This window comes from Cyrtonyx montezumae, unplaced genomic scaffold, assembly GCF_038088225.1.
Source record: "Cyrtonyx montezumae isolate F1298 unplaced genomic scaffold, pur_monq_1.0 scaffold_23, whole genome shotgun sequence".
Taxonomy (NCBI): Eukaryota; Metazoa; Chordata; class Aves; order Galliformes; family Odontophoridae; genus Cyrtonyx; species Cyrtonyx montezumae.
The window spans coordinates 11,997,806-12,281,641 of NW_027071970.1; the positions used below are offsets into that span (position 1 = coordinate 11,997,806).

General features: G+C 45.9%; 12 protein-coding genes across 14 annotated transcripts; 5 read left to right on the plus strand and 7 right to left on the minus strand.

The window, feature by feature from the left end:
• Positions 1–1,945: 1,945 nt before the first annotated feature.
• Positions 1,946–27,221, minus strand: LOC136050418 (septin-2). 2 transcript variants are annotated; one of them, XM_065739320.1, is made up of 13 exons: positions 27,126–27,221; positions 25,056–25,107; positions 23,876–23,975; positions 22,555–22,641; positions 21,811–21,934; positions 18,449–18,583; positions 17,895–18,012; positions 14,063–14,164; positions 13,072–13,217; positions 11,979–12,062; positions 11,005–11,062; positions 8,117–8,210; positions 1,946–2,212 (listed from the first exon to the last, which is right to left on the minus strand). In XM_065739320.1, the coding sequence occupies exons 2-12, from the start codon at positions 25,080–25,082 to the stop codon at positions 8,142–8,144; spliced, it is 1,050 nt and encodes a 349-aa protein (XP_065595392.1). In that variant the 5' UTR covers positions 25,083–25,107; positions 27,126–27,221; the 3' UTR covers positions 1,946–2,212; positions 8,117–8,141. The 2 variants fall into 2 exon arrangements, with proteins under 2 accessions (XP_065595392.1, XP_065595391.1); XM_065739319.1 differs by having other exon boundaries at positions 1,946–2,215.
• A 7,353-nt stretch (positions 27,222–34,574) lies between these two features.
• Positions 34,575–35,403, plus strand: CLDN5 (claudin 5). The gene has a single exon (XM_065738693.1). It carries the CDS (start codon positions 34,646–34,648, stop codon positions 35,294–35,296), a length of 651 nt encoding a protein of 216 aa, XP_065594765.1. The 5' UTR covers positions 34,575–34,645; the 3' UTR covers positions 35,297–35,403.
• Positions 35,404–47,114: 11,711 nt separating this feature from the next.
• CDC45 (cell division cycle 45) lies at positions 47,115–58,746 on the minus strand. Its single transcript, XM_065738694.1, has 19 exons — positions 58,683–58,746; positions 57,891–57,950; positions 57,518–57,610; positions 56,972–57,109; positions 56,300–56,443; positions 55,688–55,743; positions 55,160–55,208; positions 54,268–54,329; positions 53,905–53,955; positions 53,033–53,152; positions 52,557–52,688; positions 52,071–52,169; positions 51,682–51,843; positions 51,405–51,543; positions 50,934–51,017; positions 50,113–50,231; positions 49,731–49,807; positions 48,948–49,014; positions 47,115–47,549 (listed from the first exon to the last, which is right to left on the minus strand). The coding sequence occupies exons 1-18, from the start codon at positions 58,731–58,733 to the stop codon at positions 48,950–48,952; spliced, it is 1,701 nt and encodes a 566-aa protein (XP_065594766.1). The 5' UTR covers positions 58,734–58,746; the 3' UTR covers positions 47,115–47,549; positions 48,948–48,949.
• Positions 58,747–59,240: 494 nt separating this feature from the next.
• UFD1 (ubiquitin recognition factor in ER associated degradation 1) lies at positions 59,241–64,202 on the plus strand. The gene is made up of 12 exons (XM_065739323.1): positions 59,241–59,261; positions 59,346–59,478; positions 59,746–59,778; positions 60,606–60,727; positions 61,050–61,180; positions 61,588–61,660; positions 62,114–62,182; positions 62,691–62,756; positions 63,041–63,088; positions 63,471–63,559; positions 63,634–63,715; positions 64,093–64,202. The coding sequence occupies exons 1-12, from the start codon at positions 59,259–59,261 to the stop codon at positions 64,165–64,167; spliced, it is 924 nt and encodes a 307-aa protein (XP_065595395.1). The 5' UTR covers positions 59,241–59,258; the 3' UTR covers positions 64,168–64,202.
• Positions 64,203–64,482: 280 nt separating this feature from the next.
• Positions 64,483–65,087, plus strand: CUNH22orf39 (chromosome unknown C22orf39 homolog). The gene is made up of 3 exons (XM_065738695.1): positions 64,483–64,610; positions 64,686–64,853; positions 64,929–65,087. The coding sequence occupies exons 1-3, from the start codon at positions 64,587–64,589 to the stop codon at positions 65,058–65,060; spliced, it is 324 nt and encodes a 107-aa protein (XP_065594767.1). The 5' UTR covers positions 64,483–64,586; the 3' UTR covers positions 65,061–65,087.
• Positions 65,088–65,655: 568 nt separating this feature from the next.
• MRPL40 (mitochondrial ribosomal protein L40) lies at positions 65,656–67,702 on the minus strand. Its single transcript, XM_065739329.1, has 4 exons — positions 67,648–67,702; positions 67,285–67,368; positions 66,466–66,621; positions 65,656–66,120 (listed from the first exon to the last, which is right to left on the minus strand). Exons 1-4 carry the CDS (start codon positions 67,671–67,673, stop codon positions 65,811–65,813), a joined length of 576 nt encoding a protein of 191 aa, XP_065595401.1. The 5' UTR covers positions 67,674–67,702; the 3' UTR covers positions 65,656–65,810.
• A 310-nt stretch (positions 67,703–68,012) lies between these two features.
• On the plus strand, positions 68,013–92,235 carry LOC136050404 (protein HIRA). Its single transcript, XM_065739296.1, has 25 exons — positions 68,013–68,350; positions 70,921–70,983; positions 71,685–71,795; positions 72,550–72,640; positions 72,811–72,905; positions 73,223–73,318; positions 74,287–74,447; positions 75,321–75,488; positions 75,999–76,112; positions 77,845–77,915; positions 79,539–79,644; positions 80,213–80,440; positions 80,781–80,866; positions 81,238–81,432; positions 82,834–83,004; positions 83,830–84,034; positions 84,660–84,764; positions 85,490–85,638; positions 86,898–87,059; positions 87,782–87,840; positions 88,395–88,500; positions 89,428–89,550; positions 90,733–90,896; positions 91,454–91,542; positions 92,096–92,235. Exons 1-25 carry the CDS (start codon positions 68,314–68,316, stop codon positions 92,210–92,212), a joined length of 3,072 nt encoding a protein of 1,023 aa, XP_065595368.1. The 5' UTR covers positions 68,013–68,313; the 3' UTR covers positions 92,213–92,235.
• Positions 92,236–93,368: 1,133 nt separating this feature from the next.
• On the plus strand, positions 93,369–135,136 carry PPIL2 (peptidylprolyl isomerase like 2). Its single transcript, XM_065739287.1, has 20 exons — positions 93,369–93,409; positions 93,491–93,540; positions 93,631–93,676; positions 94,101–94,163; positions 94,321–94,372; positions 97,967–98,018; positions 99,916–100,007; positions 100,530–100,619; positions 105,588–105,663; positions 106,555–106,715; positions 107,301–107,376; positions 108,539–108,645; positions 118,089–118,178; positions 119,079–119,112; positions 124,702–124,819; positions 127,191–127,247; positions 132,067–132,139; positions 132,278–132,340; positions 132,838–132,977; positions 134,657–135,136. Exons 1-20 carry the CDS (start codon positions 93,378–93,380, stop codon positions 134,748–134,750), a joined length of 1,566 nt encoding a protein of 521 aa, XP_065595359.1. The 5' UTR covers positions 93,369–93,377; the 3' UTR covers positions 134,751–135,136.
• Positions 135,137–145,624: 10,488 nt separating this feature from the next.
• YPEL1 (yippee like 1) lies at positions 145,625–159,333 on the minus strand. Its single transcript, XM_065739288.1, has 5 exons — positions 159,235–159,333; positions 156,418–156,700; positions 149,552–149,595; positions 148,200–148,308; positions 145,625–147,153 (listed from the first exon to the last, which is right to left on the minus strand). Exons 2-5 carry the CDS (start codon positions 156,532–156,534, stop codon positions 147,064–147,066), a joined length of 360 nt encoding a protein of 119 aa, XP_065595360.1. The 5' UTR covers positions 156,535–156,700; positions 159,235–159,333; the 3' UTR covers positions 145,625–147,063.
• Positions 159,334–174,898: 15,565 nt separating this feature from the next.
• MAPK1 (mitogen-activated protein kinase 1) lies at positions 174,899–196,075 on the minus strand. 2 transcript variants are annotated; one of them, XM_065739316.1, is made up of 9 exons: positions 195,751–196,069; positions 185,619–185,801; positions 184,665–184,854; positions 182,550–182,666; positions 180,773–180,887; positions 180,148–180,279; positions 178,320–178,429; positions 177,439–177,566; positions 174,899–175,755 (listed from the first exon to the last, which is right to left on the minus strand). In XM_065739316.1, the coding sequence occupies exons 1-8, from the start codon at positions 195,891–195,893 to the stop codon at positions 177,450–177,452; spliced, it is 1,107 nt and encodes a 368-aa protein (XP_065595388.1). In that variant the 5' UTR covers positions 195,894–196,069; the 3' UTR covers positions 174,899–175,755; positions 177,439–177,449. The 2 variants fall into 2 exon arrangements, with proteins under 2 accessions (XP_065595388.1, XP_065595390.1); XM_065739318.1 differs by lacking the exons at positions 174,899–175,755; positions 178,320–178,429 and having other exon boundaries at positions 177,474–177,566; positions 195,751–196,075.
• Positions 196,076–218,079: 22,004 nt separating this feature from the next.
• On the minus strand, positions 218,080–228,993 carry PPM1F (protein phosphatase, Mg2+/Mn2+ dependent 1F). Its single transcript, XM_065739289.1, has 7 exons — positions 228,818–228,993; positions 222,548–222,678; positions 221,209–221,408; positions 220,407–220,595; positions 219,495–219,638; positions 219,077–219,170; positions 218,080–218,510 (listed from the first exon to the last, which is right to left on the minus strand). The coding sequence occupies exons 1-7, from the start codon at positions 228,991–228,993 to the stop codon at positions 218,137–218,139; spliced, it is 1,308 nt and encodes a 435-aa protein (XP_065595361.1). The 3' UTR covers positions 218,080–218,136.
• A 1,586-nt stretch (positions 228,994–230,579) lies between these two features.
• On the minus strand, positions 230,580–242,993 carry TOP3B (DNA topoisomerase III beta). Its single transcript, XM_065739299.1, has 17 exons — positions 242,924–242,993; positions 242,519–242,650; positions 241,427–241,533; positions 240,653–240,727; positions 239,557–239,753; positions 239,006–239,162; positions 237,796–237,909; positions 236,820–236,910; positions 236,351–236,505; positions 236,022–236,127; positions 235,244–235,390; positions 234,360–234,533; positions 233,464–233,592; positions 232,982–233,131; positions 232,540–232,640; positions 232,086–232,287; positions 230,580–231,092 (listed from the first exon to the last, which is right to left on the minus strand). The coding sequence occupies exons 1-17, from the start codon at positions 242,991–242,993 to the stop codon at positions 230,611–230,613; spliced, it is 2,589 nt and encodes an 862-aa protein (XP_065595371.1). The 3' UTR covers positions 230,580–230,610.
• Between the last annotated feature and the right edge of the window lie 40,843 nt (positions 242,994–283,836).

The following is a 283,836-nucleotide window of genomic DNA, read 5'->3' on the forward strand; positions in this document are numbered from 1 at the left end:
GACCACCAAACCCCACGCCGCAATTAAAGGCACCGCCGCGCCCATCGGCCATTCGGGAGCGGCATCGGTCTCCCACAGTGCTTAAAATCCAACGAAGACCACAAGGACCGCAGGCGCATCCCACGGAGCAGCCATCACAGCACGAACGTGCCCGGGCACTGTCCGGGCCGGGCAGCGCGGGCACTGCTGGCACCGGGAGCAGCCAGGGCCAGGAAGCTCTGCAGAGACCCTCACAGCAGCACCCTGCCCTAAGGAGCACACATCCCCTGCTGAGCCGTGCGGCACTGTAACTAAAACGAGTTCAAAAGCAGCTGAAGATTAACAGCAGAGTATCAGAGAAGTGATGCAAAGATAAAGCCTGTTTTGAAAGGAAAGCATCTATTCCCTGGGAACAGCAGGGACCGGGCCAGGTGCTCCAGGTGGAACTCCCAGCACAGGAGGAGGCACAGATAACAGATACGAAACCAGGAGCTGCCCCCGTTGGGAAGAGGTCCCACCCCGGAAGCGTGGCAGTGACTTTCGAAGCCTTGCTCTGGAAGGAGGGGAAAAATGGCCCTAATTTTACTTGAAAAAATAAGGATGAGATGCTTTCAGAAGCCTGCTTCCCTGTCGTCCTGCTTCTCAAGACAAACCTTCCACGTTACCCTGGCTCAGAAAGCTAACTGGGTGTGCACCGAACAGTGAGGTGTCAGGAAGGGTGTGGCTGTTCCTTCCCATGCACAGAGGGACACAGCATCATTTGGAGAGGTTGCAAAATACACTGCAACATTCTGGAAGGAAAAGAAAGGCACAGAGGAGGGCACACAACCCACGTGAAACATGTGTGCAGTTCAGGCCCTCACCTTCACCCTCCTGACAGACACACTGCACGCTCACACCTCTGCAACTGAAAACAAATCCTCCACCTCATTCCTAATTTCAGTTTCATCAGAGCAGCCGACACAACATCATGCCCAGCTCACGCAGTTTAAGTCCACGGATGTGTGCCCTGGTGATGCAGGCTTTTTGTGAAGCCTGTCCTGATCAAACACTCACTGCCCCCACCCCAACTGCACAGACACTCCAACGATACAAGCACAAAGCACCTCAATCCTGTACCTGCACCTGGTTTACTCTTACTGCATGACACACACAGGACTACAAAAGCATGCAGAAGAGCACTCAGCAACAGCACGAAGGAAACAGCCACCTCCACCAGCTGAGCAGAGTGGTCCACCTTCCAAGGCAGCCACAGGCACACTGAGCTCTGCAGGAAGAACAGCAGATGTGAAGATGTGTGTGCAGCCTAACTGCCAGTGAAAGGCCTGGAAAGGTGCTCTGAAATGAAACGCAGCAGTACGTTCTGGAAGAGCCTTTCCTTCTTCATGCACAGCACTAGGATTCCTCGGAAGACACTGCACTAAACCAGCACAGCAATTCACAGAGTGTCTAAAAACATGAAAGAATAAAGAAGTAAAATAGAGTCAGGAAACAAAAGTCACCCCAGAGTTCAGCTTTTTCCACACTGATACAATTTATTACAAAACGTCCATGGAGATTAGTGTTGTGGTATATAAAAGGTTCGTGCCAGCACTCAGCAGGGTGCTCTGACAGGTGAGACCTGCAGACAGCATCCAGAGGCACCCACAGAACCTTCTGGCATGCTTAGTGTTCGTGATATCTTAAGGCACAATGACTGAGACAGGTCAGCTTCCTTGCATCACGGTGAACCATCAGTGTTCTGTACGTTTCCTCATACATCACACAAATACAAACCACCAGAGACAAAGCCTGAAAATAGCCCAAGCACAGAAAGTTATGAAAAATGGATATAATATAGAATGGCTTAAAATAACAGCTGGAAGTTACGATAGCGTGCGAACACACATCTACTGCCAACACCCACAGAGCAGCTCGGAGCAGCCTAGCAGATACACGATTAGCTCCTTGCCCAGCACCACAAACACCACGCTCCTTCCACGTCCGGATCCAAAGGCATAGGGAGGAGAAAAACAACACGTTTATAAGTATGAAGACAGTGTTACCAAAAGAGTCAAAGAAGATACAGGATAACTTGATTAACATTGAATATATAAAGCAAGCAGTTGTACAACATGCTCCTCAGACTGTGTCTGCTTTCACGCAGGTCTTGGTCTGCACAATCAGCTTTTGCATCTGAACGTTACCACTTGGCCAAGGAAAGAGAGCACCCGTCCTCCTGGAGAACTGCATGCTGCTGGGAATGAGAGCAGAAAACAATCAGCATTAGAAGAGGCATTCTCAGCACCACTGGCACAGTTCTGCTCCCCCATCTCCCCTGAGCAAAGCAGCATCATCCAGGGAACGCAGCACTGCAGGTCCCCCTCACAGGGACCTCCACCACAGCTGCGAGCGAGCTGCACCGCAACAGCGGCCACCTCCCAGTGCAGACTGGCCACAGGTACTTGTCACAAACCTCTTAATGAGAGCACGTAAATGAGAATCTATTTTTAGTTGCATACTTTAAGCACTCGCACTCCCTCTCGTCTGCGAGCACGCAAGAACTGTGCTGCAGCTCATCCAAACAGCAGCACACGTGGAAGGCGGCCTCTGTCTGCCTGTGATGTGAAGCATTACTTCTGACACTATGAACTGCATTTAAAATCACTTCCCAGCTAAACAGGGCTAAAGAAAGCAGCCAACTTGACACTACACACAACGCTCTCACGACACCGCTAAGGTAAAAAGGAAAGCCAACGGACTTTTCCAAGCATTCCTTAATCAGTATTCACACAGCTGAAAGGAGCAACACAGACCTATCGCTCCCAAACGGACTCCCAGTCTGCACGTCCTGTTGGCTGCTTGACAGCTGAAGAAAGCACAATCCCAGCTTTCCCTGAAAATCAAGTCCTGCTTACAAAAGCTGCGACAGAGCTGGCACCGGGAGACAGCTCCGGCTCTCCTGCCTCCAACAGTACTCCTTCCCAAGAGGAGAAAGGAGCTCAGCACCTGGCTGATGGAGAAAGGCAATCTCTGCTGCATCATTGCAACCCCTGTGCAGACTGCAGAATACAGCTGGGATAAAGCTGAGGGAGAGATGACAGCTGGGGTCCCTCGCTCTTCGTGTGTTGAACAGAACCCCCACGGTGGGAGCAGCAGTTCCCCACTGCTGCCAGGAGGCCGGGGCCATCACTTCACATAACCCAACCCAACCAGCCAGCACTGAGAGGTCAAAGCCAGAGAGCCCTAACCACAGAGATCCCTAACCACATTTCACACTCAAGGGCAAAATTAACTGTGCTACGCTGTTACTTCAAATATGGAAGAGAAGCAAACTTTCTGCCAGCGCCTGCACAGCTCTGTTACAAAAGGATCAGAGATGGCAACCCAGGTCTCAGTCACAGATATATGTTTCCAATAAACACCAAGGCTCTGGTTATAAGCACCAGCATGCCTGTTATGTTCTTAAAACATAACTTCCAGGGTGCATTCATTTCACTGCTTTCTTCCTAATCTCCTCAGGAGACACTATTTAATGATACATTAGGTTAATATTGTGCTTTACAGACTTCTATACCCATTTTTATCCACTAATGTGTGAGACTCACCCATACTTTCCTCATGTTATCATTAAATGCCTCCATCTGCGTGAAGTCTTACCATTACGTAACAGAGACAACGCAGTTCTGCAGCACCCTACTTAGCACTACGTGCACACAGCCTGAAGCACACGTCCAGACCACCAACAACCCTGCACTGGAAAGGCTTAGGAAGGAATGAGCTTGCCTCCCCCTCAGCTGCTTCCAAGAGCACCAATGCCATGCAGACCACCTTGATGTACCTGCCTCTGCCATTCTGAATTCCCAAGGATGTATTTTATATGCAGTTACATTTCTTACTGACCTGAATTCTCTTTCTTCAAATAGCACCCACGTTGTGTTTTATGTAGCTACAATCCTTTCACTTCAGTGTACTTAGCAAGAACTGTGAGAAGCTGAGCCTTCCTGCAAGGCTTTGCCTCATACCTAAATCCCAAGCTTCTGCAGCAGGATAAACATTTGCAAACTCTGTTACAAGTCCTGGAAAAACAAACCTGTAAGTACTGGGTAACATCAACGTCCTGCTGTCAGCTAGCTTTGACTCATGCTTACTCACAGCCCCAATATTTTGGGCTACAGCTAAACTTCAGTCATTCTCTGTTGACTCCTGTGCTGCAGGTTTGTTCCCTTTCCTCTTGCTAGTCCATGGCAGCACCTTATATTTTCCCATAATAAATGTCCCCAGCCAGCTACACGCAGCTCCAACACTGGCTTCTGAACTGCTTTCCAACATTTACCAGTTCATTAAATGTGCTAATAGGCTTAACATCCACTGACTCATACATACATAGATGCATACCAGGCTCCAACTCCAGAACTATAACAAATGTCTCTCTGAAAATGTTTATGTAGTAAAAAGCTGCCTGAAGCATTCGGGGGCCCAGCAGGACAGCACACCAGGCTCTGAGAGGGCCACATGCCCCACCAACACCTACAGAACTCCAGCAGTAAGCACCTCCCTTCCCCTCCTGCACCCAGTCCATATAGTGGCCATATTAGATGCTGAATCTGCATCGTTCCTGGGACATGAAGCCTCTCAGGGGCAGGAACACAGAAGTGCCACTGTACAGACTCATAGAAACTGAAAACATCACTGCAGCCACTGTGTGGTGGACTCCATCCTTCCCAAGGCACCTTCACATCACTGAAAAGCAGATCGGTGTATCTGCACTCACGCTGACATCTCCCCACAAGACAGGACTGCTGCACGGATCCCTTAGGAATCCGACAGTCTCTCTACTCAGGTATCACTCAACAAAAATCAAATAAGTTTGTATTAACACATTTACTTACAAAATACTGAGATATGGGTTTGTGTAACTATGTGGAATTATCAGGAAAGATGCTTTTGGGTGTTTCTGCCATTTTCATTTTATGTTTTGCAAAAGCAAGATTCCTTGGAAAGCCTTTGGGTCTGCAAAATGGAGAGAGTTTTGGCGTGGCGGAGCTGAGTGTCACTGCAAGTCCTTCCTCTCTCCCGAGGAACATCTGTTTGGGACCTTGGTCTCGGTGGGAACGTAGCTCTGAAGCTGCACCTCTCCTGTGGTGTCAGTAATGACACACTGCTATTTCTACTCCTTACTGACACATGACAAAGCATTCTGCACACAGAAATTGTGGAGGGAAAAACGCCAATCCATACAGGAGTCCTTACACACTGCATGCAGGTGCAGCAGGTCAGCAGAGCTGACCACACCACTGACAGACTTCTGCCTCTGAACAACGCTCTGAGGACTGTCACTTTAACAACGTCCCAACATTCCTCCTACTGGGAAGAGTCAAACAACTGATTTCCTGCTCCAAGACACAAACAGGGACACTGCAGCAGCCAAGGCCACAATCCAAGTACAACATCTCATCTCATGTTCCTGGACTGTAAGTGCAAGACGGCTGTTTGCACCGAGAGCAGAACGGGCTAATGGGGAGATGTTATTTTTAGCTGAACAAGTTCGTGTGAAAGCATTACTGCTCTCTGTGGAGCATTAGGTCACACAGTGAGTGTCCAAAGTGTGCCCACCTCTGCCACTGCAGCTGAGGGCGGGTGGGCACCAGCTACCAGGCAGCTCGTGAGGCAGCTCATTCTGCTCAAGTGGAGCCACACAGATCCAGAACTTCAGCAAAGGAAAAATAATTTTATCAAAGTCTGCTCTCTAAGGGAAACCAACATTTGTGCTAGCCCATCAATGCAGGGCTTGTTGAACAACTCCAAAATGAAGATAGCTGAAAAGAGCCAGAGAATGACAGCACACTTCTGATGCAGTTTCTAGCTGGAGAAACAGCCACTGGCAGTGCCAGGCAGTTGCTCCAAACACTACAAGTTTGCCAAAGCATCGCATTGTCTAAGCTTTCAGCTGCCAAAAACTACATCATCATCTGTACTTCCTCAAATGACATTTCTCATCAGATCAATTCAGCATTCAGCAGCATCATTTTAGGAGGGTGGTTGCTATGACAATGCTTTGTGTTCTTCTGCTCAATGATGTCAATTCACTGGTAGAAGAAATAGCTGTTTGGTGCCTTTATCAAAAAGCAGAACAGTGTCAGTCAGCTCAGAAAGCTTTAACACACTCATGGAAATCGTGAGCTTTACTAGAAGAACTAATATCCTACTTGTACCTTAAAAAGCCTTTTTTTCCCACGTGCATTTCCCTAACCAAAACTGCATTTCCAGTTGGCTGTTTTCCACAGACTGACTGCTGTTACTGTGTCCCAGTATGATCCCAAAGCTATGTGTAAGAAAGGCAACTCAGACTTGGAAGAACGAGGAGAAAACAGATTGCAAAGAGCTCTACTTTTAGAAGCAGAAAAGGAAAGAGCAGAAAGCCCTACCAATAAACATTTCACTTGAAAAATAGCTGCTTCAGAAGCCAGTGAATGTGCTGGTAGAACAAAAAGGTGGCAAGCTTATTCCTACAGACTGTATTTCACATTGGAATCAACAAATAATACTAAATCAGTTTTAGTTTCTGGTAACGTCTCCCCACTCTCCCCCTGCTTTCTCTCTGAGCCATCATTTGGACTGTCAGTGGCAAGAAGCAATAGGCCCCTGCCACTTCACAGCAATCTTCCATCCTGAAAATTCAAAAAAATTACAAATGAAACTTAAACTCATCTTGAAGTCTTTATTAAGCTTCACAAGGACTTATAAGATTGGTATAACAAAAGTTCAGAAAAATACGGCTCTAGTTTATTCTAACCTTACCCTGGTGCCCAGCTGTGCCCTCACTGCCTGCTGCAAACATCTCTATGCTCAGTTCATATATTCTCTTAGTAAACTTTACGCATGTTCTCTTTGTAAAATCTCTGCCTAGGTCACCCTGCCATGCTTCTCGTTAGCCTCAAAAGCAAAGGAAACTGCCTGCAGTGAACTCTCCCTTCACTCCTAAGTCTTTAAAGATGCCCCAATTCAGAAGGGAACAGAAAGTAACAGAACTCGCAGCCATCCCTCTTTACAGCATAAACCACCATGCAGACTCGCTGTATTTTGGGTTAGGACTCAATTTTAACTTTTAATTTAAAGAATTTAACAGGCTGCTGAATAATTACCAGCTCCTGCCTGAGGAAATGAGAGCTTTCTGCCAGGCCCTGCTATCACATAGCTGCATGGCTAGCCACAAATTAACCGTGGTGTTTAGATTTCCAGCTCAGGGAATACATATCTCAGTATGGAGGTTGGAAGACATGATGTGAAGATTTCTCCACCTACAAGACTTGGAATGGTAACAGCACAAAACCTGAGCTTGAACTGCAGCTTTCCCTTAACTACTTCACTCAAAGATTACAGTGTACATAACAGTAAAACCACCGACTTCTGCTTAAACAGGAGCCCAGTGAGCAAGTTTATTTCTGAGGATATCTATTTTTTTTAAATACATAAACAGGAAGACTGAAAGTTCAAATAAAGGCAACAAAAATCTCCTTATTTTAGGCCTGGAATGTTGGCAGCTGCCACAAGGTCATAAGGGATAATATAATCCATTTTATTCAAGCTTTACATTCCAGAAGACCAGCAATCAAAACTGGAGTATTAAACTGCAGTGTTAAGCAACAGGACTCCTCATATCCTTCGGGTTTTTATTCTTGCATTAAAAAACAAAATATGCCCAGGAACTGGAGAAATAAATGAGTATTTCTGAAGACAGAGTGAGTATTTGCTACAGGAACTTCTTTTCCTTCACTCATTCTGATCCCAGTATATCATATGTAACACCAAATACTTGGTTCGCTTCACCAGTTTGTGTACAATTTCGTTTGTTTCAATTCAGAAGTCTACAGGCCTCCAAATACTCTACTTTTGTTTATATAGAGACAAACTAATTTTCTGAACAGCTTTTTGCTTGCAAAACCCAAGTCAGATGACCCAAAAATAAGGCACTGGGGATGAGCATGTGCAGATCTTAAAGACAGATGGAAAAGCAGTGGCTGCACCATTTCTGTAGTACCAGAACAGCACTGTGCTCTACTGGAAGTACTGCGAGGGCAAGTCCCAAGTGCAGAACTGGCGACAACCACTACGAAAACCTTATGTCAGAGGAGTAAACAAGTCAGAAAAGTCATACCTGATGCACCCAGCTCCTAAGTATCTCAGTCGTCTCCAGGCTTCATCCTCATCTGGGCTTGCATCTGTGCAATCATCTCCTGCATGCGGCGCAGCTGTAAGAGGAACATGACACATTCAAGACCACCTCTCAGCTTCAACACAAAGAGCCCAAGGTCCAGGAAACCTGAAATGCTTTCTTCCATGGCAGAAAGCAGATCCTATCTGTCTAGTTATGTATTATGCTTATTTCCCCCAGAATACACTGATTTGAATTAATGTTCCTAAGAATAAGAAACAGATATTAGAAAGAATTCAAACTACCTAGGCAGTCACTTCTAATCTGGTATATAAATAAGTGGGTGTTTCAGATGCAGGCAGAGAAGCCACACATGCACAACTGCCAGACAAATTAGAAATAAACAGGTTGCAATTTCCATGCACAGTGTATAAAATACTGTGGCATCTGGAGATCACATAACAGATCTGCTGCTTGTGTAGCAAGTTTTTACTATCCTAGGAGTGACTGCACAATTTTAAGATCATGCCTCTGAGCTTCTATCATTACTGGTAGTTTTAGAGAATGACTGATGTATTTTCCAAAGGGAAAAAAAAGAACAAAACGCGTCAACTGAAAATGTACTGCTGTGTTTCAACAATCATAACGTGTCTTCCTCCAGGCAGCCATGTTAGCCACTGAGGCACTGCATTACATTCAACCCCAAAGAATTAGCAGTGAATGTTTGAGTACATGCATGTGGAGTCTGTAGTGCTGTGCTGCTCCCCACCAAGAACTGGGAAAGAGCAGCTACAGGTGCCTGCATCCATTTTTCTTGCCTGGTTTCAGATACAGATCTGGGAAAGAGCAAGAAACAGAAGTGTGTACACTGCAGTGCAGCCAGAGGCAGCAGAGCCTGCCTAAAATTAGCTGCCTTATATACTGGGACACACCTCTTGCTGCAGCTGAATAGGGTTCAGCAAAGGCTAGTTCAGGTTCCTGTGACTGCAGCATAGGCACATCTGACAAAAGGAGATCACAGGAACAGCATGCTACAGCCAACTCCACACCGGTGAGACATCCATCTGCATCTTTTTGCTAAACAGCCTGAAAGCCTCTGATAAAAAGATGCCATACTGCTGCAGGATGGAAAACAAAAGAAGTAGGAAGTCTGAGAAATGAGAGCTGTGCTCAAAATAAGTTGTGTCTCACCCTCCTGGAAGCACAGCATAGAAGAAGCAGTCTTGCATCATAATAAAGACGAATCTAAAGGTTCACACACAACTCAAAGCAAAGTCTGTGTCCCCTGCACTGCAGGTAGCAAGGGTGTAACAGCGATCCTGCACTCCCTAAAGAAGCATGACAGCACATGGATGATCCACACGACAAGCAGGAAGCCAGGAAACAACATTTAGAGATGCGAACTAAGAAAGTTTCCTGCAAATTCCCAGACAACAAAAATCAAAATTTGAGTAAATTTAAACTTGGTGGAAGCTCCACCTCCTTTATTACTTACATCAGGACTGCAAGGTAACGAACTGCCATGTTATAACGCAACACGTGTAGCAACACAGAGGAAACACCCGGCCTCTAAAATCATGTGAAGGTTACAGAGCTCAAAGGGGATCACACAGCTTCTAACAGCTCCCCCACCAGGGCCAGTACCACATGTCAACAGCTCTGCTTCACCTCTTTCATCTCTAACACTTTGCCCACAGCACAGACAAGAGCTTCTCCTGCCTGAACGAGGTGCCCAGCAGGCAAAAAGACCCCAAAGAACTAATATTTACTATATATACTTTTTGTAACCCAAGGAACTTCGTTTTTTGTTTCCACGTAATTGTGGACTTAACATTTTCCTGGAAATGTTCCCTCTTGAAACTCTGAAAGGACTTTATTATGCAATATTTCCAGGGTAGAAAAGAAGCATTGCACAGCACTCCAAGCTCCCTAAGCCTGAGCTTAGTTCTGAGTGTCAGAAGCACAGCACATTTACGGTCAGGGATGCGGTTGTCTTTACTCTTATTTTCACCACCCAGCTCAGCACCAGCCCTGGAAGGAGGACACAAAGCTCTGCCACCCTGAGCAGCACATCCTAAATGACAAAGCAGCGATTCTGAACCGCGGAGCGGGGACCGCATCCTTTGGAGTAATAAAAAATGATTCTGAAGTGGTGCTTTGATTACGACGATCCCGGCACTCACCCAAGAGCTCATTCCTTCCAAGGTTATATAAACCTTACAAAACTGTAAATAGAGCAGGCACCGTTGCTGATGGGAATGCAAAACAGGAGGGGAAATGGGTATTTGTTTTCTCTGCGAAGGCCGTGGAATGTGAGCCCATTTCCTCTGTGCTTCTCTCCTCCCCACATTTCTCCCGTCTGAACCACTGGGATGATAGGGAGATGAAGGGATTTCATACCAGCTTATCTACAGAAGATTCAGCAAAGCTTCTTGATCTCTCGGGGACAATAGAACTCAGAACATACAAACCTATTTGTTTTTTCAAGTTCTGACCTAATCCTCTGCAACTTCAGCAGCAGTTATGCAGAGATGATTAGTGCCAGAGGGAACTTGCAGAGATCATCTGTCAAGAAATTCAAGACCTCACCTACTTAACCACGTTACATAAAAGCTCCATTACATACATACACATAAATATTATAGATACATCTGCACGGAGTCAGAATAGATCAGTCTACCATGAGGAGCTTACCATACCTACAGGCTCCCACAAAAACTGTCACAGCGGAATGTTTTCAGGTGTAAACCTGAAGACAAATAGTTGTAGAGCACCACCTAACTTTCTACTTCACTACCAGGCACATATTATCCAAATGGTACAAATTGTGTAAGTTATCACTTAAACTCTAAGGTTCATCTGAAGAACAATGGCTCTGGAAGCTCTCTTACCTCGGCCTCCTTCTGCTGAAGGATTCTATCCTTGTCCACAACTTCCTCTTCAACAGGCCTATTGAACAACAGGACACGCTGATGAACTAGGATACAACAGTCTCCAAGAACACCTTCAAGGTTTCTATTTCATCTACTGTAACAACACAGAGTCTGCATGCTTTCTCACAGCAGAAATGGGGACATTTTTAAACACATTTGCATCACTTCTGTAGAATGCCATCTTCTGCCTGTTCCTAAGCTCCTGTTACCCTCACTTTAATTTTCCTCCTGTTTCTTAAAATGTAATTTCTTCATTGCTATGGGGATTTCTGTGCCACAAGATTCCCTCTGCCACCTATCCATGGCACAAAATCATCCATGATAACAATTGTGGAACTGCTGCTTAAGCTATTTCTTCCCGTTTAAGATCAGAACACTTAAAGAACAAGATGGGGAGAAGAATACGTTGCTATCAAGACAAATGCAGTGAGAGCAGCTGTGGACTTAAAGCATTAAATCTGCCAAGGACAGAAGCATTTCAAGAAAAAAAAAACATTACAGAAAAAGGATCGCTTGGGCTCAGCTTCCCTCTGTAGCTATATATGAAGGAGCAAGAAAAAATTCCAGCGTGGCAGTCTTTCTCTCATCAGCTTAATAGGTTGTGACCTATATAAATATGCCCACTAGAGTTAGTTATTTTCAGACAGGTTTTATCTCATGATGTCTATATTCTGCTTCTTGATGCATCTTCCACTTACAAGCATAGAGAAGAGGGAATGGATATGAAAAGAACAGCTGTCTGTCAGCATGCACTTCACAAGAGTCACGCTTAACACTTCAAGAAAAACATCTGACAAGTTTCACCAACTCCACATACTGAAATTTGATAAGAAACAACGAAGAACAAGAGGAAGTACTGAAGAAGAAAAGCATGTCAGGTGCCACAGAGAAAAAGAAGAGACCCACAAGCACGAAGACACACAAATACTTACTTGCCAGTTCTCTTCAGCCTCTCTGAACGGAAATTCTCATAGTGCAAGTCTTGGGTCACCTCCTGCAGGTCCTGCATGTGAGTTCTACAACACGTAAGGTGTTACTGAGAGCTTTATCCTTGTCAGAAGGAAGATAAAAACTTTTCTGTCTTCCAATTTTATTTCATGTAATGGCTGCAATCACTACAAGGATGATTTTCACAGACCAAGTCTGCCACAAGGCAAGCCAGCACACAGCTTTCACGCTCACTAGTCTCTGAAGTTATAGCTTAGTACCATCCCACCAATATTCTTCAAACACATACACTGTGTTGTTTTATCCATGCCTTACTTTAAAGGAGTTGTTTATGAGCCTGCAGTGTTAGAAGCTCCTGAAGACTCATTCAAAAAGATTTAATTCCTGAAGTATTTTTTTTTACACTTAAAGGCCATTAACTACAATTTCTAACTGAAAACTGGGTGGAGCTGCTTGGCTAAGGTAACAGCTGACATCCCCTAACAGCTTCCAACTGTCAGGAGAAAGAAATGCTGCTGGAGTCCATGACCAGCAGAGGGCAATCCCTGCTCAGCAGAGACTAAAGCCAAAAACGCACAACCCAATTCAACTTAGGACAATAGCAAGATATTATAAGAAACTACTTAAAGCCATCTATGCTGGTAGAATATCCATATCAGCTACAGACACCAGCGGTGGGGGGGTGTCCTATTTGACACAGACTTTCCTATACTGACAAGAAAACTGAGCTTTGCTTTCAGAATGCCTGTCTTCATGGATTCATCAATCACTTTAAGCATCTAAAAACCTCTCTGCCTCACCCACAGCACTATAAGAAAGCTGCAATCTATACACAGTGACATAAAAACAGTTTACATAAGATATAACATCTCATAATATAAAACACAGAAAATATTTTCTTAAGTCAGATCAGAGGGTTACAGCAGTAAATCAAGCTGGGAGAGGTGGAGGCAAAAAACAAGGCAGTCTGCACTTTGTTAGGGCTGCCAGTGAATTAAATAAGCCAGGTTCATGGCATCCTCTGGTCATTCTAACAGTCAGGTCACCAGGACGTGCAGTGGCTTTACCATTACTCACACCAGCATTGTGCGCAACTTAAGGAAATCGTTGTGCTCTGGGTTCTCAACTTCAACAACTCCCCAGGGATACAGACGGCCACGGATCTTTTTCCCTTTCACCTCAATGAGTTGATTGGATCCAATAACAGCAAAGGGAATGCTAGCCTGGTTGAGACAGAGCAAAACAAGTTATTGTGCTGGCTTCTGGCTGGCTTCTTTGGGTTTTTTGGGGGGTGTTTTTTGTTTTGTTGTTGGTGTTGTTTCTTAGAGCTCAGTTGTTTGCTTTTTTCTTTTAAGGAAAGTACAAAGATATCCTAAGTAACACAGGTGGGGAAAAGAGATGCTGATAGAAGTGTTTTAATAAAATCCTTCTACATCAGAAAACCAACAAATCCTATGTTGGACAGTGAAACCCCTTCTCCTTGAGCTCCACAGTTTCATTAGGATTGGTTTGTCTTAGCAGAAGCTCAAAAGGAAATGACACTTTGCTTTAGGAACGTTTGACTGCTGCTGAAACAATGTGGGCATCATTTGTTATCTGACGTAACACCACGCATGGAAAACAGCCAACAGAAACATGCTTCAGGTGCAGACTGGAGGAGCTGGACACAATTTCAGATATGTTCTTCAAGCATCTGTGGAAGTATCAGAGCACTAACAGGAAGTGATTTAATTAAAGCCTTTATTACCCGTGCTAACAAGAAGAAAGTTTTTAATTAGTACAGTAATTGTAATGTGCACATTCCCTTTTTGCTTGCATTTTAAAAGGCTTGTCAGGCTGTCAGAAAACAGACAGCAAAACCACAGCTCTCAGTGACTAGCTACTTACGTACAAAAAAGAAAAGAAAGTCACAACATGGATTAAAAAGGATTATAATTCAGAAGCAGCTTTTTTTCCAAGAAAAAAATTTGAATTTCCAAAGCATATTACAAAGGAATTAATATGTTTAAGCATACAGTGGGTCTGAATACTGCAGTAAAAAAAGTGAACTATTAAGAGTGAAGCTTGCCTTTAAGACTCTAGTTTGTTCTTTAAATTCCTCATCTTCATCAGAATCTGCATCAGGGAGTTGGTAAATCCTAATGCCATGTTCAGAAATCTCATCTAGAACCTGAGGATTTTAAAAAGAGGAAGAAAAATAATAAATTCTTATTCCATTGAAGAGCTACCATTGAATTAAAGACACATGAAAAACGTAACTGGGCTGTCACAGCTAAAGGTCTCAAAGCATGTTCTTCTGCTCTAAGCAGTCAGATGCTGCTGTAAAAAACAGAAATTACCTTTTGTTCTTTTGCTTTTCATGAACTACCAAATTAGATCAGGTGCTACTTTATGCCCCATTCATTTCATTCTACCTATGCAGAAAACATCAGCATTTTTCACTTCACTCAGCAGACACTTAAACCATGGAGCATTGTAGAGGAGCAGACAAAACCAAAACATTAATATGAAGAAGTAAAACCAATGCTTTTGGAGATGGGATGCATTAGTTAAGCATCAGAAACAAGGCAATCCATGCAAGAAATATTTGTACAAAAAATTAAGGCAGTCTACTGTTTCTTGAATCAAAAAGACAAAAGCTAATTACCCACTTCAACTTCAGAAAGGTATTCAAGGTCCTTTAAGAGAAAAAAAATCCATAATCAGTTCTTTTCATGGTCGCTCCCACCTAGGATTAACAAAAGCCCCAAGGAACTATTGCTGCAAACATGCCTTTCCTAAGGAACTCCCTGTGGGGGCAAGCAGCTCGCACAGCTCCAGGCACGTGCCAGGTGGCACTGCTCACCCCTGCCTTTAGAGCTGAAGGAAAGGCTGCCATTGTCCTCCTAGTAGAAATATTCACGTGAGCTTTGAAGAGGACGTTAGGAACTCTGACATTGCACAGGAACTCTCTTCAGAGTGGTATAAAAACAATACAATGCCCAGATTTTTCTATCAGCACTCCCCAAAGGGTCACAGCTGCAACACCACAGTCAGTGCTGGACCCGCACTGCCCCACAGCCAAGCTGGGGCCCCCTTTCTTTCCTTCTTTTTCGGAGGTAATCAAAAGCATTCCTAATTGTCTATAACTGTGCTGTCATATGGCTGCAGGTGGTAAAACAAACAAACATATTGATTTGATAGCACAATTAAAACTAAGATTCCAGCTGCACAGGAGAGGTCGTAATGAACCTTCCGTAATGCCATTGGGTCCCTTGATGTTCTGCTGGGGTTGCAACCAATGCCTACAGCACAAAGAAAACTTGTCCATCCAGACCTTGGTTATTAAGCAGCTGCTGAAAACAATCCCTCACACCATAAGAGGAGCATTCCCACGACAATGTTTTCCTGGCAGGTATATAAACATCCCCCCCACACACACACGTGCCGAGACAGAAGAGGAGCCCACACTGAAGCAAAGAGTCATATTTTTAAAGGGAAAAAATGGGAATAGGCATTGCCAATTGGTTACATTAACTCCATTACATTTAAATCAATAGATGCTATTCTTGCTTTGCAAAATGGAAGATAACTAACTTATCACCAAAGGATAAAAAAACATGCAGAGCAGGGATAGGTGGGGCAGTACTGCACTGCGATGCCTTTAAGTATCTGCATAAAAGAAGAAAACACATTTAACGTGACCAAGATCTTAAAGATAAAACAGGAGTGAAACAATAGCGGGAAAGCCAACAACAAGGGGTGCTAGAATAATATATTACAGCTGTTAAACCTAGTGCTTTCCTGAAAGGAAAAAGAATCGCAATAAAAACAAACTCTATTTCATGCTCCTAACAATGAAACAGCATTTTGCTTTTCCAAATCTCAATTTTATTGGCCTCAGAGGATTCTGTGTTCTTAAAGATTAGCCTTCCCATGGGAAATTAAAAAAAAAGTCAAAATATTAGTTCCCCTCTCATGAAGTCATTCTTTTGAGCAGGTTTCCTTAGCAGCCTTGCATGGCACGGCTTGTGAAACTGCCTTGCATTTCTTTGCACTCAAGAAGGACAGAAAACAACTTTGAATTCCAGAAAGACCAAACAGGAATTACTTCAAGCTGCATTTCCTTTGCAAGCACCACAAACTGGCTCTGCTGCCTTGCACCAAGCAGCACAACAAAAGCAGTTTACTTCAGACTGACGGCCAAATGGCAGAGACCTAAAAAAAAAATCCTTCAAGCCACATCAGCAAAGGACTTTGATTCTTACTCCTGATTAGAGATTCCCTTAGCCAAGACGCCTCGAGTTACAACAATATACAGCAGCTAGACTTTCAAAGCTTTGGAACCACATTATACATTCAACTTCGTATAAACTCACTTTCCTGAGTGACCTCTGGCAGCAGAATAATGCAGACTGTTTTCTACCTGCTTCCTACCGCTCCCTCAGACCACGGTGTGAGTGCTGCTGATTTCATTCTAGCTGCCCATGCATACATTTTGCTCAGTGTAAGTAGAGACTGTTTTAAAGACTGACCAGCTAAAACTAACTTTGCTCTAAACTGGAAAGAAAGAGGCATGGATAGCACAGGATATGGTCAGGAGAGGTTGCCTTCAAATTAATCTGTTCATCACAGCATCCAAATAATAAACACACATCACAAGCCCTCAGTCTAACAGCAGACACAGAACTGTACAAATTCCAAGTTCCCCATCAGGAAACATGTTTGGCAGCATTACTGCCACACTGCAACTAAAACCCTGTGTTAACAGCACAGAAGCAAACATCAAACAATATGGGCACTGTGCTGGACACTAAGAGAGACCAACGAGAAGCAAATAAAAGTAGCACAGAAGAGAGACACAAGATAATTACAGCATGCATGGAAACCTAATAAGAGTATGTTCCTCTTCATTTCACCTAGGAGCTATTTAAGTGAAGATAAGTGTAGCTAGAACCCATTTCATATTCACTTATTTCAGGCATTCGAACATTCAGCATTCCAAGTGAATTATGCTGTCAAATGTTTCTCTAATGCTCCACTTAAATGCCTGCTTCAATTCTTTCCCCATCCTTCTGCTACCAACACTGAACCAGAAATTAAGTACCTGTGAAAACTGAGCCTGGAGTACAATGCTGAGAGATCAGATACTATAAGCAGCAGCTCCATGAACACTATTAGGATTGGATGAAAATCTTTCACCAAGTCAGTATAACCACAGAAAAGAAAAAAAAAAAGAAGCAATAAAGGCAGCATAAGCAGTCATATCTCTGCTACATTATTTCCCCAGGGCTTTCTTTCAATTTGCCCATGATACATGTCATTTCCCCATAGCATTTGTGGAAGAATAAAATAAAAGCTCAAAAGCCTGGACAGAGTTTATTGCAGCAAGATCTAGAGGTCCTTTAAGTCAGTAAATGTCTTTTTTTCCCCCTTCTTCCACCTAGTTCATCACAAAGCTGGGCACCTTTGTATAAACACCTGACCTCACCATGCTTCAATACAGCTCACGTGGCACAGTTAGAGCACTCAAACAAGTTTCTTTTGAATGAAACTATACCTGAAACGTACTAGAACACCTAACACAGTCCCAGCACTAATGAGCATTCAGTCAATTGGACTAAATTAGAGCAAGTCTTAAACAAGATCTACACTGCATGCTTTTCAGAAGGATCTAAGTTTTCATTACAAACTGGCATGCACTCTGCTGGGGTGCACTGCTTGCTAGGACACACAAAGCCAAGAGTGGCCAGATTCTCATCAAGCGTAGCTGCCAAAATATACCCAGCTTCAGAAGTTTGGACCCCACACCTTCTGAAGATTAGTTCCTTGATCAGTGTCATTCCTCTTCAGTTTGAATTTACTCTTTGGCTTTGACATTGTACAAGCACACTGTTTTCAGGACCAAACATTAGACCTACTCTTCTCTTCAGCCTCTCTCTCTCCTTCAGCGTCAGCGTGTCAGCCTTGGCAATCACGGGGACAATGTTGACTTTTCCATGAAGAGCCTTCATGAATTCTACATCTAATGGTTTCAGCCTGCCAACAAATGGAAAAAAAAGAAAAGCTCCCATGAATTTTGTTTGTTCTAGCTTTATACAAACTAAGTAATGTATCAAAAATGATTTTTCTCAAGTATCTACATCAACAGTATGTCCAGAATAAACTAAGTCAGAGCACTTGCTTATCAGCTCTGTTGTCTAAAAAGTGAATAGCAATTAAAACTGTCACTGTGAGATATATCCAGTACTGTAAGCTCTTATGTTTCTAGGTGATAAACAATGTAATACTGACTGCTTCAAAACCGTATTGAACACCAAAAGGGAACAAAAGCAGAGGAGGTTAGTTCCCAAAGACTGTTTAATTGCATTGGCTAACTGACAGTGTGAGAAGTAAGCTTTTTTTTTCTAGTTCAAATAGTGAACAGACTCACAAACACAACGTAACACCCTAAAATACAAGAGCTTTTCCTTACCCATGCCCAAAGGGAGAGATGAAGTAAAAACAGCAGTGGACTCTGTTGTCTATAATGTGGCGCCTGTTCAGCCCGCTCTCATCATGAAGGTATCTTTCAAACTGGTTGTCAATGTACTGGATAATTGTTTTGAAGCTGTTGTATGGTAGGGGAGAAGGAAGGGATGCATCACAAATTAGCTTTAAAGTAACAAAAAAATGAACAATGCAGAGATAAGAACAGTGGGAGAAAGTCGTGCTTTCATTCACATCTTAATGCTAAAACATTCAATGCTGTGGTGTTGCATCTACTGCTGGTAAAAAGTATTTAGATAATACAAAAAGGAATTTTCAGAGCAGCCAAGTGCCTCTTTATGCCTACAGCTGCTTTCAGTGCTCCCCTGATCACACGGACAAAAAGTTCAAGAGCAAGTTCAGAAAGAAGCACAAATAACTGCAACACAGGCAACAGAGACAGGAACAGAGGATGTTTTTTTCCTGGGGGTAGGGGCTAAGAATTCTTGAACCAGCTGACAAATGATATATCCCGGATATCCTCTTGCAACCCTGACCTGGAGTTGGGTTTCTATAGTTACCTATGGAAATCCTAGTATTCTAGTCCACTTGAATTAAAGACAAGTACATCCAAAAGTCATGCACTGAAGCATCACATGACTTTGTCTATCTGTTACCTTACAGAATCCTTTTCTGTTGGCAAAGAAAAATAATACCTACTTAGTTCAAAGCAAATTAAAGTAAGTCCTACAAGGAGGTAAAGAAACACAAAATACAGTTATAGAGATCAATCAGTTACAATGAACAGTGGCTAGACAGAGAAAACACGGTGCATTACTAAGAGGATTGTTTCAAGATATTCCAGAGCATGTAGACACCTGCAAACAAAATTAATGTAAAAGGACACTTTATATTAAGCACTGCAGGAGAAGGGAAATGAACACACCGATGCAGATAAGATTAGGCAGATGATTGTGTCATGAACATATCTTAAACTACTTGAGGAAAAAAATACAAGCAGAAAGCTTATGCTGAAAAATAGCATCTCTGCTGTGGGAAATTTAAAATCTGCGTGGAGAAACTAAGGAGGAAACAGAAGAGAAAGCACCAAGAATTAATAATAAAACTAACACAATGTTGGCAAATCTTGTTGACAATCTCTGGCAGGCAGAGATGTTCAAATATGGAGTGAGTTGCACTAATGAAGATGAAATAACCAAGAAGGGTGGAAGAGATCCTGAAGGGGATTTTCCAATGCTGAGTTCACTTCTGCATTCAGGAGAAATACATTCTATGGTGGAGTTGCACACATTTTGCAAAATTTGCACTGCTTTAATTCACATTACAGAAGACAATACAGCACTACGTGGAATTTACTGTTTTTGACCTTTGTGCTATTTAATATCTTAATATCTAAATGTGTTGAAAAAGCACAATGTGTTTTATGTTCCTGTTGATCTTTAGATCCTTTTAGCTGGTGAAAGGTAACAAGGGTGAAGACATACAAATATTAGGACAGAAACCAAGCACAAACAATGGGAAGGCAACTATCACACATTTCTCTGGCAATGTAATCAGTTTACGTGCAGTTTTCTAGTTATAACAGCTAAAATTTTCCCCTATGAATGTGGTGTTGGTGTCCTGTACCTTCTGACTTCCGGGAAACACCTGGTTTATACCACTGTGCTACCATTACTTGGGAGATAGCACATCCTGTATTGTAACAGCAATAACATAACTGCTGCATTTAAGAAGCCCACTGGGGGAAAATGAACAATATTACCAAGCTGCCAAAATCCACAAAACGTAACTTAACAGAAGCCAAAATAAAAATAAATTCACAAATTCTCAGCAGCCAGAAAGCAGTACCAAGAAAGAACCTGGTACACTGCAACAAAGATGAAACAAGGCATATCTTCACCAATAGCTAACAAGCCCAGCTGGAAACTTGGTTTTGGGGAGGGGTCAACCAACATTTTGATGGCAGATTTAATCCCAAATCTGTGCCTGAAGCTTCCCCCTCCCTGCTTTAAATCGTTTTTTTCCAGTCTCCAAGGAATGTTTCCCTTACAATCCCAGTGTTTGAATGCATGGAAGACCCATTCTGTGCTTCAATCCTCCCGCCATTTAAAGTGTTGCTATTCTCTAAACACACACGTAGGGTGGTGCCAAAGGAGCTTTCTAGGCTTAGTTTGGTTTGATGCTGGAGTACAGAACTCCTGCTAGCCCTAAGCTTCAATAAAGCTTCACAGAGAACCTGAGGAAAACATCCACAGTTTGGTTAACCATGGTCAGCATCCAGCTTTTCTTACCGACTGCTCAAACTTCAGCATTATTTGGAAAACAAAGACCATCTATTTCATAGATTGTTATAACACATTCACCTAATCCAAAACTGTAACGCCTCCAATCCAGGAGGATATAATCTCATCACTACTAACAGCATTTTTGCTGTGGCAGAGAATATATAAAACCCAACTGCATCTCCCATCCTTGAAAGCCAAACTCTGTTAGGAAACCTCCTCAGGAGAAAGACATTTTGCAGCGGTGCTGGTGACTGCTGCCTCCCAAAAGCTCCATGCCAGACTGAGTTCTGATTTAACCTCAGGAAAATTAGTCACCTGGAAAACACGTGGCCTCCATCAATTGCAGCTTAGGGAAAAGTTTTTAAGAAATACACACTGTGATCAGCACCATCTGCTGGTTAACCAGAACTGCAGCAACACTCCTAAACACAACCTGAAGTTCCTGAATACAAACTTGGTGCTTCCTCTGAAGAAACAAGGAAGGAAGGAAGGCAGTCACAGAGTTAGCTTCAACTACACTTTGAAACAAAGAGTCTGCCCATCCGTGTTCCTGTGACATCCTGTGCAGAACAACACTGTTGAAACGACATGCACCACAGCCCAGTCTACGTCCTTACACATGACATGAGAGAAATCTAGAATCCATCGCATATGTGTATTTTGCATTAGTAAGTACTCCTTGTTCCCATAATGTGCGTTTGTGTTTAAGCATGGTCACAGAAAACGAAGCATAAAACACTACGTTATTCTGAGTCTGAATCATCACGGAATGATTTGTATTAGCAAGCCTGTACAAAGAAAAGGGAAAAATCTGAACACGTACGTCTCTAAGAAACATCTTAACAGAATAAACAAAGGGCATCAGAACACAATCAGCAGGAAGAGCTCTGTGCAACACAATGCACGGGCTCCAGAGGAAGGAAGCTCGACAGCAGCGCACGGAATAAGCACGGCCGTGCTGCTGTCCACAAAGGTGCCCTACTGCTACTCTAGAGGTTAGATTAATAACACTGGAAAAGTGGGAGATACAGACTACCAAGCAGGGCAGCATTTACATACATACCAGTCCTGGCTGTTAATGGCATCTCCATACCCTGGTGTGTCCACCACCGTCAGGCGCAGTTTCACCCCCCGCTCCTCTATCTCTACTGTAGAAGCTTCAATTTGAACTGTCCTCTCTATTTTCTCTAAAACAAAGGAATATTTTGAGTGTTATTAGTCCTATATTCCTATCAGAAGCCCCTGAAAGAGAAAGCAACGAAGAAAACACAAAGCTTTCACTATAACCTCAAGACACACCGTTTTAAAGAAGAAAAATCGTCCAAATTCAACACTTTTTTTGTACATACAAAAAAACACAGTGAACTCAAAACCAAATTTGTCAGTAATAACGTGCAGAAAATAACACACTAACAAGAAATGTGCCAGCTTCTCTGTCAGAGGGCACTGACACCTCTAATTGGGACTTCAGACTTCACAAGTGAAAAAACAGCAGAGGAAACAGGGAACACAGTAAAACCACAGTTAGGAACACTGACATCTACAGTGTTTGTGCTTTGTGTTTGCTCTGTGGGGTTTTTTTTTGTGTTAGTTTTTTACATAGAAATCGATGAATAAACCACAAAACTTGAGTTTTTGAAAGGAAATACAAATGAGAAAATGACAGTTTAAAGACAAGCACTGAGAGAACTAAAATACTGTAAGACAGTGTGAAGGAAGGGCTTTGAGGGTGAAGTTATCATCGGGATGAAAATGGTGACATTTCACAGGGATGTATGTGCTGAAGGAACAGAGAAATCACATTTACCTGCAGCTCCAGGAATATAACGCTCTGGGTAAAGATCAGTCAGAAACAGACTGTTAATTAGAGTAGATTTTCCCAAGCCAGACTCACCTATAAACAAAAAAAGGCACATTATCGAGCACATACCATTTTTACTTCAGGCTTTTTTAAGCGCCACCTTTTTCCCCAGCCCACGTTGTCAGGATCCACCCAAGCTTTTGAGATAAAAACATCAAAGGTTCAGCCAAGCAGTTTTTAAAACACAGGAAAAACAAGCCCTTAGTGTTTTTATAAATACTGCGTGAAAATGCTAAGCTTACTGTTCTAGATTTCATAATAAAAGCTGAGAGGTTGCACAGCACTTTAACCACACAGAACCAGAGGCAGGTAGCCTTACTTCATGGAGACTTATCAAATCAGGAGCTGTAGCTGTCCTGCTGAAAGTTTGCTTGAGCTCTGAGGTTTCCAAACCTAGAAACTGATGCTGGAACATCGTTTGGACAGCACATAAATAAAGCAACACCACATTAGCTGCCAAGCTCTGCATCCTTGTAGTTAGGCTACATGCACCCCAGAAAAACGAGAAAAAAAGATTTCTATTCCAAATCCAGTGAGAGGTTCCATCATTCCTGAATTTCAAGACATATAAACATTGTCCTACAGCAAAGAAGTAAAGTTAAACCCATAAATGCAATCACTAAATCTGAATTTCAAGTGATCTTTTTTTTTCCTAACCCAAGGAATCAGAGGAGCCAGCATTTAGAAGAATTGGCCCATCTGTACCACAGTCATCAAAAACAATACTGTATGGTACAGTACACATATTGAATTGTACCCGTGTAACATTACACTCATCCTATGTCAGTATAGCTCAGCACATCACCTAAAGGTGCTTTCTGCCTAAGGGTCTTTCCATCAAAGGCTCCTACAGGTGCTCATTCACAGAACAAGCTAATTAAAAGTTTATTTATGACATCAGACTGAGTCAGCACAGAACAATAGAGAACGGAATAACAGTATCACCATTGCAACAGGCAGATATCCACGGTGTGCATTCACATGACTAGCTGTGGAAACATGACTGTAAGAAAGATTAGGCAACTATCCCTAACATCTGAAGATGAGTCAAAAAAACCAGAATGGCATAAAGTTATTATCTTTAATCATTACAAATATCCCCCCCTATGAACATGACAAAACAGAGATTCAGATAGATGGAGTGGTTCAGAGCTTTTCTCTTCTGTATGGCCATAAATCACTACCTAGGAAGACACAGACGTCTGTGTGAAAAAAATATTTTTCACTGTTAAAATTGGGGGAAAAAAAGTCTAAACAAGTGACTTACCAACTACCATCAGTGTGAACTCAAAGCCCTTCTTCACAGATTTCCTGTGGACCTGGTTCGGCAGATTGGCAAATCCCACATAGCCTGCGGAGTCAGAAAACTGAGAAGAAAGAAAAGGTGAGTACCAATGAAACTGCCTTCCCTGCAATAACACAACTGAAACAGCTCATGTGATTCTATACCATGAGCTGCAAAGGAGTAAAGCACATAGGAAACCAGAAAATGAAATGACTTTTTGCTGTTGTAGTAAGGCAGACCATGAAACAGGCCCACTTACCTCACAGACTAACAGAATTAGAAATTCAGCAATGAACTTTGGGCTTCATACAAACAAAAGTCTCCCAGAGTGTAAAAATGTAAGTTTACAGGTAAAACATATATACTTAAACTTGCAAGAGCAGTTCTTGTAATCTAAAGCTGAAAACAAACCAACAGAACAAAACCAAAATACACAGATTTTAAGACAGAGGTAAAGAAGATGCCTGCACAAATGTGGTATCTGCTGCTACTGACCTGGGATAAACAACGTGCATGCTGACGTGCAGAAAAACAAGAACAGCACGTAGAAGGACAGCCCAATTCAGTCACACACACAGCCACCTGCTGCTAACCTGCCCACCTGCCTCCACAACATTTAACACAGAAGCAGGAAAAAGATGAGTGCTGAAACATTTCTTCAATAAGAGATCTCAGCCATGGGACAACAGCCCATGTCACCATGTCACACACTGACCCAATATGAGCCTAAAACAGAACTGCACCCACTTGGTTAAGTGACCTGTAAGCTAAGAGCTTCCTTCACAGAGGAGCTCCTATGAGAACAGTTTTTATACTGTGCCATACTTCCAGCAGGAGTGGAGGGGCAGGGGGAACAAAGGGGAAGATGCCTGAAAGGCAAATACATATCTACTAAGGATTCTGAAAACACACCCAGATGAGCAAAATACAGAAGTGTAAGCAATACAATATAATGTGTAAGCAAACACAGAAGGAGCAGGTATCCAGCAGCACGTTCCTACAGCCACACACAAGCACTGCTTTCACTGAGCACGGACTTCCACGAAGCAGACCAGCAGCAATCAGACACTGCTTATTGACTGCTCACTCAGTGAAGCCACAAGTGCCTTCAGAAGGTGGACACGTGGAGAACAGACTTCTGGCTGAGCAGCCACCTCTTTACCTTCACTTTTTCGCCCGACTGAGACATGTTTCGTCACTCCGAGTTTCAGACACTGAAAAACAAAATGCAGAGTACATGTTAGCTGACATCAGCAAGGGTGTTTGTTCTCCTCCAACTGCTTTCCCCATATTCCCAGTTCATCTGCTTGCTAACAAAAGCTTAGTATATGTACTGCTGGGACAACAGGAGGCCGGGATCCTAATCTCCTTCTGCCACCAATGCATCCCTCAAAACAGCCTCCGAGCCACCCTCAATACCCTCGAAAACCAGAACTGTTTCACTTTAAGCATTACATGAAGGCCCATTCAGACCTCTGCACCAGCAGCATGGCACAGCCCCACGGACACGCACAGCTGCGCTGACACACACAGCTCTGCCTGTGGCCAAGCTCAGCTGCCATGCCAGGAAAAGTGCTGGCCTCCAAAGCTCATAAGATGAGAGAAATCTCATTTTATTATTCTTCCTACCTTTGTATCCACAAGGTTTTCCATGCAACAAGCAAGGATAGCTAAAGATGAACAAGAATCCAATAGTCATAAATACCTAACCTTCTTAGAGGGGAAGAAGCCATGCCATGCCACAGCACACAGCTGTGCAGTACCATCACAAACCAAAACCTTAGCATCAGCAGGACAGTACTGCACAACACGCCTTCCTGCAGCACGAACCCCCTGAGATACCCCGTCTGAAACGGCTGTTACCAGCAGAATCAATCCCCTTTTACACAGTAACAGCAGAACTACATTCTGCACGGCCCACAGATGACACTACCACTTCCACCAACCACCCAACTCTGAACCTAACCGCAGAAGGAACAACCAAAGGACACCCAGCAGTCCGACCAGTGGCAGACGTGCAGCTACGTGGGTCAGAGGTGCACGCCATCACTTTGTCTCTGCATTTGTATTTGGTGCACAGAAGCTTTACCTATTCTATTTTTGATAGTACACCCATCCAATGACACACAGCACAGCGTCCCTGCTCCCGGGAAGGCACTGCTACTCATCAGAACCAGTAACACTTCCATGCCCTCAAAAGCCCTCCTGGTCACAAAGCAAGCAGTATGGCAACTTGCACATCGAAAACGCACTGCGTTACACTTCTTTGACTCAACAGCATACATATGTACAGCAAGGGGGTGCGAGGAGCAAGGAAGTGAGAGCAAAGAATGATGTACGAGCTCCGTCCTTAAAAGGAAACGGGCTGCAGGATGCAGCGCATGCACCCGCAGCTCTGATCCGGGACGTTGTGGAGGGATGGATGCTGGTGGCAGCACACTGCTGCAGACACTCCGCTGCTACTTCAGTGAATGCAGACACCCAAGAAGCACAGAGGAGGCAGCAGTAGCGCTCACGTTAAGGCTTTGTTTCAGCAGTTACATGTTTCCTGCACAAGCAGCTATTGGCAGCATTACCCGGGGAACGACAGAACCATCAAAGAGCAGCACCGTATATCAGTCCCGCACACAAAGGGCTTTACAGACAGAGCAGCTCAGTGACGACCTCGATAGCGACCAGGAGACAGGCGGCCCCACCTCGCCGCCACCGGGCTCACCTCTACCTGCACTCCGACGGAGCAAAAGCGTGGGAATACACGGCACGGAAACACAACAAATGAACTCCTCAGCTTCTGGTTAACGCTAAGAAACGGGGACGTGTCGCTATCCGAAGGCGTTCCCCGTGGAGCCCCGCAGCCCGAACAGCAGCGCTCCGGCGGGGGGGCCGGCTCCGGGATGCCGGCTCCGGGGATGCCCGGTTTCGGGCCGCGCTCCCCGCGGCGCCCATCGCAACACCCGAGCGACGCCCCAGAAGCGCAGCCCGGCCTCGTTCACAGCCGCAGCGCAACGCTCGGCACCGAGGGCGGACGGGAGCGCGCACAAAGCGGCCCGGACACGGGGTGCCCGGGGGTTAACCGGGCCCGGGGCGGGCCCAGGCTCCGGGGAACTCGGGGCCAGCCCGTGCCCGCCGCCCCTCCCCGCCCCGCCGGCGGCTGCAGGGCCCGGCCCGACTCCCGACCGCGGGCGAAGGCGGCGGCCGAGCGGGACGGAGGGGCGCGCCCGGCTGCGCTTACCTCAGCCTGCGGCCGCCCAAGCCGCGCTGCCAGGCCTCGCTCCGCCGCCTCCCCCCGCTCGGGCCTCCGCATCCCACACGGCACCGCGCCGGGCACCGCCCCCCGCTCCGTGCGGCTCCGCGCTGCTCTGTGCCCGCGGGCGGAGCGCTCCGTCCCCCGAGGGCCGCGCGGGGCCGCCCCGGCCCGGCCCGGAGCTGCGGCGGTGGGCGCGGTCCGTGCGGCCGCGGTGCGGCGGTTCCTGTCCTACGAACGGCGTCGCGCCGGAGCTACCCGGGCACGGGGCATCGAGAGAGACGGCCCGAGCTCACTGTGTCCAAAACAGCCCCGTGTCGAACTGGTTCCGAGCTCCTTCTGAGCTCTGAGTTTTGTAAATGCGTGAGGCAAATTTTTGCTCAAAATATTGTGCAAGACACGTGCTGTTTTACCTACACGGACCTCTACTTTACCCACACTGACCACTACTTTACCCACACGGACCTCTGTTTTACCTCTCCTGATGCAGGGCGGGACGTTTCACCCGTGGTTGCTGTCGCTGCAGGAGCACAGCTCGCAGCTTCTCGGGGACTCCCATGCATATAAACCCAGAGTGCAAACGATACCTGCAGTCAGATTACAGAACCCGATCACTTTCTAATGGTGGAACAGTGTGACATAGCTCAAGCTTCAGTGCACTGGTGAAGTAGCAGTGTCAGCACAAGGGCAGGGGAGGGTCACCCCCAGGGAGGACCGGATTCAGTCGGTCCCTCCATACAGAGAAGGCACGTTTTGAATGTGTGAGCTACCAGATCTAAGGCAAATCTTTTGCCTTCCCTTTTGAATTACTAAGACACAGATTTCTATTCTGTCTGTATTTATATCCACTGAGCAAATAAAGAAAACAAAGAAGCGAAAGAAGTGGGCAGCGCGGCGTTATCTGCTAATTCACACTGCTCACACCATCAGCGGAGCACTGACATGGTCTGAGGAGCAGTGAGACAACAACAAAGAAAGAGCAACTGGGTTCTGTTTCGCAGGACAGCGTGTAACACTACAACACAGCGTTCTGATCTTCACTTGAAGGAATTAGAAGTGGCGTTTCAGTCTCCTCTAGAAAGCAAAGTGTCGGTGTGCGTTACTCCTCAGTGCAGCCACTTTGCACTAGCACCAGTGGAGCACTTTTCTGTCTTGCACTGAATCTGAACACCGACGCAGTTTCATACACACAAGTTGGTATTACAGGCAAATGGTTAGCACCTGAACGAATTAAAAGAGATCCGCACGGACAGAGCTGGATAACAGAGTGGCACGGGCGCGGAGTGCAGCGTGAGCGGGGCCTTCCCGGGATGGCTGCTCCTCTCACGAGGCCGGTCACTGTGAAACTCCCAAGCCTTTTGAAATGCCTCAGATCTCAGGCACGCAGATCATTGCCCCGTGGTGTGGGGGAAGCGGACGCTGACCAGCTCACACACACAGGGTCAGGGGAGTCCCAGTGCTCCCCAAACCGTCCGTCAGGGACCGCAGGGGAGAGCAGAGAGCAGCGGCACTCAGTGATAAAAGCACTGCTGTGGCTGAATGTGCTCCTGGCTTCCGGCAATCTGGAGCTGGGCGGCTTCCTGAACCGCAGCTTTTATCTTCAGATTTCTCTCCCGTGGATGTTTTTTGTTTCTCTTTGAACCCGTCTCAGCTTTTGGCGTGAAGAGCATCCTGTGACAGCGAGCTCTGCGGTGCAACTGCTCACTTTCTGAGAATGCACTCACGCTGCTTTGAAAACCCGTTGTGAGATTTGTTACGGAACTGCAGAAGCACTGAGCAGAACCGAACTATTTGGTACATTAATGGAGAACCGCTGCACTGCAGAAACACGAAGAAAGTGTGGCCACAAAACGCATTTGCATCTCTATTTCTCTCACTGGTATTAGCTGAGACGGAACATATAACCCCACTGAAGTTCCTCCCAAGTGGTGACAGTTCAGCAAAGTTCACGCAGTGCATGGTGGTGTGAACAGCAGTCACTCACTTATTCCTGTGGCTTCTGAATGAATTTTGTTCTAGTCCTTCCTCAAAAGCACAGGAGTATGAAGTTCCTGCTGTGTTCAGGTTTACATTATCTAAAGCACAGAGTCCTTCCTTGAATCCAGATCTGACTTTGTGTGCAGTGACATCTTGACGAGTTGGAAAACCTCACACATTCAGGAAAAAACAAGGAAAAAAGAAAGCATTCCAAAACATTATGCATCTTCTGTTAATCAGCAGAGAAAATGGCGTGACAGATTGTAATAAGACAAATACGACCATATAACTGAACACCTGGAGGCTGGGCTGAGTTCTGATGCAGAGAACAACCCCATGCTCCTCGGTGTAATATCTGCTGAACTGAAACTAAATGGGAGACATTCTGCTTGGACAAAATAAAAGGGTTTCTTTCAGTTACAACATCTCTTCTAGCTCTGTTTCCTTTCAGTTGTGTCTGCTCCTCACGTGGCAGAATATTTGGGGTTTACATCAGTGAGTGATGGCTGCAGGGGCCGTGTGTCACAGTTTGCTCACGGAGACGTTGCCGTGTCGGGGAGACTGCCTGAACAGTCCCTGTCCCCCAGAAATGAAATTGCTCAAATCCTGATTCAACAACTTATTCCGAACAAAGGCACAAACCCTTTTCCTTTCATGAGATTTAAGTCTGTGTTTATACTCAGAATAACTGCTTGTTGAAGCTGTTTGGCTGTGGGAGCACAGATGGGACGGGCTGCTCTAACACCACACACATCCCCACTCCTACCCGTGGTTCTGTGGGTGCTCTGCACTGCAGTCACACAGCGTGAAGCTCCTGGGAGCTGGTCTCACTTCTAAGGCCCTCTGAAGTGCCCAGCTCAGAGCTGGAGCTCTGGTTGTGAATGAGCACTAAGCTGGTGTCTGGATGCACCACTTGCTGACACGAGCTGATTTGAAAGTTATTTAGTAGCCTAGGACACAATCTGTGACAAATAAATCATATCTATTTTCCCTTGCTTCAAAACAGAGAAACGTGTTTAGTGATAGGAAGCCTGCATTTGAGTTACAGCACACTCAGAGCACTCGGACTGTCACTCCCCTGCTGCCAAGCACACAAGCATACCTCCACGAGACACAAAGTATGGACAAAAAGCAGCAGCATTTCATCTAACTGTTTCCTCAGAAATAAGAAACACTTCCCATCCTTTACTGACAACAGCCATCCTTTGAAGTGCTCCAGAAACATCTGAGGGATGGGGATGTTTCATTTGATGATGGCTTCATCTCCTTATCTATTTTTCCAAATGGCAGAGGTGTGACACCAAGGCGTGCTGGCACTAAGCTGTACCGAAGTGATATTTCTAAGTAAAGATGAACATTTAGTACAGTGTGTTTCCCATCACTGACCCTGAAGAGATCTCCGAGGTCACATTTTTATTAATTACATTCAACATCTGCAATGTATATTCAAACAATGACATTTGTCCTTGCTGACGCTGCTCTTTACCAAAAGGCATCGGATGTGATTTCCCAACAATGACATGGGAAAGAGATTGGTCTGTGGAGTCCTGGTTACCACAATCTGTGGAAGGAGGCTAATGCTGGGAGAGGACAAAATTAAACTGCAGTTCTCCCAGTAGGAAACACGACATAGAATGGATTCTTGGCCATTAAACAATGTATATTTCCTATAGTTCCTTCCCCCTGCCCGTCCAAGCATAAGTGAGAGCCGTCCACAGCGTAAATGAGACGTGCTGGAACCAGCAAGGCTGAGGGATACAAGCAGTTCTCTGCTGATTGGGATGGGCTGTTCAGATACTGACTGAGCAAAGAGACATTGGAAGCTTTGAGAAAGGGATCTTCACCGTCCATTGTACTGACGGCCCTGAAAGCCAACGAACCCGGAGCTGCAGTGGAACTGGCTTCTGGTGACAGTTATGCACAATTAATTTCCTCATTATGGAGGAAGGCTCAGAGCACTGCCTCGTTCTTGATGTAGTGTGCTGGCCAGCCAGAATTCCCAGCTCCTGGAGCCCTCACAGTGCATGCAGGCAATCCATAAGAGAAAGCCCAGGGAGGGCACGCATGTAAAGTACAGGGACTAACATAGGGCCAGGGTGACTTGGTTTAGAAAGCAAAATACAGCAGCAAGGACATGAAGGCTGGAAGCAGATCTGTAACCTCTTTCATCTGTTTTCGCAGCAACATTTATTCGTTTTCTTCCTTTCTTCCAGATGAGCTGTGTCACATTACCACTCAGGGTGAAGAGTAGCATGGGCATCCGTTTCTCCACCCCGAAGGGCAGCAGCAGCACTTGCACTAAAAACATTGCTGGTGCCACTTTGTTAGCACCACTCATGCTGCATTCCGGGTCCCTCCTGCAAAATGCTGGTGCAGAGTTTAGATCAGTTTCTCTTTGCTCAGATCACCTCACAAAGGGAGTGGCAATTCCGTCTTGTTTCCAAAATAAAGGAAGCTGAGGTAAATGTGATGGGGAAATCGTGTACTTCCATTCTGTGATCAGCCCATCATTTGACCAGGACTCATCCTTCCATGTCAACCTCCTGATGTGTCACGCTGGCCTGAAGACGTGCGGGCACTGCTGCTGCACGGGGGCTCCATGGAGGTCCACCTCTCTGCACTTCAAAGGGTAATTCAGGAAGGAGTAATCTCGACTAATAAAGAACAACTTAATTGACAATTCCACCATGGTAAGTCTGCTTGCATTTGTTTCAGCCCACTAGAAGAGAAAAACACACGAAATCAGTGTGTAATAGGATTCCTGATTCTTCACTTCTGCTTCTGTCTTGGATCCAAAAGCTCTGGTAAGCTGTCTTGAGATCAATGAACTCCAAACTCATCTTTTGACTCATTGCCTATCACATCCACACAAACAATACCATGTTTGTGCCCAAGCTTGACACCAAATGGCATTTTCTTGTCTTCCAGTTGCTCAACATTTTAGGAGCAGAAGCAAACTATATTTCAGGTCCCAAAAGGCAAATCTGAACACCACCAGTGGAAAGCTTTGGGGCTGAGCAAAGCCCTGGCCACGCTGAAGGGCTGCACAGAGCAGCTCCTCTGTGTCGTGGGCCATGCATCAGGACAAGCAGTGCTGGAGCCCGAGCCCCCCTAGCAGCCCTCCTGGTTACCCTGTGCCTGGTGTTTGTCCTGATTAGGTCAGGAAAAGCATGAAAACACAATCACCTCCAATCCCAGAGCCCCTCTGGCTATGGTATGGTTTCTGTGCGATTGTTCTCCGTTTGAATACCACTTCCTCCCATTTTCACAGCTGCAAAGCCCCCCGTGCACCCCCCAGGATGATTTAATAGTACATAGCTGGAACAGGAATGGATGCAATTGGTCATTAACCAACTGGTAATTGGTTAATGAGTTACTTTGCTTTGAGAATATCGTGTCTTTGAATGGAGATGAATACAGACTTCACTAACATGGATTCCAGTCACAAGTAATGATTCATTTACTTAATATCCCAGAACACCACGCTGACTTGTGTTCACCTCTAAGAAATGAGAACCATTTTGGGGAGCTTAAATTCGTTCCCAATGCTGTGACATTAACGCCATCAGAAGCCACATGTGCTGATGCTGATGGGGCCCTGACCCCCCGCAGCTGTGTCCTCCAAGTCACCTGCAGGAGGACCCCGAGCAGCGAGCGCTGGGAAGCCGTGCGGTGAGATCTCACTTTCAGCATTAGGGGCGAATTAAAAACAGAGTGGGCTGGGTAAAAGGCAGTACCTGGGTGAGAGAAGGAAACAAACACAAGAATGGAAATGCCTCTTTAGAAATGTTGCTTTGCTCTGTGATTGTTAAGCATGTGTTGCCCCAGAGAAGCAATGGCTTCAGCGACGTGGAGGAAGGGGCTGCAGGGGACAGCACAGCACGGTGGGCTGAGGGCTGCAGAGGGGAAGGGGGCCGTGCACTGCTGCCCTTCCCAGCACACAGCCCTGGCAGCCGTGCTGCCCCCCCCCCACCGCCCCCCGCCCGGCACAGACCTCACAGACATCTATCAGAGGAAACTGCACTTCTGTGCTCTGGGCAAGTGGCAAGGGTGGGGCTTTCCTGTGCTTACAGGCTAGGGTAACTGCCATTTCTTCCCCCCTTTTTTAATTGTTCTTCCGTGGTTTCTACATAATTTATCACTATAAATACGGACGTCCTTCGGTTCCAGCCCACGTTTTGGGGTCCTTCCAGCTCCCCTCGGAGATATCTGTGTCCCCGCGGTTCTTCCGCTCAGTCCCCTCTCCCTGACACCAGGGACCCTCCTGACCTGCTGCAGGCAGCCCGAGCCACACACCCACTGGGATGCACAGCCTTACATTATTGAACTAAACCGTATGTGTCTCATGTACAGCTGGAAGAGGAGATAACTCCCCTGATCTCCATGTACCAGGCTGCCTCTGCTCGGAAGACGTTTCCCATGCTAGAAATGCTGTCAGCTCCTCAGTAGACGCTCGATGTCAGGCTGCTGCTGCCACGGATCACCACCACACATCGTGATGCTCCACAAAGCTGACGATGCTTTGATTCATTCCTTCGGTGTCTGTGGCTGCGTTCTCCTTCCTGCTGGAGCAACAGTAAGTTGCAAGGCCACCTCCCACGGGCCGTGAGCTGACTGCTGCCCGGCTGCTCCCATGCAGAGGTTCCTCAGCAGGGCTGCCAGGATGCAGGCAGGGCTCTGCTCGGCACTAACCCATCGCCCACCACCTCAGCTGCGGATGCACGTGATCCCTTTAACTTCTGTCCTATCGATGTGTGGTGTAATGATGCAGAAATGCTCTTTTTGATGCTTAGCTTGTTGACACACTGAAGATTCAAAATGTACTCGAGCATTCAAACAGTAAAGCCAAGTTTGAAATCTGTTTGGCAGTATATCTAAACAGGATGCCCTGCTCTTGGCTTCATTATCCAAGCCAGTCTCCTGACTGCTGCAACCAATGCCGGTGGTCCTTGCTGAAAGCAAGAGCACTGGTACAGGCAGATGATGTGCAAACTTGATTACGTACAATTCTTTGTCTCCTGGTGGCTCCCGGTGGTGCTGGCTTGCTCTTTTCCCTGTCACAACGCCCAGGATACGTGTGCTGGCTGCTCAGCCTGGCCCGAATGGATCGGTTCGGCTCTGATAATTGTGCCGCCGTGTGCCCCGACGAGAGCCCACGCACACGTTTAGCAGTGGGCTCCATCGGTAAATAGGGAATACAGAAATAACGGCGCTAAGAGGAAGAAATCCGACCGGTCCAAACCCGTCAGGTTTTCCCTGCGAGCTCCGCCGGGAGCGCGGGGCGGGCCGGGCCGGGCAGCGCTCCCCACGCCGGACCGGGATCACCCGGAGCGGATCATCCCGGGCGGGGGGACCGCCCAGTGGCCGTTCCGAGCCCCCCCTCCGCGGGAAGGGCCGGGCCGGGAGCGGGGCGGGCGGTGGGAGGGGCAGGGCGGCTCATATAGCGCGATGTGCCCGGCGCCGGACGAGCGGAGCCGCCGTCGTTTCCCCGCGGGCTTCGGAAGAGCGGCGGCAGCGGCGGCAGCGGCGGCATGGCTTCGGCGGCCGTGGAGATCCTGGGGCTGGGACTGGGCATCCTGGGCTGGGTGGGGGTGATCCTGGCCTGCGGGCTGCCCATGTGGCAGGTGTCGGCCTTCATCGACGTGAACATCGTGGTGGCGCAGACCATCTGGGAGGGGCTGTGGATGAACTGCGTGGTGCAGAGCACGGGGCAGATGCAGTGCAAGGTGTACGACTCCATCCTGGCGCTGCGGCCCGAGGTGCAGGCGGGCCGGGCGCTCACGGTCATCGTGGCTCTGCTGGGGCTCGTGGCGCTCATGGTGACCGTGGTGGGCGCGCAGTGCACCAACTGCATCCGGCCCGGCAAGATGAAGTCCCGCATCGTGATCGCCGGAGGAACCATCTACATCCTCTGCGGGGTCCTGGTCCTCATCCCGCTCTGCTGGTTCGCCAACATCGTCATCAGCGATTTCTACGACCCCTCCGTGCCGCCGTCCCAGAAGCGGGAGATGGGGGCCGCGCTGTACATCGGTTGGGCGGCCACGGCTCTGCTGCTCTTCGGGGGCTGCCTCATCTGCTGCTGCTCCTGCTCGCAGCGCGACGAGACCTCCTTCCCCGTCAAGTACTCGGCGCCGCGGCGGCCGACCTCCAACGGCGAGTACGACAAGAAGAACTACGTGTGAGCGGGGCCGCCCGCGGCCGTGCGGGGACACGGACGGACGGGAGCGACCGCGCTGAGCTCGGCCCAGGGGCACCGCGGCTCTCCCCGGCCCGGACCCGCCCTCCCCCGGCCCCGCAGCGGCCGCAGCCCCGGGCGGAGCGCGGTCCCTCGGCCCCGGCACAGCCCGAGCATCGCTGCCCGTCCCGCGGCTCCGGAGCCGCTGCTGCCTCTGTGCCGTCGTGCGTGCCCCGTCGGGCAGGAGGAGCTTCCCTTCTTCGTTCTCTCTCCTGAAAACCTGCAGCTGTGCGACTCCCGCCGCGGCTTTAACTGGTTAAGGGTTTTCCTTTTGTTCCTCTTTGCGGGCAGCTAAACTCGGGGTCCTATCTGAAAGACGGCTCTGACCGCGGTCCTTAATCACGCAGGTAAATAACTGCTCGGAGGAAGGCGCGTGATTTCGTTCCGTCGTTTTGGGCCCGCGAAGGAGCGCAGTGCTCTGTGTTTCTTTGGGACTCGTGGAAGTGATTTCAGATAGCTGCTGTTGCTTATCAGAGAACAAACCCGATTATTCCAGGTTCTCCATCACTTCTTCATCAGCTTCTGTTCTTGTACTTGAATACAAACTCATTGCAGGTCGCCAGAAACGGGAGGGCTGGCTGCAGAGATGTGGGAGATCTTCGTGCCCCGGCTCCAGCAGGGCAGAGCTCTGTGCCTCTCAAATGTTCTTCAGGACACTGGAAACAGAACTCCCTCGCTCGTGATGCTTGGGCCATGGGAGGCCTTCATGGCCTTCTTGCTGAGCGCTTCTGTGGTGTGATGCAGCCTCGTGCAACGAGCTGTGAGCCCAGCCCAGCACTGCTCTGCACCGACTCTTCCAGGTCCTGACGCTGCTCAGACACACAGATCTGACCGTGGCCGGGGGTTGGGATGGATTTACAGCAGCCACGTTCCTGCTTTGCTTAGCAGACATTGAGCCCAGCAGTGCCAATGCTTACACGGATCTGAAAGAGGGACTGAAGCCCCCCAAACACTGATGTGGAATGCTGAGCACAAAACGTGCCCTCATAAAGATAAGAGCTTTCATTTTTAAGCACATGCATCGCAGGCTCTCGGCCGCCCCGACACCGCGGAGCGGAGCACTGTGTCTGGGTGGTTTTGTTCCACCGTCAGCTGCAGTTCTTATACAGTTTGCATTTAAATAAAACCTAAGATGTTGTTATATGGGATACGTAGCTTTGGTACAAGAATGAAATATTCCATGTTTCATCACTGCGACTTTTTAGAACAGTATAACCTTGTAAACTGTCAGCGTATTTAAATGCATGTTATTTTGCAAGAGATGTACCGAAGTTGGCTGTGATGGTTTGGTGCCTTTGTTTCATGGTTTATTTGTATTTTCAGTGCTACTGTCCAACTGTTCCCGGGCCCCAGCCCTGCCTGCAGCCACGTTACACCACCACTCAGCCCTCTGTGCCGGGGGGGGTGGGGGCAGCAAAGCGTGCACCTCCAAATGGGGTTTTTCTTAGCAAGCCAAAGTTCTTGATGGCTTCGTGGCGTGGCAGGGCTGGGTCCACTGAAAACCAAGCTCACAGGGTAGTGCCCAACGACGCCCACTCAAAGGCATAATCGCATTTGATCCGATCCTTCCGTATACTCAGAGCATCACTTCACAAGAAAAACAACAACCAACCACCCACGTCAACACCGCTGCCCCTGGCAATGGCTTCGGGTTCTTCTGCTCTGATTTGTTTGCTGAGGGCAGAGATCTGGCCCTGAAGCTTGAGGACTGAGAGCACGCAGGAGCAGGCCTGAACCTCATCCCAATGGAAATAGACATCTATGGCACTTGTTTTCATTTGTATTTATAATTTCACATAAAAATAAAAACATCCAAACCAATCCCTGAACGGAGTTGCTCTTTCTGAAAGGTGGGGGATGGTTCGGGCTCAGAGGTGGGGAGCGGGGTCGGTGTCCACAGGGCAGACCCCCCCTCGGCTGCTGGGCTGAGCGGGACGGTCCCTCGTGCTGCAGTCAGCAGCAGAGCCCTCCAGCGGGGCCTGAGACAAAAGAGCAAGCGGCGGCAGTTGGCCTTGTGATGTGAGCACATCGGGAGGTGGACCGAGTCCCAGCTGCTTCGAGAACAGCTCTAAGCACGAAGCTCTTTAAGCTTTCAATTCCTACACGTTCAAAATAGAAGGGGGAAAAAAAAGCCCGCTGCTGCTTGGATCAGTCCCAGCCTGACCTGATACCCTAAATCCTTTCTGCCATCCGTTTCTGTTCAGTGCATTCAAGCTGGGGAAAAAAACGTTCTCGTAGTTGCATCAGAGCAGAACCTGTGAAAAGATGTCTGTAAAAGAAATCTGCAGAGGCTGATTGCTGCTGGGGGACCTTGCCAAATTACCCGGCTGCTGGGGAGGCCTTTCAACGTTTCATAGATTTCTGGGGCAAGATTGTTATGCTTTCCTGAACTGTTGCTTTAAAAATGAAGAAAAGGAATCTTCAAAGACTTCATTTTGCAGCATTCTCGCCAGCTTGGTTGAGATTAACAAAAGCTCCTTGCCACTCTCCTGTGCTGTGCACACGCTGTGCTGAAGGGCTGTGCCCTCGTCCTGCTGGGAGGAACATGGCACAGTTACGAATTTGGAAGTGAGCTCAGTTCATGGCCTGCAGATCTGGTTAGATCCTGTCTGTGTGCAGAGGGGAAATGCACCAGGCAGAGGGAAAAGGAAGCTCCATCAGTCATGTTTGCTGCAGGATGTTTAAGGAAACGTTTCCTTTTCCTGCACAGAGATGTTTGTTGGGCATCTGCTCTTTGGAACAGGAATGAACCATTTTACTCTCGAGCAAGAAGCCACCATAGCTCCATTTGTGGGTCTATTCCTCAGGCCAGTACCAAATGAGGTATTTACTCGTATTCCTTGGCCATCTTTTAAACCACAAAAGCAAATAAATATTCTCTTAAACCACCTTTCCTCAAACTGGGGCCAATCTGTATGTCTGTACTGCCACACGAGAGCCCTGCCCTGCAGAAGCTGTGTGCCACGAGTGTCACATCCCTGCAGGGGTTCAGCAATGGATCCAGAGCGGGCTCACATCGCATCCTTTGTCGTTGCTTTGTGTACTAAAAAAGAAAATAACGAAGCACGTGCCTGAGGATTTGCTTTTGTAAATCTGCTTTGTAACACACAGCAAATATTTCTGCTGCGTTAGATCAGCCAGAAGATCACAGCTGAGTCCTCAAATCCCACACTGCGTTCGTGTTACCCGAACACTAACTGCGCAGGAAAACGTCCGGACAGCAGAGCCTGGAGCAGCTCTCAGCTGCATTTCAGGAGTGACAACGTTCTGCTGTTCTGATCAGAGCTGTTACATCTGTGTGTGTGCCTCTGCTGCTTCTTGTTGGTTCATTGCAGGAAGGAGCTGTCTGTCTACAAAACCCTTTCTTTTTCCTGCCACGGACTTCAGTTACAAGAAAAGGACAATTTCAGCCACTGTGTCATTAATAAAACCTCCCATGGCAACAGCAAAGGCTTCACAGTTGCTTGGTTACACGAGCCGTGCTTCACCTTTTCTTTTTCTTACCCACAAACTGAGACGTTCTGCCATGAATCAGTGTAACAGCATCTTTTGTCAGTGGCATTTTCGGATTTTGTTTACAGCTTGAAGCTTCCCCTCCTTCCAGGGCTCAGCACGTAGCTTCAGCTCACACCGTGGCACAGGGAGTGACAAGCAGCACGGCTCCCCGGGAAGCACGCGTGTAACATCCAGGGCATCTGCCCAAGGCTTGTGCCAATCTTCTCATCACATTTGATTCCAGTTGCACCTCAGGCACTCTGACACTGTCCTGAAGTGTGGCTTCTGGAAGTGGCAGAAATGCACTTTACTCCATGACCAGCAGAGCTGCCAACATGAAACTGCAACCTGATAACGTTACCATAGGAGGGCAAACTAAGAGAACACCTCCAACACCTAGGGCAGGAGGGTACAAAAAGACTTCAGCTAGCTAGAAAACCAGGCAGAAAACAAATAAATCTGCATCCCTCACTCCTATCTCCTTGGAGCAGTTTGAATGGCAAAGGCCATTCGTGGAGCAGAGGTCTGGCAGCAGCTGGCTGCACACCCACAGCAGTCACAAGACATTCCCAGAGCCCAGCTCAGGTGGACTCACACTGCTCTCTGTCTCTCTGGGACAAAACGTGTCTGGTTTAGACAAGCCTGAAGTGCCTCAGTGCTATCATGGATAGCAACAGAGGTGGATCCATCCCTGTAGCACCAAGTCCAGGGAGGAGCTCTTCTGGTGGGCTCTCCAGGCTGCACCAGGCAGGCTGCACCAGGCAGGCTGCACCAGGCAGGCTGCACCAGGCAGGATGCCTGCATGCTGCAGGGAGGTGCTCTGGTATACACAAACAGAACAGATGAGTCAAGCCAGCACATGTTTATTTACAGTGGAGGACAAAAGTAAATGTTTGCCTGTAAAACCCAGCTATTTTAAACAAAAGATAACTCTCAAAAACGATTCTGATCACACAGGATCACAACTAGGCAGGTTTTGAATGTCTCCAGAGAAGGAGACTCCGCATCCCCTCTGGCAACCTGTTCAGCACTCCATACCCTCACAGTATGGAGCTTTTACCATATTCAGGTGAACTCCCTGTGTTTCAGCTTGTAGCTTCTCCGGGTGCTGAGCATCACCATGATATCTTGTTCCTACAGCTTCAGCCAACCAGGTGAGCTGATAGAGGTCTGGATGTCATCGATCTGTCACATCCCAGGCACTCCAGCAATTAAACTATACATAAACACCCATCAACTTTGTTCTTATCCTCAAGCCCTCCAACTCCGATCAATTCCACACTGCTACTTGGGCACAAGGGCTCACTCTGGAAAGAAAAATATTCACTCTTGGACAAGAGCACCCATGAGATCTCAAAGCAGTGTGATTTGGTTTCAATATCGCTTCACATGTTTGAAGGAACAAGCAGAAAAACAACAATCCCAACTCTTATCAGCTCTAACAAGTGCCTAGCACGGCAGAATTCTTGTTCTTTGTGTATTTTTAGATTACCCTTCCAGTTGGACTGTTCTGTCCTTACTGCATATCTTTTGTTAGAACTGGGATATCTGCTGCAGCAGCCTGGATAACCTTTAGCCTGAGCTACAAAACCTTCTACAGTTTCCAATTATAACAGCAATCTTTCATTCTATAACACAAATAAACCGAAGTATTATCTCAACACAGAAGACTCACATGAATACCCAATGACTGCTGTGTGATTTCACCGCTTTTTTCCTCTATCATTTCCTCCTATTATTTCACTGGCGATGGCTGCCAAGATCCAGGCACTGTAACACATCTCACTGTTTGTTTCTGAAATGGTTTACATCTACGTTATTTTTGTTATGCTGCTGGCATTTAACCACAAACAAGACAGAAGGTTTTAAAGCTCTGCATCTACCCGCAGTTCCGTTACATTCTTGGACCCCCCAATTATTTTTCTCCTGGTTTTCTTGTCTTACCCAACTGAGCAGCTCTACTTGTCCCTCTAAACACTGATTTCTGATAACTCCGGAGCAAAGGCGGAGTGGGGGGAGGCAAAATAGCAGACTTCTCTCCCCAGAATAGCTGCCCAAGTCTGAGCCATGCCACAGAATGGAGAGGAGAGCTTCAGTTTTAGCATCTGTTGCTGCACAGGACTTTGCAGTACAAAGGGAAAGGATAAACCGCACTCCTGAACCAAAACAACTCAGCCCCGTCCAGGTCTGCAGGGACTCTCTGATGTCAGCACTATCTTGCTGCACCATACAGTGGCACGAGCAGGCAGGACGCAGAGGATTTAAACTGCCATCAAACTTTGACCTTGCTAATGAGTCTGAAGCAAACAAAGGGTCTTAACTCAGATGAGAGAAGAGAAAAAGATACTGAAAGTGCTTCAGTGAGCAAAGGTGGGGTAAGATGCTACCACACATGGGTACCAGACTGAGGGAAACTTCCCCCAGAGGTGTCACTGGGAAGATGGACAGCTCGTGCTGATGAGCAGTGAACAGAAATAAGAAGGGAAACAAATGAACGTATCCAGGGCAGGCAGACAAAGTTAGAGCTCAGCTTAAAACGTAGGACTAAAACCAGTCTGTTTCAGAAGCCAAAAATTCAGAGGGTAAAATAGGGAGATGTTCTGACTTTAACAATTAGACTAAAAAATAGCAGGAATAGTTCTGTGCAGGACATTGTCTTAGGTGCACCTCAGCAACACACACATTTTCTGCTCTGAAAACAGAAGAATGTCATTAATTAGTGATTGGACATTGGATTAAAAAGCCAGCACAAGTTGCTGTATGTAGATTGCAGTTGACACTCTTGATACTGCTCACTTAATTATTCACCTAATATAATCACTGAACAATTTATTATTGCTAATTGATCTGCAACGTTAACATCCTTTGGGATCTCCCTTTTCATTTGAATCAGAAGCACTTTAACATCCACACTGCTGATAGGAGAAGGTGAGGCGAGGAGAAAATGAAAACAGTTTGAAATTTAATGAAATAAAAGACCACAAAAATGTGCTGAATAACAAAAAAATGAGAGGTCATCACATTTTTTTTTCCTAAGGGCTGTAATCGGGGGAGGGGGAGGAGGAGAGGCAGCCTGTATGTAATTTCTGGCAAGTCAGTGCAGTACTCTTGGAGCCACGTACAGTACTGTTGTCTTTGAAAGGTTCAGACAAGAAATCTTCTCTAAAAAGGAAACGGTTGCTGGTCATTTGGAGACAGCAGATGCACACGTTGAGGATCATCAGAATGGGACTTTGGCCAAGAGCGTGGACAACATTTACATCTACCAGCAAGAAGTCTCCATAGAGAAGCACTGAGTCAAAGGAGTGTAGCAGATAACATGAAAAGAAAGACAAGTGATGAACACACAGCGCTGGCATCAGCTTCTGGTTCCAAAAACGGACCTTCCTTCCAAGCAGATCTTTCTCCTGCAGCCATCTGTGCAAAGACACCAGGACTGTAATGCTGGGTGCAGGGCCCCTGAGCAGCTGCGCGTCTCGTCCCCCCTTTTGTTGCTGGCGTTCAGTGGGACGTGCTCCTGGATCCTGTTCCCCCCCTCATTCACAGCAGACCCTTCCACTCAGCATTCCTAATAGCGCCACGGAGCGCTGCGGTGCCAGGAAATGCCTGGCTGTATTCACTGCTAAATCAAGAAGGAGTCATGCTGGTAATTCAGGGAACACCTCATCAGAAGAAAAAAGGCAATTGCTGCTGAGCTATTGTTTTCCATTTCATTACACACACTCAAAAGAGTTCTGGTGACCACCCAGTGGGTGCCCCGAAACACGGATTTCAAGGCACCTTCCTGAGCTAGAAAGGCAAGCCGGATTTACTGCTCGCCCTCCATTGTTCCTCAGACTTTTCCTGTTAGTCTTCATTTTCTATTTTGGAATTTCACCCTGTCATTTTCAGTCTTTTTCAGGTTCTCTTCTCAGTTTTTATGCAACAGTTGGAAAGTTTCCCTTTGACACTGTGCTGCGCTCAGAGAGCCCGCTGAAGGACATCCCACAATAGGAGCCAGCAGGACCGAGGCAGAGTTCAGCAGCTTTAGCAAGGACAAAGTCTCTCCCAGAGGATGCGTTCATTACGTTACTGTCCCATCCACACAGCTCCTCTGCAAGGGGAACCAGCTGAAACTGTACTCTTCCCCCATCTCAGATCATGAGGCAGCACACACTGGATGTGCAAAGCAGGTAACTGCTCACTGCCATGCACGAGCTCGTGCTGCTTCTGTGGGGGTGGACAAACCACGACAAAACAAAGCCTCAATTCCTGCCTGGAGGGAGATTGAGACTGCTAGGAGGAAGAGTGGAGGCCCTCCTGACAGCTGTGGAAAGCAGAATTGAGCCCTAACTGAATTTCTAATTCATAACTCTGGGGAGGGGAGCACAGTGGGGTACCATGAAGGCCACCTCACACCTCAGCACAGTCAACAGCAGCATGTGCTGGTGCTGATGTTCTGCACACACAGAACACATCCTTTCAAAGACCAAGGATTATATCCTTTACCATCTCTTTCGAGCTTTGTCCTGCAAGATACCCTGGCTGTAATGCTGTCACCTCTTCACAGGTGGCCTCTTTCTGACAACTGGAGTAGCAGACACAAAAAAGCAGTATGTTAAGCACTGAGTTTCTTGCTATCATCCTTCACAGCAAATGAGCTGAAAATATCCACCACGTGGGTAAACATCAGAAGGTAACTCACTGATTCCTAATGACAATAATACAACTTCGTGCTCACTAAACCAGCTGAGACACTGTTTCAAAAACACAGATAAATCACTTTGTTCTGTTAAAACATAAAGTAAATCCTGTTTATTCCCCTTTCCTGAAATATTTACCAGCTTCATTCGCCTAAAAGAGATTTTCCAAAGGCACAAAAGGGAGTTGTGCCCCCCTCTCCATCTGCATTCATTCTAATCTGCATCAGTTTGAAAATGAACCTCTTTGGAAGCAGAATTGCTCCTCCCAGCTCTGCCATGTGTACCACACTACACAGATATTCTGCAATCCAGCAATCCCTTAGAAGAACGACAGCTTTCATTTAGGCAGCTCACCCACAGCAAATAGTTTTCATGAGACAGCATAACCTGACAGATGTCTTCTGCAGTCCCAGTACGCAAATCCTGAATTGCAGTGGTGATCACAGTGGCATTTAGGAGCACCATTTCACGTGCCTGTTCCTTACAGGGCAGCGATCTAGCTAGACTTTCAGATCACACAAGAGAGAATCAGTGATGGCATGCTTATTTCAGGAGCCCCTCAGTGACTTCCAGCAAATAAAAACACAAAGAGCTGAATGTCCCTGTGAATTCTTTCCAATCCAATGGCAGGTGCCTCCGATTTTCCACTGACATGCTGCAAATGAATGATTAAATGAAAGTAAATTCCACTGAGCCAAGCAGTGGAAAGAGACACCGGCACCACAAGGACTGAAAAAACAGACATGCTGCATCAATGAGAAGAGTGCTCTACCCAGTTAAAAAGACAGCACCTCTTCCTGCAATGGGACGAGAGCTTTTTTTCAAGGACCAGGAAGGTATTAGTTCAATTAAAACTGTTTTTGAAAAGAAAACAGAATATCACAGTACCTCATTATCTAACACAGGTGACCGAGTTAGCATCGAGGAATGCTCAGAGAAATCACCTCCAGTTCTTAAGTCACAAAGCTTTGACTTGGGGGGAAACCCACATTCCCAGGACAGTTGTGATGTTGTGCATGACTGAGTAGAAGATCTCTTGCCTACTTGGAACATGCTCAATCTTTGACTTGCTAATTCTGCCACCTTTAAAAAGGAAAAAGAAAACAAAACTCAAATGCTTTTAGAGAATGAGAATAGTTTGAAATTAGAGCTCACATCATTTTCTTTCCCTAGTGAGTGTTCTGTAATCTCCTGCTAAGGAAGTTTGTGACTCAGACACTCGTGGCACTGTACAGGTGGCACTGTACTTAGAGCTCCACCCCGGGCAGCACTTTTTCCTTAGTCCTTGAATCCAATCCAAAGGGAACTTTCAGTACCACCTTGAAGCCAACAATGGCACACGAGAGCCAAGAGAGACTTTAATTTTCCCATTTAAAGAAGCAAACACTGCCAGCCTAGCAGTCAGGACAGAGGCACTGCTGTTACAGCAGCTACATCCACTAAACCATCAGGTAGGTGAACAGTACAGTAGCAGTTAAAAGGGCAAGGAGCACGTGAAGAACTCAGACAGGAAGAGAGGAGCGACAGCATCACTGTACTCCTGATAAGCCCTGTGCACCTGGACCTCAGATACTGCCTGCACTTTTCCTTCTGTCTGTCTGAAAATTACTTAGAGCAGTGTGACAGCAATCAGGATGCCAGAACAGCTGCAGCAAAAGGAAAAAATAGGCTGTCATTATTCAAGCCTGGGAAGAGAGAACTGTGGGGAGCACAGAAGAGGTCTATGAAATGATGACTGCACAGAGGAAACAGGCCAAGACTGTGAAGCATCAAAACAGCCAACAATTGGCAAGGCTGCAGGTCTGCTCCCTACACAGCATCACACAGGATGAAACCTGACAAGGATTGCAGATAACTGCTGACAGGTACCACATACACAGAAACCACACCTGGACCAGGACGTCCTTGAGAAGGAGGGCTGTGGGAACACTTGTGTTCGTACCCGGAAGGAAGCATCCTGCTATTTCTTTGTTCCCTAGCATCTGCTTCTGGCATTGGGTCAAAACTCTGATTAAGAGTCCTTCTGGTCTCCCCCTGTGGCTGCATTTATGTTTAAGGCAGTATAAACCCAGTACTTCATTCATTCAAGGAAGCTGCAGTACCTGTTCATTTTTTTCTTAAGAGCAGTACAGAGATGAGTTAATTTGCACCATTACACAGCCTTAATTTGATAAGAGACTGCTAACTCCCTGTGGTTCTTGGGGAGGGGGATACACTGCATCTCCAACCAAACGAGCTCCTTACTGTGCAGTCTCAGCACGTTTCATTTCCTTGAAGCACCAAGCTTTCTAAGGGACAATTTTGTTTCCTTCTTACTTCTGTCATTCTCTAAAATAAAGTAGGAGCAACAGAAATAATCTGAAGCATTGATTTTCACAGCAAACACACCGGGGGAAAAAGAGTTACTGCAGCTCAGATGTAATCCTTGGGGAATGTCTCTGTTTGCATTCAGACGTGGAATGCCACCACACATCTAAAGAGGCTAAGCTGATTTCTTAGTGCCTTAACTATTTCTTTTAAAATGACGTGTCATGAACCACATTTTCTATTTGGGAAATAAATCAAATGCATAATAATCTCTTCATGAAGAGATGTTAAGAATTCTTGGCATGGAAACTCCGTCCAACACTGAACTGTTAGAAGTGAGCACTGAAGCAGCCCACAGCACGACAGAGCTGCTCGAGCCTGTGGATGCAGGGGGCAGAGTTTGGACCTTCCTCTACAATCCTCCAAGTAAATTGTACCAACATTCATTTACAAATCCTGTAGCATAGGACGAGCTGTGTAGGTGTGTCTGGCACTACTCTGCGGATCCTAAAACGCTGACATGCAAAACAAACCAAGCTGACAGGGAATGAAGCAGAACACACAAAGCTCCAGAGAGAGATAGGGGAATACGACAGCAAATGAAACTGGTAAGGTAAGAGGAAGGGATTCACACTGAACTGCTATTGGTGGGGGGAAACAAAGAAACAGCAACAGCAGAGCCTCAAATAAGGAAACAGCAGTAATAATTCGCCAAGATTCCCCTCAGCCACAGCACTGTGCCACACATCAGATGCACACCCCAAAACTCAGGAAGCACAGCTCGTGCATTGTCACAGGTTGGCACAAAGATCTGACTGTTCAGATAAAGACAGCGATGAAGAACCACTTCTGTTTGGATAAAAATATACAGTTTAATTCGTTTTCCACTGGCTACATCTAGATCACATTTGGTATTAAATTAACTGGTATTAAAAATCTGTACCAAGTACAATGTCATGATATATAACCTTTAAATATTCATTATAATACACTGGAAATATTGAGGTCACACAGAATTCAAGCAAACAGTGAAAAGAAGAATTCCAAACATATACATACCCACCCAGTGGACAGCAGGATAAGCCTAAATGCAATAGCACTGCATGCAACTAAAATGAAATGGGACTGTTATGGAACTGAAGGGATCCGTTCTGACAGCACTAACACCAAGGTCCACTCACAGTTACCATAGGGTTTGAGTCTTCCCAGGAGAACTGCTGCCAAGGCCAGTCTCCAAGTGACAATGCAGCATCACAGAGCATGACTGAGAACACTGCTGGCAGTGAAATCCCACAGATTTTACCTGGTACCTGGCACTTTCTTAGTACGTGGATTTTAAATCCCTAAAATCTCAGAACAGCTATTTCAACCAAAGGATAAGACTGCAACCTGACAGCACCAAGCAAGATTTTCATTACAAGTTTTCAAGAAGTTACTTTAAAAATGATTTTAAAACATTCAAGACAGTTTTAAAAGGAGATTTAAATATGGAACTTCTTTAAAACCTATTTTTGTCATTACCCCACAGCTAGATATCAAAGGAGCACGTCTACCAATAAAAGCAGGTTTGACAAACAGAAATGCCATTTACAAATTCTCCTATTTGAGGCACTTTGCCTCGACAAGGATGGGGTCTTTACAGAGAAGCAGTGTCCAATATCTGTGTGCTCAGGTTGGAAATCCTTCAGTCTCTTAACACAAACCAGAAGTCCAGACCTGTATTGGAACATTTTGGATAAAGCAAGATGACTTCATTGCAGCACGATGAGTCTGGAACACCTGAAACAGCTTCAGAGCAGCTGATCCTCAGCTTCCAGCACAAGGAACCAAAAAGCACCACTGTGTAACAAGGGCAGAAGACAATCTGAACCAATCTGTAGTCAAAGCATAAAGAAACAGATAGTCAAAGCAATCCCAGAAGCCATGAATAGCTATGCTATCTAACAACTGCAGTTATTGACTCACTTAACTTCTGAGCAAACAGAAAGAAATTAGTGTAATACCCAACAGGTTAATATCCATTTGGGTAGGCCTGTGAACGTACATTCACAGACTCCCATCCAAGGAGAGATGAGGTGCTAAAGGATTTAATTTAGTAGTTGGGTAGAGATAGTGATAGGAGGATGGTTGGACTAGATGATCTTATAGGTCTTTTCCAACCTTATGAACTTATGAACTTATAAGGCTTTGTCTTACTCCCCTGCTTCTGTACATAGAGTGTAAAGATAATGTGGAATTAATTCACGTGTGAATACTGAAGATCAAGTCTGTACCAAGGTATGAAGGAGTCAGGAGGTACCTCAGATAGATTTAGACAATCTTACAGACCGTTCAGAACAAATGGTACAGTTTAGAGTTTAGCTGCTTCTCTGGGAGAAAGCAAACTCCCACCCACTGCTGTAAAATAAGCACAGCCCAGTGAAAAAAGCTCATAACTAAAAACCAGTAAGCACTTGAAACAGTTACAAATTCCACAGTCTCATCAAGTGCACGGTAAAACTGTCCTAAAATAGCTCTAAAACCGACTCTGAACAAGTGTGAGGCAAAATGTCACAGTCCCAAATAAAATCTTAAATTAAATTCTTATCTTTATTCCAGATAAAAACTACAAACTGACATAAAGTACAACTTGAACATTGTAAACAACAGCAAACAAACCCAACAAAAAAAGCCCAAAACATACAGCAAAGAGTTTGAACTTTAGAGCCAAGAATGGCACGCCTGTGACCAAGATTCTGTCCTGAGCTCAAGCAAGTTATCAAAACTGAAAAGAAAGAAAGTCAATAATGGACTGCCAATCACAATTAATTAATACCTCCATTTCCTTCCACAACATAAACAGCTGCTCCTTTTACAAATGAAACTGAAAAGCCACAAAAAGCTGCAGTAATGAAAGGCTCAGCAATGATGAAATTTAAAAGTCACAAAAGAAAAAAAAATTTCATACTGCCAATGTTGTTCCCCAAAAGAAAAATAATCCCCTTTGTAAGAAACCCTTACCTTCAGTATTTATCATCACTGGAAACTGCTGCATTTTGCTAGAACATTCTACAGATAATATGTCAATGTCATTTGCAATACGTTTCTGAATGAATTCATTTTACATTGTCTTACCATTAGGACAAGAGAGAAATGAGTGCATCCAGAAATTTGCTCCTGTCTTCTGTTTTCAATTCAATTACTAAAATATGAAATACTCTGTTACAAGACACAAATAACTGAAAGATGTCAGGTGCCATACAAAGAACATTCACTCCCAGTACATATTTATATTCCTAACCAATCTTAAGAAAGAAAGAGGAACTATTTGAGCAAAAAGCAACATGCATTTTTATTCCAGCAAGCTCACACTTCTAGGTGCTCACTACATGATATAGCCACTATGTTTTAAACCTAGGAGAGTTTGTTTTATGTTTGACATGCAAATATAATCAGTGTGTGGAGCTAAAAACTGCCTCCTTTATAAGCACACACAAAGCAAGGAAAATCTCACTGCATAAATACCTTGTTTTTCAAAGAGCCAATAAAGAATAAACCTTGTAACTTCAATACCACTCCTGGCTTGGCTACCAAGTACAAAAACCCTCACAGATATCCTCATAGATCATAAATGAAGTGTATATATGAAAATCATTACTCTGTGCAAACTAATTACTATGTCAAAAGGAAAACCAACCCTCTGCTACATAGTAGAAAAAGAGATCAGCAAACTAAGATGTAGTTTGTATTTATACTGGACTCAGGAACAGTGTTACCAGATACACACACTCGACATTTGCATCTAAGACATACAGAAATTAGTAAATTCATTATGCTCTATGGAGCCTGTGTGAACACTGACCCCTAAAGGAAGACATGGTGAATGAATTCAGTGAAATAAAAGATGTCAGTACTCACTTGACATGTCAAAATGGTTGTGTAAAGTCCTAGAATTGGTACTATCAGCAGCTTTCTCAAATGCTCTTCCAAAAAAGCTACAAAGATGAAATACAAAGTTAGTCACATACCAGAAGCTACCATCTACAAAGAGACAAAGCCCTCTTTTAAGCCAAATACATAAATAGTTATGATGGAGGAAAAAAATGCACGAGTAAGCTGAAGAACATGTATATCCTCTCTCAAAGTACCTCATGGATACCACAAGCAAAAGCATCTTTTCGAGAAGGACGCGGGACAAGTCAGTGTGTGCAGTGTTAGGTACAGGGAAGGTTCAGTTGTTTCAGAGATGGGAAAAGTCTACAGATACTTTTAGTAAGAACTTTTAAACAACAAAACTTACTTCTTTTTATCTGAGCTTTCTGTCTCTGGAGGAATGCCCACCATGATCACAGTTCCCTGTTGAACATCCATTGGTGCAGCCATTACCAGTGGCAGTAATTTACAGCGCTTGCTTTTTGTCTGCAAATCAGAAAGGTTCTTTGCTAGACAAAACTTAGTCAACAATTTAGTTCCAGCTCAACATATAACATTATGTATATTCACCTAAGGATACATCAGTAATGCAGCTCAACAGAAATTAAGAGATTATGTAAGGCAACTGCCTTCTTTCTTTGTTACAGAAGTCTGTTTAAGGACCAGCATCTGCCTGAACTCACTTTGAAAATAGACCAGGATGAGCTACAAGAAATTCCCTAGAGAAATAGTTAGAGAGTTCTCCATATTAAAACCTCATTAAAAACAAAACCAACAACAACAACAACAAAAAAACTGAATTATGCCACTAATAGTTCATAATGCAAATGCACTTTAATTGCATTTAAATTAATTGTCAAGACTTTTATTCATAAAAACACAGAAACCTTTGGGTAACCATCATTACTGCAGTGCTGCTATTTTTGTTGTACGTGTGTGCCAGTTTAACTTTGGAAAGCACATATTTTGTAACACAGCGTTTCAGAATGTACAAAATGACACAAAGATTTTAGATTTCAAATATTGAGTAATGAAAGCTCTTCCTAATGCCAGGAAGTTTCCCAGGAACAGAATCCATAAAGGTGCTAAAATTATCCAATCATCAGAAAAACTTGTAAGATTGCATGAAAACATTTCAGTCATTAACTGTTATGGCAAAAGTTACATTAAACTTTCTGATTTACTTACGGAGCAAACAAAGGATTTGAGCAAGTATTTACTAAGCAGGCACAGAGATACTGGTTTAGAAAACAGCTTCACATCTGGCATACCCTAGGAAAACAAGAATTACTGGATTATTTCAATTACAACAGAAGACAATTGTTCCATTTATTGATTTAAATTTTGATATGTACTGACAGAGATAAAAGTTTTGTGCTGTTCAAAGAACAATAAGAAAAACCACTACAGTAAAGGAGTTTGACATCACCCACCTTACTTGGTGACCAAGCTTTTGAGAAAACTGATTAATTCTTTGTGAATTACAGAGTAGATGTCATACAGACCCATCAGAGGGCAGTACAGTGTAGACAGATACTTTCTGACTTTCTGTTGGCATCATTATTACTGAGGCAAACAGTTAGAAGAACAGTCCTATTCAAATCAGACAAAGACAGATATGACATAGAATATGAGATGGCAGAAAAACAGAATTCTGACCTCCATGAGGGAGCAATAAAGAAAAGGCCCTTGGGAAATTACAAGGTTGGTGCAAATGCAGCTGGCTACTGTCTGCTGAATGGCACGTAACTGCTTTTTGGCTAGGTCCAGTCCTTGGTGCAGTTTGTCCAAGTTACCCCTGCAAAAGACAGAAGAAAAACAAATGTTTTTATACAAAAATAGAAAGCTTTTCCACACACAAGTGGGACATTTCCAAACGCTATCCCCATGGATGTTTTCTTCATTAAAATTGCAAAAGAACACAAATGTTTTGTACCTGGAGAGACTGTCCAAAGCCTTAATGAAATTAGTTGTTTCAGGTCCTTCTTTCTCTATGCTCTCCATGAGAGAAGCTGTGGCATAAACTATATCACTTGCTAAGAACTTGTTCTTAAAGCCAAAGTGAATGCTGAAGGTCTGAACTCTTAAATCTTTCATTCTGTAAAATGAGACAAAATCGTCAATATTTTCAGCTGGTCAGTGTTAATTACATTATCTCTCTTAATGTTAAGAACATGAGATTAATCTCATTCTAACATTTGCAAAGAGGCTAATATTTTATCAATAGAAATTCCACATTTTTTAAAAAAGTGATACTACATCCACTTCATATAAAAACATCTGAATTTAACTGAAAAATACTTTCAGATATTTAAAACAATTTACCCAAACTTATTTGCAGATTCTTCAATCATTTCCCGAAGATTTTCTTTCAAAGATATGTCCATGGAATTAAACTTCTGCTTCACTTGCTTCAAAGGCAAACTGAAAACAGAAGGAAACATTCCCAATAGTCATCCAGAAGAGACAAATACTCTACCCTTCATTTCATAAGGCATTAGCATCAGGTAGTTTAGCAAGCAAAGTCTGACTAAGCTTATTTTTCCCTAGCCATTGAAGTGCAGTCATAAGAATGCACATTACTTCCAAATCTACTACTTAGTAAAGGCATAGAGCTGAATTATTCTTCATGCAGTAAGGCACAAGTTGCACAGCTCAGCTCAAAAGGACTCCACAGCCGACTCAGAACCATTTATAAAACAACATACTGAATACCCACAAGCTTAAAGATCTTTGCTCCCATCTGAATATTTTTATATAATTTGATGAAAAAATGATCCCTTAATCAAGAACCAAAGCTTTAACACTCACCCCATGTCAGCCAAAAACTCCTGCAGCCGCTTCTGTCCTTGTACAGACCAAAGCTTAAGGTTAGCAGAGGTATATGAAGTATTATAGAGACTTTCATATAGAGACCAGTGCTGATACAGTGCCAGGCGCAGACTGAACAGGAATTACAGAAAATAACTGTAAGCATATACACTGTGTGGAGTTACAGCTACAGAACTCTAGCCAGCAGGTGTCTTCAATTGCCCTTACAGACTGGATGCCTAAACCTTGTAAAAAGGTGTAGGTACACTAACACCACAAGGAAATTCTGACGCCTAACCCAGTCTGCAGTTAAGCTGAAGCAGGGAACGTGAGATACGGTAACAGACTCATGTTGAACAAACCATCCAAATGTTCTTTGTTTCTAATTCTGTTCTCAGATCTTTTATCCTTGATATAAACTCAGCTTGGGTGGATCAAGAAGGCAGCTGGGTTTGGCACATTCGAGGTAAGGATACTCGTACTCAAACGCTATCCGCATGCAGTCAACTGACAGGGAGTGCTCCTCGTCCTCGTTGCGGTGGTTGTGGCGAGACACGTGGCGCTGCAGAACGCCAACGTCAGTCACGTACTTCATGCTTAAAAGAGACATTTGGCTGTTTATACTTATTTGTTTTTACTTATGTTTGAACAGGAGAGCATAAAGCACTTCCTACCGACTACACGCTCATCAGTAAGCAGCACAGAGAACAGCGGGCACATCTCAGATAAACAGAAAAGCCACTTGTTAAAGAGCAGCCTTTCAACGCCCAGCTGTACACCAGGCAATAAGCTGAAACAAAACCAACCCAGAGACACAGGCAGGCCGAGCACGGGGTCGGATACTTACTACACCTAGCGTGTCAGAGAGATCAGTATTAGTAAAAATAGAATATCAGAATTCAGGCTACATGTGTACTACGGGAATTCTGATGGTATCTGCTAGGAGATAAGAAACAGGTTGGGAAAGGAAAAGCATTGGAACTTGTCAAGAGAAACAGGAAAGGAAGCAGGAGTATGCAGAACATACAGATTTTTCCCCTTAAAAAAACAGTATCAGGCATATTTATATAAGCTACAGGTGAACACCATTTCTTCCAAGACTAGAAGTTACTGTTCACAATACTACAAAAGCCAAATGAGTTTAAAAACTCTAAATAGTAGAAAAAGAAAACAGTTTCTCTGAAGTATATTCCCGTTTTTATAAGGCATAAGATCACCTTTTTAATCATTAAAATATTTAATGTCATTTTTTAATAGTTGTGTAACATTAAATTCCCACATTTCATGGTCTTTATTAATTGCTACTAGTTGCTCCATAAACAAACAAACAGGAAAAAAGCTTTCTTACTGAGTAATTTTATCTTGGACCCACTGATCTGTCAGGCCAACAATAGCCCACCTGAAATTGGGGAAAATACAGAAAAAAAAAGTTAAAAAATAATCCTGGAAGGTATGTTATATTTAAATATCTAAGTATGTAACAGAACAAGTCAGAAACACTATTCACCAGATGTGCATAGAAGTTAGTAACAAAGTCAGATGCTGTTACTTTTAGTCAGTTTATGCAGCTGGGTCCTCCTAACTAAGACAGTCATTCACGTAGCCATTAAACTGGTATCTCACACTGAGCTCACAGTTCTGGAAAATCTTGCCTCTTTTTACTGTGGAATTAATTTTCAGCCTTTACAAGAAATTGGTAACAGAAACATACCACAACATGTCGTTCAAGTCTTTAGACATTATCCATGCCAGATCAAACATCACCATCGCAGACTATATGAAAGAAAAGGAGAGGGTAAACAACACAAAGCTCTGACTCTGTTAAGCAAACTGAAAACTTAAATTTGCCAGTTCAAGCTCTAGAAGTGACACAAGTGTGACAATCTACCAGCATCTCACTTCAAAATACTAGGTAAACAGAAGAGTTTTGTATAAAGCTCTGCAGATCTGCACCTTACGTATTTACAAAGCTGCACTTAAAATAAAAAAGGCAAAAGGCTAAAAGACAGAAGGAGCAGTTCGGAGTCTCATTTGTAACACCTGAAATTCTGACACGTTCAGAACTTAAAAAGGCAAACAGGCTCCCCATATCTTTAAGTCTTTTCACAGAAGTATTATTGAGCTTAGAGGTACTTTTACCAAAATCTAAAAAGAAAAAAAAAAAAAGAAATTCCACCATTAATTTTGCTATTCTAGCATTAAAGATATCAAACAACAAATAAGTTAATAGTTCTCTTTCAACTTTTCTCTCCCACTGTTAACACTGTGTCACACTATGTGTCATACCATATGTACACTGCAGTACACTGTATGTATTACACTGTTACTGTGCAGTTGGCTGTTACCTTCCCTGTCTACTGGTATGTTTCTGGGACAGCTCTAATTCATTGACAGGAAAAGCAGATAATACAGCCAGAAAACATGACACTGCTAAAGTCAAACTACTTGTTTATACATTGTGCCTTACCACAAATAAAAAAGACAACAATGGAAATAACTAATAAGGCGTTGCAAGTTGTGTTAAATAAAGGTGATTGGATAATATCCAGCTTCAGAATCACGTTGGACCCTTGCAACTTCATGGAGAATGAGCTGATACTTACTGAGGTCCCGTGGTATTCATATTGCTCATAATCAAATAGAATTTCACGCCTAAAAGAAGAAAAAATAAATCCGACTAAGTGGAAAACTACACTTCTCATCCAACTCAAAATAGAAACCTGGAGCTGTGAAATAATTTAATTTCATTTTAGCAATGAGAAAAAAATACAAATTTGGAAAAAAATAACCTTAGGTCCTTGATTCCTCACAATCTATTCATTTGTTCCTGATCATTCCATTTAAAAATACTAGGATTATACAGAAGGAGGTACAAATTTCATCCTAAGATAGACAAGCTGATAGTGCTACTTAACAGTGAAGCTCTGCACCTTTTGCTGTTCTTATTTATAAAAGATTATTGACAATTATTATCCATATAAACTTTTTAGTTTTTTATAGATATATATAGTAAATGTCTTCCCAGTTCCAAAAAAGTTAAAACTAAAGCATATTGCAAACGAAGTATCACAGTATCAACATCTACAAAGAAAAGACACACACACACAAGTCCAAAGAAACCTGAAGCTCACCTGCGTGCCTCCCATTCCCGCCTCTGTCGCCTTTTCATTGTCCTCTCTATTACTTCCTGCAAATTAATTTGGACATTAAAACGCTGAAAAACCCACTCCAGTAAGTTAGCACTTATGCAGTTACTGAAACGACTAAATCTTCATTAAAAGAGGAACTATTTCTATTGATGACATTTAATGGGAAGGATTGTCACAGAACACAGAATTTTGTCTGTCTTCGGGGCAGTAAACTATTTCTAAATTGTTTGTGAGCTTCTATCTCTCAAGCAATTATTTCACAATATATATGGAACATAGTTTATATACAAATTGGTGGTTTTGCTGAACTCAAAAGCCCAGAGCACAAAACCAGAGATGGATGTCCTCTGATAAGCATGAGGGCAGCATTACATGGAGAATCAGTTTTAAGTTCAAAATGTATTTTGATGAGCAGAAAATATTTCAGAGCAGCTGAAATAAACAATCTGTGCAAGTGGAACTCTAGTTATAGCAGATTACTCATACACTTAATTTTCTACCATTAATATGTTACTGCCATTAGTTAGCCCACAGTAAGCACATGGAATGGCTGTTTTATTTTCCCTTTTAGGAAATGAAGCATCAGAATCAAACCTCTTCAAAACGCCTACGCTTATCTGAAGGCTCCGACCCATCACTTTCATTCTCTGAGTTCTCTTCTTCATCCTCTTCATCTCTGAAGATATCATCGTAAGCAGGAACATCAAGATCATCATCTTGTTTAACTAACAGCTTAATCTAGCAAGAATAAAAGCATATGTCTCAGCAAAGCACCATTTCAAACGACAAACGAGAAAGCTCCAGATACTTAAAAAGAGAAACCAAAAATTCATTTTGGCTGTTATCCATTCCTTGTATTAAAAAGCAGTACTCCTGCTTTTACAAAGACCATGCTTATCCATCCAGTGTAAGAGTGGGAACTGCATTCTTCTCCAACAGTAAAATCAAAGAACACTGCCTGAAAGAGTTATCTGTGGCTGTTAGGCACTGTAGGATGTTTATCTTCTAATCTGTACCAGTCTGAGTTGTAGAAATAGAACTGTGCAGGTGCTTACTGCTGACAGCTATCACACCACTAGCAGTATAAGTTTTTATAATTCAATCAGTAGTTTTCCTGATCTCACAACATCAAAGGATATCTGCATCAGTAACGTTCCTCTCCTGACTGCTAATAGCTCAGGAAAACATTAGAGCACTAAGGCACCCAGCACCACACAGGACACGTGAGGTTGTTACTATGCAAGCTCTAAGGAAAGCTCTGCTCACCTGCGCCTCATTGTAAACGTTCACTACGTTGATGGGTCTGTGGCTATCACACACAAAAAAGAAAGTGTCTTCTTCAGGCTGCAAGATCTCCAAAAGGTCAACGTTGGCACCACAGTTAATAAAAACAAAATATTTGAACTGCAAACAAAAACAAAACAAATGTTTCTCATTTTAATTAGCGCGAAACACCTAAGACTGAAAACCCCTATTTAAAACCCCCAGAGCATTCACCACTGCCAGCAGCAACATTTACTTCCTGGCATTAGATGACCCAAAGGAGGAAGACAATGTGTAAGACAGCAGACCATATTTATATTAGGACATTGGACATCCAATACCACCACCTTGCACATCCCACATCAATCAGAAATGAGCTGACACAAATAATAATAAGAAGACCTTGACAAATTTGGAAGCAGTATATTAAAACATAGCCACTGTGTTGAGGTAAAAAATAGTGGAATTGCATTAAGAGCTGACGTTTTAAATTGAGGAAAAGATAGAAATTCATGTCTACACACAATGAGCTGCAACTTTTCTTTTTACCTGGTCTTTATGCTCAAGAAAGGCAGTTTCTAGTTCTTGCCATCCAGACACAGGGACTAGTGTATACTGCACGTGATCACATTGAAATAAAGCCTGAAATGAAGCAAACAGCTGTCAGCTATGGTGGGAACAATCTCTACAATACTGCATTGTGCTGTAATTCTATGTCATACAAATTTGTATCTTGAAGACATTCAAAATGACAACTCGACATCGACTCTGGGAGTATGGCTTACTGAGTGTCCATATTACGATTCATAGAGAAAACATTTCACAACATCAGTTTAAACTTTTACCCTTTCCTGAGTTCAAACCTCTTAAAAGAACCCTAGTGATTTTTTGGTGTTAGCCTACAGTGGTAACAAACTCTTACCTGAAGTATTTTACATGCACATAAGGCATCAACGTCTGAAGCCACAAGAAGAAGAACTCGCTGCAAAATAATAGAGTAACAGCTTTAATACATTAACAAATGGGCCAAATCCAGTGAGCTGGTATATGAAATGTGTGGCTGTAGGATGAGAAATGGCAGAGATGACTATAAGCATGGAACAGGATCAGATCTATACAGCCACTGCAACAAAAGAAACGATTTGGATACCAGTAAATGCCAACAAAGAGCATCCCCGTTTTAAAGTGCTGAAATCACATCCAAAAAGCGCTGTGGCTCTGTGGGCACAGTTACCCCCACTCCTGCGTGCAGCATGCCATGCCATGCAGGGTCAGAGCCGGCCAGCCCCTCGTCTCAGACAGACACGGTCCTCAGCTGCGATGTGGGACAGCGTCGAGCAAACAAAGCCTGCAGAAAAGCGGGACCGAGGCAACTGCTGACACGGCCTCGATCCGGAGCAGCTTATCTTTTGCTTTGATTTTGTCTGAGGGCTCTTTCTCAGCGCTTTCCTTCGCACAGACTGTAGTAGTTCCACGAGTATAACACAAAGGAGCGCCCAAGAAAAGCTTTACCGCTTCGGGACACGGAGCAAAACGAAGCGAACAGGAAAGCGGCGGCAGGGCCCGGTTAAACACGAGATCGCCAGAGGTGTGGCAGAAGGGTGAGCGCGGCCCGGGGCCCCACACCCCGCGGCGGCGGACACAGCCCGCGATTCCCCCCGCGGCCTCGACCGAGCCGGGCGTTCCGCGAGGCGGGCCCGGGCTGCGCCCGCACCTGGCTGACGATCACGTCGTAGAAGTCCCGGCGGCAGTCGGTGACGAACATGGCGGCAGCGGAGAGAGCGCTGAGGGGAACGGCGGCAGTCGCTCACCGCCCCGACTCGAAGTGGGCGCCAAAGCGGCGCCGCTTCCGATTGGCCAATGGAAAAGCGGCTGTCGCCATTTCGCGGCGCGGATTGGGCGAGCTGTCATCCGGGAGTTGGCCAATGAGACTGGAAAAGAAAAACGCGGGCCAATCGCAGCAGCCTCGGTTCAGCCGGAAACACCCGCCAGGCGTTGCTGCCGTCGCTGCTGTCTTTGTCAGGGGCAATTCGCCCGCTTGGCCGCGGAGGCGCACCGGCAAAGAACCGGAAGCCGCCCGCCTCGGCGCGCGGTGGCGGCGGAAGGATTGAGCCGTCGGAAACCGCCGCCACAACGGCCCCGGTATCCGGCGCGATCTCCGGCCTCCTGCCTTCACCCGACATGGCGGCCGGAGGGCGGTGCCGGGGGGGGCGGTGTCAGGCGGCGGAGCGGCCCCGCCCGCCCTCAGCAGTAGCGGCTGTTGTCACCGTCCGCCGCCGCCGCCGCCGCCATGGTGAGGCCCGGGGGCTGCGGGGCCGTGCCGTTGTGGCGCTGCCCGGACCGCAGCGCTGCTGACGCGGCTGTTTTCCTCCCGCAGTTCTCGTTCAACATGTTCGACCACCCCATCCCCCGCGTCTTCCAGAACCGCTTCTCCACACAGTACCGCTGCTTCTCCGTGTCCATGCTGGCCGGGCCTAACGATAGGTCAGATGTGGAGAAAGGCGGGAAGAGTACGTGCCTGTTTTCCTTGACTCGTAGCCCGGCCGGTGGGGCGGCGGTGGGGCCGGGCCGGGCGGTGGGGAGCTCGGGCCCGGCGGAGCTGCGCGGCCCCGTGGCGGCACGCCGGCATGCGGCCCACCGTGCTGGGGTCCATTACTCAGAAATGAACCTGCGGGAGTTTTTAGAACGAGTGTAACCGTAGTGACGGTGAAATGGCGTTACGTTTTGTTTGTGCAGTCGTAATTTTCCTGATCTTGTTTCCTTTTTCGTATCTGCAGTAATTATGCCGCCGTCTGCTTTGGATCAACTCAGTAAGTGCATGTTTTGTTCTGGAATGGCAGCGTTATTAAAGAATAAAAGAAAAATACAGTAGTAAATCCGTTTAGAAATACCGTGGCACTTTGGATATCTGCTGAGTTCTGTCCGAATAAAGGATTCCAGGCAAGGTCATTAAAACACGAAGTACTGGGGTGTTGTGTTGGTGAGCACTGGGGTCCAGGAGCTGTGTACGGACACCTGAGGTGTTGGATGAGACGTGGGTCGGTGTTACTACTAATAGCCTTAAGGTAGAGTAGTGCAGTGATTTCTAACCTCAGCCTGTTTGTTGTGGATGCTGTCATCTGAAGGAAAATTCTGTCTTCAAAAAAAGAAAAAAAAGTGAAAATGAACTTTGAAAGAGTTGAGGGCGATTATTGGGTTCCTTAAGTCAGGTCTGTTTGTTTTCTTTTCACTCTAAATTTTAGTCTTATTCTCAAATAAATTATTATGTCGGGATTTATCTTTCAAGTAGGCAAGAAGTGTTAAAATGAATTTGATAGCAGCTGACTGATAATAGAAGAAGGGTGCAATAATTACAAATTTCTCTACTAAAATAATACCCAGTGCATGCTCATCTCTCAACTTGGGGCAGTGTGGTTGCTAATCTCTGATCTCACTGTAAGCTGAGGCATTTAAGCTCAAAGTGCCATGGCAGTACAGTACTCATGTATCTCCATTGTCTCCTGGATTTGTAGTTTTGAGAAGCTGAAATAATGGCATGATGGAAATCCTTCCCAATACCACGGCTCACGCTTTTGCTGATGTTCAATCTGTGAAAGCTTCAGAACTGTGCTATACTTTTTTTCTCCTCTCTCTCCAGGCCGACTTAATATTACTTATCCAATGCTGTTTAAGCTGACCAACAAAAACTCAGACCGTATGACGCACTGTGGAGTGCTTGAATTCGTGGCTGACGAGGGCATATGTTACCTACCACACTGGGTGAGTTGTATGCTGGACTGTCAAAACCTGAAAAGCAGGATTAAGGAGCTGCCAGCGTAATATTAAAGAGAGAGAATGTTTCCTGAAATTGCATGTGTTTGCTAGTCATGATCCTAAAGCAGCATTCAGTCACAGCTCAGGTTTCTCACAGTATGAGTTTAAGCAAAACAAAGCAGGATGATACTTAGGATGCACCTAGGATGTTTTCTTAAAAGCAGTGAGCTGGTGCATTTCAGGGAAGACAGCAGCTTTGGCAAACTAAAGAGATTTAAAAACGTTGACTGTGTTGGTACAGTGGTTTGTATCTTTGTTATTCTTGCAGATGATGCAGAACTTGCTGCTGGAAGAGGGAGGCCTGGTACAAGTGGAGAGTGTTAATCTTCAAGTTGCCACTTACTCAAAATTTCAGCCACAGAGTCCAGACTTTCTCGACATCACCAATCCCAAAGCTGTGTATCTTTCCTATTCACTGATAGAGCAGGGAAGAAAAGTTTGCTCCCAAGTTGTAATGATGAAGAGCTATCTATTCAGGCATGGCTCGTGCTTTTCTGGTAGTAGATGGCTTCTACTGCCATTTCTGGAAAACAAACAACAAGAAGAAAGTGCTTATGTTGCAAAGTGTTGACACAGTGTACCCTGGAGTATAAATAAGCATGAGTCTTGGCTTAAAGTCCCCTGAGTTTAAAAGTGTCCCTTAGAAGAACAGCTACAGAAGGATTTATATACCTTATTAAAAGGCTGTCTTCATTACTGGTGACTTTTAAAACATGGTTGAGAGAACAAGGATCAAAGTTTTATCGCTTAGTAACTGTAAAGCATTGATATTTCACTGCAAAAACAAATCTTAACATACTCCAAAGATTAGAAAATGCATTGAGAAACTTTGCATGTTTAACTACTGGAGATGTTATTGCCATCAACTACAATGAAAAGGTAAAGTATAAAGCACCATTCAACATAGGGCTCATTTATGTAGCATCAATCTGGTGAAACAAATTCTGTTCCATGTGAAGTACTCTATAGTTTGGTATATTGTGGCCACATAAATACTTTGGGTACCTCTGGTGATAGATATATATTTTAGATGAGAGTTAGTAGGTGAAGCTTTTGGCTGCGTGCACACAGTGATCGTTTGGGATTGCAGACTAAGCACACTTGTTGATGCCTAAATAATCGGTGTAGAGCTGTACAGTATTGTTGGCAAACAGTCACAGGTGGCAGATTTTGCAGTCAGTGCTGTTAGAGAAAGAAAGGAGTCAGCTCAGTCATCTCCCAAGGTGCTGTGTACTGGCTTCTGGAGGGAAGGGTTTAGCTATGCTTTTATAGGGAAGATAAGATGCATCCGTTGTAAGATGTGCAATCTTAAAATATTCAAAACCGTTTCAGATCTACGAGCTTCGGGTAATGGAGACCAAACCTGATAAAGCTGTGTCCATCATAGAATGTGATATGAATGTAAGTTGTAATTACTGTGGGCAGTCTGGTTTTACTGTGTCTTTGCAAAAGGAGAGGGGGCCTCATAAATTGGTAGCACTGAACACCGGGAGAGGTCAATTCAGATGGGCTGGAGAGGGTGACTCGTTGAAGGGTGCCTGTGTACCTCTGTAACCACATCTCCAGTCATGTGCTGCCCTCCATGTGCCGTCAGGTGGCTTCAGTGCCTGGAACTTTATATTTAGATTCAACGTGTTTCATAATTGGAAGAGTCTGATTTAACAGCCTTGTCTTGATTAAATCTCCAGTGGCACTGAGTTCTGTTTCACTGTTTTCTGTTTCAGTGACGTGCTGAGATTCATCCCTGGGGAGGCTTTTTCTCTTGTTCTGAATTTTGTTATATGTATATATATTTAATATTAGAACCTCAGTTGTTCCTTGTTCACTCTAGATTAAAGTGGAACAGTAGTTTGTGGAGTTCTGAGGAATAGAGGAATACTAGTTGTGCTTATTTACCCTATGTAAACAGGTGGATTTTGATGCTCCTTTGGGGTACAAAGAACCAGAAAGAAGTGCTCAACATGAAGAGACCACAGTAAGTTAAGCTCCGGTTTTGCAAAATGTATTCCCTAGTAATCTGCTTCAGTTGTGAGGGAGCAGAGCCTACCAATATATGCATTTTTGTCCTCAAACAATTAAAGTCTAGAATTTACTGACCTGATGCTTTTGCTTGAGTTTCCTACATTTGTGTAGCAACTGCTAGCTTTTGGAAATGGATTTTTCTAAGGTTGCGTTTGGTCAGAAGTGTATGGAGCAGTTTTTGTTTATTTTGCTTCTCACAACACAACGCTGGGAAGTAACTCGCTCTGTGTCTCCCAGGATGTCGAAGCAGACCACAGCGGTTATGTGAGTGACGTAGGATTCCGTGTAAGTCCTCTTCCTGCTGCTTTCTGAATGTGGTGAAACAGTGGGGAAGGTTGTTCCAAACAGCTCCCAATAGCAGCAGCTGTGGGAGTTCTTTGGGCTGTGGTTGTTGATAACCAGCAGCTGTCTGCAGGTGTTCTGTGGTGTTTACAACCAGTATGAGTATGACGTATGTCCTTAATGTGCCAGTCTATAAATGGATAGCTGAAGCATACTCCTACAGCCAGGGTTTGTCAGCTTATTATATGTGCTAAAAACCTTGTTCTGAATCAAAGTAAAGATTATAGAGAGCTTTTTTGGTGTTGTTTTTTTTTTTTCACAACATAATATCCCTGTGCTTTCAAATAGAAGCTAGTGTTAACTTGGAGCTCGTCTGTATATGCAGGCATTCTCTGGCTCTGGGAACAGGTTGGATGGCAAGAAGAAAGGTGTTGAGCCCAGTCCATCACCAATTAAACCAGGGGACATTCGAAGGTACGTCCTTGTCAGCCAGGGAAGGATCAGTGTCTGTGTAACATTTCTTTAATATATTGCTGCTCCTTTTGCAGAGGAATACCCAACTATGACTTCAAGATTGGCAGAATCACGTTCATTAGGAACTCGCGTCCGCTGGTGAAGAAAGTGGAGGAGGTAATGAAGTCAGACCGTGCCAGTTGTGCACAGAAGCAGGAGGTTCAGGCTGCTGTCCAAGCTGGTGTTTCCTCTCTCCATATTTGACTTCTCCCCGAATGCTCACGTTACAGAGCTGTCAGTGAGTTTGCTGTAGGTGCAGTCAGCCTCCAGTATCCCTGCTTGCTGATGGAAGGTTGGACTGGTACAGTTGGATAAGGGAATTACTGGGGAGGGGTGTGTTATAGAGGTGCTAGTGTTGTATTTTCAGAAGGAAAGCAGTACTGGTGGAGGTTCAGGATGTGGAAGATGCACTGTCTTTTGCAGTGTGATGGAGTGTTTTTTGGTCCTCCTCCCGCAGGGAGCGATGATGTGATGACTTTTTTCTCCTTCTCCAGGACGAGGCCGGGAGCCGCTTCATCGCCTTCTCCGGGGAGGGGCAGTCCCTGCGCAAGAAGGGAAGAAAGCCCTGAGGCGTGGAGGCACGGTCGGGCAGGAGGAGAATAAATAAGAATTGCAGCATATTGTGACTTAGTTATTGCAGTTGCAGCACGAGGATGCTGAGCTGTCATTCGGCCTTGATTTTCTCTTGAAGACGAAGTCCTAGCAATTCCGTAAATTCCCGGATCGTTTTCCTGTGCAGTGAGGGGACAGGGGTGTGCAGGACAGCACTGCGCGGCCACCTCAGCTCCACGGAGCTGCGCGCCCTCGGCATAACCCGGAAGTGAACGTCTGTGTGAGCGGTGCGGCGGGGTCACGTGGTCCGTGCGCAGCCCCGCCATTATCCGAAGGGTGGAGAGCGGCGGCGCCGCTTCGTGTCGCGCCGCGCCATTGGTGGGGAGCGGGGCGCCCCTGTAAGCGCGGCGGCGATTGGCGGCGGAGCGCCGGGAGCATGGCGGGCGCCGACAGCTGGCGGGTGAGCGGGGGGCGAAGCGGGCGCGTCCCCTCGGGCTCGCGGCTCCTTCCCGCTCACCGCCCGCTCTGCCCGCAGCCGCCGCGGCCGTGCGAGGACTACTGGTGGGAATGGAAGCACTGCCGCGGGCTGCGGCACGCCTTCCACCACTACTACGCGCACGGGGAGCTGCCGGCCTGCGGCCGCTGGCGGGACGACTACACCGCCTGCCGCGCCTGGGAGAGGGACCGCGCCGCCGCCGCGCGGGTACCGCCGGGCGGGGACGGGAGGGGGGAGCGCCTGCGGGGCCGGGGCCGACCCGCGGCTGTGTGCGTGTTTCAGGAGGCGCTGCTCGAGAGCGAACGGGCGCGAGTCCTGGAGCACAAGAAGCGCGGCGCGGTGTGGGCGCTGCGGAGCTGCCCCCCGCCAGAATGGCACCGCCCGCTCGAGCGCGGCTCCGCCGGGCAGCGATGACCGCCGGGCAGCGATGACCGCCGGGCAGCGATACCGCCGGGCAGCGATGACCGCCGGGCAGCGATGACCACCGGGCAGCGCTTCTCCCGCTCGCGGTGCCGCCCCGCCGTCCGCCCGTACCGCGGTATTGCTGTGCGGTGCGAGGCGCTCCGTCCCGCGTTGGGCGGTAGAACCGAGCTGGGGCCGCTCCCCCCGCCCCGGACGACCCCGCTGTGTTCCGACAACGCTGCCGGGTTCGGTGCTGCCGCCGACAGCCCCTCCGGGGGGAATGGCACTGCGGGCTGACACACACCCGCAGAGCAGTGCTGTGTGCTCTGCCAGGCGCTTCTATGGCCTTATTTAAAGTTACCACGAAAATAAAGGTTTAAATGTGTGAAGTGAGATGTGTTTTGTCTCAGGGCAAACGCTACTTTTCCTCTTTGCCAAGGTATGTTTTCCATCAGTTTTCCCTCTATGACGTTACAAAACACTGCAATCTGAAGCAAGGAAAGGCAGTGAGCAGTCAGCCACAGCCTCCCTGCTGTGTGTGCTCTGATGCAATGGCTGCAACGTTCCCTGCGTGTGGTTTGTGCAAAGCAGGAGCACATGGAGCGACGAGGTACGGCTCCGCTGGATGCTTTATTCCCCACCCCACCAGTTCCACGAACATCAAACCACGCACATCATGGATTCTTACAGTCACACGGCTGCTGTGCCTCAATATGCAAAAGGAATTGGTGGTTCCCACTCTTCGTGCAGCGTGTAGCCCTGTCACTGTGTGTACACCCTGGTGATATCGATGCACTTTCCTTCAGGAGGATCGTAGCCTGGAAGTGGTGGGGTGTAATTGGGTCCCTCTCTCTCAAAGGGGAACAGCTCCGCGTCGCGCCGCACCGCGGCCTGGTACAGCTCCTCGGACTCCAGGCGCAGCTCCCGCAGCGCCTCCTGCTGGGCGCCCACGAGGCCCCGAATTGCTTCCTTCTCTGCCTCGTCCTGTTTCTGCTTATACAGAGACCACTTCTTCATGAGTAAAACTCTTCTTTCTGTCTCCTCAAATGAGAGAGAGGGAAGGCTTCGCACCCTGTTGGGAGCAACGTGACACTGTAACGGGAACTGCCTGCACCCCAAAAAGCAGATTAAAATCCACCGCTGCCACCCGCCATACACCTAAAGAAAAACAACGTATTTCTTCCACGCAGTGCCTGTCCTGGAGGCTTTCACAGCCATTCCAACAGCACGTTCACACGGCTCTTCTCTGGATCTTCATCAGGAACACATGATGTTTGCTTTCCTTGTTTTGCCCCAGCAGAGGCCTGCAGCACTTTATACAAGGGCTGGTGCTGCACCGTGGTGGAGAAACGAAGCAGGAGTGCGTCTGTGTTTGTACCACGAATGCAAGCTCGAGGCGACAGACAGCATTACTTACCTGCTGCTGTCTGAATACTTCAGTGGGGTTTCAAAATCCTCGATAGGGATCAGCTCTGGAGCAGCTTTTTCCAGCTTTTTAATCTTCTTCTTCACACGATCCTTCTGCGCTTGCTCTCTCTTCGGATCCACTCTCTTTTTCTTCTTAGGTTGTGCTCTAGCAAGGTAAACAATTACACAAACAGAAAATGACGCTGAATTCAGTCAGACAGCTTCCTCGTCCGCTTAATGTTCCTAAGAATTACTTCCCACTGCTGAACTTGGTCCCCAGTGGAAGTTCCAGCCGTTACCTTCACTCGAGTAATGCAGTTTCTGAGAGGCAGCAGCATATCTCAGAGATTTTCTGCACAGAACCGTATCTGCCTCAGAGGACCAACGCTGCGTCCGGTGCTACAGCTCAGCACTTCTGACTTCAGGAAACTGCACTGTGACTGAGGGGAATCGCTCCCCCCCGCTCAGCACGCAGCAGAGCACACAACGTGCTCAGTTACACGATTCCCATCGCCTAAGTCAGAGCTTTACACATCCTTCCAACACTTCCACATCTGGAACCAAACCGAGGGAGCGGGCATCTCCCCGCTGCTGTGCCCCCTGCACCGCCCCATTAAGTGCCGGGCAGCGCTGCCATGCCGCGCAAAGAACCCAACCCTCGCACTGTGCCCGCGCACACCCTGCCCGGTAATTCACTCCGTGCCACTGCACGCGCTCGCACCGGAGCGGAAAGAGCTCCCACTTCGCGGGTCGGCGTTCAAACGGCCGCGAGAGCCCACGATGAAGCTCCAGGAGGCGAAGCTGGCGCGGTGCTCTCGTGGACACTCACCTCGCGGGGATCCACGTCCTGCCCGCCAGCACGGCCGTGTCCCAGTGGCTGCCGCGGCGCGGGGCGAGCGTGGGCAGCCGGGAGCTGCGGGACAAACGGAAACGCGTGAGGAGCGGCCGAGGCCGCGCTCATCCGCAGCGGAGGATTTGCCATCACCTTTCACTGCTCAGCCGAGGACGGCGCGGCCGCAGCACACACACAGTCGCTCCACCTCCCGGGTGAGGCAACCGAACCCCACAGTTGGGCCCATCGGTGCCGGGGATCCGCCCGATGCCGAGGGCTGAACGAGAACGTTCTTTTCCTATGGAGGAGTTCGCGTAACGCGGCCCCCGAGTCCGTACAGCGAACCGCCCCGCGCCCTACCTGAGCCCCCGCGCGGCCGCCAGCATGGCTGCGGGGAGCTGCAGGGAACTGCGTGCCGCCGCTCCCGCGGTCCGGTGCCGCACCGTGCCGGGCCGCACCGTGCCGGGCCGCGCCGCTCGTCCCGCCCCGCACTAAGGCGGTGCCTCCGCAGCCCCGGGCGCCTTCCGGGGCCGCCCCACCGCGGTCCCCCAGAGCGCCCCGCGGCCGCCGCCGGCACCTCCCGCCCGCCAGGGGGCGCCTCTCCTCTCCTCCCCGTCCCGTCCCGCCCCGCCCCGGGGGCGGAGCGGCGGCGCCTCGCGGGATCTCGCCCCCCGGCGGCCGAGGCGGGGGAACGCGGGGGTTCGGGGGCGGCTGTTTCCCGCCGGGCCGGTTTGGCGGTTGCCAGGCGCCGAGTTCCGGCGTTCGCCGGGAGCCGCCGGGAGCCGAGAGCGGGGGATGCGGCCGAGCGGCGGCGGCTGCGGCACGGGCGGCGCCGGGACATGGAGCGGCGCTGAGGCGGCTCCGGGCGGCGGAGGGGGCGGGCAGAGCGGGCAGAGCGGCGCGGCGGTGCCCGGCGGCCGCTGAGCTCCCGCCGCTCGCTCGCTTCGGCCGCGCGGAGGCAGCCCGGGCGGAGCCGCCCTGGGGTCCCGAGGGCGGAGGCCGGCGGGGGACCCCGGGCGGGAGACAATGAAGCTCCTGAAGCCGACCTGGGTCAACCACAATGGTGAGGGCGGCAGGTGCCGCGGGCCGGGCGGGGCAGGTGCGGCGGGGCCGGGCGGGCGGAGCCGAGCAGAGCCGGGCAGCGCCGGGCAGAGCTGAGGAGCGGGGTCCGGCCGGGCCGGGGGAAGATGGCCGCGGGGACCGCCGCGTTTGGGCCGCCGCGGGTGGGACCGTGGGGCTGCGCTTCCCCGTCCGGGGAGGCCCCGGTGTTACGCGGCTGCGGGATTTGGAAGCGGTTCCGGAGCGGAGTCCGCGGCCGTCGCGCGGCGCTGGGACGGAGCGGTGCGGAGCGCTCCGTGCGGGAGCGGCGCGGCTCTGCCCGCGGTCCGGCCGCTGCGGGCACTGTGCGCGGCCGCCCCAGCCTGGGCTTGGAGCTCCCGTGCGCCGGAGCGCGCCGCTGCCCGTGGGGGCGGCCTCGCCATGCCGGGCCGTAGCGAACAGGGAGGAAGTGGAAGTGCTGTACCTGAGCTGTTCGTCACTGCTCTGCTCGGTTGCTCCGAACAGATGCAGCGTTTGCGCCTCGTTGTCCTTCCCCGAGCAGTCTGCAGCGAGGCTTCGTTTGGAAAGGCTGCGTCCCGTGGGTGATGCGGTGCAGGGCTTTGGGAGCCCCGGGTTTTCTCCCTGTTTCTGCCGCTGTCCCGCTGGGGGGAGGTGAGGCAAGTCACTTTGTTCTGCGGCCGCTGGAACTATGAGCGTTTATCACTGGTTACGTATGTGAAGCACTTTAAGGTCTGCAACACGTACAGAGCTATCTGACGTTACTGGCCCCTTCTCCTTGGGGCAGGGAATGCAGAATCAAGCTGGTGAGCTCAGTCAGGTGATTCTAATGTACCCAGGTTCCAGATCCCGCGGGCATTGCCATGCATGAGCCACCCCATCACTTTTAAAGGCTGCACATTACTGTGGTACCCCCCTGGAGGTGGAGTGGTTCCTGCTGCAGGCTCCCTGACGGTAGCTCTTGCTCCTTTTGTTTTCCGCTGCCAGAAGAGCTTGCTACCCTGTTGTTGGTACACGAGCAAGAGTGTGGATCCCAGGATGACTCCTGTGTGCACTGGTTCCCCGCTGTCATTCCTCCCTTCTCCTGCTCAGTTTTGGGCTTGTACTTGACTGAACGTGCTGGAAGTGGTTTAAGGATGCTGGCAGGCACGTGCTCTGTGAGATGGCAGAGATGGGGAGTTGGGGTTGCAGTGTGTTGGATGCAGCCAGGCTTCTCAGCTCAGACGCTGCGTGTTCCCCGTAAACGCTTCAGCACGTTTTGACTCTGCAGATTTTTGTCGTGGAGTTCTTAGTGTCGCTTTGCTTGAGTACTTACTGGAAATATTTCTTCTTCAAATGGACTTTCTGTAAGCTTTTTGCACTATTAATGGCAGCTTACTAGATTTTTACAGTAAATGCTTGTCCTGCTCCTCTTCTTCCGTGCCTTGGAGCAGGAAGGAATATTGACAAGTGCAGTCTTCTGCAGGGGAAACAACTGTAGGTATGCAGCTTGGTGTTTGATTCTCCCCCCAGTTTCCTTTCAGTACCTCTGTGAAGGTACCCAGTGCAGCTGTATGTGCATGTCTGGCACACAGCTGCCTGAGGGCCCTGGTCTGTAGCACTGGATGTGCTGAGCCCTCCTGGGAAGGAAGGCCTGTGCAATTCTGAGAAACCCCTGCAAACCCCGAGGTGCTGCCGCGTGTAACGCCTGTAGAGGTTGGAGCTGGCTTTGTTTAAATGTATGCACAGAGTTTATTATCTCTTCACGCTGTAATGGTGGAGGGTAAATATTTAAAAGGGCGTGTGAGTCGTGTAGGATGTTGTGTCTTAGATGGGCTGCAAGCAAAGTAGGATTTCATTCATGTTGTGGAAGTTTGCATAAAATGATCTTTTTGTTTTATTGATTATTGCCTAGAACTAAGTAACAAACCTTGTGATGTTATCTGGTCTGTCAGAAGGTCTGCTGGTTTCAGTGGATCTGGTTTCTGCCTTGTGCTCTGTGTTGTGGAGAGCTCTGACGGCTTGAACAAATTCTTAAGAAATTATTGCAAGAGGTGGAAAATATCTCAGACAGTAAGAAATATTGGGACAAAGGTTTTGTTTGCAGTTTAATGTCAGGGAGGCCAGGTGGTGTATCTGCAGTGCAAATCAGTAGTTGGAGAATCTAGCTAAATTCTTTAGGATTTATTAACAAAACAACAAGAGGCAGAAACCAAAACAGAACTTGCTTCAGGTCATCAGCTATTGAACTACAGAAACCTGGAAGAAATTCCATACCCAAGTGTGATTTTACCTTGCTGGTGCAACTGATGTGGTATTACTTTGCTTTGAGGCACTTGGCATATCCCACAGGATTACATCTCCTCGTTCATTACCGCTCAGTTTGTGGCACAGTAACTTCCATCTGCGCTTTTAATAGCTGTTGTTCTTTTCTTCAGATTGCTTTCAACTCTCCTACTCTGCTGTGTTTCTTATAATAACTGCTTTTAGAAGAAGAATGCCACTTGCTGACTGGAAGGGTCATGGATCTGTTGGCATCATCACGTTCTGCTGACTGTGAAACAACTCAGTGTGTTCCTTCTTGTTTCCTGACTGCAGGAAAGCCCATATTTTCAGTGGACATTCACCCAGATGGGACCAAGTTTGCAACAGGAGGACAAGGTATGCTTACTCCCTGAGGAGGCCAGACCCTTGGGCCACGATGGTGCCTTCACAGTACTTCCTTCTTCCAGACCCATTTACAAACACATCACTGTATCTCAGAGGTATCAGTCGTTAGGAACACTGAAGAGCATGTTATCACTGTGGAAGGCAGGGTTATGTATCCTGATCTCTGCATCCTCTTGGACATCAGCTGGGATGGTGCTGCAATAACTGAGTAGTGGCTGGAATGGCCAAATTTCTTTTGTATTTGAAGAGGAGCTGAGTGTGAAGTTTGGCTTTTTGAACTGCTAAATGGAAAAATCAAAGTGTATAAATGGAACAGCTCAAGATGCAGTTATTTGCTGTTGTCACACAAATATGTGGTTATTTTAGCCAACAAAATTGTTTTCAGATTTTGAATGTACGTTCTCATTTGTTAAATACAGTTTTACTATGTGTGTGGTTCATGCCTATAGTTGGTATTATTGTCACTTGCTGTTATATTGTTGCAATGAGTGATTATTATTTACACAGCTTTGTCACTGAACTTTCAGGAGTACTTCTGTGTAACTGTGTCAGAGTGGCATCAGTATTCACATGTTTCCAAAATTGCCACTACAGCAGTGGTTAAAATCCCTGTCTGCTCCTGTGCTGCTGTTAAGCTCAGCTGTTTTGCCTTTTGCATGTATTTAAAAGGAGGACCTCTTGTTCATCTGCAGGTCAGGATTCTGGGAAAGTTGTGATCTGGAATATGGCCCCTGTCCTGAAAGAGGAAGACGAAAAGAATGAAAATATTCCCAAGATGCTTTGTCAGATGGACAATCACTTAGGTAGGTAGATGTGCTTGTTTCTTTGTGCTGGCTGTTTGTTGTTTGCCAAAGCATTCTATCTGTCCATGATTACAAGAACTGTGTTCTGCCCAGTGGTAAAGATTGAGAGCCAGCAGAGGGGTCTCATGCTTTGGCTGGATGTGTTTTTAGGTGTTCAGTAGAAAATGTTAAGGTTTGAAAAAAAAATGCATAGAGAAATACAGATAGCACTGGAAATCTGCAGACTTTCTCTGAGTGCTTGACATGATTGATAACACACGTTCTGAGAAACTGGAGGCTCTGAGGGATGGGGTGAGGGATAAGTATAAAGAAAACACAATATGAAGTGTATCATTAATAGATCCAGATTATTCCACACTTAGCACACATCATAATTGGAACAAGTATGGTTACCTGAACAAGCTATCCCTTTTCTTCAAGATGTATGTTTTTGTTCTTTGGCCTCTTAACTCCCACTTAGTTTTCCCCAGGCAGTTTCCTCTGTTAGATGAATATGCATCTTTCCCCCTTTTAAGTTACATTTAGTGAAGATTCTTTTAAATAATGAATAGTTTTTAAAAAATAAAGAGTTCCTCAACTGCCACTTAGGGGTAAGTTGCAATTCATTTATCTAAAGCAAAGTGCCTTGAGCAGAAAAAACAGACTTAAGTCTTAAAGGTCTCCTGGCAAGCTTTATCTATTATCAACGCAGTCCCTGTTCTAGAAGAATCCATTCTCATTTTTCAGCTGACAAGCTTTCTTTTCTAAATTTCAGCTTGCGTGAACTGCGTGCGATGGTCGAACAATGGAGTTTATTTGGCTTCAGGGGGAGATGACAAACTGATCATGGTGTGGAAGCGAGCTGCGTAAGCATGTTTCTTCCTTCTCAGTTTTGTATTTGGGTTCAAGCAGGTGGCAATGTGGAGTCCATTAGCGTTTCTGAAGTGGAAGTGTATGCAGGTGGCTTTTCCTTAGAAAGCACGTGGAAAACATGAGGTGGTTCTGTTGGGAACTGTTTTTTTTCTATTTTGATTAGGTACATTGGACCCAGCACTGTGTTTGGTTCTAGTAGCAAACTCACTAACGTTGAGCAGTGGAGGTGTGTATCAATTCTCAGAAGCCATTCAGGAGGTAAGTGAGCAGCTGCAGAATAAACGTAATTTGTACGCATGCTTTGGGGTAAAGTGAGAGTGTTGCAGCATCTGCTGTTACTTTTCTGTTCAAAGCAAGACAAATTACTCTACATGCATTAGTACCTTTATAGTCACTAAATATTGCATTTCTCTATTTTGAACTTCCTTTTTTGGCCTCAGTCTCAGTTTGCTATGTTCTGCCTTGCCTCCCACTCTCATCACTTCTTGATGATGAAAAAAATGTTACCCAAGTTGCTCTAAAAAAGATGTTTGGGTTCTCTGGTGATGTCTTATACAGAAAGTTTTTCTAAGCAGATGTCATGGATGTAGCATGGTCTCCGCACGATGCTTGGCTCGCATCCTGTAGTGTGGATAACACTGTTGTCATCTGGAATGCTGTCAAATTTCCAGGTGAGAAATCTTATGTTTCAGATGTGCAAGTATGTAGTACTTTGCAATGAAGTCTGTGGGTGTGTTTCACTGGCAGTGCCCATGTGGCAGTGGGTTGTCTGCCTTTGGAGATGACACACTTGCAATATGCTGAGTTCCCTGTTCCAAGTTTGCTTATTGGTGATCATGGATTCCATGCTGCTGGAGGTAAGTTACACTCAAATTATGCTCCTGATTTTACAAGGAAGTCATTGTTACTTATATTTTCTTTGCCTTCTCTGTAATTTCACAATTACGTACAACTTCAGCTTGATATTTGTACTTAGATATGTATTTTTTCCTTCTAGACTTTATACCCACAGGACTTCCCATCCCTTCACCTTTGGGGAGCCACTACCTTATTTATCCCACTTTAAATGTTGCTGTTTAATAACCAGTGTGCCTTACATGATGAAGGGAAGAAAGAAGGTTGAGGGGAACATTTGCACCCTCTTCTGTCACAGCAGCAAAAGCTCTTGATTCTTGCTCTTGAGAAGTGTTCCTTCTTTTGCTGCAGTGCTGGCAGCTCCCCTGAGCCCACAGCCCCCAGCTGACCTGTGGGGGTCTGCAGCACTTAGGGAGCACCTGCCTGTGTCTGGCTGCTTCTCATTAGTAACTTGGTGTAAGCTGAAGCTTCCATTGTGTGCTGCCCAGGCAATGCAATTTATTTTAGGGTCACTACTCATACTGATGTTGGAGGTTTTACACCTTCAAGCTGACTGTAGCCTGTGCAGTACTCCCAGCCTCTCCTCTAACAGGATGATAAGCAGGAGATTGCCAGACCTTGTAGCATATTTTCAGGCAGTATTTTCTATTTTTTCAGTCACAGGTAGTAAGAAGCTGATTTTGTTGTGAAAATCTTTGGGTACTGGAGAAAGGATGAATGTTTAATTGAAGTTCCAGTTAAACTGCTGCTTTAAAAAGGGTTTTGTTTGTTGTTGTTGGTACAGAAATTCTTGCCACTTTGAAAGGGCATTCTGGCTTGGTGAAGGGGCTGACCTGGGATCCTGTTGGAAAATACATTGCCTCTCAGGCTGATGATCGGAGCTTGAAAGTGTGGCGGACCATGGACTGGCAGTTGGAAACTAGCATCACAAAACCCTTTGATGAGGTACTTGAGAATGCATGACCATTCAAAGTGAATTCCTGCAGAGTGAATGAAAACTGTTATTCTAACTCTGGTTCTGAAGCAGCATTAGCTAGTGTCATTTGATTTAGCACTGTCAAAATGTCTGGTGGTAGATTCAAAAGGGATTGTGGAGGGAAACTTTCTCATGCAACGTGTCATTAAATTGAGACTCTTATCACCTCTGAATGTCCTTGATAACAAAGATGTATACGGTTGTGTAAGCAACTAGATGGCTGGAAACATGGAGGTTATTCCAGGGAAGAACTGACACAAACTAATTGCACTGCTTTTGCGTTCTTCCCCGTGCATCTTCTATTGGCCGTTAGCAGAAACTGAGGGGAGGGATCTTTGGCCTCTTCTTATCTGATGACTTTGATCAGGAGGTCAAACTTCTGGGGAGAAACTGCAGCTGAGTGGACTGTTGTTGAGTGGAACGTGTTGCATGGTGACATGACAGTGTCGTAGTGCAGTTACTGTTAGGAATAGGCTGTGTCTGAATACACACGATGTGTGGCAAGCTGAAGACTCATTGTTAGCAACTGGTGTGCTGCAGCCCTGTGACTGGCTAGAACTGGGATCGTTACTGAGCGTGCTGTGTGCAAAAAGTCTTGTGTTTTGTTTCCTTTAAAACCAGTTCCCTACATACCTTTTGTTAAGAGCTTTGTAAGTTGCTCTACATCACCTGTATAAACATGGCTGAAGTGCTGAGAAGTGTATGTATAGTCTTTCTTTTATGGACACAGAAGACTTTGTTATTGCATTTCCTAAGTCTAAAATTTAAGTGTTTTAAAAAATGTGTGTATATTTTGCCAGACACATTAAGCTCTAGGATGCTTTTTGGCATTATTTCCTCAGTGTGGAGGGACAACGCATGTGTTGCGTCTTAGCTGGTCACCTGATGGTCACTACCTTGTTTCTGCTCATGCCATGAATAATTCTGGACCTACTGCTCAGATCATCGAGAGAGATGGGTGGAAAACCAACATGGATTTTGTAGGGCATCGGAAGGCAGTTACGGTAGTGGTGAGTGAATGATAATAATTTATTCCTGAAGTAGAATGTCTAAGGTTTGCTTTTTGGTCATTGTATGCACAAGTGGGACGAGAGAGAGAGGTGGGTGGCAAGCCTGTAAATTACAATGTGGTGGTGTTTAATACATTTCAGCTTTAAGACTGGAAACAATTAGCCTGCTCTTGTGATATGAGAACTGGATGCAGGTGAACAAGACAATAAGGGGGAAATAAAACAGGAGCAGGTTAGCTGTCAGAGGCCAGCTTTGTTAGCTGTTCAGTGACTTAAGTTTCTGTTGGGTTCCTGATCACTAGTAAAACTAATGTTCTTTGTCATTCCTGGTAAGGTGCTCAGACCCTTAAGTAAGCACATGGGGCTCTTTCAGTGCTCTCACTGGCTAGGGGCTTCATTTCCATGAGATGGTTTTCTTTTTCACTCCTAACTGGAGAGCTTGTTTTTAAGGCAGGTCTACAAAAATATGATCACTCTAATAACAAAATTTGTGGCCTCTCACTTGTTCAGAAATTCAATCCAAAAATTTTCAAGAAGAAACAAAAGAATGGGAGCTCTACCAAATCAAGTTGTCCCTACTGCTGCTGTGCTGTTGGCAGTAAGGATCGATCTCTTTCTGTCTGGGTAAGTGTTTGCCTTCTTTGATTAACGTGGTCGTTTGGACAGCTTGAGGGCTTAGCACAGAGGTCATATGTACAGCATTAGGTCTTTTACTTAGATTTGTATTTATTTTTTTTTTATTCTTGGTTCTGAGAGGATTAAATGGGGGAAAGGAAGTGCATTGGTAGTAGTTTATTTCAGGAATTCAGTGTTCTGGAGCCAAGAACAACTAGAGGCCAATGACAGAGTATGTTGTGGTGGTAAAGGAGGGAACTGTTAAGGGAAATAACGTGTTACTTCAGCTAATAGACATAATTCAGCCCTATTTCCTTCCGATGTCTTTACTTGTTCTTCATGTGAGTCCTAAAGACTATTTTCACTCCCTATTTAGCCCACTTATTTTTTTTAATCACTTATGGAGTCTAGTTTTGATCTTCTTGCTTTTTATAGGTACAGGGAGAGTTTAGCAGGGACAGCACAGCTGTTTCTGAGCATATATGTCTCATCTTTGTGCTCTGTTCTGGCTTCAATCCCTGGCTTCTGCCTTTGCTGTGAAAATTAATGCATAAGTGAATGAGCTTTTTAAACATACTTTCAAGTTTTCAATTTCTAGCTTAAGTTTTACTTCAAAAATCTGAACTGAAGTTGTTATTCAGGCTGAGACAGGAGTGACTATTCCCACATCTACAAATGCAAGTGGTTTGTTTGGTAACTGCAAGGAGTAGAGAAAAGTTTAACTGATTGTAAGGGTTTGTAATGAGAATGTGAGCTAGAACACAGCAATTGCTAACTGCACTCCACTATTTATAGATTCCAGAGTGGTATCTATTCATCAGTCATTAAATGCATAGCACTAAATCTCTTTCTGGCCTTGCTACCACTGCATACCCATATCCAAGTGTTGCTATTGGTATATTTTATTCTATATTTATACTATGATTTCATGTAGGGTGTCTGTTGAAGTTTCACTAAGTATTGTAGAGGTGCAGTTATAAGCAGGTGTTACCCTGAAGAGCTGTAGGAATGTATACAGCACAGACCTAGGAGGGAAGCATAAAAGGAGCTGCTGGAGATGATGCACTGCATCTGTGTACCAACGAGCATGAAACTTTTTAGATCAGTTTGTCTCCTCCTGCTTCTTCTTGGTTGTATTATGCGCTGTAAATATCAAGTTCATTGGCTTAACATCAAGGGGATTAGAATCTCTTATTTAGAGCAGCCTACTGGAGTTTTCCTGATCAGTTCTTTATGACTAAGCTGATCTGTTAAGTGTAGAAAAATCCTCCTTATGAATAACTGTGAGTGAATTTCCCTCTGCTATTGGCAGGCATCACGTACTTGGGCAGGTGGTCTGGGTGAAGACATGAAACCTAATCTGTCTTCCTCTTGTGCTGCCAGTTTGCAACTTCCTTATCTCAATAAAGCTTAGAATAGAATCTGTCTTAGCATTTGTGGAATTACTTTTTGAGTGGTAGAAAGCTCTATGACTGCAGTAGAAGGACTAAGTTGGTGAAGACATTTTGTGTTTCAAAAAGGAGTGGAAGATTGAATGTCAGCCTTTCTCCTCTGGAGCTTTCTGTGCTAGTAGGGAGATATCTGAAGGGCCAGGTTAGCTATTACACCGTCAAGGAGGCAGCTGTCTTTTGACCTAGTCTTGTTTGGAGAATATTGGTAGACTACAGGAGAGTGTTAATGTGGTGATGTTTGTGGTAGCATAGAACTTCTACGTTTGAGTGTTGTTTTTTTCTGTTTTAAGCTCACTTGTCTGAAACGACCTTTAGTTGTCATCCATGAGCTGTTCGACAAGTCTATCATGGATATCTCCTGGTAAGTTGATGTCTTACAGAATGTCACTGTCAGCTTTGGGAAGACACATTAACTGAAAATTCATCAAAATAGGACAGATTGTATCTGTAGGAACACAAATACTTAATTCCTGAAGTTTTTGGTTCTGCTGCAACATCTTTGTTGTTGTGACATTAGCTGATATCACAGGGTCACTTCAGCATGTGTGACATCAGAAACTGAGCAAAAACTCCTGTGCTTAGGAAATAGGATGGCTGTTGGCCTGCCTCACTGCTGGGACAAACCAGCATCAAAGGCCTGGGTCTGAGGAGGGCAGAACGAGACCTGAATAATAAGGAAGTAACAAACATGGCACCACTCTGTAAGTGGTATTAAAAACAAAAACAAAAAAAACAACCAACCAAAACACTGCACCTACACATCAGGTGACTTACAGAATTTGAGGCTCTGTATATTGTTTATAAAAAAAAAAGTATTTTTTCATAGTATGCACACAGCTGATTATGTAGGTTGTGTTAATTCAGGTGCTTTCTAGCTTTTGAGAGGTGTTTCTTACGAAGCTACCTTTGTAGCTGTGACACTGTGTTCCTGCACTGTGAATTTTAAAGCTTACGATTGCTGTAGGTTCCCACTTTCTGTATGCTGTATGAATTTTGCTGTGAAGCTCAGAGAAGCACAAAAAACAAACTCAAATCCAAAATATTTTGCTTTCATACATAAAGGCCAAAAAAGAGAATGTTTCCTGAGAGCTGCTGTTCTTGTACAATAGCTTCAAATAGCTTTGCTTTCCTTTAGTGTTTTTTATTTTTCCATCTGCAAATTGCACATTTTCAATGGCATAAAGTCATTGGGAGTCATAGCTGGTAAACGTTTTGCTATTTAAGAGGAAGAAGTTTTGTGGGATGTATGAGATAAACAAAGGTTTATATCCTGTTTACAGATTGAAATGTATGGCTAAAATGCCAGTAATATGGAGTATTCCCAGAAATGCATTCCAGTTCTTTGCCCAATTCTAAAAACAGACTGATGAAATTCAGAGAAATCTGAAGCTATTCTGCTACAGCTGCCTGCTTTGTGGCTTGGAGCTGCAGGCTTGAGTCCATCATTACAACACCTGAGTGCCACAATGTCTGTCATTTGTTTCTCATGAGTGCTGAAGCTTTGTCTTCCATGTGTCTCTAAAACATGACCCAGAGTGGCAATTTTAAGACACTTAAAAAGTGTATCAACTGATCTGCTGAAGTCACTTCCCTTCACCCAGTTCTGCTGGCACACAAATTCTCTGTGCCTCCTTTGAAGCAAATATATTTACATTTTTCTCTTGTTGTTCACAATGTGTGTTTCAGATGATATCCTTTTACCCCTACAGAAAGCTTTCTGTGGTGCTGACCGTGCCCTGGGGTGTATTGTTTGAAAACCATCTTCCCACATTCAGCCTCTGATCTGCCTTTTTTCAGGGATGAGCACACAGACCCTTGCTGTCCATTGCCTTTTCTCCTCCTGTCCCATTTCTCTGGTTTCATCAGTGTTTCCTGTGATGATATACCTTAGGCAAAATGGTTTTTTATTCTGAAATATAATATATGGTCCCTTCATATCAACAACAAAAAAAAAACAACAAAGATGAATCTTTATTCCCTTCAGGACCCTCAATGGACTTGGTATCTTGGTATGTTCCATGGATGGGTCTGTGGCGTTTTTAGACTTCTCCCAGGATGAGCTTGGAGATCCACTCAGTGAGGAGGAAAAGGTACAGCAAACACTCCTGAGAATCTGTGGTCATATGTAAGGGGTGTATTGATTCAATTAAAATGGAGGAATATTTATAGAAATATGTAGTGACTAATTTTCTTATCATAGAAGAGTGTGATCTTGTTTACTTTAAAAATACAAAGGAACAAATTTATGGTGTTAGCTTCTATTCTGGAAAGAAAGTGTAGTCGGAAAACATCCTCTTGCTTACACATCATTATGTTTCAATAATGATTTGACCAAAGAAGCAAGGAGTGGGTGCTTCAAAACACTTTAAAATTACTCTTTGACTTGCTTATGTGCAAACCTTTTTAAACCGATTTGCCATTGGCTGTTTTTAACTCTTATTGCTATTAGCAACTGAGGCTTTGAATTCTAATTAATGTACTGATTTATTATTAGCTCAAAATGTAAAGAAAGGAAAGAAAATGTTTAGCTTATAAATGATAGAGGACACGTATTGAATCGTCTTTCTGTTAGTTGTACGTGGTTCCCCTACACCACTAGCTGTGATGTCATGTTGGCAGTTGTAGTCACTCTTTGTGTTACGTTTCTGACACTCACAGAGCAACATTCACCAGTCCACGTATGGTAAAAGCCTAGCTATCATGACTGAAGCTCAACTGTCTACAACCATCATTGAGAACCCAGAGATGCTCAAATATCAACAGAGGCAGCAGCAGCAGCAGGTGGAGCAGAAGAATGCATCAATAAGGGAAGCATCTGGGGCTGCAACCTCAGCTCCCAAAGTGGCAAGCATGGTTAATGGAGAGAGTTTAGAGGACATTAGAAAGGTAGGTGTGCTCCTGGGTAGTTACTTCGTAGCATCAAGTAGAAAGTCAGTAAATAGCATAATGTTTGTGACAAAAGAGGTTTCTGCAGCCTTATTTGTGTTGAATAGATCTAGAATTGGAAATGGCTGTGCCTGAATTAAAAATGAGATGTATGCTATGTTATAGCCTGACAGCAGTAATCAGGACTAGAATCCACTGTGTATTTCAACATGTGAACTAAGAAGATCCTACTTAAAACAGAAAAAAAGGTTGTTACAAAAACGTACCGATAGATTGAACCATCATATGTGCAGTAACATCCTGTTTATCAGAAATAATGATTACATGTATTTCCCAACAGAATCTCTTAAAAAAGCAAGTTGAAACACGAACAGCAGATGGCCGGAGAAGGATCACACCTCTCTGCATAGCTCAGCTGGACACTGGGTACATTTGCAAGTAGTTTCTAAAACCACTATGGCTATAATATTTTCTTAATAGATAAAGTGAACTCTCATTATCTGCCCCTGTAGATGAGTGAACATTACTGAAGCTTTGCAGGTTCCTATCTGTGCTGATGCTAGCTTTATCTTCATTTGCATATGAAGAAGGGCTCTGGGAAGTTGGTTGCTGGTGGTTGATTTAGGCCATGTGTCTGTTTATATGTGTGCTCTTGTGTATGTATACAAAACATATAATGAAAATCTCTCTGCATATGGCAGAGGGAGAAGTGGGAGGACTTCTGACTAGAATGGTTTTCTCTCCGTTATTTTTGAAGTGTTTTGAAGAAATCTATTTGTTGTTTGTCTTTTACTTAGGGACTTTTCTACAGCATTTTTCAATAGCATCCCGATATCTGGCACCCTGGCTGGCTCAATTATGTCTTCTCAAAACAACCAGCAGCTCATGTCATTAGATTCTAATGCAGCAAACTCCCTTAATACTTCAAAGCCTTCTGTGGAGCCAACAGCTGCCAGTATAAAATCAACAGATGATGCAGCCAATAAAGATGGGTCAGTATTTGCAGAAGTTTTGTTTTTCATTTGTATGGTTTTGATTTAATTCTTGTTTTGTTTCTGTCATCAATCAGTCATTACGATGATTTTCTTACTCCAGAACTTTAAGATTCGAGCATTCCTACAAGCATTGGGATTTTATTAGGATTTGGTTACTTACCTAGTGAGAAATCAGTAATGAATAAATTCACATGCTTAGTTCTGAAAATGAATTCAGTGCAATAATATACAGTTGACTGTGAGCTAATGCTCTTAACAAAGTGGCTTATTTATAGAATACCAGATTGCTATTAGAAGAAAGTTTTCTTTCCAGCAATGAAAGTAATGAAGTCTGATTTCCATTGAGTTCTGTCCTGTTTCCCCTAGCTCTCCTTTCCTCAAGCACAGTAATATTTCTTCCCTATATAACAACACCATTCAGAAGAGAGAGAGCAGAGTGGCTGGCTTTGTTAGTGAACGTATACTGATTTGACAGTATGACTTTGAAATTAATTATGGAACAGATAAACTTTACTTGCTTTTTCCTCAGTGGTAATGCTGATCTTCCCCCAATATATTTTTGTAGCATTTGCAGGAGCATGATGTCATTGAAACCTCTGCTACTCCATTAAATTTAGTTGAAATTGGTCATAAATTAAAGAGTGAGTGGGTAGGCCGTGAGGAATGATTGACAGGTTAAATTAAGTCTCCTTTTCTTTAGAAATTGGGCCTCTAACTGCTCTTTAGAGCAAATATCGGTTATCTTAGAGCCCTTTGTTCCCCTGAATGGATTGAAAAATCTCTAAAGTAAACAGCTATTCAAATAACAGATCCCTGGAATGCTTTAGTGTGGGGAAAACACATTCCTCTGTCTTAGTCATGCTTGGGAAAAGCATCATAAATTGTTTGGATTCTTCAGCAAGAAAATTAAAACTTGGCATGAAATGTTTCAGCGCAAATTCTTTGATTGATACACAGTGGAATATAAACCTATTAAGGAAAGTGATAACCTGAAGAATGGATAAAACCAGAAAGCCCAGTCGTTATTTAAAATAGCAAAGCTTTCTGCTTGGGAATGTAAGAACCAGCTAAGAATTTAGTTCCTGAGTTAAAAGTACTGGAGTGAGTTAGTTAAGAGTTAGAATGAGCTAGTTAAGGTCTCTTTATTTAGATATATCTAGAGTAAGTGGCAAGAGCTTAGCTCAGAGATGCATCGTATACAGGTTTTGAGAGTAGACGAAGTTTAGAATATATTGACACATAAAGGTGAAAAAGTGTATTATAATTCACATATGTATGAGTGAAAAGTTTTGCGTATTATTTCTAGCCAAGGAATGAATGCTTGGTGGTTATGAGCAATGTAGGCTACAAACACTAAATTCCTTTCAATCTTTGTTCTTGCATCCCTTTTATTGACAGTGTAAATGCTACCTCTGTTTCAACTGCTCCTCCTGCATCGTCTTCCTCTGTGTTGACAACTCCATCCAAGATTGAACCTATGAAAGCGTTTGATTCTAGATTTACAGAACGATCCAAAGCCACCTCAGGGACTGCTGTCGTGACAAATACAAACCAGACTGTTGTAGACAGGTAAGAAATGTCCAAAAGGACAGTAATGTAGAATTTGAAAGCTGATTGTCTGTGGTGCTGATGCTGTGGAAATTCTTGGGTCTCTTCTGAAACTGGAATGAAGGAGAGAGCTGGAAATGGGTTAATTCTTTGCTATTATTTCCCTTTGTGGGATGATCCCTTTGTGGAGCAGACTCTTCAAAATACTCAGTGTTAAACCTCCTGTTAACAAGAGACTGTTCCTGCCTTCATGTGTGGTCACATGCATTTGTGCTCCTTAGAAGACAAAAATAGCCAGCCTGTGTCTGTGTGCAGGAGTGAGATTTGCTTTGAGACAAATGACAGAATGCCTCTGCAGAGGACCTGTTGTGCCTTGAAGGCATGTGGATTTTAAGGGTCTTTTTGAACCTGGATCCACATGATCTTTGTTAAGAGTTTGTGACATAATGTGTTATGGTGCAAGTACTTCTGCTTCACCAAAACAAATGATCTTTTCTAGGGTATAATGTTTAATGAGTTCATAGGGATTTGAACCTTCTCTCCTTTTGTTGTACTCCTCAGATGGAGAATGGAGCACTGTGGTAACTCACACAGTTTGTAGATACACAGCTTACGTTACTCAGAACTGAATGGGACAGTTGGGGGATAGACAGCATAGTGACCAATGAAGTCCTGCTTAAGCAAGCAGAAAGTGTGATGTCCACTAGAAGGGAAAAGATGAGGAACTCCTACACTTCAGAGTGCTGGATTAATTGTATCAACTTTGGGAGGAGAACTGATTGTAATCAGATAAATTAAAATGCAGCTTTTGGAACAATCTTATATGAGATGTGTTTACTTCCTCAGGCTGAAGGATCAGAATTTAATTAAAGACAATAAGCCCAAGGATATTCTGGAGAGCAGCAGTGACAGTGAAGAGAAGATCCCAGCTGTTAAACCACTCAGCGTACCCAAGCGAAAGCTGGAACTTGAGGGAGAAACAGTAGAAAAGAAGAAGAAAGGAAGACCTCGAAAAGACTCCAGGCTTGTACCAGTAACTTTAACTGTCCAGGTGAAATAAGTGAGATTCATTATGACTTCCAGTGTCCATTTACTAAAATAAATCACTTGCTCCGTTGAGTCAAATAAATACCACCAGAATTTGTAGCTCTCCCTTTTCCTTGCTTTGAACCCCCTTCTGGTTTAAGATAACTAGCAGGTTCATATGATTTAGCACATGTGTAAGATGTGATAGGGTAAAAAACTATATAAATTCCAAATAACTGTATGGAATCAGAAGAAACTCTGTTAGTTCTTCTGTGGGGAGAGGCCCGAGCACAGGAGTTTGATGTGGTTGTAGCTTAACTGGTTATGACTTCTAGGAACTGTGAAGCAGTAAGGTACGTTGGAGTTTCCATCATTTTAGAAAGTGTCCTTCTAGTTTAAATTTTCAGAGCTTAGCTCTTCTGTGAAATACACCAGAACTTCCACTGATCATTTCCAACTAAATTTTGAATTCAGTTTTCACTTAAGTCTTAGAAGCTATATTGAAAATACATTTATATAACCAATGTGAAAAAGAGTGCTTTGTGGTATCTTTAAAAAGTTTTTCAAATCCATCTATGTTGTAGAGTATCTTTGTTTTTAACTTTTTTGTAATGGGAAAATATAACCACTTTGCTTTTTTTTTCCTCCAGTCCCCAGCTGCACTGGCTTCTGAAAAAGATGCTGCTTGCATCTCTGCACCAGCATTAGCACTTAAGCTGCCAACCCCAATCCCACAGAAATCGTTTACTTTGCAAGTAAGTTGTCTATAAGGAAGAGCTTACTCTTTAAAAAAAAAAAAAAAGTTTTTAACAAAAGTATTCTCAAGATATTTAGGATCTTTTGGTGAATGAGCATCTTCTTGTGTGTATACATGTATACTTTAGCTATTAGGAATATAGAAAAAGATAACATCAAATTAATTAACAATAGGCAGTTCTGGACTAGCTAAACTCCAGTGAGAAATGCCTCTGCTTCATCAGCCCCTCCTGGTTAACTAAAAGGTATCATAAAGAAAAGTCTCCATGTGTGGAGTAACTGTTGCGTTGTTATTACAGTTGTGTTGGCAGTACATGGCTGAGAGTATTTTCTGAGACATCTCTGGAGGTGCTCTTCATTGGAAGAGAATGAGGAATAGTATTTATGAAACAGCTTTTCTGCATGTTGAGGAATTTTGTCTGGTGCTAATCCTGAGAACTTAGGGAGACTGGCACATCTAGAGGTGACCTGATGTCCTTAATTAGGAAGCACAGACTAGCGCAGCCTTTCTCAGAATACGAAGAGGTTACTTGTGTTGTAGCCAAGGCTGATGTTCAGAGGTCTGCTTCTTATCAAGTACAGCAGTATATTTTGAAGTGATTTTGAGCAGAATGCCATACTGCAGTACTTTCTTAACTTTGGTGTTTGAAGCTAACGTAACTTGTTGTTTTCTTTGAGGAGTTGTTTTTCTCTTCCAAGAAGTATTTTATTTTTCCTTTTTCAGGTAAGTTCAGATCCATCGATGTACCTTGAAGTGGAGAATGAAATGACTGCAGTGGGAGGCTCCAAGCTGAGCAGGTTGAAGTGTAATCGGGAAGGAAAGGAATGGGAAACTGTCCTGACCAGTCGAATTCTCACAGCAGCGGGAAGCTGGTAAGAGCTTGTTTCTGAGGAAGTGAGAGCCTGAAGAAGATAAATAGTCCTGAAGGCCAGAAAATGTTACAGAGCTACAAAAGTACACTTGAGAAGAAGTGAATTACCTATAAAATACAATTTTACATTTTTCAGATAGGTTGAGGCTCTAAAATAATTTTTATCCACTAATTTAGCAATTTTAATTAACCAAATCACTTCTGTTAGGGATTTACGTGACTATTATTTACTTGGCTCAGGATTTCCTACTTTTCTTCCACCAAATCTGCCCTTATACACTGATGCTCTTAATTTCTTATCCTGTGGAGGTTTTGGTGGGGGTTTTGTTGACTGCTGTTTCCTGCTTTTACCATCCTCACCTCCTCCTTTCCCTCAGCCCCTGCTGTTGTAGTCTTTGCACAGTGTTTCACAGTAAAAGTTTGTGGACAGAAATATTTATCTCTTTCAGTCTTGAGACCAATTTCCCTCCAAATATTATCTCTGTTTATGAGTCTTGAAGCATCATAAACTCTCATTAGCTGATGAAAATATTTTCTTGTGTATTTACAGTTCTCCTTTAGCTTTCTTCACTAATGTGGTAACGCAGTAGTTTTTTTTTTTTTTTTTGTGGTTATTTTTCTCATCTGTGCCTAGTCCTAACTTCACAGCTTAAATGAAACATCCTGTTCTGAAGGATGAGCTATGAGATCTTCAGCATTTGTCAATTTTTTTTAAATGCTTTAATTTTTCTTAACTCAAGCTTTATGCTGATTTTTCTGATGGCACTCTGGAGTTACTAGTATTAGTAGTTGAGTAGCAGTATCTTCTATTACACTGTCATATGTAGTTGAAAAAATAAAATAAGCTTGCAGACACAAATCCTTTTATTGATGTCTGAAAAAAAAGCAGTAGATTTCAGTGTTAAATATAAGTTCAGGCCTGAAGAAGACCTTGTGTATATCCCAGAGTTTTACTGATATTTCCAACTATGCCACTAAGTCTAATAAAAGATAGCACCTTGACCTGCAAACCTTCTCTTGCCTATCACCTTTGATCACCACAGTTAAAATAAAATGAAGGAGATGTTTTTGAAAGCACCTAAAATAGATAACCTGACTGCTTTTGGCTTTTCCTTTTGGTACCTAGGATTTTGTTTAAAGCTGTGATAGTTACAGCTTGAGCCAGTTGGCTGAAAGGTATGATAACTCTAGAAGGCAGTGTGGTTTTATACTGCTTTCGTTTACTGAAATGTAAAAGTTTATTTTGGGCTTTCTTTTTAGTGAGATTGTCTGTGTAGCCTGTGAGAAACGAACGCTGTCGGTGTTTTCTGCTTGTGGTCGTCGCCTTCTTCCCCCTATAATATTGAATACACCCATTTCCACCCTACACTGCACAGGTTCTTACATCATGACTCTCACCACTGCTGCTACGCTCTCTGTTTGGTAAGTGCTGTGTTGGCATGCAGTGACTGGATGGACTGATTTGTATAGGTTGCCCTGTTCAGTTGTTGAATTGATGCATCTCTGTTGAAGCTGTGGCTTAAACAAAGCCAGAGCCAACCATGAATCCTACTTTGAATACGAGATGAAGGTATAATAGGGCAGGACTTGAATCCCAAATCTCTGTTCTAAGAGGGAACGTAATGTTCAGGTTGGTGCTGTGAGGGAGATAGTAACTGTGCTGACCATGAGTCTGAACAGCTTCCTTAGGGTATGTATGGAATGGATTGGGTGTGGGGTGGGAGAAATACGGCCTTTTCCATCTTCTATTGTATTTAGTCAATAAAATGGGATTTAGAGTTAGAAGTACTCCAGGCATCTTCTAAGATATGAAGGTAGAAACTGCAGTACTTGTTTACAGTTTGAGATATTAGATTTAATTTAACAAGTCAGAGCTTCTGCAGGCATTGTTTGGATGCTCAGTTTGCTTAGCTGTAAGGAGGGTTCCTGATAGAAAGGGACATAGAAGTGGTACCCTGCTATTGACTTCTGCCCTGATACAAGGGGTTTGAGTTTACCAAAACAATTTTCTTAAAGCAATGGGGGAAATGACAAAGAAACAGAACCCCCAGCTCACTAGTATTGAAAAGTGCATTTGTTAAATGATTTTGGGACTTTCTGTTGTTTGTAAACTGCAGACTTTTCATTTTCTGCTTCTTTTTTAGGGATGTTCACAAGCAGACAGTCATTGTTAGAGATGAGTCTTTGCAAACAATATTATCAGGTAACAGAAAGGGTCATTTGCCAACCTTTAGGCCAAGCATGCTGTTTAGTTGCATTTATGACTGTGCTGAAGTCTTATGAAACCTGAAAAGCCTGAAGAAATAATTTTACTTCTTTGTTGTTGTGTAAAAAGTGGAAGTCGTTGCTGATGTTGAAACACTGAGATGAGGATGTTGGTGGCTGACGAACTTGGGCAAGATCCCATAGCTTATTATGCTCAAAAAGATAAAGGCTTTGGGGACTACAAAAGACATGGCAGATTTGGTGACAATTACGCTCAGATATGAAAAATGTTTCTAATTAAGCAAATGTCACATATAAATGGCAACATCAGGATTGCCAATGGATTCTGCAGGAGCATGATCTTAATGCTACTGCTCTGAGCCTGGTGCTGGCTATCATTTTTTAGAGTTCCTATTAGTCCTTGAGAATAACATTTACTTTGCCTTCTGTTGGTTGCTGGGACTAATAGTTAGTGGTGGGTAGTGTGTTTTACTTGCCACGATGAATGTGTGCAGGACTTGAAGTAATACCTTGCTCTCATTTGATTTGTAGGGAGTGATACAACTGTGTCTCAGATTTTGCTGACTCAGCATGGCATCCCTGTCATGAGCATGTCTGATGGAAAGGCATACTGTTTTAATCCTTCTCTTTCTACGTGGTATGTTTTACATATGTGACTTTTACCACCTAGCTGAGCACATATTCTGGTTTACTGTTTCACTCCATGTTCTGGAAGATAGAGCAGGTTCTGTGCCCTGGGCCTTACATGAGTTTTATTTGTTTGGAAAAACTGAGAAATTGTGCAGAGAACTTCCCAGGCCCTGAGGAGCAGGGATCAGACTTCCAGGCAAAGTTCTGAACTTGCTGCCTCTTTGTTTGTTTGTACTGCAGCTTTGGAAATATATAAAAGAGCAATCCCTTTAGTCATCATGCAAATTTAAACATGATAAAGCAGCGAAGGTTATTTTAAATATTTGTGCCATTTACCTCTATGCTGTCTGGAGGTCTAAACTTAGTGCTGTTTTGAGCCACTGATTCCCTTGGCATCTCAAACCAAGTGAAAATGATATCCTTGATTAGGTGTGGAAATGTCAGCTGTAGCTGTCAGCTCCCTGGGTAAGAAGGAAGAGCTAAATGTCTGGAGAAGTGTGTGAAAATGTGCAGGCTGTGATGAACTGACCCGGGGATGGGGAGGACCTGGCCCTCCCTAAAGGGAATTTCACAATGTGAAAGTGGTTGCATTATGTGCTGGCCCCAGTCTTCGTTATGGGTATGGCCTTTTGTGTGTTGTAAAATGCCAGACAGACAGTGTATTTCCCTGTGCTTTTCAAAATGAATGCTGCGTTGCACTGCATGATCAATCCTGTCATCTCTGGGGGTGGGAGGGGTGTTTCCATGAGAGCACAGGTGGGGTTTGTATGGCCCACAACTGTTCAACTCAGTGTCAGCAGCTGCACGTCTCTGTGGTACACTTCTGGTGACTGTGAGAGCGTGAGTCGGGCTCGGAGGCAGAGCAAAGCTGCCCCAGCTGGTGTCACTCCTTGCCCTCTTCAATCTTGCCTTTGCTTTGTTTGCTCTCTTCCAGGAATCTTGTTTCTGACAAACAGGACTCGTTGGCACAGTGTGCAGACTTCAGGAGCAGTTTACCATCCCAGGAAGCCATGCTGTGCTCTGGGCCCTTAGCTGTGATACAGGGACGGACATCCAAGTACGCCTTTAACTGCTTCCCTTCGCCAGCGTGTTTGCTTGCCTTTTCCTGTGTGAATCAGGGAGTTGTTCCTGAGACATATCAGTACTTAGTGGAGCATCTTTATTCTTTGCACGTGTGTAGTCTGTACTGCAGTGCTGCTTTGAGGTTATTCGGGGGCGGGAAAGCATGCTCCAAAATTAATCACTTTAAGTCTCCTCTTTATTGAGTGGGTGAAGCATTTGTCAGTTCTGCCTGTGCGATATCTTAATTAGCAAAACTGAATTTCTTATTTTAGACTCTAGCTTTTAGTTTTCCAGTTTTCTGGAGTTGGTTTGCAGACTTTGAGCAGCTCAGTTTTCCTGAAGGGATCTATTTAACAAAGACTTGGGGAGAAGTTGAGTGATTAGTCAAATGAGGTGTATTTTTAACATCTGAAAGCAGCACTAATGAACTGAGTGAGCAGGCTTCTGCAAGTCACCTAATAGTCATCCTCACCTGGATTTGAATTATGTTTCCCAGGCAGATTTCTGTGCTGTCTCTGCCCTTCATGTCTGTGTTTATGTGGTTGGTTTTCTGTTTGTGAGAATTATACATGCAATGAAAGTTTATTGTTGTTCTCGCTTGGGGGGAGAAATAACAAACTGATTGGGAAAAATATTTGAAATCCAGACAAACAGCATTCTCTTTGAGAAACAAAATATCAGGCTTAACAAAACAAAACAGCCCAGCCTCCAGAAAGGAAAGGAGCACTTTCTTCCTAATTGGCTTTCTGGTGTCAATACATTTACTTGCTCAAAGTACTGTGAGTGCTTTAGGTTAACTTTATACCTCAGGTTTTCTTGTGACTTCCCCCTCTGAGGGGTAAGAGAAGGTAAAGCCAGGTGTGGTAGTTCCTTTACATATCTGAGAGGACTTGGGAACTGAAAACGCTGTGCACTGCAAGAGGAGGAGACTGGTGAAACAAAGGGGAGAGAGAATAGGAAGGAGAAAAACCTCTGTTGAGGTGACAGCTGTCAGTAGCCCAGTGGAGGGTAAGGCAGTTTGCAGTGAAGCACTGCCTTTGTCATTGCAGGCTGGAACTGTGAAAGCATTAGGTGTCTCTGGAAGTTCAGTGCAGAACAGTGTCTGGATTACAAGAACAATTTTGTCTTAAAATAGCATCTGATATTATGGTGCCACGTTAAATTTTTTGTTTTGTAGTTCAGGAAGGCAAGCTGCCAGATTGTTCTCCATGCCTCATTTAGTGCAACAAGAAACAACGCTTGCATACCTGGAGAATCAGATAGCAGCAGCACTTATGTTACAGTCCAGTCACGAATATCGCCACTGGCTCCTTATCTATGCACGGTACCTAGTTAATGAAGGTGAGAGCCAGCATCCCGCACTGCCTCTGCAACTCGGGCGTGTTTTTCTCTGTTCACTAAGTGTGTATGTATGATCCATGTAATCTTTGCTATGCAATGTTTAGCTCTTGGCACCTGGACTCATCAGCTGAAGCGCGTTCCCGTAGTGCTCCAGCACTCAGGAATCCTATTCTTGCATGCTGCCAACGGAGCGTGGTGTGGGGAAACAGTGCCACCTGCAGGCCTTGGGCATGGGCAGAAAGCGTGCAGTGGGTCGGTTAGCTGATCCAGTGCACACTGGGTGCACTCTGACTCTTGGCCCGTGCTTCATTTAATAGAACAGCCCACTGAGCTGCATTTGGCTCTGCCCACCTGGGGTCAGGTTGTATGCTAATAACAGTTACATGTGATAAAGGCTTACCTTAATGAGAAGAATCAGCTGTGTTTTCAGAAGTCATGCATGTTGGCCCTACCTTATTCTAGATATTTGCAACTCTTTTTTCCTGAAAATGTCAGTTAAATTGTGTAGAGGTTTTATCTAGTGACATTCTTATGATATTATTTTTACTAATGTTCAGGGTTTGAATATCGTTTGCGAGAATTATGCAAGGATTTACTGGGTCCAGTCCATTACTCAGCTGGAAGTCAATGGGAATCAACAGTAATGGTGAGTCTTGAGGGAGGTTTCCCATGGAGATTACAGAATGTGGATAAACAGTGTCACTTAAAATATGGTTAAACTTGCTTAAATTGTAGATGAAAATGTTTTTTTGCTAATTATGAAACCCTTTCTGCTCTTTGGTCCTATCTCACAAGAAAGCTTCTTCCTGTAGCACTTGTATTATTTTTGTGTGAACCTGTAGGCAGTGCTCAGCACAGTGTCTGCAGTGCTGCTGCTGTGGGCGTGGAGCAGTTGGGGCAGAGCTGCAAGTTCAGTTCTCCACGTTGTTCAGAGAGAGCTCTCAAATAGCGGTGTGCCAATGATCTGTGGCCCTTCTCAGACTGCCACTGTGTGGAGACCTCACCAGGCCGTGGGCACAAATGTAAAGGCAGCTCTTGGTGTGAGAGGAAGGGCTTAAGACACACAGCTCTTCCCAGGCAGGAAAAGGAACGCATGAACCTCAAACAATCCTCTGGGTGACATTCTTGGTATAAAGCAGCACATTCTGAGGAAGCCTTTGTGTGGTGTGCCTTGTTTTTTTAACTTGGTTTCTTTTCAGGGTTTACGGAAGAGAGAACTATTGAAGGAACTTCTTCCTGTTATCGGACAGAACCTCCGCTTCCAGAGGCTTTTCACAGAGTACCAAGAGCAGCTAGACATCTTGAGAGACAAGTAGCATTTCCCCAGATGTTCCCTGAGGGGCCTCCGAGAGAAACTGCTGAGCAGCGCAACCCGGGCGCAGGAGGAGGAGGAGGAGGAGGAGCAGCCGGGTGGGTGCGGAGCGGCGGAGCTGCGCGGTCCCTCCTGCAGGGACCTGCTGTAGTTCTCAAAGATCACCAGTGGATTTGTGGGAATGAGTGCAGACAGTTTCCCAAGTGAGACGTGTCCATGGGCGCTGCAGCCTCTGTTTCTACGGAGAGGTGCGGATGTGTACTTCAGGGGGAAGGTCCTTTTGGATCTGGATCTCAACATCACACTTAGCTGAGAACTGTTTGTGGGGTTTCTTGGATGTCCTGTGAAAAGCACAGTACTTCAGAGTACACTGAACAGCGTATTTAACCCTGTTTAGGGTTTTTTTTTGCCTAAGGATTTATTGAGGCTCGACACTATATTAAATTAGATGAATGAGCCACATAAAAAGAAATTTCGTAAATATTAAGGTATTATGCAGCCAATAGACTCTTTCCTGTGAATATAGCAACAAGAGGCTGTTCTAACACATGGACTATTTTTGTACTAGAATTTGCTAACTTGTAATATGGAATTTTATTTGGCCAATAATCAGGCTGTCACTACAGAGTCATCGTGTAGGAAATCTAACTCTTATCGCAAAACCTACGTTTCAGAGTAATTCTACCGAATTAACACGTCCTTATTTGGGTTTTAATTTTTAAATGTTTGTAAGCGGCATTGTGGGGGGAGGGGCGGGGACGGTGGGGTGGCTCTTTTTGTAAGTACAAAAATAAATGAAGATTGCGTTGGTTTAAAAAACGACGAAGCAGAACGTGGCCTCGCACTGTCGTTACCGGGGGTACGGGCAGCGCCGCGGGTCCCCAAAACCGTTCCGCTCATTGGGGCCGTGCCGGGAAACGGACAAGCCCGTCCCCAGTGGGTCCTACAGGCGCCATGAGGCCCCGCCCCCTGATCCCGGCCCCGCCCCCTGATCCCGGCCCCGCCCCCTTATCCAGGCCCCGCCCCCTCCGCTGCCTCTCAGAGCCGCCCCGCCCCGGAACGCCGCGCGCCGCCCGCGCTTCCGCCGGAGCCGTTGGCTGCTGCACCGCACCGGAAGAGCCGCGGTCGCCGGTTGTCCCTGCGCTGCTCCGGGGCGGCGGAACGGCGCCATGGGGAAACGGCAGCACCAGAAGGACAAGATGTGAGCGGGGCGGGGCGGGGCGGGGCGGGCGGGGGGAGCGGGGATGCGCGGGGCCGCGCGCTGACACCGCTGTGCCCTCAGGTACATCACGTGCGCCGAGTACACGCAGTTCTACGGCGGCAAGAAGGCGGGTGAGTGCCGTGTGCGTGTGTGAGTGTGTGTGAGTGTGTGTGTGGCCGGCCCAGAGCGCCCTAACGCTGCGTTTTCTTTCTCCTAAACAGAGCACCCTCGCTCCGATTTCAGGCGCATCTCGTTTGATCACTGCAGGTAACGGGCGCTGCCGCGCGGTGCTGCAGTAACGCGGCGGTTCGTGGCCGCGCGGTCCCCGCCCCGACCGCACCGCGGCCATCCCGGGCAGCCGCGACGGACCCCGCCGGGCCGTTGTAGTTACTGCTTCCGTTACTTACGCTTCTTGAAGTGAGAGCAGTTAGTGGAGATGGGGCAGAATCGGTCCCAGCGCACAGCCCTGCGGCTGCGGGTGCTCAGCTGTGTCTGAAACCCTTTCACTGCGTTTGTTTTTAACGTAGCTGATGTAGGATCAGGCAGTGGGTGTTGGCAACCGCTCAGCGCCTTTGTTTTTATCTTATAAACCTTTCTTCAGTGTGCAACTGAGTCAGCAAAATGTTGTTACCTTCTGTCCTCGCTGCCATTTCCAACTGACTTGGCAAAATGAGTCTTTTCTCTCCCCCAGTTTGTCTCTGCAGCCGTTTGAATACCCCGTTTGCACACCGGATGGGACAGTCTTTGACATACTGTAAGTTTCTGTCTGTTATCAGCTCTCGTGTTGCTGAGCTGCTCGGTTGCAGCCGTGTGCTCATCTTTTAATCCAAGCAAATTGGTTCTTTGTGCTCATTTAAAGTAACGGAGGCTTCAAACAGTGCATATCATAACTTTCTCCCTTCTGTTTTCAGGAGCATTGTTCCTTGGATAAAGAAGTATGGAACCAATCCAATCACGGGAGAAGTAAGTGATGGTTGCAGTCACTGATACATTGGCTTCCTTTGGTGCTCAGTTCCCTATTTAACATATGAAAAAAAAATTGTTTCAGTGAAAGTAAAATGTTGAGTAGTAATGTTCATAGAAAATGGGAAAATTGTGACATCAGCTTTGGTGATGTGAAAGTGCAGACTTAGAGGAAGAGCTCTCTGCTGCTGCCTCGTACAGGCAGATTGCAGTGTGTGACTTGTGGGGGCTCACCCAAGCAATTGCCATCTGGTTCCACACTGGTTACAGGTTTACACTGCTGTGGATGAACGGTAGTTTAATCTGCAGTCATTTGAATTATCTTGAAGATGTGTCAGAGAGCTCCTGTGGTGGCTGACTGTCAGACTGGGGTCTCACTGCCATCAGTGCTGTGCAGCTATTCCCCTTTTTCTGTGTAAACAGTAACTACGAAGGGATTACTTTCTGCATGACGTTCTAGAGCACCACAATTAGGAAGTACTGGCAGTGTTTCCCTGTTGGAATTGTTTCGGTTTTTTATATGATAAGAGAGAGGGAGTTGTTTTTGAGGACATTAGTTTTAAACAGAAGTCGTTGCTTGTCTGCTGAGACCCTTTTCTTGAGCAAGTGCAGTCCTCTCCTGGCCATGAGGTGGCAGCCGCGGTGCGGGATCTGGGAGAGGTTTATGCTTTGGGCTGTGATTACCTCGGGAACATCCTGTGTTTGATTAGAGGTGTTTGCAGAGGGCAGATACAAGGAGAGCATACATAGAGATGGGTCTTTCTGAACTGGAAACAGGACCAGCCTGCCTGAGGTGTGCTTTGGAGGGGTGGGGATGTGACTGAAGGTCTTTTGTTTCACATGGAAGTGCAGCAGTTTCATTCAGCTTTGCTGTCAGCAGTCTGAACGAGCTCATGACCACGAGTTTTTGAGGCCCCTGGATAGAAGCACGTTTGGGCAGATTCCTGCCCAGAGGAGCAGACAGAAATTTGTGTGGGTTTATTCTTCAAATCCTCACATCTCTGGGAAGCAGAAAGGGCAAAGAAGGTGGGGTTTACCCAGACCTGTGCTCCATCAGAAGAGGCAGCAATGACAAGGGATGACTCAATGGAAACAGCGGCCGTGCCCCATCTGCAGGCTGCTGCTGTGCCTCTGCTGTCCCGTGTTGTTGCTTCTGATGCTCTTAGCCCTGAATTTGTGGCTGCTGTTTCTGCTTAGTGGAGGTGCCGCGCGTTTGTGGCCGTTTGTCTTCGTTATGAATTCAGAACTGTAATTAAATGAAGCATTTTTTGTGAAGGCTGCTTTTTCCTTCCTCCAGCGGAGATTGACTGATGTGGGGTGAGAAACGGTTTGGAGGTTGAGCTGTACATTCAGTGTGTCAGCTCCCTTATGTTTTATCGCTAAGAAATTCATGAAAGTGAATGCTTTTAACTCCTGTAAGGGCTCGCTGGCTCCTGCTGTCTCTCTGGGAGGGCTGGTGCCTGTGGCAGAATGGACATTGCCATGACAACAAACTGACATGCTTAGAAAGCTTTGCCTTCTTTTGATGGAGAATAAATAACAGTAGATTCACCCACATGTGAGATAACCATGTTTTCAAATGAAATGAAGAACGTGGGGTGGGGCAGAGGGGGTAAGGTATGGTCTTATATCACATTCTTTCATAGTTTCCTGTGCAACATCCTTCTTAGATGTCTCTATTTCTGTGAGAGACCAACATGGATTTTCCATCCCAGCCCTGCTGGAAGTGCTGCCCTGCAGGTGTTGCTCTGCTCCAGGCACGCTGTGTGTGGTGGCACAGTGCTGCAGTTGGGTTTCAGCTCTGAGTGGCCTTCTTTAGGCCAGGGCCATTGGAGCATCACAGCCTGGCTTTGCTGTCCTGGTGCTCCTGGATCTCCCTCCTGTCTTTCTTCCCAGGTGTTCGATGTGCTCACTGACTTCTCACACTCTCTCAGTGCTGTTGCTCTGACTATTTCCCACATGTTTTCTCATGGGCAGCTCTCAGTGCATCTCTGAGGCTCTTGGTACAGCAGGTGGCACAGCGTGGCCCGCTGCCTGCACTCAGGAGCTCCTGTGCTGGGTGTGCTGGGAGCAGAGCTGCTGGGAGGGCACTCGTGTCCGTGCAGAGCTCTCGTCCTGAAGAGGCTCCAGGCAGGACACGTTCCTCACATGCTACACGAAAATCACTGTTGTGTTGGTTGCTTTAGTTTACTGCTGACATCTAAGAGCTGGTCTCAGTGAGGAAGATGCCAGCACGAGCAGCTGATGCACCACGAGTAACTGATGCTGGAAATGAACCTTTTTCTATAGTGTGGAAAGATGTGACCCGAAATACCATCAAGTTCCCCTGGGTATGAGCCCAGGGGCTTGGCAGCACTTCTGGCAGCACGTTGTACTGTGGCAGATGAAACAGTGCACTGCAGCTTTTGCTGCCTTTAAAGTCTGTACAGTTCAGTCTCTTTTCCACTAAATTTCTGTCAACAGATTAATGCAGATCTTGTGTCACACTTCACTGTTTCTTAGGAAACTGTTTCCATTTTTTTAACGATGCTCTGACGGTCGGATCCCATGGGCTGGGAAGATCACATCAAGGCCTTTCTTTAAACGATTGGTGTTTCCAGAGGTATTTCTAAAGAGTTTTTTTTTTTCAGGAACATAATTCATAAATCAGGCTGTCCCGCTGCAGATGCACGCTGCTTTGTGTCATGGAGTTGTTTAGGTTGAGCACATCTGTCCAGGCTCCTAGGTTCATTTTGGCAGCTGTGCTATTCCCCTACTGCTTCTCTGACAGTTTTTTTCTAGTGAGAAGTTAACTGAGTAGAGGAATGATGTTCTGCATGCAGTTAATCACTCTGGACTTGCTGTTTCCTTCAACATCTTGGATCTTGGAAACGCTGGGCATTATGAGAACCCACCTGAGCTGCTCAGGTGCCCATTCTGGGAAAAGGACTGATTGTTTCTCTGAGAAGGCCCTGTGCTTCGTGTGCTTTAACAGTCTGTTTGGCAGCGAAACCGTTTCTGATAGCTGAGACAATCAGAGGGCTTTTTTCCCACTGAGATGCTGGCTCAGCATGGCACGTGGGATGGGCTGGGAGCTGTGCTGAGCACTGCTGAGTGCTGCCCCGCTGGGGGCACGCAGCCCCGGGGGGGAGGAACAGCAGCACTACAGCTATCTTAGAAGAGGTAGAGAGCCTGACTGCCAGGATTACACGCTGCCTTCGCAGCTCTCAGAGGTCTCTCCTGAAACCACTTCTGATCGGCAGCAGTCGGTGCCTGTGCTTGTTGTGTCCCTGCTCAGGCAGTGCTGGGGCAGAGCTGTGCCACCTCTCGGGCTCATTTGCTTTGCCAGCACTGTACTGTATCAGGCTGCAGTGCAGTGAGTAAATCAGCCGTACCCCAGTTGTGCTGTGTTGGTGGGCTGCGCTGGGATCTGTGTTTGGGGTTCTCCTGATTCAGACAACGTGTGGTGTAGTGTTAGCACACAATGTGCTGTTAAAGTGCTCACACTGATGTTAGCATTTCTAGTTAAAGTGCTCACACTGATGTTAGCATTTCTGTTATCTCCATGTTTACATTCTGTTGTCACTGATTTCCCTCGTGCTTCATTTTCTTTAGAAACTCGACGCCAAATCGCTTATAAAGCTGAATTTTGCTAAGAACAGTGAAGGTAAGCACACTGACTTTCTGTTCTCGTCTGCTCCTTTCCTTCTTAATGAACACTTGTGTGAATCCCAGTTTGTCTTACTTGTGGTGAAGTGTCATGGCTTGTGCTCTGTCCTGCCTGTAATGTTTTCTGAGTAGAATAACTGCTGCAATCAGTGTGTTTACCTTTAAAGCCCCGTTTCTGCTTCTCTCTATACTGGGGAGCTGTGAATTATTCTGCAGTTTCTTTTTAATACAGCTTCTGTTGGAGTAAAGGTAACATTTATTTGAGGGAAAAGTTTCAAAAATGTCTCTGTGTATTTTCTCTTTTTTTTAACGTACTTTGGTGTTATTTGCTATTCACTTGGTTTTGAGCAACTTTTTGTTTATAAAAGGAATTGGTCTTAAATGAACACAAGGGATTTTGTCACTAGTGGCACATGAGGAAGCAGCCTGCAGCTGGATTTCTGCAGGATCAAATGCATAAAATCTGCCATCTTTCCTTGAAGAAGTCCACTTCGTTGCAGTTCATAACAGTGGGGTGGGATGACAGCAGCCATGCAGTTGTAGAGTTCTTTTCCATATAAAGGTGAATGGTGTGTCATTAACAAATCGAGGGGAAAAGCAATAAAACAGGGAGACAAAAATGTTGTGTTTGTCTGTCTGCAAACCTTTATTTACATCTTAGCACACAGAGCCATTGCTACATCCATAGAGTCCTCTCTGTTCATACTTGTACAACAGAAATGTCTTCAGACGCAGCAGTTCCTTCCATTCCACGATCCCTCCTTAGTGGAGCACCTTTAATTCAGCGTGGCCTCAGGCACTGGGTTTTTGCTGGGATTAGCAATTGCTGGTTTGTTCTTTTGCTGTACAGCTAGAGCAAGGCCTCACGTTTCCTTACTATGTTTGTGCATCCATCAGCTGGGCTGTACCCTGCTGCCACTACTCAAAGTCCCTTTTTAAACTTTCTCCTGAATCTGTCGTTTGTTTTCAACTCACTGCCATCAGCAGAAGCAGTGCTGAGCTGCTGCTTGCTTCTCCAGGCTGCAGGTTGGTGCCTCCTCTGGCCCATCAGTTAATCAGTAAACACTCTGCGGGTGCTTCCCTTCCTACTCTGCAGGTGCTGTGAGCAATCTCTGTTCTGGTTTCCCTGCTGGTTTTGATTTTCAGATGGTAATTAGGAAAAAAAGAACCAAACAGGCCCAACTTATTTCAGTCTCACCCAAACACTCAGGTCTGGCAAAATGATCGAGTGTTTATAACCTCCTTTAATTGCTTCTGAGCTCATGCCACCGTTTTTCTTCTTCCTCATACACTGGCTTCCATCAGCGCGCTCGTTGTAGGCATGCTTAATATTTATGCTGACCCTCCTGGGGGAAATTCACAGCGTGGTGAGAGCAGAAGCTGCGTTCCTTATCGAATACCATGTTCAGATTTAATGGCATTCTGCTTGCTGCATTTGGATGCAAAACACTCTCCTCTCTGAAAGGCACAGCAGTCACCGTGAGCTTCATTGGATGTAAGCTAAACTTGTACTTCTGGGAACAGCACCAAAAGGAGAGTTCTGGATGTGTTAAGGTACAGAGCTGTAATTACAGCAATAACAATTACAGTGTGGTCGTTGGTCCGTGCCACGCGCGTTGGGTGAAGTTGTGTTGGGGGATTAAGGGCAGTAGATTTCAGAAGTGCACTTTCATTGCTTGGTTTACGATTCTCTGAAGTGTCGCTTTTACTTTTTCTTCTTTCCTCTTTGGCACTGAAGAATCAAAGCACAGTTAAAGCACCATTAAGTACACTCTGAATTTACCTTCGTATTAAGAAGAAATGTGAATGTCCTTCTCAGAGGAAACAGAAATCAGCTGTTTCAAATTAGTTGCAGGGGCTCCACGCTAAATCCAGCCCCCTTTCCTCTCCCTCAGGTAAATACCACTGTCCAGTGCTGTTTACTGTATTCACCAACAATTCCCACATTGTGGCCATCAAGACAACAGGCAATGTGTTTGCCTATGAGGTATGTTGTCTGCTGCATTTCATTATTAGTATTTTATACTTGCTGTGCTTCAGGTCACATAAAGCTTTGTAGGTAGGCTTTGTTCTTGTTTTACAGCCAAGGAAATGAAGAAGGAGATGGACTGACTTCACAAACTTGTCTGACTGTAGCAGCGGGTGATGTCAGCTCAGTGTGAGAGCTGCCTGTCTTCTCCCATCTGTAAAATACTTCTCCAAGAAAATTCAAAGATGTGGGTTTTTGTGGTACTTCTGTGATGAATTTGGTTAAAATGATGAAGACTGCAAAGTTCTTTTTAAAAAATTATTATTTTTAAAACCACAAGGAAAAACCTATTGACTTCTGGTAGGGATTAAATGGCTTTTCATCTTCAGGCACACAATGAAAACATTGCAGCTGCCAGCTGAGAATGAAGTGCAGCATTATTTTACCCTTTGCACTTCTTGAGTGGTATCATGTATTTACTTGAATATTTACACCCTAGAGTTCATTTTCTAACGTCTGTGCCTTCCTCCTGGCTGCTAGGCAGTGGAGCAGCTGAACATAAAGCCAAAGTGCTTCAAGGATCTGCTGACAGATGAGCCCTTCACTCGGCAAGACATTGTGACACTGCAGGTAAACTTCTGTCTCCTTACATGCCTTGTAAAGCAGGCGTTGCATTATGTGTAGTGTTGCAGTGTGAGTACAGGATAAATAGGCAGAGAAGTGTTACTCTGTGTTTGTGTCCTGGAGAGGGGCAGAAGGGGAACTGCTCTGTTGTCTTTGTTATCCAGATGGGCCACAAAAGTACCACGACATAAAGGTTAATGAACCTCTGCAGGTGATTTTTATGTGCTTTGGAGATAAGCAGAGTGCTCAACTTTGTGTGTGGAAAAGAAAAGGGGGTGGTGCACAGAAAGAGTCATGGATGCAGTGATGCACTGTAAAAATGGGAATTCTGACAGGTGTGTCTGCAGTTGCTCACTATTTCACTGGATACTGATGTGTGTTTTAATTGCACGCCTACATGTAAGCTTTTTGTTTGTTTTTCTCTAAGTGTTACCTGAAACAATGCTGTAATAGCACTGATTTACTGGAAGATAGGTCCAGAATCACCCCCAGCTCTTAGAGATCCAACACCAGGATAGAAGTTTGTATGTGTAAGACTTTCAGGTTGAAGTTGGTTGTCCTTATTCTTCTGAAGGTCCCTGAGGCAGTCAGAGGTTCAGAAGACCACTTTTCAAGGCTGTTTCCCTAAATGTATTGTAGGTTAAGCAGCAAACCACAAGATTTTAAGAGCTTCCTTTGGAATGTTTCCTTTGTTCTGAGTGCATTCCTGTTTTTCTTCTACCATTTTTAACAAAATTAACACCTTATTAAAACAGCGTTGTAAATGTAAAAATACAAACAAGTATTTCAAGTTTTAGAAATTCTTACAAGTGAAATATAGTATAAGAAGTTCTGGAGCTTATTTAAAAGCAGGAGTTGTAACCTTGGAAGATTTTGGGATAGGGCAAAAAAATTCTAGGGCTGTTGCTACTGGAGTGAGTCAGTATGCATCTCTCATCATCAGGTAATTGCCACTAACCAAGAGTAAAACATTCCAATTCAAATAGAAAAATGAATTCATTTACATATAATTGCAAATGAAGTGTATCCCTTCTTCCCTGCTCCCCAGTCCTGAGTACCATGTTTATAAATATTTTTCCCTCTATTCCTTTGGGACTTAGGACTCTTCAGGCTAATGCAGCAAAGTAAAATGTTTTTAACCCAAGGAATGCAAAAAGCTTGAGTAGATGGGCTTCTCTTGAGGGAGCTGCTCATTACAGATGGCTGTTAACTGCACTTGTGTAGTGTGCCATACACTTCTCAAGTGAGATCAGAAAGAGCAAATTGTCCTTGTTTTTGGGGTTGGTCTGGAAGAGATTTTGACCATTTTCCATTGAACATATGCACGACACCTGCTGCTACCTCACAGCCATACCTACATTTGGGTGTGGTATGGCACCCAGGTGTTAAAAGTATATGTGGTGTAAGAACCTGTTGTTATTTTCTTATCTTTGTGTAAATTGTTAAGAGACAAACGTGTGCCTCCTTCCCAAGCTCTCTGACAGCACTGTGCAGTGTGGTGGCTTTGCCTTGCCAAGCTCTGCCACCTGCAGCTTTGGTTCTTGGCCAGAGTTCGTGACTGCAATCTGTTGTGTTTCAGTCTGTAGCGCCAGAGCTCCGTCCCAAATCCTGCTTCTCTTAAAAAACCTTTCAATTCTTGAAATTTCTCTCCATTTTGTTTTCCCATTGCCACCTGTTATTTGAGTGCTGTGGTATCTGAGGGTGCTGGGATTGGGAGTGAGTTGGTAGCACTGCCTCGGCTGTTTGTCCAAAAGATAAATATAAAGAAAGTTGCTATAAAAACATTTTTTGCTTTGCAAATAACAGCTGAATAGGACTGTCTGTAATAGCTGTGTTTATCAGTAGGAAATAATGCTTCCAGACTGTGGCTCTGAACGTCCCAGGGAGCAGGTGAGGTACCTGTGCTGGGGAACGTTTGAGTGACGTGTGAATGCAGGCTGTGCGATCACCCTTCTCCTTTTTGCTGCAGGAAGGGCACAGCTGCAGCTGCAGGGATGTTTGCAGAATGGCAAGTGACCCCAGGCGTGACCTCTGTCTCCCAATGTGTGTCTGCTCTCTGCTGGAACACAGAGGTCGTGGGGCACAGCATGGCAGCTTTACATCAATCTGTGCAATGTTTTAGAGCTCCTCAGGGCAGGACATAAAGTATAGTGCCATATCCCAGTGTGTGAGATTAATTACCAAACCTGGAATTGATGTCAAGCTTGGTGTAGTTACTCAGGCAAAAGATGTCACCTGTTCTGGTTTAATATCTTGCTGACAACGTCAGAAGGACACGTGGAGCTTGAACCCCTTCCTGCACTGTCAGTCATAGTGTTACTGACTATTTTTGACTGTAGCTCTTTACCCCCAGGTTGTATTTTCCTTTCCTTTCCTTTTCTTTTCTTAGCTGTGGTCTTGCCACAGACTGCACTCAAACTTTCCATTTTTCTGCGGTGCAGGCATTATTTTTTCTCAGGTTCTCGGGTTCACTTGGAGGTGGCTGAGCTGCACGCTGTTTGCTGGTATTCCTCATCTCATTCTTGTTTGCTCTTTGTGTAGCAGAAGCTCAGAGCAGCCTTTCTCTCAGCTGTGGCCAGGGGCTCTTTGAGAGCAAATTCTGCACAAGTGCACGGGCAGAGTGGGTGAGAGAATCGTGGCATAGCAGAATGTGTTCTGTGCAACCTGTGCTCTCAGCTTACTCAGGAGGGTATGGCCCTGCTGCCATCGTTCTGCTGTTGTTCTCCAGTCCACACAAAAGCCCTCGAGGAGACTGCATCTGAGGCTTCTTGTGGCCAAGGAAGAGACTGCCAGAGTGGGCTGAGTGCCTTTGTCCAAGAATACCATTTTCAGAGCTTAGATGACACCTGGGGGTCGTTTGGAAAGCAGCCGTGCCATTTCATTAAAATAATGTTGAGCTCCCAAGCTTGGAATCGTGTTTATCACAGGAGGTAACGTGGGTTTTGTGCTCCTGAACTTTGTCATTCGAAGGCAGTGTTCCTGGAGGTGCTCTGGTAAGTGCTGTGTCCAGCTGAGCTGTCAGAGGGGAATGGTGCACCTGAGAAGTCAGCAAACTGCAGCAGCACTGCTTTGGGCTGCACTTGGAGGGGCTGTGCGGGTGCTGCTTCTCACTGATGGGCTTCGAACCGTTTCCTTAAACGGGTGAAACAGAAAAGTGGCAAGGCTTAAAGAGAAGAGGAATAAAACTTGAGATGTGCTGCTTTCAGGAGAGCATCAATTAGTCATTATAGTTGGCAACACTTTGTAGGCTGTATCTCTGTTAGCAACGTGCTGAACTTCAGTTCATAGTTCATTGCCTGAATAAGAGACCCAGAGGCTGCTAGCTGTGATACTGGAGAACGTATCTGTAAACACACTGAGGTGAGAGCAGGCCGAGCTCCTCCTTGTGGCTCAGCTTGGCTTCTGGTCTGTGCAGTCGGGCAGCACTCAGCTCCTGGTTTTGGAGTAGGCACGTGGATTTTCCACCCCACAGTGTACAGTGAGACTCCTGGTGTGCAGAATCAGGAGCACGAAAGAAAACACTGCAGATCAGAGCTTTGATCAGGGCAGCCTGGCTGGGCGTGCTGCAGGGCGGGGATGTGGTCCGTGGTGTGCACGGAGGGGAGGCAGTGGGGTGCACTGCAGCACCCCCACACCGTGTGCGGGAGTTAGAGAGCCCCGGGAGGCACTGTGCAGGAGGGGGAGCACAAACAGGTTTGCAGAGTTGCTCAGTGCCAGCAGTTGGGCTGGTTAGGGCAGCAAATAGCCCAATGAATTGCTGCAAAGCAGTTTGAGCTGATGTGTCATGCCACGCTGGGCACAGTGCGCTGGGATTCTTACAGCAGCACTGATTACAAAATGCTGTTTGCTTTTGAACACTGCACAAATCAGTAAATCTGGAAGCTTTATTTACAGGAACACAGTGAAGTTATCTGCTTAATCTTCCCTGCCACCTCCTGACCTCTCCCCTCCCATCTGTACCTCATGAGAAGTCTGTTTCAGGAGTCAGTCCCTCCCTTCAGCTTGGCCATGAATGGCAGAAATGTGGGCAGTTATCAATCCGTTTGTCTGCATTAATGTTAATACACAGATTATTTTCCTCCTTTCCTGGAAAGAGTGAGCTGTCTTCCTTACCTCATCCTTCGTGGTGCCACATTGATATGCAAGGCAGTGATTCCTGTCAGGAAAAGCTGCAGTCTGTGATAAGTGAAGAACGCCTGGGAGGGAGCAGGCAATCTGTGTCTTCAGGAACATGCTGAGCCCTTTGTCTGTGCTTTCTCCATGTATCTCACTGACTGTCGCAGTACAAGGCTGGAGTTATCTCTGTATGCACACAGAAATGAGTGTGAGGGTGGTCGTATTTTTACTCACACAAAATAAGTTCAGGAGTCAGAGAATGCAAAAATGGATAAAGAACCACAGATTCATAGAATTGTTTGAGCTGGAAAGGGACCTGCGAGGGCTGCCAGGTCCAGGTCCCTGCAGAGCACGGGGCACAGCTCCAGCCCTGCTCTGAGCCTGTCCCCTGAGCTCGGCTGTCTGCTGGGACGTGGCAGCACCACCAAAGGGCAGGTCCTAATGTCCTGTCCTCAGGAGATTTATGTAAGGATGATCAGCTTCTAATGCAAGATCTTCTGGATAAAATGTGCATTTTTTGGATAAAGGAAAGGATTGGGGGCTGGTGGCTGCTCAACCCATCTCCCATCCTTAAGGTAGATTCTGCTTAGGTCTGTTAGCAGCTTCTGTAGGCAAAATGAGCAACATTTGGGGCTGAATTCCAGGCTCCTGGAGGAGCCAACTAAGCAGGCTGGTTGTTACCTATGGGGTTTGATTAATTTTAAGGAACTGTGTCATTTTTTCAGTCGCTCTGATCTGGAGAGTGGCACTTACTGTCTCTTCCTGTTAGTTTACTGCAGGATGTCTCCCCTTCCAGCTCATCTGTTGTGTTAAGTGCCTGTGAAACTCTCTGATGTTTTTCTCAATCATTATTTTCAGGATCCAACAAACCTGGATAAATTCAACGTCTCTAACTTCTTTCATGTTAAGAACAACATAAAAGTAGTTGATCCAGGTAAGGCTGAATTGAAGGTAGGCTGAGCAAACACCAGCCAAATTTTGAAACTGGCCCTTTCTCATAAGAAACATGGATAGATTTTGGAACAAAGATGCGATTTGTTTAGAAATCACCAACTGCCTCTGAGTGCTGTACAGACACAGAACGTTTTCCGTGTCCTATAAGAGTATGTGGAGAGAGAATTGAAAAGAGGAGGAAAACCAATTTGCTGGTAGCCTTGTGCCAGAGCTGAGACCAGGAAAGCTGTGTCCCATCAGAGGTTGCTCTCAGCTGCTGCATGCTGGGCATCTCTCGTGTTTAACTGCATGGACGGCGTGTTGTCTGTCCTGTGCAGGTGGCAATAGACATCTTCCTATGGCTTTGCAATTTTTGTGTGATTCTTTGATGGCTAAATGCTTACTGATATCTACTAATATCACATAATTGGAGGAAAAAAAGTCTCTCCTGTGTCCTAGGGGTTTCCCCCAGAAGCATTTCTAAGGAGGGCTGTTTGTGTCTGCATTGCAGACCTGGTCGTTCAGTGGTCGAAGGACAGGATTTTATGTTGTACCCAACAGTCCGTTGCCTTTATTGTTCTATAAAAGTAATTTGATTAGACTTGCATAGATTTGCATCATTTCTATTGGTTGTGAAGAAATCTGTGGTGATTGATTTGATTTTTCTTATACACAATCGTATCAACGTTAATTGAGTCATATTTCAGGCTATCTTGTGTGTAGTGTTGCACATTGCTTCTTGTCATTGCTTCTGCAGGAATAAATATGTTACTTTTTTAAGAAGTAGAAGTATTATCTGAAAGACTTTTGTAACAAGGAATGTGGTAAGCTGAATGAGAACAATATAGGATTTTTCTTCTAATTCACAATAATTCAACTTTGTCTTATCTAGATGAAGAAAAGGCAAAATTGGATCCATCTTATTATCTGAAAAATACAAATACAGAGACCCGAGAGACGTTACTGGAGCTGTATAAGGAATTCAAAGGTGATGATATTCTAGCAGCTACTATGAAGGCTCCTGAAAAGAAGAAAGTGGATAAGCTGAACGCTGTGAGTTGACTGAATTTGTACTGTGACACTAGTATACTTCTTGAAGAGAGAATACTGCAGGATAAACAGATACCATTCCTTATTGTTATGGTAAAAATCATAAAACCATAACACTTATGTTTTCAGTTACGTGGAAGTTTATCATGTGTGTCAGTGAATTACTTGGTTGAATCATTATAAATGAACATAAACATTTTAGAAATAGAGCACAGTAAGAAGGAGGAACTTTCTTATGTGGTCGTGATGTATGTGCTAGGAGAATCTTTTTTTCTCAGATTGCAGTCTCCTGCTTTGAATTTGTTTATTGCTGCTTCCTGGAGTTGCTGGCAGAGGGAACACTTAAGGGCAGTACAAGCAAATAATTTCTGGTGGGGGCAAATATGTAAACCAGCTTCAGTTGCTTCCCCATTTTTTCCACTGTAATGCAGGATTTTCTCTGGACTGTTTTAAAGGATGTTCTTCCAGGTGCATGTCACTGTGTGTTCATGGTTATCCAAAGTAATATATATATATTTATATAGTATTTAAAATAGATAAATTCTAAGATCTTCTGTCTTTGTCTCTCGCTTTTTCTTCTGCAAACAGGCTCATTATTCCACTGGAGCAGTAAGTGCTTCCTTCACCTCCACTGCAATGGTACCTGAAACTACCCACGAAGCAGGTACCAGAGCTATGTACTCACTGTTTGCTTACCTTGCAGATTTAAGTGTGCTCCCTGGAGCACACACTTTCATGGGGATAAGGAGTGCATTGATAAGCAGTCAGTGATGATGCCTTGCAAATGTACCCCCCAAGCAGATAGATATATACTTTCTAGTGATCTCATTCTAGAGATAATGGGGGGATTAGTTTAATCTTTGAATGGCAGTTACTGAAATTAATGAGATATTTTCTATACCTAGGACCCACAAAATGGGGTATCTGCTTACATAAGTTAGTGGTGAAATATAATCTCTTGCATATAAAGTCTTCACCACCCTTTTGGTCCAACCTAGTTTGATTAGATTAACAGCATTTTTTTTTTTAATGAGAACTTTTGATTTACTACTTTTCAAAGTTATACTCTATGCAAAACCACATTTCAGTAATACAAAGATTTTCTTTCATTTGCTATCCCCAGTATAGATGTATAAGCCTTACAGAATGTGAACATGGATTAAATAGTAGAGCAGTCAGCATACCCATGTGGAGAGAGCAGTCTGTCTTCTGGCTCTTAAGTGTAGAAGTCCTGAACAAAGATTGAATGTATTACTACAGCTTCATGTTCTCCAGGTTCAGTTCCTGAATTATGGAGATTTACACCTGAATCTTTGAGCATCAAAAGTGTTGGACTAATTGGACGCAATGGGAGTGGAAATACTCTAGATTGATCCCTTGGGTTGACTTTCCAGTAATGTAGCTTCATTTGCTTTCAGAGCTGGACAGACCCTCAGAGCTGGATAGATCCTCATATGTCAGCAGTTTGTGGTTGGCTGATGACAGCCTGCTTAACTTCCAAATCTGACAAGAAATTATTTGGTTTCAGAGTAATGTCTGTGATGGGTAGACATTACTTGAAAATTATTGTGTGTAATATTGAATGTTTCTGTGACTTAAAAATACAGATTATATTGTTGGCTCTCAAGGAATTGGTGGCTTTCTGTAATGGAAAGTGTTTTGCACAAAGAGATGAATGTGAAGTTATTGGAGAGAAACTGCAAAATACAGTCCCTGAATACCTGGTACTCCAGGGGAGCAAGCCAGAGAGCAGAATCGAGCGACTTGTTTGCTGATCAATGAATAAACTTCTACAGAGGTAACAATTGCTTTTTGCTTTGTTACAGCTGCTATTGAAGATGATGTTGTAAGGTACCAATATGTGAAGAAGAAGGGCTATGTACGACTTCACACTAACAAAGGAGACTTAAACTTGGAGCTGCACTGTGACATGGTACTGTGTGCCCCATAGGCTGCAACTTCTAATTTGTCTCTAGATAACAAATGTAGTAGGAGCTGGCAATGGAAATGTCCAGAGATGTGGAGTAGTGTATAGCTGTAGTAGGTACAGGTAAGTAATTAGCTGTTGGTGATTTTGGTGTGTTTTCTGTATGGAGTTTCATCTTACAAGCAAAGTACTTTAGGAGATTCACAAAGAAGGGTTTCTTGAATATCAAATGATGTATTCAAACACAGGAACTGCATGTAATAGGTGTGTTGCATCCATTGTGGGTCCAGACTGGGTGGTCTGCTGTGATATGTCATATTTTATGTATTATACTGCTGCGTGTATAAGTGTGCTCTTGAGCAGTGTCACATGTTTTAGTGGGGCAACTTCTAATGTGTCAAGCTTTGTGTTTAGAGCTTCACGAGCTTGAGAGTGACGGGTTTTTTGACTAACCATGCTGGGAAAAAGGAAGATGAACGAGTAAGGCAGTCCTGGCAGCTTTCCCTTCTTTTCTGTCTCACAAGCAAGGAGCAAGATATGTGCAAACTTCTCAAGCTGATCTATACAGAGAATATGAGAATCTCCACAACAGCTTATGGTGCTAGTAATCCTGTAGGTCTCTGTCATCCATGCAGGTGTTTTCCATGCTCTGAAATAGTAACATGTAGTAAGGCAAAAAGCAGAGGATGTTACTCCAGCAATATTTGGGGGAAGCAGCAGAATGAGCAGATTGCATTGAATCATTTGTTTTGCCATATGTTCTGAAGCTGGCTTCTGGCTAAAGCAGACTGACTGCAGCTATTCTTGTCAGCATGGTTTCTTTGGCCACACGTGTGACCAGTATCACTCAGTTCCCCATTATAAATTTCCTGTATGATATCCGTTGTGTTTCCTTTGTTTCTGGATGAATCCCTGTTCATCTCCCTTTTACACACTGCTTTGTTATGTGCATGCTGTGTATGGTTTTGCACACCCAGACCTGCATGAGCACTGGCCATCTGTTTCTTGCATTTCTCTGTGTCAAGCATATCTGTATGAAATAAGCAGACGTTTGGCTTAACTTGAGGAAGAAGATATATATTTAGAATAGGTAGAAGAACTGACTGCTTTGGGGAGGTTTTCACAACAGTCACCTTAGGTCATTGTCTGAGGTCTATTAAATCAGCTCTCCCTGGAGATGCACATTTTTCTCCCTTTACTTTATAAGGATCTTTTGCTTCTAACTTCATTTTCCTGAAGCACACTGAGCTTAGGCACATGAGGTAGCTCAGTGCAGGATAGAGCCAAAGCCTTACAAATACATGATGTGTAAATAGGTTGCACGCATATATGTGGATCAGCTTCAGTGGATCTATTCAGATTGCAAAGGCAGACACAGAAAAGGGGAATTGCTGAAGTTAAGGCCTTCAGGCACTTTGCATTCACTCTGCTTGAGAATATGCACAGTAGTAGGATTTCATCACATGATGTTTTCATTAATGCTCTCTCCTGGGTCGCTCTGGGATGCGTTTGGAACTCTGTAGTGCAGCAGTGTATATGCAGGATTTTGTTTCTCTGCAGAAGTGCTGAATGTGGGTAAAGCACTCTGTGCCCCAGTGGCTGAGTCCCTTGGGTGCAGCCCGAGGGAGTTGGAATGTGTCCTGTGCCTGCCCAAGTTAATGTTGCACGAGCTTTTGGTGCTTGTCTTTTCAGCCTTGCTGAGCTTTCAGTGTAGCTGGCGTGGGTAGTAACAGCTTTTCAGAAACAAATGGGTGAGAAGCAGTTTTCAGCCCAAAGCACTGTACTGGTACCTGCTGATAATGCAGCAGATTTGGGGCCCTGGGTTCAGTGCACAGTTCTGTGCTACTCAAGTGAATGAGTGTTGATGACAGTGCATTAGGCTCTCACTGCTGTTTGGATTCAGCCAAAATGTGTATCATTTGGGGGATTCATTTATCTACTCTCTCCCAAGCAGAGTAACTGCAGGAACAAGCATATGATTTATGAGCTCTATTACAGTAGCTTCTTTTTTAGAGAACTGGGTGTAATCTGACTGCTTGCTGCCTTGACCTGACTGCAGGTTCCTCTCTAACTGCTCAGTGATATCCTGTGCTCGGATTATTACAGAAGACATAGTAGTAGTGCTTGAAATTGCAGAGTACTGCAAGTGTGTGATTGTGAAGTGCTTGAGGAAGCCTGAGTCTTCAGTTGCTATATAGGCATGCTAAATGAATACTTGTGTCTAGAGGTAGAACTTGGAACATTCAAATTACTTTTTAAATAGTCTTATGGGTAAGGCTTAAGTATATATTTTGAGGTGAAGTCTTTTTGCCAAAATAGAGAACCACAAATGACACGCTTGCTGTCATAGAGTGCATGTCTATTCTGGAGTCTTCGGTTGCATTTTCACAGCTATGGGCTCTCTATTTAAACAAAATATCCTTGCAGCTCTAATCAGATCCGTGTGCACTGCTGCTCAAGTCTGTTTTTGTCCTCAGCATTCTTCCCCAACCTTGGATTCTCTCTCTCAGTCCCCAGTTCCTGTGATTCCAGTTCTCTTTGGATAAGAAATAGTTTTCCCTGGGTATATACAAAATTCTACTTTGCCAGAAGTGGTTCTGATTGATGCAGAAGATTTAACACATCCAACATGCTGTTCTTTCAGCTCTGGTCTTACACATTGCCAAACAAGTAAGTGCTGAAGAAATAATTGATGAAAGGCAATGAATATTGCTGGATTTATTGTGTTTTGTTTTTTTAGTTCCCTCAAGTTCTTTCAGCTGCTTTAATCAAGATGCTTTTGGGAACAACTGTCTGTATTGTCTGTGGGTATTCTGCTCTGTTAGTGGCTGTATTGATGAAGTTAAACCTTGTAGGTGGTGAAGCAAAGTCCTAAAGCAGGCTGGAGGCTTCACCCTGAGGAAGAAGTCAAATTGAACTGGAAGTGAAGGTGGAAAAGGAATGTGGTGTAGTGGATAGATTGGAAAGCTAGGAGCTGGAAAGCCCTGACTTCTGTGCCTTTGCTACTGATACTCTGTGTGATGTGGCTGCATCATTTAGGTAGTTTGGGTTTGGATATTTTTCCTTGAAGCAGTGGCATCCTGTTTGTCACTTCACAGTGAGCAATAAATACGGGTATAGTTTTGAATTCCCAGACAGTGGCATGAGTCACAGATGCCTGCTTGCTCTCGTGCAGCAGCACGGACTGTCTGTTCAGACCAGAAGCTCTGCATGAGAGCAGACAGTTCTGGACTCCTTGTCTCTGCAGCTGTGAAAGGGAATACAAATGCCTGTCTTTGCCTACAGGTTGCTTTGAGGCATGTGAGATGGATTTCAAAGCTCTATCTAGCACTGCACAAGTGCTTTTTGAGGTTTTAGGACCTGACAAACTCTGCTTAATGATGATGTCTTGGCATAACTATCTGAAGAAGCCGTTATTCTACAGACAATGATGTTTTAATCCTTTGAGGCCCTCTGACCTATTAAATATGCCTGTGATCAATAAATGTGTAATCTAGCCCCATTCTTTGAAGTCATCTTTCCCTCTGCGTGAGGGACTGTTCCAAAGATCAGAAGCTTATGAGCTTCTTATCCATTTCCAATGGCAAAGAAGTGAGTTGCTTAAGAAACACTTTGACCTCCTTGCATGACGAGGTGCTCCAGACTTCCTGTGAATGTCTCATTTTCTTTCCAAATTAAACAACTGTTGTACTCACTTTCTGCCAGCTGTATGGCAAATATATGGCAAAAAAAAAAAGATATGGTTGAACAAATCATTCAAACCATCCTTTTCCAGCAGCAGAACCCCCAAGCCCTGGCTGTGGGGATGAGGAGGTGCTCACTGAGCTTCCTGCACACCTATCCCTGCACCGTGGACCTTGCTGCCCTTGGCTCTTTCTGTGCAGTTTCCAGGTATCCTTTGGCTTTGGGTTACTGGGAATACATCTTTCACATCTGGAGCTTTCTGCCTCTGTAGCACCGTTGGCAAACTGGATCTGGTGGAGGGATTTGGTCACTATTGGATTCTCTTCGGCTTTTTGACGTTTGGTGGTGCAGGAGTCCCATACCAGCTGCATCTGCCACTTAGCAATCCCAAACCTGAGGATGAGGCAGGCACTCTGCAGTTACACAGCTGCTGCTCTTCATCTCTTTCTGACATGTTTCTTGTCCATACCTTGGCTCTGATGAGAACAGGGTGACCTTGGGAGGCTGACAGATACCAGAGCTTTGCTGTCTAGTGTGGCAGTGATTAGAAATTGGATTTTTGTGCCACTTGCAGACTGAAGAAATGCCAGGGAGCCACTGTGGGACCTGGGATGCTCCAGACTTCGCAGCTGCTGGAGGTTACTTAAGCATTTCAAATTGGGTTTTAAATTGGGTTTGTTTTCTTCTCCAACAAATAAAAGTTAGAGGGAAAGTAGTAACTGCAGCTAGGAATGGTGACTCTGCCTCCGGAGAGCTAGCAGTTAGCACTGACAAATTAGATGCGTGAATTAGATACCCTGTTTAGCTTGAATTGTCCCCAGCTAAACTGATTGGTTGTCCCTGTACTTGCCAAAATGTGAGAACTAAAACTGGAGCGTGCCATTTCTTATTGGCAACTTGTCTGAGCAGAGCGTGTCAGGTTTTGAAAAAGTTTTCAGTAGTGTTGTTAATGTCAGAACTGAAAAGTGAAGAGTGGAATGCAGCAATCTGCTGCAATCTCTGCTAAATAGCAGTTAAATTACAGTAGGTTTCTCTGTAATGAGAATGCCATGGTTCTACTGTTTGTTCTGAGAAAACTTTGATGCTTTGGGGTAGCAAAATAGATAAATGTTTGCTATCAAGTGAGCAGTCTTTTACCTGAGACATAGTTTGCTCATTCTGAGTATTGTTTAAATACCAGCAGGAGTCTAGCTGGGTGTTTCACTCCACATCATTTTCCTGTCTTGCTGGAGCTGTTCTCCTGCTCGCAGAACACAAATTGTGTTTGCTGCAGGTATGGCCAGGTTGGGAAGGTTGGTCTCCCTATACAAACTGCATCTTCTCTGAACTGAACCACAGCAGGCCACTGTCGTTTGTTACCACAACCTGTCAGCAGGTGATCCCCTCCCACACGTTGGAGGATTGTTTTAGGGGGAGGCAGAGCTGGCAGGAGGAGATAAGTGTGTGTAGGAGAAAAGTTTTGAGATCCCACACTGAAATTCACCCCACGCTTTTGCAGTGGGTTTGGTGGAGTTTTTGGTTTTCTTGTCCCTCTTATAGTCCATTTGATACAGAGTGAAATACAATAGCTTAATCTGCCTTCTGGATTTTGCATTGAAGTGCACTAAATGCATTTGTGTGACTTTAGTGGAGGGAGCAGATACTTGCACCTTAGAGATGGTGACTGCTGAAACTTCTCTGCTGTTAGGGCTGTAACACTGCCTCTGACTAAGCCCTGAATAAAGCCAAGCTTTAATTAGGGCAAGTTTGTTCCTCTGGGACGGGTAAGCTATGAGGACTGTGTATTGAAAGGGATGGGAGAACTGAGTTTAAGCCTTAGCAAATCAGCTCTTTATGGCTCATGCATTAAAACTGCTAATTCTAGAAGAGATGGAATGAGCAGTTAGAGGAGTGTATATGCTCTGGAGTTGCTTTGTTGTTGGTTTTTTTATTAAGTATGTAAACAGACTAAAAGAAAACAAAATTTGCCAGGGGAGATCTATATTGGAAAAGGAAAAGTTATACTTAGTTGGAAGCCTTCAAAATTTTTGTCACTAGTTCATGCCTCTTAGTGGCAGGATTCTGGCATTTGTACGATAAGATTTCGATTCATAAGGAATCAGCTTTTCATTATTTCAGATTATTTCTGCTTTGATGCATAGGAATAATGGAAGAAGCTCTGTATTTTAGTGCAACTACAACTGTTCATCCAATTTAGAGAGACAAAAAGAAATGAAAGGGAAATGGCATTAGCACAGGGAAATTATACAGATGTGCAAATGACAGCTTCTGAATGCTTCGTGTGAAATTTCTCTTCCAAGGTTCATGCAGATCCTCGAGGGATGAAGCATTTTGAAATGATTAGCTCTTCACATAGTAAAGCCTTCTTCCTTGCAGCCATAGCAACAACTCAGTAGCTCATTTTCCCCATCTCGTGTACCTTGGCAACAGGGATGCCTCAGGTCTTCAGTCTTCTGGTTGGCTCTTAGCTGTCCAATACAAATTGTGAGGTAAGCTGACTTTTACAAATGGAGTGACCCATTTTAACTGATGAGAAAGGAGAACTGCAAAGTGAAAATCATTTTAGTATAAATGTTCTTTACCTTAGTGTTTGTCGCTTGGAGAGGGCAGAAATGTTGTTAATTTGAAGGACATGGTGCAGAGGCAGATTCACTTACGTTATCCTGTCAGGACCAGAGGAAAGGAGGGTTTCCCAGCTCTGTCCTACCACTGTCTTGAAGAGAAAAGCTTTCCACACTTTTTCAGCTTGGCTTCTTGAGAATATTGTTGCTGGAGTTGACTTAAAACATAACCTTTTCTCTGTTGTTGACCTTCTAATCAATGGGATTACAAAAGAAGGTGACATTTTTGCCTTGGCTTTCATACATGTATGTCTAGATCATAGCAGGACAAAATAATGAATACAATATCCTTCTAAATGTAAAAAGAATAAAAAGGGAGATGTTAACTGTTGTTGCTGTTGAGATGAGAACAGCCAGAAGTGAAAAGAGCCTGGAGCCCATGTCAGTAAGGAGCCAACGAGGAGGCAGCTTTGCCTGCTGAACTTTGTGTATTTCTGGGTGCCAACCCCTCCTCGTTCAGAAATGATGTGAGGCAAGTGGCGTGGAGGAGGGATGTGAAAAAGCAAGCACCCTGCTGGTACTCCAAGACTGTGAGCCTTGTGTTTTCCACGACGTCTCACACTCAGGTATTAAAGTTGGGTTTGCTTACACACATTTTTCATCAGCCTTTGTAGCTGGAACAAAGGCTGTTTGTGTGGTCAGTGCAGAACGCAACTTTATTCTGCACAGTCCCTGTAAACCTCACACCCTTCGCTTCTCCCGTGGACAGGATGCTGCTTGAAAGAGCTGCTGAAATGTGTTTGACAAGAACATTAGCTACTCGGAGTAAATCTGATAATCTGAGCCTGGTACGCTGGATAACTGCGTGCCTGAAGCTGAGGTTTATTGCTGATTGAATGTAAAACTTGTTGCTCGTGTCTCTGCAATAAAAACACCATGAGAGATAATGGTAATGTTGCTAAGGAACTGTTTACCTGCCAAGTGTATCTGTATGATGCCTGCAGTGACCATGGCAACCAATTTGGGAATTATTTAAAGAAAACCTGGCAGTGAAATGCTATTACAGTGCATGTACACTGAGTATTTCTGTAGTTGCCTTTGAAAAGCCCATTTCTGAGAAGAAGATGCAACTGGAAAGCAGTTTAAAGGGAAGGGTCAGCACAGGTACTGCCTAGAACAAACATCACTAGGGCTAGTGTTTTTTAATGCGTGCTTTACAAATCACATATTGAAAATAAACAGGAATTCTGTTTTGGGTATCAACAGTGCAAGTTTAAAGCTGTTTGATGCTGATCAGTAAGGGACTTGGTCTTTCGCCTTTCTCATTTCTTAAACATTTAGTTACAAGTTGCTGTATTCCCCCCAGAGAACTTCCTAACTTTGTCTTTCTCTCTGAAGAGCACTTGGTTCTCGTGAGGTAAAGTGCCCTAGGCTAAAAGCTGCTGATTCCCGTTTCCAATTCAAAAAGAAAATTTTTAATCTTATTGTTATCCTTTCTGATGTTTTTCACGAGTGATAACTAGTAGCACTGCTGTAGGATTGAGGTTGTTACAGTATTATCTTGTAAGGGAAGCAAATGCAACAGGAATGGTTCTTCAGGGTTGAATGTTTCTTGAAAGGTTATGTATGAAGAGTGTATGTGTCCAGTTCCAATAAAAGTTTTCAAATCCAAAGCCTTTTGCTGCATAAACATTGCAGCTATGGAAAAACATCCTGTTACTTGAAGCGTTGTTAATGGAATATACGTACTTCCAGTTTGCCCTCAGGATACTACCAAAATACATATCTCAGTGTCACTCTGCTATTAAACATTGACATAACCCAGTAAGGAAGTACATAGGAAATATGAGATTATAGCTGGTGTAGAACTTGTTTGTTTTTCCAGTTCTGTCCCCTGAGAAGTGCCTATCTATTTACAGAATAATGAAGAAGAAATTGTTCAGAATTCCTAATGGAGGTGGAGTTTGGATAATTAAGGGGCTTTTCAGTGTGTGTGGTGGTTGGAGTGGTTATGTTGTAGATGGGAAAGTTATGGATGGTTCAGGATGAATAATTGTACAGATCTGCTTCTGACAAGATGGAGATTGTTTCGCTCTTAAAAGACTGTGATTAGACCTGCCTTATTTTCAAAATGTCTCCCTTCCTTTTTGGCTTTTAAGCCTCTTCACATTGCATGTCTGAGTCTCTCTCTGTCCTTTTGCAGCTTTCAGGCTCTTGGTAAGACCAAGAATAGTCTCATATCAACGCAAAATGAATCAGTGTATTTCAAAACAGAGCTTGAGGTCTTGAATGTGTTTGTTTGCAGATGTCATGACTCATGAGGGCTTTTCTTGCAAGCACGTACAACAATAAGTATATTTTCTAAGTCTGTAACAACTCAGATTAGTTAGATATGGGCTTTATTAGGTAAAGCTGGAATGTGTTTGTGCACATAATCTGCTGTGGAGCTAAAAAAAACACATGTCCAAGTATAGGAAACAGGTTGTTCCTGTATATATATTTTGTGCTTTTATTTGTACGTGTGAAGGTATTTTAACACTGCAGAGAAGAGCATCTGTACTGTTTGGACTCTATTGCTCATAACCTCAGATAAATAGCTTTAATTTACACTGTAAAGGGAAAACAGAAGTGGGCAATGTCTTCAATTTTCTTTTTTTTTCCACAGACTTTTGAAGATTTTGATCTTTTTAATTATTTTTCCTGTGGTTAGACCAATGTTCAAAATGGTGTCTTCTGGGATCAGTCCCATTTTTAGTCCCAAGTTGTGAAGAGAACCAAACGCTTTTCTTCCAGTTAGCTTCAGTGTGCTCATTTCTCAATAGTGAAATAGAGAAGTCAGGTACTTTCTTACTTTGAGAGATTAACTTTTTCCAGTACCCACTGGAACCAGGATTGCCATAGAACAATGTGACAGTGTGAGCATGCCTGCTTTCCCTGTCATGACGTCTGCTGGGAGTCCACGTTATCTGAGTGCTCTTTGTGTTAGTTGGAAGGTCTGGGTTTAATTTAAGTACTGTGTCTCTCTCCATTACACTTTACAGAAAATACAGTATTTTCTTTTTTAGGGACAGAGACTCCTTATTCCTCGAGAGTCCTGCATGTGTCTTTGTAAGGCTGAAATGAAGGTGACCCTTGTCAACACTGTAATGACCAGTTTGGTTGTCTAAAGGTGTGGGTTAATTGGAACTAATGTTTGTCTTTCAGACACCCCGAACCTGTGAAAATTTTATCAAGTTGTGCAAAAAGAATTACTATGATGGAACGATTTTTCACAGGTCAATTCGTAATTTTGTGGTGAGTATTGACCAAATCCTTCACAGTACACAGTATATGATGCTCTCAAAATACTTAGCTTGAGTTGCTGTGTTTTCTTTGCATTAGAAGTACATTAAAGTATACCTTCAGAATTAGGATTGTCCCAACTTACTGAGTTTATAGTTACTAGTCTTACTAATACTGTCAGAGAACATCACTGGCAGGAAAGGCTTTTTCCTTCTGGCAGGACTTGGTTAGTAGTTAACTCACCATTAAGTTGTGATTGTGTGCTACTACTGTATAACTAGTTGTGTCACTCTCCCTTTACTGGCCCTGGACTACAGAATATTATTATATGTGTGTGTGTATTAGTGATTACATTTGTGGTTGTGATTGTTTTCACATGTGAATTTTTTCCATTGCAGACAGTGGATACTATAAAATAGGATATACTATAATATACTATAAAATAGGATACTAAAATAGGATATACTATAATATAGGATACTATAAAATATGGATTCAAATACAAGAGATATTCCACATCTCATTTCTTGCCTTTGTATCATGTGGGAGATTGGTAGCAAAATACAAAACTTCTGTTCCCAAAGCAATACATGATCAGTTAAAAAGCAGGTTACACTCTAGCACATAGTGGAAAGGATGATTTGATTAACCCATTTGAGACTGTTTATTTTCCTTATTTACCCTCGAGACCTATTATTTGTATAAAACTGTCATTTTGCTGTAGGAGGTGACAGCCAGCTAATGAAAGAAGCTCCAAATTAGTAGTAATAGTTTCCTTGATGCTAACTTGTCAACATTACTTAGTATAGGAGAAAGTGAAGCAGAATTGGCTTTTATGGTATAGCTTGTAGTTAACGTCTTTCACACAGATATATATATATGTGTAACCTATTGATTTTATTGTAACTGCAGATTCAAGGAGGTGATCCAACTGGAACAGGAACAGGTAAGGTTGTGTTTGAGTTAAGTGAACTGTTTTCACTCAGGGCACAGTAGTGTTAAATTGGTTTCCAGACGCCTTGGAGATTAAAATTTCTCAAGTGATGGTTTGTGGTACTTCGTGAGCGTTTCTGCTCTAGAGTTTTTTTAGTTAAAGTTTTATGACAATCTCAACTCTGCTTAAGATTTCCTCCTATGTATTCCAGTAGTAAAACTTCAGTGCTCTTCTATATAGAGTTCTCACTGTGCCTTTGCTTCCTTTTTCTTCCAGAATATAAATAAGTAAAAGTTAAAACGATTTTGCAGCTGGGCTTGTAGGGCAAAGAACAAAGGAAGAAGTGCATATTCATGCTGTTACTTTCAAATTCAGCATTGATAAAATACTTGAGGCCTGCCTGTGGACTGTGGACTGGCCACGAACCATCTGTTCTCACAGCTAGTTGTCTCATAAAACCAATTTCTCTTTTTTAACACATAAGGATCACTAAACTCTTCTGCCTGTACTTTCTCCCTTGCTGTCAGGGTCTACGTAACCATTGTATCAGAAATGGTCAGGACACATTGCAGCTGAAGGGCCCTCGGACTATTTCTAAGCACAGTTGATGTCATCCAGTAGTTCTGATTAGTGCTGCACGTTTACTCGTTATCCACTTGCACATTTTACCTGCTTGCTTGTAGATGTCGCCAGCCTCCACAGCTCCTCGTCTGCTCTTGTGCAGTCCTGTGCATTTCTGTTCTAGTGCATACATGCTTCACTTCTGTACACAAGCACTGTATTCTGTGTGTGCTCTCAGACCATACGAAAAAGAAGTCTTTGTAATTCTTTAGCACTGCTTAAATAATGGTAGTGTGAGTTGCCCAGCACATGATCCTCAACTGCTGCCTGCTCCAAGACAGAGGAATTAAATATTCTGGGTTTTGATGGCAAAAACCTGTTAACAAGGGCTGCTGCTGGGTACGTGCGGACTGTCAGAAGAACTGTGACTTGATTTTGTTAGAGGGAAAGTTTCGGTTCAAATCCCAAAAGATGTAATTAGGAACATCTTTTACAGCGAGAAATTGAAGAGATGTCAGGAGATGGGAGCGATGTAATGGACTGATGCAGGTGGCCTTTGCCCTTTCGTAGGGTGGAGTTCACAAGGAACTTCTGGGGCCGTCCTTGTCGCTGTCTGTGTGGACAGAAGTACTGTAAGACAGCACAAGGAATGGTTGGCAGAAGGTGGCAAGGCAGCTGCTCTGAAGGTCAAGACTCAGCTCTAATGGCAGAGGAAGTAGGAATTGTAAGACTGGAGGGGGAAAAAGACAAATAAGACCATAGGAGAGCCAACTCTTCCGTGTATTATTCTAAAAAAGGACTGTAATGACCTCTGGACTTTTCTGTCTTGTTTTTTTCCTTGTCGTTCTTAATTAAATATGAGTGTATTGTAGACAGGGTGTCTTGCAAGCAGCTGTCAAGGCTACTAAAGTTCCAATAAAGCAAACAGGTTACACTCAAATAAATGTGACAGTGCTGCACATTTATGAGGCCATGGTCACTGAACGCTTCTGAAGTTCTGAATGGACCAAACCAACTTTCTGCAGCCATCAACTTCAGGTTTCATGAGAGTAGTGTGAGAAATCACATTGTGCTGCAGCAGCTTATTTCTTTTCTTCAGCCAAAAAAAAGCCAGCCATAGAGGCAGCATTCAGAGCAGTGGGCTGTGAGTCACGGTCATCCTTGGTAATGATTAATTATTTGAAAATGAATTTTGCATTTGTGATGTATCTTTTCCTGCTGTTCTTAACAGCAAAGCGGTTGAACTCCGTGAGTAATTCTGTCTCACAAATGGGACAGCTGCTCTGTATTTTCAGTGTTCCAAATAATGGAAGAAAATTTGCATGTAGGGAAAACAGGTTTAATATCCCAAAGCCTTTGCATGAAAAGGGGAAAACTGTACCCAGGACGTGACATGTTTAAAGCAGCGCAGGCATTTTTCAGCTACTCTTCCTCGCATCCTGTTGGAAGATGTGGTGCACGGGTTTGAGTTTGCCTCTGTCTGTTGTTGAACCCAGGAAGGCTCAAAGGGACACACGGTGCCTTTGGGTTTTGTGGAACCGTCCTCTGAACTGTCAGTAGCAGAGAGACTGAGGTCAGACGTGGTCAGCTCTGCAGTGTGGTTTCCTAGCAGGGAAGGACAGTAAAGTGCAGCCAGCTTTAGAACTGTTAGAGCTCTTTAGACCGTTGGGACTGCGGCCCCTCAGGAAATCCAGCCTCTGGTGGGCTGAAAGTGCTGGGTCTCCTTATCTGAAAGGAGAGAAGCTCTTACTGGATGAACTCAGGCTTTCATATTTGCAAAACGATTCAAGAATCTCTCTTGGAAAGCTGTGTGGAAGTGTCAGATGTTATTATGCACCTTGCTGTTCCAGATGACAAGGAGAACGTTACAGCATTTTTGTGAATCAGAGCCCTCCCACTTCCTTAGGCTGCTTAGCAGTCGTGATGCCAGAAAAAGGAAGGATTTACTTAAAATCACAGCTGTTGTGAATGATGATTCCCAGCCCACACCTGGCTGTTGGAACCGTACATTTCTGAAGCCTCAGGTGCCTTCCTCAGCTCTGTGCATAAAAGCTATGCAAGATCTGTACATTCATCAAAAATAAGAATAAAACAGGTGATTACTGAAAGAGTCTTCAGAAAGGAGAAAGACTACCAAAGCTATTTTTAGTTTGAAGTACAATCTGAAAATATGACTTTTTCTTCATAGCTGCTAACGTGTGGTTGCTTCTGTTGCCGGGTGATGTCTGTTCACCTTTCCTATCAGCACGAGGTGCAGGACTGAGGCTGCTCCAGGCTGCATTCCCAGCTTTGTGCAAACAAAGGACCCACAGCGCAGTTCTCAGCCCCTCTCCATGCTCCATCCCCCATCCAGAAGGTACCCGAGTGGGGCCAGGCCTGCTCCCTCATGAACCCCTTTTGTTTTAGCACAAAAGTCCCCCGAGTATTTTACAGCACTTTTTGTAATAGCATCTCAATAGCATTTCAAGTACAGTAGACAAACATTTGGGAAAACGTTTGGGTTTTGTGTTGAAGAATAAAATGAAATCATTCCAATTCCATCTCTTCCATTGGTGTCAGCATCTTGCCCCCATCCCCATCTCCCCACGCCAGCCCGTGCTGCCAGGCCTCGCAGGCACAGCCGTGCTGTGCAGGGCTGCCTCTGCTCTCCTACAGCCCCAGGGAGGACTCAGGGCTGCTGCACTATTAGCAGGCATCTCCAGAGAGCTGCACTGAGCTGCAGTACACCATCATACACGTGGGGTTAGTTCTGACCCTCAGTGTACGATCCGAAACCAAATTGTGTGCAGAGAAATATTCCAAAACCTAAACGTGACGGTTCATCACTCCTGAATGTGAGCACACGGCTCTGGCTGCTCGCTGTGCCCATCACGTGCTGTTTTTGTGCTTTTTGTATTACTTCTCTCACCAGTGATGCTGCAGGGTCAGGTCTGTCCGCTTCCAGCAGCCCGACGCGGCCGTGGTCCTGGTGCTGGCTGGAATCCTGCTACGCGTGCAGCGTGCTCCGGGCTTTGGCCGCTTGCTGCTGTGTGCCACCCACACTGCGTGTGCTTGTGTTTGCATATTGTCTGACAGCTTCTAGGCAACAAACACTCCCCTGGGTTGGGGCTGATAGTGCATCTGCTTTGCAAACGATGAGCTCCTTCAGGTGGTCCTTTGAAGCAACGCTGCCTATTTCTGCGTGGGGGACACGAGTGCGTCCATGGGCAGAGGCGGTGAACTGCGGTGCTGGGGAGGAGCACGGGGCCAGAGCTGCAGCAGCGCAGGCTGTGTTCGGATGGCTGCAGGGCAGCAGGTGGAGCTGAGCGTGGCAAACAGGAGAGGAACGTGGGGCACGGAGTGCAGTGTGGCTGATGGATCTGCACGCTCTGCAGGAGTGCTTCTGCTCTCAGGCCCTGCTGCCTTCTGGTCCCCACTTGTTTGTGTACAACTGCAGAACGGGGTTTCTCCAAATGGGGCAGGGAATGGGTGCTCCACGAGTAACCTCCTGTAGGAACACACGGGTTTGTTACCTAAGAGAAATGCTGGCGTTATGCAGGAGGCTGAACGTAGGATTTGGCCAGGAGAGCTGGTGCTGGGACCTGTCCTCACGGCAGCAGAGCACGCTGCAGCATTACTGTGCCCCTTTCACCTGCTGCTGGGGGAGGCTGTCAGGCAGAATCAAGCTGATGTAATTTAGCTGAACTGAAGTAATGGCTCCTTCTGTACTCCTGATTACAGGAAAGCCCTGCAGGGTCTGTCCCCTTTTGCTGCCTCTTGTAAAACTGCAGAGCAGGCAGCGCTCAACTCTATTAATAGGTCTTTTGAACGTGATTAATTGGGTTTTTAAGTGGGTCGGTTTCTTCCAAAATTGCTGGGTGAGTTAATTCCACTTGCAGCTGTCCACCTGTGATCCGTTGTTCTCGTGGTATCATCTGAAACTCTGTTCTCTTTGATGCACACTTGTGATTTCCCACATATGGTTTTCAGCAGGAATTTGTTCTACCCTCTCATTTACTTTGCTGCTGGCTCACGCAGCTGTGTTGTCAGATAGCTTTTCTATGTCATGTGTGCAAATGGCCATAGTGCTCTGGTCTTTTACTGACCTGTGCTTTGCAAGCAGTGCAGTTGCTCTCGAGGAGTTAATGGAGGGATGGACCAGACTTGCTGCCTGTCTGGGTGCTCCTGTTTGTTTTATTTTTAATCCTGTCCTAAGGTGATATACTTTTCATGGTTTGTCAAACAAGATTATGGATTTGACTGTAAGACTGTGACTCATCTCAGCCTTCATGTTTCTTATTAAGAATGATCCTGGAGGAAAGTGCAAATGAAAATGTCAGGTCTGTCATAAGTAATGTAAAAATGACAGCCAGGGAGAGAGGTCTCTCAGACCCTCCTTCTATCCTCAGACACAGAAATCAGTCTGGGAGGGCTGGGTCTGCAGCTGATGCAAAGTTTGATCATCCATGGACTTAATTATATTTGTGTTTACATCATCCACATATCTAGTCCAAAATATCCATTTATTTTGGAGGAATATATATCATCATTTTTCATTGTTTTTTCAGGAATGAAGTCCCTATTCTTAGTTGTTTCTGTAAACATATTTCATCTCCCTGATATTGTATTTTTGGAAACACTGCTATGCCCACAGCACAATTACATTAGGAATTCATTGCTCCCTGTGCTTTTTCAGTCAGACATGCTTAAAGTTTTAATGTCTCAAAAAAGAAAAACTGTGGTGGTGTTATGGTATGGTGGACGAGCAGGAAAAAGAAATGAATCCTTGATAGTTCTTTGCCACACGATCTGTAATGCTGTTGATAAACAGCCTCATGTGTTGCAGGTGGTAGTGGTGTGGAGGCAGAGTTGTGCTGCCAGTTGCAGACATCTGATTTCATGCTCAGGTAGTAGGTGAGCCCGGGGATGAGGTAGGAATGTACCACAAACATGGCAATCAGAGCCCCAGAAACTCGGAATGTACTGCCACTGTCTGATGTAACTGTATTGGGAAGCTGATGAGGGCAAGCTGTTCATCTGTCATCTTCTTTTTTTTTTAAGGAGGAGAATCTTACTGGGGAAAGCCATTTAAAGATGAATTCAGGCCCAACTTATCCCACACAGGACGTGGTATTCTCAGTATGGCCAATTCAGGACCCAACACAAACAAATCACAGTTGTAAGTAGTCACTGCACTTTGTGTTTTATTGTTTCCCTTCAGACATTGTGTCTTAAGCTGTGAAGAAAACAAACGACGTTTTATGAGCTGCTCCTTAAAGTTCGGTCAAGTGAAATATGCGCGGGTGCTGCAGTCGGGGTGGCTGCAGCTGTTACCTGGCCTGAGAGCCATGAAACGACATCCATTTACCTTTCCTGTTTTGTGCTTTGTAGTTTGCATTCTTTCTCACGTCGCCCCATTCTTACTGCTGTGAAATCACGGTACCTCTCCACTTCATTTAAGTTTAATCCCATACTGAACTTTTTTGAAAGGCTTTACTGAAATGAACCAAACACACCTTAGAAACATCGCTTCTTTTTTTACTGGCCCTTCCTTTTCTTACTGAATAAGTACGAGCGGTTCTGCACTGTTCCTATGTGTGCAATATGAACATGGTGGAGCACAGAATTGAGGGTTGGAAGGGACTCTGTGCTCAGCACAGCAAACAGAGCAGGGACTAAAATGAGGAACAAAATGAACCAAGTGAAGAAGGAGAAAGAATAACAAATGAAATTTAAAAGTAGGGAAGTTGCAATAACGTGCTTTAAGTGATGCAAATACAGAGGTTTGCCTGCAGTCTTCTGAAAACGCCCCGTGTCACTTGGAGCCACCCACATCTTGGTCACCTTCTAAGAGAAAAAATGTTCCTCTGTTGGGAACCTCAGGGAAAGGGTACGTGTGCAGCTGGGGTGTGGGGCTGGGGAGCCATGGAGGGGAGCCTTGCTGGTTGGTAAGCCACGCAGCAGTGTGATGGATTGAACTGAGCACAGGTGCTGCTCTCCAGGCCCTTCCTGCGCTCACTCACGTGCTTCAGCCTCAGCACTGTGCAGGGTCCAGTTGCTGTAAAGCTTATTTTGGATTTGGATGTTGCTGCCAGCACTCAGGTGCTAAATTAGGGGAGAGCAGAGGCTTTAAAAGAAAATCAATGAGGAGAGGCAGGGGATCAAGATAGGAATGAGGCAGTTCAAGAGCAGTGTGCTGTACTGAGTCACATCATCTGCTGCTGTAGAGGTGATCATATGTTTCCATAAAATATGCATGTGAGATATGGAATTCCCTTATATGCAGAGTCCTTGCAGGACTCCAGCTGCCCGTGTCTTTAAAACTTCCTAGGCAGTGTTAAGACTTCTGGCACCTGCTGCTAATTCCCTTGTCCTTAATTTGTCACTGCAGTGACACAAAGCTTTCTCTGTATATTCACTTCTGCTCAGTTTTTTGTTCTAATTGCCATTTCTGTTACTGTACTGCATCTAAGTGAGCACTCAGTATTGAATATCTGAGAACAAAGTGAGACCAGGAGCCTTTGCACAAAACTGAGTTGTAGTGTACACCCAGTGTGGGAGTTTGCATTTGCACAGCATCTCAAAGCTTTCCTTTGGGCGAGCTATGTTTTAATAGATTGTCTAGCAGATTGCAGCCCCTCCTGTATGCAGTCATATAAGTTCCTGAGGCAGTGGCTTATATGGAAAAGTACTTCTGGAATGTTTATGTATTTTTAGCTGTCTCTACTGCAGTGTAACAGATGGAGACAGAAAGGAGAGCCAGCACTGCATGTCCAGCCAGCGTGGGCCATCACGGTCCACAGAGTGGAAACCTCTGTCTCACACACTTGTAGTCCAAGTCTTCTAAAGAAACGTCGAACTTTAGAGACAAGTGTTAGCAGGAAGAATTGTCTTGGTTTTGGTATTTCAGTTACTGAGTTTAAAAATACCCTTCTCCCAGTTAAAAACCCAGTGCGTTAAAACCCAAGTTTCACAGCTTTTCCTCACTTTTGACTCTTTTAAGTGTTCTTCTGTCACGTTTGTACCTGAAGCACAAATCTGCCCCATCCTGAGAAGTGGATCGCAGTCAGGGCAGTGCAATGGAAAAGAAATGGCAAATATGAGGTGTTCCAGAAGGTACAATTTTACACCGTCAGAAAATGGTTGTGTTATGTGACTGAATTTGCTGGGTACAAACTCCCAGTCGTGCACAAGAAGGATCTTCATCAGGCAGCAGCCACGTGTCACTGGCCTGCAGTGGCTGTTCTGAAGCCTTCCTGGCCAAGGAGAGGCAGACGCTCGGATTACTTTTGGGCACTGTGCAAACCACCAAGTCTGCAGTACTGTTTAGGAATGTTGGTGAGGTATAAAAATGGGATATCCAAACTCACAAGTCCAAAAACTCACAAAGTCCCCAAAACAGGAATTAAGGGTTTGTTTAGCCAGTGGGACTCCCCAGAAATGAGATCCCTCTCTGCAGAGGACCATTCCATGCACGTTCTGAGTATAGCTGGTGGCTGCTGACTCTCACTGAGCCAATATGCTAACCCCTGTGCCTTTATTCTTTCCAGCTTTATCACATTCCGCTCTTGTGCTTATTTGGACAAGAAGCATACAGTGTTTGGAAGGTAAGTGAAAGATACCATGAGAAGCAGCATAACAGATGGATTTTCTAGTGTGTCCAAAACCTAGAGAAGTATCTGCTGACTCTCACAACTGAACTGTAGCAAAATCCTTGCTCACAGTCCAGTTCCCTCGGTCATGATTGGGTGGCCAGCATCTCTTTAGTGCCTGACATCAGGTGTATGCAGCTCTTAAGGTCTGTATTTTGTCATCAAATTTCTTCAGCTGTTTTTACTTTCATTTGTTGTTTTAAAAACTGTTAAAGCCAGAAGGTTAAAGAGATTGTATCTCCAGTAAAACTTACTATTTTAGATCCTGGGTGTTTCCAGGATTTGGTGACTGTATCTGATCTTAGACTCTAGAGTACAATAATATCTGGAAAGTGTATCTGGGAATAATACATAGGGTTAAGAAATGAAATCAGAAGTCTTTGTTTCCATAACTGTTATACTGGGCTGTCTCAAGTGGCTGTTTACTGGCTTGTTGTGACTTTATGTTCACATAGACTTGAGGATGACTAATTTCAGTTACTATAAAGCCTACGTTTTCAGAACTCAGCTGTGACCTCAGCCATTTCTGTACACCTTTGGTTTCTTTTAGTAAGTGTCACATACATATCTCTGAGAGCAGCATTTGACCTGTTTGTAATTTGTGTAGAACTTTCCAGCAGTAATTTCATACTTCTTACCCTTATTATTTTTCCTGTGTGGGGTGTAGCACTGACATGTTCCTTCTCTTGGGAGCTGTGTTTTGTTCATGCCCCCACTGCTTTGAAGCACAGTTTTTGCATAGTAGCAGCTGTTAGGGGTTGGATGTTTGGCTGCTAAGCATGTTTTTCACACATGCCAGCTGCAGGCAGCAAGGTTCAGTAGGCTTCCTGCACGAGGACTTTTCAGTGTTGGGAGGAGGCTTGAGCTGGAGGACACGGAGAGCATCTTGTCACACGAGCGCTGCCCACCGTGGCAGTCATGAAGGCAGCTGTTACTGAAACTGAGGGAGATAATTTGGCATAAATGGGGAATAAAAACAAAGGCAGAGGGAAGGAGGCCTTCCCTAGGAGGTGTGTTGCTGCATGGACTTTCTGCTCCAGCAGAGCTGCCTTGATTAGCTTAGTAATTACCACTTCTAGTAATTACCGTTTCTCCTGATTTCGAGAATGCTGTAATTAACTTGAAATCTAACTGGTGGCTTTTGTTGGCTTCTAGCTTGCTGGTAAGAGGTTTAGGAACTCAGATAATGTAAAGCAACTGTCAAGAGTTTGCTCTTGTGTATCGTGCGGAGAAAGGACACTGAGTATTTCCAGGTGATTGCTGCAAAGGGAAGGTCCTCATTGCTGCACTGCTGTGCTGCTGTGCAAGAGCTCCCCTGCCCGTGCTGCAGTCAGGAATTGGAGCTGTGTGAGCTGCAGGGGCACTGCTGCTGGAACACCAACGTAGACTTGCATTCTTTTTTTCTATATAAAAATAAGCTTGAGGGCAGAATGTATTTACAAAACTATTTCTTTCTGGTTTCTGTTTCTCGTTTAAAACTTTGTTTTGTTTTGTTTTGTTTTTTTTTTGAGCAAGTCCAGACGTTGTTCTTGTTTCGTCCTCTGCTCAGGAAACCCCATGGCGTTGGAGCATTGCTGCCCCAGTGCTGCATAGGGTGCAGTTCCTGTTCTAAACAATGTTTGAGGGACAGCAAGTCAGTGTGTGAATGCTGTGGGGCTGCTGGGGGTGCAGTGTTCTGGAGGAACAATGCTGGTGGAGCAGGGGGAGTTCCCCGGGCATCTCTAAATTTGAGATGCAGAGATTTGCAGTGCTGGCTTAGCTCAGTGTTCAGTAGATCACTATTGTGTTTATAAGAGCATATTTTTATTTTCATTGCTATTTTAACAGAAAAAATGTGGACGTGCCTTCCTCGTCCCCCAGGCATGCAGGCAGTGCAGCGTTCATCGAGCTCCTCTGAAGGCACACAAGCTATGTCAGGGATGCTGAGCTAAATATATAGTTGAGATCATCATTTCTCTGTTCAATATCCACTGGAGACAGGCAGCAAACCCTCAGTTTCACTGCTTGTTCTCATGTAAATGGTGTCTTGAAGGTGTCACCTTTTCCATTGTGGGCCTCATCTGAACCACTGTGTAGTGGTTCAGCACACGGAAACTTGCACGGTCTGTGTGGGACAAAGCATGCACAGCAGCTTGTGAGAGAGCAGAGCCAGAGGTGGTAAAGGGGAAGCTGTGCCTCCCCTCTCTGCTGACATCCCGAGCAGAGCAGTGCCCTCTGTGCTGCATGTCTGCTGCACGAAGCCTGAACTCCTGCCCTTCACCTTCTGTTCTAATGAAAATGGTGTGCAGGGTTCTTCACGCTGAGACTGGACTTATTCATGCAGTAGGCTTGATCTCTTTTTCTTCAAATCTGGTGAGTTATTTGGATATTAAGCAGTGCTCTCATTTTAGAAGGTTTTCCAGTGCCTTGATGCACTGGCCCGATGGCGTTTCCTACATATAACTTTTGGGGGCCTTTCTTCTTGAGCCCGGGCTGTGTGCTGTGGGACTGGCAGAGCCCTGCACTGCTGGCGTGGGGCAGTATGTGCAGCGGTGCCGGAATCGCTGCGTTGTGCTGAGCTGACACTGTGGGATTTGGCAGTGACAGCACGTCGCACTCTGAGAGCCCACACGTGTGTCAGCATTCCCCGGGATACATCCAAGAGAGCTCTGCAAAATGTTTTGCATCCAGCCACATCTAGCATCCTTAGTTCCTCCCCTTCTGACCCGTGAATGCCACATCTATCGCTGATTTAAAGCGCACAAGTGACAGTGTTCCCAATAACGTTTAATTAGCGCAGCAAGTGGAGATTCGTGAGCATTGCCAAAGTACATTGGGGTGATGTTGTGGGAAGTCTAGCTATGGGCTGAGGGATTACTCCATTGAGATTGCTCGTGCACAGCTGATCTGACTATTCTGAATTATCAGAACCTAATTAAATGGAGACACACAGGCAGATAATGAATGGAGCTGTTGGCTAGAAAATCCTCCAATATTAAATCAGAAGTCTTCTTTAGGGGCAATTAAAATGCAGTGAATACATCTTAGGCTGTGTGTTAATCATTGGTATTAGAAGTGGCTCTGAGATTGGCCTGAGGAGGATTTTGAAATGGAGTTTTTATTATGAACTTGCTGACGCTGGTGTAGGGCTGTGGATCCCACTCTGCTGTGCTGTCTCCAGCTGCAAATGAATGTATCTGTCCTGGCCTGCATAAACGTTTCTTTAATTGCTCTTAAAAGTCACGACCTGATTACAGAATATCAACACGCCCTTGGGGAACAGAGAGGAGAAGTTTGGAGCGCTCAAACAACAGCAAAGTGTTTGCAGGGAGCTCTGTTCAGGCTGGTGCTGAGCAGCCCAGCAGTGCTTTGGGGAGCTGGGTCTTCCTATCACCGTTGGTGGCTGTGTGACCCAGCACTGCTGGGGGAGCAGCCCCTGCCCTGCCACAGCTCCTGGCCCTGGGCTCCTCCGACTCCGGGAGCTTCCAGAGTTACTGCTGCCTCTCACTGTCCCACAGATGAGATATGAGCTGTGGTTTTGGTTCCTGGCTGTGTGAACACAGATGCTGTCCAGCTACAGCCTGTGTTTCTAAAGGGTCCGGGTCCCCTGGCATCAGCAAGCTTCATTTACTGCTCCTCTGAGTATAGCCATCGTCACACGTAATTGGGGATGATGATGATGAGGAGGATAAAACTGATGAATATCACAGGACCAAGATGTGATCCCAGCAGGACCCCTTGGAAGCAAAGTGACTCATGGTTCCTATTTAAAGGTGGATTTCACACCTGTCAGCTGCATTTTTTGCAATGGGTGCTGTGCTCACATCGCTCTGCCTTCCCCATCACAATGTCAGCACCTTCCAGAGGTCCATTCCACGGCTGCTGTTATCCCCATTAACCACACTGCCAGCTCAGAGGTACAGCGTGGTTTGACAGGCTCTGTTTTCCACAAAACCTTGTTGATTCCCATGCCTTATTTCCTTTCTTTCTTAATCATGTCCTGTCTCCGCTATTCCATTATTTTGCTGGGATAGGTGCCAGGAAGACAGGCATTATCTGGATCACCCCATTTATCCTTTCTAAATCCCCTTTTTGGGAATTTTCCCATTGTTCTGTGCTTCTTTTCTGGGAGAGGAGGGGTAGGAAAAGACCACCACACAGCAGCCCATGAGCCTTCAGCCTTTCTGAAATGTTTCGAAGCAAATGCTGGGATACGTTGTCTTGAAAAATGAGTGGCCAGGGATCCTTGCACATACAGCACACCATGAGAGGTGTCCACGATGTGCTGCTCTGCAAAAGCCCCCCAGGTTCATGGCTGCAAGCAGAACAGGGGAAGTTAATGAAAACATTTGCTTTCTTGACCCCACACGTGGTTTAGTTTTCAAAGCTCATTGAAGTAACAAAAGAGACACAGATTTATGGATGTAACACAGCATTTTGCAATGGGTGGATTTGTTTTTTCTTGTGCAGTTGCTCCTTCTCCATCTGGCTGTTTCTGTGCACCTGAACAGCTACCACGTCTGGGGGAGAGGTCTTTGCATTCTCTGAATATTTGACTTTTCCTTGTTCTGTTTAAATATAAACTCAAATCCAGTTTAATCTCAATTCCAATTGAGAAAATATCTTACTTTCCACCCCGAATGACGTTATCTCAGGTCTTCCAAACACGGTCTCTGTTGCCCTTCCCCTGCACACAGTGGTGTGACAGTCTGGTAGGGTCGGTGGGCAGAGATGACATTGACGTGGGAGTGTTTGTTATGTTGTGACAGCTGGAAGTTGTCTCTCTCTCTCTCAGAGTGGTCGGTGGCTTTGAGACTCTGACTGCTATGGAGAACGTGGAAAGTGACCCGAAAACGGACCGTCCCAAGGTAGGGTGGTGGTGGGGGTAGCGAGCGTGGGTGGCCCTGCATGGAGGGGTCACCCCACTGCTGCTGCTGCTTCCCCAGAGCAGAACCTGGGGCAGATGGTGCAACTTAACCAGAGTCACTGTTCTCTTCTGCTCCCAGGAGGAGATACGAATCCAGGCAACGACCGTTTTTGTTGACCCGTATGAGGAGGCAGACGCGCAGGTGAGGATGGAGTTCCCTCATCTCGTAGACCAAAGTGCTTCTTCTGAGGACTTTGCAGCTCAGTGACTTCAGTTTTAGCCCCAGTTGATCCCTTGTGGAGGCCGTATGCTTCCCCCCGTGCCCCATCTTTGCACCTCCCTCTGTGTGGGAGCCCCCGGCCCGCGTGGACACAAGGTGGGGTGGAACAGCTGCTCCTTTGCATGGCCTCACATTTCCATTTCTGCAGAGATGTCTTTGGAGCTCAGTTTGGCACAGCTCTCCTCCTCACCCTTAACGATAGCTTCCTTTCCAAGTGCCCACTGTAGGTGGGGGTGAGAAAGAGAAGTTTGGTTGCAATGGCTGCAGACAGCAGGTCTGTAATGGCACTTCAGGTCCAGTTCCTAAAGCTACCCTGTAAGTGCAGCAGTGCTGATTGCTGTAGGGTTCTGAAGAACTATAGTCCCGGTCCCCTTACTCTGGACCAGCTCTTCTTACAGATTGCTCACTGCTTCCCACAGGTTGCTGCAGAAAGAGAGAAGGCTCAGCTGGAAGAAGAAGCAGCCAAAGCAAAAGCTGAGGTGGTCCCACTGAAGAAAGAGGTCCAGACTCCTAAAACATACCGGCAGGGGATTGGAAAATACATTAACATGGCTGCAGCGTAAGTTCCCTGCCCTGGTCGTTGTCCAGTTTTGGGTGCCTTTCCTGCTGGATGCTGACCTTGTCCATTGCTGTGCTCTGGAATAGGACAGATGTTTGCTTAGTGTCAGCAAGCTTTGCAAAGACTGTCATGCAGTAGTTGCAGATCCCTCTAGTTCTGCTGTTTTTCAAAACTGAAAGTTATCTGAGGTTTGTTTTTTTCAGCACTTGAACATGACTGAGTTGGTCCTCAGCAGTGTGTGCAGATTTGACAATTGTAGATCTGTGTCTGCAGTGCAGAAGTCCTTGAGCAGGAACTGCACTGTCACTTCCTCTCCCATCTTTTATTCCGGTCTCTTCCCCTTCTGCAGCTATTTCTTAAGGCCACTGTCCCATGGGTAATTTTCGTTTTACCAGCTTTTCCTGAGCACAGAGCAGCTGCCTTAAGCCTGCATCATTCTGCTGATCTGATTGCCTGTGCAGCCAGCAGGTTCCCAGGCTGCACAGTAAAGTCATGTATTTGTGTGTATGCAGATTTGGGCAGCAGATTAGCTTCTGTGTGCCTGTGTGCCATACAGGCTTTCGCATGGCTGTGAGAACAAAAATAAGGCAGCACATGTAGGTGTAAATAATCCCCAAGGATGGTACTCAATGAAAACAGTATGGAAGATGGTATATTTTAGTAGGCCTATATAGATGGTGCACAGATAGTTAGCAAAGAGGGTGGCTCACCTTTAGGATGGTAATTCACCTTTAGGATGATAGACGCTCACCGTGGACTCCACACAAGAGGGATCTCCAAGAAGAGATCCTTCCCTGGTGGTGGTCAGCCCTTAAATGGGGTCTGGGAGAGGTGGAGCCAGGCTCCACCCCTTCCACTCACACAGGTACATCACCTCCACCTGTGCCCCCATGGCTGACTGGGTGCTCAGCTCAGGTGCCCAATCAGTGGTTCAGGCCATGATTCAGCAGTTCCCATATAGGTCAGCTCCATGTGCACGTCAGTAGAACATCCTGGGTACAGAAGACTGCTTGTACCTTAAAGTATTATGTTCAGCATAAAACTGTTGTTCTGCACTGTACAGAGGGACATTTTGTTCCTGGTCCTTCACCCATTTCAGCCCACCTTCAGGAGGGCACAGCAGCCCTTTGGCTCAGGCTTCTCCCTGCTGGCTGCTGCTACCTGACAGTGAAACCACAGAATGAGACCTGGCCACGTATTTCCACAGGGCTATAACTCTGCCCAGGGTAGGCTGGGAATGGCAGTAATGGCTGCAGCACTCCAAGCACAAGAAACAGACTTACACCTCATTCCCCATAGGTCCTTCTGCTGCCACGAGTGTGGGTGAGGAGTGGGGGACCACTTGTGGCTCAAACTCACAGTGTCTGTGCTAAAAAAGAGCAGCTGTTAAATCTTCTGCTCTGACCTGGAGAGCTTGCTGGGGTTTGAACACATCCCTGGGGGTGTTCAAAGCCTGACACGAGCCATCCCTGCAGACTGTCTGGGTAAGCCAGAAGCCCCAGCCCGCTGTGCCAGCGCAGAGCACACGCTCCTCTCTGATCCATAAGGACTGAGCTGGCTCCAGCGTAGCTGCTGCAGGGAGAGGCGAGGCAGCCAGCTGCCCTGCTCCCACCGAGCAGTAAATAGTCCCTGACCGAGCAGTAAATAGTCCCTGAAGGATGTTTTCATTTTGTCTTCAGGAAGCGTGGCGTGGAAGATGACGGGCCCTCAACAAGCACAGCTGCAAAGAAAGAGAAAAAGAGCTCAGGCTTCGGGGACTTCAGCTCCTGGTAGCAGCACAGGGAGCCTAGCACTGGAGCAGCACAGCAGGAGAGAGGAGGCGGCCTCCCACGTGTCCCTGAAGAGTCCAAAAGACAATCTGTCCTGGGGAGAGGGAAGGGACCAGCCTTCACCGTGGAAGAAAACTGTTGCTTTGTTAAGGCTGGTTAATGTGGCTTTGTTTTCTGGAGATCTGTGTTCCCCCCAACTGCATCCTTCTCGAAGGCCTTTTGTTGTTGTTCAGCTGAGCAGGGAGCAGGCAGCCCAGCTCTGCTGGGGATTAGCTGCAGCCTCTGTCTGCTTGGCCAGCAGCAGCCCAGGCAGAGCCTGGCCTTGCATGATGCTGCCTCAGTGAACAGCTGTGTTGTGAAAGAGCTCTTACAGGTAATGGTTTCCAGGCAAGCCGGATGAATCGGTGCTGGGGAAGCACCCGAGCTGCTGGAATGCTCTGCAGAGGGGGGAGAGGGCTGCAGCCTGTCCTGCCTTTCCCTTCCAGCTGCATTTGCTGCTCAGCAAGGACCAGTTCCATCTTCTGCTCTCTCCTCCTGACTGGACTGACTGCTGTCAGTGTGCACAGGGCCTCCCTCACTCCACAATGAGCTCTTTCTGCACCCGTGTGATCTCTGGCAGCCTGGAAAGCAGCGATGCTGAGCAGTGAGCAGTGTGCCTGCTGCAGTGGGCCCTCCCTGCAGCCCCGTGCAGCTGGAGGCTGAGCTGCCCCAGGTCAGAGCTGCCCTCTGGCTCCAGGAGTGACAGCCTGGAGCAGTTGAGAGGGAACAGAAACATCACAGCAATTTTTTAAGCCGTTCCTGAGGGCTGCACGTTGCAGGGGAACACACGATTTGCTTTGCTGCAACATCAGTCCTCGATATTAAGGAAAAACTGTAGTATAGCTGAGAGGCATCTCGGATATTTCCTTCTGTAGCCACACTATTAGGCTGTGTGCTGAAGGCCTTTTGGGGTACAGAATGGCAGCCTGGGAAGTGCAGCGTGCATTGCAGTGGTGCACTCCGTCCTCAACACGACTCTTCAGTTCCTCTCGGGTGTTTCTGGGGCACAGAAGTACCCCCAACATGTGGCTGAGGCAGTAGTTTTGTAACCACCTTTGTAACCAATACATTCGTACCGATGCTTTAAGAGCTTGAAGTCTCCGTTTATAGGAAATTGCTGTAAAAAAAGATTTGGTACAAAGTTTTGCAATTAAATGCTTTTATTTTCTTTGGAGTATTTGTGTTTGAGCGCTCAGCTGTGCTGCCCAGATCGTGGCACCACGTGCGAGGAAATGATTCACGGCTCCGTTTTCAGATGTGGGCAGGGAGCTCGGGGAAATCATATTTGCGGATATGATTCCATCCTTGTTCAGCCATAGGAAGTTCAGGTTTGTTTGAAAGAATAGCAGGGCTGTTCCGTGGTGTTTTGTGTGTTCCTGGTGCTGAGTGCTGCCTTCCCCAGCTGAGCTGCTCGTGCTGCTCCTCCTGGGCTGCCCTCTTCCTGGCAGATGGGTATCGATCCCTTTAATGGAGCATCTGCTTCGGTGCCTTCTGAAGCTGCAAAATGCACGGTGCTGCTGCAGCTCTTGCAGGCAGTTTCATGAACTCCATAAGGGTAAAATGTTTTTTCCATGATAGATGAGAATGGAGATTATTCTGAAAGGAGCTCTTGATGACAAGGAAGAGGTGTGGGGAGGACTCGTGCCCCATGGAGTCTGCGTTGCAGATGATCCAAAGTCGGGCTCCCTTTGGCTGCAGAGAGAAGTGCTGCGTGCTGTCCTGGAGGATCCTGGCAGAAGTCAGCGATGGCTGCAGGGCTGCCAGCCGAGCACCGTGCAGGAGCAGCCACCCTTCCTCCCTTCCAGGAGGGCACAGTAACCTGGGAGCTCTGCTCTAAGCAGAGGGAAGCTGCTGGGCTGCCTGCTATCCCGGCCGCTCCTGCCCTGGCAGCCCATGGCTCTGCCCACCTGTGGGGTCAGTGTGGGTCAGAATGGGGCACTGCAGCCCTGGGCCTCTGTTCTGCCCCCCCCCTCCCTCTGACATCTGGACATACGCGTAGTTGGTCGGTTGGTTTGGTTAGTTTTGTTTTTTGCTTCAGCCTTTCTTCTGATTGGCAAAACCGCAGGGACAAAGTGACAAAGCTGTCCTTTGAAGAGCAAGTCCGAATGTTCGGCCAGGCAGCAGGGCACGAGGTGGGAGTGCAGGGCAGGGAGGTGGAGCCCTCTGCTCACAGAGCCCGGCTCTCTGCAGGGACACTTGAGGATTATCCACTACCTGAGCTGAGAGGGGGGAGAGGTGTCTCTCTCTGAGCCTTCCCTGTCCTTGCTGTCCTTGCTGAGCCCTGGGACAGGCAGGATTTGGGCAACCTTAGTGCTGTTGTAGCTGCTGTGCTTTTGCAGCAAGATTGTTGCTCCCTGTGCTTTTGATGCCTGTGTTGTCTCTTAGAAGAGAGAAGAAGTGGGATTCTAGCACAGCTTTTGTCTGCTCTTGAATAAGTCGTGTTCTTTCAGCTCCTTTTGCTCCACACCTGAGCCATTCTGCTGAGAAGCAGTGGCACATCCTCGCTCCCTCAGAGCTGGCAGCAAACACCGCTGGGGCACCCGCATCCTCAGCCAACGGCAGCGGGGAGCAAAGCATCTCCCCCAGTTGCTGTGCCCCCACAAACCCCAGCAGTGAGCAGATAATGCTGCAGGTCGTGCCCTGAGCCTGGATCCCATGCTGGGCTGCAGGCTGAGGCACTGGGGTTGGCATTGTGTCCTACAGGGCCGTGCTGGGGCAGCTTCCCGACCCCATGTGAGGATTTTGTGCTCCTGATGTCATGGACTGGCTGAATCCTCCCCTCCTGTGCACTGGCAGCAGCTGAGCTGGCAGCATGCAGCATCACAGCTCCTAAAAAGCAGCCGTGCTCTGCCTGGAATGTGGGGCCAGCTGTCCCCAGCCCTTCCCCCCTGGAAAGCCTCCCAAGGTCTCACTTTTCTGATATTAGATATGTTCTCTAATCTTTGGCCTCCATTTTTTAATGGTTAATTATATCTATTTGCTGTTCTGCCAGCATTGTCCTTCAGCTCGAATGGCCGTGCTCCCTCCGCTGCCTGCTTCCCTGCGCTATTTATAGCAGGACAGGATCCCCTCTCGGCTGCCTCCTGCCCTGCCTGCGTCCCGCTGCCCTCCTGCCTGTTCTCCAGGAGCTCTGTGCTGTGTCGGGCACGGAGCAGTGAGGTGGATCCCGTGGGATGAAGGTCTCCGTGAGTGGGAGCCCCATCCACACCGAGTGGGGCTGTGGACCCCCAGGGCGCGGAGCCCGCTGCTCACGGTGCTGCTGTGTTTCCAGAGCCCAGCTCGGTTTTGCCAAGCCCCACATCATCCCCCCCATGGCGGCACTCTGGGGCAGTGAGAGCGGCTTCCCATCGGCCCACCAAGGGAGCAGCCGTGTGATTTCTGTCTGCGCTTTCATCTTGGGATGAAAGGGATGATGGAGAACATTTGTTTTGACCACAAGAGCAACGGAGCCCCGAGGAGGTGTCCTCCCCAGCACTGCTGGCAGCAGATCACCACGATAAGGCACCGGCAGGCAGAAAGTGCCAAACACATCCAGGCCCCCAACAGCTGCAGAGCAAATCGTGCTCCCCACACTTGGGCACGTGCTGTGGGGCACGGCCGGGGCTGCACGGTGTGCGTGGGGCCGTGGGGCTGTGGCTGCAGAGCTGGAGAGCCACGTGGGTTTTTCTATGAAAATGGCCAAATATTTTGTTGCAGACATCTCCGCCGCAGATCCCAGCCAGGCTTTTAATAGATGGGTTCCTCGCCAGCGGCAACTGCAAATTGATTGCAGCAGAATGGCAAGTGAAGACAAATATAGAGCCGGCTGCCTGCAGGGAGCACACAGAGGGAATTTCGGCTGCTATTTTTGGTGCCTCGTCTCCACTGCTTACAGCATTTCTGATCTTTGCTTCTCCTTAAGAACACATTTGGGGTTGGGATTTTGTGTGTGTGTGTGAGTTGGAGAAACCCCTCCCTGCTCCACAGAAGGCTTCTCCAGCTTTTCCTGCTGTGCTCCATGGCCTCAGCCTCAGCAGCACAGCCTGGGAAACCGGGCTGCCCCTGCCCTGATCCTGTGCCACAGAACCCCAGTGTTTGTTGGGGCTTTACACCTCTGTGCTCGTGCAGGCCCTGCTTTGCCTTCGTTTCATTGAGCTGCAATCTGGTGTTGTACAAAGTCCCTTTTGCATGTTTGCCTCCAAATGGCATCCAGGGCTCAGCTTTGCTGGCACACGGGCTGCTGCTGGCATTAAAACAGAGAGCAAAAACACTGAAAGCAAAGGGCTCAGCAGAGGATTGCTGTGCCTTTAGCAGAGGGAGAGTCTGCGCCCCATTTGTTTAAGGCTTTCTATGGCCATGGCCATGGGGCTCTGGGGCAGGAGCACCACCCACAGGGCCCCACCTCCCCGGGCTGTGTGCCACAGCAGCGGGCGTCCGCGCAGCAGTTCGTGGCTGTGGTCAAAGTCCCTGGCACGTGTGTGGGCTCAGCACTCGCAGATGGGTTTCTGGGTCAGGGAGGCAAAGGTGACGTGGAGCAGTGGTGCCGTGCCTGGGGGTGGCAGCAGTTTGGGGGTCCGTCTGAAGCGGTGTGGACCTGCGGGACCCGCACACGGAACCAACCATGAACTTCTGCAGCTGTGCACGTGTCCGGGAGCCGTGGGTCACAGCGTTCCCGTGGGGCAAACAGGGCTGCCTGGCCCTGCCCAAGGATTCCTGCAAGGTTCCCATCCTGAAGTGCAGTGCGTGTGCCCCAGCTGTGCTGCTCTGTGTTTCCCTGCGGCATTTCCAGTGCTGGCAGCTGCTGCCTCGGGCACAGAGGGTCGGTGTCACCCCCTCGTCCCCCTCGCCCGCGGGCATTGCTGCGGTTGGAAACCACAGTGGCACTGGTGGAGCGGCCGGGGCAGAGCTGCGTGGAGCTGTGTGATCATCAGCAACTTCTGCTCTAAGAAAAAGTAACGTAACGTTGAGACTAGAGGTGGAGAGCAACGTGCTGTGTCCCTGCCCAGCAGGGAACAAACCGCTGGCTCTGCGACAAACCCGGCGCCGCTGTTCGTGTGCACTTTGTGTTGCACTTCCAGGATGGGGCAGGAGGTGTGAGCCCGCACTCGGGCAGGGACACAGCACGAGGCCCACACCGCTCAGAGCCGAGCGCAGCGGTTCTGATCTGCACCTCCAGGTTTCCAAGCCCCGGGCTCAGCACTGCATTGCCATGGCAACCCACAGCACGGAGCGATGCTGCGGGGAAGGGGACAGCGGAGCCCAGAGGGGCACGAGGGGCACAGAGCATCCCCGAGGTCCCTGTCCTCCCTGCCCGGGCAGCTCAGGCTGAGGCGCAGCACGGCCGTGTCTGTGTGCTCCCAGGCTGTGCCAGGCACTGCAGCCTTTGCACGGCCACTTATTGCACGTTTGAGCTGCGAAACACCGCGCACAGATAATCATTAACAGAGGAGCTGCTCACCTCCAGCACGGGCTGGGCTGCCAGGGAGCGCTGCCAGAGCAAAGTCTGCTTTTTAGTAAACACTGGAAGCATGCTGCAAAACACTTCTGTTTCTGTGTTATGGATAGGCAATTACAGGGCATTAATTGGTGTCTGCAACCTCTGCAAGAACCAGGAGACAAGGGAGAAGGGAGGGGAAGCTACAGTGACATGGCCTGGCCCTGGTTGGTCAGCCTGGAGCCGCGGAGCACGGCCTGCAGGGCTGCAGCTCACACACTCTGGCCAAAAAGCACCGAACTGAGGCCTGGATGCAGCACCATGAACCCAGCATGGCCCTGCAGGGCAGGGCGGCCACGGCACGGCCACGGCTGCTACGGCTCTCACAACACGCGGGGAATTGAGGGGGGACAAAGATCCTTTTAAAAGAGGAAGAAAGGGAGGGAAGGTAACGCGAGCAGACAACGAGAAGCAGATTTATTTATGGTTGTATCTGTTCTACCCAGGGAGGAAGTGGAGCGTGCCACGCACCCAAACAGTGCTCATTTGATCGTCAGTGGGAAACAGACATCTAATTCAGGAGATGAATGGAGGAGGCAGAGCAGGGGCAAGCTGGGCTGTGATCCTCTCGGCCAGGACAGGGCAAGGAGCAGCACGGTGTCGCGGGGGAGAGCACTGCCCCACTCCCTGCACTGCGTGGACGGTCACACACCGCAGGGCACGGGGCTCCTCCTGCTCTGATGGGTCTGTGCAGAAGTGCAGAGCCGTGCACTCACCCCTGCTGCACACACCCTGCACCCCCAGCTCTCAGCGCACGTGGTTTACATCTGCACAACCCCTATTGCAAAATCAGATCATCTCGCCCTTGGCAGCCCCACTCTGTGTCACAAGATCCCTGACCTCACTGGGTTTTTACTTTGGAAAAGCAGTGTTTGCACAGTCAGGACACAGAACCCCTGCTCTTATTTTTTCTCACTCTAAGTGCTGCACCACTGGGAGAGTATTGTATTTTCATGATTCAGTAGTGAATTTAAATCACCTTTACTGTAGAACAAAGCCTGCTTGACTCTTGTAAGCAAACACGTAACTTGAAGCACAGTTGCAGCAGAGCTGGCTATTAATGCCATTCACTTCCCAGCGCAAAGCACAAAACCAGAAACATTTCCCAGCCCATAACACACCTCCATTGTTCTCCCACTGGAAGGATGAGCGCAGCACTGTGTGCAGGTGCACTCCTGCTCTGAGGGACAAAGAAGCAAAGGATGACTTCTTGCAATCTGCTGTGTGCCATGTAACAGGCACAGCCAAGCTCCAGGATGCTCCTGCTGGAAACTCCTGCAACCACAACAGGCTGCATCCTGCAGCAGGAGACAAGGCAAGCAGCTTCCTCGTGTGCTCTGCACCTAAAGGAAGGGCTAGCAAAATAAGCAGCCATCCAAACACTGCCTGAACCACCAAAGCTCAGTGTCTGTGCCACGTGAAACATGCAGATGAGGAAGACATTCAGCTCATGCAACATCAGACTGCCACCCACCCCTGGTCCCAAAGGTTTTGCTCACACGTTGTTTCAGAAAACTGTTAGCTTCCTTCAGATGTGAGGGAAAGCAAAAGAGTCATGAAGGTGTCCTGAAGGTGAAAAACTACTTGCACCCTTCCTTGTGGTGAAGGATGAGGAGCTGAGCTGGGATGGAATTCACATATGTGCATAAAGCCTGCTGTGCTCCGAGGCTGGGCTGTGCACTGCTGCCCTTCTTCGAGCTACCAAGCTCTGAGGTGCACTGCAGCACGGACGGAGTTCTTGCTGTTTACCACAACAATAAAGAAATCAAAATGCAGTTTTACACTCTCCATTTCATTAATGACTGAAACACCAATACTGTCTATTTTCAAGAATGAAGTAAATTCTTTGTCCCACCGGGTTTAGCCGCGACTGCACAGCTGAAGCTGCTGCCGGGCTCACAGAGCATCATCTCAGATCCTCACCTCTGCTGTCAGTGCCATAGAGATGAGTGAGCCAGAACCTCGGACTAGCTCAGACCTTAAAGTGGAGCAATGGTGAGGGCTGCTCAGCCACGTGGCTCAGCAGCGCTTCCTCGCAGCCAGGACACTGCCTGCTCCAGCACCAGCTAACAGCAGCTCCGCTCAGGTGCTCAGTGCTGCACAGGGACACAGCCAAAGAGGAGTGGAGGAAGGGACAAAACCAGAAGGATCCTCATGTGGACACAGCCATCTCAGAAGGCCGTGCTCAGAGCTCAGACAGCTCCAGCTGTGTCCTTCCCGTGTCGGCTAACCGGGATTGGCAATGAGACCCACACACATCACACTGCAGCTCAGCCCTACGGGGACAGTGCTGCCACGTGCAGAGCCCTCAGCCACAACAGGTGCCCACTTACCTACGCTCAGCAGACAAAGATCTTCTAATGGAAGGTTCCCACCTCTCAGACAAGGCATCTTAACTCTATTTTGGAAAGATCAGCAAAAGGAATAAAGCACAGACATGTTCAGCAGCAGCCTTAGAAGCACGCACTAAACCATTCAGCCCTTGCCTACAAGGCCGTGAAGCAACAAAGGGCACTGGCTCTCCTCTCTGGCACAATCAGAGGGGGAAAAAGAGCATGAGAATCTAAAACAAAATAAGAGCACAATAACAAGCAACTCAACAAAACAATTGAAAGCTTTTATTGTGATACCTCCAGTAGATACAATATAGTGAAACAACAAATGATGTACAGTATTGCTAGGACAAAACAGCAACACAGCCATGTCACCGCAAAGGAAGCGCTGTGCGGAGCTGAAGGGGCGACTGACGAGCCGTGCTCGGGCTGAAAGCATCAGAGCAAACCTCTGGAGTGCCCGTTCCTTTTACAGAAGCACTCAGACTTCTGTTGGCTTAACATGAGTCTGAATGAAGTACAGCAGAATGCCCAGAAAGTTCCCCAGCGACGGTCAGCTCCCACGGTCAGCTCCCACGGTCAGCTCCCACTCGTCTCCATCAGCAGAGCGGAGATTCAGAACTTCGGTCAGAGACGTGCAGGGCATGCTGCTGCCAGCTGAGCTGAGCTGAGCTGAGCTGAGCCTGCAGAACAGCTCTGTTCAAGCACTACCCACAGCTCCCACACCACCCTGGCACTCCTACAGCTACGGGGACCGTTTGATCTGTGGGCATCATGATGACTTCTGAAGCAGACTTTAATTTGAAGAAATTTCGTAACTGCGTTCCCTCTGCTCCTGCAGATTCCCAAGGACCACGAGCACGTGCAGCACGCTGCTCACACTGAACACAGAACCAGGCCCTGACAGTGTGAAGCTGAGGCTGCATCACAGCACACTCCATTAATACAGTTTGCTGCTGAACGGCTCTGCAGCGAATGAGGGAAAAGAGCCACCTGAACTGGCAGGTAAAACTGAGATGGGCAAATTGCCACGAGCACGCAGCAGGAGTGGTTACACTGATGGGGTGGCAATCCCTCCTAAGTTCTGCTGCTGAGGTCACAGCACATTTGCAGTTTAACTGCAGCTTTGTGGGATGGCAGAACTGCCTTTCCTTCAGCACAAAGGTGGTTAGTGACCAACCAAAGAGTTCTGGTGTTCGGAGTCAGACCTGGAGCACCTCTGTTCCAGCCATTATTTTGGACCAAGACTGAAACTGTGGTCATACTGTGTGAAATGATGATTAATTACCTTCAGACAGACACAGCTTGAGCGTTCCAGAGCAAGAAAGCTTTCAACACATGTACATTTCTGCTAGCAAATTCCTATGCATCCCAATGAACGTTTCTTCTAAGCCAGCTCATAGTCAGTTCATTTGGTCCAAGAAAGAGCCAGCAAGAATCAAAGGTTCACAAAAGCTTTTTGTTACAGTTTGTAAAAAACAAAATACAAAATAAATGTTAAGACCAACAATAAAAATAACCAGTACAAGTAACAAAAGTGCTCAAGTTGGAGGGGAAGTAAACTTGCTGAGAGCGAACACATACAAACTTTAAATATAATCTTTAATATATTACAAAAATTGGTTAGAGGGAAAATGCTTTAGTAAAATGTTTTTTTCAAGTAAGTTTACTTCTCTTTCAAATGACTGCTGCAGGGTTCAGTGACCAGACTGACCTCTTCACATCAGCCAGCAGCCATTGCCATCTGGATTCTACTTTCACCAAAACCAATAACAAGAACTCTCTACACCTTTTCCAGGGGAGAAAATCATCGTTGACACTGCCCAAGCAACACAAGAAGAAAAATTCACATATTCCCTCAACAGAATGAACCTAACAACTGCTACATGGCAGCATGAAACAGCAATTCTGTGTTAGCTCTACTCCTTCTAAGCATTCACTCTTAAAGGACCAAAAAGAATATTGCTGTGTTTGGTTCTCTTAAAAGCCATAAGCGTCACATTGATACCATTAACTCTTTATGCCAGCAGTCTGAAGCTCTACGTGCTAAAAGCACTTGATCAAGTCTCAACCTTTGGCATCAAAGTTAATTAAGGTTTTGGTGAAAATGTCCAGTTTAAAATATAAATAATGCACTGAAGAAAGAGGTTGAATTTCTAAATAAGAATCAGACTGTATTACAGACAGGATTAACCCCCTATTTTATAGAGAAAAATCTTTAATACTTTACATACTTTCTCTAATTCCAAGTCTCTACTGAAAAGCAGCTATTTTGTCTTCAGTCCAGTGTACTTCTTCAACAAGCCTGTAGCCAGGAAATAAGAGAAGCTCAAAGATGCACAAACTTCACATAAGCGTCTCCACAACTATTAACATTACAACTGGACTTTGAAGCCAACACAGACTTTTGCAGGTAAAAGTTTTAGTGCTTCTTTTGTTATTGTTGGCAACATACATTACAATGGAGGGAGAAAATCTCAAGAACTCCAGGTCAAAAACATCAAGAAACAGGCAACACCAAAGTCCATCTTGCAACAAAGACATTGTTAGAATTAGACTTTGAAGCCTGACCTTATTTGTGAGCATGAAGTAGCAACATGTAAGCCACAAAATCCAGGCAGATCGCATCAGCTCAGGTCTCAGGACTGAAACCCAACAGCTTTAACTACTTCCCTAATTTTTAACTTGCAGGTACAGATCGTTCAATACCTTGAATGCAGTTCTGCCAGCCTGCATCAGAGAATGTTCAAGCATGGGACAGCTCTCTTCTCACTCCTCTCCACAAGGACTGGAAGGCTGCCTCTGAACTTCTCTATTGCCCCTACCCATTGGCATGTTTTTTTCATGCATGACAAAATTAGTTCTAAAGTGCAGTAGAATTCAGAAAGCCAAAAACATAACAGCAGCAACGGCACCCGGGACTAAACTGTGCAGGTGCCATATCAGAACTGTTTTTGAAAGACAATGTTTTTGTGCTGCAAGGCTCCGGTGTCGCTCAGCTCCAGTGCTCGCGCGCTGTGGCAGACCTCCCCAGACACGTCCACAAGCATTAAAAGGATCAAAACACAAACGGTCTTCAGAGACTGCTCAGTTTGAAAACAAAGTCAGCAAATTTACGTAGAGCATTTCTTTAAAGGTTGAGAATGTGCATGCACAAACACCAACATCTAATATCGTACATACACCTGCTAGAAGATTCTCTCATTAACTCATTCCAGTTAAGAAATAGCGGGAGATCAAAAGAGAAGGTAAGTTTCATAGAAATTTTTATTATAAAAATGTACTTGGGGATGATTCAGCCAGCAAACCAAGAAACCCCTTCCCCCTGCCCTCCAATTTTAAAAACTACCTTGTTAATTTATTTTAAGAAAAAATGAGTCCAACTCCCCGTCCCCCTTAATACCACCTCTTTTTCTACATGCAGCATACTAGTTTTCATCTCATAGGCTCTGACCATTCCTCATAAAAAATAAATATTTTTGCTCAAACGTAGCAGAAGAATACTTCAACAAGTTTCCTTGGTATCAACCTCTTTGTCCAGTGCATTAGGACCACAGAGTCACATGGAACCAGCCACAGAACTTCACTGATGCACGAGTCCCTGTTACTGGCAAAGGTACAGTACCAATTGTTTTTTAAATACACCAACTAATTTTTTCCCAAAATACAAGATGCATTTATTTTTCCATCTTTTTATCTTGCAAGCTACACTTTATAAACTTCCTATCCTGGAAAGTCCTTAGGGGATGTGTCGGTCTGAGCTGAACACGATCTACAGCCTTATTGATTTAAAATCCTTCTAAGGCATTTCGTTAGGATGCCAAGCCTCCAGCATTACCCATCCTAACAACTTAACTGCTGATTTCAGCCAGTGCAATTGAAATACGTTTAAAATGAGCACTGTACCTTTAACCAATCCACCTACAAGATGATCTCAGGTTGTGGTACACTCCAATTTTAAAAAGAAATTAGTAACTGCAATACTGCATCCCCTTCACTGCCAAATACGTCAGAAAATGCTACATGTGAGAAACTTGCACCCCTCCATACCCTCTTCCATCATCTCAGATATAGAACTTGTACAGGATCGGAGTGTAGGTGTTCAGGCAGGAAGCATGCACAGCAGAAGGGAGCATTAAAGGCAGAGGTCAAAGACAGATGCTAACCAGTAAAATCCATTTTCAATTAGTGAACTGTTTCTCTAGTTTGAGAGAGTTTAGAAAAAGGTCATCCAAAATGTTCCAAAACAACTGTTCACACGATAATACACGTACAAAAAGAGGGAACTTACACAAGGAGAAAAGGCAAACATGGCCTGAAATAGCCACTTACACTACACTACTCATCTGTGAGGTTTTAGAGTTCAGTGATGTTCTCAGGGCCACTCTAGCCACGCTCTTCCTTCACTTTGTGTCAGTCTTTGTAAAGCACACTCCACAGAGTACTGTCCAAACAGAAGGAAAAAGGTTGATTCACTCCCAGCCATTGTCTTTTATCATGTGGGCAAGTTCAATGATGAATTTTCCTTCTTTGTATTTCTGACTACTCTCAAAAGCATGTTCCTAGAAAGAAGAGAAAAATGAATCAAGATACTAAAATAAGTTGGGGAAATACAGCATTTAAGCATCAAATTTGCATTAAAAGTACAAGTTAGATGGACAACTTCAAAAGCTGTAGAGAAAACACTTGAATGAACATCAGTTTTTATTCTTTCCTTCCAGTGTGGACTACAAGTTTTCCAAATGGTGACTTTGGACCCTGAACTGTCCACATGTGGTCCATAATATCAAGCAAAAAAAATCACATGCACATTAACTGTGATTCAGCTGAATAGCTTTTTCTTTTTTAAAGCTATTCTAGACACTCTGAAGAGCCTAAAAACAGAGTTTAAAATGACAGCCACACTCTTCTGGAAGCTGACACCGAAGCTGGGACATCCCTTCTGACCCAGGCTCCCTGTACACTCTTACTACAAATGCATTTGCTGTGGCCAAAACACTGAAGAAATTCTGGCTCAGGCTGCATTTCCTGTTCTTCTTTTGCATTTATTTCTAGACATATCTTACCTGTACTGCTTAGTCACCATGTGAGGTTAATTATTAGACATCAGAAAATGTATTTCATTGGAATCCTACACACAACACCCATAATTCAGCATCCTCAAAACGCTGTGTTACTGATAACCATGCAAATTCACACAACTTTTCCAACATCAGAATCAAGCTCACATTAGTTGCAAGCAACAAAACAGTGGTTGCTACCATTTATCACAACTGATATTTTTGCAGTACGAACCAACTCATGAAATCAAGACAATTAAGACCCATTCTGTCAATTTCTTCCATCTGTTTTAGTATATACTGTTTGCAACAATGGAAAAAAGATATTACAGAAGTATTGCTTAGCTGTAATGACACCTATACTGCATGCTGGCCTTGCTGTCATCCAAACAGTTATCTGTTGCAACATTCCAGGAGATGGAAGGAAGCAAAACTACATTACAGTCAGCTGTATGTGAGAACTAAAATCAACTTAACCATCACTAACACCTAGGCTGCTCAGGTAGCTGTCCCCCTGAACTGACCAAAACCAGAAATATATTGCTTACATATTTCCATCCAAGAGTGGTTTTACAGTTTTCACAATAGATATCTGCCACAGCATGTAAACCTGTCAGAAGAACTCTCTCCTCTGCTGGACCACAGCCCACATTTACCCTGGGGAGAAAAAATACAGAGAAATGATTCTTCATTAACTCCGTGAGACTGCTTTTCTTGTCTGCCACCCACCTTTTCTCCAGAAGGCAAAAATCAAGTTTTGAGTTTTGATTTTTGTTTTTCAAGTTACTGGTCTAAACATCACATTGCTCTATGCCCACTTACTCCTTACCACTGAATAGCAAAGCCTTCAAAGAACAGACCACGAAGCAGCAGCTGGAGACCTCTCTGATTTTGTGCTTTTCTTCAGAAAAGAATGCGTGACCTTTACACTGACGGTCCATACCAACACATCAGCACCCATCTCTGAATTTAGAGCAAACTCCAAAACAGCAGCAAGGAAAAGAGTCTCAAATATCAATTTGCCACAGAGCAGCAGACTCAGTCACAATGAACAGACAAATATAAAAACAAATTATCCCATGAAGTGCTGCATCAAAATACTTTCTTCATGAATGTGAGTCTACACAGAAAAGATCAGGCAAGACTAAACCAAGTTTTCAGACACCACTGCAGAAGGACAAACAAAGCACTGTCCCTTTTTGCTGTTTTATTGTCAGATTCACCATCTGTAGGCTTCACCAAACAACCACAAATAAAAAGGAGTCTGTAGTTACAGTTCTGTTATCCTGGTCTAAAACAGACCAAGACATTTAGTTGCACTTCTTTTTCCAAAAACGCTGCAACATAATCAGCTGCTACAAAAAATAAAGACAACCAATCCAATGCAGTATAAAATACATCCATTAGCAAACTCAAAGAATCAGTATTACCTCATGACAAGGGTGTGTCCTAAAACTGCAGATACCTTTGGCCTCTAGGTTTGCAATATTCAATGTCACTAATGATGTACAAAGTATTTGGAACATTAACCTGTAAATGCATCTATCAGAGTGGAAAGAAATCTTAGATGATGAAGCTGTCCAAAACAAACTCACAGTCACATAACACTTTGTGACTTTTGGATTATCTCAGAATGGCAACTTATACTCAAGGCAGCTAGCCTTGCACAAAAGGAATTTTCCATTAACACCATTCCCTACGCTCTCAGGACTCCTTAAACTAACAGCTGTGCTGGGGTGCTTATCAGCTCCGTGGCTCTTTAATAACCATTGCTGCTAAGTAAAAAAAACTGCTAAAAAGAACAGGACAAAGAGAACTGCAAATTGCTATTGTTTTCTGCTTATGAAGCATACAAAAAACTGTCTGCAAGTAGTGTGCATAACTGTAATAACATACTTACACAGAATTAAAGAGGTAGGCTCGTCCCTGGCTCCCCTGGAAGGACTGCATTTAAAAAAGAAAAGATTGCATTCGTTAAAGAAAAAGCAGGAGTACTGAGCTGCATTCAAAAAAAAAAAGGCTCTAAACCTTCTCTTTTTTTCCCCAGTTTTCTTTACCAAACCTAGTATCAAAGAAAGTTAATCATTTTCTCCATGTTTGCTCTCAAATGCTTTAAAAACCCTTGAAGTTCCACTACTGAAGATCAAAGACCAACTCTTCTGAAAGCCACAGTGTATCATCATGGGAAGTTTTTGAACAAAATCCACTTTGAGAATTTGCTTGGAGTGACAGCGGGGACAGAACCGTGGGCAGAAGGCCCCTCCTGCCATGGATGCTTCCTCTGACAGATACACCATCGGAAGGCACTTGAGATCAAACCAGATAACTGTGTTAATTTAATGATCACCACACCAGCAACTGTCACACCTTAACTACTTAGAGCAGTGCACAAAAAAGTGTAGAAGGGAAAACTGTAAGTAATACTTAGTTCAGCTCTAGCCACATTACGTACAGCACCAAAGGAAACCACCACTGTGATTCCTGCATGCTGCACCAACAGTGCCATTACATACAGACTTCAGCTACCCATAAAAACCTCACTTTAAAACGAGCAATTCTATTGAGAAGCTTACAGTGCTAATATTTAACTAGTTAAAAATCAAGAAAGTCTCAACAATTATTTGAAAACTTGATTTATTTTTAATTTCATCCACAGCAAAGATGAAAAAAAGGAGGTTAATGCCATACAGTGAAAGGAGAAACTCTAGGTACTGCTGACCCTGAAAGGAGAGACTGCTGAGCACAGCCTTAAAGCAATCCTTACACTTCCCTTAACAAAGCACAACACACCACAACTGCACTGCCCCTGAGATGCTTAAAAACAACGCTGGCAGAGTGGGACAGATCCGTGGCTTCCACTGAATAAGCAGTGCTCTCTAATTGAGAGCCATGTCTCACAATCAGTGAAGAAACAGAGTGAAAAACAACGCGTGCTCACTGCAGATGAAAACAGAATCTATTGGCATACACACTATTAAAAGGCTTTGCTAACGAAGGGCTGACCAGACAGAGTCAGCTTCAAACCAAGCCAGTAAAAATTGCAGTTGAGCAATCAAAAAAATTTTAATAAAGCAAACAAAACACTCTGAAGGTCCTCTTTGCCATAAACTTGTGCCAGAACTTCCTTGTTTCACAGATCTGAAATTAAAAACTTCCAGCATTTGTTTCCTAATTGCATTTACTTAAAGACTTCTCTTAAACCGAAGGACAACTACACGCATAGCAATGACCATTGTTTTTTCCCATTAAGACATCCAACCACTGAGAAGTTGCAGCTATTTCTCCTTACTTTATATCATTGGTTTTTGAACTACAATTCAAAATGTTTTCAAACTGCAGCAGGACCAAAAACCCTCTCCAGTTCAATGAACCGTGCTCTGCCTCCTGCAGCACTCACTTGCCCCTGCTTACATGTAATTTCACACATACCAATTGCATACAAGCTGATGGGTTTTTTGGCTAGCCCTACACAATCACACCTTGAACTACACAGACCATGTGTGGAGGCCCCCAGCTAGCTGCTAAAGAAAAAAAAAGAAAAAAGGCTCCAGAACAAATTCTGGAGATCTTTCATACTCTGTTGTGCAATTATTTCTGCCCAGTTTATGTTTAGTCTTGACTTAGTATCACCTAATAAACACTCACTTGACCCTGCATTTCTCAAAATGAAACAGAGGACAGTGGTAAGGTGCCAGGAATAGCAGAAAAGCCCTTCCCCTCTTCTGCCATGTACTATAAGAAATACTAATCAAGAAAAACACGAACTGTGGGGTAAAGTGTCCTTTATTTGGTTTTTATCCTGATGTATTTTCAAAGATTATTTTTCTCTTCTCTTGCATTCTTCTACCCTAAATACACTGTACTCTCCCAGGCTTTTTTCCTCCCTTGGAAATAACCATTGTCTGCACTTTGATTTTCTGGACAATACATTTTTCTGGAAGAGGAGTTCTGAAACAGAACTTCCCCTGTGACAGAAAGAAAATCCCATCACGAGAAGCTCTTGCACTCCCTCCTTCTCTTAGTTTCCAGTTAGCAGTGTCTATGTGATGGACTGATAGCATCTTTCTCACCTGCATACATGTTTAGAGTCTAAATTCAATACTCACACAGCAGAGAACTGCTTTGCTGTCCAGCCAGAAGAGAGAGTTCCTCCACCTTCACATCAGGAAAGGCCTTGGACAGCCCGTGACAGCCTGCTCCACTGCGTTCTCAAATACAGAGCTTGCATCTGATCAACTCACAGCACTTCTCCCTCAAAATGAGTGTCACACCACGACAGCAGTGTCACCCTGCACTCAGTGGCTGCAACCCGTCCTCGCAGAACTTCCATACTGACTAAAGTGGAAGCACCAGGAAGATCTAAGCTCTGCAATTCCTGGGCCGTGTCATCTTTCTAATCAGTTTCTCCATTTGTCAGAGCTTAGCCATCAGACCTTCCTGTTCACATGGATAGGAAAGGAGGCTGTTTTCACCAAAAGCTTTATTCAAACACCACAAAGAGGCAGAGATCTGTCACATACACATCCACTCAACTGGACAGTACTGACGAACAAATAGGGTGCCCATCCACTAACACGCATAAGAAAAGTTTATGATCTGAACTCAACCTCCTGAAGAATCCTATTAGTAGTCATTAGAAAAACTCAGGAAGGCCCCTGAACTGCTTGCTAAGCTTGTAAACTGGCTAAAAAACAGACAGACCTTACTCAGCACTAACATTTGTTTTTGCCAGCATTGAGTTTCTCACACTCTGCACTGTACAATTTACACTGATTAGAATTTTAGGAGATTGACAGTTTAAACACCTCATGTGTCAGCTCCTCTTAGGAAATGGAAGAGAAGGGGCATCCTAAAAGGCAGTGCTAAGGACAAGCAGGCACAGCCATGCCAGCCAGACTCCAGCCAAACTGCTTTTCTACAGAATAAACATCTATGCAAATGCAGACTTCTGCTTTGTAAGATCTGTTCAGCACTTCCAGACTACACAGAAATTATAACTGAAACAGAATGCTCTATTAGAGCTGTCATCAAACCGAGTATGGATGATGACCTGTCACCACCTGGCAGAGATGAATTAAAACAGTGGCAGGTGTGATCAACTGTCATCACTAACTCAGAGCAACAAGAATGGTTACTTAGAAGCTGAGCTATTTACCAGTTTAACCCAAATTCTCATTTGAAACGAACCTGCTTTACATCTGCCTTTTGATGGCCCTCAGTGAGTAGCACAGCACTGATTTACAAGTTGCTTCTTACCTAGAAAGTTTACACCTGCCTAGTTCTACAGGCAGCAGGTCTATGAAGGCATTAATCTTATTTCAATTCAGCTGGAAGTACCAACAGTGTCTGATACTGTAAGACAAACTGCTTAGGAACTACACTAAGGTCAACCACAACAATTGTTTGGTATTATGATCTTTTCAAATCGTTTAATACAACAGTTATCAACTCGTTTTATAGTAGAGGAGGTTTAGAAATGTTCTGCTTGCACACTAGTGTGAACCTGCAGAAGTAGGTACAAACTATGCTTAAGTTAAACAATAATTAGCTCTAACACCAGGATTAGCTGCTTTACCCAGGAGAAAAGGAACTAGCAGTTAAGCAGAACATGCATTTAGTGCCCTAAGGCATACCTAAGAGCACAGGTGGGGGAAGGGAAACTACTAAAAAGCTCATCATGTAATTAATCATTCCTTGCAGACAGGATTAGATTAGGTACTCCACTGAAAATATCTAGATAAACTGCTGCCTTGGCATGTACCAAAAGGCATGGAAGGCATTAGCATAAGCCAGTGAGAATGGCATTAGCAGTGCCTTCCTCAAGCAAAGCCTGCAAGTTAACCATAACACTGCAAAAAAAGAAACTAAACACAAGGGGTTTTATTTGTGCTTTAATTGGAAGGGTTTCCTTTCAGTTGCTGGATTTCACAAGTGAAGACAGATCAACTTCAATTATACATTAAACAGATACACAAGTCAAATAAATAGTACTCAGTAAGGGACTGAGTAATATCAGAACATTAATATTAGAATAACAGAATCCTTAGAGCACTCCAGAAACATTAAGTGCTCTGGCATCTGAATGGTCTTCTCAGTACAATGCACTACAGACTACAGTGATCTTTTGCCACTTTGGGATTATCAAAATAAATTCAGCAAACAATTCAACATAAGACAGACAAAACAATTATCAAGGGAAAAAAGGCTTGTTTTATTTGCTATTTCCCTCAGATCCATCTCTGTAATGCTATTAAACTATTAATATACTTTCATCATTTAATGATATTTAAACTAAAAATTTAATTAAAAGTATTAAAATACTATAAAGTTCAGCATGCAGACAGTAACCTTAAAAAAAAACACCCCCCCAAAAAGTAGTTTTCTCCCCAAGTTTGGTCCCTTTTGGCATTATTTGAGCACCTGAAATCCAAAGGTGCTTCTTACAGCATCCATTTGTCTTCCTCTTCACTAAGGTCTATAGCTGCTTGCTTGTACAGAAGCTACCACTGCTGTTGTTGTGTGTAGGCACGGCAGGATTTAGTTCTAAAAACATTTGCCTGTTTTAATTTTGTTTTTAAAAGCTGCCTGTCTTTTGATACCAAGTACCCAGAGATGGTACGAGGCCCTGCACAGCAGCACTCTGTGGAATACTCACTGAGCTCTGTCAGCCCTCTTACAATTCCAGGAGGCACTTCCATACTGTCTCATACTTCTTAGATTTCCTTTCCAGCTTAGCTGCTACTCCATGGCTGTTTCTATTGAAATAACTTATGGAATGTTGGAACAGATACAAATCAACCCTAAGGGAAAGATGTTTTGTTTTTTTAAACCTACAATGCAAACAGGAGTACAAAGGATCGACATTTTTTAGTACTTTACAATGTAAAAATTGAGCAATACATTTCACTGTCAGGTATATCTGTCTCACGTAAGTTTAGATCTAAACACAGGCATGAAATCTTAAGTTCACAGAACATGGAAGAGCTACTAAATGAGTACACTGTCAGTCTGACTAAGATGAGTTTCTGTACTGTCTTCACTGAAAAGTCACAGAAGCCACAATTAAATGAGAATCCACATCCCAAACTTCCCAGCTCTACTAGAAGCGAGTTCTTAGAAAGATCTCCATCTGCTCTTGATTTAAAGTTTTAAATACTTTATTTTTAAAGCTGTATTCAACATTCTTCTGACCCAAGCTCTCAAGACACTGAAGAAAGCCAGTGTGAGCAGTAACAGTAGCAATTCAGCCAGCATACAAAAACCCAAGTCCACCAAAAGAGGAGCTTCCTATTAAATGTGTTTAGAAATTCATTTAGAAAATGAATCTACAGCTTAAGAGATAGAGCTAGCAAAGATGATTCTTTCTGTATGCATTTGCAACCTGAAGATCAAGAAGATCACAACCCCTTCCTACTAGTTTTTGGTGAATAATGAAGCTATGACTGCTTGTAGGTTTGAGTCAAACGTTTCCATCTTGATTTGTGGTTTAAAGGATCTTCTTGGCAAGAAGTGAAATTCAAACACATTCATATGAATGTCTGCAAATTCCCCATGTTTTTGCTGACCCTAAAATGAAGTAACACTAAGGAAAAAACTTGTGAACATTTCCCCATTTAATACAGTTTCCTCATACCATTGAAGCCAGGTAGCTAGCCCAGTTTCCTATACAGTGAGTTTAATTCGCAGCTCTGTGCCTGTACTAAATTGAGGGAAATAACTGTTTAGGGGAATAAAACAAAGGCAGAGCAGAAAAGTAAGCAAACAATACATCCAAAAGAGTCAGCAGCTTCACCATGAGTGAACAGGCTGTCTTGATATGTAAGTGAAGATTAAAAACATTACTAACACAAAACATGGAGAAGTGCAGTATTTTTTTTGCAATAACCCTCCAAAGGGTAAGTGAACAAGAGTACTTTCTCCTCACCCAAAGAAAACCTCAGCTGAGAAGTGGCAGTTCTCACTCCCACCTGTTTAGCACTCAGGAGCAGCAGTGCCTTAGTGGTGCTGCTAAAAACAGGCAGAGAAAGTCAGTTATGAAGGTACTAAAAAAATGTATTCTGCAGAAAAGCTATTATTAAAAAGCACTAATACAAAGATATCAGAAGAGCAGCTGTCTCCAGACACCAGTAACAGCAAATCCATCAAACATCTTGAAGCAAAGAATGAACCAATCTCTCCAGTATCTTCCCCAAACTTCAAGTTTTCCTACGTATTTTATACATTACAGATCTTGGTTTCCCCAGGCAACAGGTTAAGCACAGGCCTAGCCTGTTTCAATAATCCACACATCCTCCAAGTTCAGACAGTCAACTATTTCAGACATATCCTCAATCATATTCTTTAGGGACTAGTATACAGCAGAAAAGTGTTTACAGATTCCATAACATGAGGGGAACATTCTGGATGCAGAGAGTTTTGTGACCTTTAATCAAATAATCTTTACCTGGAATAACCAGAACTTTGCCCCTCCTGAAATCCATGCTTTCCTCCAATAGCTGTCCATAGACTTTTGAGGCACAACATCTCACAAGTAATACCCACCTGACAGCAGATGGAGGCTGCAAATATGAGGAATGTCACATCTGTAAGTTTCCAGAATGTATCTAGATCTCAGTACACACAACACCTATGACCCAAGAGTGAACCCAAGAAAGATGCTTTGAAGTGTGCACTGAATTCGCATGCCTTATCTACTGGGAGCATTGATGCAAGGGTAGCCAATTTGCTTAAGAAATGATTGGTGAAGACACCAAAGAAACCACTTGCCTTGGAGATCAACTCGTCATGATTGGCTAGGTGTGCTCTGCAGTGGATGCAGCTGTAGGTTCGGTGACAGTTGGGCAGGTAAGCCTGGAACGTTTTTGATTTTGTCATTTTTACCATTTCTGCTGGTGGCTCCTCACTCAGCTCAGGGCTGGCACTTGAAGAACTACAACTTTGCTGAACTCGCTGACAAAAGAAACACTGGAATATGCAAGCAAAAGCCGTTGTTGTTCTGGAGTGTGTGTGGCACTTTCCACACAAATGACAGAAGAGAAACAGTCACAACCTGTAGGTGAAAAGAGCAGAAAATCAGCAGCTTCACAGAGGAACGGCAAGCTTGTTGCTCAACAATACTAGACACTAGGGATTATTTAAGAGCAAATGTACAACTGTACTACAGTCATCTTCGTTCAGGGAAGCTGCCCCATTCAAGTTCCATTTAACAGAGCAACGAGCAGCTTCTGTTCCACTACTGGCTTCTACTCCATCACATCCCCAATGAAGGAGATATAAACGTGAAAAACACTTCCTACAATGCATCAGGTATGCTCCAAGAAATGCACGCACCAGTTTCAGCAAAAAGGCAGGGGACTAGGAAATCATCTCTCTGAAGCCAGCAGACAGCTCCAACAGAGCAAGCAACAAGGTATCCTGGAAAGCACTCACTAGGACCAGCAATAAACGAACAACAGATATACCTCTCAGCTTCCCACAGAAGCTTTGCTACACCACCCCTGGCAGGGTGCTGCTACCCCTGCCAGAGAGCTGTGCACTCTCCCCATTCCAGCTCTGCAGAACCGTGCCTTTAGACAAAGGCCTTTTTGACAATTGCTCTGAGCCAAGCTAATTAGATGCTTCCCCACGCTACAAAAATAGCACTAACAGTTACTACTAAAGCTATTCGAGAATAAAAGCTGAACTCTAAACAAAGAATACACAACTGCCTTCTTAATCCTTGGGGTGCCTTTAAGAAAGATGACATGCGTAAACAGAAGGCCAAGCCTTCCTGCTGTGCTGGAAAGCAAGGCCTTTTTTAGAGCTGCCTGAAAATCATGGATTCTAAATATTCATAACATCCACTGATCTGTCAGAGGGCCTCAGCCACCAGCAACGTGTGCCAGGCTAATGAGCAACCCAAACACCAACACAGCACTTATGTCACCAGCTATCAGGTGACTGGCAGAGTAGGTCAATGGCACAGGCACAGCAATGAAAGCTACATGAAGAATTTACAGCACCGACGCAGCTGTTGAAGCATGCACACAAAGCGCTTATCAGTTGTGAACTGTGTGCAGGGCAGAGTGAACCACCACTCCAGCAGGATACCAGGGACACAAAGAAAGGCACTGAAAGCCACAAATTAAGACCTGTTCATAGGAAGCAGTCACTGGGCTTCTAAAGAAGGCTTGAGAAACTGACATCTCGTGGGCTGAGCACGAGAGCCACAGCCAAAGTTAAGGCAGGGAGTGAATCTGCCTGATGGCAGCAGCTGTGCACAGCTACCAAAGGACTGTAAGAGGCCTGGTTAAAAAAAGAAATTGTAAAGGCAGATGTAGAGCTATGGGAACAGGCATGCAGGACAACATGCTTGTGCTCTAACACAGGGCCACAGGAGCAAACTGCCACCCAAAGCATGCACCCACAGGTCAGAAGGATGGGACTAAGCCACTGAAAAGGAAAACACATTTTAAGGGATATGTTAACAGGTTTGAAACATTAACCCAGTTAGCATGAAGAGCAGATCTTAATTATTAATAAAGTAATTGAAGGAAATATTGCATTATCTTGGGACAACAGACATCTAATTAGGACTACAATGGGAAGAGCACTGCACAGCGTGTGCAGACAGCAGCTGGGGTACAGCCACAGCAGCAGGGGAATAAGGCAGAGCATGAGAACAGTCCTGGGAGCAGAGCAAAGCCCCTCCGGATGCCGTCCCTGAACTGCGGTCGCCGCTCAGCCCGGTTCCCGTGACAGTGACCCTGCTTCGGAGCGCAGGAAAGGAACAAACCCAGGCAGGGATCCCGGACGGCACACACCACACGCGGATATGGACTTCAGGAGAGCACACACGAACCGTGAGCTCAGCGCGCAGGACGAAGGCTCACACGTTAAGGCGACCGCACGAACGCCGTCAGCCCGCGGCTCTGAAGGCACACGCGGGTGGGACCCCACGGCCGCACCGCCCCGGGGCCGCGCGCCCACCCCACGCGGGGCAGCCCCGCCCACCGGCCCCGCTCCGTTACGTCACGCGGGGGCGGGGCCGGGCCGCCCCGCGCGGCTCCCGGATGTGTAAACAAACACCCGCGAGCGTGCGGGGGGGCGGCGGCGCGGGGCCGGGGGGGGGAAATTGGAGGGCGCAGAGCCCGACCGAATGCGGACGGCCCTCGGCGGCCGCTCCGGGCTGGAGGGAGCGGTACAAAACCCGCTCTCGCCCGGAAACCGAAGGCAGGGAAACGGCGCACGGAGCCGCTCCGGCCGCGGGACAGCCCCCGGCCCGAGGGTAACGGCCCCGGAGGACTCTGTCCCGGACACGGCCGGCCCCGCACCAGCGCCGTTTCGCCCCCCGTTACGTAAAGGGCCGCCCCGCAGCGGGAGCCGCGGGCGAGCAGCGCTGCCGTCACTTCCAGGCGCTATAAATAGCGCCGCGCCGCCTCCTCCCGGCCGAGCAGCCCCGCCGGCCCCCGCCCCGCGACGGCCGTTCCCCGCTCTTCCCCTCACCACCCCTCCCCCCTCCGCCCACGGGGCTGCTCCCCCCGCGCCGCAGCCCGGACCGTTCCTCCTCCCCCCCCTCAGGCTCCGCCGCCGCCGAGCACTCACCGGCTCCGCTCCCTTAGCGGCACTCAGACGCGGACGCCGCGCGGCGGCCGCCGAGGGGCCCGCACCGGCCCCTCCCGCCCGGCCCGCAACGAACGGGGCAGCGGAAACAAAGGGCTGCGTGTGCGCGTGGCGGCGGTCATAAGCCGCGCCGGGAGCTCGGCGCGCGTGTCCCCGCCTGAGGGCCGCGGGACGGCCGAGGCATCGTGAGGGCCGCGCGCGCCGCCGCCTTTGTTTTGTTTTCCCCCGGCCCGGGGGGCGCTGCGCCCATTAAACGCGCTCCCACCGCCGCCGGCAGCCAATCAGCGTGCGCGCGCGCGCGCCCTCGCGCTCCGCCCCGCCCCCTGGAGCTCGGAGGGGGGAGGGGGGAGCGGTCCCGCGCGGCCCCGCCCCGCCCCTTCCCCTCCCCCCCCCGCCCGTCCTTCGCGGGCTTTGTTCCGCTGCCGTCCGACCCCGCGTCACTGCGCCCGCGGCCGCCGCTCCGCCCGGGAGCCGAAGCGCTGCGGGACCGGGGGGACCCGGCACTCCCGTACCCACGCAGCGCTCTCAGCCGCTTCTTCCGTAGCCGAGGAGTACGCGGCGCGATGTGCGGCTGTGGGGATCCGTCCCGTGCCCCATCCGCGCAGCGCCGAGCCGCAAAACTGTCTGAAAAACGCTCCGTGTGCTGCAGAAGTTATCGCTTCACCCTTTTGATAGTTAATATTTATGCTGTAATTTACAGGCACTGAGTGCCGTGAGTTTATCGTCGCTCCAAATGTTATCCTCTCTGTGGATTGGGAATGAGAATCATTAAGCAATGGGCAGAAGGTCACAGTAAAAACGCTGATTCCTGAGATGGTCCTCCCCATCCCACATCCGCGTCTGTCCACGCAAACCACAGCTGTCACTGATCCGTGGCAAAGCTCCCACGGCGACGGCCCTCCGAGCCGAGGGGCGGCGGTGCCACGCGGGCCCGTCACGTCGGGGCTGTGGGGCTGCGGGACGCGGCACGAACTGCACTGCCGTTATCTGATGTCGCTGCCTCGAAGCAGCGCTCACAAACCGCTCAGACTGCTGCCCGCGCGGGCGTGGATGCAGGTGCCCGGTGTCCGTCCCTTGCTCACCTCCGGGGGTCCACCGAGAGCCTGGGTTAGGTGCTGGGAGGCGGGATTTTAACTGCGTGGTGAATTACAAGTCCAGCCCCGACTGGAGAAGCACTTCTCTTCAGAGAAGACAAGATGAACAAGAGGGGAGAAAGGAGGGTCCGTCGCTGGGGCAGGACCAAAGGGTCCTGAAAGCGGAACAATGCTTCCATTGTTTTTACACAAGCTCTGCTTCTCCGCTGAAAGACCTAAATGACAAGGGCACCGAGGGTTTCTTTCTCTTTGCTGTTTGTTCCCCTAGTAACAAATACACAAGCTGCACTGTTAGAGGACCATCCTTTTCTCCTTCTTTTTTCCTTCTTCTTTCAGTTTCCTAAAGGTAAAGACACGTCAAGGATGTAGTCAGAGCCCTCCCTAGCAGGATAAGGCTGCTTGTATGAATGAACTTCTGATAAGGAATGATGTGCTTGACAATACTGAGTGTAGTCCACCAAGACAGTGAAACGATTTGAAAAGCACAGGTAAAATTAAATCCTTGAATCTCAATCTCAATATCCTGTTGGGAATACAAACTCTTAGGGTGAATTCTGCCTTTCACAGCGGGGCTCCTCTTGATTAGCGGAGCAGATGTCATGCTACAACTACTAAATCCTGTGTTGTGTCCTAATTGTATCATAAGCATATTATCACTGGTAATTTAATGGCACTAATCTTGACAGTCTGGCAGCTCTTGCCTATGTTTTTGTTGTGTGCTCTGCATCATTGTGTAATATGAGAGAGAAGGTGTTATTTTTTCTCATTAGGATTCTAATCAAGGTTATGGTCTGTACTGGGATTCATCAGGTCGCAGGAATTGTGGAGACAACATGCACTCACTGTCTTTGTGGTTTGGCATGATAGAAATAGGTAGGTGAATTGTGCCCCAAGCCTTAAGGCATTCTGAAAACTAGACCAACTCCAAAGGTGACAGGTAGAGGAAGGACTGTTAAAGGCATCCACACTGAGGAATAACGCCAGGATTGTTCCCTCCTTTGCTTTTCAGGACATGTTAAGCCTCAAATGTTTGAATGCCTTCACAACATTTTTTAAAATCAGTTGTAAAGCTCTGTGCTCTTTGCTTTAACTGAAAGAAAACTACTGAAAGAGGAAGATTTTTTTCTAATTAATTTATTTCCTGTATGTTTGCCTTTAATGTATACTTAGAAACAGAAAAAACACATATACAAAAAAAAAACCCACCTTGCTCTCCTCAGTTACTAAAGTTTATAACATTATGTTCAGCCAGGCTCTCCAAGGAGAATAATATGCATCTATTTCTTATGACATGGCAGCAGACACGGAGCGTATAACATAGGAACTACTGATGTATAATGAGCATTGTAGAGGGTGCTGGAATTTAAACTGAGGTTGGGAAACAGAAATTATAACAAGATAGCTGATATTTCCTTGTGCAGATTACATATGGAAAGAGACAGAAGCAGAACTTGCTTCTGATTATGTAGCATTAAAATATCATACAGTGCATTAATTGAAACCAGCTCATTATTGGGTCATAAACAAATCATACTGGCACTGGTCAGAGCGTATTTTCAGGTATTTGTCTGGAACTGTGTGCAGAGAGGTACTTTGGGTAAACAAATTACATTCTCATTTGGGTTGGGTTTTGAAAGCAGCAGGAGAAAGTGTTTGATTGTCCTACAGGCATCAGTGCCAAATCTGCAAAGTACTGCTGGTAGCTGCACCGAGAGCAGTCTGTACTACTGTTGGAGCTACTGCTTCAGCAGATCAGAGAATATGAAGGGATAAGCTCATCTGTCTTGAAATATCTCAAAGTCCCAAGCCATCCTCAAGTGGAGAATTAGCAAAGAAATTATTTTTACAGGATACAAATCGAATAATTTCTTGTCATGATTTTATATAGGAGCAGATGTAGATATCTGCTCACACACATACAAACAGAGGTGAGATGGAACAAACCCATCCGTGTCACCCAACTTCAGATACCTAATTCAGGTGTCTATAAACATATACATTGCACATATATAATCTCTCCAATCACCCAATTTATCCCCATCTCTGAGAGAGCTAACAGTGGTTATTAGCTATCCCGAGCTCTCCCGGGGCCACATCTGGAGACTGAAAAGACAGAACTACTGGGTCCCCGAAAGTGGCCGCGTGGTCCTGAATGCAGACAAGGCTGGGGCACCTGCACTGGGGAACACCAGGACACCCTTCACTGTGCTGACACGAAATGGCACCATCTGGTTTGCAGCCGTTCACTCCCGGTGAGCAAATGAACACCTGAATCTCAGCGCAGCAAACAGAAGTGGCAACACGATAAACCAGCGCAGCAACACATCCAAACTGACTGTACGTTGTAAGAACCATTGCACGGTAATGCACCAGACAGAAGCTAGTGTGCATCATTTGTATTCATCAGCAGAGGAAGCAGAAGCCATATCTCTCTAAGGCAGAAGACAAAGGCAGTAGAACATGAAGAATTACAACGGCTTTTTCAGTGTACATACATGTTTTGTGAAGCCCACCGTTACGTAGGACTGTCTCCATGCAGCCACAGACTCTTTGGCTATTGCTGGGCAGCTCTATCTGAAAAGTTAAAATTGGTTTTTGTGAGCCGTGGAAAAGCAGAAATTCTTTTCCTGTCGATACGTGTTTTGTATAAACACATTCTGCATGTGCTTGCCTATAGATGCAAATCAGTTGGCTAAAGGCAGGGATCCAAGTTTTTTTTCTGCTCAGGATTTCTTTGTTATTCTTTTTTTTCTTTTTTCTTTTTCTTTCTCCTTCCAAGAGGAGTGTTTCTCATCTTGAAACCTAGACTCATATTTCCATTCTCATATCCTTTCCAGGTAAGGGCCACCAGCACAAGCATATGGTATAGCTCCACAGAAAGTAGGATCAGAGGGGTCTCTGTAACTTGCTGTAAGACAGAAGCTATTCTAAACCTGAACACAGAATCACACAGTGATAGGGCTTCCTAGAACATCCTGTCTCAATTTACAAATTGTTAATTCATTGTTCCTGTTATTAATTACTCTCATTGATTAAGAAATACATCTTATTTCTCCCTTGAATGTACTCAGATTTATCTTCCATTTCTTCCTTCCTTTGCCCATCATTCTAAAGAGACAATGAAACGTACTACAGACTTAAAAACAAGCAATCCTTTTGAGTAATAACCTTTCATAAACACATTTTCAGTTTCTGAATTGTTTCTACATCTCCGCTCAGATCCTCATCCAAATTATCAAATGATTTCTTGAATCGAGGATTCCAGCAGTGATTTTTGTCCCCACCAAACACAGCGCTGTTCTTTGCTGACAGTCTGACAATCATGTCTGTGGGCAGCTAATTGTCAGGTGCTCAACTGATTCTTCGTTAGGACCCCCGAAGGCACTTCAGAATTGCTTTCACAGTAAGAATTCATCTGCTTGCTTTACAGAAAGTGATCAGGACATACGTTTCCTTAGTAAAGCCAAAGGCTGTACTCAGTAGGAAAAACTGACACCTACTTTGCTTAGGTGGAGTGACTTTCTGTGGCAGCCAGCCCACTGCTTCTGAGGCAAAATGCAGAGTGTGGGGTAAACCTTGAAGGCATCTCACTATTTTCTAGAATTATATGAAGATTGATATTATTAATGAGCTCATTCTCTTTCATAGGGTAGAGGTGACTATACAAAGCAAAAAGTAATGTAGGCCATGGAAATCAGCTATTGAAAAAATAAAATAAAATAAAATAAAATAAAATAAAATAAAATAAAATAAAATAAAATAAAATAAAATAAAATAAATAAAATAAATAAAAAGCTAATCAAAGCCTGTATTGCAATTAGTGTGAGTCCAGTGTAAGTTTGAAACTGAATGAGACAGACTGATCAGGAGTGCAGTAACAAGGAGAAAACATAGATCTCTGTAACTGCCAGGACACAGAACTCTGCACTTAACGTCACACTCAGGCAGGCCTAACTGCTGAATTTATTTGTAATAAGTCATTGAAAAAGTGTCAGGAAAGATTGCTGGAGGGAGCGTGCACACAGCCACGCCTGTCCTGCTCACAGCTATTCTGAAATTCACTGGTAGCTGCAGACTGTCTCTGCTGTTCTGGCACTTAGCTTACTCTGCTAGACTAACCCAAGTGCCTCATCTGCCACCTTTTTCTTTTCCCCTTTGTAGTTCTTTTTTTAATTTTAATTTTTCTCAAGTCATTTGATTTTATAAACCCTTGGAGAATGCAACTAGCTCAGCCTAGATTCAGGAAAAAAAAAGCATCAGAGATGTTTAGTTTTCTCAGTCAGGTTAGCTGCAAGAGTTTCATTTCTGGGGTGGAATGACTTTTAGGTGAGCTCTGTACCCCACCTGCTTTCGGTTTCCTCCCGTGCAGAAGCCGTGCACCCCGCTCCGCGCTCTCGGAGACGCGATGCCGCTCCGGGGCCGAAGGAGACCGCAGCAGAGGATGCTCTGCAACCGCACCGGCTCCATCTTGTGGCCAAACGTATTTTCATTAGGTACCCGAAACTTACTGTAATCCTTACATAAGTACTGATAAACAAATGTGCGAGTTTCCCTCGTACATTTTAGAGCGAATGGTTTGAATGCTTCTGGTACCAGAGAAATAGCAAGTCTGACTGGAGGTCGGTGCACACAGCTCTGCCTGTTCTCCTGGGTAACGAATGCTGCCAAAATTCTGGCTGGTTTATTTATTTATTTGCTTCTCTGGATATTTTTCACGTGGCTGTCATTCAGTGAACAGATATCGCTTGAGCTGTCACACAGACTCCTGCCTGTCCAGCTTGTCCTGCCATCCCTGACTCTGGGTGTGTTTGGGAACTGCCTGGATCTGTCTGCTTGAACACTCCAACAATGAACTCAGCATAGGAAAAGGCAAAAGACAGCAGGAACTACAGGAGGTAGCCAAAAATGACCACATCGTAGCCCAACAAGTCCCTTAGTCACAGCTCAGTCATGTGAATTCACATTTCAGTGCATAGCACAACTACACATCTTTCAGCAGAGCAGCACAGGGAGGTGAGCAGAGGAAGAGGGTGATGTGGCCATTGGACTCTCACCTTTACAGCCACAGCAGAGTTTGCATTGTGAGTGAATGGACCAAGAGTGGGAGGAAGCTATAAAAGGCTGTTGTACATCTGCTGGAGACAGCAGCAGCCAGCAGGGAGCATGACAGCTACCAAGTGCACAGTAATATTTCCTTAAAATAAAAACAGAGCTGATACTGCTGCTTCACTTTCTGCAGTGCAGTGGGACGCACAGGAGGTTGCCCGGTTATACAGAGATCAAATGCAAATATTGCAGTGCCATCTGAACTGATACATAAGTTTTGGAGAGGTTTGTACTCAGCTCTTTTGTATAAACATTGTCTATGGCGTTTTCAACATCATTTTCTGCACCACTATATTGAAAAAAAAAAAAAGTTGTAGCAGTACTGTACCACACAAACCAACTGCCAAAGGATTTTGTTGTTGTACTCCCAGACATCCCACCAAATCGCTATTCAGCCATCCTTTTTGGCAAGAGCTTCAAAAACACCCATGTTCCAGTGCCTCATCTCTGTGGTACATCTAATCTAGGATCTCTAATAAGAAAGTCACTCAAGTCTTCTGCATGGTTCAGTGAGGCATGGCACGAGACAAGACCAAACCAGCTGCTCTGGCAGGAGCACACAAACACAAATCAACATGACCCACATTTAATCAGAAAAGGGATATCTGCTTTTTTCATCAGCTCAGAGAATTATGCACCAGGAGGAGTACTTTACTGAGCAGGCTGAGAAACCGTGAATAAACCCACTCAGGATTGCTGGTCGAACCAACAAGGTACCCTGGATATGCAGAAACTTCCTGCAGGACACTTCTCTGCAGCCACAAATAAGATTTTGCAATTCCTTGGATGTTATTAGAAGAGAGAGGCTGACTTACATGTAAGCAGGGATTTTAAAACACAGCAACAGTTGAGTAATTTTTTTTCATATATTTAAGCTACATTCCTGTCTTCTCTGTTTGAAAAACACTGCTGTCCTTCATCTTGAATCACTGCTTTGATCTTTATGTCAGTATGAAGAAGGGTGGAAAGGTCTGGAGCCGTGAAGAAGAGACTGAATGAAGTTTGATAGTCGTGAGTAGCATAATGTTATTCATCAGAATGTACACAGAGAATGTATTTGATGCTCCAGTTCACTTCTGCCTCGTCCCATAACAAGGTGCTGTGCTTTATTCATCGGTGGTCAGAATTACTTTGACCTATACCAGAAGCCAGAAAAAAGGGAAAAAATATAAGCCAGCATGATTTTCCTTTAGTCCTCACATGTACTGCCTGGACCAGTCACACTGCGCACACTAAGACTCAAAAACAAAATTTGGAAGGAAGAAATGGAGAAATCAAACAACAAAAGAAACAAATCAAAACCCTGCCACTCCAAAAATGAAGTGCTCCCTCCCAGTTTCAAGGGAAGTTCTTGCCCTAAATTGCTGCTGCCTTGCTCTTGGAGAGCCATTGCAGCCACAGTTCTTCAGATCACTTCTCAGAGCACTGTGACACCTCATTTCATCCTCGTGTTTCACAGCCATTCCGCTGGCTGCTGCTTTTGCCTTTACTTGCAGTGATTACGCCGTGGTTCCCCTCCCGGCAGAGCTCTGAGCTCCGGGCGGTGCCGTCTGCCCTCACCTCGGGGCCGGGCAGCACCCCCTCTCTGCGGGCACTGTTGCACCTTCCCTCTGCCCCCTCCTCCTTTCGTGGGCAGTTCAGAGCAGCTCTGAGCTGCGGGGCTCGCAGTGCTCTCTGCCCTCTGCCGCCGCTCCCTCACATTGCTGCGCTCGCACTGTAAGACGTGAGGACGATTGCTTCTCAACATGAATCCTCTGAACGTTTGCTAAAGCTCAAGTTTTCTGGAGTCTCTTTCGATGACCGTCACAATACACAGGGGAAGCAGAAGCTCCTATTCATCTGCCACCTCCATCACACAAAACAAAGCAAGCACAGCCAAGGATGCTAGCCAACGTTTTTAGTACTACCTCACACACGAAAACCACATCTCTTACTTTGAAAAAAATCCACTCTTGGTAGTTCTCACTACAGCGACAAGACCAGGAAACAGCATTCGGCGTGCACTGCTGGGCACGGCTCAAAGCCACGGGGAGCAGAGCGCAGCAGAGCTCGACTGCAGCGCTCCGAGGGCCGCGGGTGTCACCGTCCCCGGCCACGGCTGAAGCCCACCCGTGTCTGCGTGCACAACGCAGACGACTGCAGCCTCGGGAACTCGGGAATGACAAGCTGCTTTTCCCAGCGACGCTGCGAAAATTCAGCATTTATCTACTCCTGCTATACCAGAACGCAAACTGATGTGAAGAGCTCAACGTCTGAGTGCCACGCAGACCTCCTCGGGGCTGTTTGCTGGAGAGGGGACGTTACTGTGGGCACACCCCCACGGGCAGTGCCTGCCGAGCCTCCCCTTCCTCGTGCCCCCACACCTCTGGACCCAGGCACGCAGCACTCCTAGCTGCGTTTCTGACTGTGTGCCAACCACGGGGAAAACCCCGCAGGGCAGTGTCCGCTTTTGCGCGGTTTGCTGCCCACGGAGACGCGGCACCCCGTGCCCTTTCCCCACGTCGGACCCCTCCCCCCGTTTTCCGCCGCCCTCCGCACTGCGCAGGATACGGCCCCTTGTGCTGGAGCTGATCGGCTCCAAGGACAGAGTGCTATCGCAGCGTTTCCTTATCACCTCCCAACCATAAACAACTCCGTGTGCTCTCCTTGCTACGTGAATTGGCATTTGCGTGGAAACGCACTCAGTTTGATGCCGGCATTGCCCCGCGCCCATCGGGGACGCTCTGCTGCGAAGCGACCGTGTAGGAATACCTGGTGCCGATGCCCGACCTTCCTGGCAGCTGCTGCTGAGCAGGCCGGCGGCAGAAAGGCTGCTGGTGGAGGCACAGACATCGGCTCTGCAGTCACTGAGTGCTGAGGGCAGAGCTCTGGGAAGCACAGTTAAGATTTACAGCCGAGGAACGTCACCCACGCGCTGAGCGGCACAAACTGCTCCGCCGTGCGCCAGGGCAACTGCATGCACAGGTTGCCGTACGGCACCGCTTAGTGCAGCTTGGATCACAGCACTAGCAGTAAGACAAGTCACATCTAGGACAGGGGGCAGCAGAGAAAAATGGGCACAGGATGCAGAAAAGCTATTCCGTTTTAATTAAAAGCAGGTATCGTTCTACACACTTCCAAAGCAAGGAGGAATACACAAGTTGAGAGGAGCAACTTCTTCACCGCTGTTATTTCTACAGCACTGATGGTTTTTAACAGCGACATTTGGGCGATGAACGACACACCAGCAGTCAAACACGAGCAGTGGGAAGAGAGCGACACGATTACCTGTCCTTCAGAGGAAACGAAGCTTCCCTCTTGTAAGGGAAACTTATCCAGGGCAGGTGTACTTGCAGAGCCAGTGGTGCAGGCACGCTGCCGGGGTCCACAGGGACAGAACCTAAGGCCAGAGCGCTCCTCGCAGTGCACACTGCCTCAGTTCTCATCTGCTCTGAGTCCAGAAGTTGCTGAACAGAAGCAGCTGCAGCATTCCCCAAGTCTTTTCACAGCACCGTGATCTGATAAGGCTGTGTGTAGCTCAGCAGAATCCCACAGACAAGCAGAGAGAAAAGCCCCTCTGCTCTCATAATCCTTGGCTCTAATGATGCTGGTGTTGAGCCCGGGCCTTCCTCAAGAGGAAAAATGTGGAAGAGCAATTCCGGGGAAGCTCTCTGGGTCTAGATGCATTCCGATGGTGAGACTGGAGGGAACAAGCTCATTGCAGCATCAGACACAACTCTGCTTCAAAGCACCGCAGCAGCTTCCAGAAAGCAAACAAGGGTCATGCAGGACTTCTCCCCCAAATACTTCTTTAATAGCCTGGAACAACCGCTGCTGCACAGAACCCACGCTGGCTGCAACCGCTGGAAAGACGACGAAAATAAAACTGCACAGTAAGAATCACGTCCACCACTCCTTACACACAGGACATACTGTGGTTGGTGCAACGTGGTTCACTGGTACAAGAAGGCTGGTGGCTGAGCAGAGCACACACGAGCCTTCGCCATGCTGGAGTAACTGCACCCTATGCTCAGGGAAATTCATCGAGGCAGCTGCAGAAACAGCTTAAACTGCACGGCCCTCACAGACACCTCCGCATCGCCTTCAGCCTCAAAGCAGTGCTTAAGGAATGAGCACCATTTTTCCTTAACCCCACCCCACTGAGAAATGGACTCACAGTGGCAGTGACACCACGTCCGTCCCGTGGCCGTGCAGCTGCCCGCAGGGCTCAGCCCTCCGCGTTCCTACTCAGGAGCCTGCAGAAGCACAGGCATGCACCAAAACTAACACCTCTTAGAAGCAACACGTTCAAATCCTGTAGTCTATAAACTTGAACCTAAGATGTCCCAACTATGAGAGGACGTTTGTGAGTTTTAAACACCTCTAGGAATGCAGGGAGGTTTGAGGGCCATCACTGCTGCGTGCTGGGGAGGTCCATGCTGAGCTGGGAGGAGGGCTGACCTCAAACTGCCCCCAGATTTTCAGCTCATGTGTGATTCAGTCGGTTCCGTTTCAAGCCAACATTCTGAACAGTCAGCATTTCTGCATTAGCAGATTTGAGGCATCTTCAGAACAAGCTGAGTGCCTTGGGTGCTCAGATCAGAGCAGGAGGTGCTTTGTACATCTTCTGATAATCGCAGATATTATGATTTTGTTATTTTTTAAGCTCGTGGCATTCCCTTACAGCTTTGGGTCTCACTCTTTTCTTGCTTGGAAAGCCTGAACTTCACAACAGTTTCCAGCAGTGCAGAAGAATGCAGCAGCTACGGACACTGAAGTTTTCCATCGCTATTTCTGCGCTCAGCACTAGGGAGGAACTGACAGATCACTGCACTGCACGCACGGCTCCGTACCACCCCAGGCACCAGGCCCACAGCACAGAGATTTCTGGAACAACTGAGACTTCAGCTGCACTTAGAACCAGAAGTCAAAGGAAAAGCATCCCTACACATCGCTGCCGTGACAAAACGGCAGACAATACCTGAAGGAAAGCGCTCGGTGGGCGCAGCTAACCGAGTGGAAAGGTAAAGGTTTCACAGATCAGTTCTCATACCTTAACTTCCAAGAAACCCCGGCCCTGGCACGGCCCGCTCACACCTCATGTCCTCAGGAGGTGCTCCTGCACAGAACCCAAGAGCTCTTCTGAAGCACTGACGCCGCACGTATCGATGCCGTGGACTTTTTAAGTCTTCTACAATTTTCATGTTATTTTTTTAAGCTTGCCAAGCACTACACAAACTTAACTTAGAAAGAACACAGAAGCGAGCAACTTCTGTCTGCAGAGAAAACACTGGGGCCGAGCTCCACAAAGCTCAACAGCATCAGACCCACACTGCTCAGTGAATGCGGTTTCTGCACAGCTCCTCACGAAGTGCCGCGAGCACCCGAGCTCCCCCGGCACCGCTCCGACTGCGGAGCGCAGCCCATCCTGCAGCCACGCAGAGCCCAGGAGCCATCCCTACACTGACTCCAAGGTCTCAGCACCCATCGCCCCTCAAGCTCACAGCCAGGAAGGGTCAGCAAATGAAAGCAGAGCGTACTCCAACGAGTCCTACTGTGAGAGCAGCACTGAGTCAACGAGCGGCTTGAATGCTGGGACAGGACACAGCTCAGTCCGACTTCCAAGTAACCGCCACTGTATGCAGCACAGGGCAGCAGGGAGAGACAAAGGCAGCTGTAGTCAGTGAGGAAGCAACGGGCACAACTGCATACACGGCAACGTTCAACTCAGTGTTCTGGGAAAAAAATGCACACTGCTGTGAAAACAGAGAGGGGATGGAGAGACGAAGCTAAGGAGCAGAGCCAGTGCTGTCAGAGCTGCTGGTTACTGATTAGCACCTGTTTCAGGTCACATTTCTCATCTTGTCATACTAATTACAAACTAATTACAGAAGTTTCTAGCTGCCGTGATCCAATTGCACCTTTTCTCAGTGCTCTGGCACAGCTGGATTTCAGACTAAAATACTGATAGAAATGCTGTTGCAACAGCGTGTGAGTGCACTGCTCCCAGAAACCACAGAGCGTTTCAAACCCTGGCCCGAGAAGAACCTTTCCCGCAGCAAAATGCAAAGGTTTCTTCTCTAAGCACTGCTCCAGTCACTGTGGGCAGCATTCCCCGGGGCGTGGGCTGCAGCAGCGCTGACACCGGGCGCCCAAAGCCAGCTCTGTGCTCAGCACTTCCCAGCGCTCATCTCCCAACTCTGCCGCAGACACAGCGCTTCTGCCCTCCGGGGCACTCCTGCGACGGCAGAGCTGCGACGGCAGAGCTCTGAGGTCCCAGTGGCACAGCCACACTGGGAGCAGACACTCGTGGTCTGCCCGCTGCCGATGCACCTTCAGACTCTGAGCTCCCACGGGACAGCACGGCGTGGGACGTCAGCCCCCTACACAGCACAGCATATGCTGAGTTGGTAATACAGGGACACGATTTAATGGATTTCTTCGCATTTGTTTTTACAAGATTCGGATGCCGAAAACAAAACAGAACATTAAGTTACCTGATTTAAAGGAGAAGATCACATACGTTTACAACATTAAAAGAATGAGACGAAATATAAACCTTTGCTACTTACAACTGATCTATACAGATTAACCCAATCACAAATCCGTCACAATATAAATGTTTAATTGTTACAATGAATAAGAACATACAGAAAATGAAGTTTTAAAGGTTTTTTTTTGTTTTTAATATAAAATCTTCCTTTATTTTATTTTAAACTTACCATTAACTAAATCAGCTATGCAGGACTTGTGGGGTACGTGACTAAGAAGGCACCAACAGTACAAAGCAAAGACAAAGCAGTTTGAGTATTTTAAGAGTGCTCTACACTGATACAACACAAGAAAAGGCAACAATAGTAAGTAACCCAGCTGCAGCCTTCAGACATTTGCTCTGGGATGACAAAGGAGTCCAACTTCTGCACTTCGTCCAATGCTTCACTCAGCTCATCACAGCACGTGCTACAGAAAACCATGCCATGCTTCACTTTACTAATGTGCACTTTTCACTAATTTAGTGTCTTGATTTCAGTCCTTAACTAAACCATTTTGAACCACAAACGCATTTAGAACTCAGGAAAAGGACTGTTTGGATTTTTTTTTGTTTAAACCACTGCATTTACAAAAATACTTCCCCTAAAATCTGGGATTACTCGAAGACATTGCTGTACAAATACAAAAGCACTACGCAAGGGACCGAGCTGGTGAGGACGCTGCGCGCAGACCTGCATTCATACCACATCGCTGTGCTGTGAACACAAACTCACCGGTAACCGAGGACTACAGAAACTACACTCACATAAGCAAATATATATTAATAAAGTTAAACCTCCAGCACAGTTGCTCAGCAAACAGCTCTGACATGGCATAAATATGGCGCAGCGTGCGTCCCCGCGCTGTGAGGATAACCGTGCTGAGCTCCCCGGGCTCTGCCCGCAGTGCTGCACGTGGTCCTGCTGAGTCAGGACAGCACAGGAAGCTCTGCCGAAGCACCCACGAGGAGCTTCAGTTCACCTATTTCTCTTCAGCTCTACAGTTGGAATGTTCACACAGCCGACTGATTACGTCCCTCATTCCCAAAACATCACCTCAATTACACGTTTTGGGTCTCTGCTCTACGTACGCAAAAATGATAAAGGAGGGGAAAATGCTGCAATAACCGACCTAACCGTGTCACAGGAACCTTCTTTTGGACACTTTCAATATCTGACAGAGGAAAGTCATGCTTCTGCACCTCACAACGTTAACAAATTCAGCAACACGTTCACTGAGCTCAGCAGAGGACTGAGGGATGCTGTTATTGGTACCCATGGACCCAATGCGGTGCAGTAAGCACAGCTACGGGGGAAAGGCTGAGAGCACCACGCGTCAGGTAAAGCAAAGCCTTGGCATGTCACCGTGAGACAGACTGCAAGGGTAAGTTTACACCTCCCCAGAAATCCAAAATTAAAGTATTAAAAAAAGAACTGGGAAAAGGATGAAACAGGCTGCCGAAATTCTTCCTTAATTCGGGTGGAGGTGTTACAAACTAATCTCAGTAACAGTCATCTTCCCAACCACGATTCCTGCAACGATGAGATGGTACAGGTAGCAGAGTCTAGAAATATTTCAGCTTCTCAAAACTGAGTGACGAAAGCATTTTGGTAAAGATGTGTAGAAACGTCAGCAGAAATTTCTACACAGGTATCAACAGTCAAGTGCATAATTCCTATAGCAATGCTTTTTCAGCACAGGCTCCATATCTCGACTCAGTGACCACTGGTGCTGCGTCCTGACAGCGCTCCTCATGTTCCACACAACAGAGATTTATGTACCACAGGAGCCTCCTAATTGAAAATGCCCCTTGAAGCAAACCCTTGCTTATTAAAAATTAGTTTTGGTAGACCAAGACTCAAACTCGAAGGAAACATCCGCTCTGGGATCTCGTCAGCACCGCCGCCCTCAAAGTCAGAGCTAACAGCTTCTCCTTCCTGAGCAGCAGACTACGTGGAATGAGGAAGCCTGGACTCATTGACCAGCAAGCCTCCTTGCAATACTGCAGTAGCAGCTGAACCTGATTTCCGTTCAAACGCATTACCCAGGAGGAAACCAAAAACTAATCCTTTATGTTAACGTGAAGATATAAGATTTAAATTTATTTCCAGGAATTACAAGTGCATTTTTGTTCATATTAGCAAGCAGTCTATTATACAATCCATTCTTCACTGCTGCCAAAACAAATTGAGAAGACAGCAGAGATATGAAAAGCTAAAAATAGAACTATTTTTCCTAAGTTATTCGTTGAATAGCATTTCAGTTGAACACAACTCAGAGGTAACAATAGATTTTTTTCTCTCAATCATAGGCATGTGGCACTTAAACAATCATCTTTGCACAGAAAGCTTTAACAGTCATGCGAGGGCACAGTAATCATTTTAAACAAGGCAAATTTCTCACCACAGAGAGCAGTGGGGAAAGAAAAGGAGGCACTGCACTGGAACATAACACCTAGTAAACTCCACATTATACAATTTCAGTAACAAATACTTGAAAAGATCATTAAAAGGTATACAATTTTAAACGTTATTTAGTGCTAGCTTTGTTTGGTTGTCCTAACTCAGCATTATCAGAAAAGTTTGATAGTACTTGACAACAGAACAGTACTTCATGTCACGAGCTCATGGAGGCTTGATTACAAATCACCATAGTGTAGGTTGCAAGAAATGAACCGAGATGCTGACATGCTGTAGGAGCAAAAGTAAATTCAAACTTTCTCATTTAAAGATGCAGTGTTCCTCTCTGCGAGAATTCTGAACGTCAGTGAGCACTCAAACGTGAAACTGCCAATCCTCACGTGAAGCATTGCATTGCTATGAAGAGTGTAGACAGAGTTTATTCACATCATACTCTGGTTCTCGCTTACCGCACTCGGATGCCTTCCGCAAAGAACAGCACCCACCACTGGGACCCCGTGCCACTGTGATCTTTGTTAATCTCCCTTCACACAGGGAATAAATGAGCTGGCAAGCTGCCACTCGTTCCCCTTGCACAAGCCTTATAAACTCGACTACAAGGTATGCACTCTGGAAGTACTACCCCTCCCAGCATGGTTAAACTTAAAATGATCTCTTTTTAAAAAGGCAGGGAAGAAAAGGTACAAATTTTGTCGGTGCATGGTAAAATGTTTCTTGGATGAATTCAATTAAGATGGGCTCCTATGTGGCTATTACACTGTATAGAATACCTGTATGTACAGCACAGGACACCCAAACAAGTGCATAAGCAAGATTAACACGAACACGACTTATGCTGTAATCCAGAGCGTAATGGAAAATCCCACTCACTGGATGCTAACCATTTCTATTTAAAAAGGAAGTGCAAAACAAATCTGGGATGTCACTGACTTAAAGTGCCCTGAATAGTAGCTTTTCTAAAAAAAAAAAAAATGCCAGCGACTTCAGTAAAGTCAGAAGAACATAGTTCATGGTGTAAACTTCATCAGTTAATGAATTATCTTCTCGGATATTAATCCAGGAGTGAAAGGAACCACTGCATCTCTCAAACCAGAAAGCAAGCAGTTAAACACGGCCAGCAGTAGGTGCACTTACAGTACAGTACTGCAACAGGTCAACAACGGGCATTACGCATAGGAGTGTCAATTACAATTCTTCAGGCTTAAAAGATTCATTGAAAGCATGAAAAGCCAAAACTACCAGGAACTGCCCTCCTGAATGGCTCAAAGGAGTTAGTGGATAAGCTGAGAGAGGCCACGAGACATGACCAACAATAAAGAACTGGGAAGAGGAACAGCAACGTTTGAGCATGCCCAGTCCTTTAAGTCCTTGTCCTACAAAAAAAAAAAAGCAGAGACATTTCAGTGAAGGAAATGTTATCACTGTCTTTCACAACAAACATTTTCCTATTTCTACCTTTCCCCAAACGAGCATTTATCTGAAGAACTGCTTTTTTCCCCACATTGTTTCCTAATTCCAAAAGCGAGTCAGGAAGTACGAGGTAAAGATCAGCAGAGAAGAGCTGACAGCAAGGGGCTGCAGAGGAGCACGAACACTCAGAAGGGACTCAGTGCAGCTTCAGCCAGCTGCCAGGCCTGGCCTTCACTGGCATGCCAGCTCCTCACAATTAATTGTGCACTGCAATACCTAGTAATTCTGACCAGAAATTACTCGCACAGTTCCTAGCGAATCGTTATCTAGGTAAGCGATGTATTCAAGCTTCAGTACGTTATCAGCCAAAGCAGCTCTTCACAGCAGCTCTGAAGGGTGACACTTCCAGCAGGTCAGGGCTTTCCCACAGCACCGCACCACGATACGGGCACCCCTCCTCCCTTAATCCCAACACAACCCTGCTAAGTACAGTCTGGGCAAAGAGGCCACGGAGATCACAAGCTCTGACTTACCTTTACTTTACAAAAGTAAAAAGCTATTTTCAACAGTTTCCTTGACATTTTTTTTCCCCTCCTCTTTTCTTCCCAATTAATAATTAAAAGAGCCTAGAGGCACGAGCAACGCAGGGACACAGATCCCATTTTTAGTCCAGAAGAATAACTGGTTACAGCAAAGCATCGAAGCCCCCACGCACTGCTGGCAGAGCCACGTGCTTCTCACAGCAAGCAGCTCATGGGCTCACACTCCAGCTTCCTGCAGGGCTGTCAGACACGGTCTGTGTGCGGCGCTGATGGAGGATACCCCACAAACCATTTTTAAGACACAACATGGGCCAACTGAGATCAGGCGGTCCTCTTTGTTTTTTCAATCTCTTGTCCAGCTACACAGCTCAGGTACTTAAAAACATTTGTTCCACAACTATCAGAAAAAATGTACTGCCACTTTTTGAGCAATTTTGTATGGAAATACCGAGACTCGTGAGCCTCAAGGTAGGTGGACACAACTTTATTGATTTGAAACAAAACAGAGGCAGGGAACATCAGCAGATTTAAATTAAGAATGGTTAGATCTTCAAAGAACTAGCAAATGTGACCATTAACTACCTCACAAGCAGCTACACAGCTCTCAGAGGTACTTACAATTGAAGTCTCACTGAAAACGTACAGTGTTGAGGCTTTTTTAGATTAGTTTAAGAGATTTCTCCTCTGCACACTGCATTTAAGGAAGACATTGTAAAGAGCATTTGAAGCCACTTGACAAAACACTCTGCTGTCTTACATGAAGATCACGGACCCCTCGAGAAGTGTGGGTTTTGTTTATAAGATTTGCATTTCAGAAGCATTCTCACTGCTTTCATTCTGAGAAGAAAATCAAATGTAATCCTTATTCCTTAAATGCAGTCCGAGAATTATGTAATCACCTCAAGACAACTGCCTGGATTCCTCACGCACAGTTCAGTGCTGCAAACTGTACTCATTTCTTCAGTAAGAGAACAGGACTGAGGTAAAGGAACAAGCAGCAAGCTGTACTCGAGCAGCAGGAGAGCAAGTCAATAGAAACCATCAGTTACACATTTCACCAGCAGTAAGCACAGATTCCAAAACTCTTCTGGGCAAACACTTTACCTATGCACAATTTAAGATCGATATCCTGGCTGGAATCTAGCAGTTTCCTCAAAAATCAGTTCTTTCAGCTTTTCCTTCGGCAAGTCATCCAACTCCATATCAAACTTGAAGGGTGCTTCAGCTACAGGCTTGATAAAATTAAAGAAAAAAAAAGTAATCATTCATCTTTTTAAAGCTATTATTGTTCTGTTGAAATTAAACAGAGATCCTGAATGGAAAAAATTTCTAAAGTGGTGATAGAAACATTCAGTACTTTGCAGTCTATGCATCATGTATTAGTCTAAAGATATTAATTCGGATCATAGCAAAATGTAAAACCGGGTATAATAACTGACAGCTCACATCTTAGTAACTACCTGAACAAAAATGATCTGAAGCATCACATTTCTCAGAATAATCCTATCCCTCAAGGAAAACTAGCATTTCTCCTCCCCACCTTCACCAGGAACCTGAAATCTCATCAGAATGGTATCAGCTGCAGTAAACTCAGTTCTGGGGCCTTTTGAAGTACAGTACAATGGTGAACTCTGCTGCCTCAACTCAGCCGATATGAAACAAAACCACAGCAAACTGAGGAATTCCATTTTCACAACAGTACTCCTCAGCATATATCTGTTTCTGTGCTGTGCCTCCAAAACGTAACGCTGGATTGAGAAATACAAAACAAAAGCACAACATCAATTTCAAGGACTGAAGTTAATCAGACTGATCCTTTCCCCTTATTTTTATTAACCGAACATTTAAACAACTGCTACCCATCTCTAAAGACAAGCAAGACTTCTCAGTCTGTAAGGGCCACGCAACGTACTTCTTACACGGAGCAGAGGACTGGCTACCTCCCTGACCACGTCAGGACTTCCATAGTAAAACAGTGTTTTTACCTCATCACTTGGATCATAGTACTGCTCCAGATACGGATGGGCTAAAGCTTGTTCCACTTCAATTCGCTTATGAGGATTAAAGGTCAACATTTTATCCAACAAATCAAGTGCTAAGATGAAAAAACAAGCAAACAAGAGCTTAATACACACTCCAAACTGCAAAGTACAATAAATGCTACTGACAGTACATAGGAAGGACAAGCTTCCCTACGTTCTGTGCTGATTTCCATTTACAGCAGTAGCAGCAAAATGCTCCCTGAGCTGGGCAGTGTGTCTTCGTTTGCCCATCTCATCAGCACTCCTAAGTTACAGTCCCCTTTTGCATGATCTGGTGTGTTTTATAAAGTATAGAAAAACATATACCCTTTACAAGGCCCTACCAGAATGAATGTCAAGGGAAGAAACGCACAGAAGCTTACAGAGCAATCTACATTCAACTCCAGCAGAAATTAAGATTTTTTTTTTCTCATTCAAATTTCGCATAAAAATCCAAAACAAGATAAACTTTGTCTGAAATGAAGTAATCAAGAATACCTTATTCTGAACAGAATGCAAAGCCATTAGAACAGCAGGGCACCACTACAAGCACACCTGGCAGCTCAGGAGATACTCTGCAGCTCATCATGCCAATACGTGCACAGAGATTTACACCAAACTTGCTCACAACAACTTGTGAAGAATCCACAGAGAATGCGTGGACTCCACAAGGCCAAGAACAAGGTCTGATCAAATTCTGGACAAGCATCACAAGTCCATAATTGCAACTGTTTGATTACTTTGGTTGTTAGCACATCTTCCTTTTGGAGAATAATGGCTACAGAGGCAGGAATTCCACACACCCTTGTGAAACCATGAGCTTCCACTGCATTTGTTCTTATCACAATACTAAACTTAAACGTGGGCTCATTACTGCACCACGGCAGCTCTAGCTCTGCATCAGGGTAAGATGCCTGGAAGGACACACAGCATGGCAGAAGATTCATTAAGTGCACTGGTTAATTTCTGTACCTTAAAGTTGCAAAGCTTGCTCAACAATTAAATACTTTCACGAAACTCTTTGTCAGGACCAGAAACGCCCCTGCTGACTGCGTGCTGTGCACACTGCTTCTCAATGAAGTGATGGCAAAGAGCTGTTTGAAATCTGCTCTGTCAAAGGGGCTCTGAAGGTTGAGATGGCTAGATGTTACCCAGACACACTAGGCACACGTTCCCTGGCAGCGAAGCACATCAGCATCACTGCCATTTAAGCTGTCAAAAACCCCAGCAAAAATTTCTCCCACTGATGAGCACAGTTACAAAAGCAGAACAAATAGTGCTGCTTCCCTCAGTGAGGACCATCAGCTGCTCTGCTGCTGCAGCAGAAATCAGCTCTTTCATGACACTTCAGTACCTGATTATGTTCACCGAAAGCAAATTATTTCATCGGATCAAAAAACTCAGGTGACATGGACTGTGTCAGAGCAAGCAAGAGAGAGCTGTGCTGTTAACACAGCAATCCCTGAACTGCACGAAGGATGAGCCAGAAGGAAATATCAATTCAGAACAAAAACTGCAAATGTCCAATGCCAACATTCAGTACTTGAATGAACTACGCTTTGTGAGACAATGCCAACAGCTGGGATCCCCACACGCCACAAAGAAGTTAAAGGTCCAACACCACAACACAACTTTTGACTTGTTTAAGAATAAGAGGGAGTTTCATGCTGTTTATGATCTTACATCCAACTGACTCCAACTCAAATACATTCTTACGGTGGTTCTAAAAGCAATCCCATCCTGCCCTTGATTTTTTTGAAACTCTGATAGAATATAATAGAGCATAAAATACCTTTGGGGTCAGCATTCGGAAACAGCCTGTTCCATGGTACCTTATTTTTGTGTGGTAGGGAAAGCAAATAGTTTCTGGCTTTTAAATTTATTATACAATTCAAATCTTCTTGGGAAGGGGATCCAAGTATACCTATGAAAACAAAAGCACAAACAGTACTGCATTCCTGAGAAAGCCACATCGCAACGATCACATCATGGTTACTAAAAGCCGACGTTAAAACTGCTGGGAAGAAGAACCACAGCACACATCCCAGCAGTTCGTCCATAAGATCCAACTCATATGAGTTTACCTACAGAAACTTCTAAAAATGGACTCTGACATTTTGGTACATGAGCTGCTTTATTTATTAATTTTTCTGCAACACCTCTGCTGATATAAATACACACCCCCAGCCACATCTCCAATCAACGACTTACTACACAAATCACTACAGAAATAACCACAGGGAACAGAAGATACATCTATAGATCCATAAATTATCCATTCTCAAAGACAATCCATACGCACAGACTAAAGGAACTACAGGATTGAAAGAACAAAATGGGTGACCCAGACCCAATGGTAGAAAAGCTGAAGAGAGGCGGATGGATGAGGAAACGTTACTTCATGATGTCAAACGTACCAAGGATATGGTTAAGTTGGTCAAGGTAGTGTTTTCCTGGAAAGATAGGTCTGTTGGAGAGCATCTCTGCCAGAATGCAGCCTACAGACCAGATGTCAATGGACTTGGTGTAACCCTGCAGGGAAAGCAAAACAAAACCAAACACTTATTCATATATACTTTTGCATAACTGCAGTAATGCATTACTTCAGTACAAACGCACTGAAATAGCTCCTTAAATCTGTCACACCTGTTCATGCTGTTCACTTTTTCTGGTACATAATGAAATAATTAAGAACTGTAGATAAAAAACACTGCTTCAGATGAGTAGCAAAAACTGAAATACGCAAGATGCACTTTTCCAAAGGGATTCATTGAGGTTAAGTGCACACACCACTCATCACACATTGGTGAGGCTCCCTGGTTCTCCTGCCGATTTACAGCAAGACACGTCATTAACAGGCCTTACACTAACTTAGACTCTTAAAAGATTAAAGAGTCTAACGGTTTCTGTCGTCCCCCTCATTATGCTAAACATGTGAGCAGCAGGAAAAGGCCACACTCCCACACAGGTCAGTAAGAAACCTTCATCAAAGGGGTGAAAGGGCAGCACGGGCTGCTGGTCAGAGGATCTGTAAACACAGCACGAAAGTAAGCAGCAAAGATGATGTGAGAAGATCAAATGCTGTGCTAAGAAGAATGGAACGAACATCTCCAGGTATGTAACAGGTTACACACTTCTGAGTCAAAGCCTTTTCTCCTGTACTTACACAGTGCCTGGGTGACACGTGGGCAATTCTACCTCAAGAGCCACCGGCCCCACAGACCCTCACCTTACTGTCCCACAGCCCATAGCAGCTGTCTGCTGCTCCCCCTCCCACCAGCACGGGGCTCGCACAGAAGTGGAATTCCCTGCCAGCTCAGCATGGCTCTCAGGGTGTGACAGGCAACCATTTGTTCTCTGTGCAGCAGCTCTGGAAGAAATCATGTTACTGACCAGGAACATCAAACCCTGTGCACCTCGGAAGGAGCACACAGGTCATCTTCTTGTAAGAGCTGCTGATGAATATAGACAGACATCCAGAAATAAGGGTAAGTTGCCCTATGCTTGCTTACTGCCTCAGTGGAGTTTAAAATATAAGGAGCCTAAAACCTCACCTGAGCAGGTAATTCTTTTCTAAATGCACGCTGCAGTGACCACTGCAAGGCTGTGAAGGTCACCCATTACACACATACACAGAACAGATCCACTTTAACAAAGTCATACAAGAATGTAAGAATAATTCCAAGTATAAAAAAACAAAACAAAGGGATGATTTAAGACTTTGAGAATGTCTTTAAGATTGACATACAGCAAAGACCACATGCCTTCAAAGTAAGATTCACCCTCATTATATACCCTAAATCTGCACCGAGATGTCCATTAGAACTGAGGCAACACTCGCAAACCTTCCTGAACACAGAGTGCCCTCATTAGCAGCATTTCTGTCCTGCTCTGTAACAGAGAGCATCTGACAGAATAAAGTCTTGTGAACAGCAAGACTAGGCACACGGGAACCGAAGCACATCTTTACTGAGCTGTGGCATCCAATAACTGTATTTGGAATTCCAAACCTATTGCAAAGCAGTGGCTGTGCTGTAGAGCCATTTCTCTGTTCCCTCAAGATTATGCATGTGCTCCAATTGTAAAAAAATAAAAATAAAAATCCAGAGGGGACGGGAGAAGGGAGAAACATCTGATGCTCCCAAGTGAATAATCAGCAACAGAAGCAGCACAGCAGTGCACTGCAGCTCTTACCTTAGAATTCAGCATGATTTCAGGAGCCCTGTACCAACGTGTGGCCACATATTCTGTCAGGAATCCTGTGTGATCATGGTCTGGATCTGCAACGCGAGCCAGTCCGAAGTCACAAATCTGGTTTCAAATTGAAAAGAAAAAGAGCAAGTACATTAGATATACATACAGCCTCCAACACTACAAAGTTACTAAGTCACTCCACCTACGACATAACACTTCCAAAAACAGTGGTGCTAGCACGTTATTTCCAGAAACAAATTATTGCATAAAGGTTGGAAAAAGATCTTTGGAACTGAAACACAAGAAGTTAATACAAGAAATTAAATTTAATTTGGATAGGGCCCCAAACAGTGGTCAAGGAGATCTGGTCCAAACAGCTCGAGGGAAAACATTCCTGGCATACGGTTTATGCTCCACTTATTTAACTTTTTATCTGCCAGGAAAGTGGCACTGCTCCAAATTTAAATTAAGAGTTACACCAGAAAATGAAAAGGTTAAGCTCTCCAATAATAAAAAGATTTAATGACAAACACATTTGAAGCACAGACCAAAACTCCTCTTACAAATGCTACCATCACAACAGTGTACCCGCAAAAAAAAAACCCACCATGAGATAATGGTGCCCTGCAGAGATCACAGCTGCTGGAGGAAGCACGAGCACAAAAAAGCCAGAGAGAACATTTCTCAATCCTACCCAGGAAAACTATTTTATCCAATCATGGAAAAAAAAACCTGATGTGCACCACTGGGATGGGCAAAAAGGAGAAGGGGTTTTTATCCATGCTCTGAGCACGAGGCCCCGTGGCCTTCAGAGCCATTTAGCATCCTCCCTCCAAAGAGAAAGTTGGAAGTAGGAAGACAGCGCAGCCACAATACCATTAAAGAAAAATCAACAGTGTTAACACTGAAGAGGAACAAACTTTCTATTTTTGTTCCTCTGAAGGTATGACTTAAAGCTGTTCACTTTCATGGGATGCTGTGTTTTAAGTGTATGCACGTGTACGTAACAGACAGACGGGCAGAACAGCCCTGAAAGAAACAAGTCAGCACAAATTCAGTGCTCTCCAGACAAGGCCTAACATGCACTGGCTTTCTTCTCAGTTCTGGAGTTTACACTTCAGATGTGGTAATAACACAACACCACAGTTCCCTTCAGGTTAAGAAAAAACACTTGTTCTGCCATACAGAATACCACACTCTCCACTAGGGAAGCACGCGCTGCAGTGCCACTCTCTTTTAATATCCAAGGAAGAACCTGGAGCAGTACTTCCTGAGCTCATGCTCTGCCATCCAGCAAACTTCATTTACTTTTTATGACCACCGTACTTGTCTTAAAGCAGTCTTTTTCTTCTGCACACACTCAGAGCTACGCTCACTGTTATTTCCTGCTTCTACTACAGATTTTACTCCATTTCTTTCATGAAAGGGTTAACGCCCCAAGGGCACTTCTACTGCATTCACTCTTCACAGTGGTATCTCCCAGATGGAGGGACCTAGGCTAAATGCAGTTCTTCCTCATTTGGGCAGGATGAATCCTGGTCACCTCTAAGACTGTCACAGGGAGAAGCAGGACAGTTACAATCACACAGCAGAAAGTTACAGAAGGCTGTGATTTCTGTTTTATTCTGTATTTCTGTTCTCATTCTCCACACTTGGTTTGCTTTACTGAGTGCCACTAAACATGGAGGTAACATTTTCCAAGTAAGAGCTCTGAGATCATCTATCACCCACCATAACCATCTATCAGCAGCATTAGCACAGCCCACCTCCAACCCAGAACGATTAGCAGTTCTAATGCACGGATTTGAGACTTGAAATCCACACCATTTTCAGTTCACTTTCCAAGTAAACACAGTTCTGCTTCAGATGGGTATTTTCATCAGCTTTAGAGAGGCTGTTTCAAAGTCAGCCTCCAGATGGAAACAGCGATGCGTCCATGAGAACAGCATAACAGAGCACAGTTCTCAAACATTAATCATTATTTTATGAAAATTAATAATGATTTGGCAATCTTTCCACAAAAAAGAAATCACATTCACAGCTGCTCACAGTTACAGCAGATCATACAGCTGATAAAGACCATGGGAGTAAAATTATTAAGAAATTCCCACTAACCTTGAGATCACAAGTGGTATTAAGCAGCAAATTCGAAGGTTTGAGGTCACGATGAAGCACGTTGGCTGAATGGATATATTTTAACCCTCTCAGAATCTGGTAAAGGAAATAACAAATGTGGTCGTTGCTGAGGTGTTGAGTCTTTAAGAGCTTGTAGAGATCTGTTTCCATCAGATCTTGCACAATGTATCTGTAAGGTACCAGATGTAAGGCAGCAAAACGAAGCTGGTGGCACATTACATATCGACGTACAGTACCAAATGAAACTTCTAAAACCATTTATTTCTTTCATTTATTCACTTCAACAAATCTGACCTAGATTCAAATCAACGCCTTATGCTCTCAAAGAGGCACACTTCTGTGAAAATCTGGGAAGCCAACAGGAAACAATATACACAGAGGAATCATCCAAGTTGGCTGCAAACTAGGGTTGGTCTCAGGGGCAGAGCCTCTCTGCTCTAACGGCTTGATACGTTAGCTACACACGTGAAGCCAACAGCGAGTGCATGTTCACCAGCTCATGCGTAGTTTCGCACTACAAGACTACAGTGAGGGTAGAGGGGCATCTGGCCTCATTTATACCCCCCCCAATGGATCCTTTCCATTCTTTAAGAAAATCTCAGATAGTTACAGCAGAGCTTTATCATTTTTTTCTCCTTGTGGTAGCAGAGGTTCTACTCAAAGTGACTGCAGTCTAAAGATGGACTCATTAAACGTGCCTTGAGTTCCTTGGAATTATTTTTTCATTCTGGCACAAACCAACAGAAGCCATGTTCTTCAAGGTACCAAAGCTGTCTATCAATACCTACAAATCCAGCAAATGTTATCAACTTCCATTCCAGTTTAAAGTAATAAAAGCCAGCTCTTAAAACTTAGTACGCATAAGGATGAAAGAGAGCTCCAACGAAAACAGAGAAGGAATCAATCACTAAGCACAGCAGTCTGAAAGGATACACGTCTTTCATTTGTTCAATAGTTGGAGCTCTGATAATATCGTTGATTCCAATAATATTCTCGTGCCTGAAGCGCAGTAAGATCTTTATCTCCCTCAGAGTTCTCTGGCAGTACGTCTGATGCTCAAAAGGACTGATTTTCTTTATAGCAACTCGAACTTTGTTGACGTTATCGTAGGCAGAACTGGAACAGAACCAACATTTGTTATAAGTTAAAATCCATTCATTCCACTCAGAAAGCAAGGATGTCAATTCCACCGAACGCAAGGACTGCCCACTTGTTTGTACATTCATTTTTATCAAACCAAGAGGTGACAGTAGCAAATATCTCTTAAGCTAACGTCAGAACAATATTTCTCCTGTTATTCATTTTGGGAACCTATAAGTCGCCCTTTTGCAGCCAGCTTTTCACCTGCTGAGTCCCAAGTACCTGAACAAAGACAGACGCATTCAGCTCCTTCATCACCCTGAGAAAAAGTAAGTTTGAATCTTGCCCTGTACGCTGTGATCAAGAAGAAATTTTAGACGAGAAGTTAACCCTGGGTTAACCCACTCACTTTGGTGGGCAGAAAAGCTTTCAGAAGTCACCTTTCAAGCGGCAGAATCCTACACCTCACTCCACCAAACTCCATTTCCCGCACCCCCACGATGAGCAGACACTGAAGAAGAAGGGAACGGGCAACTTGTGAAGATGCCTCTCCCAGTTCGTTCCAAAGACGACAGAGCTGCAGAAAGTAAAGCAGTGAGCAGTGCCCTGCAGCAGCGGGGGAGCAGCACCAGCAGGCACACGGCCGCATCCAGAGCACGCCGACTGCAGAGCTCGGGACAGCACTCAGTGCAGGGCCCTGTGTTCCTGCCCAGAATGCCCTCCCACTCACAAGGACTGTCTCCTTCCCAGCCCAACAAGGAGCTCCAGGAGGCACAGAGCTGTACAGCACGGCCTCCAGTTATCGCTGTGTGAAAAGGCTGCCAACAGTTACAGGGCTGCTCCAGGACCTTCCTCGTGGCCTTGTTTATATGAATGGCAAAGCACCTCGTTACAATAATTGCTCTTAAGAACATTACCATATGCTTTCATATAATTAGAATTTAAATGCATACATGATTTTTAATACATAAAGATTTCTCATTCCTTTCGAATTTCTTTTTATTCACTGCTGCATTCCTCAGAATTTTCGGAAACACCATGCAAGCCTGTATCTCAACTCCTGCCAGCTCAGCATCCCACATGAGGGCAGCCACACGCTGCCAGCTAACCAGCCCTCATCACACACATTTCTTACCACCAAATCCCAGGGCGGTCTTTGAAACCCTCTGAGCTGCCCTCACAGTGCACCCGGTGAACAGCTAAAACAGATCAAGGTAAAAAGTCCAACTGGAGGAGGACACCCCAACAGGAGCTATGAAGGGCAGAGCAAGGCAAGACGCACCCGCTGACACTGCTTAACCAAACCCCAATCCCCTGCGATATTGGATAGGTTCTAAGTTGCTGATTCTCATGTAGATGGGTCACTGGGATCCAGTGAACCTGCCCACTAAGCACGCCCGGATAAATACGCCTTTCTCTGATCTCCTGTAGCTCAGTTTCACACACAGCTCTTGGAACATTCTCTTATCAAAATTTTTAGCTTACTGAAAAAAAAAAAAAGGGCAAATTTGCTCACGATTTACGTGGAAAAAAAAGCGAAGTATCTGCAGTAAAGATGCTCCCAGTTTCCTCGCCAAGGCACGCCCTGCAGGCAGCGCTCGGTTGGCACAGACCTCACCACGCTGCTGTAACTAAGCAGGCACTGCTGCTGCCAGCACAAAGCCTCAGCTCAGGAGGGTAAAACCACACCCAGCTGAATACTGGCATCTTTCCCTTCTTACCTTTCTCAAGCGTTGTCTTTTTTGTAACTTGATTAAACTTATGAAAGGATGACTCTACTTTCTGTGGGCAGGAAGCTAACCACGCGTCTGCTGTGCACGGTGCTCTATCACGGGCAGTACAGGTACGCAGAAAATGATGGCAAAGTTTGCACAGCTTCACATCCTGAGCTGCAGCCCTCAAAACAAACACGGCTGTAAGGGAGCTCCGCGTGCCCTCAGGAAGCCGCCGCCCCAAGGCCGGGATGCTGATGTTAAAAGACACTGAAGAAATGAGGTTGGGCCACCAACAGCTTCAGCCTCCTGCCTGTAACTCAGGCAGAGGTCCCCGTCCCTGAGAGGCACCCTTAGGCTGCACTGCAGTAGGACTGGGGGCACGTGCTCCCTCCCACACCATCACAGCCACGGCCACCTACAAATCCCATACTGCTATATGAAGGATCCACGCAGGAACCACCACACAAACGTATCGGAGCCCCTCCTGCTCCTCACAATCCTTGCTCATCAGGGACGTGCTGTGCTGCTCACAGCCCATCCGTAGTGCTAAGAAAAACGACAGCCCTAAAAAACACAAATCCAAAGCCCCAGTGCAAAAAAGTCAGTGCAGTTAATGCACAGCTTGCTTTCCACCTAACACAGGATCATCTTGATCAGCCTGAGCCAGAATTAGAGATCTAATTTTATGACAAACAATCGCCTGGGCTCCCCCTACAGTTAAGAAGAAATAGCTTCACATATACATCCCTCCAAAGCACGTCCTAAATTTAGATAATCCGCATTCTGGAAGCGCTGTCCCTCCGTGACAGCCCAGCTGGGCTCTGCTGGGTCTCGTGAGTGCTTGCATGTCCACGGCAGCAGCCAGCCAGCACTGCCCCAAAGCCACGGACCCGCTGGCTTTTTAGAGATGCACAAACTGGGAATACCAGGTCCCACACCAGTAGCTTCCCAAGTGCCAGCCCACAGCTTCCAGCTCATAACCCCTCACAGCATACACCCACCGCTGCGTGTCGGGCCCCGCCGCGCTCCTGGCATTCCCACGGTGCTGCATCTCGTCCCCAGCACTGAGCACTTGGAGGGAAGGATTTATACCCACCATGGTGTGCAGCTTCACCAGCTGATGCGAGCACAGCTGCGAATGCTATTTATCTGTAATGTGATAAAACTAACTATACATTTTGCAACAGCCCAACTCCAGCACACACATTACTCTGATTACATGCTGCAGCCACCATCCTGGGACAGCCCACAGCTGCACCATTACCCAGATCCTCTCCAGACACCAAGTGCAGATCGGTGCAAGCCCTTGTGCTACCATTTATCATCCCCAGCACTAAGGTAATATATTTAAGGTAAATATATGACAAAGTTTTGACTAAACAGAATGTCCTGCACAGCAGCACAAAGCAAACAGACGAGCACAGGGAGCTGTGCCATGCTGCTCTGAGCCCGCGGGCACGGCTGCACAGCTCGGCCGGACCACGACCTGCAGGCTGTGCCACGCAGCAATGCGGGGCTGACCCATCTCAGGTTGAAAAGGGATGTTTTGTCAGCAGCTTCGTGTTGCTGTGGAAACGAGATTCCAAGGGCACAGCCAGAGATAACCGCCTGAAACGCTGAACAATGCTGCCTGCAGCGAGGCCAGGGGAACGCAGCACAGCCGGGAAGGCCTTCAGCCTTCTCACTCAGCCTGAATTCAGCTCAGCTGCAGATATTTCCACAACCTGCTGATACGGATCAAGTTACAATGCAAATCACTTGGGCTTATTTTTTAGACTGCTGTAGACAAATAACAGCACTGCGGTGCAGGCAGCCAGCTAGGACAGCAGCAGCTACACAACCACTGGAAGGGACAAAGGGAGGCAGCTCCAGGCTCAGTGACACCCAGCTGGGCCACTTCGCTCACAGAAGGTACTGCAGTCCCCCAGCTGCAAACAGCCAAGGTTAACAGAAGTCCTCGATACTCTGTTCTCCACCGGAGCACCAGCACCAACTTGGAGAACCAGCACCTGCTTTTAGATCACCCACGCTCCCACTACTGCGTGTTTCCCTCACTTCAGCGGACCTCCATCTACAGAAACACAACTCAGGGAGCAGCTGAAAGCAGAGAGCTGCTTCTGGTTTGTGAAAAACAAAAAATAAGAAACCCTGCCCTTCCAGCTCCAGCAGCTGTCCCAAGTACTCAGAGATCACACGCAGAGCTCGGGCATCGCGTGCTCCGCGCTGCACGGCCCATGCAGCAGCAGCAGGGACAGCAGGAGGGAGCGCAGCACCCACACACACATCCGACTGTACGGGGTCAGAGAAAACCTCAGCTCATCGAGCACAGGATGACCTCACATTTCTCTTAAGCCTTTTTTTTTTTTGTCAAGAAAAGCCAAAGAAGTGCAGTGCTGCAGCACACGGCCGCCAGCACACAGCAGCAGTCCCCGCCTCTCCCTCTCCATTTCCTTGCATCTCATGCTACAGAACTGAGGGCAGAAGAGCGAACAAGAGGACATGGCAATAGCTAAGAGGTGAATGCGACTCAGCTCCCAGCAGCGCGGACCGGGGCCTGCCTGACAGCTCCTCACCGTGTGCTATTTGAAAATGCATCTTCTCTGAAGCTTTGCATTTGATGCATTCCAGTGCCACTACAGAGCTCGCTGCATTAGGCCAAGGACACACAACCGTTTCCAAGTCTGCTATCACGACTCCTTGGCAAAGCAGGGTCAGCCTTCACAAACTCATGAATTTACCCATGCTCTTAACCCCGTTCCAAGTTGTTCATCACCAAATCAAGCCCCACTACAGTATTCTGGTGGTTTTTTGTTTGTTTTTTTGTTTTGTTTTAAGTAAAACCTGACCTTTCCAAGCATAATAATTCTAACCCACTTCCCATGCACACAATAACGACTTCAGAGTTTAATTCCTTAAAGTGCTCCTCGTCCTGAAAAGAAGTATCGACTCATGCAAAATGGTGCCTGAGATGAGCTCCTGCCCGAAGCGGAGTCAGCCCAGCAGCCCGGTGCAGCGCAGCAATGACCCCTGCCTGGTGAGCAGCACACTGCAAAGGCAGTGGCCCTTAGTGCTGCCCAGCTCCTCGGTGCTCTGACGCACCTTAGGGCTCTGAAACCCACGGCAGTGCCCTCTGACACAGCTCCTTCCACACCAGCACGCTTCAAGCCGCAGTAAGTACCTGCTCATCATCCTACTGAAGTTGGCCTCCACAGAATGGACCTTGCAGTCTCACACTCCTCACAGCTCTGCACACCTTTTCCCTTCCCACTTACCCCCGTTTCAGATGCAGGCTCTCCAATGCTGTTCAATAGCACTCTCGTTCTTGCAAGCTTTGCAGGTTAAAGTCCTTCTGTCTGAAGCAAACCCACAGCACCCAGCACTACACCAAGTTTCCATATTCTTTCTCTATGAACTTCAGTTTCCCTGGGAATTGCTCAGCCAGGCACAAGCACGGTGAGCTCAGGGCTCTGCTCCCCAGCTCCTGCCCAGCAGCACTGCCCCTTCCTCAGGGCACAGTGAGCACAGTCACTGCCAGCTCAGACCGTGGCAGCACGAAGCTGAAGAACAGGGAGAGCAAACAAGTCCTCCACCAGCACATCCTCGTACCCCTCCTGAGTCAGCACCACCACTCACATCACCTCAACCTTTGTTTTTACGTAAGGTCTCAGTGAAGTCAGCTGCAGGGCACAGCACTGCATGGCGGGAGGGGTGGGCAGGGCAGGGGGTGCCTGCAGCAGTGCTGCACAGTGTGTGCACCTCCATCATGGAGCAGCACTGCAGGTACTGCAGGAAACACTTCCCTCCCTTCCAGGGAAGGAAGGATGTGGCCCAAGAGCCACAGCAGCAATGGCATCGAGTTCCCCAGATGGGCTTTCTCTTTTGTCTGGTGAGGGTCTCATTTGGCTGATGCTGCAAATACTCCTAAAAGCAGATTTAGAAAAAAAAGAAATAAGGAAAAAATATAAAAATATAAGATCTGGGATGATTACGTTGTTTTTCAGAAGGGGACTTATTTGATTCCACACAATACAAAACCTCAGGAAAGACAGTTGGCAGTATTCCACTCCAAGATGCAGAAGGAAAAAAAAAAGCACTCATAAGAACAGGAAGGTCCTGGGGACAGCTGCTCCTCGCAAGGAAAACTGCTGCATGAAGTAACCACACACCGCACACCGTGAGCATAACTGCAGTGCTGGTAGCTGAAACGTACCCACCACGCTGATGAACACTCTCTACATGTAACAAGAACGCTCATTTGCATTCTAATCAGCTCCGAGCACTCCACTCTTTTATGAAAATTAAGCTGAAATGCAGAAGAATAACCCCCAGGAGAAGTGGCTTTTCCCACAGCAGAACACGTGTTTGATTTTGGGGGGGGCTGGATGGACACGGTTCTGCCCACCCCCCCCACTCCACATACACTGTTCACCTCAATCTGCATCACAGCGCAGCAAAAAAAAGCAACCCTCAAATACACTTTGCCTCCACACGCTTCATCTGAGCGACCTGGAAACCCAAACTTAAGCACTACTGAAAGCAGGCAGCAGGGCTTCACTGGACACCGAGTGGAGAACCCCATGACACCCTGCTCCAGGTGCAGACACACGCTGGCCCCACAGACACAGGGACCCGCCTCCCCCACCCCATAGGAAGGAGCTCTTCTCAGAGGTTAAAAAGTGACAGGAGCTTACAGCGACCAGCTGCAGCAAGGCAAATTCTCCTGCTGCTCAAAGCAGCAGTCCCATCCTGCAGCTGGATAGCTACCAGGAGCTGCCCAGGGAACAGCAAAGCCTCCGTGTGCACACAGCGGAGATGCTGAGCCGTGCCTGCAGCTCCCGGCCCGCTCTGCTCCGCCAACCGCCGCACTGCCAGACGACAGATGGGTGCACCAAGCACCAAAAGGGTCCGCTGCTTTCCCTCCTGGACTGCAGCTGAAAACGTCCTGTCTGCCAACACCTCACCATCCATCACCATCTGGCAAGAGATCCAAGATCCCAATGCAGCAATGCAACCACACGCAGCTGATGAAAGCACAACAGCTTTATTCCTGCATGCATAGTGGGAAAAACCCCGCAAGGTGTCCGCTTCTGTGGGCTGGAGCACACCACGCTAAGAAAACCTGCATCTGTTTATGGAATGCAAGTGCCCCTGAGCTGCACTCCCCAAGCCCTAGCCCTGCGTCCTGTGGCTTCAGGGAGCCAGGACGAGGTGCAGCCCCCAGCCCCCCAGGCCAGCTCCCACTGCAGGAGGCTGCTGCCAGAGGGAGGGGACTGCCACCCACCATCCATTACACCCCCAAATCTCTGCTCCAATTCCTGCGCTGATGAGGAGGTATCAGGGCAACACCTATCAGCTCCCTGCTTTCCTTATCAGAGAACAGAACAGGCTAATTAACAGGTAGCAACGCCTACGTGGAGCCTGCGCTCCCTAAAAGCACTTATAAAGGAGGACATCGATCTCTGCACTTGATCCATCATCACAGTGTATTCTCTCCAGATCAATGGACTCAGAACAGAACCAAACCAAGGCCACCTCTGCTCCTCACCACGAAGCAGTCTGCCCCAAGACACCAGCACAGAACAGGCACTGCCCTCGTGCCTAACCCAGACACACCGGGGAGAAAACGCTAAGTGCATCCTTACAGCAACACTGTAAAACTGAGGCCAACAAATACAAGATGCATGCTTCAAAACCATCTTCCCACTGCATTCACCTTCATGATTTATATGCACAGTTTGCAGCAGTGATAACACTTCACATTTACATAAGCGTGACGGCAAGAAGAGTTCCAAGTAACAGTACAAATCAGAAGCCTGTCATCATATTCCTGTTAACCATTTCCTTCCAAAAATTACCCGTTTTAAACTGTCAGACAGCTACCTTGCCAAATCAGCACCGAGCACACGGATGGAGAACAGCTCCTGCTGGAAATGTAGGGCTCAGTGCTCTCAGTGGGTGCAAAGAGGGCTCAGTGCTCTCAGTGGGTGCAAAGAGGGCTCAGTGCTCTCAGTGGGTGCAAAGAGGGCTCAGTGCTCTCAGTGGGTGCAAAGAGGGCTCAGTGCTCTCAGTGGGTGCAAAGAGGGCTCAGTGCTCTCAGTGGGTGCAAAGAGGGCTCAGTGCTCTCAGTGGGTGCAAAGAGGGCTCAGTGCTCTCAGTGGGTGCAAAGAGGGCTCAGTGCTCTCAGTGGGTGCAAAGAGGCTGCGCAGCACAGGCAGCGAGGAAGGAGCAGCTTCCCGAGCCATTACACTGCTCCTGAGAGCTGTGCAGCTCCCAGCTGCAGTCAGTTCTGGCTGACCCCAGGCCGACAGCCCTCTGCATTTGTTATTTCACATCCTACAGTCCTGCAGAGCGCTGAGGGTTTCTGCTACAACTCTGTTTGCACTGTGCTCCTTCCCTGCTTCCACGTGCAAGAAAAGCGAAAACAACAGTTTGGAAAGGGATGCTCATGTGGACGTCCACTTATTAACCACTGAACTCCCAGCAAGGTTTTTTTTTTTAAACATAAACTCCCTCATTCAGTGATGTGGAAACATAACATGAGAACTAATGGAGTGAGGGACTCTAAGAGTTAAGTCACTTGTTTTGCATATAACAAGCCCTCCAGCACAGCACACTTAGAAATAACCAGCACCTCCTCCCTCATGTCATAGCTGATGGTGTAAAACAAAGCTGTTAACGCTTGCCTTGCTGTCCTTCACTAAGGGTGCAAATCCAAATGGGTTTTGCATTGCAGGAGCTATCTCCACCTGCACCCTCGTGGCTTGCCCTCTGCCAGCCCCGGCCCCAAAGAGAGATGCTCTGCAGATCTCGCTGCATTAGCGATCACAACAAGACCAGAGACATGCAGCATGAATCTGCATAAGCTCTACTGCTGATCAATAAGCACTGTTACTTAACCATAGTAGTCAGTGCACCGTGCACTACAACGCATTACAGTTGCTATGGCATTCAGCTGGAACATGTGCATCCAACAGCTCCCTCATCAAGCACACGCCATAAACTGAGACTTTGTTCCCTGGCTTTTCAGGCTCAAGGCAGAAGACCAATAACTAGAGCACAACGTATCACATTCAGTACTTCGCATTAATAGCTCCAGAGGAGAAAACAAAGGAGCCAAATGCATCTTTCAACTCCACTGGAGATCCTTAACTTTGCGATAAGGAATACGGATAGCATCCGAAGCAGGTATCATTTAATATGATAAGTTTTAAAACAAGTGATAACATGCCATGTTTTCAGAGAGGAAACCCTTCCACAGCAGAACGGGATGACACAGTGTGAGGGGGGGAAGAGCGCGACCCCGTTTCCCCGTGTCTGCTCCTCAGCAGTGAGCCCAAAAAAGGGCATCAGCCGCCACTGCACTGCGCCGTGCAACCTGCGGGTGCGGGGAAGCAGCTCAGTGCCGGCACGAGCCGACCCAGCAGACGGCAGAAGCGCGCAGTAACACCGTGTGTAACACAGGCTTTGGACTGGCTGTTGTTGCAACTTCCAGCACTAAACCCAATAGCGAGGTTACTTTCACATCATCTACGGGAGCTCCGGGTCACGCGTCGGAGCTCCTTCCCGCGACAGAAAAGCCAAGGCCGCAGCTCCAACCTTCCCCGCAGATGCCCGCGTCGCTCCCAGCGCTCCGGGGCGCGGCTCGGCGGGGCAGGCCGGCACAGCTCAGTGCTGCGGGCACCGCTGCTGGGAAACGTGCGCTGCGGTTTACAGAAAATTAAACGACAGAGAGAGAAAGCGGCGCCGCGCGGCTCACACCGCTCCAACGACGAACGCGCCGAGGAAACGGCGGCAGCGCCGGAGAGTTCCCGATGAGAGCCCCGCGGTGCGGCAGCACCAGCACGGCCCGGCCCGGCTCGGCACGGCCCGGAGAAACGACACCGAAATCTCGCGATCGTTCTCCAGAATTCTGCCGCTCACCCGCGGAGCTCTTTAAGGCCGACCCTGACCGCGTCCGTCCCCGCGGGGCCGCGCAGGGCCGAGCGGAGCCCTTCGGCCGCAGCAGCACCGCCGCAGCCGCCAGGTGAGCGGCGCACAAAGGGAACGCGGGGGAGGGAGGGCAGAGCCGCGCGAACGGGCGGTAGCGATCCCACGCAGGGCAGGGCAGCGGTCCCCCCGGGCCGGGAGCGGCGGAGGGGGGGAGTGGGGGGGTGGGGGTCCGCCCCGGAGCCGCGCGGCCTTCCCCTCCCCCGGGGCCGCGGCCGCTCCCCGCTGCCGGGCGGGGAAAAGCGGCGATCGGGGCGGGGGCGCCGCCCTTGGCCGGCACTCACCACACCATGCCGTACGCCCCTTCGCCGATGTACGAGAGGTTGGTGTAGCGCGGCCCCACGTCGAACACCTGACCCCGCACCATCTCCGGGCCCCCGGCGCCTCCGGAGCCGCCCGCGGCCGCGGCCCCCGCCACCGCCGCCATGTTGTCCGCGCCGGGAACCGCGGCGACTGCGTGCGGGGAGGGCCGGGCGGGCGGAGGAAGGAGGGGGACGGGGAGGAAGAAGGCGCGCTCCGCCCCGCCGCGCTCCGCAGCCCCGGGCTCCGACAGCCGGGACCCTCAGCACCGCCGCCGCTCTGAGCAGACGGAACCGCCGCGCGCGCGCATCGACCGCGGCCGAGAGGTGGGGGGAGGAGGGGGGGAAGGACGGGCGGGGGCGGAGCTCGCGCCGGGGGAGGAGCGGAGCTCGGGACTGCGGTAACCGCAGCCGCCGGGGAGGGGGGCGCGGCGCGCGGTCACGTGGTGGACGTGTCACGTGGTGGGCGTGGAGGCGCCGCGCGGCGCCATTAGAAGGTCACGTGACTGCGGGCGGGAAATGGGGCCCGGCGGCATCACGTGACTGCGGGGCGTGGCGGGCATCGCGCCGGGCGGCCCCGTGCGTCCCGGGGAGTCCCCTGATCCGCGGCCGCTGTGCGCGGGGACGTCCGTTCCGGTGCCGTTCTGCGCTCGGTTCCCCGCGGGCTCCGCGTGGCACCGACCGCCCGTTCCCGCGTTGCGGGCGCCCGTCCCCCGCGTCCCCGCCCCGTCCCCACAACGGGGTTCCGCCGTTCCCTTTCCGGGTGCTCCTGAGCTGCGGTGCTGCCGCTCTCGGGAAATGGTGACGGCCGCAAATGGGAACGATCGTTTCCATGTCCTGAACCCGGTGACTCCCAGGGCCCTCAAACGGAGCGCGCACCGCTCCGTCGCCTCGGTCCCTCTGGCGGTGGGGCGGTTCGCTCGGCGCGGCCGGGCAGAGCGGCCCAGAGCTGCTGCGTGTCACCGCTGTGTGCCTTCGCCGCCGCGTGGAGAAGGAAACCAACCGGGCAGGGCAGGAAGGCGCGGAGGAACCGCAGCTCCTTCCACTGCTGTGATCCCATGTACGTTTAATGCGCTTAAAGCCAAGGAGGTCAGAAACGTATGGCATGCGTTGCCAACGAGTCTCACGGACAGGTCCGTGCTGAGGACGGGGTCTGCGGGCTCCCTGTGCCCATATGCATACCACCTTTGACTGCTGACTTCGCGTTCTGTAAGCAGAGAAACGACTGACATACAAAGGCCCCAGTCCTCCTAGAACAGCATTATCAGGCTTAGGAAAAGGATGAACAGCGCACAGCTGCCCTGCAGGGCTCCTTACTGCAGATTCCGTTTTGTTCTGCTCCTTGCAGGTCCAAGTGCCGCGTATCAGCTGTGTTCACTGTGTGGGGAGGGGCAGTGCTGCAGGGACACGGCCCTTGGGAGCAGAGCACCTCCGAGTGCCCGCTCACCCCTCATCCAAAGCAACTCAGCATAGAAAGCCATTCTTATGGCATCATTTAGGAAGCCTTCAAGCCTCTACATGGAGAAGAAAAAGGGAAACGACATATAGGGCGTCTTATAAAGAGATATTTTAACTTCTAAAGCAGTCAGGAACCATGGTGATGAATGTGACACAAGCTTAAATTGCTCAGATATGAGCTCTGATCCGCTGGGAACCATCCTAAGATTCACAAAGAGCATCAGATGCTAGTAACTTCTAACCAGAACCTTCCTGGGCCTGATGCAACCAGTGACATAGCTGAAAGCCCAAGGGAGAAATGTTCATGTAAATGTCACCCACTGCTTCGGCGTAAAGTGACCTCAACCTAAATGAGAATCTCTCCATAATTTCATGCCATTGGGAAGTTAAAAGCAGTATCTTGCCCGAAGTGCTGGGCAATTTGCTGCCAAAATGAACTTACTCTCCCCCCCACCCCTCTCAGTATTTGTTTTTTCCCTGCTCAGCATTCTGGCTGACTTTGCAGGAAGCTTATGGTGGTTTATAGATTATGGACTTAAAACTGGTAAACAGACTGCTATATTTGCTTTGAGCCCAAACAGTTATTAATTACAGAACTGTGCTGTCCATAACAACCTTGATCTCACAGTGGATGTCATTCTGTCACCGCCACACTGCCACTGCTGAAGGGGATGCAGTATCTGCCATGTTCTTGTCAGATCTGATGTTCACAAATGTTATAATTTGAAAGCTTAGGTGCCACTTCAAGTCCTTTTAATGCTTTTTAGTTTGATATAAGTCATTAACAATTATATTGTCAATATTTTACAAGGAGTCTGTTTTACAGCTACCTTTAAATCTTACAGAACAGTTTGAATTCACGTACTGACATTTTGCTGCTATGTAAAATTAAGGGCTTTTCTTTCTCAGCTGCAGTAGCAGTAGTACCCAGCACCGTCCTGCACTTCACTAATGGAAATTTCCCAGCTTCAAAGCACACTCAGTCAGCTGCAGTAAAACTGAGTGATTTCTATACAGTTGTGTGTGTCACTCGTCCTCAGTTATCTGGAGCTTGTATCTTTTGAGGACCAGCTTCTCATGAGCTGGCTTTGTTTTGCTCAAGACTTAAAATTCAGTAAGCTGTGGGTGATGCAGGCATTGAACCAAGGGTTTTCTACAGGAGCAACAGAACACACTCATAGTCGGTGCTGGTGGGAACGTTGCAGTGATTTCTGAGGATGTCCCTGCAGTGACTGCTTGTGCCAAAGACGCACCACGGGCTGTTAGGATTTTACAAAACAGACACAGCCTGTAGCATCAGTCTCTTGATCTCTGTTTCTGATACCATCAATTGCTAGATGGATACACGGAAATACAAGAAGGCAGTAAGAAGATTACAAAACCCCACAATCTCACCATTTACTAATACTTAAATACACCATCTAGCAAATCCACATTCATTTTTAAGCCACTGGGTTCTTTTGCAGTTTGCCAAATGTGTAGCAGCAATGAGCTGTGCAGATGAGAGTTCCTGGAGGAAGTGGTGTCACAGCAGAACAGGAGCAGGCTGCTGGAACGAGCGTCCTGTACACAGCAGTGCAGTGCCTTGGAGTGCTCCTGGTTTACACCACACCACATCATACAGCTCACAAGCATTTGTTAATAAACACTCCTAAGGAAGAAATTAATAATATCCAAACATACAACCCCCTGCGACATCTGCTGCCATGAATGGCAAGTTTTCGTGGTGGCAGCAGGGGGCTGTTTGTGTGAGACCCCAGTCCACGTCCCACTGAAACCCCACATCTCTCACGGGGTCACTGGAGCCCCGGCATGCTTTCTTTTTTTTTTCAGTAAGCACATAAATAGCAATTAATTTGAATACATTTTTACTATCAGCATTTGTCATTTTTGCAAACATAGGAATGCAGAGCAGGAACGTGTGCAGAAATGCAGCACAGAGCTGACATGATGGTGCAGAGGTACAGCCTGCCCCTGACAGCAATCATCTGCAAGTTCTCAGGTGCCCGATCAAAGCCAGGCACTGATGCTCAGAGCAGCTCTGCGTGGACCTCACAGGACAGCTCTGTCCAGCTCTTCTAGCTGAGTTAACCCAGCCCGACAGGCAGAGCTGTGCTGCAGAAGGGTGCATGTTTTTCAACACCAGCAACCTGTCTGGTGCAACTTGCACCCGCAGCAGATAAGATCTTTGGCAAGGAAATAGAAATTGCAGACTGGTTTAGGATGTTCTCGCAATAGTGGCCAGGACTTAGGCTGTGACTGACAGGAACACGGGGTAGGGGACAAACAAGTTTTCTGCTGCACCCATAGGGAATAAGCATTGTGTTAGGGAGCTGTACAACTGTGCAGAACACAGCTCTGGTGCCCCGTGGGGCTTTGCTGCTGAAGGAGCCTCGTTATGTTCAGAGCAGACTATAAATCTTTGTTCAAGCTTTCTGGGACAAATGAGAACATCGAACGGCAGTTTCATGTGGTAACCCTGCTGCCTGGAAACTCCAGATGGGTAATAATTACATAGAATCCTTACTTCTTTAAATAGCTTTGATCAGACCAGGAGAAAGACTGAACCTCAGAAGGATGTTCCCTCCAGCCACCAGCACTAGCTCTAGCTAAATTTCATGTAATTAAGACATGTATAGCTTTTTAACAGTGGGAAAATTATCTGTTTCCATTACCACTGTCGTACCTGACACCAGCAGTTATTACTTCAGCTCTGCGGAGCCCCATGGTAAGATGCCTTCTGTAAGTGCAACACATCCATTGTAATCAAGTGCTACATTACCTTACTGCGTTACTGAGCCTATGGGTCTCGTACAAGAGACACAAAACCGTGGGGATCCATCAGTGCTCTTCGTCTCTCCCAGCTCTTTGGTATGATGTCTGAATTCCCACTGTCGTTTACAGAGCCGAAGTGAACCTTTGGCCTGGAAATCTTTTGACAGAAAGACCAGCAGCAATGAAAAGTGTTTCTGACTATTTGACAGTAAGGGCTGCTTTAAAAAACAATATGGAAGAAAAAAAGGAAAAAAGAAAGAGCAGAGAGAATGCTGCTCTTGGAAGGATGTGGCAGAACATCTGTGGGACGACGCTCCGAATCTGATTTCGAGGTGGAGCGAGGTCAAGGGACTGCGCTGCCAAGCTGTGCAGGAGAGCAGGCAGCAGGTGTCCAGCCATGTAGGCCGATGCCTTGCACACTGTGGCATGGAAATGTGCGGATATTTAATTGTAATTCAGCTATGAATTGCTTGGATTTATGAATCTGGGAAGCCCATGTGCTGCAGCAAGAAACGTGTGTTTATTAGCACAGTAGTTCTGCCAGCCTTTCCTGCAGAGGCACAGTACCCCTTCTACAGCAGATGGATTAAGAGGGAGCAGTGCTCCACTCTCACGTCCCATTTACTGTTGTGAAGTGCAGCTGGATGCACACCCATATACAGATACATTTCCATCACGAACTCTCAACAGCTAATACTGCCTCTTGTCTCAGAGAAAGAAAAATGCAGCTGCTGTCCTCTTATCAAATCCCAATTTGGATAAGCGTATGCCTAAATAAGGGTAATACGCAGGATTCCTCCTTCAGGAAGAACACCTGGATACATCAGGATAACCCTTGAAGAGCTGGATTGGCAAAATGGGGCCACTGCCCTGTGTTCCAGTGCTTTGTCAGTGCCTGCTGCAGCAGCTTCCTGCAGTCACTCTGAACACACCCTTTCCTCCTGGATTCTTCTCCCTTACTGCTCTTACCCATGGCAGCATCCTCCTGGGCTCCTGCAATCCTGCAGCAATTCACTCCCTCCTCTGCTGTGCAGACTGACACTGTTGGATCACCTCCCCCCACTGTCCACACATCCTCAAGCACTCCATATTCAGCTCATGCTCTTCTGAGGGAGGCACCACCTAGGAGACGAAGAGGGATATTAAGTGTAGGGTAGCAGCAAGGCATCCTCCAGCACACCCCAAATCTGCAGCAAAATTCTGATGTCCATACCTCTTCCCACCACTGCAGTTCCAGTTTTGACTCTCACAGCATCTGCTCCTCCTCCCTTCCCGGGCCTTTAACTTCACAATTTTTTGCTGAATTCATTTTTTTAAAGTTTATTGAGCTGCATAAACTCATAGGGTCAGACAGGCACCAGACCTGCACACAAAGAGAGCATCAGGGTTGTCCTTTTTGATTCCAGCAGTTCATTGGGTTTGGGACAGCACTCTGAGTCCTGCTCTGCCTGTGAAGCAGGCAGATTTGGCTCCGCTGCTCAGAAGCCTTCAGACAGCTCTGCTGGCTCTGCCATTCTTTGATGTGCTTCTCTCCTTTCTGGCGAGGACACAGGGAACAGTCATCAGGAGAGCAGTTGTAGGCACCTCCTTCATCACCTCCTTTCTGCTCATCATCTTCCTCTCCTGTTTCTTTCTGCCTTTTACCCCTCCCAAAACCTTTCTGTTGCAGCCAGTACTTCTGACATCCAGAAATGTACAAGCAAAAACACAAGCACACTGCACAGGTCAGGCAGACAAATGTAGGCCTCCTTTCTTAGGGCAAGCATTCAAAAAATAATAATAATAATAAAAGCGTTACACAATCCACAAGTCATGCACATTACTCACCAAAACAATCGTGGGGATCCGATTTCTGCAGCTTGTTTCTTGCCAGGATCACACCAGTGTATGAAAACCAGGGCCCAGTAACAGTTACATGTGCACAAAGCCAACGCCAGGGGAGTGGACTTCATTGTGCCGCTGGCAGGAGCACACCGCAGCGATCAGAAGCAGTCCCACTGCGTTTGCTTTGCGATGTGCTACCATCACTTGTGCTGATGAATTAATAGAAATAACAAGCTAAGAGATTTTCAAGTGCAATCCGCTGCTGTCATTCATTGCTCCATTCTTATTCCACTTACATTAGGAGTGCACACTATCGTATAAATCACGACTTAAGAAACAAATAAATGCCTTTATATTGTAAGAAAAAACCCAAACCGTTACAGAAGTACTGTAGAGACATTCATATCCCCCGTTCCTTTTACAAAGGGCTGGCTGTGTCTTGTTATTATCAAGCAAAGAGTAAACAAATGTAATTTCATCAGTTCTGTCTTTCATTGATTTGCATCAGCACTATGAGACAAAGGCAAGGGCAGAGCAGAAAACGGCAGCTTTGTACTGAACATCTGAATGCACAAAATAGTTCTTTCTCCAGCTGTCAAACATTAAAAAACGCTATGCATACCAGCAATAAGAAAACCGTCAAACAGTGACCACAATGGGAATCACAGCACTTCACTGGGAGCTCTGAAGCAGCGTGGAAAAGCTTCCAGCCATTTGTTCAGCAGAGCTAAGCACGGAGATATTTCTGACACGTCAGAAGAGGTCTTCATCCACGCTCCTCAGACAGATGAACGTCCGCTGCTCGGCTCAGCCCCACTCGGGGCTCCGTGGTTCAGCACGGAGCTGTCGGTGCCATCTGCCCTCCAGCGACCGGGGCATCGCAGTGCAGCAGAGATCCGCGTCCCCTCCAGTGAGCAGGCCTTCGTTCCACGCGGGGCAGGGATATAATCACTCATTTCTATTTGCATATGTAATTAGGCAGTACATGGAGAACCTAACCTATTTGTTCAGCTGACAGGCGATGCTGCTGTGAGGAATTTCAGCAGACAGGATATTTATAGGTCCTTTATCTCTATGTACAATCAGAACTAGAAGTCAAACAATACCCTGAATGAAGGGTTGTTTCAGTTCAGCTCTTCCCCATTGTTGCTTTTCCCCTTTTTTTTTTTTTTGCTCCCTGTCTGGTTACTGCTTAAAACTTGGCAGGGAGAGGAAAAAAGGGGACGTGACTCACACTAACAACTTCATTTGCTGTAAGAGACCTCAGTAATTGCTCTAACCCACTTACAAGAAGGTTATCCCTCCTCTCTTTCTCTTCCTCCACCCTTAGATAGGCAGGACATATTTGTAACATGAGCAGTCCCGCTGATCTCAGAGGACACACTATCCCTTATAAAGCAGCCAGGCCTCTTTCTCTTCACTTTTCATGTTCTGGATTCAAGTTAACCCATCACAAGGACTTAAAGCAGCCTCAGTTTCAGGGTCAGCTTCCTGCCACGGGTTTCTCATGAGCCCAATAGCCGGGGTTTGGGAAGGGGCTGCAGCTCAGACACAGCAGGGCTGCAGTGGCTGCTCCCACGACGTGCACGGGTCTGGCAGCAGTGCAACAGCTTTGCTATAAAGCCACTGGAGAGTGGAACAATTGTTGTCTTTTCCCTCCGTATGGGATGGGGGCAGGGGGCAGAGAATAGGAACAGAAGAATAAGCACAGATGCCTATGCAGCACTCTACCAAAATATATTTTCATTTTTAATTACATAATCAACATAATGAGAGTGGCATTCGTAGTGAGGGGGTGGAACAGATGGCAAAGACTTCGTTTTCAGCAAGACATTAATCAACAACAGCTCTGGTTTCTGCTAGAAAAAGGGCTGCTCTGCTCTAGCAGGGTTCACATGGGCGCTTACTATGCTGAGCAAAACTCAGCTTCCAAACAGAAATTCTTCGAACAGTTGAGATGTTCAGGGTCCTCTACAACACAGCACCCTACCTGCAAAGACCCGCGAGGATCCAGCACAGGTTTGGGTCCTAGCAGCAGCAGTTTGGGATTCTCACAGCAAACACTTCTGCAAGATTTGCAGACATAAAAGCAAAAAGGAAAAGGGGGAAGAGTTAACGTGATTAAGTGACTGCGCTCAGTGAAGTTCAGGTGAGGACTGTGCAGCATGCAGCAGCTTCACAGACACGCAAAACTTCGAGGAAGTTGTGCATGAAGTTTTCCTTTTCCCCTTTTCCACACATCCCACTTTGCATCCTCAGCACACTGGAGCAGCTGAGCTGGGACGAGCTATCCCAAAGGGGACCGAAGCAGAAAGGAGTTTAGAAAGGCATTTATAAAACCACGAACACATCACCCAGACACAACGCACCGGGAAACGACGCGCCCGCTGTGTGCGTGCTGGACGGCCAGCAGCCCGCACGCCCTGCCGCCCCGCCAGGCACTCGGGGCTCTTCGCTCTCCGGAGTCACGCCCGTGGCCGTGGGCCGTGGGCCGCATTCCTGCGGGGATTACGGCCACCGCAGCGGGAGATGGGGAGGGATGCGGGCAGCTCGGAGGGAGGAGCCGCGCTGCGGGAAAGCGAGAGGGGAAGTCGCGTACTACGGCGATGTTACATAACGCCGCGCTAAGAGATTCAGTCCGTAGAGCTTGGAAACGATCCCATTATTCCCACATCCCGACACCCATCCCCGTGCTGGTGCTGCCGGCAAATATCTGACAGCTGACAAGAAACATCTCTGCCCGTTCTAGTGACGTGCGCGTTTAGAAAGGAAGCTTTTCCATGACTCCCACTTACCCCGTGCAGGCAGTAGAGTTGTAGGTCTGTGCTGTAAGCTGAAAATCACACCCCAGCCCATTACCCGGGAGGAGCGACTGATACAATGGCAGATGCTGCTTCAGCGTGCACGTTAAAGACATAGCTGGGTCAAGTTAAAAAGTACATTAAAGGAATATTTCAGATCTAAAGTCAAATACACAAATGCACATCTGTACTGAGAATGCCCGTCCTCCCCTCCAGCAGATAACTGCTTTCTCAGCATCAGGTCAGGCCGACACTGCTGTCAGCCACGGCACGGCGTGTCCCTGCACTGCTGTGCTGGAGCAGAACTGTCGTGCAGGGCCGTACATCACCAGGCCTCCATCGGTTCACAGTGGGTTAATCCAGAAAAGGGCCACACACAGGAACTCAGTTTCAGTTTCTTGGATGCAGGCAGAGATTCATCGCAGGACATTTTTTTTTAGAAGTGCCATATATCACCAAAACTGTGCTTAGGAGGTGCAAAGCAGTAAGAAAGGAAAGAACACAGAGCGTCATTTTCTGCTTAGCTTGTCCTCATTTGGAGGGCTTCAGAAGGAGATGGGAGAACCAACAGAACTGCATTTGTACTTACAGCTACTATACTGGGGAGGGGAGAAGTGACTGCAAACCCCCTGCAGATACTGCCTTTAAGAAAATAAAATCAGTGCAACAGGAAAATAACTCCTCAAGCAAAAAAAAAAAAAAAAAGAAAGAAAGAAAAGCAATCGAGAGATGTGCAGACAAGCACTGACTTCGGTGGAGCTGCAGGGCTGAATCTGGCTCGAATCCTGTGGAGTACTTTCAAAGCAGGAGCATACTGCATACAAATGAGCATTAAATAATCCACATCATTAACAGAGCTCGGAGCAGCTCATCTGGACTTTGAGAAAAGCCACAGCAAATGTCCATTTTCTGAATAGCACTCCGGACAGTCATTAGCCAGCATTAAGACGTCTCTGTCACACTCAGCACTGCAATTAGGGGCCCATCCTCCACCTCGGGTTACTTTCCTTCCTCATTTTTCGATTTCTTGTAGACAAGCTTTTGAGCACCACAGAGGTCAGCAGCTCACACAAGAATACCCACTAAAGAACATGCAATTGCTTCTTATTTATATTGCATCTTTTAATTTAGGTTTCTAAAAAAGCAGTCCTGTTTGTGTGGTGTAGAAATCGTAGACAATTTAAACACTAAGGTATACCAAAGAAGTAAAGATACCGGCAGGTAAATGGGTTTATCCCGGACGACCGAAGGACACAGTGTAACAGAAAGGGATTAAAGGATCTGGACCTCCGTTTCCTGCTTTAACCACTTCACTCGAATAGCCCCAAGCACAGCTACTGCAGGCCTGGAGCAAACTGCGGCCTCGTAGCACACCTAAAGCACCAGGAGTTGCAGGGATGGTACAGAACAAACCAGGAGAATGCAAGTCGTGCAAAGAGCCAAAGGTACAAAACAGTTTCCTGTGGATGAAGGTACTCAGCTGCCAGAGCTGCTGAGATGAGGAGTTATGGAATACTGAGAGCTAAATCTGTGCAGCAAAGTGCACAGGGGGAGGCAGGGGCAGGCAGCAGCCTACATGCAGATGAAGGGAAGCTGGAAGGAATCCCTAATGAAGACAGGAATCATTCTGGGTGACTCAGACGATTGGTATTCACAAAGAGAACCGAGAATGGGCAAAAATAAATAGGGATGTAAGCAAGACCCAAAGGCCAAATCCCTCCCAATAGCCCAAACACTGATATAGTGCGAGCAACCAAACAACACAGTCCTTGTGCAAAGCTCTCCCAGCTGCTCCCTGCTCAGCAGCCTCTCTTGGTGGCAGTGACGGCTGCAGGCGGCTTCCACTGCACCACTCGGCGCTCTGCAGGCTGCTGCCGCACCAACCCCACCCTCCTTACCAAACACAGCCCTGCTGGGCCCCCTCCCACAGCCCGGGCCCCTGATTTCCCCACGACATCTCAGCTAGCACACCGTGCAACCTCACAGATGTCCCAGGACCCCAGGGTCAGCTTTGCTTTCAGTAGCTGCCAGCTTCTGCACGTCGCTGACGCACACACCGGTCCCCAACAGATTCCAAGTCCCAGAAGTTTTATTTAAGGGTGGGTTTACACGAGCCAGCTTCAGATCCTGCCACTGTCAGCCTGAAACGCGTGCACACAGCATTTAACTACTACTGCTGAACAGTTCTTCAAGTCTTACAGCAAAGACCAAGCTACAGATTAGTTTCCATTTTTGATACAAATAGAAATGTGATGGCTTTTTGCCTCTCTTCATTAATATTTCATTTAAAAGTAGTCAAGGAAGTTACAGTTCGATGTATTAGAGCTCAGATCAGTAGGACTGAAGAACAGGAAAGGCTTCCTGACAAGTGAGATCTATTAGTCAAAGGAGAAGTCTCCCAAAGGAGATGATGGGAGGACAAGAAGTGCTTTAGCAGAGCCAGCATTAAGTGCTCCCGGTGATGTAGCCAACTCCTAGAGGACTGCCATGAGACACTGCCTTCAGCAAGGGAGGATGCCTGCCATTAGCCTGCTAATGCACATCCTGGCTCGGTCTATTACTATTTGGGAACAGCTCATTGACTTAAAATTTCATTAACAAGAAAATGCTAGAAGACAACTTTCTGAGGGTAAGGACAAGCCTTTGCAAAATAGCATCTCATTACAAGAAGCAAAGGGGGAAGAAACGAACAGTTCTCATAAGCATTTCCGCCAGGATTTACCCTCTAGCTTTTCCTTAAACTACTTAGAAGATGCAAAATTGCTGGATCCTATGTCTTTTTTGCCCTGCAAAAGCTACCCGCTTTCTCAAATGAATAGTAAGTAACAGCCAGAAGTTACAAAGAGGTTTAAGACTGAGAGTAAAGATCCATAATTCCACACCTCTGCAGTAAAAGAAAGGAAGGTCTTTCCATTATGATGCAATATTTCTGACGTTTTAGAGAAGAAAATCCTCTGAAAGATGGAACAGAGAGAGGAAGAAAGGACTCGTTTTTATTTTTCAAAGCAGGTGCACCAACGCCACAACAAAGCCTGACAGCACTGCTGGACCTCTGCCCCAGCTGCACATTTCATTTCTTCAGAAACGTGCAAGATTTCACGCGACTGCCGTTACAGAAAGGGATACTCTGCAGAGCCACTCCAGCACCCAATTCTTTCTCCCACCTCGAGCCCCTGGGTACCAGCGGGCCCAGCAGGAGCAGAGCTAAAGAAGCAGTGTTCCCAGGAAGCTTTGGTGAGCCAGCAGAGTAAAAACACAGTACCTTTAGGGACCAGTGACATTCGGCCACTTCAGTCAGCCAGGGCAAAGTGCTGACGGCCTTCACCTCGTGCCACTCATCCCAGCTGCTGGAACAGCTGTGTGCAATTAGAAGCATCAACAGAAAGCAATTAGATGCAATATCTGCTGTCAGTGGCACAACTTGTGTTACCTGCGCCTGTCTGTAAGCCAGCAATTAGATCCATCGTTAGCAGCGTGGCCTAATTGTAACTTAGAACTTCTTCAAGCACAAACTTTGCACAAGATTTAAAAATTACTGTAATTAATTACACAGAAGGCCTTGAAGTGTCCTCTGTTGCATTGTTGAGCTGTTCTGGTTTTTTTTTGGTTCCCCTATGCTGACACCAGAGCTTGATTTTGTAAAGGAGGTGGACCCAACTGAAAGAAAGGTCTCTTAAATAGGCTGATAAGCACACACACACACACAGATATTTTATATAAGGAGAAACACGATGACTTTTTTAATCTCTTAGATGAGATGCAAAAAAGAGCATTATTCTAACCAGCACTCCTTTGGCCCCACTGTTTATATGAATTGCCTCTCCTGCTTTCTTCACTCTCCCCATTTGAGTGCTGTCAGCCGTGGTCAGAGAGCTGCTGTGGACAAGCTGCACCCCAGCCTGAACCAACTGCTTGACTTTCAGCCAGCAAGGAAACAAAACTCAGAATTGGTGCCAGAATCACTGCCACTTCTTAAAAGAAATGCGGTTGGAAATGAGGTATCACAATGCAAAGAATTCCTTCTGGCTCAGCTCTCCAGTGGCTAACTGCGACGTTTTGGGAACGACACAGCACCCGTGGGCACCTTTGAGCAACGTGTGGCCTTTGTGATGCTTCGGCCAAAGGAAAGAGGGAGCCCTCTAGGGGCACAAACGCAAAGTCCGGGACAGAGCTCTGACGCCAGCAGCTCAGCTGGCTTTTTCCATACCGAGACCCTCCTGCCTCTCCTTGAGGTAGCAGCAGCTCTGTGCCACTCACCAGGACTCTGAAACCACAGATTTAAGCAGGAAATCCAGGCTGGATAGAAGATTACAAGCTGTTTCCTGGAAGTGCTTCCTCTACAGCCTAGAACATGTGGAAAGTAAGGGTTATTTTTTCCCTACTGTTCGTGCAATGTTTTTCAGAGAACACAGGACATCCACCAAACTGCAGATTCAGGTTCTGTAGCGAGGCTGGCCCACCACAGCATAGCTAGGATTCTTCTTCTAGGCTACACAAAATTCTTGTTCTAGCTTCATTACATGCCTCAAGCACACAGTGAACTCTTGCATCCAGCAAACAGGTTTGCATTTGTCAAGGCACGTTCAAAAGATTTCCTTCCAAGAGCTACTTCTGTCTGAAGGCTTGATATGTAAACATTTAAATATTTCCTTATTCTGATGAGAAGTAAAGATTCTTTCCAAACAGCTCAACATGATAACTGGAGAATGTGGCAAACAAAAGCTCCAAAACTCAATAACTGGAGTTAAGAAGTATTAAAGGGCATCTGGCAAGACCTTAGGAGTTACCATAGTGCAAGAGGTAAGATATTTGGTAAGATAGCCAAGACAGAAAAGTTCAAGAACAACTTAAGATACTGAACAAAAGCAGACTGTGTTTGGGATGCTGACCCTAAGACATTGGCATGGCTGCATATACAAATTTGCACTACCAGTTTGTTAAAACAGGTAGTTAACATCCTTTACAATCCCTACACAATTTACAAGTGACTTTCTGCATAACACCTTTGATTTCTTTAAATCATGATTACCTTTGATTTCTTTAAATATATATATACACACACATCCATGCACACACACAGAGACATTAATATGAAATTCTGTAATCTAAATCAGAGCTAACTTAGCCATCTTAGAATCACAGAATCCCCAAGACCTCCAAGATCATCTGGTCCAACTGTCCACCCACCACCAGTATTTCCCACTAAACCACGTCCCTGCACGTTCCCTAACGTCCAGCCTGAATCTCCCCTGGCACAGCTTGAGGTCATTCCCTCTATTCCTATCTCTAGGTGTGTGGGAGAAGAGGCTCGAACCCAAACCCACCCCTCCACAATCTCCCTTCACGTAGTTGTGGAGAAGGATGAAGTCTCCCTGTGGGAAAGTTTTTGTCTGGTGCTTTACAATGAATAGAAGTGTACAATCTCCTGCATTCCTACAGGAAATCCCATATTTCTTACAGTCCTTTTGGCTCTGATGAAGCTCAGTCGTTTCCCAGGTATAGGGAGCAGGCAATTCTGGACTGATCTGGCAGAGCTGAAGAACTGATTTCTGTTTAGCAAATCCCAGTAACATTTCCTAAATATCCTAGATGAAACCAGTAAGTACTAGTCAAGGTCAAGTGATCTGCTCTACAGGAACTAAATAGTCCTCATTTGTGTTGTAACAATCGTGCTGTAATTAAGGCTGAAACAGAAACATCTGTCCCATCACCACTGTTACTTCATTGCTTCCCACGTCCTACGTGAGTGGCAGCAGAAGGTTTTCAGCAATTGCTTGTGAAGAAACATATATTAAATGGGAATGATTAACAGGACATAATTATTATTGCTTGATCAAACAACTGAGACAGATAATGCTTCTGTGTCATGAGATGTACATTTAGATGCACTGAATCTCAAACAGCATCCAAGTTTAACTTAATATAGTTTTAAATCAAAGTTTGATATTCATTTCCATTGGCTTTTTGGTTGTTTTGAATCCAAATCTGCCAGCAATGGAGAAGTGCAGGTGACAGCATTCCAGAGCAGAAGGTTGGCCACGAGCTCTGCTCTGAACACATCACCTACTGGAGATCCACGTGCTAGATGAGAAAGGCAGCACTCCTAAGAAAGACAGCAGAGCCAAAAAGAATCAGCTGTGTCTGAATTTCACCTACTAATCTAAAGGAGAGAGCAAAAGCCAGTGTGGGATACCAGCAAAGAGAAACCACAATGGAGACGTCCAGTTCTCTCAAATACCAGCTAACTGCAGTTGGAACAGAAGGAGCTGGGACCTGTGGGATCTACGGGATGACAACACCCTTGCTACAGTGTACATAAGATGCCTGCAGTGTGCCCAATGATTTTGTTCAGCTCTGTGTTGTTATCAAAGCAAAACTTTACGTACTCATGAAAGAATAGCAGCAGTCAACTGCTGTGTATGTTCCCTGGTCAACTAAGGGAAACAAGGTTAGGAAACTGCTGCTAAAGCTGGTCAAGCAAACCCCAAACTTTTCTGAGAATTTGATACCTTTCTGCAGAGTATTACAAGTGAATTTTCACAGGCATTCCTATTAATTAAAAAAAATAGAAACCCAACAATTAGAACCATGAAATGGAAGATATTTTCAGGAGATTTGAGGTTTGATCTGAATTATGTTCAAGTACACCCACAGCACTTCAAACAGAATCTGCTCGACACTTATTTACGTATGTCAGGAATACCTTATCTGCTTTCCTCTGATGCAGCATCCTGGTCTCCTGCTAGACTTCATTTTCCTTCTTCACTAAGATAAATGCAATAGCACTTCAGCTGACTGCCTAAGGCTGCATACTTCAGATTCCCACGAGTTGTTTCAGATTAGCAAGTGTTATCAGTCCTGCTGTCCTTACGTCTTCCTTTCCTGAGGAAATGAACACCAGCACTTCAGAAACCATAACAGATTAGCTCAGTTTCCAAGCTGTTCTTATATTTTAAAATACAGTTATCTCCCTACTCAAAACTCCCTCTCTGCTCTGTACTAAGTTAATCCTACGCACTTCCAAACCTTTTCTGTAACAAGTACACTAGTAAGCAACGAATTGTTGCTATCTCTGCTGAAACATGGGATTTCTGATCATTGTCCCATTACTGTAAGCCATCAGGGAGTAGGCCAGACTTACCTTGCGTTACTACTGTTGTTAGCTGCTCAGAAAAACAGAAGAGCAGACCAATGACTTAGAAGTACACAGGTGATCTCTACGCTGGTTTGTAACACGATGCTTTCAGGTCAGCACGCGCTGTGATCCCAGGGGCTGTGTCCCTCCAGCACATCTGCCAGGCTCTCCTCCTGTAAAGACCCCTTGGAAGAAAGGAGGATTTGGAGATGTTCACCAGCGACAGGGAAACCTCTCAAAGATAATGCAATATGACCACTGTAGCTCGATGGATTAAAATGAAAAATACATTGAAGAAAAGAAACAAACAACTCTTGAAATCACTATGCTTTATTAATACTTCAGAAACATCAGATCCTACAGCGAAGAGTTGTTCTCCTCACCTGTTTCCAGTCACTGCTTTGAGGCAATTTCTTGAAACACACAAGTAGGTACATGAGGCACTGTGTGAATACAAAAGTGACAATACAAAAACCCCCAACAATTAAACCTCATGCAATACATACATACAAATATATTTATATATAAAATATGGTAATGGGGCATAATACACAGAAGCACTATTGGGACAGTTCATACAAACAGACATCCACAGCATGTGATGATCAGTGACCACAGGCTTCTGACCCCTGTGCAGAACCAGTCCGTTTAAATAGAGAGCTTTAAGATAGAAACTGGTTCAGCCACAGCTTATAAAACCTGCTGTGCTGCAGCTTTTCTGCTCTGAGTCACAAGTGCAGATTAATGTACAAAATAAATAAAGACTACAGTTCTATGACACTTACCTAACAGCTCCTACTTCAAAGTCACTGGCCATCTCATTTTCATTCAAGGTTCATTAGCCAACACAGTGGCAATAAATGTGCCTAAAGCAACAGTTCTGCTCTTGGACTATTTTAATACTGATAAGGACATGTCTTTATGTCAGCAGGAGTAGATGCAGAAATCCAACTTCTAAATAAGTGAAGGACTGAAGCAATACAGAGCAGACACTGCGGAGCAACACTGAGGGAGAGGCAGAGCAGCCACGTGGCACGCCGCAGTTACCAGCCTGTCTGCTGGGCCAGCTAGGGCAGGAGAGAGTACTGAAGCAGTGGAGAAACTCAGAAGGCCCCTCTAAACACAGTGCAAATGGGTGAAAGCACCAACAGATTACTGAATATTCTCTCCATTAGAGCAGCCACAGAGCCCAGATAAATTTGACCTTCTGAGGAGATGAACAGCACGTAATAAGACATGAAATCCTGACCGAGAGGACTTTGTTAACAAAATAAAGCAAATACTACAAAGCAGTCAAGTTCATCTGCTGAGATTCTAAGCCAACAGTAAACTACCTACAGTAAAATCCAGTGAATGTGTTAGAAACAACCAGAACGTGTGCACGAAGTGGAGGGCTCTGCTTGGAGCTGTCAGTGCTACAGAACGCCGTCCCGCAGCAGGGCTGGGCTGGGGACAGATTCAGGGAGGACCACCTCGCAATTTTGGAGCTGTCAATGATTAGCTTGGCAGAAAATGAATTGCTTTTCAGCACAACTGCACACACGCCATAGCCTTGTTTAGAAAGAATACACAAGAGGTGCAGGTGAGGAAGTTTTGCACTCTTTGAATGCTCCTTTTTCTCCCTCTGCAGCCCTTCCTGAAACACACTCTGGTTATCAGCAGTTGTGTGCTCCTCGAAAAAAGGAATCAGACCATTACTTCCCAGGGGGACTTTGACTGAACAGCCCCAATTGTAAAAGGGACAGTAGCAGAACTAAGTAGGGAAACTTAATTCAGGCTTAACTAGAGCTAAATTACATGTGAATCCTCTGCAATCTGCACTGCTGTGGCTAATCTTCACCCCACCTTCTCCTTAAAGTGTTTGCTTGATGTTTCAGTACTGTAAGAACAAAGTACACCATGCCTGGTGCCATGTGTTACATATCTGCACCCACAAGAATCGCAGTAACCTTACACAAAGAGCAGAGCCATCTCCCTTCAGGCAGCTCAGCTAGCTGCCTGCCCATGAACAGAAGGAACTTGCTGGCTCCTTACAGATCGGTCTCTTGTGCAGCACCGTTTAGAAATGCCTCTGTTCCTCAGCCACTTGTTTTGGAAGCACAGTTTTGTTTGTGTTTCAAGAATTGCTGGGAGAGAAGTTTCAGCCCCCAGCAGCTGCCTGAAGCTGCCAACAGAAAGCAGGTTTCCCACAGCAGACAGCCAACATCTCTCCAGAACTGGGAAAGCAAGAGAAGCACTTCTACAAATACCCAGTGACAAAAAAGGACATTTTAGTGGCTTTTCATGACAAAAAGCTAATAGCACTGCAAATGCTTTTAAAAACAGCAATATCTCTTCTGACTTTGAATTTAGATAAGTGTCTATTAAATGCTATTAAAGTCATCACTGTGATTAACACTATTCAATTGCCAGCTCTGCTGCAAGCACTCTGCCCAATTACTCATCCTATGAGAGCTCAGCAGCAGCATCAGTTCAGCAGCACGCTCCGTGCTGTTACAGCAGCAGCTGCAGTGACCAGTGACTGCCTGCTCCTCTCAGCAGTACTTCACATGTAAAGACACGTAAAAAAATCCTTTTGGCAGCATTAACTTCCAAGACAGCACTGAGGGGTCACAGTAAGGCAGTTAAGATGCTTTCACTGTGATCCCTTCCTTGGCTGTTTGAAGCCAGAGTTACCACATCTGAGTTTTGTCTTTTTAATGGGTGTGTTTCTAATTCCTCCAAAGCACCAGTACTTCATGCCGAAGAACTGACGTTTGTGGCTCTATATTCCAGCCCACTGCCTTTTTAAAATAGGCATTAATAAAACTTAAATGCATTCCTCTCTCTTTTTCACTCCTCCATCACTGGCAGGGTGGATTTTACTTAATCTCCCTCTGTTCTAAAAATTGCCCTGCCTTTCTATCCTCTGTATCAGGAGGAAAAAAAAAAAAAGTAATTTAAAAAAATTGTCATCTCATCTGTGTCGGACCAAGACTTTACTATCCCAGGTACATTTCTTTGCCAGAGAAGGCAGGGTAGGAAAGGAAAGGAAAGAAAAGAAAAGTGGAGGTATGAATTACCCATGATCAAGAGGCACTGCATAGCCACTAAGCACGACGAGTACAGCTAGGTTTCAGTCAAGCACAATGCCAGAATTCCAGTATGCTGTGACTCAAAGATTCTGGCTTCTTTGAGGGCTGACTTTCTGATGCTGGGTGTTAAAAATGCAGCAGACAGCCAACTGAAATCTAGTAAAATACAATTTTTCATTGAACATTTGACTTGAGTGCTTCGGCTGATTTCTACAGCTTCAGAGATGTTGGCTAGACTCAAGCACTGGTTTTGATGCAAGTTCATCAGCAAACAAAGAGGAAAGAGGCAAACTGTCACCTGGACAGTGGTGGACAAGCATGAATATACTGTTGTATCACTGGGGACACTGGTAAGGCCTAGAGAGGTGAGATCATTCTCTCACCTGAATGACATTTTTTATTGTGTTGAAACCAAGAGAGTGAATAAAAATAAAGAACCAAATCAAACCCACCACCTGAAATCCAGGAATATGTCAGAGGGTTGATAAGAGAAGCTAGCGTAGCAGATCAGGACTATGAATTAAAAACCCAAACAAACAGAAACACACACCACAGCCCTAAAACACTAGAGAGCACCACTCCAAATTTTGTCCATGTTTTGGACTCTTCTGCCAGAGCATCTCTCACACTGCTGGCACTTCTTGTAACAGCACTGTGCATCACAGCTGCTGGCTTCTAAAGGTGATATTAACATCACAAGTGAAAGAATGCATCATCTCTCCTACAGCACAGCTTGAGAATTAGGTTTCTGACTACCACAGAGTTTTCTTAAGGGTGCATTTTACTTAGCTTCCAGTAAAAAGAAATACAGCTCCAAATTTGACTGGATATTCTCACACAGCTGTAAGTACACATTGGATTACTTTGCTTCTACAGTACTGTAAATCTTCACCAAGAGAATGAAATAAAAGGATCAGTTCTAAGAATTGGCCTTGTTCAGCACCCCCATGTTTCGGGAAACTGGACAAGTTTCAGAGAATGAACCCTACTATGAATACCACAAAACTTCACACCTCCCTTCATGAATACAGCAGCTTTCCCCAAGCCTGACAGCCACGAAATCAAACAATTCTGTATTATTCTTTCTATACTACCAACAAGAACTGTTTCCAAGACACCAAGAGGCACCAGTGGTCATCAGAACTTAGCATGACTGAGCGTCCAGGTTAGAAATCATAGTGGTGGGAGATGGCAAATCTGAAGGGATTATTATGCAAAGCTTCCTGAACTGAAGTGGGCTCACTACAAAAATTAACACCTCCCCTTCTGGGTCACCCTCACAGAAAGCTTCACAGACTTTAGGACAGTAAAAAGTAGGATGGAAAAGTGGTTACAACCTCAGTGGAAAAGCAACTGTTGTTGCACAGCAAAACAAGGTAATTGCCGGAGCTGCTACAGGAGATGGCAGCTCACACACAGAAGAGCTACTGTGTTAAATGATCATCCCTATTGACCAACAAAGGCTGCAGTCACCCCGAGGACTGCACTGCCCACACCAGCTGATGGCTCAGAGACGGCACAGACAGAAACAGCTCTGCTGTTCTTGCCTTTGTTCAGTCACCTCAACCCTTCTATCTAAATTTCCTCCCAAAGAGACATTGCGTTTCAACACATTTTGATCCACAGGACTGACATATGGCAACATCATGTGCTTCTAAGTTAGGCATACAATCTTGCTGCCAGATGAAATGCACTTCTTGTTTAGGTACAGGAATTACCAACACGTTTGCTATTAAGCCTTCAGACCCTGTTGAGCTCTGCCAGTCAGGCCAGCAAAGCAGGAGAAAACACAGCCACGGGCACGAGGGTGTAAGGGATCTAAGAGTTGCAAACATTCATTAAGGACTCTCTTACGGTAGCTTCACATCTCCTTGAAAAGCTATTTAGATCCCCGAAGTCCAAGAAGTATAGCAAAATTAATCATCTAGTAATCAAAAACTACTGCTAAAACGTTTCTAGTTTATGTTTCTGAATTTTCTTGTGAAGGTTGGATGTGTATTTCTTTTTAAATGAAAGTCAAGGCAGATGAGACGATGACTGTATGACTCCCTTACACGGGGCAGGGGCAGATCACAGTACCTGTGAAGCTGATGCCACAAGTTATGCAATTTGGCAGCAACAAATGAGATGTTTTCCTCAAACCTAGTTCCCACTGAAGTCATTCATAAAAGTGAAAGAGTTAAGTGCATCACACATTAATATTAATGAAATAAAGTCACATTTTAAAAACACTATAAACTGGCTCCTCAGAGTATGATGGGAGGCCAGCAATCCTTGCGTGAAATATTTAAGGCACTTGAGGACAGTCAGTTTTTAAAACCAGGTAATAAAGATGCCACCTGAAAATTCTAATTTAAATAAACCACAGCAAAAGAAAGTAACACTGCAATGAAAAAAAAATCTTCCAACTGTAAGTTTCAGAAGCTAAAATAAAAACCATATTTGTTATAGTACACAAAAAAGTAGAAACAGAACATACTGAACTGCTAGAGCACACACATCGTAAGGATCTCTCAAATACAGTTCCTTCCTTTTCAGGCTTCCAGACAGCCAATAAAATGCAGTTGTTAGAGATAATCCAGTGCAGTTAAATACTGGATTCCAGTTTATTAACCAGAGCATCCCAGAAAGTAGCTGATTTTCTATCATCTTCACTTGGGATGTTTATAGTTAGCTTTTTGGCTCTGTCACTAGAGCATTCAGTTCCATTTTCCCCTGTCCATACACACAAAATTAAAAGTCTCTGCTTGAAGAAAGAGGTGATATCATTCTCTTACCATCATCTTTGGTACAAAACAGAAGTAACTTACACAGCACAATGGTGCACTATCGAGCCCATTCCTACACACCATGCTAACCACCCTTTGTTTGATAGTGACAGCTTCCCACTCCCAGTTCCCAAAGCAGTATCACAGATATAACATACAGCACTCTTTTTGAGCATTACTTCAAATTTTCACTCAGAATTTACAAACAGGCACTCTCACCCACTAGCTTATACATACACTTCCTAGCACCTCCAGAGCAGAGGGATATGACAGCAGTCCTGGGACACATTTTAGAGTTCTGCTCCCAGAGACCAAAGAGCCGTACAGATCTCCACGTCTCTCCAGTGTTTTGTGAACAGAGGGGAAGAGAAAGAAAAGACAAATGGGAACTCTGTAAAAGGAGACTTTCCTTTTTGTTAAATATCTGTCCATTTGTCATTTTTCCTGATGCATTTTGCCTATTGTATTAGAGGCTTCTTCAGTGGCAAGCAGTTCCTTAAGTGAACTTCTAAATGTTCTAGATCAAACAGATTTTGTCACTGTGTGGCTGCTGCCTCACAGCTGAGGAAACTAAAGGGTGAGCTCCGAGTTTCATCCCCAGCTTCATGGCTCTTAGTGTCTCTGAGGCAGTCTGCCAAGATGTCCTGTGGATCCCTCAAGAACACCACTAAAACAGTGATGTTGTCGTTGGAGCCGTTCTCCTTCGCAGCAGCCACCAGTCTTTCTGCTGCTTTCAGACCCACTCCTTTGGTTTGCATTAAATGATCTAGGACTAAGTCTACAACCTCATATGGCTTGATAGCATCAAAGAATCCATCGCAGGCTAGGAGCAAGTAATCTTCAGAACCAGTCAGGTCGAATGAGTCTCCATCTGCATCACCAGAGATGTAAGGTTTTTGACACACATCACCTAAGACAAATGACCAAAACAAAGGCTTCATTACTTCAAATATAAACAGTTCTTCACCCATAATTGCTTTCAGTGTCCTGAAGGACAGACAGATCATACTCCAGAAATATCTGCTACTGGCTTAGTAAAAAGTGAAGGATTTGAGGTAGAACGCAGCAGTGTGATTTGAAAGCTGAAGTCAAGAGTGAACCAAAAATACAACTGACATTTAACACAAAGAAAGAAGCCTGGATGAACATTTTTTACTTGTTCCACTTTAACACAAGAAATACTCTTAACTTTGTTGGAGAACAATGGAGAACAGTGCCAGAGACACTTTCATGAAGCCAAAGATTTCAATACTTTGGGCTGTAATTTATAGTATGTAAAACAGAACAGCATGCCTCTCTTATGGTAAAAGCAATAAGAGCAGATACTATTTAAAAGTTATGTAGACACATTCTAACCTTATGGCAAGGTGGTTCACTATTTGATCAATGCTGAGCAAAATGTTACTTATAGTAATACAGTCTCAGGTGGTATGTTTTAATAAAGTTTGATCTAAACCTGCTGATGCTGATGCTTACCAATCGCTCTGGAAACAGCCAAGGTGCCGTTAACCCGCCAGCAGTCCATGAAGGTTACACACCCTCCCAGAGCCTCAATACGTGCTCTCTCATCCTGAAGAACAGTAGAATACATATTTTATACCAAGAGTCTTTTGAAAAAACAGTTTGAATAGGAACTAAAGTTAAGACTACCAGTACCACCCGTACTTTCAAAGCAGTCATGAAGTAGACACTGCCTTTCCAGAATACAGCAGGGGAAGGGGGGGGGAGGAGGGGAGGCTGGAAATAAAATCATCCTTCTCCAAACCCTACCGCACTACAGAAATTATATAGATCATGACACATGTAACACTTGGTTCCAAAAAGTTTCAGACCAATTCTGACAACACACAAAAGTAAAAATAATAATAATAATAAATAAAAGATTCAGACTTACTTCTCTCTCTGGTTTATGAGGTTCCATTAATGTCACAGCATTTCCTTGCTGCACAAGCATTACCTGCGAGTCCCCTAGCCATGCTATGTGTAGCTTGTTGCCTACAATCAATGCAGATACACCTGTTGTACCACTCCGCAGCCTCTACAGAAGGAAGCAGGTGAGTTAGGTGAATATTCAACAAGCACTGCTGAGTTACATAGCAAAACCACAAACTTAAATTAATGAAACTTAAATGCAGTGCAGTAGATCAGCGTTCACAGAGGTACTGTGTATTTTAGGTGCATATAAATCTACACAGATACATTTGAAATAAACGATTTATTCTAGCATGTGGATACTGCCTTTTTCATTGTCTTCCCTCTCTGCTATTAATTCTAGAACTGGTCAGTTACTGCTGTATCAAGAGTTCTCATAACAAGCGTTATAATAATAAACCATCCTTCCATTGGGTAGATTTGAAGAAACATTTATTCACCATACCAACTCGATTCAAAGCAGATCAATACCTGTTTTAGGTCACTTTTATAATAACAGAATACATTTTCATCTTACTATCACCTGTTACATTAAAGGTAATAAGAATGAGGAAGAAGATGAAATCTCTTTTGAGGAAAGGAGTAGGATGACAGAACACCTACAGACTGCCTAATACAGGCAAAGAGCAGTGCTCCCTCAAATAATTGGTAATTTACAACACTTAACACTTACTTTTGATCAGTCACACACAAGCACTGTCATTCTGCTTTTCCTCGAAGAAATAATTTGATCAAACATTTTCATTTGGCATTATTTCATAAATAAGTTGGTAACTCAAAGACACTGTACTGACAGAATCTTCTGGACAATGCTGTGTTGTCCAATAGTTCTTACTGTTACTGAATACCAGGGAATTAGTCTCTACCCACTCACCTCTCTTTTGGCTTTCAAAAGAAACATTTCATCTGTCTTCTGGAAAGAGCATTTCAAGGCCTCAGCTGGATTCTTAACAATCTCTTCGTGTAGCCCAACATTTACATGTAAATGTGTTGCTGAATAATTGGCAGCATCCACTCCACCATGGCCATCAAATATGGCAAAGTAAGCACGATCGATGCCATCCTATTGCAGGGAGGAAGAAAGAGGAAGAAATATAAATGTTCAAAAATAAAATAGCTCCTACAGCGGTAACAGCAAGCAAATTTCTGTTCTGGGCTCTTTTCCATATGATGCTGCATTGGTAAGGACAACTTAAGCCAGCTAAGCCATGTGCAAAAGGGATAAAGTGGGTACTCTGCAGGGGAATTCCTTTTTTCCAGTAGGTGTTAGTAATGTAACAACTGAAACAGTACAGAGTTATGTATTTCTACTCTCATTTATTGGCTCTTGTCCTTGTTTCACTGCTGTTCTTTTTGCTCTTTTTTATTTTTCTGACTGAAGTGTTTTAATTTAAAACATCACATCTCCAACATCACAGCAATACATAACTTCCAGTATTTCTACAACACTTACAAAAAATGCTAAACCTGAAGTCACAGATCCTTCTTTATCAAGGCATTCGTTAGGTTAATTAGCCCTGAGCAAACAGAGGAGGAACTTGCTCCAGCACAGACATGATAAATGCCTCATGGCAACAAGTCCTTCCCGTTTCACAGATCGCATATCACCAGACTGCTGTAGTGAGAGCAGTGCTGAGAAGCTAAGTAAACTGCTCTCCCGTGTTGCCCAGACTTACCGCTAAGCCAAACAGCTGGTTGAACTCGGTGAGGACGACGTGGCGGTCCTCCATCCTCCGCCGGGCGTTTCGGATGGCGTGGATGGAGACAAGCAGGAAGCGCTGCGGCGCTCTCAGCAGCGGCAACTGCTTCTGCCATTCAAAGCAGACATCCCGAAGTCTGTTAAAGAAGCAGCGCTGCAGCGGCTCTCCATCCAGCACTGACAGCACAGAGACAAAACAGCAAGTTGTGCCTTGTCATTCACCCTGTCCTTCCTTCAGCTTTCTTTCCTTAGAGCTACACACACACACTCAGCACTCTGCCCCTACGGGCTCTGCAAGGGTCCAGAGAATCACATGAAAGAAGGTGGCAATAATGGAAAGCTGTGTAACATTAAGGATAAGGTTAACATTAACCTTAAGGTGAACATTAAGGTTCTTGTACTTCATAGCTCACCTTCAAAAAGGTTTATCGCAAAGGTGGCTACATTAAAAAGCAATTCCAACAAGGATCCACAAACATATGCCTGTTAAACTGGACACAATGGTATTTAAATGAAATGCACAATGTTTGGTGATAGAAATTCCTATTCAAAAAGAAAAAGGAAAAAAAAAAAAAGGATCAAGTAGGCAGAAAATCCATCCAACTGGATAGGGATTGCTCTCTTGGACACGAGCGCTGAAATAGCAGCAGCCAGACCTCGGGGTATGTCCTACTGAACCACTTCAGCACAGCAGTGAGAAAGCCTAAGAACAGGTTTTGTTGAGGTCAGTAGCTCAACTCACAGCTGAGCAGAGCAGATCCAAACTTTAAGCTGTGGTTTTTATCTTTTTAAACACACAGGGCTGTAAAAGCTGAAGGGACAGAAGAGAACCTGCAACTTTCCTGCTTTGTCATGACAGAACAGAAAGCATAAAGACCCACTGAGCACAGTGTGAAAAAGCTCCAGACAGACACTCAAATCCGTTTCTGGATTGGTCCCAAAGATCAATTAATCCGAACTCGGTGTTCATCAGACTGAATGATCTGGTTTTTGGCATTGTGTGAGAAGTTCTTAACTAAATCCGGGAAGCGCTGCAGACTTGTTCACTCATCAATTATTTTTGGAAAGACAAACCCTTCATTTCCAGAAAGCCAACTCTCACAACGAGTCCAGGGCTCCAGACAGCACATTTGCATCTTGCCCACGAAACTAGCACAGCGACCTTTCATCCCACAGATACCTGGCAGGAGCAGATAAAGTTCTGTTCACTGCTGCTTAGCGGACAGTCTAACCAGACATCCTGGGAAACGTTTCGAAACACTGAAGTCTTCCAACAGACAGCCTCAAGAAAACCACAGAGGAGAACGCATACTTACAGGTGAACCTTTCCTCATCTCCTTCTCCCTGCCTTTCCACATTTTCCTTCTTAAATTCGGTCAAGTCTGTTCGGAGAACTTCATCAACTGCAGCGTGGATCAGTGATGCTGCAAGGAGTGGCGGAACACCTCTGCTGGTAACAAAAGTAAGGGAAAGAAAAACTGAGTTTAGACTGAACTACAACCTCGCTGTATCACTGCTGACCTCAGCTCAGAATTAAGAACACGTCATACACGATAATTTCAACGTGATTAATAAACTAGTAGAAGAAAACATGTTTGATATTCATATAAACGTTCAGAAAGATCTTCAGTTAGACAAACACCTTCTCAAGAGCACAAAGAGGAAGCACAGGAATTGTCTTCTCAAACCACTGCCTCACACTTCAGTCACTGATGGCATCCCATTCTCTCGAGCTCTTTGATGGGAACAGCCACCTTCAGCCCTGGGCTCTGAACACAAGTGTTTTGTTGTGACTCACTATGCAGCAGTTCCTGCTCACAGCTGTCCCACTGCAGGCAGCACCAGGATCTCCACACACTTCTCCAGCAAGGTTACTTTGGACTCCAGTTCTTCCCTCCATGAGGAAAGCCATGCTGAGTACTGACCTGCAAACTCCTCCTCCTGGAATACAGTAACGCTGTAAGATCTACCAAGTCACTTCTTTTCACACAGAGCTTTTGAGGAAACACACTCCTGCCTCTGAGCTTTTGAATCCATCTTTAAAATGGAGATACTGAGAAATGACTCAATCTATATTCGCTGTACTGCTGTGGCCTGCACTAACAATTACAGCACATGACACACATTACAGACAATTTTTTACGAGCACAACGAAAAATAAGGGTGGACATCCTTAAAAAGAAATTTATCTTTTGTTCATGGGGTGTTTGATGCCCACAAAGCACCAAATCACACAAACAAAGTAAATAACACATTAAGGCATCTGCACAAATCAAGGACAAGATGCTGTTCTGCCAGAAAACATTGGTTTAAGGGTTTTCAGGAGCAATACCTGGCAGGAGTGACTGGTCTGCATGTCTGTCTTCAGAGACAACTGCCAGAAGGGCAGGGGGGATGGCTGAGCTTTTAGATCCCCGTGACAACAATCTGAAACGTATTTTGCCGTTGTGTTTCTGAGAGAGAGGCCCTGTCATATTCTCACAGCCACATGAGTACCTCCCATGGCAGCAAACAGAAAGCACTGTGCTCGTCAGCAGGCTGCCAACAGAAGCATGCTTCATGCTGCATTCAGTAGCAATGATGGCCTACTGCAATGAGTCATTTCAGCACTTCAGATAGATGGCAACACGTCCGCAGCCCCTGCAGCACTAGCTGCAGTCATACCACAGCACGGGAAGCCAGAAACTGGGTTTATGTAAAAAAACAACAGAAGAATTGTAAGTTTAGTAGAGTCAGTCTCTTTCCTACAAAGCCCCTGCTGAACTACGCCCCAAAAATACCCCTAACCAAAAGGCAAGTGTGTAATGCCTTAATTCACAAGCCCCATATAAAACTACTTACAAGAAGCCCGTAACAAGGAAAAGATTTACAACATATTATGTCACATCCTTCAACTTTGTCCAGTTGCCACCCAGTTCACCAGAAGGAAATTCAGATTCCTCAATACTGATACGTGCCATTGAGCTTTGTTTCCTACATATTTTTGCTTCATCCATCCCCATAGTTTTGCAAATCTAAAAAAGAAAGCTCACTGGGAACTTATTTGTTACACAGGCATAGCAGCGGAGAGGCAGCTGGTTCCCATGGACCAGCACAAGATAAAAGTTTAAATAAAAAACCCACCACGATCCTACCCATTTAAACCTCAATTCTGAACAGAACACATCTCCAGATTACTTTACAAGCTCTCAGTGTTAGTGCTACCATGCCTGTAACCTGTTGTTTAGTAACACTCAGGGCAGTGCTATCTTCCATCCTGCTTAGATGTTTACTGGTTCTAATCTCATCCCCTAAAGCAAAGTTTCAAGAGCTAACAAAATATATAACTGAAGGAGAGTAAGAACTGCTTCTTCAGCGTAGAGTCCAAGGTCCTGGCAGAAAGGCTGGAAGCAGAGGCAGTACCTATGGCAACCACTGCAAAAGCAAAAGCCCACTGCAGTTACAATAACAAACCTCAAACCTTTTCTGTAATCAAAGACGACTGTCACTTCTTGTCAAAATCCTCCCTGCAACGAAGCCCAGGACACCGTGCTGCCAGGCTGAGCCGAGCAGGGTCTGCTCTCAGGAATCAGGAGGGAGACAGTAACTGCTTCTTAAGGGAGAGCATAACCGTGCTGGGAGGAAGGGGGAAGGCAGCGGGGTGTGTTTTGTGGAAGGAAGCAACATCCTCCTAACAGCCTCAGAAGAAACGTGGCAGTACCATTTCTATGACCTACACAGCACTAATTACTGAGCCTCAGCCCGCATCGGCTGGCAGTAAACAAGCCTTACAATTCCTCTGCTACGGGCTACTTCTTTGCCGAAAGAAGGGTGTGTTTTGACCACAATACAAATCCAGAAGAAAATTAATGCATGTTGCAACAGCGGAGATGAAGCAGTGTAGCTTCAGTGCCAGCTGAAGTCAGGACACCGGTGGCTGGAGCAGAGTTCACACCCTCCAGCTACTCCATGGGAAGTACAAGGAGTTAAACCTCAGCTTTTTAAAGACCTGAGCATAGATAAAAGCATCAAGTCAACGAGTAAAGCCTCAGCTACAACTTCACTTCTTTCAAAGGCCTGAAAACACACCACAGACCTTCAGTCCTGCTCTGTGCCCACGGCTTGCAGCAGTTTTGAGAGAGCAGCATTCTGCAACAGAGGGCAGACTCCAAACTGCTGCTGGAGCAGAGCAGCGAGCGCTGCATGATGTGGTGCGGGGTGCCACGAGCCAAGTGAGGACACACTGAGCACCCAAGGCTTACACGAAGCCTTCAGGATGTTTTTTCCTTATTTTGGAAGGAAAACAATTCACATTCCCCAACACGCTGTCTTCCACAGCCACGTCAGGAAAGCTCTTTGTGACAATAACAGAGGTCACTAACTGTGCTGGCTGTGTCTGAAAATCACTCGCCACTTTTCACAGAAAAAAAAAGTTACAGATTTTCTTTCAAGATATTAAAGTACTGCCACTGTGCAAGCCTCTTCTTTCAGCATACCTATACATCGAGATATACACACACACACATAAGCTATAGAGAGAAGCAGGTATAGGCTGTGTGATGGAGAGATGTGATATCTGCCACCAAACACTTCCAGCTTCGGTCAGCAGTAGCAGGGGGAAGATATATTTTTGCTCTCCTTAGTGGCTGTAACACCAGAAAAGCACATACAGTACAGCACTGACACTAAAGTGAAAGTTCAGCAGACTCAGAGTGTGTTTATAGCACATTACAACTGCATCAGCAAAGCATTTTTAATGCAGATCTGCAAGTGCCAGCAGTTCTCTAGCAAGTCTGTGACGCTGCTGAAATAACACCAGGTCATAAGATTTCCCAATGAACAAAAGCTGCTTGTATTCAGTATTTTCTCCCCAGTCTGAGACTTTCATTTCTCTCCTCCAGATACAGAATCACAGAATGGTCTGGGTTGGAAGGGACCCCAAGGATCACCAGGTTCCAACCCCCAACCTCCAGACCTGGTACTAGACCAGGTTACTCAAGGCCCCATCCTGGCCTTGGATGCCTCCAGGGATGGAGCATCCACCGCCTCTCCAGCAGCCCGTGCCAGCACCTCAGCACTCTCTCTGTGCAGAGCTTCTCCCTGACATCCAATCTAAACTTTCCCTCCTCAAGCTTAAAGCCACTCCTCCTTCCCTATCACTATCTACCCAAGTAAAAAGTTGATTCACTGAGTGCTGGGATAGTAACGGTATTCACAGAGGACACTAAAAGTTGCTTTCAGATGAGATTGGGTGAACCAGACGTGAGATAAATCCCTCCCCCAGCTTCACAAGAATGTCACATAAAAACATTAAAATATCAGAATTGCAGAACTAACAGTTTTAACAGCAGGGAACAGCTGAAAACAAATACACCACGGCAACACCTAGGGCGTGAGCATTACAGTGCAGAGCACAGACACAAAACAGGATGCTGAGGCAGCTAAGAGATGAAGCACAGCAAATGGGTCAGGAAGGGCTACAGCGGAAAGCTGCAGCTCACAGCTGTTACTGTAGTGAAGTCTGCTCACACAGGAAGCCTGCTGGAAACCCACATTGTTCTTCTGCTGTGTCACAGGATGGTCTTACAAGTTCCAGCTTCCACCAAGGCAAAGGAAACATTTCTGTGTTAGGGATAAGATTTCACTGTGTTGTGTTTCAGTGCAGGGCAGTAAAATTTCAGGTTAATTTCTAAATGTTTGGAAATCATTAATGGAGTTTTCATTCACATTGATTCACTTTCACAGATTGTTGTAAGGAATGCTCTTAGCAGAAGATTATTAATAAGAATTCTGCAAAACAAGAGGATGTAAGCTCAGCCCAATTCTTCAGAGTTCTACATAAGCATTTAACTCTGTGCAAGGCAGGCAGTTCCTTTGATTTAAATTATCCAAAGTAAAAATATCTGCAAAGATTCAGTAGATAAGAGTCTAAACCTGGTGAGGAAGCAAAAGCATTATCTGTCTCAGAGTGCTAGCTACATTTACTGAAGACAGTTAAAATAACTCATTTCAGAATAGAAAGCCATGTGAGAGGGTTAGCTCCAGACATCCAGCTCCTTCCACACGAGCAAAGTGTGCAGCCCTAGGGATACAACAGCACAGCTGTGGTAGGACAGTCCAGCTAAGACTGGCAATGTGCTCCAGAAATGTTCAGCAAGCATCAATGAATGCTGATTGGTGCCATTTTTTTCGCACAGAGGAATCCAGTTCCACTCCTTAGCTCCACACACACTCCCACGTCAGATGCCACGAATGCCCCTCTGCTGCCATCTGCCACACAGCAACAAACATAATGGGAAGGGAAGACTCCACCTCTGCTGCCACACCACCTCTGCTGTCATGGGCCAGCATAACAAAACAGGAGGCGTTCCTTTCGGAGCAGCCCTCATACATCCCCTCACCTATTTTTGTTGAGGAGTTTTTCACGTTAACTGAAAAGTTTACTTAACCTTAAGCTGGACTTGAGTTAACATCTGGCAATTCCTTACAGTCTGAGGCCTTAGTTCTGGTCCTCAGTTGCACAGACCACGAGACGAGGGCCTGCACTTCACAAACAGCGGGTTCCTGTCCCGGCCTTGCTCCCCGCAGAGCTCTCCCTCACCTGCAAGAAGCCAGTCCAACGCTCTGCCCACGCAGTGCCTCAGCATCTGCAAAGCCAGAGCTCTCTCCAGCAGGAGACCAAAACAGAGCTGAAAGCCTCTTGGGGTTCCTACATACACTGCTCCACGGCCAAGCACACAGCCTCACCGCTTCGCCTACAGGCAGCCAAGAAAACACACAGGAATGCTATCCTAAGATATCCCTGTTTTCCAAGACTCTTTAATGAAAAGAAGCATAAATAAGGCGACCTTCACGCTTTCATTCTGTTCTGTTTTCTTTAGTTACCTCTCCCTTTGTTTGTACTTTCTCTGCCAGCTTCAGGAGCCCCACAGAGCAGGCTGCCCGCGCAGCACCGCAGGGCAGGAATGCGAGCAATGCGGCTTCTGACAGGGCAGGCTCTGCTCCGAGTAAACACAGCAGTGACAGGTGAGGTGAAAGTATTGCAAAAGCAGCACTCTCCCTGCTCTCGCTTGGTAACCGGGAGAGCCACGCGGGAGCAACCGAGAAACTCCGCTTCAACAATCGCTGCGGTGTGAGGGCCGCGTCCCGCACCGCGCGCCTCGGGAGCCCCGGGGAACGAGGAGCGGCCCAGGGCGGCACGGCGGAGCGCGGCTTCGTTTCAGAACGCAGCGACCGTTTGCGTCTCAAACATATATACATAACGATGATAAATACGGAGAAAACAAAAACTAAAAGCCCAACAGAAAGATGAGGCTTCAGAGCAGCTGTCCCCGCCCGCTCTGAGGGCACCGCTCACCCACGCGATGCTGCACCGAAGCGCTCCGAGGCCGTCGGGCCGTACGACACAAAGCGGGGCCGCCCCTCCGCCCGTCACTCACCCGGACGCAGCTCGGGCCGCTCCGCTCGGGCGACGGGAACCGCTCCGCGAGGCCTCACCCGGCCGAGCCCCGGCACCGCACCCGCTCTGCGGGGCCGAGCCCCGGGAGGCGGCCCCGCTCCCTCGGGGCCTCCGAGGAGAGGCCCCGCCCGCCCCGCCCGGCGCTCACCTGCCGCCCAGGAGGTTCCTCGCCAGCTCGGACAGCGCGCCCGGCGCCTCGGCCTCGCTCAGCGCGCCGCTCCCCGCACAGCTCCACGGCAGCGGCTCCCCCGGGCCCAGCGCGGACGGGAAGTCCTTCAGGAAGGAGCCCAGGGGAGCCCCGGCCGCCTCCGCTTCCCGCGCCATGGCGGCGGCGCGACGACGGCCGCGGGCGCTGAAGGGGCCGCGGAGCGGACGGGGGCTGAGGGACGGCTCCTTTAAGCGGAGCGCGGGGGGCGGGGCCGGGCGGGCACGTGGCCGGACGGGGCGGGCGCCCCTCCCCCCGCACGGCGCTGCGCGGGGCCCGGGGCGGCTCCGGACGGAACGGGCTCCCGGGGCGTACGACCAGAAATACCTTTTTTCTGCAGACACTGACGCAGCCGTGGGGTTACTCGCCCTTTCAGCAAAAGCTGCTGGCGGGAACCGGGCGGAACGGAGCGAGTCTGGAGGAGTAAGGCCGTGAGATAGCAGCCGCACGGTGGGTACCTCCATCTCCTGCTCGCCCCCTCTCGGACCTTCCTCCCCCTCCTACTCACAAAGCCGGCACACACCGTACCTCCCACCTTTAAAATCGCCACAGAGCTCTGAAAAGAAAGCAGCATAGTTAATGCTTTAAACGTTTTAAAGGTTGGACGATTCAGATACACAGCTCTGGTTCAGGATGAGGTCACCCCTTCAGCATTACCAGCCCCAAACGGCCACGGCCCCATTCAGAGGACGCTCCTCCTCTGTGCTGCATCCTTTCCCTGCTCCTATCGGACATCCAAAGCATTATTCTTCCTTCTACATGTCAAAATAGAGATTTTAGATCTGTTGGTTACTATGTCCACCCTGTACCAACTTCCTGCAGAGAATAACTGCTGCTCCTCTTTCCGCTAAGAACCACAGACACCGAACATCCCTTTGCAGAGCTCACCTCAGTGTTGGGAGCAATGTCAGCAGCTTTACCACATCAACAAATTTCTTGCACTTCCTCAGGTAATCCCAGCAACGTGCCTCTAACTTGTAACTGAAAGCCCTCATCACCTCTGCCTTCTTTCTACTCCAGCCTGTAGTCAAAAGCCACAAGGAACAGCGGGGGCAGGTCTCGCCCGCTCCCAGGGCCATCCTGAGGATCACAGAAGTCCCTGCCAACTGCCGGGGACATGCACAGCAGAGCTAGCTGAGCACAGATGTGTTTTCAGAGCTCATCCTGCAGCACCCCAGCAGGCTACAGGAGAACAACAGAATCAATACAATCACCCCAGAAAAGTACTACAGTTTATGCTCAGTTTTATGGCTAAGGCCTTACAACAAGATAGACTTCAAGACATGAAAAGAAGCTGCTCAATCCTGGCTAAGGGAGATACAAAGACAGTTCATTTTTACCAGAAAGAATATTTAATATTTAGGATATAAACAAACAAGAACTACAGATAAGAAAAATAAAAAAGCTTTGTAGCTAATTCTGGGTGTCTTCAGTAATACAACTGAAATAGGTTGTGTTTGAATGTTTGAGCTGTAACTGTAAGACTGGATCAGGGGAAGCAGGCTCCAGCTGCACTGCTTTGTGTTTTCTTGTTCTTGTTCTAATTCTAATTAAAAGCTTGAGGGCTTAGTCACTGACTGATCATTTAGAAGCATTTCTTTCACAGTTAGTCTTGGATTGTTGCATACCTGAACTTTTCTAAGAACAGGAAAATGATGAGGAATACTTAAAAATGAACAAAAAGAGAAAAAAATTGTATAAGAAGTTTATTTATTTATTTTTGCACCGTGTGACCGTTATACAAAGTAAGCAGCCAGAGCTGCCATTTTGTCCTTGGGTTTCTTTGGGTTGGGTCTTCCTCCAGGCCTCCGCCCCTTTCCTCTCCCTCGGCCTTGCCTTTTTCCCTGTCCACCACGGTGCATGGGGTGCCTCATGGCTGCATGTTTCAGCTCCACCAGGTCTTGAAACACAGGGTCGCAGAACACACAGCCTGCGTGCTGAGTCTCATCACCAGGTAGAGGAGATTTGGCTTTGTTAAAATCTACGTCCACGAGAGCGGCATCGCACAAGTCACAGGTCTCAGGCGACACCCGGACCCTGTGGGCGTTCTCAAAGAAATGCACCATCACATTGCATTTGTTGCAGGCCATCTTCCACTTGGGACCTGACGTTGAGTCCAGCACCAGAACTCCATTCTCACATTCAACGCATTGCCCAATTCCAAGCATGCTAAGGGAGTGCTGGCATGTGGGGTGGGTGCACTCATTACATCCCATTCCTGGTGGAAGAAGAGTGAGACTGTACCATTGTGGAACCCCCTGTATGACCACTGCTCAGTTCACAGAAAGCGAGACACAGAATTGAAGGACAGCTCAGCGTGGTACAGAGTTTGTAAACCACTGCACAACAGAACATAACTCTAAAAGGCATCTTGTCTTCATGTCTTCAGAATAACCCCTTGCTCCCGACTGCATAATGGCTCCTAGACAATGCCACTGTGCAGTACAGAGGGTTTGGATAAATTAAGTGTCAAAAAAGCATACGTTTTCAATTAAAAGTATGACTCCTAATTGCTTTTCACAGTTACACTGTATGCTGTTAGCATAAGACATTTTTAGTTATAAAAAAAAGATGCCAGAAAGCTTCTGCTACTCATTCAAAGCCTCCAAGTGTTGCCTCAAATAGCTTTTGATCTCACAGTACAGTAACTGCTATTTTTTAGCCCCTTCTTATAGCCTTCAATAATTTTTGACACACCATCTGTATCTCTGTATCAAAATACAGTTCTCCCATTCTCAGGCCTATCCTTAATCTACAGTCTCATCCATATAAGCCAGAAAGGTCACCTTCTGTGCACGTAAATCAGTTAATATTGTATTTTCTTCATAAAATCTGTTGTGGTTTATTCAACATTCTGAGTAAGAGTTTTCCTAAAACCTTCAGGACACGTGACCAACAGCAAAGTGTTTCTCCAGCAGCTCCACGTCAGCCGTTTTAGAAGACGACAACTTCAAAGCAATGGCTACTCTTGCAATATTTGATGTCATGCCCAAAATGCATCTATTTCAGCAAAAGCAGCTTTCACTAAACTCCAAGACCACTGAAGTAAGAACAATAGTCAAAAGCCCACCAGCCTCTCTTTCTTCTGTCTTACAGCAAATGTAGTAACAGCAGCCTCTCTCATATTCCAGAAAATACACGGGGTATTTTCACAAAGGTAGCTAACATTTGAGCTCAACCCCCTGCGTTACTTTTTATTTTTATTGTTTACCTTTTTTCATGTCCCTGAAGGGAGGATGGTTGTAACAGTATGGACAGAGTGGGTAGCTCTTTCCTCTGGATCCAGACGACCACAGAACCAGCTCAAAGTCATCAAGGGGGCAACGTAACTCTTTGTAGAGTTTAATTGTACCATTCTGTGGGAGACTGTAGGTATCATCACAGTGAGAGCAGTGCAGACGACTTGGTTTGGCCTGGAAAGAGAATGCGAACCTTCAGAACAACTGTATTGTCAGTAGGGTTCAAAACTTGCAGGAAATCCAGCTGTGACCGCTCTGATTTGTACTGCACAGAAAAACCTGGATCAGGCTTCGCTCTTCCCCCTCCTGCCCATCAAGTGCATTCCTGACAACCATATTTGAGTCCACGTTCAATAACGGCACGAGAATTTCTAATCAGTGCTGCTCAGCAAGTGAAATCTAAACACAAACATGATGGGAACTTACCTGAATATACTTCATAAAACGATGGCATTTGCCACAGCGGGAAAGAGGTTTTCCCGTGGCAGCCAAGGGCGAAAATGACACTTCCATCAGCTCATCCATACCTGGAGAAAAAAGAATCCCATCTGTTAGAATTCTTACTCCTAAGAGGAAACCTTGCACACTATAATTTACAGGACCAGTGAAGAACTACTGGGAATTAAAGTAGTTTATTCACAATACGCTTCCTTGTTCAGATGAAAAGCTTTTCAACACTCACCACTACACAGTCACAAAATACATTTGAAACGGAATGGAGACATGATCAAATATATTTCCTTTTGGAAGCAACAGTCCTGGCACAATGTTCCAACAAACCCCTAGAAGCAACCCTGCGTAAGGACTTCATAATAACATCTTTACATTAAGTAGTTGTAGGGAATTCCACGTGTACAACAAGTTTTACCTGCAATAGAATCCACAAAATAGTGAAATTTCCTTTTGAAGATGTCAAGGGTGTGCTCCAGGACCTGATGGTAATTTGCTTTACCCAGAGCTATTAAGTTGAGCTGCTTCTCCACAGCACTGCGGATTGTAGGAAGAACTAATTCTGCATCTACCAGAAAAAACAGAGACAGTGGCAGATAAGCAGCAACAGAAGACCACGAGCAGAGGTAAGAAACTGCCCATGTATAAACTGATATCAAAATAAATAAATTTAGATTTTTACAGATTTTAGAATTAGTAATACTATCCTAGATGGGTGTATCTTTTTAGACAAACATTATACAATGACAAAAGCCCCTGACATACTGAAAGAGACGAAGAGTAAGAGGATTATAGAATCAGAGGGGTTGGAAGGGACCTCAAGAGATCATTGAGTCCAACCCCCCTGGCCAAAGCAGGTTCCCTACACCAGGTAGGGTTGAATGAGAGCATTTAACTGACCTATTTTGTAATAACCATGGACCAGAACAATTCCAAGGTTTGTAGGCTTTAGTCTTCGACCACTCTCCACTGTGACATAGTTTCGCTGGCAAATGTTGTTGATGTGAACTGGAATACTTGCATCAGTTCCTGCCATGCAAAGGAAGACAACATAGCCAAAGTTTTCACTGAATTACAATGACTGACTTCCCTGGTTTTATGCCGTATTATAGCACTTCTGAGACAGCTTAAAGTACAGATACCTTTTCGCCAATACCCAGTTTCCAGTGGATAATTTCTCTATCTAGTAACATATATGTTCCTTTGCAGTTCTGAGATGTCTGAAACACATTTTAACCTTAATCCTTTCATCTCTTCTAAGGAATTAGTGATGGGAAGGCAGCTATTCTAACAATCACTTACTCTGGAAAAATATAGTGGGAAAAAAAGACTGTGTTTGTTTGGACTGGACATGTTTATGAGAATGTATTCAAGGAAGCGAGTCAGACTGAAACAGCAAAATAATATTGTGATAAATTCTATAATGAAATAGTTAAGGACTACTGTAGCCAGTGAAACCTAGGCAGGCTGTAATGACAGGAAATCATTTCTAACAACAGGAGGTGCATTCTTCTACACAATAGCTCTTCATGACACAGAAGTGATGAGAGATTACGAAGAGACTTTGCTTTGGCCAGAAACTAGGGATAAAGATAAGATGACTGGAAAGCAGAATTTACCATCCACTAAGAGGTGCTACAGGCATTGTGGCTTGATAGGAAAGAGTGCATGACTGGACTTGTTCAAATGAATACTGAAAGGTCATTACCAACAGAGAAAGTCCAGAAGGGCAATTCAGACCCTCTGCCCTCTTAGTAGATGTATCACAGGATAACGTATGCTAAACAAGTTCCTACCAATGCCATGCTTTTCCATCAGTGTGATGAGTTCTGCTTCTGTCAGGTAGTCAGGAGGACTGGTTTGCATTTCCAGCAATTTTATTTCCCCAACTGGGAAGAGATCTCCTTTCTCACAGCAGGGAAGGCTCTCTTCTAATGCAATGCTGTGCCAAGGCATAATTTCTGTGAACCCTGGAGGTAAACAAGATAATTAGAGCTTATCTTCACAGCTTTCAAAAGGCTAAGACATATATTTCTAATTTTAACATGTGCCACAGTATGCACATCAAAGTTGAGAGGCTGTTTGCCATTCCTTGCAGACAATATTTGAAATGCTATATCAAGAGATGGGATCTCACACTGCACCAAAACTGTTTGGTGGATAACTTGAGTCCAGCTGATATATGGAGAGAAAAATTATACAGCAAAAAAAACCCAAACAACCAAGGTTTTCCTCAAATGAAAGCACAGTGCCACAAGTCTTACCAATGGTTGGGAAGAGTCTCTAAAAAAGAAAATGCAAATGATAAGTTGTATTAATGCAACAGATGATGGGGACAGCTTGTTGTGAACATTTCCCTGAGGGTACTACAGTCTTTTTCCCAAGGCTCAAGGGAAAAATAAAAAATAAAAAGGCAACTGCAGTCTGAAAAAAAAGGTCTTTACACTGATAAGTGTTGCATTAAAACTTTCAGACTGCCACATGGAAAGTACGTCCTTCTCTAGGGTAATACAAGTAAGGAATTGACCACAAAGACTCAGTCCTTGCGACCTTAAATAAGCTCCAGAAAAAGTCTTAAATTCTATTTGCCTCCAAAACTTCATTTTTATATCTATTTAATGTATTAATGAGAAAAATAATAAACTGTAGCTAACTACTTACTCCCTGGTGTTATTCTTACCTGGCGAAGTTACCACTTTTCCAACACAGGAGAAACGTTCAGGCCCAATACTGAAAGAAATGTTTGTTTGTAGGTACTTGCAATCAGCACTCACAGTGGCAATAAAATGCCTAGTTATGTACTCATACAGCCGCCATCCATCTCCACCTGAGGGTAAACAATATCTTACTCCCACACATCAAGTCCTGCAGCACCACACAAAATTTGCACTAAGATATCAGATTTCCACTGAATCCACAGGGAAAACTGGTACATAAAAGAAAATAAGATCCAAAAGTCCATCCAGCCTCCCCCTTAAAACTTCCTACCTGTAGAATCATACATGTTAGAATTCATTCTATGTGATATTAACCTGTACTTGGCTTTTTTTTTTTTTTTTAAGTATGTTACCAACCAGGTTGCCTGACAAACTAGCTTAGCAAAGACAAGAGCTACACGCAGATGCTCCTGGAGAACAGCTGCTAATTCAGTCAGCCCATGATGTGATTTTGAAATGTCTTTGAATGAGAGGATCAAGTAGGAAAAAATTAAAAATAAAATAGAAGTCACCCTAAGCTAAATCCTAAAATGCGATTACAGAGGCAACTGACACAGTGTCAGCATGAAGTTCTGCTCTTCACTGTTACTAGAAATTTAACTTCAGATAAAGTCTGCTCTCCAGTTCTTGCAATTCAGGTAATTCTCTTTTACATTAAAACACCTAGACTTCTATTATGGCTTATAAGCTCCAGGAACTGATTTCCTCACAGTGTTCTAACACTATTCAACCTGTCTGTACCTAATTCTACTTCTGTTGCAGCTTTCATTGGAGTGATAGGAGGATGGTCCCCTGCATCATGGCCTTTCCTGGGTCGATTGATGCCTTCTGATAGTAGTGCTTTTACCTGGGTGAAGGAAGAGAGAGAAAACAGGATGAAGTGGATAGCAGGTCTCTACTGTCAGGTTAGAAGATTTTTTGAGATCAAATCCATAACTATAATATCTGTAAGTAAAAGCAGATATTTGTTTGCAGAGACCTACAGTTCAAGACATAGCAGGTAAGATGTTCAAAAACACACACTAGAGAACCATCTTTAGAACAGTACAAGTTTTGCTTAATGTACTTACAGTATCTGCCCAGTAAGGATTATTAGCTTGTTGTCTCAAGCATCCTTTCAAGTCAAAGTTTTCTGGATAATGGGTAGTTTCTGTTCGAGGGTAGCTAATATAGCCCTGCGTGTAAAGACGCTCTGCTATTTGCATGGCATGTTGTGGACCCATTCCTGAGGTGGGATAGGAGAGAACAAAATCATACAGCAATCTGTAGATGGTTTTGGTTGCAGTGTCTTACAGCACACCTTATCAAAACATTCAAATAAATTATGAATTAGTTTGTCCTTTCTGCAGGACTTCTATCACCTTGATCTGACCCAGCACTTCCCTTTTGACAAGCTTGCTAAACTTGCTTCCCCACAGCAATACATCGCAGGGAAAGGAGATCTCTCAAAATATATTTGATGTGGGCTTGATTATTTCAGCTGAGAAGCCAAAGTATTTTGCTCTAAATCAGTTTGAAAATCTGAACTTTTACACGTACCTAAAGCAGAACTGGCCACTCGTAGCATTTCTACCGTGTTCAGAGCCAGTGGTCTCTGCTTCACCTTCTCTTTTTTACTCACAGATTCTACCTAGAAAATAGCATTTTTCCAGTAAAAGTTTTGAAGTTTGGTAACTGATAAATGTATAGTTTCCATTATGACTAAAACCATGTGGTACACCTAACGTGATCTGCTTTTGACAGATCTGTGATTTGTTCTGATTGTTTTCCTTAGAAGAGTAACCATCAAATAAGGTGGAAATCTGACTGGAGACAGTTCTACCAAATGCTGAAGTTGCAGCCCTAGGGTCTCTTCATGCTATGGACCAGATCACACCTACAACGGGATATGCAGGAAAGTCACTTATTGCTATCTTCACTTCCCATTTAGCTCAGTAGCACGTGACAGTGCTACAAGGATTTAGTGCTTAATCCAAGTAATGGTCCTAAATATAAGGACCTAGATTTTTAAAAGCTTCACGCAGCCTCTGAATGTCAGTAGCTGTAAGCACTTAAATCCCAACATGCTGCCAAACAAGTACTGGACAGAACTACAAAGTAGTTGGCTAAAAATATTGTACTATATACAATTAAAAATCTAACTGCAGGAATGTTATTATAAATTCTGACCTACACAGTGTCTTGTGGAAAATAAAGGTCTGCCTGGAGAGTTCTGAACTGCATCTCTCAGCACGTTTAACAATGAAGACTGCTGATTCCTACCACGAACGACGACCATTTCCAAAGACAATATTAAGAATGGGCTTTCTGCTGAGATGACCATACAAATACAATACAAACTACAATCAAGAACCTTTTGACTTATCATTTATATGAAGTTGAACGGAATAAAAAAGATACAGACGATATTTCATAACCTTCTTCACCAAAACAAACAAAACCAATATACAGCAGATGAACTATTAAGTAGTATTTCCTTTATGTGAAATATGTTCTACCAACACTAAGTAAATACCTTTGCTTCCTTTGCCATCTTTGTTATGTTCAAGAACATCTGAGCAATCTCTCGATCAAATACCCTCACTCTATCCCAATCCAAAGTGAGAGAACTTTCTTTTTCAGGGTTCACCTAGTGAATTAAAAACAAACAACAAGAACAAATTAATTCCCATCAACACTATTACTAGAAGTGTAGAATGCACATTTCCAACAAGAATCCAGAGAGTGAACCCTAGTAACACCTGTTCTACAGGAGCTCCAAGCATGCAGGTGTACTCTTTTCCCTGTGGCTTTTGAGAAAGAGAGTACTTTGAGTCTGGGGCCAGGAGAAGGACTGGAATTATTCTTGCAGTTAACTGAAATGTGGTACTTGTTTTTAATTCCTGGAATAATAAAGGCAAAATGGGCAGAAATTCAAAATTTATCATTTTGTCTTATCAAAATTAATTCTTTGCATTAAAAATAAAATGTATGTAGGTCACATTCTAAGCCCCACCTACCAAAATAAATATAAATGCATGTGCATGAAACTCCCTAGAAACAGGTACCAATTATTTCCTAGCATGACACACATAGATGAGATGTGTCAGGAAATAGGTAAGAATAGACACTGAATTTCACCTTTTTTAGTTTTTAAATTTTAACATCTAAGAATGGCAACTTTTTACCATCCATCTCCCATTTATTTACACAATCCTTGTCATCACAAGCAGTAAAACCATGTTGGTTTGCTCTTAGAGCCTGGACAGCAGCAAGGCTATAAAACTGCCATAAGCTGCCAAAGCATTCAGAGGACTCAACTATCAACACAATGGACATTTTATTTGCTTTAAAATTCCAATACTCAGCAATACCAACACTTGCTGGCAGACAAATTAATTCTTGGATTCAAATTAACACCACAGTTGGTCCAAGGACCCCAGGGAACAATAACAAGCCATTTTAAGTAGTCTTTCTGGCTGAGTCTAAGCTTAGATGGTTAGCACTGATGAGTTCTACAAGCAGCACACAATAACCACTTGAACACAGAACTGACATCCTCAAATCTGTTCTGGAGTGGTGAGACACATATGAACTGAATGAAAATACACAAGCAAATTGTAGGCACTGTGAATTCTTGTCAGCAGCTACAAATTTATGAATGGACAAAATGAAAACACTAAGTGCATTTCTTTGTATATAAGAAAGAAATCATGTTTTAAGCAAACAAGTAAAACAGAGCTTACTTTAGCTTTCAGCACCCAGTAAGTCTCAGGCTTAAATGACTGGATTTTGTCATGCCTTTCAACGCAGAATCCAAGTGTTGGTGTTTGACATGGCCCGAAGGAGATGAGGGAGCTGTCTAAATTTCCATATTTCCCCTGAAAATACTTAGTCTGAAATCTTAAGAGAAAAAAAAATACAGCAACAACTACATTAATATCCTCATTCCCATGCAAAGCAACAACTTTCAGGAACTTTTCCAGATATGTATGAATAATCCACTGAGTCACTCAGGGGTATATTAATTAAAAAAAAGGCATTTTCAGAAACGTTACATCACTGCATAGAATTCTGCTTATTCACAAGGAACTGTGAGAGGAAGACATAAAATAAGAATATACCATAGATGCTGACATTACTTTCTCTAGCTCAGTTAAAGCAATGACACATTTTTTCACTTCACAGCATAAAACTGGTTTGTTGCTCAGTAGAATTAGCCAGTGCAGTTCTAATGCACATTCTGTGGACAGAGCAGCGTTCCCTTCATAAAACCATCTGCAGTCTGTGCTGTCACCTTGTAAATGCACAGCCAATTCTAAGATCCAGCTCCTGGCGGGCATCCACTGAGAGGGCTTCGTTGCGATTGGGTTCTCCCAAATGATTCATGGCATTGCAGATGTCTGTGTCAGTAATAGAACTGAATTTAGCTCTATAAATCGTCCTTTCGGTGCTAGGAGGTTTGTTCATAACAGGAAGAACAGCATCAAGGACCTAACGAGGATCAGAAGGAGATTCTATAAGTAACTGAAAGCTAAGGGCTTAAGTCAATTCTTCCCTCTGGAGGGAGAAAAAACAGAACCAAACCAAACCCTCCCCACAAAACATCTGCTGATGCAAAACTGTTTTCTTCATTCAGTAAGATCTCATGCCAATATATTAGCTGATAAGAACAGCATTTGTCTGAGTGCTCAGAGCATATCAAGAATTAGAAAAAAAACAAAAGATTTATATGTCAAACAGCAACTGCTGAAAGTGAAACACTATTCTTAGCTCAGAGCAGTTTCACCACTGTAGCTGCAGCACTGTGAACACCTGATGAATATGTATCAGTTTCTACCCCGGTTGCCAGGGCAGTTATGAAATGGTAGTATTTAAAGAACTTAAATACTTGATAAAATGTGCTTCTTTAAACAAGAGAGAAAAAAGCAGTTGACTTCTGGAAACAGGACTAAAAAACAAAAGTCTGCACACCAAAGTTTTAGTTCTGTATCTGTAATGTGCAGAGTTCCAACTCCTGCTGTAGGCTGACATTCACCAGCAGCCCCTATGCTCAGAAGTGTCTCAGCAGCTAGGATAATAGAAATTAATTTGATAAGGATGGCCAAATAACTGCACCAGCTGTGAAACACACTGATTCTGACTGAAAGCACTGATACGTTTGAACATTTAAATGATCTTATTCTTCATCTCTGGTGGGCAAAGTCAACAAAATCAATTATACTCCTTTACCGACATCTTAAGAGCTCAAAAACATAAGCTTTTCCACCAAGGTTCTCCATGCATTTAAATTTTTACTCAACTTAGTTTGAATTTGATCATCTATCCAAAGAACAACACACTGAGAGCACCATATGCTACAAGTTAATACATTATGGTATTAGAAATCTTACTTCAAAACAGATGTTTTCTCCCTCCTTATCACAATCCAGCCACAAAACAATGCAATCACAGCGTCTTCCCTCCACCTGTAAGGGAAATTAGCAGTTACCAGCACTCAAAAAAATAAAACCTCTTCAGTAACTGTATGGTTTTTATTTCTGTTTTACAGCTCTGAAGATTGATGCAATTTATTTGGTGCAAAAAAGAGTTGGAGGAAGAAAGCAAGTGACAAGAAAACAGCATGTAATTGCAGAATGGATTAAGAGAGAAGAAAGCTGTGGTTCACAGAACCACAAGTCTGCCTACAACATCCTTTCCTGCAGGATCTGACAAAATCCATAGATCAGCTTGGCTCTACAGCAGCGGATGACCCCTGAACTCCTGCTCCATGCTGTATGCATGACCTTGGGCACAGTCCCTTCCCCTTTCTGTTTTAATTCTCACATCATTAAATCAAACAAGAAACAAACAAAAAAAAATCAAGAACCACTTTTCTAGCTCATAAAGATGCAAAGAAGGCTAAACTTATCCAACAGAAACCAGTCTTACACCAAACACCTTCTTTCCAGAAAGAGTATTATTTTGAAAAAGGATCCAAATTATCGCTTTCTTCACAGAGTGGTGCACGTGAGAAACAACCAATAAGCAGAGCTAATTAAAGGAGGCATCCTCAGGCTAGGCCTTCTGTGTGCTCTTAGAAGGCAAACATGTATCCAATACATGCATGGATCAGTTTGAGATTGAGATTGATATGCATCTCAAGTACATTTCACAAGGAAGAATACCTGTAAAAACTTCACCATGGTCAGTTTGGGATTAGCTTCTTTCTTTTCTGTGGGAGCTTTGCTAAAAAGTTCTGCTGGATCCACCTTGTCCCAGCTGTTATATTTGCCTGAAAAGCAGAAGCACATTAAAGTAGAGCTGTAAATAAAGAGTAGAAACCCCAGAACATCACTTTGGCTTTCAAACTGCATCATGGAAAGCTTTCTATCCTAATGTATCTTGTTTTACTGGATCCCAAGTGACCCCTTAGCTGTCTGTGTGAACTCCAGCTATATTTTTGAGACACAGCAGACAGAAGAAAAAAGATATACTACCCACCTTTCATAAATGCTAATGTGAGCTACTAAAAATCCTCCTGTTCCTGCAATCACTTATCAGGCCACGGGAAGGGAGCTATTTTTCCTGGCTCTCACAGTGCATGTAAAAGGTGCACACTGCACTCTGTTTTCCACCACTCATGGCCAGCTGTGTCTCAGCCCTATTACGCTGCAAAGCATCCTACAGCACCACCTTCTCATATCACTGTATTTGTTCATTTCCCTTTCTCAGAAGTAATTGTTCATAACATTGTTTAACAATTATATGACACTGTACTCCTTCAAAGCACTGTATAAATGACTCAGAATTTAGTCACCAAATTTTGTGAAGTAGTTAGCACTATAAGAAACAGAGCACTCATGTGAGTGATTGAACACTTCAAAGCAAGTTAGTGTCAGGCTTTGTTGCGTGCGACCCTTAGCACATCCCTATTTTGCAGGGCCATACTACGGTGCTTTAGTAAATATCCCTTTGGACTCTGCATTCCTTAACTACCTTCCATCCAAAGTACCAAAACATTTGTAATAGTTAGCAGATTAAGACTCATAATATAATTCAGGTGCTAAAGATATGTTGCACACCCACAGTCACACAGGAAGCCAGGGGGCTGGAAACAAAAGTTAAAAACCGAAAACCGAAGTGATATTGTCATCCCTCCATCCACTCCAGTTCTCCTTAATGCTTTTCCTGAAGGAAACATCATACGTGGAAATAATTAAGTCCTTCAAGATTTTACAAACCACATCAGTTAAAGCATATAAAGAACAGACAAATACCTATGAAATCCAAAGTCATGACATGACCACACACAGAAGTCATCTTGAAATGGGCACTCTGCCCCATAAACGACCCAGTGTACTCATGCACAGAGCATGCACCATTCAGTCCCTTGCGAGAAGACATGTTTCCTGAGAGAATAAGACCACAGTTAACAACAAAATAAAAATTAAAAAGCAATAAAAAACAAGCAGTGAAATAATCGTTATTTCTTTTGTAATTACACCCCTTTTCTCTCGATCAGACAACCAGGACCTTCCTGATCGTGCAGTTCTACTCTTTGATCAAGGTGCTGTTCCAGCCAATTATCATTTTAAGCTTTTTCTGCGCCGAGCTCAGCGCTCCCGCATCGCCTCTATTTCCTGCCACCGCCAGAGCAGCGGGAACCGAGCCGCCGTTCCTACCCCTGGAGAGGATCTTGGCGATGGACTGCGCCAGGGAGGGCTTCTCCGCGACCATCAGGACAGTCCTCATGGCGGGACGCGAACTGACACAGCTTCAGCGCTTCGCTTTCCCGGAGCCCACAGCTCGCGGCGGAAATGCCGTTCTCAGCCCGAGGACACAGACCGCCCCAGCAACGAGCAACGCGCGGCTCCGCGGGGCAGCCCGCACCTCACGGCGGGGAACGGCTCGGTCCTGCGGGCAGGCGGACCCCGAGGAGCCGCGCCCGAGCACCCGCCACGCTCGGCCGCCTCCCGGCCCCGCGCCTCACAGGGCGGCCATTGCGCCCGCTTGCACTGCCGGGGCACGGCGCCGGAAGTCGAGGGGCACGGCGGCACCTTCCGTCCCGCCCGCCGCGCCAGCGCCCCCTGCGGTGTGGAGGACCGGGGGAAGCAGCGCGCAGCGGAGCGCGCGTCCGCCGCGCCAGGAGCGGGCTCCCCTGCAGTGGGATCGGTGACATGCTTACATATACGTGTTACCAGGGAGAGCAACAAAACCAGGGCTCTTTATTGTTGGCAAAGCTATGAGTTGTTAGAACAAATGCGCTCTTCAGTGCCCGGTTCCCTTTGACATCTGGAGAACACCTGGAACAGTCAGTATGCAAGTTAACACAAAGCCTTCAGGGATGTCACATACATACTTTTCAGTTTCCTCCACGATAAGCCCGCTACAAAACCCACCACCCGTTCTCCTTTTCCAGCGCGCAGCGCTTCTCCTGTCCCCGTCGTGCCTGAAGGATCTTCCACGGCCGCGCTTCGCCACGCGCGGCGCTCACGGGGACGCAGAGCGCTGCCCGACTCTCTGAGCAGCTCCGGCAGCGGGACGTTGCACCCAGCGGTGCACCCCGGGCAGCCTGGCTGCTCCGCGCGGGGCGGGTCGCGCCTCTTCCCGAAGACGCAGGGCAAGACACACAGCTGGCCCGCGCCCATTAACAAATTGATGCTGATTAAGGGTCAGTTCTCAGACCAGAACAGGTATAGGGTGCGCAGTGCTGCCCTGTGCACTCGTTTCCTCTGCCCCGCTGTGCCGCTCCATCTCCGCAGCCACCACGACAGGAGGGGCACGGTAGCAGCTGCCCCATCGCTGCTTTCAGCTGCACGGGTCCAGGTGAAGGTTAACCACCACCAAAAAGTCCTCCGGCTCCCCTGCCACCCTCCGCGTGTCCCTGCACACCGGCACTGCCCGCTGCCAGGACCACGGGCCATGTGCACAGACCGAGCGGGTTCCCCGTGGCCATCGGGAAGCGCTCCTTGCGCCGCGCGGGCGACGAACAGCAAAGCAGCAAAGGCCCGGAGTGCAGCGAGCAGCCCCGTGCCACGGCCGCTTCCCCACGGCCGCTTCCCCACGGCCGCTTCCCCACGGGCATTTCCCCACGAGCATTCCCCCGCTAGGGAGCGGTGGCGGCGCGGGATCGGCGCTGCTCGGCCGGGGCCGTCCCGGGGCGGAGCTCGGAGCCGCCTGGAAAACGTCTGCGGGTCGGGACCACCTCGTCCTCGCTGTTGCCTGTAGAGCCCTGTGTTTTCCGGCACCGTTTATTCCTGGGTAGTTTCAGTGGGTGGTTATTTAAGCAGCTACAGCCCTCTTCCTGTCGTCCGTGTCGCTTCAGAAGAGCTCACCCCGCGCCTGCAGCCCCGGGCTCCGCCTCTGAACGATAACCCCTCGGTGCCCGGAGCCTCGGGCATCGGGGCAGCTTTCCTCTCTTCAGGGGAGTTCAACAGATCCGTTCGCAAAGCACGTTTTAAGGGCAAGATAGGAAAACCTGCGGAAGTACCATTGCGGAGAGCACGGTCACTCCTGTTTTCACTTCTCTTGGCTCATTCTTGGCCTTAGGGTGACTTTGCCCTGTTCATTTCCAAACACACTTGAAGAGACAGTCATGAAATTAATAAGTATCGACAGGAGGATCAGGCAGGCAGAAACACATCTGGATGGATGCCACAGCCATTAGAAATGATGAAAATGCAGGTGATGAAAAAAAACTGTTTTTCTTCTTTTTTTGGAACTAATAAAGAACTATGAGGCCACAAAAATGTGCCTGAAATCTTGAGGATGAGTCTGGTCTCCAGATACTTCAGAGATGGGAAACAGGAGATAGAGACAACATACAGAGAAATAACAGCTCCCAAAGTATTTTGGATTGAAGCAAAAATTTATGTGCTCCTTATAAGAAATAATAGTAATAATAATAGTAAAATAACAATAGAAAGGAAAGAATAAGGAAGAAAGTGAATGCTGGCTGCAATAGGATATTTTGACTTTCTGGACGTACACACACAACATATCATAGGATCTTGACCCAAATTTCCCCTTGGGTAGCAGTCCTTTATTTAAAGAGAAATGGAAAAGCTCACAGATAACCAAAGCTCTATGTTAGAAGATATCCAGGCTTCAGTCCCATTCGTATCCAATGTGCGTTTGCCAGTTCATGCAGTGCTGGGTGGGCAGAAAGGCTCACCCACTGAAATGGTGGGGGAACACGTCAGATTGAGCAGACTGCAAAGCTAGAAGTGTCCATTCATCATCTGAAGCATTTCTTCAAATTTTAAGGCTTTCTTAAAATTGATGGAGGGATGTGGGAAGGATCCATGTGAATGGGAATGGATCCACAGGGATGAAACAAGAGAAACTAAGCACACATACTGTGTTCAGGTTTGGTCTTGCAGCAAACCCTGACCCAGCCTAGTCTGGGCACTGACAGTAATCCATGGTCCAGGTTGGATAATCCCTCTCCAAATGCAGTCTGAAATAAGAAAACAAAACAACAACAAAAAAAAAACAGTGCAAAAACAAACAAAAGCAACATGATGGTGAGCATCTGAAATCCATACCGCACATCCCCGGCTATCATCTATCATCTGCACTAATAGCAATTCTTTGCCTTGGAGCTGTGGGGTTGCTGTTACACTGATGTGGCCATGCCCTTTGAGCTGTGACTCAGTGGCGGTATACATTTCGAGCTAACGTGCATGCTTGTGCTGAAGTCCACATTGCATCTCCACTGTTTGGATGCTGCTGTGGCTCTGGACCCATGCCACAGCTCCCTTGCCATGAGCTCCAGCAGCCCTGCAGCCAGCACTGGGCACACACAAGGGCAGGGAAGGAGCAGACTCACTCTGTGAGTGTTAGAAAACCCCTTCCCTCCCTCCTACAGGAGGCCAGCATTTCCCTCACTGTTTACAGTTAGAAGTGAAAAAAAGAAATTAAGAAGAGCACAAGTGGGTAGAAATGTAGAGAGGAAGGAGCTGGCACCTTTGTGAATCACATCCTATTAAGACCATTACTATGGCAATGAAAACCTCTTTTACTCCAGTTTTATCCTCCAGCTGTGACTACCTAACCCCACCTGGAGAGTAAGGGCCATACACCTCCCATTCAGACTACCTTCAATGAGTTTGTTAGCCCAGAAATAACATCAATCAGCAATTGTTTTTGAGGTAGGGAAGTAACTTGACAGATTCTTTCAAGGGAGAATTAGGTTCCTAATTATCTGTGACCTTGCGTGTTTCAGAATCATTATGGCCATTACAGGACATCACTTGTCTTTACTTTGACTGTTCCTGCTTCCTTTGCATTCCTCAGCATTTTCCTATTGATTTTCAAAGAAACCGTTGGGCTCAGTGGAGGAGGTGAATCCTCAGTATCTCCAGCAGCTCATAACCGGAGTGTGGAATGAAAAGCTGTGTATTGCAGGAGTGGTGAAACCTGGAGCCCTGAGCTGCCATCTGGAGGTAGAGACAAAAGCAATGCCTGCACTGCAACAGGATGGGTTACATGTTAGGGCAAGGGCCCGAAAAATGGTCTGGGACCCTGCTGGGATAACTCAGCTTCCTGGGATCCTCCTGATGGACCGACATCGTGCAAAGTGACAGCCGGCACAGAGCCGTGTTTGCTGGATTTCCCAATTGGTTGGTACAGGCGCTGGAGGGGAGTAGAGCTGTAGCTCTTGGGATGAAATGGGGGCAAAGCGGAGAGCTTTCCACGGTGACAGGGTGGTGTGACTGCTCCTGGCTGAGTATTTTGAGATTGCATTCCTCTTTGCAATTTGATAGCTTCGGAGGTATTTTAGTGCTGCCGTCATTGTATCACCTGAAGCTGATGAGGGAGAGGCTGGATGAGCAGTGGCAACATGGTATTCTGCACACATATTAATCAGGAGCTGGAGCTGAAATCAAAGAACAGCCAGCTGTCGAGAACGTCTCCGTGGGAAGCTCCTGAGGTCATTTTTCCATAGTTTTCAAAATAACATCTCTGCAGAACTGTCTGGGAGATACTGTGTCAGAGACGCTCCGCTTTAGGCCTCCATGGGCGAAGTGATGGAAGGGGTTAACTGGGAAAGAGGACGGGGAATCCGGGAGACGTTTTCAGATACCTGGGGTACCTTCGGCTCCAGAGTTCTGACCTCTGACTCTCAAAGTTTATCAGCACATTCACTAATCAGAGGTGTTTAATGGAACAGCCGCATGGATTCCTGGCATTCTTGAAACGTTATAACCCTGTCAGTTGTATGAAGACGAAAAGTCTCTCGCTTTTGAACTCGCTAGAGTTTGCACTGTTGTAGAAGCCTTTGATAAATACTTGCTGGATTTCTTACCTAGCTGCTCTAATCGGTGCAAGGTCATCACTCCAGGGGAAAAAAAAAGGTTTTATTCTGTGAGCGTTCACCACTTCAATGGATCAAATCAATGTTTGCTCAAATTGTGCAGTGGAAAAAAAGCATTGTGTGCCTTGTTGAGGAAAGCTAGCAGATAAAACTTGAATTTTCATGCATCATTTCTTGTGTTCTTTGTCAGTAAAAAACAAATGTCAGATATGCTTCTCCACAAACCTCCCTCACGTTACTTAATTATCTCACTCAAGGACCCAAAGGTTTTTATCAACAGAGTCCACGTGGGTGTTCTTCCTCCTCAGCTCACGCTGGAGAGCTTCAACACAAAGCTCTGGATCCAGTTACCACCAGGGAGCCAAGCCTGGCTGCAGGAATGTGTGACCCAGACCTTGCCCAGAATTTAAATGGACCCACATCCACATGGGCTGAGATGCCTAAGTCACTTTCATAAATCAAACTAAATTTTGGCAATCACCTTGGCCATTTTTTTTAATTTAATTCAAGCCCTTGATACAAACATATAGCATCAATGTTCAAGTAAGAGAGCTTGCATTTCGAGCAAGAAATACTTTTGTCAAACTTCTGGTGAATGAGCTCTGTCGAGAGCAAGTCTTGCTGGTGCAGAGAACCAGGCTTAACTTGTCAGTGTAAGGCAGCCTTGTCATGGGGGTCCTGGAACAACAGGCAAGAAAGGAACCTGGAAGTACTGGGAGTTAACAGGTGAGTTGATGGCTGTCTCCACTACACAGCTTTTAAAAGCAAACAGATCACATAATTTAGGAAAGGTTTTGTAGGAAGGCTCACATTTACACCAGAGGCTGTGACTCAGTGTAGTAGACCTTCCAGCAGGGCTTTCAGGTGACTGTTCCTTTTTCAACTTCACTGTATTGCTCCTAGCTCTCTTCTACCATTTTTCCTGAAGCATCCTCTTTATTTTCAGACCCCACTGGCTGGCAGATTGTTCAGCCAAGCTACAGGTACTTGTACTGAGGTGGACGACAGCAAGAGCCTGACCCTTCCCGAGGCAGGGGAAAAGCACACACAAAAAAGTGAGGTCAGTTCCTGCACATGATGGGAGCTCAGATGCTGCTGCAAAACCAAACATTGAGCAAAACTGTGTCACTCGTGGGCCAAAGCACTGCCTACCAGCACACAGGCAGGTGGCAGCTCGCAGCAGTGCAGCAGGAACTTGACGTTAGCTGCAGAGCTGCATGCACAGAGGTGGACTCAGATCCTAGAAGGTATTTTGTAGCAGAGCTTGGAACATCTTGCTCTTCTTGTTACCTCTTCTGACCTAGCAAATGAGAAGCAGGATAGGAGTGATTTTTATATCTAGGTCGGATCTTAATCTTTTTCCCCCCCTTTACTACAGACTCACTCCCTCCTGTTTCCTCTCTGCTCCTATCAGGTTTGCCTTTCGACTGCTGATGAAATTTTGTCTGTAATTTTTTCCTCTGTCCTCTTCAGCCCAGGGAAGAACCATTGGTACTGAAGAGGACCAATTTTTTCTTCATTTTCTTTCACTGTTCTCCTTCCTCCTTCCACCATACTCTTGCATCTGACTGATGTAATGCAATGAGCTATTTAGAACCATAGAAATGTAAAGTGCCCATCCAGGCCAGATTCTTTGATTTATTTCCCCCCCTTACCTAGCTGCAGAGCAGAAGTTAGTTGAGGAGCCACTGGTGTAAAAGTTGGATAAACCTCTGTACTAGTGAGACTCAGATATGTGCCTCCAACTTCACGTTCCTCTGGTCCATGAGGCCATGGAACACAACTCCATAGACACCCATGAGACAAATGGTTTCTGCATAGGCCCCAGCACTAGCTCCTCTATCTGAGGATGTGCCATTCTTCCTCTGGTCTAAGATCTAGTGCTTTGCCACAGTCTAGGAGTCCATTCCTTACCAACATTTATATCTGTATTTTCAGCTACACCATTAGTATCGTTCAGAAGGAATCCCAGAAGACATTTTGGTCTGCAGTTCACACTTTGGTTGGAACTTGAACCAAGACTAAATGCCAACTGCAGCCACACTGGGGCCCATCCAGTACCCAACACGCAAAGCCCTCTGCAGACCTTCCCCTTGCAGACCTGGATCTCAGCAAGTTCTGCCCTTCAGATGGGGGCTGCACATTGCGAGCTTAGTAATGCTGGGAAAGTACTGGGATTTATTCCTCCACATCTGTTCCCTCCTCCCCTGTTCTTCCTTTTAGGGAAGTGGCAAGAAAGCAAACTAGAAAGTGTTTGAAACCTGCCAGCCCCTTGGAGGCTGAAACATTTTCCACTCCCAAGAATGTTACTGGTTTAAGACTATAGGGCAAATTGCTCATTTAAGGCGAAGCTCATGAAAAGCTAATGTGTCTGTGTGCCTCCTAAGGCTGCAGGTTATATTGGCTGCTGGTGAAAGTTTAATCATCCAAGCTTAAGTGAACAATTTAGCTGAAGTGAACAGTTGGTTTCACGCTTCACTTACTGAAACGCTGAGCCACGAGGCTCCCCGCTCCCTGTGCGCTGGGCATGGACTGCTCTCCACGTGTGTCACTTGTGCCTGCTGCTTGGATTCCTGTGTGCAGTTCAGTTTGAGCTGTGAGGGCCTAAGGTTGACAAGCTGACAGCTGGAGACTTTGGTCACTGCCCCAACAGCCATCACCGTCAGCCTGTGATCTCTGCAGGTTCCGACAGGAGTGGCTGTGATGCAGGGCTGCTCGCTGGGCTATGTGTGTCTCCATCCCTGCACACTTCTGCTTTTCTCCTTGGATAAGAAGTTATTTTTGGCTCTGTTTTACAGTATTAAATATTAGCTCTAGGTTTTCCCCCCTGCACTGCATAATCCTTTTCTGTGTGGGTTTTTATATATTGTTCTTTTGACATTATCACTATCGCATATTAATAAATTAAACCTTTAGTTCATGTTACTCTCATGGGCCAACATATATTGCTAGGGGATGAAAAGAGGGGATTAAACTGACTTAAGATGTTCTGCTCTTGTATCATTCTACAGCAGATGCGTGAGAAGGATCAGGGAGTTTTCCTGGCTTTGTATCATTATATCAATAGCAGAACTGCAGGGTCATAATTTTTATTACACTCTTTTAATAAGCCATTGATGTAGACACATTTTACACCTATGGGGAAAATATCATTATGCTGGAATTGTAACACTGAACGTTCTTCATGGAATATCACAAGGTATTAGGAAAACAAGCCTCACATAACAGCAAAGGAAGTTTTAGCAGGCCTAGGGAGGAGAAGGAGGTTTGAAATAGGAAAAAAATGAATAAAAGTATGTCTGAACATTACTGCCTGGGCTTTGTGAGTTAGTAATCAGCACAGAAACTGGGGAGCTGATCTCCCTACAAGGAGCACGTGTGTGTGCCCGGTGTGATGCTACTTACAGTACAAGCCCTCATTATAAGAACACACAGGAGAAAACCCCTTTGGGGTCTACAGTTTATGCTGAGGTTTCGAGGCTTATGTCACATCTCTGTCTTACTGCCACGTACAGTGCTGAGTTGCACAAAAGTTAAGTGAAGAGTAAAGCAATGTCACATGCAAGTCCCGCATCAGCCAGCTCCAAAACAAGCAAAAGGTTAGAGGTGGCCAGAACATTTGCTTTGAGGTGGAGGTAAAAGAGCTTAAACACTACAGAAATCCTCAAGAAGAAGCAGAATTATAGGGTTGAAAGCTGCAGTTGGAAAGGCAGAAAGCTCCGAGGCACGCAGCTGCTCTACGTTAACTCCGGCACACGTCCAGCCCTGGCTGAGCCACCTCCACTTCAGCTCTGAAAAGCCAGCAGCCAAAGGCACGTGCTTCCCCCAGCAGGTCCACGCAGTGTCAGGCTGCTGCAGACCTGCTACAGCAGGTACCTCTGCTCTGACAATCTCACAGACCAAGAAACTGTTGCCTTAACCGTTCTGCTGTTGCCACCAGGCTGGCTGTGATGCGTGCAGGTCCTGCAGAGGTCTTTCCACCCAAGTTCCACACAGTGACTCCTGGGTTATGGTTGCTGCTTGAAGCCCTGTCAAATGTATCTTAATTTGTTAACAGTTTTGCTCCATTAGGCTGAGTATGCTAAAAGGCTGTAAAAAGTAATAGTCCATTTGTGAGTTTACAGCTGTTAGCTACAAGCGTTAATTCATCCACAAAGAAAAAAAAAAAACAAAAAGAAAACCACTATACAGCTACGTACATTCAGCCAGTAATGAAGTAGAGCAGATTACACAGTGGGTGAGGAAATTGTTCCCGCTGTAGATTTGGTGTATATTCATCTATAAGCAGTCACTCTTCCTGCTCCAAGATAAAAAGTAATAACTTCTTGGTTTTAATCACACTGTCAGTTCTAATTGCTTTGCAGACAACATCACAGGAGTGGGTAATTGGCCCCTTTAGCTTCCCCAGCATAACAGCGTGACTGCTCAGGAGAGGGAAACATTCTCAGCCATTCCAAAAGCAAAAATACATCAGCAACAAGTGCATGGAAAATGAGCCTTCCCGTGCCTCCACAAGTCAAGGTGTAACTGTGCAAGGCAGCCCCCAGGCAGGGTGTCCTCACCAAGCACTTCTCCACTCAAGTAATCCCCTAAATATATTCACTACTGATATATTTACTACCCAGAGCAAAACTCTGCAAAACTGAAATCCAGCAGTGATACCACAAGAACAAATTCCCTGGTCTTGAAGATATGGTTGTCTTTTGAGACAGTTCATAACCATATTGTTTCTTAGCAGGGCACAGAACAAAAAACACCTGATGGCTCTGCATCCCATTGCTGCAGCTCCAGCACATTACAGAACTGTGCCGAGAAGTCCCAGTCCAGCAAAGCGTGTGCTCTGTGTGCACACAACTTCACTTGTGTGGAAGCCAACTGACTTGGGACTCCTGAGAAGAATTTTCCAGCTTTCTACATCAGCTCTGTAGCAATAAGAAATTTCTGCCTGTCTTTAGCAAAATAAACATGTCTGTGAAGATAAGATGAATAGGAAAACAAAAGGACTTATCATAGCTAAACCAAGACTCAAGTGAGACCACATGGAATGGGAAGCTGAGAAAAGAAAAATATTAGAAAAATGCAGATCATATTTAGTGAAACAAGATCGTGAAAGTCAGTGCAAAGCCAGTGGAGGAAGGGGAAATACTCCGAGAGAAATTCAATGTTTTCTCAAGAGCTGCATGTGCTGCATACCCACAGATGAATAAAAGGCTCCAGTAGAAACTGAACAAGATGTGGAGAGGGGCTGAGCTCAATGCTGATCAACACTGCAGCCTTGTTCAAGTAGGAAGCTGCAGAAGCAAGTGTGCTTTGACTATTTCAAGACATTAACAAAGTAATATTTCTCTACCTTAGGCCCTCCCACAGAGCAGCTGGATTCCCGGGCAGATGTGAGAAGAGCAGGGAAGGAGAGTTTCCCTCCACCAGCCCCTATAAAACTCCTAGGCATTTTCACCAGGGTCAGGGAGTCTGAATTCCTTCGCTGCCCTTGTTCCAGCCCAGCTAGGAAGCACTCTGCCTGCTGAAGGCCACACTGCAGCATCTGCGCTTCCTGCAGAGCCTCAGCTCTTGAGGAGCAGTACTGCAAACCACGAGGCTGTTCCTCTCTCTGCCAGGCAGGTGGCTGAGCTCAGAGGGCTGATGACACCTATTCTAAGTCTGAAAACGTTTGCAAAGCAGTGCCAGTTTCTGTAGGATACCAAGTGCTAGCAAGCTGCCAGCATTTATTGCCCCGTGTTTAAAAATGATAGTGTTCCTGATCGAGTTGTATTGATTAGATGGCAATTCTCTGTACAAAGGTCTCTGGAAGAAGATAAAATCAAACAAAAATAAAGTCCCAAGAAACCAAAAATAAGGTAATATGTATGCAAGAATCTCCTTCTACACTGCACAGAGCAGAGAAAGCTCAGGAGAACTTAACTTTGGCTACGCTGTATGTAGAAGCAGGAGACGCAAAATCCTATTTTAGCATTTATCTGGAGGAATGTTTCTACACCCTAAGGGAATTATCCTATGAGAATGGTGAAAACAGGGCCCATTTTGTGCCATGCTGATCCTCAGAAGCATCTGTTTTTCTGCCCATTCAAGCCTACATCATGGTCAGGTGTACACAAACACTGTGGCACTTTCTGCCACATCAAGTTTGCCCTGGTAAAAACTGTTCAGTGAATATTCCAGTGAATATAAGACCAACACTTGGTCCTTGAAAAAGGAACAACAACAACAGAGCAAATACATGTGCTTGCTCCAAACGTCTTGCTCACTGTTGAATGAGTTTTAAGAGAGTAATTTTGACAATGTTTTCTCTGAGTTTCACCTTGCTTGCAATGCATCACACAAAAATGCACTTCAGGAGAGTTCTCCACAATGCCATTGTGCTATTAGAGATGGTGGGAGGAACTGCAATATTTGAGTATCAACAGAAATAACTCCATTGCCTTCCAGAAGGAAGAGGAAAGGAAAAAGAAGAGAGAATCAGCTGATATGTCAAACATTTGTAGACAAATGATGATTCAAAGAGGGGTTATAATAGTACCGAGGCTAATGAGGCACTACAGATAAAATAAGAGAAAAAACTGAGTTCACTTTACAATCTGAGTATATTACAGAGCTAATCAAAAGGAAAGCAGAAAACAAAACAATGATTGGAGGAGTGAGGAAGGAAAAAAGTAGCAAAATAACTCAGTGCTTCTGGGGCATTGCTGTTCCAGCGGCTCACCGACCTGCCTGGAGAAGTTTAAGAGTACTTCTAGAAGTGTTTTAGAGAAGTGCACTGTACTTTCCTGAGTGATATGGTGAAACAATGACAAGGAAGTAGGTTACGTTTCCAGGTCTGATGTTTTCAGCCAGGGGAGAAGCAGAGCAGGGGAGAGAATCTCAGCAACAGCTGGTTAGAGGAATCGTCCTGCTTGCTGCAGAGAAGCATGCATTCATCACACCCATTAATGCAGTTCTGTTGACCAAATTTTTATTCAAGTATTTTACCTGTACTCAGATTTACTCATTACCTTGTTTCCCGATGTGGGAGGGGGCATAGGTGCGATGCTCATATACTCCACAAAGCACTCCCTGCCAGCCAAACCAAGGAATGAGGCAGGCACCAGCAGCCAGCACTTTAACAGGTCTGAGAAACGTCCATCCAGGATTCACATCTGGAGACTGGAAATGAAAGCGAGACGTGCTCAAGGAGCACAGTCACTCTGGGAACAGAGTTCCACACAAGGGGGATCTGCTTCATCTCACGGCCTGCCCAGGTCCCGAGCTTTCCCAAAAACTCGTCCTTAACTGTGGGCACTGAAAGCTGCAAGTAACATTTCACCCTGAAGATTAATTCCAGAAAATGCTTTATGAAGCACTCAACAATCAACGATATTCAGACTTCTCACAGTCAGGGATGCTCAAGTGCCCAGAAGAGGGCTGGTCCTGCAGCTGTAACAGAAGGAGTGAGGTCTATCATGGCAACAGAGCAGTTCTCAGAGCAATATCTGTTCTTGCAAAAAAAACCCTAAGCTTTGGAAAGACCCTTGGAAAGCTTCTCTGGCCAGATACAGCTATTCTTTACTCCCAAAAGCAGCTGTTTGAAGACGACATCTCTTTGTAAGGACAACACTGCAGCTGCACATGCCAGCTTTCCAGTATTAACATTCTTTCAATAAAGATAAAAATAATGACCTTTATCAAGTGGTTGGGCTTTCCTGACCTCTTAAGTGATCACTTGCAAATCCCCCCAGGTATTTTTAAAGGTTTTCAAAGAGATCTCTTCGAAAAAGAAAAGCACAGTGGAAGAAGCTCTCTCTGTGGTAGAGGATTCAAGAAAGAAAATTTTGCACTTCTGTTCCTCAAGAGCCACCTTCAGCCTTGCTCTTGTCTAGGAAGCACTGAAGGCCTTGGTTCATACCTCTGAGCTCAGGGAAGTTCCAGCATTGTTTTAAAGGGTGGAAGCTGACAGCGGGCACCACCTACTGATAGGACTGTTTATGCTGATACAGGATAAATGAATGGAGATCTGCATTAACTGTAACCAACGGAGTAAACCTGGAAGTGCTTTTTTGCACAGTGTGATAGCACTGCCAGCAAGGAGTGCAATGGGAGCCGCCTCATAGCTGCAATTGGTTCTTTGCAAGGAAGGTTCCTGCTATTAATATTGTTGCTATCGGGGCAGATAATAGAGTAGAAAGCAGCAGCTTGCAGAAAGGCTTAGTTGGGAATAAACTCTTTTGATTACAGTGTGGGGTAAAGTCCACAGAGTGTTCTCATATCTCTGCAAGCTAAATATTAGTTGTACAGCAGGACAGTCCTGCTGTTTATGTTGCAGTAACACCTAATATGTTGACTGGGAGCAGGGCTGACTCTGCTAGAAAGTGCACTAAGCACTGAGTGTCAGTCCTGTGCCTGCACCAGAGAAAAGAGACAAGATAAAGACTGGGAAACATTAAAATTCTGCTGCACATCACGGTGTGCTGTTGGACTGGGAACGCAGGTGTCTCTCTCACCTATATGTACAAAGCAAGGTCCCAGCAGAAGATACGCAAATCTGAAGCAAAGAGCTATCCTGGTCACCCCGACTGCATCTGCCTAGGGGCAAATGCACAGAGATGGGCAGACAGCAAAGAAAGCTGTGAGCTCCTGGCAGAGCTGTATCTCTTCTCTCCATGCACCAAAGTCTTTCCACTTCCAGTACTGTCCTGCAGAGCAGTTCTGTGCAGCATGCAAGTCAGGGATGGAGAATGTTCCCCTGCATGAGCCCTTTGGAAATGGCTAATTTACTGCAATACAGGAAGAAAAAGAAAGGATACTGGCACACAGTTCCACGTGGGCCTCAAAGCCATCTCAGGTTTAGGAGGGAAGGAAAGCACAAAGAGCTCTGAGACCCCCCAGTCTGGCTTTCTGCAGGACCTCTACATATCAAATTGAAATGGGCCTCTTTTTGCCCCTGGCTGTTCCTATGGTTTGAACGCTAACCTTTAAAGGTAGCATTCAGGAACCATGGTACTTAGTGTCAAAGCTAACTCAGAGTGTATTTTTGCAAAGGGGGTGGAGTTTTACAGCACTTTTTACCTCCCAGACTTGCATTTCGTTTCAGCACAGGTCATGTGCAGTGCTGGCTCTGTGCATAACCTGCCCGTGGTGCCTCATCTCACCAATTTCCCCAGCCTTGTCCTGAGAGGATCAACAGATTTAGGACCAAAGAGGATTTAAGGCTTCACAGCAGTGCTGAGTGCCCACTGCTCCCAGCACTTTTGATAGAAAGGGTGCCCAGCACTCCTGCAGGAGGTGATTCCTCTCTATCAGTGTTGCTCTTTACCCTGGTCTTTAAAGATGTCTTGACACACTGGACAAGAAATGAAGGAGATTTATCTATCAAAACCCATCAAAATACTCTTCGATTCTTATAATGCCAAGTTCTCTGCCACAGCCCCTTCCTATCCCTAGAGCAGGCTCTGCACAGTTTGTCATCCTCTAGCACTTTTTCTCCCTGTGCCGCTCAGTAAGGCTCCCAATCACAATTGGGGCTGCTCATCCAATCACCTGCTTCTCATTCCTGATCTCTACCCTCTCTCATCCCACCTACACTTTTGTTTTCCACTCCTTTTGCTGGCAGTCATATCTGTAGATCTTTGAAGAGGCTTTTGCTTACTGCGATCAGCCTTATGCCTCACTCTTCTTGTTTCTAACTTTCTAAGCTCTGCAGTTCTTCTGTGCTAAGTGCCTTCTCCATTCTCCCCACATGGCTTCAACTGTCTCCACTTCAAAACATTCTTCTGGTCCGAGGTACCAGTGGTCCCTCTTTACAGTCAACTCGAAAGGGGATTTTTTCCATCCACATCCCTGAGTGTGGGTCATTGTTTCTTCCTTCCAGACCTCCTATGCTACCAAATCTCCCTTTCCCTTTTTGTTGCTCAGGCTTCACTCATTTATTTTCTGTCTTGCCAGTACCCTGGTCCTCCACGAACTTCTGTCCATCTGCTGTGCTCTACCGTAGAATTTTCTCTGTGTATTTTAACTACCAACAACAACCTCTGCAGGAGAGATCCAGATCATCTGACAGTGAGAAAAGGGCTTTTCCTCCAGGTCAATTCACACCTCAGAGTTAGAACAAGAAGCAATCAGCTCTTTTCATGCTCTGATTGACATTAAAATAGTTACGTTTGGGGTTTGCAAGAAACTACCTGCATTCCTCATATAACAGGAATATAGCAGAATTTCAGCAGCAGTCTCCCAGGGACCAGGTAGCCATCAGATGACAGGCAGTTGCCACTTGGCCTGCCTTGCATTTGAAAGCAGGGTGGAAAGATTAACATCTCTATGCACAGACACAAAAGCAATCTCCCAGCATGGCCTAGCAGTCAACAACTTTTCAGCATTTACATGACTCTGTACCACAGAGCAAGTGCCTGCACAGACTGGGCAACTAATCCCACCCACCAGACACCAGCTTCTGCAAGGCCTCCAGGAGCAGACACATCTCAGGTTTCTGGTTAATTCTTCTCTAAAACCGGAAAACAACAGGCACACCTCCACCCAACCAGGGCTCTCAAGGCAGATCTACTGCCACCAGCACTCAGAAAACCCTCTTACTCTCGCCATACCGACATAATTTTACTGTTTTCTTTATCACCTCTGTGGTCAGAAAGAAGGCAAAGCAGCAGATCACATTTATTGGAAACCAAATCAGTAATCAGTTTCTGGGTTCAATGGCACATGGATGCAGCTTGCAGTCAGGTCCCAGGAAAACACAAAACATTAACAGAGGAGACCAGAAGCTGTGGGCCCACCTCTTCCTGCAAGAGGTAAGACAGAAGCAGACTGATTTCGAAAATAACAAAGATGCACAAAATGAAAGACTATCCCCAGCTGAGTGCTGGATATACCAACCCGTGGTGCTCACAAGATGCATCAGAACAGTCGTAGAGCAGCTGTGCTCTCAGGAAAGAGCAGAGGTCAGATGAACTCAGCACTGCTGAATGTCTTAGGAAAACATCAAGTCCCCATCCGCACCTTCCCACAAAGATGCAGCATGAGGGAGAAATGGAACGAAGTCCCCAAGTCAAGGCTGCCTTAAAAATACACTTACTGCCTGTGGATCTACACTAGATAGCTTCAGTGGGTTTCCAAATCAAATGTAATTATTCCATTGCTAGCTTTTTCTCTTGTTTTCCTTTTCCTTTTTTTTTTCCTTTCTTAAAGTAGCTTTTTACAAAATAATCTTCATCTTCCCTACATTGCTGTTTTCTTCTTTCTTGTTGGTGAATCTGGGCTGAGGTTCAATTGCTGTAGGACAGAGGTATGCTAGGAAATTTGGTGTAAAGGACAAGAAAATAAAATTCAGAGGTATTTGGTCTGAAAAGAATCTTTGTCCAAGGCATAGCTCTTGTGTGTTTAAGGGCAGAGTAATAGATTTGGCAGGATAAGTCATATATCTTAGGATTTTCTTCCCTGCCCCCTTTGATTGATTAATTCCAGTCTCTTCAGATCTTTGCCTGTTCCCACAAACCTGGAATCTCAGGATTGTTTGATTAAGTCATGGTTACCATGACAATAAAAGTGCCTCTGGCCAGTTTGACCTTTGACTGGATTCAATTCACCGAGAGAAATGGACAGAGACTATAGAAAAAGCCTGAGCTTCATGTCCACTGCTGCATGAAGCAGGGAGTGAGTGCTCTCCTTTTTTAAATATAAAGCATAAATGCTCCAGAAAAACCTTTCTGAGGATTCAGTAGCCAATCTCATGGTTAATATTGCTTCAGATATGAAGTGCAGTCGTAAGGTGGGAGACTTACTTGAAAACGTGGTATTTATCACAAAACAAAAGCTGAGATGGGGTTTCATGCGTCTGACAATTTAAAATCACACTGTGCACACATCCACCAGATATTTTCTAGCTATTTACAAACACCTAGCTCTGTAAATACGTAGGCATGTACAAACACAGATTTCAGGCTTAAGGACACATTTCTCCTGCTGCCCCACCCCCTTCCACAGGCATTGTGCTTCTGTTGCTCATATAGATAATTATTCCTTTTCAAATACTTTCATTGTAAATCCATTTCAGTAAAAATAAAGGGGGGGCGGGGAGGGAAGGGAAGAGAGATTTCAAAATTAAACCTGTTATGTGATTTGTAAATGGGCCTGACAGAATGACAGCCGAGTGGCCGTTGCAAGGCAACTCATGCATGCAAGATTGCCAGATCCCTGGTGGGAGAGAACACAGTGCCCGCGCGTGCGGGGCTCCTCTTGCGCCGTGCTCCCAGCTCCGCACCCTGCAGCCCCCTCTATTTTATTGCTTTTTTCTTCCTAAAGGAGGGAAGTCTTTCCTTAAGCCTGGCTCAAAGTGACAATAAAAGACAACTGAAGAGGGGGCCTGCTTCTGAACCCAGGACTCCAAGGATCTGTATGGGGGCAGATAGGGTCCGCAGTGAGAGCCATTTGGGAAGAATGTTCTGTCGCTCGTGGACCTCACAAACACTGCAGATGTAGCAAGGATGGGACGTTCCCTGCTCTGTGTGGCCAAGGTGAACGTTAGCCAGCGTGATGGCACGGAGTCAAATAAAGAGAAGAAAAATAAACTGAGGCACTGTAAAAACAGCAAAAATGGGTGCCTAGGCTGAGGCAATAGCTGTGTTGACCTTACACATTAGATGACACTAGACTAAAAGACAGACTGGAGTGGGCAAGATGAAACTTAGAAATGAATTTTCCCAGTTTAAGCCCAAATTGGGGCTTTGATCTGTTGCTTATCTACCAGCAGAAAATACTCCTCCTTCTTCCCACCTAGATGTCTTGAAGCCTCAAGCCATAGGAAATATCCCCCTAACCTTCATGCACAGTACAGGTTTGGGGATGACCTGCTGGAGAGGAGCTCTGTGGAGAAGGACCTAGGGGTCCTGGTGGACAACAGGCTGGCCATGAACCAGCAGTGTGCCCCGTGATATCCTGGGGAGCACAAAAAAGAGCGTGGCCAGCAGGTCAAGGGTAGTGATTCCCTCCCTCCACTCCACCCTGGTGAGGCTGCATTTGGAATACTGTGTCCAGTCCTGGGCTCCTCCATTCAAAAAGAGATGGATATCTCCTAGAAGGAGTCCAACAAAGATGGTTAAGGGCCTTCGGAGCATCTCCCATGTGAAGGAAGACTGAGAAACCTGGGGCTGTTCAGCCTGGGGAATAGAAGACTGAGGGGGGATCTGATTCATGTTTATAAATATCTGAAGGGAGGTGGGAGGCAATTGGATGAGGCCAGGCTCTTCTCAGTGGTGTGTAGTTACAGAACAAGGAACATAGGAACATAGGAAGTTCTGTACTATCACACAGAAGTACTTCTTTATGATAAAGGTGATGGAGCACTGGACCAGGTTGCCCAGGGAGGCTGTGGAGTCTCCTATGGAGATTTTCAAGACCTGGCCGGACGCCTACCTGTGTGAGGTACTGTGGGGAGCCTGCTTTAGCAGGGTACTTGGAGTCAGTGATCTCTTGAGGTCCCGTCCAATGCCTGTGATTCTGTGAAATAATGGAAGGGGATTATCTGAGCCCACCCACACCAGCTCTTTGGACATGGAATCCTCCTGCCTACTGTGCCAGCTGCCAGGAGCATGTTTTATGAAGTGGCACAATCTCAACAAATTCAGTAGAAACCAAAAAATCTCAGAGGATTTTGGTTTGCAGAGTAAGTATTGGAAGAGATAAATGTTTGCGAGGGGATAGGGAATGGAGGAGTTCATTCAGCTATTAATAATAATTTATTTTAAGGTGAATGACAGCAGGGAGAAGAATATCAAGAAAAATTTACGGGCATCATCCAGAAGAGGGTCTGTCCCCACTGGAAGAGCATTCTTGCTTCTGAGAAACATCATAGATCAAATGTTCAAAAGCACCTACCCAACTTTCAAGGAAAACATCCCTAGAGACCCTCTGACTCCGACAAAAACTCATCTGAATCCTTGTACTTCCACAGTTTGTGAGATAAACTGAACTGGATGATGACTTTACCTCTGAAGAAAGAGCAGGCATCTCCCTCACTGCCTCCTTCACCATCTATTGCAGCAAGACGGGATAATATTATTAATGTTGAATTTGCCTGTTCCATCTCGGCCTTCCCCTCCCCTCATTCTTTTGATGCTGAGTGCTTCCAGTTGTTCCAATCTGTAAACTCTCTGCAGTATTTTGTATTTTCCTTCAGTCTTCATCTCCCTCTCTGTAAGATTTCACCAGCCTACTAGTGTTAGAATGTGAGTGTTTATTAAATCCAGATATCTATTTGTCCATTGGTCTATCTTTATGCAATTCATATACATGCGTGTCTGCTGAAGCACAGCCCTGGGTATAATGTTCCATTAGAGTGAAATGTTTACATGAAGGAAACTGAGGAGTTTAGCTATTATAAACCTGGACACTGTCAGTTTACTTACAAGAATGTCATATACAGTCCATGGCCAGCCTTAAATTGAGACCCTATCACATCTCCCCTTTCAAATCTGTCCCTTTTTGTCTTCACTTGTGGACTATTACAGACACGCTGTGGATTGGTTCAGATGCAGCAAGGATCTTAATATTAGTGAGCAGCATCAGTGAGGTGTACGATTAAAGGCAAAGCACTGTGTCCATGCGGAGGGAACATCTGACATTATTCTTTTTTTTGTCCAAGGGGATATCTATGCCAATAAGGTCAGGATAATATCACCTAAACAGGTATTTCTGCCTGTTCCCCAGAAATAAATCTCACACTGAACCATAACCTGTACGAGGAGCCCCGGTGCCCCCTCCCCACAAAGCACTCAGTGAATTGGGAAGGGCTGGGGAGGAAGCACAGCTCACAGGCTGCAGCAGAGGTGCCTGTGCCAGGAGAGCAGCTGCTAGTGTTCAGTACAGGTTAGATTTTCTGCTCCGAGAAAACAGCTAATTTTTAGATCCAGTACATTACAGGATGTTAGGTGACCACTGAAAAAAAGCGGCTGCTGTGTTTAAAACCCCACCAGTGAGCTATACTCATCTCCAGAGTAACCCTTAGCATAATCACAAACGAGTGGTGTGATTTTAAACACAAGTGCCTGCCCGTGGCTAGAGATGCCATTAGCGGAGCAGAGCAGCCCCTCCCCCCCCGCCGGAGCCGCGGGTCGCGCGGTGCCTCCTGAGCCCCACGGGGCAGCATTGCTCCAGCGACCCCCCCTGCACTGCTGTCTAACAGACACGTTTTGGAAAACAGACTCAGACCTCCCACTTCTGTGACCTCTTTAAAAGTCTGCACCTTCTGCTCTCTGTTCTCTACACTCAAGTGGAAGAGTCGCACAGAACCCCTCCCCACCATTCCCACCTCGCTCTTCCCATCACCATGAATTGCTCAGAGGACAGAGGAGAAACAGCCCCGGGCTCCGCCTGCTCGGAAACAGCTTCCGCGAGCGGCTTCCAGCGCTGCCCGAGGGCTGCAGCTTCGCCCTCTCCCGCTTTCCCTCTGCTTTCCTCGGCTCCTCGTGGGGAAGGGTTTTGTTCCCCGAGATCGGAGCCCTCCGATCACCACATCCCAGAAGCTCTCCCTCCACTCCCTCTCATGAAACCGGGAAAAAGATACCAGAAGCAGTCTTGGTTCACCTCTTCTTTGCATTATTACAGTTCTCCCACTCACCAACTTTATGGGCTGCACCCTGCTACCACCTGCCTGTGCTCGTGCCAGGTGACACACAGCAAAGCCGGGAGAAATCCTGATGGGTGTGCTGGGCAATCCAGCAGGAGCAAGACCACATGGCCACGCTTTGGATAAAAAGACTGCCAACTATTTAAAGTGAATACAGATTTTAGATCTTCTGGGGTTCTTTGCAGTGCCCCTTGAGCTCTGGAGAAGTGGTTTACTTTCCCCAAATGAAGAATTGAGATAATCATTGTTCTTCTGGGTTTCCATTTCTCATGATAATTATTTCCTTCCAAGTTCACAGTCCTGTTGTCTGCTCTTCACCACGTTTCACAAATAGAAGAAGACTGAAGGGGTAAATGGTGTTTGCTCTTCCTTCAGGTCTGTTTCTTCTGAAACTGAGCTAGGGAAGCTTTGCCTGTGCAGCGTAAATCCTCCTCAGCCAGAGCTCTCCCTCACTGCCACCCTGCTGGGACCCTTATTTTTGGGAGCACAGATTTCACTAGTCAAAAACAACCAAGGTAAGGTAGCACTTCCAAGGCCGAGGAAAGCCTCATGCTCGGCCGGATGCAAGGTGGCAAAGTTAATTCTCTTCTCTTAACTGCTTCTTCACTAAACCTACACTGCCCGCTAATCTCCCACACCCCTGTAGAAAAGTCACGGCTGAAGACTCAAGTTGTCAAAGCACTGCTTTTGTGGTCCACCAGCACGGGTGGAAGTGTGGCTGCACGGAGCCGGAGCGGAGTGAGCTTTCAGAGTCCCTGTTTCCAATTTAGTGCAGCTCCCAGGAGGTATTACATTTCCTGGTGCAGATCAGAAAGCGCTTTGAGATCCTCCAGCACAAAGCCCTGTTGTTTTATTGCTCTGCTGAGCAAGTTCTCTTTTCAAGGTTTCCAGTGGGGAAGCCCTTCAGTTTCTCCATAGCAAAGTCCAGATTAAAGCTAGCTCTACCCTTTTAATGTCTAGAAAGCAGGATTCCTTCAAAGACCAGTTTTATTTCCTGTATTCCTGGAAGACCTTTTTAATTGCAAAAAATACACCGTTACTAATTAGGAAAGCATTTGAGCTTTCTTTTCCTCTATTCTGCTGTGCAGTTGGCAAAGCCCTCAGAAGAGCTCTCCAACCTGAAACATCCAAGAGATCTATTCAGAACCCACTGCGGCTTCCAGATAACGTGCTGCCAGCATCATTGAAGGAGCAGTGTGTGAGCAGGCTCCTGCTCGCACTGCAGTCATTCTTGGCACTCCCACGTCCTCCTCCATCCAAGCTCTCTGTGCAGCACTTCTCCCAGCTGCCTCTTCCTATCGACCCACAACTGGCACGTGCAGGCACTTCGCAGCACCACCTGAAGCTCGTGTGTCCTGCAGCAGTTCATCATGTACTCTTTATGAGGTCTTTTAGTATCATCTCAATTTTTCCCACAAAGGAAACTGAGGCACGGGTCTGGTCAGCAGCAGAGGAGCGGCCCTGGCACTGATGGAAGTGCAGCCTGGCTGTCTCAGATTCGGGGCAGTCTCTCTGGTGCGTAACGTGGTGAGCACAGTGTCCCCAAGCACTCATGCCATGCTGCTGTGAATCAGCCACGTCGCAGCATTCTTCTCGAATTTTCCCCAGATTACAACCAGGGCAAGTTTGCTGCTGCCTCAGAACAATGTTTCTCTGATTACAACCTAGGCTGACAATTATAGTGATTTAAGACCAAACTAATTGCGAAGTACTTTGATCATGCTTAGCACGACTTGTGGTTTGTAGACTGAAAATAGTTAAAAGGAGCCCTTGGGTTCACAATTTCCTTGAATATAAATTTTATTTTGATACATAAGGTATGATTTTAATATTAAAATTAACCTTGTGTCTGTGTTTTCCCCTCATCCTATTACTTCTTTGAATATTATTGGTGGTATAATTTTCTCTCCTTAGCTTAATATTCACCACACAATTTGTTTTGACTCAGACTTAACTTTCCTTATTTATTGGCACTTATTAAGAGCAATTTTCTTAAAGCACTTCTTGATTTTTTTGTCTCGGTTGTCTCCTTTTGTCTGTAAAAGAAAACAGCCTGGCAAAGCAAACCGAGGGCAGCAGAGCAGGGTTACTGCGGGGATCTCCGCTGATGTCCCTCAAGTCCTAAAAGCAATTTGCACTGCATTAATTCAGCCCATGCCCAGTTTTTCTGACCGTGTGGGCAATAAATCCTTCCGTTTCTCCTTCCTTGGCACTCTAGGAGTGCAGGACAGCACTTCTGCAGCAGTGACAAGCTGCGTGGCTCCGCCAGGTGCTGCACTGCACACCACGTCCGTGAGCAGCGCTGCTCAGACCGGGCAGTGCGGGCCGGGCTCCTCTGGGTGGGCCTTTACATTTCCTACAAGCTCCTGGCTGTGCCGCCTGCTCCTGGAGCGGGCCTCCATCCTGGACTCTTCCCATCCCTGGCCCAGCACACGCTTGTTTTCCATGCCATTTCAGGTACGAGTGTTTGGTTCAAAGGGAGGTGCACATATTGGCCCCATCCCCTAACTGGCGCCTCTCTGCCTGGGAAACCTGAGAGTTTCTGTCCTTGCTTATGAACCGTGACATCTGCGCATTCCTCGGGCGCTGACCTCCGGGGGCCAGAGGTCGCCCCAAGGTCAAGCAGTTTCCTCTTTCACCACCAATAGAGACCTTGACTAGAGGTAAATTATGTTGCAGTTTAAGGAAATAATTTGAAACACTCTTGTAATTATAATAAATTTTGCTGTTTACATTTTAATCTTCAACCCTTTCACCCTCTGGTTCTCTTGTTTGAGAAAAAAAAAAAGTAGGGAATTCTATATCTAGCAGAAGAATTCCTGCCATGGTGGACAGTTGAATAAATAACTTGAGCTCCAATTACACAAAAGCTCTGAGGTCTTTGTCTGCCTTCAGCACGAGCGTGCACTTCTGTAAGTGCAAGTTCTACTGAAGCTTCAGATAAGTACGCTCACGCAGCAGCGATGGGAACATAATACAGTGTCAGGAGCACCACGTGGTGCCAGTTCTCCGTGTTGAGTAACTGCAAAGTTACTTGAAGAAAAATCTTGAGCGCCTTATCCAGGAGAAATTCCAGTCCCCTCCAATGAAATGTCGCAGGAAAGCGGGCTTGGACCCACAGCTATAGGAAGAGCAGCAGTTTTACTGAGCACACGTGGCCACCTGATCATTTTCTCTCACTGCTCACAAGTGCTGATGGCGCTGGAAATCTTTCATTCAAAGACAGGCGCTCGAGGAACACCAATAAAATCGTGCTGGCTTTCAGCTGGGTACCAGTACTCCGTGCGGTACCTCACAAGAGCTGCACACACACAGCCCTTCCTCACCCACCTGAAACATACCATCATCTGAAAACTGAGCCTGGGGCAACACAGGGAAGAAGCACAGTGAGTACAGCTCCAGCAGCTGCGGTGATGGTAAGAGCTGCGAGAACGAGCACTTGAAGAAAGCAACGAATACAATGAAACTCTTTGGTACCAAACATTCATTGTCAGGACTCCAGCACGCAGATTTCTCTGCAAGGAAACCCGAGCTTTGTGCCATCACTGCTTTGAACAGCAATGAAGTGGATCTCTCCATCTGTAGGTGACAGACATCGCTCTGAGTGTGCTACGCAGTGCCAGCACAGCATGGCGAGGCCAGGGGACAAACAAAGCAAGTGCAGTTGTCAGCACACTCTGATTTTCGCTGTTGCAGACTGTATGTGCACCCTCGGACCCTCAGCTTCCCTTCTCTCTGCTTTAGCAGTACCCACACAGCACAGCGGACGCCTGAAGTTTCACAAAGGCAAACTGCTCTTAGCAACATTGAATCTGTGTTAGGTACTATTAGTGAGTGCCATGCACTCTGAGAGCCTTGGATAACCACAGCTTATAAAGAGATACACACTGCCTCAAAAAATAAAAATAATAAAACAACAGAGAGAAGGAAGGGGGAGAAGGAAAAAGGGAGAGAGAGCATAGGAGCTTAGCACAAAGCAAGGGGTACTCACTCACCTGCAAACACAGAGAAGCCTTCTGCAGAGAGCAGTCACTCAGAGATACCTCTATAGGGCTGAAGTAGCGGACCTGACAAACTTAAAACCTAAATGCACAGGGACTCCTGGGAAGGAAGTTCCTATAATAGTAGGCTCATGCAGCTGCTAAGTGCTAAGGGATCTGCCTGCTCTAACAAATAACTCGTTAACATCAGGTGGTCCTAAAGCATGGGCAAGATAAGCCACAACACTGCTTCCTGGAAAGAGGAAAGGAATCACTGACCAGTCTGGTTTATGGACCTTTCTGTACTTGCTCCTGGACTGGTGTGTGTGAGCAGACTGATTCAGGAAACTTCTGCTGGCCTCTTGCTGCAGCTCTGTGCAGTGTCTGCTAGAATAATGCTCTGATGGGGTGATGGTGGCAGGGAGTGAGTGTGGACAACTTCCTCTGCAGGAGCAAGGGAAAAGAGGTCTCTGCCTCAGAGCACAGGGAACAGCAAGCCACCAGTGTGAGATATGGAGAGAGCCTCTAGCTGGGGACTGCTGTGCTCCGGGCAGCAGAGTGTGATCTCAGCCTCTTTATCCAATTTTCTTTTCTTTTTTTTTTTTTTTCTAGGAGAGCCCTTCCCTGACCATCAGAATATTGTACTGGTACTTTATTTTCTTGACATGGCACACAAAAATAATCCTGCTGTGGCAAGCTCTGAGGACAGATTCCTGCTCCTTCAAATATGTACTGTCCCTTGAAACACACACAGCCTCCAGCAAAGCCAACGAAAGCTGTATTCCTGTGTCCAGAAACATTTTCAGCCCTCACACTGATCCACATCACTGATTTCAATAGAAAATGCTGTTGCCTGGGTAGGAGCAGAAAGCTCTCCAGACTTCAGGTCGGGGCTGCAGTGGAAATTCTGTTTCGTTGTCGCCCTGGTGCACTTCTGGTGCTGCTCCTGCACAGCCCTAACAGTGTAATTTCTGCTTGCATTCAAAGCTGTCTACAAAGTCCCACTGCTTTCAAATAGAAGCTGTTCCAAGCTCTTAATCTTCAACTGAGTGGCCAAATTAGAAATGAACCTGCATCATCCGTGCTGAAGGAGTTGAAAACAGTGATACTCTGTCTTGTCCTAAAACACGACTCATCAATTACTTCTAAACACAATGCAGAGAGCAAAACTGTGCAGAAAAGCACCAAAGTGGTACCTGGAGAGTACTCCAGGGGAGATGCTCCTTCACACAGAGTTCTACTGCCAAACCTGGTCAGCTTCCAGGGGCCTTATCCACGTCTGTAAAGACTATGGGAAATATTCCTGATTTCTAAAAGCAGTTCTTGCTTTTGACCCAACTACTGCTGAGAGATTTCTTATGAGATCTCTGTCTTTTGTTGCACAGGTCCTGCCACCAATGACTGGAGTTTGACTGGAGAGACTGACAGGGGTTTCCTCATCTCCATTTTCTAAATACATTAAATTAGGTCACTATTTTGCTCTGGGACAAACCTGGGTAGATTGCTCTTTCGATCTACTAGAGGCATGTCCTTCTTCCTCTGATGACAGGATATCACAGAAATCATGTACACAGATCCTCCCAAGGAGGAGCAGATATCTCTCATTGCTATCAGGAGTGCTCGGACACTCAGCAGCAGAGCTGACGTGGAGTCACACTGTACCTACAAGACAGTGTTAGCGCAGTGCAAAATCTTACTGTCCAAATTCTCTGAGCTTTTAGAGAACAGTGGAAAGATAGAGAAAATCTGTCATTAAATAGGCTGGTTCACATTTCTGTCCAGCCCTCGTGTGAACCCAGAACACTTCAGTTACTGTCCCCAGAGGAGCCAGTGCATCATGGGGACAGAGGCACCAAATCCTAGAGTTTTTTTGCAGGAGTTCAACCATGGGAATCCTGCTCCTCCTCTGGCTGCAAGCATGAGACAAAATAATATAACTGAAATCCAAGAGTCCTGAACTAAGGACACCAGATTGTGAAGGCATCAGTATCCTGTGATCATCAGCAACCTCAGTGTCATGCACTAAGAGTGTTTATTCAGGCAGATCCATACTCTGAGGATCCTCTGATTTACTTTCCTATTGACCCAGAGGTAGTTTTCAATATTTGTACTCAAAACTTCAACTGCCTCTCCCATTTTTTCTTGAGATTGGAGAGCTTTGCTCCCCACACACATCTAACCAGACAACAGATACGAGGAGCAGAGATCACGGTGCTTGCTTTGCCCCTCAGTATGTAAGTACAGGAGGAATCAAGATAATATTTTCTCTTCTGACAAGCAAATATATGCCCTAGTGATGCATTCACTGGAATGTGCTATCACTCAGAGCATTTCCTTTTCTTGCATCCAAGCAGGGACTATGATGCACAGCCACACTGTAGACATCTCACAAAGAGGGATATTCTACCACTGGAGGAGTATGATTCTCTTCTTACAATGTATTACTCCCTTTCTGACTTCCATTTTAATGCAGTTATTAAAACTCTGATGGAGAGATTTTGCACCACAGGGTTAAGGATTTAATCCAGTTTATTCTAACCACTTTATCTTTCTTGAAATAGCAAAGATATCTATTAAAATATTTTGGTAGACATTCAGCAAACCAAAACTCAGCCAATGATTAGGTAATCCTGTGGAGTACAGGAGTGGGGAAGCGAGTGGAGAGGGTTCTGATTCATCTTCCTCACCTGTGCCTTCCTCAAAGTGCCTGGTACTCAGATGAAAGTGAAACATGCTGCCTGCTCTCAGTGTACTCAGTGTCCAGGTCACCTGGTTGTACTGGGATAAACACCTTGCCCTGAGCTGTAAAGCAGTTCCAGGAGAAGGAAAAGTCGGTCCCAGCAGATGAATGGAGGAAAACTGGAGTGCACAGAGGAGCTGAGCTGGGATACCTCGTTCTCTTCGTTCTGACTCCAAATGGAAACTTTGCTGTTTGCCTGAGTGTGCTTGCAACAATAAAAAGGGCTCTAACACCCGTGGTGTTCAAGCAGTATGAACTTCGCTGCTTGCTCCCACTCTCTGTGTTCTGACATTTGTCACACTTACCCTTCCTGCGAGCTGCACAATTCAGGAACTCACTTGTGCTTCTGTTCAGGCAGTGCAGATCACTCACGCCTCTCTTGACTGATTTAACCCTTTTAACCTCCCGTATCTCCATCAGACATAGAGCTTTTTATTTGCCATGTATGACAGCACTGCCAGGAACCAGCGTGTCCTGATGAAGAACTTGACACCAAAAGGAGGGAACCACAATTGTCAAAGGAACTGAAGAAACCACAAAAAAGAAAGAGAGAGTCCTGGCAGCATCTCTCAGACATGGGTTGACTTACAGCAAGCACAGCCATTACCTGGCACCAGAGCCCCACCTCACCTGCTGCTGGTAGCTTGGTGGTGACACAGGGACAGGAGAAATCTCACCGACAGATTTTCACACGGGTGACCTGTGTGAAAAAGACATCTTTCTTCAGCCTGATTTCATCAGGCTGCGGTACGTTCTCCCTGGCCACTATTTATTTTATAAGTGTCCTGCATGTAATGAAAGGAACAATCTTTCTTACCGTCTGACTTACTGAAAGGCACATTCTGTGTGTTGAACAGTTTCAGAGAGCTAATGGCAAAGTGCACATTACTAGAGCAGCACTGAAAGCATTTGTAAACATCATCATCATCAAAGAGGCCTAGAGCTGCAAAGGCTGTTTTTTGCCTTGTGAGTTTATGTCTGTAAATGACTAATTGGAAAAGTTTTATCTGCAGAAGGTGGTTGGTGGTGGAAGATATTTACAAGAAAGAAAGCAGGAAATAATTCATCTTGAGAAGCTGAATCTAATCTGAGAGGTTTGTGAATTAAAATGGGCTTTAAAAATATGTTTATTTTCTTTTAAAATATATTTTAAAATACAACTTTAGTGTTCATGAATGAGAAACGGAAATGCACAGCCAGAGGGCACAGGAAAACCTGGGAAAGGGGTGAGCGTGGGGCCGTGCCAGAGCCCCCAGCAGCACATGCTTCTCCCACTTTGCTGCACTTGTTGTGCATTTATTAAAAACAAATACAAGACTGTTTTGTGAATGGAGTGATAGCTCTGCTGGGGAAGTAACCACTCACATTTCACTGCTTTATTTTATGTAATCCACCAGAAATTCTTCTCCTTTGAAACAAAAACAAGGAGAAAAAAAAAAGAAAGAAAGAATCAGAACAGTGGTATTGCAGGCTACAGAGCTGTGTTTTCCTCTGGGCCATGGAGCTGTGAAAATCATTTCAGATGATTTTTAGTCTTAGCTGCAGGAAGCACTTTACCTGTCCAAGGCAGCTCTTACTGGGAAATAACGCTCGCTACCTCTGCTGAAATATCAAGGGGTGACTCTTTAAAACAGTTGTATGACCTTTAAAAAGTACACAAAATAAAGGAACAATGAGGATGTTGGAGTCCCCTTAGTTAAACGGCCTCCTAGGCTTTCACTGCCTTATGGATGCATTTCACTAATAGGAAACATCACCCCGTCTGATTCCTGTCTTAGAAGCAAAATAGGGATAATTTAGTATCAAGAGTGATTAATGTCATTTACTTACCCATTTTGCTGGAGCTGTTACTGAATTTAAAATGCTACTCACAAATTAAAGATTTTACAACCATTTTGCTCCTAATTGGTTGCAGATCACAGATTTCCTTTAAACATAATGGCTGTTTAGGTGGTAGGGCTTGCATTGCACATTGTTGTTGTTTTTTTACAGTTGCCTTTGACATATTGAGAATTTGTTTAATTCTGACTGATTTCAGTTAAGCAAGGTGAGAGTGTTCTCAGCAGACTGCCTTCTGGAGCAGCGTGCTGTTTCAAAGTGTGCTTGAAGTGTGCACCATCCTCCACCATATTCATTTGCAGTGTGTGTCTGTACAAGTTTGGGTCACTGTAGCTTAAGGAGGCGTTATCTTGATGGTTACTGGACTAGGAAGGGGATAGTTTAACATCCCCCTAATAAAAACACACACCCTGTCACGCAATGAGTCTGAAGGCTTTAGGGATCTCTTCTGACCATTCCTTTTAGTGTAATATTTAAATCCAAATGAGAAGTCCAGAGCACACATCTTCAGTGTGAGCTGGCTACCTCTTTCCAGGAGGTGAACAAATAGCCAGAGACTCCTGGAAGTTGTGCTGAAACCAAGGGGAGGTCTGCCAGGAGCCGGGTGGGAACGATGAGTAAATTGTGCACTGAATCCATCGACTCCCGATGGACAAAGCTTATGTGCATGTTTGGAAGAGACCCACCAGTGTGTCTCCAATGTTATCCAGGTGCTCCTATCGGGGCCACTGATCTCTTTTAAAATCACTGTTCACATACACCTCTCCTCTCCTAAACTTTTACATGGGAAAGAGAAAAACCGAGATGAAACGTAAGGATTTCAGAAGATATGTCTGTCAGATCTTAAGAGAGTGATTTTTCTCTTAAAATTTTGACCACGTAAAGGATTTTAGTCGTGTTTACAGCACCAAAGGAGTCTCTTTCTCAACTTAGGTCAAAAAACGTGCCACAAACTGTGAGTCTCCGGCACCATCAAATGAAGTACCTGGAAGAACGACGATGCTCCGAAGTCACTCACCCTTTTCTCCAGCTCCCCGTCATTATTAGCCAGGCAAAACCCTACACTTTCCGGACGGTACTGTCATACCCCCCCAGATCGGGTCTGCAGTGGAGCTGCCAGCTGCAGCCCCCAGCCCCTCGCTCCCCCCAGCCGCCGCGGGGCGCCCACCTCTCCCAGCCCATCCCATCCCATCCCAGCCCAGCCCATCCCATCCCAGCCCAGCCCAGCCCAGCCCATCCCAGCCCAGCCCAGCCCAGCCCAGCCCAGCCCAGCCCAGCCCAGCCCAGCCCTGCCCTGCCGCCCGCCCCCCCCGCCCGCGGCGTGCCGCAGCAGCCATGCGCGGGCTGTATTTGCCCCTTTATTTCCCAATTCAAACATTTGCTCCCTGATCTTCTAAATATTGATTTAAAAGGTCTTCGAGGTCGTTTAGGGAAAACGCATTTGAAAGTTTTAGAGGTGGACTCAGTCCACTGTGAGGAATATCTGGAGGACTGAGACAAACAGGGACCCTCTGCACTCTGTTAGCTAACGTCACATTCTCTTTAGTCAGGAAGACAACATTGTCGATAAGGAATATTTTTTAATGCTTCAAAAAGATACTGTTATCTGTCGGATCTTAACAGATGATTTCTACAGTCGAAATTCCACCTTTGCCAATGAAAAGCTGCAGTTCTGCACGAGTGTTTACAGCAAAGCCCTCAGGATTTGTCCTGGGTTTGGTCACGGGCTCCTAACGGGTCTGAGCACTCTCTGCAGAATGAGCTCTCCTTTTGGGCTGTTATTTTCCAGGTATAGGTTTCAATGAGCATGAAGCTCAGCTCCCACAGAGCAGCTCCCAGCTGCAGGCTGCTGCACTGAAGCAGCACTTCCCAGTTTCTGTGTGCCCTAGCACGCAAATGTCATTGCTACTTTTCCCCATTGGCATAAAAGGTGTACATAAAAGTGTGCAAGAGCTAGAGGTGTTGGCTGAAGTATTTCTAAAGGCTCTTTTACACCTTAAGCACCCACCACTTCCCTGTGGTGAAATGCACAGTGTGTGTGAGTATTAACCAAAGAAGATCTGTAACTGCAAAGATCTGTTTTCAGGGCTTGTTAATTCATTTATTTTCATTTCCCACTTCTGCCAACAAAGTCTGGCTTGACTAGTTCAATATCTTTCATTACAAACGATGAGGATCAGTAGATTACAATTAAAGGAGGTGCTGTGCTCAGTTAACCAGTCAGAAAACTGAATGAGAACTGAGGTGATATGTGTGTGGAGCTGGAGCACAAACCTTCGGGGGACTTCAATAATAGGTGTGCAGGTGGAAAGAAAATAGTTTAACTAAGTGGCAATATTAATTGTGTTGGATATGTGAGATGAGCAACCCACAAGGATTTTAAGGTAATGGGAAATTCATCTTGAAACAAAGTTTTTAATAATATTACTTCAAATGAAGCCTCGTGGGTGCTACTGAACAACACAAAGAGTAGATTTAACTTTGGAAGCACCCACTAAGGCTGCAGATATAAAACTAGCTGATATTGGTTAGCAGCTAAAAGCAATGGAAATGAATCCTCGGTTCAATAATAGTGTGTAATTCAGCAGCCACGTAAGCAATACTGTGAGCACTTTCCTGCAGGTTCTGTTTCCTTCTGAGAGGCAGTTTGTGACACAACCCAACTAAGAGCTCAGAGACACGTGCTCCCCCAAATTTAGGCTGAAGATTCCTAAGTTTTTTAACTAAACCATTCGTTTGATAACCAAACCATGACTCCTTAATCCACTTGTGTAGGTCAGCTCCTTTTAAATGCACAAAATGCATCTGCACAAGTGTTTTCTGGTGGGATTTTACAGCTAGAAAACCCTGTTTCCAACAGTTATCAGAGAAACAAATCCCCCCGGTTACACTGCCCACAGACGGGCTGCATTCGTGCCTCTGCAAACACACAGACATCTTCTTGCTTAGCACATATTTCACAGATAACATAAGAAAAAGGAAACCTTTGTACTGATCTATTTTCATGTTAAATTCCTGGTTCAGGAGAGAGATGTGTCCCTCAGGTCCCTGTCGCAGAGCACCCTGCTGGGTGCCAGCTCCGCTGTGCGGGGCTGCGTCTGCTCTCGTTGGTTTCCTTGAACGCCGAACACATCCATGGACTGAGATGTCTGCAGGGTAAATTGCTGGAGATTTCAAACCAATGAAGTTCCACAATTGTTCGTTACAATTAAATCAATGAGTGTAGGAAACAAAGCTCCTGTTCTGCTCTCCGAGCAGTGTGCAGTACGGCTCACTTTGCTTTGTTTTGTTAAAAAGAAAAACACGGCTATTTAAAAACCAACAGCTGGGAAATGCATTTGGAGAGAAGGGAAGAGCTGAATCCCTGATTTGGATTCTGACAAAGCTTTGCGGATTTTCTTTCTAGAACGCATGTAAAAAATGAATGTTCATGATATTACAAGGAAGGGAGATCCTGACGTGTACTCTGTCACTGTAGTGCACTCCTAAAAAGCACTCCCAGTCCCTCACAGCGCAGCTCTGCTGTCTCCCTGGCCGGTCATGAGCACGCTCTCATTGTCTGACGCAGGAAAACAAATTCATATTGTGTTCTGATAAGAGCTTACAGCACACAGTCACAACGTTTGGCAGATAAGTGCATCCCGGGCATTGCAGGAAGGGATTGTATTGGTAAATATTTTGTATTGAAGTGCACACACACAAGCTCCTGGAGGGATGAGCTGTCAGCGACACTGAGAAAGGCTATTTCTGCTCAAAACCGTGCTAGCCAGAAACTCAGAACTGTCTAATAGAAAATAGCCTGGAAAGCCTCCTGAACTGCATTCAGTGCTAAGTGTTGGGGCACTTTGCTCGGGCTAAAATCATGAAAGGAAATTAGGAAACATTTCAACTGTGATTCAAATAGAGCTTTTCACCGAACTACCATTCACATAACATTCCCTTTAAAACATTGGACAGAAAAGAAGTAACAATTTCAAGCACTCGTAGTGTTGTCATGGTGGTTTTTCTCTCTGCACAGCCCCACTCAAATTGTGCCACCCAAAGTAGTGCACTTTGGCTGAGTAACCTCACTTCTCAGAATTACACTGATTTCAAACAAACGAAACTCAGTGCCAACACAGCCTCAGCAAGAAGTAGAGTTACACCAACAAATATCAGACAAACTGTAATGGTGTGAAACGTGAGGATGGAGGATTCCTCACACGATTGGCAGAGGAACTTTGTTCTGCGTGTGGCTCTGCAGCCACGTCCCATCTTTCCGACTACACCATCCCGTCTCTTTTTGTTTGTAAGTTGAAATGAAGCTTTCGGGCACAGCTATGAGTTTTCTTTTAATGACGGTTCAGAATCGCTCTTATTCCCGTGCTCTTATTCCCGTGCAGCATTTCTCTGAGCTAACCTTTATCCCCTCTCTGGTCCTGTGTTGGTCTCTGCTAGAAAGTCAGCCGTAATGACTTACAGGTGAGTTACTCCATATCAATGAAACAGCTCAGTGACAACACCGTTATGGAATCGAAATGTAGATGACAGAAACACGATGATTTATTTGGCGTGGATTTTTAAATGCTAAACAAACCCTCCCTCTCCCTCCGCACTACAGAAATGAAGATCCTGTAGAGAGGAGTGAGCGCGAGGTCCGGCCGCGTCGGCCCGGTACCGCTCCGGGGCAGGATGAAACATGGACCCTGCCTCAGTTTCCTAGGAAAAAGCCTCCGTGCTCTGTCTGGGAGCCGCAGCAAGGCGCAGCGCACGCACACCGCTGTGACACTAACTGAAAGATGATTTTTTTTCACTCTGTTGTGCTTTTTTTAAAGTGTGGGTAACTCCACCCATAACTCTGTAACTTCCCACTCACTCCATCCTTTTTAACCTTTTAAGCACTGCTCCTGACCTCCATCCTCCCTGCCGCTGCAGCAGGTATTTTCGAGCCCCGTCCGCCGTTACCGCAGCCCCCCGCGGCAGCTGCACAAAGGGGGGGAGCCCCGCGTGCCCGGCCTCGGTCCTGGGGGGAAGCAGAGGACCCCGTCGCCCACGCTGGGTTGCGGGGTGGGTGCTGCTCCGAGGGGCTCTTCTGCTTCTTCGTATTATTTGTTATTACTACTGCTCCTCGTTTTATCTTTTAGTTTTTAGGGTTTTTTTTTTTCTTTTCTTTTTCTTCTTTTCTTTTTTTTTCAGGGGAGGGACAGGATTTTGTTTTGTTTTTACAGCAGCCATCCAGAGCCCTGGGTATTGATTTTCGGGCACATGAAAGGGATTTTTTACAGGCCTTCCCTGTGGAAGGGAGCAGCAGTAAAAGGTGATACCACCCACTCCGAAGGAATGCTGTGCATGCAATTAGGAGCGAGCTCCCGGCCGGGGGGTTAGAATTCAAAGCGAGGCAAAAACTCCCCACCTCCCACAAACAACAAATCCATTAAAACTACCAAAGCCATCAATACTAATCAATGCATCCCGCCGCCCTTAACCGCTTCGGGGCCGGGCTCCGGCCGCCCGCCGCCCCGGGACCCCGCCCGCTCCCCCCGCTCCCCGTGGCAGACGGGCCCGGTGCCGCCGGGCTGGGGGCTGCGAGGGGCCGGGCCGGGGCAGCGCGGGGAGCAGCGAAGTGGTTAATCAATAGCAGGGCTGCAGGCAGGGGAGGGGCGGGCTGCGGGGGGATAAAAAATGCAGAAAGGAAGGAAATGGAGGGAGTGAGAATTAGACTCACTATAAAACCTCCTCGTTGTGATATACAAAAGGGGTAGGGGAGCAATGGGGGGAGAGGCGAGCAGAGCCACCCCGCACAAAGCCCTTGTGCTGCGGCTCCGCGGAAAAGCCGCCCGTGTACAGCGTGGGGAACGACACTGATTTTGGCACGAGCTGCGTATTTGTGTATCCCTTCGGGTTTTTTTCTTTCTTTCTTTCTTACTTTTTTTTTTTTCCCCCATCCAATCCCTCATTCATAACTTGCATTTAGTGGCTAGTTTTCTCATTCATGCTCCCCTCCGCTCCGCCAGTGTCAGAGCGAGCACAGAGCGCGCTTTGTAGGCTCCGACCGGCGGAGATGGGGGATCTTCGGGCTGACTGCGCGTTGGTTCCGTTCAATCACTTTCGAAGCAATCGATAGGACATGTTTATGGAAACACAAACGGTATTTCTGGCCATCTGCTAGCTAGGAAACGAGTCCGGTTATTTCTTCTTATCGAAAGGAACGTGGGGATTCTCCGGCTTTCTTATTTTCAATCCCGAAGATAGGAAAATGCAATTAAGAAATTACTGCGTTTTTATCACATTAAGAGGATTGTGCAGCCTACACAAAGAGGTGTTCTGGGTGGGGGAGTGTGGGTGGGTTTTACATTTTTAGAAATCGTTTGTGACTTCTCTAAATGAGTACGGTGCTTTAGAGGTCGCCTTTCTGGCGTGAATGGTTTTTTTGTTTATATTTTTCGTTTAGAAATGCTTTAAGGGACCGCATTCACTGGAAAAGGATGAAAAAAAAAAAAGAACGATCTGAATTCCAGTGATACAGAGATACATATGTGGATAGGGACACACTTACAGAGCGATTTTAAACAGTTTGATTCTCCCGTGGAGGAACCAAAGCCCGAACAAACAAAGCTCTTCTGTAAACCACGGGGGTCAATGTATGGGAAGGTGAAATCTCACCTACCGAAGGGCAACCTGTAGGATCATCCAAGACCGTGTTTATAGGAATGGTACGCTTTGTATTCGAAGTTTGTGTGATTAAAAAAAAAAAAAAAAAGGAAAGACAATGTCGTCGTGCAACATTTGAAGACAGCTGGGATTTTAGACAAGCCCAGAGGTGGCTCTGCCTCGCAGCCTGTGTGGGGTGCCAGGACTTTTCTGATGCTCAGGTAAACCAAAACCCCAATCTGATCAGATTTAAACAATACTGATCAGTACTGCCCTGTGAACATTTTATGAATCCTTTCGTTCCTGTCTCCCACGGAGTTTTACCAATTCATTTTGGTAATCCACACGTATAGTTTTGTCCACAGGAGCAAATGTTTGCAGCCCGGGAGCTGGAAGTGCAAGAGAAAGCACAGAAATCAAATCTATTCTTCCTAAATGTAGCAGGCTCCCACTAGGCTGGATTTTAAAGTTAATTTATAACAGCCTTTGTAAATATCTTTGGAAACTTCTGTGAAATTTCCCTTGCTCCACTCTTTTCTCTTTGTTTCTGTCTGTCACCCACATTCACAAAGCATGTGTATGTTGGAGACCTAATTAGGAGGGTTTTATATGAGTTTGTACATGTGTTTTCACACAGATGGTACCGGTGGAGCGTGTTACTGCGGTGCTCATGTGAGAGTACACTAACCTTGCAGATGGGAAGAATGTTATTAAAGAAATCGTAATTAATAGCATTAAGGAGCTGATTAAAATAAAAAACGCGTTATTGCAGCAGGGGTCTCATTAAGAAATAGTCATGCCTGTCTGCCACAGATTTAAGAACTTTCGGCCACAAGGCCTTGAAACGAGGCAGCTCCGGTTTAAGCAAACGCAGTGCAGACTCCACCCCCAGTGACATCAGATTGAGTTACACCGCAAAATACCCCAAGATCTGGGGGGAAAAACCTCGGCTTTTCTCCCTCCCGTCCTCGATGTTTAAAAATGATAAAAACGCCATTCTTCCCCAGCATCGGTCGTTTAGCAAGCAGCACTTCTTTAAAGCAAACACACATCAGAACAAATGTTTTATGTCAGCCTTCCTTCCCGAGGGGAGGAAAGAGCACAACTGCGCATTTGCAGCAAAACAACAGCAAAAAATTCCAAAGAATTCCCCGATGTCCCCCAGCCCCGAAACACACGGAGCACTTGGGAGGGAGGCAGAGCAGAGCCGCGCTCCCCCAGCAGCACCGGGCCGGGGGAGGGCTGTGGCACGGAGCGGGCAGGGAGCGTTCGGCCAAAAGTAAACCGAGAAACCTGCTCGGAGCGTGCTGTAAAGTTACGCATTTCTCACGTCAACATCCTCGGCAGTTGCCCTTCTCTGGGATGTGTCATTTCCTGTGAAGCTAGAATAATACGTGGAGTAAAAGGGTCTCAATGAATTTACACATCTGTGCGTGTAGATGTGAGCTGGAAAGAGACGGGTGTTGTATACATACAACGGCAGAAATCAGCACAAAGCGTTTTGTTAAAGACTTTGGAAAACAACCACACTGAAGTAAGAAACACGTTTCAAATATTCTTAACACTTGGGACAAGGCTGGCAATGAGAAATTACAGATGAGCCAGAGTGGGACAGGAAAGCTGCTCTGCACACAGCTTCAGGGAGCTGCATGTCACACCCAGGGCACAGGTCACCACAAAGAGCTACCAAACCTACTCGGTTCTTACCTGATCCCCACGTCTTTAGTTTAGAGTGAACTGTTCAGTGCTAAACATGAAGCAGGGCAGAGTAAGGGGACACTCTGGAGAGTGATAGCTGAAGCTGAAGGAATTAACTGCGGGGATGTAGGGGCTCACCTTTGCTCCAGGAAAGACATCTTTCTGTTTTGCTGTAAGATACCTATTTTTTTTCTTTTTCTTTTTCCTCTTCCCCCAGCAGTAAAGTGTCAAACCCACAAAGAAAGCGATATAATTAGTGCTGGTACCCACTACAAACCCGGATCTCTGAAGAGAGACCAGCGCAGCTTTTCAAACGCCAACCATTTTGAAATCAGAAAAAAAAAAATCTAACAGACACAAGAATCCCTCTTGAATCCCCCCTGGCCCTTTTGAATTCACGCCCTGCCTTACATCAAACGCTTTTTTGCTGATTAACTGCACAATCAGGTCCCTGCAGATCAGGGAAAGAATGGAGAAGAGAAAAGCAACCTCTTTTCCAGAGAACAATACCATTATTTCAGCTCCATTGGACAGGAATGTGTGATTTCACAGCCCACTGCCCTTCTCTCCCATCTCCAAAAACACTGCCAGAGATCCACTGCTCCAGGTCCCCACCCATTAGTACCCAGTCCCAGCGCTTACAACTCTGGTTCAATATCTGTGCGTGGGGGCTATGCATACATGTACATACATATATGGAGAAAACATTCAAATCAGAACCAACTCCCAGGCCCGAGAATAGACACAAAGGAAGTTAAGTTTATTAAAAAAAAAAGAAAACAAAACCAAAAACCTAATATCCTTTTCCTTGCATAATGTAAAACTCTAGTTCCCATGCCCACGGGATGTGTTTTAGTGGGGCCGAGTATAAAGGTAGTTAACAAACGAAAGGAAAAGAGATTTTCCTTTTTTTAACTGAAGTCCTTCAATGGTTTAGAGAGAAACACCTTTTTAAGTGCAGACTAATTAATAAAACCTTATCGAAGTGGAAAAAAAAACCAACGCAGCAACTTTTTACCTGCAAAAGGGTATCGCTTTCTTAAAGCTCGCACGGCTCATCTGCTGCTAAGTTGGTCTCATTTGAGTATTAAAACCATCCTATTTAAAAACATCTGTTGAAACCAGTTGTTGAGTAGCTGATTCCAGGGGAGGAGCTATTTATTTCAGAGGTGAAAACAACGGCGCTAACCGAGATTTTTGCTTAACAATAGAGCAGAAGTCTTTTCAACACCAGAAACTCACCGAGACACGTCTCTGATAGCGAGACTGCGTCTCAGCTTCTCTCCCGGCCGCTTTACTCGTCTGTTTTCAGTTGGCCCCACCAGGCTCTCCCCCCCCCGGCCCCAGACTGCCGCTCATTGCGGCACTGCCCCGCACGGCCCCGGGAGCGGCGCGGGGAGGGCGGGCACGCGGCCCCGGGCACTGCTGTCCCCGCTCCTCTATCGCGACACATTCGGCGGTTTGTTTTGACGAGGCGGGCCCGGCTGTCCTATGTGTGGGGAAGAGATGGAGCTTCGCAATGTGCCCGAGGCGGCTGCGGTCTCCTGCGCTGAGCACCGCACCGCTCCGAGCGGGGACCGCCGGAGACGAGATCCGCTCCCCCAGCACCGCCGATGCCGAACAAAAGAGAGAAAATAGTGTTTGCTCGGGTCCCCCTTCTGTTCGCCTTTAATTTATCTGTTTACAACCAGGACTCCCTCAGTTGAAACAAAAAATCAATGAAAATGTAGTTGGAGAAAAGGCGGGCAAACTACTGAAAAAAATTTGTGAATGGAAGAATGTGTTTGTGCGTTCATTGTTAAAATAAAGAGCGTGCCGTGACGTCGCGGCCGCCCGCCAATGGGGGCGAGGATAAGATTTTTAAATATCCTCCCCGCGAGCCAATGGGAGCGGCGGTGGCAAAAACTAGCGCGGGGCCGGGCCAATGGCGGGGCGGTATGCTAATGAGGACTTGGTCAGGCAGGAGCTGAATGTCAACTAGTCAAAGATGGAGGCTGGAGCGGGGCGGCCATGAGGTTGGTGGCGGGGGCTTTGCCCGCGGTTCTGTCCGGGCGCGGGCGGACCCCGCTCTCTCTGCGCGGCGGCGGTGCGGGGCCGCGGGGTGCGGGCGGTGCCGGTCCCGCCGCCTCTTTTGCGCCTCTTTTGGCAACTTTCCCCGCCCGCGGCGCGGGGCTCAGGGGGGAGCGGCACCCGCCGGGCTCCGCCGCCGCCGCCTCTCGGGAGCTGCGGCCGGGGCGGGAGCGGAGGGGAGCGGGGCGAGGCGGAGGGGGGATGGGGCGGGGGCCGCGGCCGGCCCCGGACCCGCTGCCCGGAGCGGATCCCCTTTTCCCGCCCCACGGGAGCGGCGCCGGGTGATGTCGGGCCCGGCAGCGTCGCGAGGGGCGAAGGAGCCGGAGCGGGGCCGGGAGGAGAGCTCGGAGCGGCACGGAGCCCGGTACCGCGAAAACGGAGGGGAGGAGCGGGGACGCGGCGGGGATCGTCCGTCCGCGAGTAGCGCGGGAGGCGAGGGCTGCGGGCACGGCTGGGCGGCGATAGCCGGGGCTGAGCTGTTGTGTTTTTTTCCTCCTCGCAAACATTTCGCCTATGCAAACACTTCTGAGAAACTGAGCACGAGCCCGCGCATCAAATCCCTCCCGCCGGGGCCGCGCTTTGTGCTCCGCGGGCGCTGTGCGTGGCGGGGCGGGCAGCGCAGAGCCGCGCTCTGCGGACACCGCGTACGTCGTTGTTATTATTATTTGGTAACAGATTTTGGTCTCCTTCGCTTTCTTTCTTTTTTTTTTTTGTTTTGTTTGACCCCCCCCAAGAGCGTGGCGATACGTCACTCGCTATCTTCAGCGAGTATTTATATTGGCTTAATATTTAAATCTCGTAAAACTAATGCTTTGCTTAAATAGTTTCTGCAATAAACCAGGGTGCGCAGCCCAAAGTGTTTCTCTGGCGTTCTTGCACTTTGCCCCAGTTCCGCTGTTTCCCTGCAGTGTGTGGTCTGCGGGTCGGGGAAGGGAGGCTCGCACCCTCGGACACAAACCTGGGGCACCGGAATTACAGAAACCCAACTTCCTAAAGTTGAAAGCACATTCTTTCCCCTAGTTCCCTCTTCTTTTCTTTTCTTTCCCCTTTTTTTTCTTTTCCCTCCTCCTTCTCTCTTTCTTTCCTCTTTTAAACATCTCCAAACTAGCCTGTGTTTCTGGGTTAGGGATAAAATCACTGTACGAAAGAAGGGAGGAAAAAACTAAAACGAAATGAGAGAATGATACAGTTTAAGATTGTAATCGGGTTGGGACGTTTCCAAACCAATTGGCTTTTTGTGAATACTGCTCAATAAAGTTGACAATTAGAATTAATTTAGTGTACTTTCTCACTCAGCCCAAACTTCAGTTTAATTTGTCAGCACTTAGATCCTCACTTGTCTGTACAGCTTATGGAAGATGGCTTTCAGGTTTGGGTTTCCTTGCACATGATTTCTTTGCCTTTCTTGAAGTTTGAAATCAAAGTATTTTATGATCCCTGCAGTGATCTCATTTAATAGGGAGTTCCATTGTCCAGCTTTTTCAAGTTTGAAGTTGTTTAAAAGAACAAATGGTAAACAGTTTGAAACCTAAGGACTATCAAGTTGACTTTTAAATGTTCTTTTTTGCTAGAATTGTTTGGGATGTCTAATTTCTAATTATTAACCGGTGTTTTCTCCTTAGTGCTTGCATTTCCTTTTAGAAAAAGGAAAGAAAGGCTCAGTAGTAATGTTTTCCCGGTGCGAGGAGATTTTTAAG

Excerpts from the sequence above, each read along its gene's own strand:
- CDC45 (XM_065738694.1), bottom strand. The coding sequence starts at position 58,733 with ATGTTCGTCACCGACTGCCGCCGGGACTTCTACGACGTGATCGTCAGC. Across the intron at positions 57,611-57,890 it reads GTGCATGTAAAATACTTCAG|GCTTTATTTCAATGTGATCA; the intron begins GTAAGAGTTTGT and ends GCTTCATTTCAG. Across the intron at positions 53,956-54,267 it reads GACTTGAACGACATGTTGTG|GTGGGCTATTGTTGGCCTGA; the intron begins GTATGTTTCTGT and ends CCCCAATTTCAG.
- CUNH22orf39 (XM_065738695.1), top strand. The coding sequence starts at position 64,587 with ATGGCGGGCGCCGACAGCTGGCGG. Across the intron at positions 64,611-64,685 it reads CGGGCGCCGACAGCTGGCGG|CCGCCGCGGCCGTGCGAGGA; the intron begins GTGAGCGGGGGG and ends CTCTGCCCGCAG. Across the intron at positions 64,854-64,928 it reads ACCGCGCCGCCGCCGCGCGG|GAGGCGCTGCTCGAGAGCGA; the intron begins GTACCGCCGGGC and ends TGCGTGTTTCAG.
- TOP3B (XM_065739299.1), bottom strand. The coding sequence starts at position 242,993 with ATGAGGACTGTCCTGATGGTCGCGGAGAAGCCCTCCCTGGCGCAGTCC. Across the intron at positions 240,728-241,426 it reads CCATGGTGAAGTTTTTACAG|GTGGAGGGAAGACGCTGTGA; the intron begins GTATTCTTCCTT and ends TTTCCCTTACAG. Across the intron at positions 233,593-234,359 it reads GATGGAAAAGCATGGCATTG|GAACTGATGCAAGTATTCCA; the intron begins GTAGGAACTTGT and ends TTTGCATGGCAG.
- LOC136050404 (XM_065739296.1), top strand. The coding sequence starts at position 68,314 with ATGAAGCTCCTGAAGCCGACCTGGGTCAACCACAATG. Across the intron at positions 76,113-77,844 it reads ATCGATCTCTTTCTGTCTGG|CTCACTTGTCTGAAACGACC; the intron begins GTAAGTGTTTGC and ends TTCTGTTTTAAG. Across the intron at positions 79,645-80,212 it reads CACTCAGTGAGGAGGAAAAG|AGCAACATTCACCAGTCCAC; the intron begins GTACAGCAAACA and ends TGACACTCACAG.
- YPEL1 (XM_065739288.1), bottom strand. The coding sequence starts at position 156,534 with ATGGTAAAAATGACAAAATCAAAAACGTTCCAGGCTTACCTGCCCAAC. Across the intron at positions 149,596-156,417 it reads ATGACGAGTTGATCTCCAAG|TCCTTCCAGGGGAGCCAGGG; the intron begins GCAAGTGGTTTC and ends TTTTAAATGCAG. Across the intron at positions 147,154-148,199 it reads CCACTCTTGGATGGAAATAT|GAACATGCTTTTGAGAGTAG; the intron begins GTAAGCAATATA and ends TCTTCTTTCTAG.
- PPM1F (XM_065739289.1), bottom strand. The coding sequence starts at position 228,993 with ATGGCGCGGGAAGCGGAGGCGGCCGGGGCTCCCCTGGGCTCCTTCCTG. Across the intron at positions 220,596-221,208 it reads ACCAGCTGTTTGGCTTAGCG|GATGGCATCGATCGTGCTTA; the intron begins GTAAGTCTGGGC and ends TCCCTGCAATAG. Across the intron at positions 219,171-219,494 it reads CTCATAAACCAGAGAGAGAA|GATGAGAGAGCACGTATTGA; the intron begins GTAAGTCTGAAT and ends ACTGTTCTTCAG.
- MRPL40 (XM_065739329.1), bottom strand. The coding sequence starts at position 67,673 with ATGCTGGCGGCCGCGCGGGGGCTCAG. Across the intron at positions 66,622-67,284 it reads AGGACGTGGATCCCCGCGAG|AGCACAACCTAAGAAGAAAA; the intron begins GTGAGTGTCCAC and ends TTACCTTGCTAG. Across the intron at positions 66,121-66,465 it reads AAGTATTCAGACAGCAGCAG|GGTGCGAAGCCTTCCCTCTC; the intron begins GTAAGTAATGCT and ends TGCTCCCAACAG.
- MAPK1 (XM_065739316.1), bottom strand. The coding sequence starts at position 195,893 with ATGGCGGCGGTGGCGGGGGCCGCGGCCGCGGGCGGCTCCGGAGGCGCC. Across the intron at positions 180,888-182,549 it reads AAATCATGCTGAATTCTAAG|GGTTACACCAAGTCCATTGA; the intron begins GTAAGAGCTGCA and ends CTTTCCCTGCAG. Across the intron at positions 180,280-180,772 it reads CCAACTTAACCATATCCTTG|GTATACTTGGATCCCCTTCC; the intron begins GTACGTTTGACA and ends TTGTTTTCATAG.
- CLDN5 (XM_065738693.1), top strand. The coding sequence starts at position 34,646 with ATGGCTTCGGCGGCCGTGGAGATCCTGGGGCTGGGACTGGGCATCCTG.
- LOC136050418 (XM_065739320.1), bottom strand. The coding sequence starts at position 25,082 with ATGTCTCAGTCGGGCGAAAAAGTGAAG. Across the intron at positions 22,642-23,875 it reads GTTCACACTGATGGTAGTTG|GTGAGTCTGGCTTGGGAAAA; the intron begins GTAAGTCACTTG and ends TTTTGTTTATAG. Across the intron at positions 18,584-21,810 it reads GCCATTAACAGCCAGGACTG|CTTCAAAACAATTATCCAGT; the intron begins GTATGTATGTAA and ends ACCATACAACAG.
- PPIL2 (XM_065739287.1), top strand. The coding sequence starts at position 93,378 with ATGGGGAAACGGCAGCACCAGAAGGACAAGAT. Across the intron at positions 100,620-105,587 it reads AAGACATTGTGACACTGCAG|GATCCAACAAACCTGGATAA; the intron begins GTAAACTTCTGT and ends CATTATTTTCAG. Across the intron at positions 106,716-107,300 it reads AAGTGGATAAGCTGAACGCT|GCTCATTATTCCACTGGAGC; the intron begins GTGAGTTGACTG and ends TTCTGCAAACAG.
- UFD1 (XM_065739323.1), top strand. Across the intron at positions 59,779-60,605 it reads GTCTGCTTTGGATCAACTCA|GCCGACTTAATATTACTTAT; the intron begins GTAAGTGCATGT and ends CTCTCTCTCCAG. Across the intron at positions 61,181-61,587 it reads ATCACCAATCCCAAAGCTGT|ATTAGAAAATGCATTGAGAA; the intron begins GTATCTTTCCTA and ends CATACTCCAAAG.